The following is a 243793-nucleotide window of genomic DNA, read 5'->3' on the forward strand; positions in this document are numbered from 1 at the left end:
GGTCCCCCAGCCACACTTCAACAAAGTCTTTTCTATGCAAATAGAAACCGAAAAGCGCAAAAAAGTTTTTCATGCGGCTTCGGCTCTTTTCAAATTTTCATGCCTTACCACCGCTCACCTCTCTCCCCCTTCCTCTATCTCAGTCTGTGTCTCTTTCTATATCTCTCTCTCGCTCTTTCGCCCACACACACCATTCATTGGGATTTTCTATGGTTTTATAAGCGACGCTCGGGGAAAATTGCTTGCAAAAGAAGCTGACTTGCAATGCCAAATGTTGCCTCCTCGCTCCAGCCACTGTCTCTCCCTCTCCCTCTCTCTCGCACTCTTTGCCTTCCTGTCTGTCAGTCAGTCAGTCTCTGGCAATATATCCATGTCTGCGTCAGTGTCTGCCGTCGTTTTCTTCTTCTTAACTTGCCTATTTCCTCTGCTTTTCCCCCTCTCCCTCGCCCTCTCTCTCTCTCTCTGCTTCTATCTCCCTCCCTCTCTGCCATTTCTAACTGTTAGCTGTCGGTTCGTCTGTTGCCTGTCTATTTGGCCGCTTTATTTGCCTCTGCTACTTTTGCAGTTTGTTCTGCTTTCCTTCTTCGAACTTCTTACTCCTCTTCTTCTTTATATTTTTGTCTCTGTTGACGCTTTTCTGGCTCCGTCTCCGTCTCCTTCGCCCTCTCTCTGTCTGTCGCTCTTTCTCCCTCCCTCTGTGCGCTCGCATTATTTTGCCTGGCAACTTTACATTTTCATGCTCGTGTTCCCATTTCACAGCTTTCGCTTCCTTCTCCACCGTCGCCTCCGCCTGTCTCTGCTGAGAGTCCCCGCCTCCTGCCTCCTGCCTCCTGCCTCCCGCCTCCCCGCTCTTTATTACCCTCCTTTTCCTCTTTGGCCACCCAGTTGAATTGCCGCCCCTGCGCCACCCACTTCCGTTCTATTTTCATCTACTTGAGTGGAATTTTTATTTGTCTGCTGCCATTTCTCGTCGTCGTCGCTCCTTTGGTCTAATACCCTGTTACCAAATACTAGATACTGCATGGAATTTACGTGGCCATTGAAACAGGTAAATGAGGCAGACATTCACGTGCATTAAAGCCTGGCTAGTTGAGCGCGTTTTATAGAAAATTTAAGTCAAATTTAGCTAGCGATAAATATAATATCGAGTGTGTTATACAACTCTTTAAATACTGTGTTATCGATATATTTATAAATGATAGGCGTCAAGTGTAGGTATTCTATATTGAAATATGTCAACCACTGTTATCGATAAGTGTGATATCGATAGACACTAGATTAATATGAAACTTAATACGTTCGAAGTAAGTTTGATTGACTTATCGTAGTTATATCGATATTTTTTTAAAAAGTATTATAGTTATAGTTAAAACAGTTATCGATAACTTGATTGTCGCCGTAGTTATTTGGAATACTATACCGTTTTATTATAAGCTGTTATCGATTTGTGTGTTATCGATAACTTGATTGTCGCCGCAATTATTTAGAATACAATACAGTTGTATTATAAGCTGTTATCAATTTGCGTGTTATCGATATGCGAGTTATATATACACGCTAGTGCAGCATTAACTTGTAGTTACAGTAGGGCTATTCCGCACTCGAGCAGGCTCAAAAAGATTGCAGCATCATGCTGATTGTTGGCTTTGCCAGAAGCCGCTTCAGCCACAAATTACCTTTGGGTAATCAGCATTGCTTTTGCTGCAGCGCCGACTCCTGGGATTCCGGCTTGTCCTTTGTCCTCTGTCTTGACACAGTAAATATATATTCATATATATGTGTGTGTGTGTGTGGGTGTGCGAATCCTTTTCTGCTTTTAATTTCTAACTGCGGCTTGGCGGCAATACCCCAAACGCAAATTCATTATGTGCCACTCAGCGAGGATTTTGTGAAAGGCGAAGGCAATGGCTTGGGGCTAGCGTTGGGGCTGCATGCGCAGGCAGAGGCAGCTGGGAGAGGCCTCTAGGCAGCGCCTGTCCCTTTGTCAACCTCTCTGGTATTTCCTCGCTCTCTCTCAGTCTCTGTATCTCTTAGCAGATTCTCTTGCTCTCTTCATTCACCTGGGAGAGGCCTCTAGGCAGCGCCTTTCCCTTTGTTAACCTCTCTGACTTTTCCTCGCTCTCTCTCTGTCTCTGTATCTCTTAGCAGATTCTCTTGCTCTCTTCATTCTTTTCACTCTCTCTGCATCTCTTGCTCTCTATTTCTCTCTTACTTTAGCTCTCTTTTTCTCTCTCTCTCTCCCACTTTGTGTCTCGATCAGTTCGTTCAGCTGCTACTTCAGTAGCCGCTCTGCCTTGCCCAGTTTTGAGCTGCGATGCCACTGGCCACGCCCACAGCGTACCGCAACGTCGCCTTCGACGATTTATCTTAAGTGGTTGCCGTGAATTACGACAAATTTCTATAATAAAGCAGACAAAAATCTAGCCAAATGGTCGGCTAGGCCACGGAGCCGGAGGCGCGTTCCACAAAAACAAAAACAACCGCTACTTGAAAGACTTGGCCAAGAACATGGCCAAGACCGAGACCAAGATAACAATATGCCTTAATGTTGTTGCTGCTGCTGCTGCTGTTGCCGCCACTTGATTTCACCATGCCAAATCAACTGTTGCTGCAGATGAAGAGGCAGCAAAGCACATTGGCTAATCAATAAATTTTGAGCTTCGTTTCTTTTTTTCGTGTGTTTGTGATAAGGCGGCAAAGCACAGAGCGAGGTGGAGTGAGGAGGAAGCAGGGCCGGGTGTGCCTGTGTTACTGTGCCGCCTTATCAGACGAAAGCCAAGCAAATTGCGTGGTCCGCTTGTAAACAAAAACAATCAAACAAATGCCAACTGCGCGACTCCCGCGGCGCATAGATAAGCCACACACAGAGCGACCTTTGATACAGCAACAGATAGTCAAAGAGAGCGAGCGCGGGGGAGAGAGGGCGGGTGACATGTTGTCAGTGCGTGTCGCAGTTGTTGTCTATCAAAAAATTTGCAACGTGCCATTGCCAAGGCAATAAATACGTATCAAAAGCAGACGAAATAGAAAAGAGGGAGAAAGATGAAAGGGAAGAGGCGGGAGAAGGCGAGAGCAGCGCTATAAATATATCGCAAGACGACTAAAGTGGAATAGAGCCAAAGGCGCAAGGGAAGCGCAGAGAAGAGCAATAAAAAGACTGAGAGAGAGAGAGAGAGAGAGGGAGAGAGGTGGGAGAGAAAGGGAAGCTATGGCCATGGCACCTGTTTTTCATTGTGGCCCGCTAAACCGGCTGCAACTTATCAGCATCTCTAACCAAGTGGCTACTGCTGCTGCCCCGCCCACTCCACCTGCCACTCGCTCTGCCTCCCCAGCTCTAGAACGTGTCGTTCACATTGCAAACGAGGAGCAGCAGCAACAGCAGTTGCCATCGATATCGTCTATTGGCTGCAGCCTGCACAGTGGGCCAGCTCCATCAATCTATGATTAGATTGGACAACAAAAACAAAGGCACAAAAATAAATAAATAAAACGAAATCATAATGAAAATCGATTTGTGGCCTCAGCCTGAATGGACTGCAAAATGAGAAAATTAATAAATGTTATCAATCTAATGGCTGAAATATAAAAAAGAATATTAAAATGGGAGCTAAGCTTGGGCTGGGCTGTATAGATTGAGCGGCTTAGGCAGACAGAAAGCTATTAAAATTACAGCTTTAGATTTATTCATAAATTGGAAGTAATATCTACAGCTAGAGCTATTTACGAGAGATTGCGCGCATCTCAAAAGTTTCTAATTTAAACTCGCTTTAAACTTAATCTGATAAAGAATTATAAGAGCTTTGAGCAGCTTAGTAAACAAGCTTTAATAGCAAGCTCAACCAGTTTACCTGCAGTTGACAGCTTTACCAACTTTAAAGTTGAAAAATGTAGCTTACAGAGTTTACTATAATTTTTTAGTTAGAGCATCTACTAGAAGCTTTTACTACAACTTTATCGCGCAAGCTTTCATTACATGCTTTTGCTTACAAAATAACCTTGTACTGCCCTAAAAGCTCTAGCAACTTTGATATGCCTTATCAAAGCTGATTACATTTTTGTACTTTAAATATTTGCAAATTTCAAGAGTATGAAAAAGCTCTATAAATAAAGCTTTTACTTAAAGCTTTCACTTAAAGATTTTGAAGCTTGCATTACCTGAAAGAGTTTACTTAGTTCTGTCTTCTAAAGCTTCTACTCATAGCATTGTCCTGCAGTTAGCACCAAAAAGCTTTCACACAAAGCTCATTGATATTCATAACGGCATAACTTTGCTTGATAAGCAGCTTGAAAGTTTCAATTGCTACAAAATGCTTGCAGTCTAAGCGCCTTCTTATAAGTTTGTCTTTGAAAGCTCTTGATGAATAATTAACATTATAACTTTAATCAGTTTGGTGCCACTGTGCAGCAGCAGTAACGACAGCAACAGTCATGGACACCGCCAACCCACAAAGCTCGTGCGTGGCATGAACCGAGCCGATTGGCTGCCACCCCTCTGGCCTGGCATGCGGCACTCCACGCTTGTTCATAATCAAAATTAATGATTGAAATTATCTAGCAGCTAAAGTAGGTAGCAGCAGCGGCATCAGCAGCAGCAGCAGCAACAGTTGCAGTTGCAGTTGCAACGTCAACAACATCATCGACAGCAGAGCCAGCCTTAGCCTGGTCTGGCCTGGCCTGGCCTGGCCTGGCCCACTGATGCTGGCACTTAGACAAGGCTATCAGCAACCAGCCACAGCAGCAATAGTTGCTGCTGCAGTCGCAGTGGCAGCAAAAGTTGGCCAACAATTTCATATTAAATTGCCAAGTATTAAATGGGCAGCAGGAGCAAAGCGAATTGGACTGTCCATTTTACTTCCTTGTTCTGCAAGGTGCTTTGGCGCGGATTAGCAACAAATGCGGCAGCAGCAGCAGCACCAACTAGAACTAACTGTGGCAAAGCTGTTGTTGCAACATCAACTCCTCCTTGTTGCCTGCAAGGGCTAATTTGTGCAACGCGCGCGCCTTATAAAAGAAAAAAATACTCTAACTCAGAGTTGCACTCGCCATCTGCAACATTTAACAGCAGCTTGATTGACTGATTGACGGATTGACAGATTGAGTCACTCTAAAGCCATATAAAATGTCAGAGCTAGCAAAGCAAACTTCTTGACTGAAGCGAGCCTTGCATTGTGTATACAGCTAATTAGAGTATATATCAGATTGATTGATTGATTGATTGACTAAAGATTGAATATATACAAGTTTTCATTAGATTTAGACAACTAGCTGTTTTTAATGTAGTCAGATTTATGATGTCTATGCATCTAATTATGTTAATATATATATAACTGACTGATTGATTGGTTGATTGACTGATTGAAGAGGCACACATAATAGCCTAAGATAAGCTTTTTTGCGTGTTGTTTGCTTCTGGCATTTAAATGCATCAAATCAAAATAATATAATCATATTGCTGTACAGTAAACTGATTGATTGATTGACATCAACAATCAGAAGCTGCTAGCTAGATATATAAGTGTTCCTTGCTTTCGCAGCAAATAAAAGTAATATTTATCAGAATGATTGACGGATTGAACAACTTAAAGTCTAAACTCTGAGCCGGACAGCTTAGCTGTTATATGCTTAACCTTTTAAGAATGGCAATTCAGTCTGCATTAGTAATAGGCAGAAGTATATATGGTTGAATACAAAGAGCTGAATACATTTTTTGTGTTGGTCTTAAATGCAGACTGGAGGACCAAAGAGTAATGCTGGAGGCACGCCTGCTGTGATGGGTACAGATTATAGATATTTCAGATATGGAATAACTGTCTTCAAACATCCAACTATAGATAATATAGATCTATATTAAGTATCTATATATTATATATTATATATTATATATTATATATTATATATTATATATTATATATTATATATTATATATTATATATTATATATTATATATTATATATTATATATTATATATATTAACTATCTATATCTATATATTATCTATACATTTGGTTGCTCATCATTACGTGCTGTCTCGAGAGAGCATACCTCCCACAAAACTACCTCCACCAAAAGTTCTAGCTCGAACATAGAATGTCGCTCTATAAGTTTCGACTACAATTTCAATGGGGATCGCTAGTAGCTGCTCATGGTTAGGGCACTCAAGCTGCGACTGCAAGTGGCTCCAACTGATCCAGCTCTGTTTTGTGGCCGTATTTGCTGGAGCTGGCAATAAAAACTAATTATGCCAAGGCACCAAAGACGCGAGGCTCGAGCTCGGCTCTGATAATAATCTGGCATAATGATAACAATGTCCAGCTAGAAGTGTAGCCAAGCAGCGAGGCATTTAGCAGCGCTTAGCTGCCACTTGTGGCAGCAACCAAAATGATGATGCGGCAGCTGCTGCTGCTGCTGCCTGATTGGCAGCCTCCAAGCGCAAGCCGAAAACTCAATTATTTTAATTAGTTGGACTTTAGCAATTGGCTTTTTTCACACGGCAAGTGTGGCAGCCAATTAAAATGTAAGTAGCTAAGGAGAGTGACAGAGAGAGGGAGAGAGGGGCAGAGGACGAGCGAGCGCGCAGCTGCTTCCTGTTTTTTTCTTTTGCCCAAGCGACAATTCCTTTGACTTGGCCCATTGACAGCCGATTTCCGCTTTGAGCTTTGGCGTAACTCTTTCTAGCTGCCCCAACTGGCCCCCTCCCCCCTTTGGTTTGGTTCAGCTGTGGCGCCATTCAGACAGGCGCCACACACACAAATTTGTGGCCTGGAGCTGGCTGGAGCAGAAGTCGCAGTTGGAGTTCACGTGGAACGTTCATTAAATCGTTGCAACGTTTTTTGGCCGCAGGGCAAGCGGCCACGCCCACTTTTGGCATTGAGGCTGGCTAATGATGAGTCTATGCGGTAGTGCGGCAGGTGAGCTGTGCCACGCCTTTGGCTAGTAGACAGACTGCGATTGTGGCATGCCACAAGTTGCAAGTTGCAACCTGCAAGCTGCAAGTTGCAAGCTGCTTGACTATTTTACTTTAATTAGCATTTCCGCACGGCCTGTGGCATGTGGCAAAGTGGCCGAGTGGCAATAGGCAAGTAGCATGTGGCATGCGGCATGCGGCATGCGGCATGCGGCATGCGGCATGCGGCATGCAGCATGTGGTATGGGCCTATATATTCCACATCGATAAATCGCATTAATTAACTTGTTCAATTGCCATTGCCTGCCACGCCCACATCAACGCCCATCAACTGCAACTGCAACTGCATTCTAATTAGCTATTTATGACTGCATCGCTCGACTTTGCTCTAAGCCAATTGTTGTTGTTGGGCTCGGCCTTAAGCTGCTTAGCTGGGGGCGGCGGCAGAGCCCCACAGGCGCCACACCTTCGACCCGCCGCCAAGAAGTGCTGACTCGAATGTGCCTTGGGCGTGGCTCAGTCGTAATACCCTTTCCATGTCCTAAGCGCTTTACGCTAAATGTCTGAGAATGTCTGCAATGGCATCTCAATGAGCTCAATAGCCAACGAATGGACTTAAGCCATGTCTTATGAGCAGTGTTGTAAAGCGACTGAAGGGAACTTTCAATGGATAGCTATGAGTAGAATGAGCTGTAGTAAGGTTATGTATGAATATATCTAGTTAATATTATGTGGCTGTTATGAAGGATAATAATTGGTGCTTAAAGTGGCATCAAGCTTAAAGGAATTAATGAAAAGGAATTTCTATTCTAAATAAAACATAATATTTAGAGTAATCTATTTGTTAAAAAAATTAAAATAATAATAAAATATTTAAAAAAATAAAATATTAATGATTTATGAAGAGCAGAGTCTCAAATCGCGCTTTGCTTAACATTTTGCTGTATTTTATAATCATTTAAGATCATAAAAGCCTTATAAAAAGAGCTAATTGTTTCTTGGAAATAACTTTAAAAAAGTATAATAAATGTTAAAAAATTATTAAATAAAAATATTAAAAATTCTAGTGTCATAAAACTGCTAAAGCAGAATTTCTAAAAATTGCTTCAAAATTTCTTAAACAAAATTTAATTGGAAAAAAGTCTAAAAAGCAAAAATTAGAACACATGTAAATATAAAATAAAAACTATATTAATATACAAATATATTATAAATATTTTATAGACATTAAATTAAATATACATTAAATTAAATTAATTAAATATTAGACTATGAAGTGAGAATCATTCTGAGAAAAATGGTGTAAGAAATATCTTGAATATTCAATCAGAATTACACATGTAATATATGAAAAACAAATCCCTCAACAATTCTAGAATAAATGCTAAAATTTAAAGTAAATATTTAAACTTATGTAAAATAATAAATAAATAAATTATAATTATTATTTTTATTTGAGTTCTTAAGAACAAAATTGTAGCTTCCTAGACTTAACCCCAGCCTAAGCTGTAGTCTAGCTGAACACCCTATTATATATCTGATTTATTGAAAACTTTCCACCATTTCCGCTTCTTTGCACACACTGCAATCTATCTGCAGATAAGCAGATATTATCTGATTCAATTTCCATTAACTTGTTATTGTGTTTCTTATCTTTCTTTGACTAGTTCCACTAGCCAAAGTGTTTCATGTTAATTTCTGCGGAGTTTTAATCAGTTAACCGAATGCAACTACTTTTGACAGCTGCTCAACTAGTAGGGGGCGGTGGTGGTGGTGGTGATGTTGCTGGTGGGTCAAGAAGTGGCTCAGCGCTTGGCTGCGCTTTGAGCGGCTGTTCGCGCTGATCGTTACGGTTGAGCGACCCCAACTCAAACGTTAGATCTGCTGCAAAAAAAAGAAAAAAAGAGAAAAAGATCTCTAAAGATCGATAACAAAAGCGGGGGCGACTGCCAAGCGAGGTGGTGCTGCTGCTGCCGCTGCAGTGGTGCGCAGTGGCTGGGTGCGGGCCAGCAAAATGATCGTAAATAAGCGCTGAAAACTTTATAAATGCGCCATCGCATAAACTTGGCCGCAACTTGGTCTCAAAAAGTTGGCGTGTTTACGAGCCGCCAACCACAATGGTGGTCACGATCAAAAGCGGTCAAGACAACAACAACAACAACCTACAACAAGCTGCTCAGCAGCTGTTGTCGTGTGACACAATGTGAACGACTGGAAAAGCTCGGCCAACACCACAGCCCCAACAGCCCCAACCGCGAACCACTGTAAGTCACTGCCCAACCACAGTGAACCACTGTCATCATCCAGCCCGATCGTGGGCAGCAGTCAACAGTCAGTCGAACACGTCGCCAACGTGGCTGCTGCTTTGACATTCCTCGGCATAAGCCAACAAATATTTATATATCTATATATATAACTAGCGGGCTTGCTAGCTAACTAACTAGCTGGCAGGCTTCCAATTGGAATTGATAGAGCGGCGGATACCCTGTAAAGATGTGTGAACTTAGCTAGGTATATGGGCAATAGTTTAGAGAGAGAGAAACAGAGAGAGAGAGAGAGAGAGAGGGAGGGAGAGAAAGATAAAGTTATACTTCAAGATAAGTCTGATAGAAGAGCTATACCCTATAAAAACTCATCAGCCAAACTCGACTAACTAGAAATATTGGAACTTCAGTCATATGTAAAATAGTTTGCAGTTTGCTAGAGAGAGATAGAGAGAGAGAGAGAGAGAGAGAGAGACTTACAGATAAGTGAGCTACAGATATATGGTGCATGAGAGAAGAACAGATACTGTATAAAAACGTATCAGTAAAACTGAACTTATATATATTTAGAGCAATAAGAAAGCAGCAATTGCAGTAAATACTAAGAAAATATATTTTAAATATACTACAAATTACAAAGTAACAGATACCCTGTAAAACCTGAACAGCTATACAAGACTTCAGCCATATGTAAATTAGTTTGCAGTTTGCTTGAGAGAATGTTTTGCAAAGCAATTGAACTTGCGATATATTGACCATGATAGTGGAAAAAATACCCTGTAAACATTTTGTATGCATGTGCGTGGGCTAAAAATGAGAACTTACATTTTGTACCGATCAATCCAATACAAAGAAATGATGATGATACACTAGAGATATTCTTTCACTTCTTAGATTTTATAATAAATTTATCAAAGATGAAGAGGAACAGGAACTTAGCTAGGCATATGGGCAATAGAGAGAGAGAAACAGAGAGAGAGAGGGGGAGAGAAAGAAAGCTCTATCTATGATGAGGAATACTTTATAAGCTGCGTATTTATCACAGAGAATAACGTAGTAAATTTGTCTTATCTAGATTTTCTCAAAAAAACATAGTCAAAATATCGATATTTATCGATTACACCAAAATAAATCTTGCTACTGAGTAACTAAGTAACAAAAACAAATCAGTCAAGCAACCTGTTCTGAATGATTTGCAGGGTATTCTTTCAATATTGCTCACTGCGTTGTCATAATTGTTATTACGACTTTGAGCACTGCATTTGAATGTGGTCAAGACAGAAGCGGGCGCGGGCAGTTGGCATACGCCTTTTGATGTTGACCGACATTTGTCATTAGAGCAAAGTGCACAGCAGGTGGGCGTTACCCAGGTGGGTGTGGCAGGTGAGCTAAAGATGTTAAACAGCCAGTTGCAAGTTGCAAGTTGCAATTGGAGCTGTCTAATTGCCAACAGCATTGGCAAAGCAAAGCTCCAAGTTCTGCAGACTTCTTCAGTTGCTTCTCTCTTCCTTGCTTGCTTTCTTCTTCTTCTTCACTCAGCTAGTTCCTCATTTAAATCGCACATTTGTACGCGTCATCTACATCCACATTTCACATTCACATTCACATTCACATTTCACATTCAATTCTCCATCTGCTGATCTGCATCTGCATCTGGTGCCGGTGCCGGGGCCGGGGCCGGGGCCGGGGCCGGAGCCGGGGCCATAGCTGCCAGCTAATTTCGAGCAAAAATTAACTCCCCAGCGTAATTTTTCATTTCTTGGAATGGGTTTTTCACTTGCAACACGACTTGCTGTCCCCTGCCCCAGCCCCCCTACACCACTTTTGATAGCTGCCCCTGCTGCCGGCCCGTCCCTACCCGAGCCTGTGTAGCATAGACATTAGAACATTTCGTCGTTATTCAACTTTCTATATGAGCATACACTCAGAGAAATTAGTGCTAATATGAATCAAAAAAGTTACTTACTTTAGATCAAGATAAAACGTCCTCAAGTAACTAGCCTCAAGTTTTTCAATTTTATATTTCAAATATTTGAAGACAGCTCAAAGCATTTTGATTATTTTTTGTTTTATCTGAAAATTGCAGATTGAGAGAGATTGAGAATATTAGTATAATAATAGTATAAGTATAAGTATAAGTATAATTATAAGTATAAGTATAAGTATAATTATAAGTATAAGTATAAGTATAAGTATAAGTATAAGTATAAGTATAATTATAAGTATAAGTATAAGTATAATTATAAGTATAAGTATAAGTATAATTATAAGTATAAGTATAAGTATAAGTATAAGTATAAGTATAAGTATAAGTATAAGTATAAGTATAAGTATAAGTATAAGTATAAGTATAAGTATAAGTATAAGTATAAGTATAAGTATAAGTATAAGTATAAGTATAAGTATAAGTATAAGTATAAGTATAAGTATAAGTATAAGTATAAGTATAAGTATAAGTATAAGTATAAGTATAAGTATAAGTATAAGTATAAGTATAAGTATAAGTATAAGTATAAGTATAAGTATAAGTATAAGTATAAGTATAAGTATAAGTATAAGTATAAGTATAAGTATAAGTATAAGTATAAGTATAAGTATAAGTATAAGTATAAGTATAAGTATAAGTATAAGTATAAGTATGGGTATAAGTATAAGTATAAGTATAAGTATAAGTATAAGTATAAGTATAAGTATAAGTATAAGTATAAGTATAAGTATAAGTATAAGTATAAGTATAAGTATAAGTATAAGTATAAGTATAAGTATAAGTATAAGTGTAAGTGTAAGTATAAGTATAAGTATATGTACAAGTATAAGACCATCTACAACAAATCCTTGCTCATTGCAACTAGAGTTTTTCTCTCAGTGCATGTGCATGCGTGTGTGTGTTTTGCATACATATGTAAATATTGGCTTGAATTATATCATTTGCAAAAATCTTGTGGCCAGCCAAGCAGGCAACATAAATGGCAACGGCTTTGACTGCTGCAGCTACTTCTTCTAAGACTGCTTCTTCTGCCTCAACTTTGCTGCAGCCAGAGCTTCTGCGCGCCCCAAAATGCGGAAGTTTAAACAAAAACATCTAATGCAGAGAAAGTTACGGGGGAATTGTGTGTGTGCTCAGGCTTATTTCTTCTTTTGAGTTTGTGTGCCACATTTAAAATCTCTTGCAACATTTGCAACTGTCAACGCGACAGCGACAAACTAAAATTCTCCTCCGACAGTTGCCAATTTGGACGAGGGCCAATAATAATGATAATGACGATGACAACGATGATGACTGACTGCATTGCTCCGCATTGCGCTGCATTGCTATTATTGAATTTTCGTTGGCATCTGCCTGAAGTCAACTAATTATGTACACGCATTTGCCACTTGGTTCCAGCAGTCATTCAAGAAGTCCACAAATCAGTTTTGCTAATTGAAAATGTGCTCAAAATAGGGTATATTGGTTTTGCGGTAAAGTCCAAAGGATGCGAGCTGCAATGCATTTAGGGTGTGTGGATGAAGATGACAAACAGCGCAGGCGAAGTCATATCTATCTGCCTCTGTGGCTATTAAAAACTTGATATTTCAGATATATATACATCACATTTTTTAATTATAGAAAATAATCGATACGATAAGTAGATGTTTTTAAGTTTATTTTAGAGTCTATATAAACTATGTTTCTTGTATTAAATAGCCGCAGCAAAAACGCTGCTAAGTTGGCCGGGTAATTCTTAGTCAGTCAATCCCGCCTAGATTCCTTTTTCTTATGTTTTTGTTTTATTTTCTCTGAATCTTTCTCATTCTTAATTTCTTTTGGCTCATTAATTTTATTGTAAGCTTGTATCCGTAAGAATTTGCCTTTCTATGGCTCCACACTTATTGACATATATATATATATATATATATCCTTTCGCCCACGCTGCTCAAATTGTAGCTGTTGTTGTTTTTGCAAACCTTGAAGCAATGTGGAAAAGGCAACAAATGGTTAAACACTCTGTTCCGACGGCAACTTGGGCAACTTGGGCAACTTACCTCAGTCTCAGCTGTCAATGACATGAATTGCAAGCAGTCAGCAACAACAACAACAACGACTTGCAACCACAAGCCGAATCCAAATCCAAATCCAAATCCAAATCCGAATCGAAAGCCAAAGCCAAAGCCAAAGCCAGGCAATGCGACTGCGGCACATGTGCGCGCCGCCAAATCAAACGTCAAATTATAATTGTCTACGAGTTGTTGAAGCGTTTTTTTTTCTCAAAAATACCCTGTACTAAATGGGGTATATTGGTGATTCTGTAAGTGTAAGCCAAGGCAAAGCAAGAAATGCGTACATGAATGTTAAGAGCATATATATACTAAGAGTATATTAAAGCTAGAGTTTCGATAATTGTTTATCGATAAATGTATATGCATATATATTGATCTTATTAGTTTAAGCAAATTGTGTAACTTTATACACAGAGAGCGAGCAAAATTGAGTTAGAAATTTTGTATAGACTTGATAAATGTCGATTAATCGATTCATGTGTATATCGATAATATAGATAGAGAATAACTCTGAGTTCTAATTGCTCACATGGCAAACACATTCGAGTTATGCTTCCCAAAACAACATACAATCGCTCTTCTATGCAATTCTCATTACTTTTAAGTTGCAATGAAGCATCAAAAGGAGAGTGAGAATTTAATATATCGATACACGCTACGGCTAATTATCTAACTCTGAGCTTATGTAAGCCCTCTTGATCCATTTTTGGCTTATGCTATACGCCTTCAGTTTACAGGGTATCTTTCAGCCATGTGCATTTGCCATGTCTCATTGGCTTTTTGCTTTTGGCACGAGCAACAGAAACAGTTAGAGTGCACGACAGCAACTGCAACCAAGCCCCAAAAAAAAGGAAGGCAAGACAAACGCCCACGCGAGTGCAGGAAACCCAAACTCAAAGTCAAGTCGAAAGAACAGCGACCAGAGTCGAGTCTAGAGACTGCAGACTGCAGACTGCAGATTAGTCTTTGCTATTGGCATTGGACTCGCATATGAGGCGCGCCTCCTACCGCTGCGCCTCTCTACGCTCTCTCTCGGCCTCCCTCTCTCTCTCTCTTCTCAGCTGCTGCCTTTAACTGGGTTATGTCGAGGTCAGCGCCTGGCTCATGCTCTGGCTCTCTGCATAGCCAATGAGTCGGTCGTCAAACTGTCTGCAAACTGTTTTGCTCGATTGGCAATTAGCTTCGTATCGAGCCATAGCCAAACAGCCAACCAGCCAACCAGCCAACTAGGCAGCCACACACAAGTTCGCGGCCCAAAAGCCAAATGCAATGTTGCTTTTGCTTTTTTCCTTCTCCTTCTTTTTTCTTTCAATCAACTCAATTGTTCAATTTTTTTGCAGTTAATTGGTTCTGATTGTTTTCGAGGCGTGTGCTTCGATTGGGGAGAGTAGAGTAGGCGAGAGGGGAGTATAGCGAGGCACAACCCTTTGCTATGTAAATTTAAATTTTTTTTAAAACCTAAAACTAAATGCGTAAAAATTGTAACAAGGCAGAACTAATCAAAATTATTATAAACCAGTGGAAACTTTGTTTCAGTCTTAGCCAAGTTTTCAAAGTCAATAAGTTTGGCTTAAGAAATTCTGGTTAACCGTTTGGCCCAAAAAGGCTAGCAGCACAATCAAATGGGCTTAAAGAAGGTAGAGGAACGAGGCAACTAGGCAGCACATACACAGATAAATTCCATATTGAAAGTGGAACAACTGCATCATAGAAACAACAACTCAACTCCCATCAATGCAGCTCAGCTGAGGCGTTCATCAAAGACAAAATGGTTTGTCATAAAAAAAAAAACAAAATATAGATAAAGATAAAGCTAATTATAAAATATATTATATTATATATATCATATTATATATTTAAAGAATTTTAAATTAATATTTAAGAAGTTAGCTAAATGCTTTAAAACATATTTTTAGTTCACAAATCAAAGCAAAACAGAAGCGTTTTGTGCGCGTTTTTAGCGCGTTTTCAAAGCGACTTGAACAGCTCAAGTATTAAGTTGTTAAACGATTATATGCACTTATAACAGGTTAAAATCAAATAGTTTTAAAAAGTTAACAAATCAATAATTGCGCTGCTTAAGTCGCATATTAATGTAAACTGAGCGTTTTTAGTGCGTTTTGCTAGCGTTTTTGGTGCGATTCGAACAGCTTTTAGTTTTAAATGATTTTTGTGCACAATTACACAAGCTTACGCACACATACACATACATACACATAACTATATATATACTGTTTGCGCAATAATATTCATATTTGTTTCTCTATTCTCTGTCTCTTTGCAGGTAAGCCAAATGCTGCTGCGAAACGTTGACGAACTCAAATTTGGGTAAAGCGGCAGGGGGTAAGAATTGGGTAAAGGGGTAGGGGTATGGGGGACTTAGACTTGTTACTTGTGTGGGGTTGGCTGGGTGCTGTGTGCATGTAAAACAACAGCTAATTATCGCTTAATCCGTTGACGTTTTGTCAGACGTGGGTGTGACCCACGCGTCATTGTTGTTCTTGTTGTTGCTGCTATTGCTGCGGTGTGGGCTGCTACCACTTTGCATGCAACAAGAAAAACAACATTCAGCAACAGACAGACACAACAACAACAACAACAACAAGAACAATTTCTGCTAACAACTTGATGCATTTTCATCAACATCGTGCCGCTGGCAATTATATTTCAGCCAAACAATAAATTAATTAAATGGAAAATCGTGCGCTGTCTCTTTGTCAGCTGTGTTGTTACTGTGGCTGTTGCTGCTGCTGCTGCTATTGTTGTTGAGGTTCTTAAGAGGCCGACAAAAGATGCCGTGGTTTAAGTGTATGTAATTTTAATTGCCCAACTGCCAAATATGGGCGAACAGCAACAATAACAACAATCAAAAGGCAAGTGCGCAAACAGCAAACAACAACTGTTGCTGCTGGTAAATGTTGCTGATAAATGTTGCTGTTAAATGTTGCTGCTACTGTTCGTGTTGATGTCTTTGTTGCTTGTGTCTGCTATACGCTCTTCTTTACTATTACTCGTTGGCAACATTTCATTGTCAACATTTTTATGAAATTTGTTGCTGATTTGGTGATTGGCAACATTTGCATAAGATTTGTTGCTTAAACCAAAAAAAGTAAGAACTGTATAAGTTACTTAACTTTTATTGCTGTTGTTGTTGCCCTTACGTCAGGCATAGCAACATTTGCTAGCAACAAGTTCGCTGAATAAGCTTACACAAATGCATAATAATGCATAATGTATATATGTACAAATAATTGTATATAATACAATAAGCTCAAATCTGATTAATAAATTAACACGAATTTAGATTTCATTAAAAAGGTTTAAATTTGATTTAAAATATTTAAAGTTAAATCTTGAAAGCCGCAAAGGATTTCATATTTAATTACCGGTCTCAGCTCAAGAGCACAATGAACACTCACTCCACACACACACACACATACACACATGCACACACACATACACATATGCTCTTTTGTTTTTGCTTTGCGCTTTGTGCATGCCAAAATACTCGTGAAAAAGGCTAATCAAAGGATAGCAAAAGAAAGAGAGAGAGACAAAGAGGGCGAGCGAAACGAAAGAGAGTGGGCAGCGGGCGGGCACGGAGCTAGGTGGAAGCGCAGCTGAGCAGCGGGCGTGGCGCCTGTGCGCGTGGGCATTGGCCGAAGTTGAGTGACTGACGCAATGACAGATTGACAGACTGTTGGACTGACCGCTCGCTATGCCCATTTGGCAAGGCTTTTGTGGCACTCGCTTTACTCATGTACAGCACACACGCCCCTTTTGCTCTTTCATTTCGGTTATTTTTTTTTCCTTCTTTTGCAATTTGTTTATATTACATGTCGCTCAGGCGCTGAGGGTGAGGAGGGCAGCTGACAACTTCAATTGGCTTCAAAGGCAGTGCCGACTGACATGCCACGCCCCTTTTGGCTTTTTGGAATAATTGGAGCAGCGAAGCAATTTGTGGGTGTTGACAAAAGTGTTTGGCACACATCAAAGCAGACGGCGGGACGGAGGCGCGTTCAACTAATTGTTGCCAGCAGCCAGCAGACGGCATATTTAAGCAGCATGTTTCAAGCATGACTTCATCTTGACCTCGTCGTCAGCAGACGCCAGCGGGGCAGCGGCCCACGCAACAAATGCCAATGGCTACGCACACGTGTCTGTGTGTGTGTGTGTGTGTGTGCGGCACAGACAGCTTGTCTGCTTCGAATGTGGCGTCGGCGCTTTAAAAGCTATTTTTATTGATGAAACGTAGTAAGAGCTGCGCAACATTGTTGCCAGCACTCATATACATATGTATGTATGTTGCGGCAGCATTGTTGCGCTCGCTATGTTTGTGCCTTGCAATGACAATGATAAACGGCCCTGCAATTGATTCGCCGAGCGCAGCTTTAACTGATGTTGTTCTTGTTGTTGCTGAAGTTTGTGTGTGGTCTGCTTTCATACCCTGTTAGCAAAGGGGGAAAAGAGAGCATATTAACTATACCGAAATACGGTATTGGCAACTTGGCATTTGGTACGCTCACACAAGCGTGTGACCAGCAGGGGTCGAGGAAATTGTGACTGCGAACTGTTGTAACTGTCAGCAGAGTATGACGCAGTCGACTCTGGGGCTATGCGTTTTATAGCAGCGCTCGCCATTTAAGCTTGAGTGCCTTTTCTAATTCACACTTTTTGTAGTTGTCGTTGTTGTTGCTGCTGCCCCGTCGGGGCATGTGACGACGTTTGCGTTTTTATGCGTCCGCACAAGAACTGGCAAGAAGAAGAGCTTGGACCACACACATAGTTGAGTCTAGGCGTACATAAAGATCAGACCCAACTTGCAGACATGCTCGGACGTGATGAATGAACAACGGACAGGCAGGCAGTAAGCGTCATCATCACCATACTCATCATCGTTATGATCATTATCATATGGTCTGCTCGTCCGTTGTCAGCTTTGTGTGTGACTTTGTCGCCGCCGCCGCTTGTCATCGTTAACATCGCCGTCGCCGTCGCCGCCGTCGTCGTCTTCGTCGTCTTTGCCTTTGACGTCGCCCGTTGTCAACGAATTCGCCGTCGCCATCGGCTCCGCTTTTCACGGCGTTTCGTTTAATTTGCAAATGAGCTTTGCTTGAAAAGCTCAGCCAAGCGTCTGACAGTAGGCGGCATTTGCAGTCACCGTCGACGCATCGTTTTGCGCTTTGGAATGCGACGTGCAGCGTGCAAATGCAAAAGGCTAAAAAGAGAGCTAAAAAAAGCCGCCACACGTGACTGGTCAAATGGCCGTAAAGCAGCTAAGTTTTCCGCTGCGTTAGCAAGTCCAGCCGCTTTTACCTGCACGCTTACCTCTGCTGCAGGTAAGCACACAAATGTATGCCGTCGAACCATATTCGAGGTTAAACTTAACACATTTACCGAAATTCGCTAAGCGATTTGGCTATTAAAACTGTGTGAATTTATTTGTTTACCTTTTGTGATTAGTACAAATATGAAAAGCTAAACATGCGAAGCTGTGATGCTCTTTCGAAGTTATTTTACAAAGTAAAAATCTAAAAAAACGTCAGCTAAGAAGAAACTTTACGATGCTTTGAAAGCTGCTCAAAGCACAGAAGGCTTTAATACAAAGTAATGGGAGCTTTTATGTGCTGTGTTAACATTTTTATTCGTTGATAACAGGAAAACTCTAGCCATCAGCTGCAAACTAGGTTCACTGATCTTTAAAAGCTGGTAAACCGCAACAAAGCTTTTAGAACAGTTACTATGAGCTTTTATGAACTTTGCTAATGTTAACAGCATATGTTTTGGCTGTATTAATAACAAAGCTCAAGTCAGTTCTTAGTCAAGCCAAATAAGTTACGAATTTCACAATATCCCACAAAGATTAGGGCAAGCCAGGCCGTTGGCTGTGCTTCGCATTCCAAGCCTAGGCATGGCGGGGCGCTATGAAGCGAGCAATGGCAACGCCCGCGTCTAATGACAGAGCCCCTTAAAAGTCTGGCGTCTAGCTTTTTGGTATATTTCTTATTTTAAAATTTTTAGGAATTCAAAATTTGCTTAGATGTTGGCTTTGATGAGGCAGAGAGCGAGGGGGAGGGGCTAAGGGGAAGCGGGACTGATGAGGTATCGGGGCACATGCGAAGCTATTTCCGTGGAATTGTTTGTCTTTTGTTGTCGTCGCGTCTGGAGCGGCTTTTGAGGCTTTGTTTTTGTTTTGCTCTTCTTCTTTCTTTTTGTGAATTGAATTTCAAAAAACAAACCACAGAGCGAGAGAGGGAGAGATGATAATAATAATAATAAAGATCCACAACAATGGCAAAAAAAGAAGGAATTCTAGGAACTCGTAGGACAGACAAATTCATTCATAGGCTCAGTTCCCGATTGAATTGCGAAAGGCAGGGTTTGGATAGATCCAATCTAAACTGCTTACAGGTAAACTAGGTAGTGGACTACATACAGTTGTAGATCCGATCCAATCTAAACTGCTTAAGGGCAGTTTTGTTTTTGTTTTTGCTTTTTTCTGTAGGCGTGGTCTTTCGGTTCGCAGAAGGATTTGCGACAATTCCCGGAAGTTGACTAAAAAAACTGAGCAATTGCTACAACTGTTTCGACTAATTCGTACTGGTTGCTGACCCAAATTTGTGCAGCGAACAGCCACGCCCACTCGAGCATTCAAATCCATAAATCACTGTGAACCGATGTCAACTGGCTGCGGCTCATCAACGTGTGGGTCACTCGCAGGCGAACAAACTTTTGTCGTATAAATTTAGAAATTCAAAAACGAAAGAAATCAAATTTGGTAGACACAGGTCTTAAGCATACGCTTATATATACATATATACATATATATATATATATATATATATATATGTATACACATGATATATGCATTGAAATAAAAACAAAAATATGTATTTAAAAGCTAAATATGTGCATTTTAATGCTCGTTGACGTTATCGATGTGAATGGGAGAGTATATTAGTTTCTCTGAGTCTTATGTCTTGCTCAATGTTTGTCTTTCAAATTGAACTTCTCACTGAATGTAGATACATATTAATATATTCACATATATTCTTCTACACTCATAGAGCTAGCTAATCTAATCAAGTTTCGCCTTTGTGATTATTGTTTATAATCTTGCTTAAATATACCCATATAATATATATGCTTATAATCTCATTAAATGTACCTATATACTATATATCTGTGAAATAAAAATATTTACAACTTTAAAGGTAGAATTAGCCAGTTTTGTTGGCTTACATTAGATTGGCTCTACAAATAAGCCAAATACATTTTAAGTCAAATGTGAATGGATAACTTTTTGAATTATGAGCGAGTATTCAGCAGTTGTTAACGCTCGACTAGATCTTATTGCTTAAGCTGAGACTATTTTAAATTTTATTGAAAATGATTTAAGCAATGACTTTACGATGTCAGTCCGAATCCTGATCAATTTTAATATCAAAGTAAATTTTATTAGAGTATCTAAGCTTTAGCTTAGTCTTAGGCAACTTTACTTACCGCTGCGTCGTATAATCCGGAAAGCAAATCTCTCAGATCACAAATATGCAGGCAGCCACAAAGTTTAATTTCTACGTCAGAAAACACCTCTGCAAAGTTTTATTTTACTTTTGATAGTTTTTCTAACAAATATGTTTTCGTTTTTATTTTTTTCCAATTTATGCTAATCAACCTCCCACATGGCCCAGACGAACGTATCATCTATAGACGATACCCGTCTGGCCAAAAATAAAATAGTTTTGTTGCTCCATTTGGATTGCCTCTTCATATGGATTTATTATTTATTAATAGAGTCGCATAATTTGTATTGACAAGTTGGCATCTCATTAAGACTAAATTAACAGCCCGATTAATGTCCATATTCTATACTCTAGACTAGTCTTCTTCTTCTATAACCAAAGAGGTGTATTGGAAGTTAACTGTCCATAAAGTTGTTAACTTCGGAACTTTAAGATCCATAAAGTTTTTTGTTATTTTACTATTTCGCACTACCAAATCAAAAGCGTCTTTAGCTTTTAACGATTGTTGAACCTGGAGCAATTTGCCATCTGTATATTGCATATTTATAACTCCTGGCTCTTTATAGTTCTATAAAATCCCTAATGAACCTGAACTCTTAATTACTTGAGTATTTTATAGTCTATTAATCATTCATTCGGAAGAAATTATAATACAAACATAAATTAATTTAATTGCATTCAATTTGTATAAATTAAATATATTATATATAGCTCTGAGAACGTTTATATAATATATACACTTTTAAGAAAAATAGACAAAAAAAATATCTATAAAATATAGATATTTATATACATAGAATATATAATATACTATAAGTCTATATATATTTATATATAGAAAAACTAATTTTTTTAAAAAGGTCTTTGATTTGATTTGATTCTCAAACTTAAGATCACCATAGATCTATGTATGATCTAGACAGCCTACAAATCTTAAAGACCCAAACAAAGCTTCTCCTTTAACTTTAAATCAGTTGCCAGAAATTTCTTTAATAGATCAATTGACATTCTTATTGAACTATTACCTCGCAACAATGGTTAGATCAGATCTCAGTTGCTGGAAGTTTCGAATATAAAATGTAACGAAGTATTCATAGCTCTAGATAGATCGGTTGATATTTTTACTTAAGATCGATACGTAATATTCCTAACTCTTTCCCTATAGATTAATTTATATTTCCATTGAACATTGAACTAGTTGTCAAATGCTAAAGATCTCTAAAACTAAAACTTCTCTCTAAAACTAAAACTGCTCAAGCTAAATAATGTTCGTGTATAATACATAATAATCAAGGATCCGCGACAATGTCTAGATCGGATCGGATCACAGTTTCTTTGTAGGTGTTAATCATAGATATGCGAGCGTGGCGATGGCGGCGATAGAGGCGATGCCTCGCTGCGTCTTTTGAAGTTGTCGCATGGGCGCGCGTTCGCTGCATCAGGTGCTCGCTAGATGATTAACGGGAAGCGTAAGCAGCTGGAGGGGCAGGGAGACAACAGCGAAAGGGCGGGCCAAAGCGGGCGTCAAAAGGGCAGCGACGAGACGCCAACGCAGACAACGCAGCGCAGCAGCTGCACTCGGTGAAAGAGGGAGGGAGAGAACGAAACAAATGCAATGCAACAATAATAAGCATGCGGCAATAGGAGTGACAGAGTTAGAGAGAGAGAAAATACAAAAACAGAAAAGAAAATAAAACAAAAAATTGTCTTTTATGATGGTGTTCGCTGGGCTGCAAATTTTTTCTGCCTGCTTTTTGCTTTTCTTTTTCTTTATTTTTTTTTTTGCCGTTTTGCAGTTGGAGTTGAAGTTGAAGTCGGTTTCCTGCATTGGGCGAAAAGGGCCGACGCAGGCGGACAGGCGAGCAGAGCAGGCACTTAAAGGTGCAGCGCGTGTGCCGACGCACAAGCGAAAGGGCAGCAGAGTGAAAGAGTGTGAGAGAGGGAGAAGTCAGCAGCAGCAGCAGCAGCAGCAGCAGAGGCAGAGGCAGAGAGCAAAATAAGCGGAAAGCACAAAACACAATGTTGTGCAAAGAACGTTGAACTCGTTGAATTCGCCGCTGGAGTGGAGTTAGAGTAGTGCGGAGGCCAGAGCGAGAGGCCGAGATGAGGGAGTGAGAGTGAGTGAAGAGATGTGAGCAAGACGAAGAGTTGAGGAGGGGAGAAGTAGATGATGTGTGTGAGCGAATAGGAGTGTGTATGTGTGTGTATTGTGCACTTAGCGAAAACAATCAAAGATATTCAAAAGGGACAATCCAGTTATATATATATATATATAATATACATTATATGATGCTGGCATATCGAAACTTAACTCACTTCAATTGTCTCAAATACAAAGTTTTCACCATTTTTGCTCAGTGTATTTATGAATTTTCCATAATTTTTCATTTTCACGCATTGCTGGGACATTTGAGAATTTAATGTTGGCTTCGCACAACAAATGCAGTGGCTGTTGGTTGTTGTTGTTTGTTGCGGTTGTTGTTGTTGCTGTTGTTTGTTGCAGACCCCTAAAGCAGTGTGCACTTAGCGTAATTAGCGGGCAGAAGGATGCGAAAGCGAAACGAACTGGAAATCAAACAACGCCCCAGCAACAGTTTTTACAAATCGTTTTTGGCTCAAAACACGGAAAACGTTGTCTAAATGCACAAAATCAATTCACGCACAACAAACACCAACACACACACACACACATAGATACCGTAGGCTGTGGCTGTGGCTGTAGTTGTCATAACTTGAGGATAATGCGGCCTGAAACCATTTTGTTGTAATTGGCATAAGAGTCTCTAATACCAAATGCATTTATTATTTCGACATGGCCAACAGACAGACAAACAGATGAGCAGCAGCTGAAGCTGAAGCTGTGGCAGTTGCAAGTTGCAAGCTAAATCGGATGCTGCAGTTGCTTCAAGACGAAGTCGCAGTTGGCAAACGTTCTTCAAGAAGAACTTCTGCTGACACGCAAAGCAGCTTCGCACTCCCTGACTGCCTGACTGCCGCCTGACTGCTTTAAGCCAAGAGGCCAAGAAAAGAACTCGTTTCTTTCCGCTGTTCATGCCGCTGCATTTCTCATACCCTCAATTACAAAATGGAAAGTGTCGCTTGAAATTGACGATTTGGCGAATCGAGCCTGTAAGAATAAGGCTTTAACTATCGATAAATAGAGTTATCGTTAAGATTATATATTTAGATGATTTGAAATGGCATAACTAGCATGGATAGTGTTATCGATGTGGGCATCAATCACATCGATAGGCAATGTTATCGATATTGTTATATAAATAGAGATAATATTTATCGATAAATCATATTATTTCAATTGTTCACTATGGGAAGTGTGATCGACATGAGAGTTAATATGGCAAATAATGTCAGCGATATTAACATTTATATATATTTAATTGTTATCGATAGCAGAAGCATATATTCTATTGCAATGGGTATTGATGGCAACGAGAGACAGTTAAAGTGAAAAGCTAGTGCCACCGATATGAGTATTGTATTGCATATCGATAACTCCTTTTTATAGTTATCGATAACATGAATTCGTATCGATATCGTCACATGATTTGTCAATATTTTACTGGCTTTCCATAGCAGCGACACAAAATCGAACTTTAGTGACGCATAAAGAGTATTGATAGATCGATATATATCGATTTTGGGAAATGGTTTCTAAAGCATTCATTTAAATTATGTCATTGATTGGTTTGGCGATTTCTTTGATTCTCCTTTTCTCAATTCAGTTAGACTTGTGTTCTAGAATATCTCTGAGTCGTGCATCTTTCGCTTCTCCTGAATGTTTTTTTTGTATTCATTTTGGACTGCGCCTTTACGACTTTGTCTTGACCATTTTACATTCGTTCGGTTTTATTTATTTTGCGATTCTGTTTTCGCCTTTTTTTATTCGCTTTGATTTTCTCGAGGACGTCGCCTGAAAACCAGCTCCAGCTGCTGTTAAAGCTGGTTTGCCTTGGAGCAGACGCTGCGTGTTCGTTCGGACCCGTTCGATTCGCCATTTCAAGGTCTGACTCAGAGCCAAACAAGGAAGGAAACGCGTTGCGCCCTTCTTCCACAGATTGTCTCGGCTCAAGTCTGGTTGGCTCTGTGAGCCACATTCCAGTTATGGCATGGCCTTTGCCTTCGCCTTTTGCCTTTCGCAGACACACCTAGTTTCTGTCTTCAGATGCTCGCTAGCCACGGGTAAGCGGGTATATGCAAAGCATTTATTTGCCTTTAAAACTTCCCCTACATGTAGATTAAGACGTGGATAGACGCAGTTCCTAGCTTCTTGTGTCGCAGCTCAAGTTTCTTTTCAAGTCACCGATAACTTTTTTCGATTAAAATTTATACTTCAAATTAAGTTTTTAATAATATCTCTAACTTTCAAAAAGCCAGTCAACAAATTTCTTTTATAAAGATCAAGCTTAACTAGCTACATAGAATACACTGTCGACTCTAAGCAATTGATGTTTGTTTAGAAGTTATCGATAATTTTTGTTAATGAAAATTTAGATTAAACTTGATGCTTTGTAAAACTATAGTCAAGGAATTTGTAATAGAGTTTCTTTTTTTAATATGTTAATAGATATTAAGTTTTCACATTTCGAGTACCTTCTCAGTCAGGGTATAAGCTAGTCATGCGCACCCGACACGAGCATCCCTTTTGTGATAGCTAAATGTACAAATTATTTACATAACTTTACTTAAACAGTTACGAAGCACTTCACATGTTGCTCAGCTGCAAACATAGGGTATCTGCTATTCGTCAAAATGACGCTTAATTGTGGTTTATCCTTAATTTTTTTGTTATTTGGTTTAGCCCGAGTCCAGCTGCTTGGCAAAAGTTATTGAACTTTTTGGCATCGCTCGCTTGACCCTTCTTTCAGTTGTTAATCACACATGACTTGGCCACATGTATCAAATATCAGCTTCAACTGAAGCACCACCCCGGCCACCCCCGCTCTACTGCAGTGCCCCCACGCCACTGTCCCCCACTCCTTGGCTGCGGGTCACTTCAAAGGCGGCCGCGCCGTTTGACATTACAAGCAAAGAAGCATAAAACAAGTACGAGCATTGCAGCGACTCGCCTAGCCGACTGCACGATGCTCGTTCATGCTGCAAATACTTGATAGTGTTGTTATGCATATGCCACGCCCCCTCAAGGCTGTATTATGGCACTTATGTGTTCTATCCTCTCTATAGAGCTTCAGTGTGAGTCAAGCGGAAGTTTCTAAAACTTTCAAATTTGTCTTTGATATGGCAAGGCCTTTAATTGGTGTTTATCTAAGAAATTACCTATTATATATATGCTTCCTTATCAATATATATATATATATATATATATTTATATATATTTTATTATATTTTTATATATATTATATTTTGTAAGACAATTTATCGCGCTGCCTCGTCACTGGTGAAAGACGTTCCAAGGCGAGTGCTTACACCTTAATATATTTATATATATAGATCTTTATTTATTTACATATATATTTACCTACATATATATATAACCAAATATGCCTAGCACAAAACCCAATATACTCTCCTTTCCAAGTAGCGCTCGAGCTTAAGAAGTCAAACAATTTAGTTTGATTTAACACTGCAGCAGTAACCACTGCAGCACGCTGCACCACTGGCACCACTCTTATTTCTGCTTCTTCTTTTTTTGTTTTTTACAAGTCAAGTATTTAAATTATAAAACGGGGCACATCAAAGCGTTGGCGCTGTCAATGAACCTCGTAGCCCTCGCCTCCCTCGTCATCCTCGACCTGCTCCTTCCTCTGCTCATTTGGAGGCTTGAATTACGCGCTAGGCTAAAACAAAAAAAAAAAACATCAACAACGGCAGCAGCTAAAAGAAGAAGCAGCACAAAAGGCCACTTGAGTAGCAGTCGAAGGGTGGAGAGGGCAGCTGGCAGGGGGCGTGGTCGCTAAAAATCCTTTGTAGTGGGTTACGCCAAAAGGTTTCAATTACATGAAAAACAATGAAAGGGAAACATACAACAAGCAAAAGCCGACAGCTGCCAGCGCACAGAGTGGGGCGACAGAGGGCGTGGCCGGTGTGTGTGTGTGTGCTGCACTTTTTATATGCACTCAACGCATGGCGAAATTTCTATTGACCATTTCAGTATTTGGCGCCACTCGAAACGCCAATAAACATTAAAAATAATTGCAATTATGTCGGCGCCCCAAGAAACCCGCCCCTACCGCCTCCCACTCCCCTCTGGCAGAGAAGGTGCGCACACAAAGCATGCCACGCCCCCAAATGTGGGGAAGTCGGTGCCAAAGTCCAAATAGCAGAAATTGGCATTCGATGCAGCGCGTGCGAATGTTAAATGCATTTTGGAATCAAATGCGTTGCAAGCAGGCAAACATTTTCTATGCCATGCCCCATTTGACGCATAACTCATACGCAGTGTGTGACGGAACGAATGAACCGAACGCGCAGCCAGCACGAATATCAGACCCAGAGATACCCACTATGACCTGGCGAGAGCTGTACAAAATCTATCTATAAAGCAGAAGCTACATGGGACAGATCGATAGGCCAGACTACACTGACTTGGCTGTTAATGCAGGAACTTATATATATCGAAACTAATATACCCCAATTGGCCAGTTTTAATGGGCATCCCATACAATCGGCAAGTGTTAAGGACTGGTTGAGTGTGGAGAATGCTGAGATTGTGGATTGTAGGAGATGAAAAACTGCGCAAAGATATTTTTGCTAGCTATGAAAAGTATGCAAAAGAAATTAAAAAATTTTAAAAACTATTTTAATGCGATTCAAAAAAAACGGAAGGTGTTAAAGAAAAATGAATTTGACTATTGCTCATATATATGAGTGAATTTAGAGAATAATATATATAGGTATAAATATATATAGATAGATATATTGTCTGCAGCTATAAAGAGCTTTGAGCTCTAGTCTTCATTTAATCAGACAAGAGTTCGAATCAAGCAGTTCGATGATTGAGACTGCAAAAACTATTTATTGACAGCAATAAGTGCAATAGATGATACGAGCATAGTTCAGTATTATAGACATCTGAAAAGCTGAACAAAGAAGTTTCGGGTGCGAAGCGTTAGCTACTTTTCTCTGAGCCAAAGGCCTATTCTAAGACCAGAATTTTTTATTATATCAAATCAAAAAAGGTTTCTCATTCATGCAGACAGACGTATGACGAGCCAGTTAGACATTGCTCAATACACCCTGGCCACTGCTTGTCTTTAATATACTATATATATAACTAACTGCATCTGCCCATATATATATCATATATAATAAAGAAAGAAAAACACAGTCAACTCAGTACTGAAGCAGATTTAGCCCAGTCTAGCAGTTGGCCAAAAGTTGAGCTCCTACCCAACTAGTCCAATAAATCACATGATTCGCCCATTGGCATAATATCTATTTGTTAATAAATGTAGCTGGTTAACTTCTTCATATTTCATGGTCAAAATATATATCTGGTATTAAGTTAATTTGCCTTTAGCTCGCATTTAAGCGCTTTAAACCGTTTTCGCTTCGATTAATGCGCTGCATTTAATCAAAAGGCCGCCAAATGGATTACGAACTGTCCATTTAGTTCGCTGTTAGTCACGACATTTGTCACGTGCCAATCGCTCCATCAAAATGCTGAGCGCTTCAGTTGCTGCTCTCTCTTTCACTTCTCTCTGTCGCTGTCTCTGTCTCTGTCTCTGTCTGCCGCTCAATTGCCCAGTCTAATATTTTGGGCCATATTTCAAACTGAACTGAATTTGGCTTCGGGCTATGCAACTACCGTTCGCTGACTGCATGACTGAGGAGTCAATTGTCTATCTCTCTCCCGCTCTCCCGCTCTCTCTCGCTCTGCATATCTCTTTCTCTTTCTCTCCATTTGCTACGCCTCCCACAGTCAATCAGCAGCGCTGTCTGTGGCGCATCTTTGCCGCAAGCTACATTTGGCTACTGTTGCTGCCGCTGCTGTTGCAGCAGTTGTCAGTTGTAGCTGCAATCGCGGCAACGTGGCAATTAACTCTTTGATGGATTTACTGCTGCCCGCTGCGCTGCTGACTATTAAAAATGGCCACGAAATGCGTTTTTGAATGCGTTGGCCAAACTGCAACAGCAGCGGCAGCAGCAGCAGCAGCAGCAGCAACTGCTTTTCGCGACTCCACAATTATAAAATAACCATCATTTATAATGGTCCACGGCGTCGTCTGCTGCAAAATTCCCAATGTGAGCGGAAATGCAGCAGCAGCAACAACTGCCAACTGGCAACTAGCAGCTTGCAACGTGCAACGCGCAACTGCGTGCGGATTTGAAATATTCTGCAGACATTTAGCGACCGCTGAACCAGCGGCTGCATAAGCGAGGCGCCTCCTCCTCAGACTCAGCCTCAGCCTCAGCCTCAGCCTCAGACTCAGCGTTAGCCAAAGCCAAAGCCAAATGTTGTTTTTCCGAATCAGAGAAGCGTTTCAAATTACAGACACCAAATAAGCTGACGCCGACGCCGACCACCTTTCCCCTCCCGCTCTTTTGTTTGTTGCAAGTGCAACATTTTGGTTTGCCGACAATAAAATGCGTGGCAAAATGCAATTGAGAAATTAATTTCATCCATTCCGACATTCGCACTTGCGCTATAATTAAAACTAATTTCTGTGTGAGTAGCTGGCAGAAACAGTAGAAGTAGCAGCAGCAGCAGCAGCAGCAGCAGCAGCAGCAACAGCAAAAGCAAAGCAACAACACCCGCAGCAACGCCTTAAACAGACACTTGGCTTTGTGCTGCTACGTTGCACACACACACATTATATATATATATATATATATATATATATATATATATATTCTTTTTAGCAGTTACTTTAATTGCTAATTAAATATATTTTAATTATTTTAACGAATTTTATTTTTAATTTCAATTTTTATTTGTTTTTTGTTTTTTTTTTGTATATATATATTATATTATATATATATATATATATATATATATTATATATATATATATATATATATATATATATAATATAATATATATATACAAAAAAAAAACAAAAAAACAAATAAAAATTGAAATTAAAAATAAAATTCGTTAAAATAATTAAAATATATTTAATTAGCAATTAAAGTAACTGCTAAAAAGAATTAATAAAACAAAAAAAAATAAATAAGAATAAAACTGGAATAATAATAAAATAAATAAAATAAAATGCAATGCAGTGCAAAAAAAAAAATATAAAATTAAAATCATGATTTGTATAAATCAAAAATAATATAATAAATATTAATATTTAATATTTTTATATATCAAAATAAAATTATTTAATAAATGTAATAATAAAATAGTAAATCAAAAATAATATAATAAATATTAATATTTAATATTTTTATATATCAAATATAATTACATTTACTTTTAATATAAATATAAAATAAAATAGTAAAAAATATAAATAATATACATAAGTAAAAAATACAAAATAAAAATATAAATAAAAAATAGAAAAATGTGGCCAAGTTGAGTTAGGCTGGACTTAGAGTTAAGAGCTTATTGCCTTAAGCCCTGGCCTAAAGAACATTTTAATGCTTGTTTAGTGGAGCTGCAAGGCAAAGCAAAGCAAACGCAAAAACTCATTGAGCACAAATTAAATTATGAAAATTATGAACTGTTTAAAATAAATGGGTTTACATGATTATGCTGCAGCAACTTAATAAGTGCAATAGATAGAGCCAACATAGCTAAACCAAAGATTTAAGGAGAAAAACTTATTCACAATTTGCAAAATGTTTAGCTACAAATCAACTTAAAAACAGGGTGAATGCTTAATGCAATTGATTATTATTTAATTATTGTATAATTAATCTATTATTATGTGACAATTTTTATGGACTGCTTAGGCAGCATTAGTTTAAGGAGCCTTTTGACTCAAAAAGAGTGCAATTAAAGTAGCTTGAACGTTGTATAACTATGCTCTTCATAGCTGCTTGATTTTTATATGCATACATATCGATATACATACATATCGATGGGACTTAGCGACTGTTGTATGTTTAGTATAAATATATAAAAGTTATAGCTGAACAAAATGTTCTAAACCGATATATAAACATAGATTATAGCGATTATTAAAAACTGTGACTTGCTCAACTTTTATTTTCTAATGTTTATCGATAATTATCGATATATCTAAACATTTAAATATTAATCGCCTGTTACTACTTTAACGAAGACTTTATATCGTTGATTTTGGCTTATCTCTTCTTCTTATCTAGCTCTACAGGAGCACAATTAAATTTAACAAAAAATCGATAATTATTTATAAAGAAAATTGAATATAATTTTTATAAATCTTGTGAGCGTATATTTAAATGTACTTTAAATATATTTTTATATGCTATAGCATTTAGTGTTTTGTGATTTGATGATTTGCTAAGCATATCGATAAAAATCGATATTTATTCAAATAACGATAGGCACGAATTAAAGGCAAAAGCAGCTAGCATTCTTTTTGTATTGCGTGAAGTTAAAGTCAAATATGAATCCTTAATTGTCAAACCAATTAGCACGCATAGACGATAGTTATTCAAGTTGTATATAGAAACAAGATGAAATTGAATGGAAACTACATTCAATGAAACCAAATTAAGCAATTGAAATATGTGTTACATTCATGAAAAGGATACATACGCACATTAATTGGTATATATATATATCTGCAGATGTGAACAAGTGCAACTGCAACTCGAATTGATATGCTTGAGAGGCCGTAGAGTAGCGCACTCGAAGCGCAGTAAAGCCCAATTAAAAAGCATTAAAAAACGAGAAATATATATATATATATATATTTAAATCTCCATGCCTCAAATTGCGGCAAGTGAAACCGTACTTCGACTTGTGGGCGGGGCGGGCGTGGCTGCTGCTCTAATGAGCGCCAGGATAGCAGCTGGCATAGGCTCCCAATGGAGCCGAGACCGAAGCCCGAGCCGCTGCAGCTGAGCAGAGGCAGCAAATGAAGTGCCAGAAATGTGAAGCGAAATTGCATAAACCACTTCACACACACACACACACACACACACAGAGCAGAAGGCAGAAAAATCAACTCGAGGGCGTGGCCGCAGGGCCTAGAAGGGTTGCGAGTAGTTGGCGTTCGGGGTGCTGGGGGTGGGCGGCATTTGCAGAGGGACTCAAGTACTATAGAAAATAAGTAAAACATGGAAATTTTCCGAGTTCTTGTTTTATTTCTCCCATTTTTGTATTTTTGCACTGCGGCTCGAGTTCATTAACATCAGCTAAAAAAATGAGAGGAGTACAAAATCAGGTGCCAGTGGCTGTAAAACTGTGGCAATGGCTACAATGGCTAGGGAAGGGGCTTGGTCAGGGGTTGCTGCCATATCTACCCCAAGCAGTGCTAAATCTAAATGACTTTATTATTTTTTTTTTACATATTTGTTTTTTACTTATTTTCCATTTATTTTTTATTCTACTTCTGCTGCTGCTGCTGCTGCTGCTGCTTCTTCTGCAGCTTCTCGCTGCGGCTCTTCAGCACAAACTTTCAGCTCAAAAATCCCGAGAGGCTGAAACGCAGCTATGCACATAGCGAAGGGAGAAGAGAGAAGCACAGAGGCTCCAAGGCACAGATACCCTGTAAAAGCCTGCGCCTAGGCACTAAACTGCTTTGTTGAGCTTTAGCAATATGAAAGAACTAATACAGACTCAGTGCTGGGTATTTATAGGGTAGCTAAAGTGCATAACAAAAACTTAAAAATTCAAAGAAAAAATATCAGTTCAAAAGTTGTGCAAGCCTTAAAACAGTTAGCCAAAAACAGTCACATGCAGATACAGTAATAAACGCATTTAAGCTCAACAGTTAATACCCTGTAATTTATGATAAGCATTCAATAATTCGAGTGTTTGCTATGAGTGTTCTGTATTATGTTTGGCAAAGCTAAAAATCTAATTTAGACTCATGTGGATTGGATATACCTTATCTATATGCTTATAATAAGTGAGAAATGATAGCCTTAAAGCTTCGCTTTATCTATAAATAAGTAACAAACTTACCGCAACACACAGATACCCGCTCACAATTTTGCGCAATTTACAGGGTATGCGAAATGAATAGAATTGCAGCACAGTTGTTTTTCACTCTGATATTCTTCAGTTTGGTTTATTTTGCTAGCCACAATGCAAGCGCTGTGAAGTGCTGGGTGGCTGTGTGGGAGTACGGCGTGGGGCGTGGGGCGTGGCTGCGCATAGGATTTGCCTTTAAATAAAAAAGATTTAATTAGACAGCGGCAAAAAATCATGAGGGAAATAACAGCAAAAGTTGCGGCTAAAGGATTTTCGATGCAGCATGCGGCATGTTGTGGCATGTGGCATACGACGATAAGGAGCGGCAGGCAAAGCCGAAGGATATTCTGAAGTGTGCATTGTGCATGTCGTTTCAAGGGTAAGCCGGAACAGAAAGAGAAGGAGCAAGAGACAGAGAGAGATGAAGTCGAGGCAATAAATGGAAGCTGCGAGTTTTTTGCTATTGTTCGGCTCGTCGAGTCTGGCGACGGCAAGGGTGGGGCCAGCCAAGGCAAACAAGGGACATATTAATTGCATTGCATATTTTTGACCCCCTTCGTAAACCCCCCTCGCACCGCACGCCTACAGCGCAGACCCTCTGCATTGTGTTACCCTATTATTAATGAATTAAACTTGACTTTCGGTTCGTTGCTCGCCGCAGCAGCAGCAGCAGCAATCAACAATAATAAATTGTGTAGCCTAGACGAAGTTAATAATACCCTAGAGACAGATTACAATATGTATCTGTTGTATTTTAATATATATTTTTAAAGCTCACAGAGAAGGGGCAAAAGCTAAGGGCTTAGTCTATTAGACTCCAGTTTATATAGAGCTCTTGTACCTGAGCGATTATTGCTATTGGAGTTATATAGGGTTGTAAGCGATTATTTCTTATAGATAGTATATCAAGGAAACTGAGAACATAGAGAGAGAAAACGTGAAAGGAGAGAGAGAGAGAAGGAAGCAAGACGTAGAGGAAATGAAATGAATGACAGAGAAATAGATGGAAATAGATGGAGAAAAGGAACTGAGAGAGGGTTATACAAGCAGTGAGAAAGAGAGAGACAGAGAGAGAGAGTGAGAAGAGCGATAGAACAAGACAGAGACAGATAGAGAGAGAGAGAGACAGAGAAAAAGCGAAAGGAACTGAGATAGGTAAAGAGCGAAGGCGGCGAGGAAGATAGAGATAGAGAGAGAAGATAAAAAATAAAAGAAAAAGATAAATGGGAATTAAAAGCAACACAGAGAAAGAGAGAGAGAGAGAGAGAGAGAGAGAGAGAGAGAGATAGTGAGAATAGCGATTGAACAAGACAGAAAGATTAAGAGATAGAGAGAAAGCGAAAGGAACTGAGATAGGTAGAGAGAGAAGGCAGCGAGGAAGATAGAGATAGAGAAAGAAGATTAAAAATAAAAGAAAAAGAGAAATGGGAATTAAAAGCAACACAGAGAGAGAGAGAGAGAGAGAGAGAGAGAGAGAGAGAGATAGAGAGAGAGAGAGGATCTTCAGAGCAACAGTCAGTAAAGCAGATCTATATAGGATATACATTAACTGCATAGGTGTAATTCTTATAAAGTATTTCCTGCTTCTAATACTCTCTGCTTGAGTGTTAGATGAATTGTGACTAAAATTCTCAGTTAAAACTAAGAAACCTCTATAAATCTAATGAATTATGCTAGCATCAACCACGCGCGCTAAGCTGCAACCCTTTTAAGCGGCATGCGAAGCTGAAGCTTAAAGTTTTGGAATGTTAACATTTAGGTATACATCAGATATTTTAATTTCATTTAAGCAGAGCGCAAAGTCCACCCACGAAATGATGGCAAAGTAGGCGCATGCCTCCGGCAATGCACTGACTGTATAAAGCTGTGGGGAGAAGGGCGACGATTGGGGGTGGCATCGAGGGGGTTGCCAGCTAGGGAGGGTGGCTGTTGCTGTTGCTGCTGCTGCTGCTGCCACATGCAGAAATTTTGCTTTAATGTTGTTTTTTTTTCGGCAGTGCCTGCTGCTGAAGAGGGAGAGGGCATGAGTAAGAGGGAGAGGGAGAGAGTGGATGCTGCTTTTCTTATTTGATTTGGGTTTACTGTGCTGTGTTTGCCTGCTGTACTATGTATATATGTGCGACATCGTTTGCTGCAGGTTCAATGTCCGTTGCTCGTTGCCCGTTGCAGATGCCACACAATGGGGCAACGGCAACAACATTAACTTGGCTCAGTCACGCCCCAAAAAGGCCAACCCGCAGCTTCTCGGTTAATGTAATGATCTAAGCTGCAGATGCTTAGCGAGGCACAAGCTAGAGATTCCCTCTCTCCCTCTCTCTCTCTCTGTCGCTCTCTCTTTGCCTGCTGCTCACTTAATTAAGCCAAACTCACAATTAGGATGCCTGTTGGCCCACATGATTTTGGCCAACGAGGCAATTGTGGCACCACTGAGAATGCCCCGGCCTCATCGCGTCGAGCTGGCTCATAAAATAAACTTTTCCTCTGCTGTTGCCCATCTTTGGTGCTGTCGGCGTCTCGCAAATAAATCCCACAATCTAAAGAAGGACACACGGCTCGAACATTTTCATAAATTTGCCAGCCGCAGAGCCGTTCGCTATGCGCTCTTCGCCGTTCGCTTTATCGCATTTTTGTGCAAAGTTTTTCAATTCTAACTGTAAATCCAACTGCCGCTCAATGGGATTCGAATCGATGAGGATCGGCTCAACTGACCCAAACGGTGCGTTGGCTCCAACAATGCATAGCTAAATGCGCACAGCTGAGTGCGAGAGAATGGAAGAAGCTACTGGGGGAGGAGATGGCCAAGAAGGTGACCTATGTCTAGATACCCTGTAAATGGGTGCGAAAGAAATGGCAAATAGAAACCACTTAGAGTTAGGAGAGGAGACAAGGGAGACTAGTTGAAGGTGAGCAACTGCTAGATACCCTGTAAATGTGGTGGAAATGGTGAGACTAGCTGCTAGATACCCTGTAAATATGAGTTGATAAAAAGACAACATATAGAAACTAGTTGATGTTATGAGAGAAAGATGGCTTAGAAACAGGCATAGATAAATATACACAATGATAACAGTTGTAGGTGATCTGCTGCTAGATACCCTATAAATATGAAAAGATACAACAACAAATGAACCCAAGGCAAAGTACTGCAAGCTCAGATACTTTGTAAGTGATCTTATCTGAATGCACCTAAAGAATAAAGTTGAAGTTGTTAACGAACTGCTGCACGATACCCTGTAAACATGAAAATCACTTGAAATATACTAATTTACGGTGAGGTTACTTTGTAATACCCTGTTAAGATACATGTATGTATGGGTAAGGAAAAGAGAATAGTTAATATTGAACTACTGAAAGAGCAGATACCCTGTAAACACGCCAAGTAAACTGCACAAAGCGAGCTGCTGCTAGATATCCTGTAAATATGCAAAGTTAATATCAAAAGCAAGTATTGAGCTACTAGAATATACCCTGTAATAATGTGTTGCTAAATGCGCAAACAAATGAGTGTGTCAGCTACTCGGCATACCCTATACTATGTGAATTGTTTCTATGATGTAATATGCATAAGAAGCAATATCTCTCTCTCTTTCTCCTTTTACACACATTAACTTCACGACAATATACCCTTTGTAAGATGTTTTGCCTAGGTATTTAGCATTAGAAGCAACTTCAAGAGCAGCTTCGCCGACTTTTTGGCCTTCAGTGCGTGTCAAACTGACAGTTTGATAAACATTGCCAGAAAACTTGAGCTGCAGTTCTCTCGCTCTCTGTCTTTGATGCTGCTGCTGCTGCTGCTGCTGCTGCTGCCTGTCAGTCAAGTGTTTCTCACATATTCTGACAACTTTGACTTAGTCAAGAATCTATAGCATATATGCATATAGACTGAAGTTCAACTGACGTTTCGACCTCTCTAAAATTTATTCTGCTGGAGGCTGGAGGCGTGGCATGCCGAAACTGTTTTCCTGCTTAGTTCTTATGCTTTTTCTTTGCTTTTGCTGTATTTCAACTTTTTAATTTAAATGACATGAGTTTGGCCGCAGCTTTGGTCAACGCCCATGCCACATTTGATGGGCAGTGGGCGTGGCATTTAGCTGCTGTCTGCCAGCCAGCCTGCTTGATCTCCATGGCCCCGGCAGAGCGAAGGAAATCTCTTGTTTCTTTGCCTGGCGAGGCACAACAACTATATCGAAGCTATCAAATATCTGGCCGAGATGCAATTTACCGTTCAACTCTCAGTGTCCCTCTGCCTATCTGCCTGTCTCCGTCTCTCTCACTGTTGCACAAATCATAAATTTACTGGCCCAATTGCCTGGGCCAATTATGCAGCAAACAAATGGCCCGTAATGAAGGCAGCCCAAGCTGGCCAACTGACAAAGTCAACATTTATCTTGCCCATATACGAACGGGACAGCGACAGCGACAACAACAACAACAGGAAAGTGGGGTGAAAGAGGAAGAAGCAGAAAAACTATTAATGACATGAAAAGTGCAGAGCATTCAGCTTGTCGTCTCTATAAAAAAACAGAAGGCGCAAGGTAAAAATATTCAAAAGTTGGCAAAAATAAAAAATTAAAAAATGTTTAATATACTTAAAAAAAAATTTAACAAATTTAAAAGTTTTAATTTTGCAAAAAAAAATATTTTATTTTCATTTTTGCATTTTAAAAAAAATTAAATCTTAAAGCATTGCACTAAGAAAGATTTTCACCAATTTTCCACTTTTCAAAATCTTTAGTGAGAAAGGCAGCTCAAGTCATGAGTGGGTAAATTAGCAGCAATAGCTACATATAGTAGACATATATGTATATATACATTGATATAGTTCTAGTTAGTTCAACAATGAAATGCAATCAGTGTCTGTTTATGAGAATGAGAGCTAATTTTTTATGGAATTCCTCGAATGCAATTCACAGCAGCGGCACGCTTTGATGCCATTAGGCCAAACAAATTGAATGACGGACTGTAATAATGCTTTAATGTTAGAGTATCGTAAGTACAATGTAGCTAGAGCAACAAATAAATTTGACTTAGCTAGAAGGAATAAACCAGGATGGATGTTGTTGCTGGGCTGGGGGAAACAAATGTGGCCAGCCTTAATTGCCATGTTGCGGCAACATGTTGCCGATCAATAAAAGCAGCAACAATCGAAGCAGCAACATCAAAGCCATGGCCAATGATAATGACAATGCAGTTGCTCTTGCGATTCAGTTCGCCATCCATGATTAATGACAATAAATTTGAGAGCGAAAGAGAGAGAGAGAGAGAAATTGTAGTTGCTTGATTAGAGCAGCAAAAGAGGGGCAGGTGGTAGGGGGAGGTAGCTATAACTCTACAGTAGCTGCAGTTAAATGCGAATAGTCGTAAATTTGAAAAATATTGCGCGGCAGCTGTCATAAAAATGCAATGTGCCCAATGCAATTTGTTGCTGCTTTTTGTTGTACAGATTAACATAGCACAGAGAGAAGGAGGACGAGAAGAGAGAGAGACAGCACAGAATGGGATTATGCAGTAGGGTAACCCTTGCCTAAAGCAGCGACTGCAACGGCGACAGCGACGGCTACTGCGACTGCGACCGAGCATTGTCTGACTGACGGTCATCATTCAAAACGTCGCACGCTAATTGGACAGTGAAATTGTAGACGACGAGCAGCAGAGCAAGAGCGAAGCGGGGAAGGGGAGAGAGACCACATGTATGAGTGTGCACTGAGAGAAAATGAGGTAGCAGTCTAGTAGTAGTCTAATTCATTTAATTTGTGAAACCGCATAAAATTTCTTTTATACATGAAAATCACAAAAAAAAAAATAAAAAATATATACACATATTCATAACTTACTTATAGCATACCTAATAATTAATAGTATTTCCGGCACCGTCATTTCTCGCAGTGTATGTTGGCTTGCGAGTCTACATCCAATGATTTAGTGCACAATGCATTAGCCTTTTATTTATTTTACGCGCGGTTTCAGTTTCATTTAGTCGCTACAGCTACTAAGATCCCCCCATTCTCTCGCCCTCTCATACCCTTCGCACTCTCTCGCTCTCGCTCATTAAATCGGCAGAAATATGCAGCCAGCGAGGCAGAGCAACTAGTTGCAATGGAATTTGTTTTCGACTTCATTAAAGTTGATTTAAATATGTTCTTCTTTTTTATATATATATATTTTTTTTATTTCAATCCCCTTACCCACCTCTCTCTTTCATTCTGCTACCTACTTCTCGTTCGTCTTCTTGCCCAGCTTTTACAGTTTTAGTTTAATTGTGTTTTGGTTTTTTCATAGTTTTATTAGACTTTCATTTCCTCAGGCTACATAATTAAATCAGCCATTAATGCAGATATATGCTATATATACATATATATATATATATACGTATGTATATCATTATGATCTTTTGAATGGTACTAGCATACGAGATATGAGCAGCCCACACATCAGCAACTGAACTTCAGGTGCTATAAAGCCTTCTCTAATGAGCTGATTAACAAAAGAATTGAGATGATGTGTGAAAGATATAGATAAGAACTGAGAATCAAAATTTTCAGTACAAAGCTGAGAAAATAGGCTCCTATTTAAATAAGGTCTCGGAATTTATATTCAGAAGGCAGTTTTTCTAGGATATTTAATGTTCTTCAACCAAAAGTTTGAGTGTTGCTCTCTCTCTCATTAAAAAGTATGAGTTATAAATGTATATACCAATTTTATATCATATTAATTCTAATATCTTGAATCTGTATGTATCTAGAATGTATATTTTTTTATTTAATTTGTAATGGTACTTACAACAATTTCTAGGGTATTTGAATAGCCATCACCATATTACGTTTTGCAAGCTGCGCATGCAATTGCGCCTTCTTCTTGTGCGCCTGCTTTGCTTTAAGTCACTCCTCTCTCTCTATCTTCCTCTCCCTCGCCGTCACTCGCTTACACACGCTGACTGCACTGACAAGATCAACAGCAACAACAAAAACACGAATTAAAATTGTAAATGTCGCGACTTTGGGGGATGGCAATGTCGTCTCTCGATTCGCGACTTTCAACGTCGATTCGATTCGAACCGATTCGATGCGAATCGCGCTTGGCAAACAAGTTTAAAGCCACGCCAGACGCAGACAGCGGCAAAAGCGGGATGGGAGCGAGAGGGAGAGGTAAAATGAGAGGTGCGCTGACTATGGGGGAGGAAGGGAGCTGGTGCAACGGACGCCAAGAAATGCAGATGTAGCTGACAGCGCAGCAGCTACGCTGATGCCGACGTCGACGCCAACTAAATCTTTCACTAACTTTGAACTGCACAGTATTAAAATTGATTTTCAATTGATATTATTCTGATTTTTTTAATATTCCCGATTGGAACTTAAGTTCCAATAGCTCAAAATACAGAAGAAGCTCCTTTCCTCGAGAATTCAAAGCAAATTCATCTAAATTAATAGAATTATTAATTATAATCAGTTCCAATTTGCTATTTAATATGGTGGTTTAATAACGTGTGTCGTATTTGCCTTTTGCTTATGAGTCGCTGCTCCATTTTCAATGCTCCTCATCAACTGCCAAGCAGACTAACCCACAAAAACTAGCTACAGCTCAAGTCAAAGTCCGCTCTGCATAATTGTCAAACTAAATCAATGGCTTACACACGCACACACACGCGCGTAATCTCTCTCTCACATATACACACACACTAACATGTACTTGCCTCTGCTCTCTTCATCTTGATCTTATCGTCAAGCAAAGTCATGTCGCCTGCCAAGGCTCTCCTTGTCGTGTCTACTCCTCTCTCCTCTGCTCACCTCTTCTTCTTTATCTTCTTCTACGTCTTTTTTGGTGACTCTTCGACTGCGCCACTTGGGCGCAATTATTTTATTTTACACTTGCAATTGGGGACAACATAACTTTGCTCATAAACTTCGCTAAGGTGTGTCTTTCACTCTATACAAAAAGGCGAACAGCGAGTATCTTAGTTTAGCTCTCTAGTTAGTTAATGTTATGTGTGTATATAAAAATATAAGAATCTCATAGCTCAAAATATTATTTTTCAAGTTGTTCAAATAGAATGAGATTTGTTTAGACAGTTAATTGCCCAAGAAAGAATCTATAAATTCTACACTGTATCTATTCGATTTCTATCTGAAGATTTAGTCCACCTCGCAGAGTATTTTTTGTAGTGTATTTAATGTCTCGCTCTGACTTGTGTTTCCAATTTTTTCTTTGAGTGTTGAGTTATGGCAAAAGACCTTGGACTTAAGCAGCAGCAGAAGCAGCATCAACTGAAGCAGCTGCTGCACTGCACTGACTGTACCGATCGGCACCCGCACCCAGTTCTACACGGCAGCTTCTGCTACCTACGTCGGTTGCTCCTTTTTCTGCCTCTCCTTCTTTCCGCTTAACTTCGACTGTCTCTTGGTGCAATTTGTCATTGCGCCATCAGCGGGACGACGAGAGGCGTGCGCCAAAAGCTAACTGTGGCCAGCTAACCAGTAGCACCCGCTACAATTCCAGCTCTCTGCTCTCCTCACTTCGCTTCTAGCGCTGTTGCTGTTGCCGCTGCTGCTGCTGTCCTCGTCATCTATCGGTGACTGCCATCTGCGTACAGTTAAAAAAGGCGACAGTCGGCTCTGCCTCTTCCGCTCTCTCTCTTTCGCTGTTCTACTCTGCTTCTGATTCAGCTGTGAGTGTCCGTCTTATGGGTATGTGTGTGTGTGTGTTCGTGAACTGCTGTGTGCTGTACTCTGTTTGTTACTGGCGCTCCTTCGACGACTTCTTTATGGCTCTTGATTTTTATGATTTTGCTGTTTAATGGTTCATTTGTGTCTTACAGCGCCCCTCGCTCTCTCTCTCTCTCTCTCACTCTCTCGCTGTCTTTTTTTGTGTTCTGACTTTCAGTTTGCTTATCGCTGCGTCTATATCTTTAGTTTTTGCCTGTATTTCCCCATCCCCACTCGTCCGCTGTTTACATGGCTTAGTCTCGCCTTGCCTCCCGCTTTAACTCTCTCTCTCCCCATCTCTTTCTCTCCTGTTGTTTGTGCCTGACTTCCAGTTTGGTTATCGCCGCTTCTATATCTTTAACCTCTCCTCTCGCCCTCCTCTTCGTCTCCCTCTCTCGCTCTTTATGTTGCCTTTGCTCCTGGCTTAATCTCTGTTTAACATTTTTGAGCAGAACGCAGTCGCCGTCGCGTCGCCACATTTTGGCCAACTTGTGTTTAGCCATCGTTTTGGCCAAGTTACGGCCGCAACGTTTCAGTTAACTGCGTTGTTTGTTTGCTTGTTGTTTGCATAGTTAGTGAGGGGCTTGCACTACTCTTTACCCCCTCCTCTCGCCCCATTGCTTCTTCTCTTTTCTTCTTCTCCTTTTTTTTTCATATAAGTTTTTGTGTTTTTGGGTTGCTCAGCTGTTTAGCAATTTATGTTGCATACTTTGTAGCCATTCGCCTTGGGCGTGTGATCTTTGCTGTATGGAGGAGTCCGTAAGCTTGAAATATATGACAACAATAAGTAGAGCATATGAGGGGATTATCCTGGGGAATTTAGAGGTAAATATAAGTTGGATTTGAAATTCATCCGATGAGTTATCGATTAAATAGTTGATAAGATAAATAAAATAATCGATAACTTTTTCTTAAATATACTGCTCAATCAACAATCGATCATTATTATACACTTTTTTGTAACTACCTTAACCATTTATATAATGTTAATATAGCTATTAAAATTGACTTTCAAACATTAACCTATCGAGCCGAAATTACATAATCGATAGACAATTATCGAAGCTTAATCATCAGTAAATGCCTCAACACCTTTAGGCACTTGAATGCAACTTTCCACACCTGTCTTGCATGGTCACATCGATTAACTGCATTGATGCTGACATTTGCACAGCAATCGAATAGGTTTAATCGTAATCGTTATCGTAATCGTTTTCACGTTTTGGCATTGCTCTGCTAATGACTCTACGTTTAATGACAGCTCATCATTATCGGCTAAGCCAGCGATTAGTTGGCTTGTAAGCTTCTAATGGCCAAGTGCTTGGTTAGCCAACAACCGAATGGCCAATAACTTGGCCATCTTTTTAGCTGTCCATTTGCTGAACTGCCGCAGTGACACCTCCAGCAAAAGAAGCAGAAGAAGAACTGGCAACTGGCAACTGGCAACTGGCGCCGCCTCCATTCAAAATCACTTTATGGCTCAGTCGACGGGGCCATAATTGGCCGCGGTGCCAATCATTTTAACAGCTAGGCAAACACGCGAACCCCAAGCAAATCGAAAGATAGCAGAGAGCCAGAGAACCAGTCAACCAGCCAGCTAGCCAGCCATCCTCCATGTGCCGCATGTCGCTGCATGATAATGCAAAATATGCCAGTCAAAGAAGCCAAACAACTCCTTTTGACACATGCACACTGAGCGAAACATTAGGCGGCTTTAGTGGGAAGTGCTCGACTAGCTGATACCCGGAGTCCCTTACATATAGTCACTGATTCAGCAAGTCTACCTAGCTACGTATGGAAAGGCAGAAGCGAGGAGAGAGGCATAAATGAAAGGAATGAGAGACGCAAGGACAAGCAAACAGTTGGACTTGGGCAGCTCAGCAAAGCTTCATCTGCTGATTGTGCATAGCCAAATAGAGCCATGCAAGCACCAAGCCACGCCCCTCTCTGTCTTAATAGGGCTAAACTGAACTTCACTTAATTTATATCTATTCGAAATTGTATTCAAAATATTGGATAAGTCAAGTGACTACTCTAAGTGTCGCACAATTTTGTGCAGTGTATTTCGGTAGGCAATTCGCATTGGCCGCCTGTCTCAATGACAATTGGCGCCATAACCGCGGGGCGTTTAGCAGTTGGAGTTGGGGCGCTCGGATCGCTGCTGCCGCTGATCCTGTCTGGGCCACTTGTTTGTTTATAATTAGCCGCGTCGAAAACGATGCTGGCGACGGCGCGCTGGCCATTCAAATTAATGGCCAACGGCTACTGGTTTCGCCAGCATCTATTTTTATGGCCGATCAATTTTCTAATAACCGTCAGGCAGCTCACTCACCTTCTCTCTCTGTCTCTCTCTCTCTTGCAGCAGGTGGAAATGTTGATGGAGGAGTCGCTGCTGTTGCCGCTGGGCTTGGTGGCGCCAGCGCCGCCGCCGCCGCTGCCGCCATCGCAGCCGGCGGGAGCGCATCAAGCGCTGCCCGCCAGCCTGAAGCATCATCCCCACACCCATCCGCACCATGGAGCGCGAGTCGAGCTGTTGGACATTCCGAGCAAGAAGCTAAAGGCAGCCGCCTTGGATAACTACTATCCGCTGGGCATACAGCACTATCAGATGATGTATGCCCACTGCATGCAGCACAGGGAGCGCGAGCGAGAGCGCGAGAGGGAGCGGGAGCGGGAGCGGGAGCGCGAGCGGGTGGTGTCGCAGCATCCGCTCTCGAGCAGCGCCTTCCAGCCGTGGCACGCCGTGAAGCCAACGGCCAGCGCCTATTTGCACGCGTACAGCGCGTTGTCCTCGCTGCCCTACGCCTGCCAGGAGCCGCCGGAGCTGCAGAATCCGGAGCGCGTGGTACGGAGCACAGATCGCGAACGCTTCGAGCGCACCTATCAGCCCAATGTGGCGCTCGCTCCGCGCAAGAGCATCCTGAGCAAGGAGCGCGAACGTCAGCGCGAGCTGGAGCAGCGCGAGCTGCAGCTGCACATCAAGCAGGAGCGCGCCGCAACGCCGCCAGCTGGCGTCGAGCGCGAGCCAATGCCCAATGGCAGCCAGAGCAGCCATAGCAATCACAGCAACAGCAGCAGCAACAGCAACCACAGCAACCACAGCAACCACAGCAACAGCAGCAACAGCAGCTCACCCATGCCCAAGGCAGCGCCTGTTGCTGTCGTTCGTCAGGTGCCAGCCGAGGAGTTTTCGGCGGGCAGCAATGAGATTACCTCCTCCACATCGCCGGTGCCAGCTGCAGCGGCAGCGGCAGCGACAGTTGCTGCCCACCCAACAGCAGCAACAGTTGCTGTTGCTCTTCCGCTGAGCAACCACATCATAGCCACCGTCAATCAGCACGCCAAGCTGCTGCCCAGCAGCAGCAATCACAGTGAACCAAGTCGCATTAGAATCAACAAGAATCTGATGAGCCAACCGCTGCCAGCGCCAGCAGCAGCAGCAGCAGCAGCAACAGCAGCGCCAGCAGCAGCAACAGCCTCTTCAGCAACAACAACAATTGTAGCACCAGCAGCAGCAGCAGCAGCAACTGTTGCTGCTGTGCAGCCCATCTACTACAAGGCTGGCTACTCGCCCACGCAGTCTTCCAGCGCAGGCCTCAATCTCAGCACGCACTCCTCCAATGTGGTTAGCTCGCCACATGCCAAGCAGCAGCAGCAGCAGCAGCAGCAGCAACTCATGCAACTGCAACAACAACAGCAGCAGCAGCAGCAACAGTTGCAACTGAATGGCAAATCACATTTGGGCAGCGAGTTTGAGCTGTCGACGGATACGGATGATGACAGCCTTCATGGCGAGCCGGATAGCAGTGCGATGCACTTGCCGCCTTGGGAGTTGGCCGTGGATGCGCTGCGGGACACCAGGTCGAAGGATCGCGAGCGCGTGCTGCACCTGCTGCAGCGACTGTTGCACGAGAATCAAAAGTATCGCGAGTCGAACGGGCAGCTGAGCGAGCTGCTGCACAAGCGGGAGGAGGAGATCGGAGAGCTGCGTGAGCAGCTGCAGCGTTGCCGGCGGCAATTGGAGACGCTGGACAAGCTGCGTGTGGTGCCATTGAAGCAGCAAACGCTGCTCGAAGAGGAGGAGGAGGACGAGGAGATGGAGGAGCTAGACGATGAGGAGGAAGAGGAGGAGGAGCTGCTGCTGGGCGCTGACGAAGCGGATAGCAATGAAACGCTCAATCAGGATCAGGCCAACAACAACAACAACAACAACAACAATAACAGCAGCAAAGTAAACAGCTCGCTCAACTGTTGCGCAACTGTTGTGCAGCAGAAAGAGACGCAGCAGCAGCAGCAGCAGGAGGAGGAGGAAGCGCCAGCAAGCAAGCGTCTCAAGCTGCAGTCGAACGGACATGCCAAGAGTCCAAGTGCAAGTCGCAGCAGCGTTGAAGAGGACGACGAGGAGGAGGAGTTGGAGGAGCACGACCACGAAATGGATCTGGCTGAGCAGATCGAACGCACGGCGCAGGCGCCGCATAGCAGCGCGCTAGCTAAGCCGCCCACAGCGACCACGCCTCAATCTCCAGATTCAGCAGCAACGGCTGGCCAGCTGTTCGACGGCAGCAACAGCAGCGAAGAGACGGCCATGAAGAAGACGCAAATGTGCAGCGAAGAGGAGGAGGAAGAGGAGCATGAGCAGGAGCAGGAGCAGGAGGAAGCGCAGCTAGAGCGAGCAGAGCAACGACAGCAGCAGAAGCAGTCAGAGGATTCAGATGATGATGAAATGCCGCTACAGCAGCGACAGCAACTGCAAACACAACAACTGCAGCAGCAGCAGCAGCAGCAGCGACGTCAGCGTCGCGATGCCGCTGCACTGCCAGCGGCAGCAGAGGCGACGCCAGCGCCAGCAGCGCGGCCCATTTTAATGGCCACCAAAGCAAGCAAAAAGCAAACGCCGCCAATTACAACAACAACGAACTGCGAATTACAAATCAAAAAGGAAATTGTCTAAGCCGCACAACCTCGCCCCTTCGGCCCCCGCCCCTAAAAGCCCTGCCCGCCAGCTGCAAACGCATTGCAATTAACACTTAGAACTTAGCTCATATAGTCGTCTCTTTCACACACACACACACTAAGCTTAGTTTAAGAGTTTACAAGAAGCAAATGAAAACAGAAAGAAGAAAAAAAACAAAATCATGCTCAACGCTGCTTAACGCACACGAAAATTGCTTAAAACAAAAACAAAAAACGAAACGTTTTTCAACACTTTCTCTAAAACCTTTTTTTATTTGTAGCTTGTTTTGATCTCACGTATAACACAACAAATTTGTTAGGCTTCCAAAAAATTCGCTGTTCTTTATGAAAAAAAAAAAAACATAAAACAAAAATTAACAATACAATTTTAAAAACTATTTCTATAATTTCTTTATAACAATTTCTTCAACTCTGCTGCAGAAATTATGAACATTGAAACCAAAGCTTTAAATGAATAAAAAAAAAAACAAAAAAAAAAAAAACAAAAATGAAATTAAAAGAAAAAACAAAAAATTTAATTAATTTATGCGTGTGTGTTTCTTATTATTATTTTAATTTTTAATTTTAACGATTAGTTATTAAACACATTGAAGACATTAAAAAAGATGAAAAAAATATTAACTCAAAGCGAGGCTTGCAAAACAATTTTTAGCAAATTATTCAACACTGAATATATTTTTTTTTAACTACAGGCATCCACAGTAAAAATAACGAACTTTTAATTTTTATTTAAATTTTTTAATTTAAGTTTTTTAGTTTTTATTTTAGTTTAATTTAACTAATTAATTTTAAGCTGAAACCGTTAGAAGGAGTAAGAGACAACGTAAACGTAAGAGCAGAGCGCGCGCGTTGCGAGAGCGAGACAACAAATACACACACAAAATGAACCCACCACTGAATAAAAAATAAAATGAAAATATTAAATATAAAACATAAAAGATACAAAATAGAAAACAAATTAAAAAAGGTTAAGAAACAAAAACGAATTGCTAAGCCAATCTTAACGATGCGTTACGTCACTTGGCGTTACGTGATTGTGGTGTAACGTAACGTTAGCATGTGCATTTTAACATAACGTGACGTACTACAATATATTGTATGAAAACCTATGCAAAGATACTTTACGTTACGTAATGCATTGCAACTTAACGTTATATAATGCAATGTGGCTGTCTGGTTCATAATATAATGTTCGTTACATATGCAATGTAACTTAACATTGCGTAATGCTGTGCAATGTGACGTGACGTAATTACGTTACGTTATGCAATGCAATGTAACGTCATGTGACGCAACGGACAACGTTAAGATAAACGAATTGCTAAACCAATCTTAACGTAACGTAACGTAATATTTAACATATTTTACAACACTGAACAAGTTGGCGCGTTTGATTAAAACAAAGAAACAATACATGAATATATATTATATATATAACTTACAAATATATATATATATATATGAACATAAATATTTATTATAAAAATTTAAATTAACTGTAAAACTTTTCTGTTTCACTTTGTAAGCAGCGCTTTGTAGGCATTTAGTTAATTAGTCTATAAACAAACCCTAAAAGAAAAACATTAATTAATTAACAAAACCAACAACAAAAACGCAAACAAAAGAAATGCTAAACAAACTAGTTCTTAAGCAGTTTCTATTGTGAACGGCAAATACTCGTAATTGTTATTGTAAATATCATTTCAACCGATAGCTATCGTTCACTGACGATCTATCGGCATGTGACGCACCATTTTCTTTAGTTCGTTGCCAACACTGTTTGGGGAAGAAGAAGCAGTTGATACAAAAAGAAGAAGAGAAACGTAGCCAAGCCAAGAGCCAAGATTTCAAAAATCTATAAACTTTTGTTAAACATATATATATATTCCTATATATATATATATATCTTAAATTTTAATTACGCCTGTGTGTTTTGTACTTTCTAAAAGAACACTGACAAAAAAAACGCCCTGAGTTTGTGTTTCTAAGTGAATTTCGAAAAACAACACAAAATTAAAACTTTAAACCAAAATTTCTAAAATTGTGTAAAATTGTAAATTTAATATACAAAAAAAAATAACAGAAATAAAAAAAATAAAACTTAAAATTAAAATTAATATTAAAATTTAAAATTAAAAAATATATATATACATTTAAAGTTTAATAACTTAAACAAAACAACATAAAACAAAAAAACAATTGTTATGCAAATTTAAAAGTTATTTAAATTATACGCAAAAAAACGAAGAGAAAAAAGAATTACAAATTGCTATGCAAAAGTAAATAAAAAACAAAAAAAAAAACAAACAAACAAAATTAAATTATTGTACATTAATTATTTTTTATTTTCATTTAGAAAAAGACGAAGAAAAGTAAAAAAGGAAAAGGAATCAGAAGCAAAAAGCAAAACACTTCCCACAGAACCCGCAACAAATTTACACAGGCCAACAAAAGTTTTAAACTAAATTATTGATGACAATTAAATATTATTATTATTACAGTTATTGGATTATATAATTTCTAAAGGCTTTTAGATATGCTATATTTAAATTGGAAATCAAATAGAGCTATTTTAACAATAGGATTTTGAAAGTTTTGCTAAACAATAAATTAATTTTTATTGAAACATTGAAGCAGAATTTCTCATTTTTTAAGATATGTAAGTTATATACTTCTTAAATACAAAATACCTTTTCAAATTTTTAAAAATGTTTATCTAACACGTGCTGCTTCAGTCAGAGCAAGTGAGGCAGACAAAGGATTTAGAGGATGGGCAAGAGAACTATGCAGGAAATAGAAGATATCGCGTTGATCAAATTAAATTGTTCAATATTTTAAACCATGTTTGAAGCTGAAGCAGTAGAAGCTTCAGATAGCAGAAAGTTTTTATTAAAACAAAATTATATTTTAATATGAAAACAACTCAAATAAATAAAAAAGAAAACAATTGGATAAAAAAACTGATCAGTGATCAACTGTGTTCAGTTGTTATCAGCTGTGATCAGTTGTGTTCAATCGTGATCAGCTAATATCACTTATTCTCAAGTGCGATCTATTGTGATCACTTATGATCAGTTGGAATCAGTTGTGATCAGCTATGATCAATCAGAGTTTATTCTACTTTCAACTTCAGCTTAGTAAAATTTTCGTTTACCAAATCATGTTGGCCTGTTTAATAAACACAAAATAAAAATTGATAAAAACATTATAAAAATAAAGGTTAATCAAAAACGGTTTTCAGCAGATTTTTTACACATAAAAGGCCAAATTTTACAAATGAACAAAATTATATAAAAAAATAAACAAAGTTTTTTTGTATGATTTTTATTTTGCTAATAATCCAAAGAAGTTTTTTTTATAACATATAACTAAAACGAAGTAAACAAAAGAGAAAACTTAAAAAACAATCATTTTATTATAAACAAATTTTTACAAAAAAAAAAAAAAACAATTATATAAACAGCTGCTTAAAAAAACAAAACTCTAAAATTGTTCAAAAAATAAAAAAATAATGTAATATGCAAAAAAACAACAGCAACAACAACAACAACAACAATTAAAGGCATTAGTTATAAACAAATACGCAAGAAAACATATACAGAAATCCGCGTCTTGTCAACATATATATTTATATATATATATATATATATAAGCATATATATATATATATATATATATATATATGTATTTATATTATTATTAATATAATTTACTTAAATATTTATTGTGACATTCAGAATGCAAATAAAATGTACAAATTGTGGGGCAAAACAAAACAGAAACAAACAAAAAATGCAACCACAACGCGATTTAATAATAAAAAATAAAAGTTTAATCAAATTAAACAGTTAAAGGACAACAACAAGAAAATTTGACTTCAACGTTTCATATTTAAGTAGTGCAGCAACAAATAAAAAGTAAAAAAAAAAAACAAACAAAAAATTAAATAAGATAAAAAAGTTAAAAAAAAAACAACAAAAAACAAAAATTTATTACATATGTAAAGTCAAGACAAAAAACAAAACACAAACAAATGGTAAATATTATGCATAAATAAATATTTGACAAAGATAAAAGTGTAAAGGAAATTTTCATTTTTAAATTCATATTTTACTGTTTCTTAAAAATTGGTGCATGCTTTCAGGCAGCTTAGTAGAAATATATTTTCGGTTAATGCAGCATACTTTCAAGCTGAAACGTTAAGAAAAGTTTAGCATATACACAAACCTATAAAAATTTGAAATTGTGTTTACTACGAAACGTAAGATGGCGACAGCAATAGAGAATGCCTTAGTGTGTACAAAAACCGAAATGCATTTCCCTATCAGGGCAATTTCTGCATGAACATCAACTGGATGGCGCCTCGATAATTTATCTGTTCAAAATTGCCCAGCCAACGTATTGGCACATATATATTATTAAAATAAATACATATCTTTAAAATGGCACTTTCAATTATTAGATTATGATTTTAAGACATAATGAATATTCTGCATCAATATAAGCTATGTAGCTTTTCAGTAGTCAAATTTTCCCCGGAATTCACTTACCTGTTGCACAGACTCTAAACTGCTCTCTGTCTCTCTCTCTCTCTTAAAAAAGACTAAAGAGAAAGCAACCAGAACAGCGCTCCAGAATCCGCTAAGAAGAAGAGGGCCAAGGGCCTGAGTTAACGGTGTGTCATGATCGGAGCGTAGCGACCAGCCTCTTCTTCAGTCTGAACAAACTAACGAAACGAGACGCGGCGCGTGCGCATGAATGAAAATTGATTGTTAGCTGCAAAAAATTCAAAAGAAATGAAATGAAACTATAATAAATTAACTAGAAACGTTGATAAATATTAATTAAAAGTTCGTAGTCTAGTAAAAGTCTCCACAAGAACAGTTTAAACTAACATCTAATTGTTTTTCTCGACTGAATTTTAGTTCGTGGCGTGGGATATTTTACTTTTTTTTGTTGTTTCGTTGTCTTGAAGCATTTTCAGGCGAAACCGGTTTCGCTCTCTTTTGAGCGCAGGCGCGTAGGCAAAACGGAACGTGGAAGTGAAAACATAAACAAAACAGAGCAAAATATTTGCACAGCAAGAACAACAACAACAAAAGCACAACAGTAATCCAATTGAAGCAGCGAAGAGAAACATTGCAAGAGATGAGCGCACGTTCGCCGCACAACGATCCAGCTTTGGCTGGACTGCCGCAGTTAATTGAGGATTTGCAGCGCCTGAGCGAGGACCAGGACAGCGCGGATGTTGTCTTCATTTGCGGTCGGGATGACGAAAAGATTTACGCACACAGAAGCATACTCATGGCACGGTTAGTAAAATTGGAATTGGCACGTGATGAAACACATTTGGAAAGCAAAATATTTTTATTAATATACATCAATATATCATTTTTAAATATATTACCATCACTTTCATTAAATTTGAGTTATTTCATTTTTAAGTGTTACGATACTCAATTTATATTCATGTTTGTGTCACATAATCAAAATAAGTCACGCGCTCATCTCTAAAGTCTAGAATACCGGACCAATTGGTCTGATTGTCCTTTTATGGTGGTGTTCCACTGCGCGTTGGTATTTTGTGGCCACGGCACGTGCCACTCATTGCTGTGATTAGTTAATTAACAATTTTTATTTTCATACTAGCTGCAAAAGCTTTAAGACCGCAAAGCGTGGCGAAGTCTGCCGCATTCCCATTCCGGGCTGCACAGTGTCGCCTGCTGCACCAGGCACTGGGACGCCGACGGCAATACGTTTGCCGCATATTAATGCCGAATTGTTTCGACAGTTCATATTGTATGTTTACACTGCAAAGGTAGGTTAAATGCAAAATGCTCCGGATAACATCACACTTACTTTAATTTTTAATTTCTTATAGCTAATGCTGCAAGATTATCGCGTTTTTGAAATGTTAACTTTAGCCCAGGATATGGGTGTTTTTGAACTGCGCGCTGCTTGCGAGGACCACGTGATTTCCACACTGTCTGTCGATAATGCATGCACTTTTTTAACTGCCGTTATGGATATCCATGAGAAAGCAGGTGCGTCAGTTTTATATTTTCCATTTATAATTTCGTTTTACCGCGCTTATTCGATAAGAAACAATAACTATTTGTCATTCAGCCGAGCGCGTTTCGATAAGAAACAGCTGTTGCTTGGTTTCGATGTTAGCAAAACTATCGATGGCTGGTAAAAAAACAACACACTGTTGTACATCGCCAGTTAGTGCTTTCGATATTATTTCTGTAGCACGTTTTATTTACCTACCAAAATATAAAACACGTATGATATATTTAGTTTTTTATGTTTTTTTTTTTTTATACAACGAGAAGAACTAATTAGAACTAACTGCTATCAACGAATAACGCTCCAAGTGCAGTCGGTTGTCACATCAACAGCACATCGTGCTTACATATTTGATTGCTCACGTTGTAGCCTTTGACCGTAGGTTCTCGAAATCAGGTTCCATGAATCCATGAAACGATCCATACATAGGGATACGCATTTCTAGTAAATAATAAATATTGTTTAATACATAAAAACAATTACGTTTTAATATTGTGGTATTGGGTCACATGCTCACTTGTTCCGACGCATCCAGCGAGGTTCCAGGCTTGTTAACGCACTTCTTAAAGCATTTTGTGGTCATTTGTGTGAGCAACTCTTGTGCATTAGCAACGGCAATTTGTTGCTTCACTTGGTCCATAATTTCACCCTTATCAACTGTAGTGTGAGCCATGTTTGTGTTTATTTTTGGGCAAATACTTCACAAAACTTCTCTAAATGAGGACTTCTGACGCAACCGGTCTGTAATCAACTATCGATATTTTGCCTACTATGTTATCGTGTTTTCCAGTGACTATGGTTGTATTGTCGATAGTATCGCTTCAGCGAAAAAGACGCCGGCAACAAAAGCAGGGAAAAAACGGCATACGTTTTTGCGAAAAATTGTATAAAACGAAAGAGAAATTCAATTATAAATCGCCAAAATGTCCTTCAAAGGCAATCCTAAGGTGCAAAAGGTGATGGTGCAGCCCATCAACCTGATCTTTCGTTACCTGCAAAGTCGTTCGCGCGTCCAAGTGTGGCTATACGAGAACATTTCGCTGCGCATCGAGGGCCACATCGTGGGCTTCGATGAGTACATGAATCTGGTACTGGATGATGCCGAGGAGGTTTATGTCAAAACGCGCCAACGCAAAAATCTTGGACGCATCATGCTCAAGGGGGACAATATAACGCTTATACAGAATGTTAGCCCATCTAAGGACTAGGCTAAAATTCTTAAACTAATTTCTCTGAAGAAAATATCTAATAAGTGAATTAACTGTAAATGGAAAACTTAACCAACAATAAAAAAAATAAATTTTATATGAAATTGGCGACTTTTGAATGGGAAACCAGGTGAAGTTCATATTTAATAAGCATAAATTATAATTTTCTTAAAATTTATTTACAGGTGCCAAATGCGCGGCATCGTTTATGGAACGCTGCATCATTTACATAGGAGAAAATGCCGGCGAATGCGTTAAAACAAATTCCTTTCTTACTCTCACCAAGGAGGCGCTTATAAAAATCATATCATCTGACTATGTAGGTGTTTTCAGTGATCAATTATTATAGAGTATATAAACTATGTTTGTGTTCCAGTTCTGTTTGGAGGAGGCGGAAGTGTGGAGGTGTGTCCTAGCCTGGGCCAAGTACCAGGCGGGCGTCACCCAACCCACCGCCCATTGGACCGAGGAGGAGCGAGCACGAGTGTGTCAGCACCTAAGTGGCGTAATGGGCCATGTGCGCCTGCTGCTCATCGATAGTCAGGTGTTTGCCGAAGAAGTTGAACCCACAGGTGCGGTACCCATGCAGCTGTCTCTAGAGCGCTATCGCTATGCTGCCCTCCATCCCAATATGCACTGTATCGACAATGATAAGCGTTTGCAGCCACGGCTTGCCGTAAACATGTTTCCTGGTTCGCAAATCTTGCGTAACGATAAGCTCGCACTGCAGGCCGTGCTCAATGGCTGGTATGGTGTGCCGAAGCAAAGCTGGCGTTTAGTTTTTCGCGCCTCCACACATGGATTTGGCTCCAACTCATTTCATCGCTATTGTGATGGTGTCGCAAATTGCATGGTGATTGGACTTGGCGCACATGGCGAGGTTAGTGGTGGCTATACGGACGTTGCCTGGGCTAAGACAAGCCGCAAGGGTGGCTATTTGCATTCGGAGCGTGCTTTTTTGTTTATGCTCAATCCACCAAATGGAGAGCAGCCGGTCAAGTTTGATATTGTAAAGAAACCATATGCCATCTGCTATCATCCAGAGTAAGTTGAGATCGAGTGTCGAAAAGTTGATCAAGGTACACATTTAATCTTAATAATCCATACAGCTGTGGTCCCACTTTTGGCGCTGGTGCTGATCTGCTCATATCGAGCAACTGCAACGTAAACACTGACTCTTACTCCAATCTGCCACACTCCTACGATGGACCCAGTGCCGCCCATGTGACACTTTTTGGCGACTACAACTTTACGATCAGCGATTATGAGGTCTACACGCTGGCCTCCACCCACGGTCACAATCAGAGCCACAGTCAGAGCCAAAGTCAAAGCCAAAGCCAAAGCATGGCGAGCAATGGCCAAGCGCCGGGTGTGCCCAGCAAAGCGAAATATGATCGCTACTAACTTAAGCAATTAGACACAAAAAATATTTTGTAGTTGTCCAGCGCACAGCGAGCAAAAGTCGCAGCTGGCAATAAAGATTCTGATTCAGTTCGTAATCCCATTCAGCGTCTCAGATGTTTATGACAAGGCAACAGCAAAAGCTAGCCAGAAATGGAATGATAATTAATGATTGGGAAATTTTTGACGGACTTCTGGGTTGCCAAATACCAAAATAATTAACTTGTTTCCAGGTGTAAAGCTAAACGTGCGAGGGTAGCTAAAGAAGTTCGTAACTTCGGGTAGTTAAAGGAGTTTGTAGCAGGGCTTATAACTTTGCCTTTAAATATGCTAAATATATTTCTTACTTCTGATCTACCTGAGCATGCGAGAGTGTCTATAGGATTTGGTTGCTAGGTCAAATCTAGTTTGATATTTAAAATTTGACAGTACATTTTTATTTCTATGTGTTGAGCTTCAGCTAGACGAGGGTAGCTATATAAGTTTTAATAAGTCTGTAAAGCATGTCACAAAGGCTATAATGAAGTGCTGTAATATTTTTCAGTCAAAGTTTTGAGTAGAAAATTTCAATATCTCTAACTGCTATGATTTTTAGCTAGAGTAAGCAAGGGTAACTTTAGAAGTTTCTGCAAGCTTTTTTATATACAAAAACTTGTGACAGATTTACAAACACAAACTTAACATAATTTCTGTGTGCACGCCAAAGAAGGAAAAACCTTGATTGGAACCATTCTCGACAGCTGCTGACATTCAAGTTTCAACTCCGAGTCAAACGTATTGCCCTGGAGGGTTCAAGCCCCCGGCGCCCTTTGAATTTCTAGTTATTTCTGTAACTCAGCTCGCAAGCAGCTGCAAATAACTCAAGTTTATATATATAACGAAAACAATGTGGCGTGTGCACTTGAACCTGGTGTTTGGGGTCCACACCTAGCCACACAATAAACCATATCAGAGCGCAGACAATTGACAAAGGAAATCGAATGCGTAAAAGCTAAATTTCAATTCAGTTTAGCTGGAATAATAAGTCACTTATAATGGCAAATGTTTGAGTTATAGTTCGATCTATGAGGTCCGGACTGCCAAGCAAGACAGTAAACAACAACCAGCCACGCCTCCCACCCCGCACAGCCCCTTGCCAGCCCTCCCTTCACAGAGGTGTGCACATGGCGCTGAAGTTGATCTCAACTGGTTTTCAACTACTTTTCAAAATGCTTCTGATAAATTGGTCCACGCTTTAAATTGGTTCTAATTAAAGCGATTTTTTCTTTATTTTTTATTCTTTCAGTTTTATGCTGATCGAATCGATCAACGATCTAAGAGCATTGGCGAACTGTACCCCGCCAGCAGCGCCCCACGGCAAACGTCTCAAATATTTTGGTGTCATTCGTCTCGCAGCTCGGGAATTGGTATTAGGAATTGAAATTGAAATTGAAATTGAAATTCGAACAACAAACACTTGATGTTTGGCGTTTTATATATTTTATTGTGACTGCACAAAAGATTGGCAGTTAAAATTTGTTAAGGCCAAAGCTCGAGAGCACATTTCGATAAGGCAGCTCTATAAACATATACATATATATATATATAAATGATCTTATATGATCTTATGTTGTGTTGTGTATTGACTTTTGACAGTTTCTTTTTGGCAGAATGTCATTTATAGATCTTTTCGTCTGATTGTCGAGTGGATTAGATAAGTTCAGACAATTACCAAGAAGTGTTGCCTCACATACATGTACATATATATATAAGAAGTGTATAAAAAAAAGGGAAAGGCAAGGCACATTAAAACTGGCGCTAGCTTTTGTCACTCATTGTTGTTGGTGGGGCGAACTATGCGCGGATACTCATAGGAAACTAGTTCTAGCTTTTGACTCTATGCAAACAATTGCCAGTGCATACGTATGTGGGCATACATATGTGTACATAGAGAGTATTATCTCTATGCATTGCCACTCGATTTGTAGGGCTGGCAAGCGCCGAACATCTTGATTAAGAACGAGTGAGCATTCCAGCTGAGTTGAATTGGATTAGCGAACAGCGGGCACGTTATCTAAAATATAAAAAATATAAAATATATCGTCTTAAGTTATTTGAAAGATTCTCACATATATCACATATATATATTTTTATTAAATCAGCAGTTTAAACTGCAACATTTGATACAAAGTAACTCAGAATGAGCTGATTCAAGTTCTTAGTTCCAGCTTATTTAAAGACCAAAATTGAACTTCAAACTTTTAGAGTATGCCATATTGTAGTATAGGTAAATTTGTCAAGATTTAAAACTATTTCTGTATAACAACTCTGAACCGAACCGTAGACGGAGTTCACAGAAGGACCCTTAATAATAGACTTGGGTAAAAATCGAAAGCGAAATTGGGAAGCAAAACAAAATGTGAATCGGAAGCTGAGAATCTTCAAAGAGTACAAAGCTTGTTTAATCTGTGTATCTCAAAACAAGGCAGACTATTTTCGTGCACTAATGAGCACTAAATAAATAGATTCAAACTGTTAAGAAATCTAGCGAACTTCAGAGATAGAACTTTTGAAGTTCGAGCAAGAGTCTTAAAACAAAAACATTAGTTCCAGCTGAAATAATAATCCACCATCTCTAAAATATTGGAACTGTTAAAATACTTCCTTCGAACCAGCAAATCAAAGAATTAAACTTCTTAGAGTGAGATCGAGCAGAGGATATTTAAGCAAGGTCAAAGGTTCAACGTGCGATTGGCAGCAAGCTGAAGCAGGACATTCCAAATCGAACGGAAATACTTCTAGGTAGAACTTAAGCTGGAAACATTAGGACATGGACAACACAAGAATCTTTAGTGAGCCACAAAATCACACGAATTCTGAACCGCTAGTCTAGAAATGAATTCAAGTTAAACTTAACTCACTTAACAACTTTTACACCAATTACAATTGTGTACGCCAATAAGAGTAAGAGGCGAACCAGCCCTGGTCGTAGCGAATGTGCGATATTTGTTGGGCTTGGTCAGCGTTGTCCGTCATAAAAAATGTATAAAAAAAATAAAAAAATAGAAACAATATGCCTGCTATTAGCCATGGCCATGGCGTGGTCAACACTCTACAGTGCTACAGTTTAGGTATAGCTCATTTACATACAAGTACAGAGGTAGGATGTTGAGCTAAAGAATGGACGCGAGCCTTTCTAAAAAAGAGATAAAGAAACACACACATACACACACGCACACACACACACAGAGGCAGTGCCTCCAACATTCCAGAGTCAAGTACAAGCGACTTATTTATAGGTTTTCCGAGTGGAATAAATTTTCCTATCAATTGATTTTAGTGTGAATCATTTTTTGGAATTCGTGTCGATCGATCAGGAGCGAGAGGCTGCTCATTAGGGCGGGTTTTCCTGACACATTCATGCGATCGATAAGATCATATGGAATCTCAGCTGTTGCATCCGTTTCCGTAAACGGAACAACTTTAGACTCCATGTGCAAAGCTTGTCGAGAGAGAGAGAGCGAGACACTGCGAGTGGCGGCCAGATAGAGAGAATGAGAGAGAGAGAGAGAAAGAGCTAGCCGATCCAGTTAAAGAGGTGTTAATATGCAAATCGAATGTCTTTGCTTGACTGTGACGTAGACGTGTCTACGCCCTCGTACAGCTGTCCTAGCTACACTCATCAGCAGTCCCAGCAGCATCATTATCATCAACATCATCATCCGCTTTAGCTCATCGCCAATTGCACTCGACTTTACAGCGACATAGCTGACGGATACCACTCCAACGTGCTGTAATGCCTAGACCCTAGTTCTAGGCAAAAAGTATCTCAAGAGAGTCGAGAGCGCCACATGGAGAGAGAGAGAGAGATCATGAACGAGCGAGCGAGAGAGCTGCGCCTCTGTTTACGCTCTTAGGCAAGTGTAACTCTTTGATCGCTCTTCACAACCTGTTTTTTTTTAAAGCCCACTTTAAAAATACTTTTGCTTTTCATTGCCTTCAAGACGACAACGACGATTTTGTTTGGTGATTAATATGCGCTTTTCGAAAATGAAACAAACGAGTCGCAAATCGAACCAAAACCAATATTCCAGCATCGCGTCGACCCAGGCCCATCAGCGCAGAGAGAGATAAAAACTATTTAAAAAACTGAATTTGACAAAGAAAAAACCAAACCAAAAACTTTTAGCTTAAATTTTGAAATCAGAATCAAAAGAATTCTATTTTAAATAAAAATATCAGAATATTTGAACTTTCGGACGCACAGAGCTATAATTTGGAATGAGCTTTAATTGGTCATCAAGATTTTTCTTTGATTAATTTAAATATTTTTTTAAATAAAATTTGATTTAAAATCAGTTAAAATATTTCAATCATTCATTTGTATCGATTATTTATCGATCATCAAAGAAAATTGCTAAAATTTGTAAGGCCTTAGGGTTTTGTTAGAGCATTTGCTGATCGCATCGATTGATTCGCATATTTTGTCCGGTTTTGTTTTATTTTTCGTTTTGCCATTCAAAAAAACTTACGTCGCTGGCGCTGAGTGGAGCGGAGTGCCGCTGCTTTAGCCGCTCACTCTTTATATTTTGAGCAACTGTTTTTAAAAGTCGGTATTTAGTTTTTTTTCTTTCTGCTTTTCTGTTTCTGTTTTTGAGTATTGAGGCTGGTTGGAAATATATATTTTTCCCATTAAGGTTTTTTTTGTAAGGCGCACGCCGAGAACGGCTCAGTCTCGATTGTCAGCTTGTCGTGAATGGTTTTTTAGCACAAGAGTCGCGGCTGCTCAACGAAAACCCAAACAGATCGCGCGCAACTTAGATTAACACAACACCTCAACAACAACAACACGTACATATATTTATATATATATAGTATACTCGCGACGCTTGTTGTGCGTGTGTGTATGAGTGTGTGCCACTGTATTTAACTTTTTGCATAAATCATTTTGAAAGCGTGCGCTTCTGGTTCTGATGCTGAGGCTGATCGATTCGATTATGTTATATGTAGGTTAGCCAGCAAGTTCGTTGCCTAAGTCTTTCGTATAACATGCACTGACGCAAAAAGTTCAATACAATTTACGTAATACGGAACGTGATTTGCTAGACATAGACGACAGTTGGTGCGAGATGTCTTTGGCCAACTTCTCGCTGCCTTTCGGCGGGCTTGCACAGCCCTGGGGCGTTACGCTCGCTCCGCTACATCCCATCCATCAGCTGGCAAGCAATACAAACAATTTGCTCTACTCGCCGGCCGACCATCAACAACAGCATCAGCAGCAGCAGCAACAGCAGCAGTCACAGCAGCAGCATCCAGACTATTACAAAAATCAGCCATATGGACCGCCAGCGCTGCATCAGCAGCAGCAGCCACAGCAGCAGGAGAGCTCTAGTTATCCTTACGGCGGCAGGCGCAAGCAGGGCACCGCCTACTTGCCACCCACTGGCGCCGCTCGCAACTCTGTCTATCACATACAGCAGCAGCAGCAGCAACAGTCGTCACAGTCGTCGAGCCAGGCACAGCTAGAGACCAATGATAACAGCGTTTCGTTTCAAAGCAGCAGCAGCGCGGCGCAAAGCCATAGCCAGAGCCAGCTAACGCAGTCCGCTGGTCGTGGTCCAGCTGAGGGCTCCTATACGCGTTATCCGGGCCAAGCGCCTGCTGTCAAGCAGAAGCAGTACTACAACGTGCATGGCAGCGCCAGTGCCAGCGCCACGTTCAGCAAGAACAGCGGCAGCTTTAGTATTACGGGCTTCGGCAACAGGCAGCAGCAGCAGCCGCCGCCAAATGCACAGCCCCAGCCGCAACAGCAGCCCAATTCTAATCCTCAGCAACCACCGCTTCAGTCAACGCAGCGTGGCAGGCAGCCTGGCAAAACGGAGACACCTGCCGCCACATACGGCGTAGCGCCTCCGCCACCTGACAATTATCCGGAACGTGCGCCAGGCTTTACGCGCGTTCAAGCTGGCCAAGGCTCCAGAACGCAGGTGCATGCGGTGCTTGACTACGATGTGGAGGAAGGTGAGGAGGAGGACGAGGATGAGGAAGGCGATGAGGGCGAGTACTATGATGGCGAGACGCAGGATAAAGGTGCGTAGACAAATTATTCTAAATATACACATTTTTACTACACTGAGAGAAAACTATGTTAAGTATGGGAAGGAAAAATTTGACTGTATTTAATTGTTTCTGAGTTAAAAGAAAATTTTTATGGAATTTAAAAATTCAAAAAAAAATATTTATTTGGGAAATAAAAGTTATTAAATTATTTTATTTTTTTTTAAATAAGTTTTTTATATTCAACTGAGTAGGAAACAATGCGTATAAGATACGAGAAACAACAAATATTTACAAATATAAAATATACCCTTTTATTTTTTATATATTTGATTAATTGTTTATATTGTAATAGTAATGCATTTGGTCTATGCAATTTCCGCCTGCCGTCTGTGTATACGAAAGCCAATTTTAAAATTGACAAATATACTCTTTACTCTCATCAGTTTATAAGATATTCAAATTTTGCAATCGCTCCCACTGGAGGCGTGGCATATCAATAACTACTAGACTAGAATATACACACTAATTTTTTATACCTCTTAACTGAAAACTGGGAATGAAGAGTATATATTAATGTAAAATATATATAATATATATATGCATATATATTCATATATTTTATATTTATTTATATTTATATATATATATTTATATTTATATAAATATTTTTTTTCTTTATATGTATTTATATCCTTGGAAGTCGTGGGAAAAGGTAAACAATTATAATAAATCTTTCATACAAGTCGCCAACTTTTGTAGTTGACACACTGTTGACGACTTCCTCAGATAGACCTATAAATTGTATGCCACGCCCATGGAGGCTTGACTAGTTGACAAGCTAATTAAGCCTATGCTAATCTTTTTTTTTTGGCTCTTTAAAGAGTTTTGTAATTAGTGTAGCTCTGTTTGAATCGTGTCTATGATAAGTCTAAGTCGTGTCTTAAATGTTTTATTTGTGTGATATTTAAATACAATTATTTCTAAAAATAATTAGCCAAAAAGTAATTTATGTGAAAAGTTTGGAATTCAAAGACTTCTGAGCGGTGCAACACTGAAGATAAATTTGATTTATATCGCACTGAAAACTGATGACGAAATCTGATCTGAAAATTAGTAACAGAAATGCAAGTGATAACTGACTAGGAAATAGCTGGGATACAATGCGGAAATAGCGTGGTATATGTTTATGTATATATATATAAATATATATATATATATTTTTTTTAATGGGTATGGGTATAGATATATGATGCTATTTGCAGCTGTAAGTGCATAGCTAGTGAATTGTAGGAATCTCTCTCACAACTCCGTGTCTACCTAAACATCTCTCTCTCACCCTTTCTCTCTCTCTCTCTCTCTCTGAGTCTCTCTCTCTCTCTCTTTCACTCTCTCTATCTCTCTGACTCTCACTGTCTCATTCTCCCACACACTCTCTCTCTCTCTCTCAATCTATCCCTCTCCCTCTCCCTCTCCCCCTTTCTCTCTCCCTCACTTGCTCTCCATCTATCACGCACATGATTTACCAAAACTTATGTTAATTGTTGTGGTTACTGCGTCTGTTGCCGTTGTTGTTTTTGTTTTTGTTTATTTTTATTTTTTGATACTTTTTGGCTTGTTTTTTAGTTCGCATAGTTGTTTTGCTTGTGTGTTTGATTGCTGTGTATCTTTCCAATTGAGAGCAACTTCTGCACTGTTAGACAACAACAACAACCAGAACAACAATAACAACAACAGCAGAGAAATAAATACAACTACTAAACAAGTAGACGTAGCAAGGTCAAAGGTCTACAAACCGCTCAAACAAGGTCGCCTTTGGGACAGTAAATGGTCAGTGTTTGACTTTTATAGCTGTCGCTGACTAACACACGATTTATATAGCAGCTAAAGCTCTTCTTTTTTAGTTTTTTTTTTCTCAAAATGTATATATATTTACACACACGCACACACATGTGTGTGGCTCTTCAACTAGACATTTAGTTGCCCTCTCAAAGAAACAGAAAAAAAACTGTCAGCGCATTTGATAATTCACTTTTAGTTTTGTTTCTTGTCTTTTGTCTTTCGCGTGGCGCCTCTTTGTTTGGGCTACATTTTGTGGCAGCAGCCTGAACAGGCTCAAGTGACTGACTGAGCTTATATATGTGCCTATGTGTGTGTATATCAGTGTGTGTGTGTGTGTGTACATGGGTATTATTATTATGCAAGAAGTCGGGCCCCATTCAACAGCTCTCGACTTGTCGTAAATGACGACGAAGACGTGCACACGCGAGAGCACATACACACGCACACGCACACACATATATTTATATATATGTATATCGTACATAAGATCAAGTACATATATATATATACATATAGTTGCATTGTTTAAGATGTGTTTTTTGGGGGGTTTTCACCTTTGTAAAAAACGAGTTCAACTTGTAATTGTAACGGCAACAGTTGCGAAGTAGTTGCAACAATAACAACAACAACAACAGCAACAACAGCAGCAACAACTCAGCTGCAGTCAAATTCTATGCACACTTCACATAAATCCTTTCCCAGCATTACATACGCATGAAAAAGGGAAAGGGAAAGCTCAGGCACAGCTCACGCTTTAATCGCAGATCCGTTTTATCCATTACAAATGCTGTGCTGCATGTTCCCTTTTCTTTTGCTTCTCTGCTTTTTAAGCACTTTTTTGTATGTCTCAACTGCAGCGCGATTTGTATGCAGCACTGCAATTATTTGCACTATTTTACATTTCAATTTCAACTTGGGGTTTTTACTTACATTTGCATTTCAATATATATAATATAAATATCTTTTTTGCAGATAAATCGCACAAGAGTCCAATGCCAACGGTGACGCCCATACAGGGTCCGATCTTCTTGAAGAATGGCAGCGTGCCGGTTGTGCCATTATTTTCCTATCCCAAGTCGAATAATGGAAGCTTTCTGCAGATTCCGGTAAGTGATAAATGAAGAAAAATCTTTGTGACATGGCAGATGGCATTTAGAAAAAAACTTATCTTGAAGAAGTAGATTGCATCATTCATATGTATCATTAATGAAGACTTTCTTTTGGACAAGCCTGCAGAAATCACTTCTTGGAGCTTCTTCCGCCAAGAGAAAATTAAAAAGCTTTTCTAAGAGTCATTGTACGACATTAAGAAATTGTGTATAGCATAAAAAACTTACAATACCAAAAACAAAAAAAATATAATTTACTTATAAATACGTAGTAGAACTAACATGTCTTAGGTTCACTTAAAAACGGATTTGAGGTTGGCAGACTTTATACTTATTTTTGGTAAATTCTCTTAGAAACAGCTCACATCTTTAAGCCCAATTAATAACAGTTACAAAGGTAATAAGGATAACATAACATGATTCCATTGGCAAATCAAAATCTTAAGTCAACCCAAAAACAATTCGAAGTTTTTAATTATTTGTATAAGAGGGTTTTTTTAAAGAGACAAACTTATATATCAAATAACTATACAGTCGTAAATAGTCGCTTAAAAATACGTACTAAACTCATAAGTCAATTTAAGCAAACGAAAAGCTGTTTGTAAGACATTCATATAGAAACCTCTCCTATCTTATCCAATAGTCAAATTGAAAATGTTTAACCAAACTAGCCAAGAATTAGAATAGTCTAACTATGCACATCAGTCCACATACAAACTCATTATAAGATCTGACAATCCATCATATCGTCTCAAGAATTAGCATCATTCTCTCATATTTCGATAAGTACTCTTCCCCGCCGTCATTTGAAAAAAACCTTTACTCATGCTATAACGGAAAAAAGAATTAGCCAAACCGATCGTATCATATCAGTTATATCATTATTTGCTTCAATTCCGGCAAGTACACCCCCTCCATTAAAGAAAAAAATAAAATAAATAAAAAGAACAAAAAAACTTAAGTCAAGTTTTAAAACGGACACGCGCGCGTGTTTTCCGAAACTTTGCTTTGCGATTACGGCTTTAGGAATAAGTAACAAAGTATATCGATCGAGTTTGCTCATTTGCGGAAATAACTTTGACGATCTTCGGCGAGTGTGTGTGTTGCTGTGTGTGTGTTGCTGTTGCTCTTTATGTTGTTTTTGGCGCACGAAGGTCGCGCGAGTTCGTTTCGTTAAGAGGTGTGATGATAATCATGAACCGTCGATCTGCTAAGAGACTCTCCGATACTCTAAGACCTCAGCTTGTTCGACAGTTAAATGAAACTTTTTTTAAAAATGTCTTTGAGTCATTTTCACACCCTGCCATAAATTTTGTTATAGGCCGTCGATGTCAATGCCACTCACTCACACTCTCTCTCTCACTGTATGTAGATCTGGTGGACAGCACTCTCCGTTGCGCTCGGCCTGGATGTTCGAGGCGATGTCATCAAGGGCGTGCCCTGCATTAAACGTTATCATCAGCTGTTCTGTCCCACAGCCGGCAATAGCTATCCCATGTGAGTAACTGAACAATCAGCATATGGCCATAAATTAACATAAAAGTTAACCTTCTAGACTGGAAAATAAAAATTTCTGTGGTTTTCCTTATCTTGGATTCGCGTGATTCACATTTTTTCTCTTTTAAATTTTGTGAAATAGTTTTTTAGCATCCTAAGATTAGTTGCTTATGCATAAAATAGTTTTAAATTCGTATAGAATTATATTTAATAATTTTTGTTAAACATTTTTAGCAAGTTTTTACGTTTATCTCAAGGAAATATTTGTGAATTACTCACAGCTTGGCTTAAGATCTATTAAAATCTATTCAAAGTTCGTTCAACTGAGCTGAAGCTAAAAAAAGTTTCGCCCTGGCGACGCTTAAATACACTTAGGGCTAACGAAGTTATATAAGATGACGATTGAAAAAATAGAATAGATTTAGAAAATAAAATTAATTATTCATAATATTTCATATGGATGAATATTTTTTATTTAGAAACCTTTTTTATATATGACCTAGTTGTCAGATTTTTATTAGTAATATTGAGAGCATCTTTAATCAAGTTAGCTTTAATGATAGCTATTCCTTGATCGATTTTTTCTATATAACACAGTAGTTTGATTTTAGAGAAGGTTTCTTTTAATGAAGATGCCAAGATAAGCCTCTTAAGTACCAAGATAAGATATTTTGATCTCCACTACAATTTTCTTTAATTTTTTAAGCCAACTTCTCACAGCGCTTCTTCATAATCAGCTTTATGATTTGGCCAAGATGATTTTATTTATTTAAGATATAAAAAATTGTTTATCTGCAGTTCAGTTTTTATGTCCCTCTATTTCTAAGCCAAAACTTCTTTAAATGCTTCTTTCTTCTAAAGAACTTAATTATAATTATAGAAAACCGAAAGGCAGAGTGTTAAATTTCTAAACTTATTTAAGCACTCCTCCCTCCTGTCTAGTGATTAATGCATAACACTAAACTAACCTTCTTTTAACTCTTCTCTGACTTCTCCAGCGATAAAATTGAGCGTTTTATAGACGATAACAAGGCGCTGATGCGTCGCATGTACGGCGACTTCGAGATGAATATGGAAGGTGGTGGCACAGGTGGGCAGGCCAAGGTGCGCAAGCGACGCTTCATAGACGAGCCGGATATATTTATACCACCTGGAGCTTATGCCGCAACAGCAGGTGAAGCCGGTGACAGTTACTTTGGTGAACTGCGCAAGAAGCGGCAAGCAGCAGCAGGTGGCAATCGAAATCGAGGAGGCGCTGCTGCAGGTGGGGCAGGTGGCGGCGGCACCAGTAGAGCCAGCAATCTGCCCGGCAACGCGAATGGCAATTCGGGCACAGGGCGACTCGATGCATGCGAATCGAAAATTGAAATTGTTACACCCTATTGGGCCTCGAATTCGGCTGGGAAAATCCGAGCCATTGTCAATACGCAGCACTTCGAGCAGGCCATACACCAGGAGGTGTGCAGGTGCGATATATTGAATACATATAGACATATATATCAATCTGATATATAAATATATATCTCTTCCTTTTAGCAACACCCAAACGTCACGCTGTGAGGGCGAATGCGGCTGTGAGCAGAAATATAAGTGGCATCGTCTGTTGGCCTACGATCCCGACAATGATTGCAAAGGCATTTTTATGGATTGGTTCCTGTTTCCTTCATGCTGTGTCTGCCGCTGCAATCCCTAGTAAAGCAAAAAAGTGTAAGAAGAGGAAGAAGAAGAAGAGCTAGTGTTTCTTTTGTAGAATGCCACTGAATGTATTTTAGTTGTTCTTAAGTAGATCCTAAACAATTAAGTTACTCGTAGCGTTTAGTCTAATGTTTAAACTCTTTTTGTACGAGCCATATCCCATCTATATATCATATCGTAATATCCACCTACAGTCTCCATTTTTGTTGTTGTATTTTAAACTGTAATTGTAATTGACGAACGATAAATGAATAAAATTTAATTCGAAATCATTGAGGAGCAAGGTTTTCGCTTTTATTGATGTTTTATTGCTGTTGAGACAATCAGATTTTGAAGTTAATGACTTTATTAAGAAATTTACATTTTGCGTCATTAAATTGAAGAAACAAAAGAATTTGTTTAATATTTAAATTTTATTTTTGTTTCTTTCTTTTGTGGCTTGAGGAACCTGGATTTATTTCCTTGGCTTTATATGTTGATAAATATATATATAATATTTGATTATATTTCGGATACCAATGTACCAATGTACCACTGTACCCATGTATCAATGTACTAATGTGCCAATGTACCAATATGTCAAAGTACCAATGCACCACTGTACCAATGTACTAATGTACCAATGTACCACTGTACCAATATATGTACCAATATACCAATATATGTACCAATATACCAATATATGTACCAACATACCAATGTACCACTGTACCAATGTACCAATGTACCACTGTGTCAATGTACCAATGTACCAATGTACCACTGTACCACTGTACCAATGTGCAAATGGGTAAATGTACAAATGTATATATGTACAAATGTACCAATGTACAAATGTACCAATGTACCACTGTACAAATGTACCAATGTACCACTGTACCAATGTACCAATGTACCACTGTACCAATGTACCACTGTACCACTGTACCAATGTACCACTGTACCAATGTACCACTGTACCAATGTACCACTGTACCAATGTACCACTGTACCAATGTACCACTGTACCAATGTACCACTGTACCAATGTACCACTGTACCAATGTACCAATGTATCACTGTACCAATGTACCAATATACCAATGTACTACTGTACCAATGTGCAAATGGGTAAATGTACAAATGTATATATGTACAAATGTACCAATATACAAATGTACCAATGTCACAATGTACGTTAATATATATGTACCAGTTAACATAGCTTGACAGTTCATAATGAAATACTATTTAGTATTAAAAATTTCAATATGTGAATGTCATCGAAGTCTATTTTATTTATCTATTTTAGTTATCGACATCAAGTATGGATAGCCAACATTTTGGAAGATATTTAGATTTTCATATATGAAATGTTTAAATTAAAAACTCAACAAAAACTACACTTTTCCAGTTTATCTAAATAAGCTTTCAACTTGATTAAAGAAATCTTTCAAACTGTGTTTATGTCCCAGTTACTTGATATTATATGTATTATGATCGCATATGTTCATCTATCATCTGAGCATATCATAATAGATGCCATATCATATATGTATATGATATATCATCTATTCATAATCTACATAATTTTGCGATTTAGATGAAAGGCCAACTTTTCCAGGTAATGAACCATTCCGCCAAGCTTAGCCCAAAGCTATTTTACCGTTACCATTAGCTTTGCACGCATGTTATAGCAGCGAGCTTTCAATCGCGCTGCATACAGCTTCCAGTTGATACGAAGCTCAATGCCAAAAAAAAGCTTTTTCATGAATCACTTTAGCAATTGTGGGTCAGAAACAGTTTATTCACTTAAATGCGATGCGAATACCCTTTGCATGGTGTCCTTCTGCATTCTTTCTTAACTGTTTCATAAAACGTTTATGCGACTGCGATTCATAAATACCAAAATAACAGCAGAAGAAGGCGATGATGAAAATAAAACATATTCATTCCTTGTCTTTCGGGTTTGGTCGTAAAAATAATCCCTTGGAATTGCATTTCGTATGCCAGACACGTATTCAATCACAGCAATGGCCACACAAAACTGCGCTATATCAAAAATTTTCGGCTTGGGGAACTTGTAGTCGTGCATGGTATACAAATGGTAACATTTTTTCTATTCTTTTTTTTATTTTTATTTTTGTAACCAACAACAACGATTTGAGGAAGCATTGCAAAACATTTGTGTCTGGGCAGTTAGTTAGTGAAGTGGAGATTCACATTATAGACGCCCGCTCGGCAATGTCAACAACTTGCAGCCATGACGACGGCGACGATGGCAACGACAACAATAGCAACGATAGTGATATCAACAACAACATCAAGAGCAGCCAGGAACATTGCAGTTGGGCGTAAACGGCTGCTTAATACTCGTTCATAGTACACAGGTTGGATTTATCCCAATGGATAGTATCATAGATCTGTGGAGTATGTCAACTGCCAGCTCAATTGGTAATCGGTATTCTAATATTCTGATATTGTTTTAGTGTTTCTCTCAGATTTGCCACGCCTCCAATGAGCATTATGAGCTTATATTTTCAGCTTCAAATATCTAGCTTCTAGGTTCAATAGCAACAAAGAACTTTCATGCAAAGTGCATTGCACACAGCCAATATACCCTCTTTTTAAAAACGTTAACGGGTATAATAATACCTTCAACAACAACAAAAAGCAATCGCGGACTAACCATGAGATTTACTAAGCGAAAACATTTCACCAGTTTCTGTTCTGCTAGGGAGTGCCAGGCGATATGACGCCCACAGCACACAGACAATACAGATATATAAGGGGACGCGAACACACACACAGAGACAGACACACTTTCTATGGAATACGCAAATACCATGTCAATGATATGGATGCTGTTGTTGCTGTCATTGTTATACCCTGTACTAGAAACTCATAAGCTAGCTGGTCTGTTAGCCAGTAATGTAATAGGTTCGTGAATATAGTTCAATAGGCTATCATAAGGCTCCACTCTCTTTATGTCATTAGTCATTAGTCATTAGTCATTAGTCATTAGTCATTAGTCATTAGTCATTAGTCATTAGTCATTAGTCATTAGTCATTAGTCATTAGTCATTAGTCATTAGTCATTAGTCATTAGTCATTAGTCATTAGTCATTAGTCATTAGTCATTAGTCATTAGTCATTAGTCATTAGTCATTAGTCATTAGTCATTAGTCATTAGTCATTAGTCATTAGTCATTAGTCATTAGTCATTAGTCATTAGTCATTAGTCATTAGTCATTAGTCATTAGTCATTAGTCATTAGTCATTAGTCATTAGTCATTAGTCATTAGTCATTAGTCATTAGTCATTAGTCATTAGTCATTAGTCATTAGTCATTAGTCATTAGTCATTAGTCATTAGTCATTAGTCATTAGTCATTAGTCATTAGTCATTAGTCATTAGTCATTAGTCATTAGTCATTAGTCATTAGTCATTAGTCATTAGTCATTAGTCATTAGTCATTAGTCATTAGTCATTAGTCATTAGTCATTAGTCATTAGTCATTAGTCATTAGTCATTAGTCATTAGTCATTAGTCATTAGTCATTAGTCATTAGTCATTAGTCATTAGTCATTAGTCATTAGTCATTAGTCATTACTTGTAGACAGATACCTTTTGCAGGGTGTTTCGCTATCGAGTAACTACTTGACTGCTAATTGTTGTTGGCACTGCGCGCGCACATATTTGTCCTTTAAGCGTAATGCGAACTGCGAAATGTGCAAAAGAATTCGGCATTGGCGAAGTGGTCAGAGAAAACGTTAGCCGCATACCCAAACAACAAATGTTAAGTAAGTCGCACGCTTTATGTGTGTTAGTGGATGTGTGTGTGCGAGTGTTTATGAGAGTGTGTGTATGTGTGTGTGGGGCGCATGTGTAGGACGTCATATCCTGGCAGAAGAAGCACCAACAGCAGAGCTCTGTCATCAGGGCCAAATGTGGCACTAAAATCTCAGCCGCTGTCGCCGTTTGCCTATAAATACAAATGTCTGCACGCAGCTTGGCTTAAAGCAACATTGTTATCCTAGTTCGGCGCATCGTGTGGACGAAAGTGGCAAGAAAAACGCAAATATATATATAACAGAGTAAATATTAGATAATAAACGTACAGGCTCGTGACGCACAGCTAATCCCAACGGCAACAACAACAACAAAAATTCCGTGCCAAGTGAGTCAGAGTTCAGCCAAATTGGAAATTATAAAACTGCATTCAATTCATTTTGATTAGTTGTTAATAATATTTAAGCTAGCTAAAAGCTGAGAGAAAAATAAAATGTTTTATGCAATTTGCATGCAAGTGTCGTGGGTATATTAGCTCGGTGCAGTGACTATTTGCGTATTAAAGAAAATATTTATAAGTAAAACTCAACTAAATGTAGAAATAAGCAAGTGAAAGAGCTATTTTAAACCTGCATATTCATGTTTAGTATGATATGATATCTGATAGATAGGATCGGGTATATAGGAAGCATTTTTCTCTGTGCGTATAAGTTCTGTAGATATTCCAAGAACTAAGAATATTTAGATATATCCTTTTAATTTTGATTTAAATGTACAGACATAATACATACAGAATTTCTTAATTTATCAGAAAGTATGAGAGAGAGAGAGAAATGCAAATAGAGGGAAAGAGAAAGAGAGAGACAGAGTAGGAAAGGAGAAAGAGAACTAAACTAAACTGCGAAAGACAGATCGAAATAAAATATAATATGCAAAATATATGTTAAGGAAATTATAGATAGAGAGAGAAAGAAGTAAGAGCAGGAAAATTCAGAAAGAGAACTTATCGACAAAAATAGGAAAAAACATAGAGAATAAGAGAAAGAGAAATATAGGAAAAAGAAAGGAACAAGAGACAATTGAGAGAGACAAAGAAGGAACAATCAGAAAAATAGTTGGATAAAGAGTTATATAGTAATCGCTGTTAAAATAAAAGATATGCAAAGATGAAAAGAGATAGAGCTGAGTAAAAGAGATTGTTCGAAAGAGACAGAGAGACGCACAGGAGTATTATCGAAGGAATAGAGAAAAAGCGAGAAAGTGAGAGAAAGAAAAAGATATAGACATTCGAAAAGAAACAGGGAGACAAAGCGAGAAAAATTTGCCTTCTTGTCTCCTACCGAGGGAGAGAGCAAAGAGAGCGACAAAGAGATCAAGGTGAGAGCACAAGACTGACTAAAATAAAGAGAGGAAAAGTTGATAAAACGAAGAGGTGAAAGATATAAAGAGAAAGATGTAAAGAGATAAAAAGAGAGAGAGAGAGAAAGTATCTGACAATTAACTCCATCTTTAACGCTATCTAACTCACGAAAAGAGTATTATGCAGTCTGCTAAGCTCGGATTCTAGGTTTCTCTAGGCAAACATTTATTCACAGGTTGTTTTCTGCTGCCAGCAAATCCTTTGAGCCTTTTGCAAAGTATAAATTACACAGCCTTTTCCATATTATCTACGCGTAGCAACAAAACCAACACACCTGCAGCCGCACCTGTAACCACAGCAACAACGCCCACATAATGACCCAAACTGCAACCAGGAATCAGGCCCCATCTGCGCCGGCATCGCTAGCTCCAATCTCATCTCCGTCTTTGACTGTGATGCCGTCGCAGCGGCTGCAATCGTCGCTGTCGCTGTCGCTGCCGCTGCCTCTGCTGCTGTCGCTGATGCTGCTGCTGCTCCTGTTGGTGCCGCCGCAGCCTTGCGAGAGCCGATACCTGCCGACAAGGTCGCATGGCGACGAATTGGATAAGTTGCGTGAGCTGATGCTTCAGGTAGGTAACCACCGACTCCCAACCACTCCCCTTCTTCCCCCAGCAACGAACGCCCAGCACTCTGCACCCTTCGTAAGTGAATAGCCTGTTGAAAGAGCATTGTTTATGCGCATTAGTGTGAGGGAGACTGTGAGAGTGTGTGAGTGTGAGCTGAACTCATATGCACACTCTATATGCTAGGTATGATGACTATATTATGAACTAAGGCTCTGCAAGACATTATGCTATAAGTTTAGTAATGCCTATACAGTTACGTTTATTAGATGAATTATATTCGTCACGGTAATTATTAATATATATATATTAATTCAATAAATATTATAATTAATTATTATATCTTTTTTAAATTTTTTTTTATTTATATATTATATATACAGTAGACAAAATCAATCAGTCTAAGAATTATATTTGATTTAAGTTTCATAGAATTTCTTTTTATTTAATAATAACTTAAGCAACCAAATTGTATTATATAAATATATAGTTAAAATAGAAATCATATTATAATATATTTTGGTTTATGTTTTAAGGTTTCGCAACTAATCTAAATGTTTATATATACATATATTACTAATAAGTTTGAAAACTCAATTAAATTATTTTTATACTTATAGTTTTTTCTATATATATATATTTTAATATTTAAACATTTTTTGTTAATATATAATTTATTTTATTTAATTTAATTTATTTCATTAATTTAGTTTAATTTATTTTTTCTTCATATATTTTACACAAGCTCTGCCGAGCTGCTTTCAGAGTTTTTAATATAATTTTCAAAATATACATACATATGTATGCTTATGTTATATACATATATATATATTGCAATACAATACAAGTTCATTTATATATAAATATATAAATGTATATAGTTAGGGCATTTCCACTTCGATATGCTTCCCTTCTTGCGCTTCATTTTGGTGTGTTATTTGGCTGTTGTTGTTATTGTCGGTTGGTTATTTTTGTCGATATAATTAACTAAATGAAAAGAGTCAAAAGCGTGGTATTAAGTTGCAATTATGTCGCCAATTATTGGGGTTTTATTTTTCAGCGTGTTTTTGTTTTTGGTTGATCGGTCAGAGCTGTTGCGGGTTACCCATTTTTCGGTTGCGTCATGCGCCCAATCAATGGCTCTAGATAGGGTTACCCGAAATCAGAAAAACAAAAATGCAGAGCTCCTGAGCAGCACAGGTATTTTTTCGTTGTTGTTACTGGACTTGTTATTGTTGTTATTGTTTTAGCTGCGTCTGCAAAAGCGTTTCACAAATATTTTACATATTTCGCAAGCAGTCAACTGCTGCTGCTGTTGTTGTTGGTCATCTGAACAACAACAATAACAACAAGTGCTGCCTCTGCCTCTGCCTCTGCCTCTGCTGCTGCTGCTGGCAGAGCCTGCCCGGCTACAATCGCCAACCTGCTGAGCTGCAAGCTCTCATCTTTGCCAACCTGACCAAATTTTATATTAAAAAAACTAAATTCCTCTTCTTGTGCTTCTGCTTCTTCTTCTTCTGTATTATTATTATTATTATTTTTTTTTTTTTGCTGGCCAAGTTTCCTGTTCTTTTTCGCAACAGCCGCGCACAAAAATGCTGCTCAACCAGGAGGGGGGCCAATTTTTAATGGATGCTTCACATCATTTTTGCCACTCGATTTTCAGACGCAGCTGCAACTGTGCCACAGCAATAGCGACTTCAACTGCAACTGCAACTGTGCAACGGCAACTATTTAGCTGACTTCTCTGTGTTTATGTGTAGCATCTTGGCCACTTCAACTTCAGCTGTCTAGGCTTTTGATGAGCTCCGTCTATGTGCTTGTCCTTGAGTCTAGCTCTGAATTGCTCGTTAGCTTCGCGATCTTTGTTGGGTCTGTTTTCAGCAATTGTCTACAGTTCATCAGTGCTCTAAATGGAGCTGCTTAAAATGGTGTTAATTTGATTTGTCTCCAGGTCATGCAGTCTGTCTTGTGATATATATAAATATATATATATAGGCATATGGACTTGTATTAGGCTTTGTATTTTAGACTGTCAATAGTTTCATTGCTGTATCGTGTTCATGGAAATATCTTGAATTTTGTGAGCAATCTTCAGGCTGGTACGGGCTTAATTTCATCTAGGTATTACGCTAGAGTTTCATCAAGGCTGCAATAAAGAGTCTTGTCTGGGGAGTTGTCTAGGTGCCTTGACTTAGGCTAGAAGCTCTTTTGGGGTGCTGTTAAAACACTTCATCTGCTTGTAGTATATAGCTGTTATATATCTAAATTACACATTTTAAAAATCAAGGCTTGTCGCAGAGTTCATCTATAAATTAGTTAAGGTTATTAAGTAAATATTATTATATTATATTAAGTAGATGTGAAGCTAAGAGGTTGTCAATGAGTGCATTTAATTTTATCCACCTATTGAACCGTCTCTCAGCTTGTATATATATATATATATTTCGTCTACGATTTCATCAAAGATTAAATAATTCATCTCTGTGTGTGTCTACCAATGATGCCCAGTATTACGTCCTGGTTCTCAATCTATGATTCCATAAGACTTAATCTGGTGAAGATTTATCTCAGTGCATTTGCAGAGCGTACAATGGATTGCTTTTCGCTAATTACTTAAGTTTCTGTATCTGAACTTGTTGCCACATGTTACCCACGCGTCTTCTGGAACGACTTCATTCATGCGAGCTTCAAGGTCGATTCCAATATTTTTATGACTTTATTTATGGCTGGAATACTTTGTTTTTATGTTCTCTTAGTTTATCTCACAGTCTGTCTCTGTCTAATCCTCTCTCTGTTACTCTGGGTGTTAGCCTGTCTCTGTCTCTATCTCCGACTGTTGTCTGTGCTTTGAAGTTTGAGTTGGAGTTTTTGCAGTTGAGTCTCTGAGTCATGTCAGGGCCCTTGCGAATCGATAAGCCGCTGACGTGAGACGCGCACAAAGTGATTTTGGCCAAACAGCACAAAGAGGCAACAAGACAACAGACAACACAACAACAATACAACAACAACAAAAGGCGAAGCAGAAGAAAAAAAGAAAACATCGAAGTGAAATAAAATGTAGCAAAACGTGAAGGGAAAATCAAATGTCAAATAGCAAAAAAGTTGGAAGATGACGTCGCTGAGGCTGCGACTGAGGCGACTGGGGTCGGCGCTTGATGAAGGTTGACTTTGACTTTGTCGACGTCACGCAGAAAATAATAAATAAAGGAAATTCCGTTTGCCAGCCAGAGCGTAATGCATTGAACCTGCAGATCATGAGTTGCCAAACATCTGAGCTCAGCTCATGCTTAATTAGCCTTCGCCTCTCACTTGCGGCAGGAGACTTCACTTGGGCCAGCGACTCAAAACAAGGAAGTGACAAGAAAAACAATTCCCTGTCGCACTTACTATATGAAATTTGTTGTCAAAATGTTATTGTGAGTGCTCAAGGGCATGAAAGTAATCTGAAATGGATTAGTGCTTCAAGTGGAGGCGGACTGGAAAGCCTTGTGTTTACTCCCAGCTGCTAATAACTTTTCATTTTAGTTTTCTCTATATATTTATTCCAACTCGAAAGCCTTCGCCTAGAAATAAAACATTTAAGACTTACTTAAAACTCGCTCAACCTCCACCACAAATCACAGCGATCGAAAAGAGCAGCAATTGATTAGGCCCATATCTAAAAATAAAATTGACCACGAGAAATAATAATACACACAAACAAATAATTATAAATAAACATAATAAAAATTATTAATTTTAAAAATAAATTAAACCACATCTAAGGTCAGGCGTGCGAAATAATAATAGTAACAAAATATGCGCTTGACTCAGTAAAAAAAAGAGTGAAAAATATTTGTGCCGCGATGATTTGATGGAATTTCACATGTTAAATAACAAAACTTCATGGTAAATTTAATCATAAATTTTGAAGTCAACAATTTGTCTGTAGCCTGGCCTCACTCAGTATTCATTTGTGTTGGCATTCAACAGCGTAATATTATCATTAATATTGGTATTTTAATTATTATCTATGATACTGGTAATATAATATATAAGATAATTAATGATATAATATGGACTGGAGTTACAAAAGCCAGGCACAGCTTGATGTTGCCCAACTGAGTACTCTAGTTATCCTTGTTCCTTAAAACTTTAGTTAACAGTCTCCACAATTGCGGTTGGGATACGTTTAACTGTGAACTAAAGGCATCTTTCAGACAGACAGCGAGACAGACCTTTATACGTTCTAGGACCTCAGGAGTGACGACATGTGGAAATAGCTTTAAAGACCTGACAGAGGTCTATTACTACTACTTTTACTACTACTTTTACTACTATTTCTACTACTTTTACTACTACTTTTACTACTACTATTTCTACTACTCTTACTACTACTATTACTACTACTATTTCTACTACTTTTACTACTACTATTTCTACTACTTTTACTACTACTATTTTTACTACTACTTTTACTACTACTATTTTTACTACTACTTTTACTACTACTATTACTACTACTTTTACTACTACTTTTACTACTATTTCTACTACTTTTACTACTATTTCTACTAGTTTTACTACTACTATTTTTACTACTACTTTTACTACTACTATTTCTAATACTTTGACTACTACTATTACTACTACTATTTCTACTACTTTTACTACTACAATGTTTACTACTACTTTTACTACTACTATTTCTAATACTTTGACTACTACTTTTACTACTACTATTTCTACTACTTTTACTACCACTATTTCTACTACTTTTACTACTACTATTACTACTACTTTTACTACTATTATTACTACTACTTCTACAACTATTATTACTACTACTTTTACAACTATTATTACTACTACTTTTACTACTACTCTTACTACTACTATTACTACTACTTTTACTACTATTTCTACTACTTTTACTACTATTTCTACTACTTTTACTACTACTATTTTTACTACTACTTTTACTACTACTATTTCTACTACTTTTACTACTACTATTACTACTACTTTTACTACTATTATTACTACTACTTCTACAACTATTATTACTACTACTTTTACAACTATTATTACTACTACTTTTACTACTACTCTTACTACTACTATTACTACTACTTTTACTATTTCTCTTACCAAAACTATTGCTTTAATGATTACATCAATGATTGTAAGCATTAATTTGATGACTAGCCCATTGATTGTTAGTCGTTTAGTTCAATATTTAACAACATTTATTTGGCAAACGTGTGGCTAGGCCATTAAAACTGTGACTGTGACTGTGGCAGCTACAAAATTGGGGTTGCAACAGCTACGGAGTCCCCTTTCCCTTTCCCCTTCCCCTGCCGCGATACCTTAGCGAAAAGCAACAATGACGACAATCGCAGAGACCCTTATCCAATCACATAACTTTGCACTTAACGGCAAGTCTCAAATTAAACTGTCCAAATGTGAGGATGCTTTGGCAAAGCGAGGGGCTGGGGCATATGACAGACCCTGCTAACTGCGATGCCATGCGATAATAACGATGGTCGCTTCCTTATACGATATATATCTCTCGACTTTAAGCACACAGCTGCAATAGCTGCAGTTCGCAGTTATTAAAACAAAGGGGCGTCCATTAGCGCAACAGAGACGCCATCTGTGGGAGAGAGAGAGGGAGCGAGAGACACAATCTTTTAAATTAGCAATAACATAATTACCTGGCGCAAAATTGTTTTAAGGTATTTCTCGCCGCTTATTTATTTTTCTTCTGATGTTCACACATCGTTCGCCAAAAAGCGTAGAGCCGAAGAAGAAACAAAAGAGTTGGGAGGCGAAAAAAAGAGGTTACCGTCTGATAATTACACGACAATACCCCCCATTAACACATTTTCAGTCGGCGCTCGGCGCACAGCTTCGCGCCTCACTCAGAGCTCCGGGTTTAGAGCATCAGCTGCAGCGGCAGCAGCGTTACAGATGATATGAATAAAGTTCATTTGATTTAATGAACCGCCAAAAAAAAAATAATAAGCAAAAAAAAAAACATGATGTGACCATGCTTCCCACACACATAGCCTACCTCAGCGTGCATATTACAGGCTACACTGAGAGAAACGATTAAGAATTCCATGCTTGTCTGAAGCAAAAGTCTGTTATTGGTGATAGTCTTGCAAAACGTTCTACTTAGATCAAATTTATTTAATTTTTCTAGCTGCATTTAAAACCATTTATATATTATTATATTTTTAAATAATATTTTTTGATACATATATTTATGTACTTTGATACACAACAATTTTTTTTTAATTGTCAAAAACCAAAAACTTTTTTGTTTTAAAAAATTTTTTTTGGGAAATTAAATTTCATGAATATTTGTTTAATTAAAAACGAATTCTTCACATAAAAATGCTGATAAAAGCGTGTCAAATTTCTCATCGTGTAAGATTTCAACAGATTTTTTGAAAGAGCTAACAAACTCACAAACTCCGTTCACAAATTTCATGTAGGCAACAATAACAACAACAACAACAACAGTAACAGCAACAGCAACAGCAACAACAATAATAATGATAATAATAATAACAACCATAACAACAATAACAAACAAGCAACAACAATTGTAAGTCTAACTCTTTTTGTTTGCAGATTTTGGAGTTGAGCAATGAGGATCCACAACAACAGCAACAACAACAACAGCAACACCAAATGCGTCTGCACAATGAGGCCAACAATCCGCTGACCGCTCAGCGTGGCAGCAGCAGCAGCAACTCCAATGCCGCCTGGCTCCAGAAACTGGGTGCTATCGGCGCACTCGACACGGATGCCGGCTATGGGCGCTACTAAAGACGAAACCCCAACAACCAAACCAACCATGACGACCCCCATTAAATTATGGAAAAACGAAACTAGGAATGCAAACAAAAAACATATTTGAAATGCCTAAATTCTTTATTTAATTAAGCAAATCAAAGAGAACTGGTTCCGAAATTGAACACAATCCAAAGCGAGTTACAAATTTTAACTGTTTTAAAAGAAATTTTTGTATAACTAAAAAGTTTATTTGTAAAGCCAAAATTCTTCAATAATTTAATTCAGAGCGAACTAGTTCCATAATTAAACAAGTGTATCCCATATTTATTGACCGTATTGATATATAACTAAGCAATTAACCTGTAAATCCAAAATTCTTACATATTTTTTAAAAATCGATAAGAACTAGTTCCGTAACTGAACATATTTTAAAATTAATCCATTCATTAAGATTACATTGTGCTAAAGCTAGTCATTAAAAATCTTCAGTTCTTATTTATTTTAGCAAAGAGATGGAGCTAGTAGTTCCGCAATAACTTTTGACTAGTTCCGAATAGAAGCGTTCTTAAGGAACTTTTTAAAGTTTTAAATTAACTTATAAAAGTGAACTAGTCCGGCAATATGTTAAGAATGCAACCTACTAGCGCTCAAGTTCAAAGAGCGAACTAGTTTTTTATTCAATTTTAAGTTAACTAAAGTACAGTCAGCACTCGCTACAGCCTTGGTTAATGAAAGTTAGGCAGATATGAGTTAGGGTATTTCAAATAATTTTTCGCATTCCATAGGAAAAAGCTCAACGGTTTTAAATACTGAACTCAAAAGAACTTAAACAGTTCCTCTAAAAGAACAATAATTTTTAAACTTTTACGACTAAACAAAAAGCAAAAAAAAAAAAACAAAAAAAAAAGATATATGTACTATAAATATATATATATATATAAAGTGAGTTAACTAGTAATCAAAAATTATACGATATATATATTATACTATATATATACATATAGATATTGCTGTATAGTTCCTCAAACTTAGTTTTGTGGCTGCCAGATTCTGTTGCATTGTTAGTTGAAAGAAGAAGAGTCAATTGTAAATATGTAATACCCGTCCCTGACAGCATAAACCTGCGCGTTTTTCTTCTTGTTCATATATTTCATTGTTTTAATGGGCCTCAAGGCTGGGCAAATAAATATAAATTATGAGTATATTACAAGCAAGTACCACGAGTTAAAATTTCTGCTGCTTACATTTTGTGTTCGGCTCTGGCCTCCAAGCAACATTTTATGGCGCCATATACCCGATATTATATATATTTATATACATATATGTGTGTGGGCACAGCAGCTCGGTTTATATAATTGTTATCTTTAAACGTTTATTACCTTATGATCAAAAACAATAAAAGAAATCATTTTCAATGCAAGGCCTCTGCACATTTCGTTAATTAGATCTGCAGATAGAGCGTAGCTGCAGACAGAAGCTGGGAAAACTCGCTTATGCAATGCTAAACACGCACTCCCGATTTGTATCTGACAGATACAGCTACAGATATGGATACTTTTACTGCCGGACAAATTGGAAAACATGCGAGCGTGTAGGGAGTGCTCAGCTAGCAAATACTCTGAACGTACACAAACAGAGAGACACACACACACACACTGGGAGACTCGACTTAAGCTTGACTTCAACTACATTAAGCATTCTGCACTATGAAAATTAATTAGTGAGAAATGTTCAGTTCTAGATGTAAGTTCTTAAAGCACTTTTCAGAGCGTATTTATGAGACTTCAATATGAATGTAAATGCAGGTATGAAAAGCGAAAAGTTTTTTTTTGTAATTTTGAAGGGTATCCAGATATATACATATATCAGATATACGGACAATTTGTACACTTATCACTGAAGGCACATATAACTATTTTTATAGACTTTAAGGTGCACTTTAAAAATTAAAAAATATCGATATTTAGCTATAATACTAAGTTATCTAGAAAAGAAGCAAATATTTTTGTGGTTAAACTTACATTTCGAAGCTCAAGTCTTTGACAATTCTAATTAATAAGTAAGAACGGACAGTCAGACATGGGCATAGCTCAAGTTAGCACATGATTCTGATCAGCCACGCCTTCTGCTGCCTGTCGAATCTACCCCATTTACCCATCTCTAATTGTGTTTAGGGTATCCAAAAAAAAAAATGTAGAAAGAGAAAAAAACGGAATTTACTTTCTTTGCGCCGTGTTCAAGTGCAACACTTGACAAATTAAAAGCTAACAAGTGGCGATTGCCAGACCCAGTTTACCCAGAGCCGAGCCCATCAGGTTACAGATACAGATACGGCTGAAGATACAGATACTTTGTCTTTATGTGTCAGTGCTGTGTCTTTACAAGTGCCCACGCCGCGTCTTCCAAAGTTCCGTTGCCTGTCGCCGCATTTCTGTTTTGTAAACGCATTTTAATTGCTTTTCGCTGCTTTTTATGTAAATACAATATTATTTAAATGGCGTTTGAGTTCATTCATTTCGGCTTATATATAGATACACATATGCATGTCTTTATATATCTGCTTGTTACATAAAGTCACAAAAAGATACTTAATAATAATTAGTATGTGTGCATGGCAAAGGTGTCGATGGAAATGATGATGCCGCCGCATGCCTCTGCCATGGTGAAAGCAGAAAGATTTCAGATGAAATATGATTTTGCGAGCTGAGAATCATGGGGGCTTGACATGGTGTAAGCACATGTCTCGGCTTGCCATTGAAGAGAGTTGTTATGAAAGTATTTTGAAAATTATGTAAAGAACTAATTAAAGTCGAGCATAGTTAGAGTACGAGATAAATGTAGTTGGAAATGTTGAAAGAATTTTTAATAATGATGTGTACTATGACGATGGATGATACAGAAAATAGTTAGAGCTATAGATATGGTTATAAATGACGATGGCATTAGGGAAGCTGAGCCTTACTATGTGATTCTCAGCAAAGGCTGTGACTACTAGTATTATATATTTATATATTTATATTTTTATATTTGCTCTCTATTATCCTTTCACTCTCGCTCTCTCTATATATTTTTATATCGTCTACACTCTCGCATTTTCTAGCTTCAATTTGATTTTCTTCATGTATCTCCCTCGGTTGCTCGTCTCTGCCCATGTTTCTCCTTCTCACTCTTTTTGTTTCTTTATAATGCGATCTATTTTTCTCCCTCTCAATCTTCTGTCACTCCTTCTCATTCTCTCTTGGCTTCTATATATTTCTTACCTTCTTCTTCTTTTCTCTGTATCCTGCCTCATTTTATGCTTCCCTCTTTGCGCTCTCCTGTGTCTATCCTTATTTTTCTTAACTCTCTCTCTCTCTCTCTTTCTATCTTTCGCATTCTATCTCCTGCTTCTCTTTCTCATTTGAAAACTTATCTCTCTTTCTCTCTATCTATCTCTTAGTCTATGATAGCTTAACACTTTTATAAATCTGATATTTTTCCAGCTATAAGCTTACCACTCCATAGCTTCTGGATCTAAATACATATAAGCAGATTCATTCCCCTTTTGAACATATCTACCATTACCTTAATTTCACTCTCCATCTATCCTGGTGCACACAACATTTTGTGTTTCTAGTCATCTATTGCCCTCACTTCATTCATCTCACTTATTTTCATATCTTATCCATTGATGTTTATTTCAGGTAAACATTCAATTAACATTTGCTCTTATCTTGTGTACTTACAACATCGTTTACACCGATCATATATCTACATGGACAGAATTTCCATTTAAAAATTCGGCAATTCATTAATTTGAGTTGTTGTTGCTTAATCGATGTTGATTTTTGTTTTTGCTTTTTCTTTTGTGGCAGACTTGAAGCCTGCACCTGTTTTAGACACCCAGCAGCCAGCATCGCTATGAAGATGAAAACGATAATGATGATGATGATGAGAGCTGGAAGATGGGAGATGGTAGATGAGAGCTGAGCTGAGCTGAGCTGAGCTGGAAATTGAGGAAATGTGATGCGATGCGATGCGCTGCGCTGCGAGGCTCAAAATGAACAGCAAAATCAACAGGCGAAAAATAACAAAAAAAAAAGCAGATGGAAAGGCGAAGCACTTGCCATTTGGCTAACGGCATTATAAATGATGCCGCCGTGAAAAAGTGACAGTTAGCGCACAGTTACAGTTGCAGCTACATGGCTCATGCCACATGCCCCCAGTCTCGTTACCAACTTCCCAGGTTTGCATTCAGCAAGCGATTCTCCAGAAATCGAATTCCGGCAGCAGCAAAACGAAGAAACTTGGGCAAAGTTTCCAAAAAAGAAAAACCAAAGCAAAAACTACCAAACAGGAGTGTTTGGGATTCGAACCACACTGTCATTTATTGATTATGCGCATCTCAATTTAAGGCAACACCTCGGGCCAGAGCCGGAGCCAGAGCCAGAGCCAGAGCCAGAGCCAGAGCACATCGATCGAGATTGCATGATCGTGACAGGGGCAGAAAGAAAAGAAAAGTCGCCAATAAAGAAACATGGCTAATCACATTTTTCTTTCATTTTAATAGGCAGTACGACTGCAAATAATGTCATTGCCGAAATTATTGAATAAGCCAAAAGAAAAGAGAGAGAAAAAATATATAAAAATAAATGAAAGAAAATCATAGTCAACTATTATTGCATTATGGCCAAAAAATGGAAATGAAGATGGAGCTGGGCGATGGTAAAGCTAAAGCCAAAGCTAACTGATCGTAACCCAACAAGACCGTGAAGCTCATAATGAGCATTGCACAAGACAGAAAGAGAGCGACTAAAAGAGAGAGAGAGAGAGAGGGAGAGTGTGTGAGACATGAAGAAATGTGTAATAAGACCAAGCCACAGTCCAGTTCCAGTTGAGTCCAGATCGGAGACAAAGCTGCCCCTCTTCCTGTCGCCCCCTTTTTTCACAGTGTATGCAGCCACATTCATTGAAATTGAAAGTGAATCGTGCCACACGATCCGAACAGCCAGACGATGATGCGATCCTCCAGACCGAACAAAATCATCAAAATAATAATGTAACAAACAAAAACAAAGCGAAACAAAGAAACCACTAAAACAACATAAAACCAAGAAGTAACGCATAAAATTGCTGTAACCAGCGTGCAGAATCTTTAATACACTATCAATTGGTTTTTTTACTGGGGAACTTAAGCTATTGAGATGTGACCTCAGCTCAGCAATTGAATTTTCTCATCTCTTTTATTTATTTATTTATTTATTTATGAGGACAGGCCATAATCAAGGGCTCAAGCTGGCTATAGACTTAAATATACGCAGAGGCGTATATAGAGTAGAATATATTATTATCCTTAGCTTTAAAATATATCAAACTGAACATAAAACGCGGAATTTTCTTGCTTGACTTTGATAATATAACTAATTTTATATAAACTCATCCATAAAGCCTTCTTCGTATATCAATGTACCCTCCTATGAACTTTTCAGAATTGATTTCCCAATATATACTCTATTGCTAATTTATATACCCTTCCCTATATACTCTACTCAATATACCCTAGTCTATATATCCTTCTCCATATACTTTTCTTTATATATACCACTCTATATATGCTGCTTCATATACCCTTCTCAATATATCATACTCTATATATCTCAAATGCCAACTGGGTTTTACTTATATTCCAATTCATATTCTTTAATAGAGATAATATACTATATATATTCTATATATTCTATTTCGATCAAGTTGCATAATTACTTTAAGTAAGTCCCAAATAATTTTTATGAAATAGCAGCTTAAAGTGCGGTTCACACATAAAATCCTCTGCTCTTTGATTTTTTCATATAACTCAAAAAGTTTTAAGTCCACTGAAAATTTGGTTTAAAGTTCGACTTATATTAAAAGTTAAACTGAAATTGCTTTTAGTTACAAATGAAATTGAAGTTCCGGGTTCGAATCGGTTGCGCTTAAACTCGATTTGGCTTGCTTAACAGCAGCTGGGAATATTTATTTATTGAATTAATTTTTATATAAATTAATAATAATTTTTACATACGTTGTACATTTTTATTATACATTTATATAGTTTTGATACTTTATATACAATTATATAAGTTTTTATATATTTTTTTGAATATTTAAAAATATATTTATATAATTTATAATTTTTATAAGATGTTTTTAAAATATTTTTGATAACTAAATATTTTGCATAAATAAATATATAATTTATAAAATATTATGTGTATATGCATGTTATATATATTGCACATAGTATAATGCATCTGCTCTGTTTCATCTCAAATTGATTCTTCTACAAGCCAATGAAGAAGAATTTTCGTACCTGCTGACCCACTTACCTCGTACATATCAAATCACTTGAGCATATCCAAACAGATTTCACACATACTGAGGATTGAAGAGCTAGTTTTAACTACTTGGGTTTGTGTTAACTTTTAGGAGGGTATTAAATCATTTAAAATTAAAAAGGAAAACCGCAAACTAAGAAACGGTCATCGAAGCTGCTGTTGCTGCTGCAGTCGCAGTTAGCGGCGCTGCTGCCGTCAGCGTTAGCGCCGCAGCTAGGAGCGGCAGCAGAGGCAGCTTTGGCTCTAGCCTAAGCCACGGTCTACCCCTAGGCCCAGATGACTTGCCAGCTGCTGCGCTGCTTTAAGCTGTGTTTTGTTGTTGTTTTGTCTTTTTGCTTTTGTTTTTGTTTTTTTTTTTGCTTTGGCTGCGGCTGCTGCTGTTGCTGTTGCTGCGGCTGTTGATGTTGTTATTGCCGCCGTTTTATACATTTCAATTTCTTCATGGTTATGCGCTCTTTGCCAACTGGCGCGACCGCTGCTGCTGCTGGCGTCGCTGCCCGCTTCGCTGTCGGCTTCTGCTGAATTTTTACTTAATTTTTATTTCTCGCCAATGAGCGGCACTATAAAAGCAACTGCAACAATCGTTGTGGCATGCAGTCAGTGTAAGAGGTTCCGCGTCGCACAAGCTCCAGTGAATCAAACCAAGTTTCTCTCTCTCAAAAATAAATTAATAACGGATATTAACCGAAACTTGAAACGTTCAGTTTTTACAAACATTATGCAGTCCAGTTTTGTGGTATGTTCAAGTGGATCCCGCTATATATGTGTGTGTGTGTGTGCGTGTGTGTCATGCCCTATTGAAAATAGTTTGAAAGGGCATAAGATGGCCAAGCCCACAAAGTATACATAAACTCGTTCAGGACGAAGAGCTCAAACGATCAAGCTATATTCGTCCATACGTCTGTTTGTCCGATCTCGGAAACTACTAGAACTAGAGACCTGAAATTTCGAATATATATTCTTGAATATTGTACTTAGTACAATCTTTAATTTTTGTTCATTATTTTTTATAATGTTGATAATAATCAACACTTTGATTTGTTTTTTTCAAGCATAACATAGAAACTAGAGTGACCAAATTGAGCTATATATATACCTAATACAATTTAATTTTTTGGATTTTTGGATAACCTTTCCTATTAGCCATAAAATTTTAATACTATCTTAAGATTTCTTCACTAGAACCGCATTTATTAGAGTACAGGGTATTTGCTAGTCGACTTATGCTCACTTACTTGTTGCTTATGGCATTTTTTCTAATTCTTAGTTAGCGATTGTTTTGGCCGGCGTTGCGCTGGTCGCTGCTCGTCCGGAGCCACCGCGTGATACCTACAGCGCACCACCATCGAGCAGCTATCAGCCGAGCGGACCCAGCGGCGGCTACGGTGCACCTGCACCACAATATGGACCACCACAGCAGCCGCCAGTGGTGCACAAGCACGTCTATGTCCATGTGCCACCACCAGAGCCAGAGTACCAGGCACCCAGGTAAGTCGCAGAGCCTTAATTTTGCTTAAATTTCCATTGAGGTCAGAAGATGCAAAAGACAAATAAGCATTATTTTGAAATAAATATAAAATGGAAAAGTTACTATCCAAAAAAAAAAAAAAAAAAACAACTAAATAGTATTTCAGAAGGTTATTTCTTTTGATTATTAATCTGAACGTATAGAAAATTATTTAAATTTATTTTTTTTTGCTTTAAAATAGAGATGAATTAAAAAATCTCTAGTTGTTATTCATAGAAACCTAACTAACAGACAGATTAATTATATCTCTAAACTTTCATTTTCACTAAAAGAAAACCCTAGTCTAGTTTAAGTTTTTCGTTAAAGCTCCGTAAATTACCTAGATATTATCTTGTAAATATCATTGATCTGCTAGAGTTTGAGTCATCATTTACTTCTTCATTGAAGAGGCTTCATTTATTTCTTTAACACATATTATATATACTCTGTATATTTTTCACAATCTTAAATAATTACTCGGCAGTTCATATATAAACCCCTAAATGCCTATAAGCCCTACTTGCCTTAACTAACCCAAGTTTTAACTGTAGAATTTTGGTATACAAGAGTTGTTAACACTTTGTACGCTAAACTTTAAGAGCTTTCAAATATTTTCCCCCTACCTTAACCCCACTAAACATTTCCAGTTACTTAAGCTACATTCATTTCAGTATCTCATAGCTCACTCATAGACATCTCTTGTTTAGCTGCTTTTTAAGCCTTGTTTAAGCATATCTTCAATCAAATTATGTTTACAATGTCCAAGTTGTGCAAACATAATTTGCCAGCTGATTGCAAAGAGATATATTCCCACATTAAGGGAGCTTACGAACCATCTGGTTTGTTTGTCTGATGCCCCATTACAACTAATTGCAAAATGAATTGTCGTGTGTAGCTCCAGATATGACTATCCGCGTATATGTAGTCTATCTGGGTAATGCCCCACAATTATGAAAATTCTCCCACAATTCATGGACTCTATGAGTGCTTGAGTACTTTGTTTTTAGCTGCGAGACAACTGTTGCGAAAAACATGAGCGTTAATCATCTAATCCAGCTCAGGGCTACATAACTGTTTATTTTTTTTCGACTTGCTTTTTTGCATTATCATTTTTGTGAAGGGAGTAACAAGAGTTTTGTCTTTTTGTGCTGAAAACTTATTTAATAGAGGAACTCTTTAAATGGGCAACAATCTAAGCTAAGCTTATCTATCTCGCTCTCTTTCACTGTTTTTTGTCACTGTAGCCAGAAAGTAATGTTAATTGCCAGTTGGAAAAAGATATGGTGCTGAAGACAGCTAAAGCGTGACTAAGATGTTACCTAAGCTACATATATATTTTTTACTTTTCGTAGCTAATTATTCCATACGGAAAGGGAATTAGAAAGAGAGAGAGAGAGAGAGTGGGAGTGCAATTACCATAGCGTTAATATAGAAGAGTGCATACAACACTTTATATAAGAGTTGAATCCAGTCGAGTTTCTAGTGGGCAGCAAATTGTGACAGTTTTTGGTAGCTAATTATTGCATACGAAAAGGAGAGTGAATGCAATTACCATAGACTGTATATAAGAGTGGGTGTATACGTGTTTATATAAGTCTTCATGCGAAGTGCTAGAGAGTGTTGCACTTCCTAAGTAGCTAAGCTAGCAAATTGAGGAGATAGTATAAAATTACTAGAAAGTGCATATAAGAGTGTGAATATCAGACTTTATATAAGAGTTGGCTAAACTTGAATTGTTAGTGGGTAGCTAAATGTCACAGTTCCTTAGCTTGTTAATTATTATTGCATACGCAAAGGGAGTCAGAGGGAGAGAGCACAATATGCATATAAGATTTTGAATATAAGAGTTTTTATATAAGCTAGTGATGACAATCTAGATCATATTGAAGCTTTTCCATGCTTGCAAATAACTTATATAACATGTTTCTTCGACTTCTGGCGCTTTTCCTATAGGAAACCTCTGTATGTGCCGCCTCCACAGAAGCACTACAAGATTGTGTTCATCAAGGCGCCATCGCCACCAGCACCAACTGCACCAATTATCCCACAATTCCCACAGAACGAGGAGAAGACTTTGGTCTATGTGCTAGTCAAGAAACCAGAGGAGCAGCCCGATATTGTTATACCAACACCGGCACCAACGCAGCCCAGCAAACCGGAAGTCTACTTCATTCGCTACAAGACCCAAAAGGAGGAGACTGGTCCCTACCCGAATGCCATTGCACCACCTTCGGAGTATGGCGCACCCGCTGCCCCGCCAGCACCATCCGCGCCAAGCAGCTCCTATGGAGCACCTGCTCACTAAGCGAACCGCTGCTGCCTCCGGCCACTCATCATCCCCCTACCCCCTTCGAACTAAACCTTATTGATTTTTTACTCATTTTTTTATTCATAACGAAAAAAGAACAAAAAAAATCATTTTAATGTGTGACAAAATTTACGAATTATCATTATGTATACGCCCGATCCTTATACTTATTATTGTTGTTTCTTATGTAATTTTTTTACCTCTAAACATTCTCCGCATAGGCTGTTTGTTTCAAATTGTTTTGCCTAATCTTAAGTACCTAGTTCTTTAAGCACATGCGTTATATATACGATCATCAGTTATACATATATATATACCATATATATATACTTGATATGCATTTCAACTAGGCAAATATAAACTATGAATATTTCAGTAAATTGTTGTTGTTGAACGCAAAAGAAGAAGACAATGAAAAAAGCTACAAAAAAATAAAATAAAATGAATGATACTCAAAACATTATTATTGTATATGTATAAAAACAGTGGATCAAGAAAAATAAAAGTTATCTGAACTTAACATCTGAAAATGGAGTTTTGCATTAAAATAACAAAATTTTTAAAAAATTTTAGAAGAATTTTTAGGAGCATAATAAGAAAAACATATTAAAATAATAAAATATTTTTAATAGTTTTTCAAAGCTTAGATAATTTTTCAAAAGTATTTATTGTAGTTTATATAAATGCAATATTCTTAAAATAAAACTCTTCCCCTTTTACAAAATAACTGGCCTTAAATATAGCTCGAATCACAACTACTTTCTACTACTACTATTAATTTGAATTTCCAACTGCAGTCTTATATTGGCACATGACAACGTTGCCATGCTATGCAAATAATAACGGAATTGTCAAGCAGCACTGCCAGAAGCGAGTAAAGAAAACAAAAAACCAAACTTTCAAACTGTTTGTTAAGCGCCTCAGCTTATACTTAAATCGAAGCTCAGTAATATCATATTAGAATTCGCTATAGTTGGGCTTTAATTTAAAATGAATCTCATTTAATTTTCAGTAACTCTAACGGTAAACATTTACCTCACATCGTTGAGAGCTCACTTCAGCTTTGCAATTTTAATTGAGACATTGTCAGGACACTTTCAACTGCTTTCAAACTGTTCTGCGCTGTCTATGTGCATATGCACACGTATCCTGTTCAAAGTCCATCCAAATCCTAGCCATAGATGCTTTTAAATACACACACACGCTCGCTTGTACACACACACACACTCAACGGGCTTCTACTCGGCCTGTCAAATGTAAGCGAACTTAAAACACATCGTTTGCATTTTGGGCTGCCTGCACCGACCTCTCCCCTCGTCCACTGCAAACACTTAAGTGACGCTTCAGCTCCACAACTATCAGCGTGAGTGTCTGTGTGCGTGCTTTTTGCTCCTCTTTTGTTGTTTTTCCTTAAATGCATATGTGTGTGTGGGTGTGTGTGTGACTTTTTTTACAATATAAACATCATTTGCGTTGTTCCTTTTGTTTGAAGCCTCGCTGATTTTGTTTACCTGTGACTGCCGCCTGCCTGGCTGTCTGCTAACGGCACTTGTTCAAGAGAGCGCGCCAGCACTCTCTTAGCACAAAAGCGAAAGTCGTACAACCCCCACACAATGGACACAGCATTGCCAGCTGCAAGCAGTTAGACAACGCTCTCTTCTACAGTCGCGCAAGCGTCGCGTGTCTGTTAGCATAAAGAGCGACCAGAGCACTTGCCAAGCATTTGGTAGCGCCGTCCTGTTAGTTGCGATTGTAATGCCAACGCTAACGGCACGCTGCGGGCGTTCGCGTCGCGAGTGGTGCGTGTGTGTATGTGTTCGTAAAATGAAAATGTGTTTTTTTCGTTAGAGCCGGAGCAGCTAAAGAATCGTAACTAAAATAAATCATGTATATCAAAATCGAAGAAGCCAAAGCGTTGCAGCCAAAGATGAAATCAACAACCAGAAATTGCCAGTCATAAAAAAAGGGTTTGTGCACGCTCCATGTGTGTTACTGTGTGTGTGAGCAGTGGATGTGTGTGTGTGTGTGCGTGTGCCTGGTGTTGTGCTAATATTGTTGTCCATACAATGCCATGGCATTCTATATACCCTCTCCTCTCCCGCTCACTCTACACCACTGGTTTGTTGTTGTTGTTGTTGTTGCGTACAATTAGAAGGCATTGCCAATCGATTTGTGTGAAAAGCCAAAAGCTCAAAAGGTGGAACGCCTCAAAGAAGTCCGCTGTCGCAGGTGCGCGACATCTGAAAAATGAAGTTGAGCCAAACGTCGGCGTCAACGTCAACGTCAACGTTGACGTTCGAGTTGCCAGTCATTCACAATAGAAACGTGCCATCAAAATAAGAAAGAAAGAAGCAAAAAAGCAAAGAATGAAGGAACAATATTAATGAAAAGATGTTGCAAAAAATGTCACGTTCCTTATTTGAATTCGCATCATCATGTTAATGAAGGTGCTTCCCTGGAACCCTAAAAGCGAACGTCTGCAATGCTTAAAGTTGAGCTCTTCAATTTATAAAAGAACATATATGTAAATATATATATTGGAAACTGAGCAAAATAACTTTGAAAACTGAAGCTTTTAAAGATATTTTGAATGATAAACATAATTCTTATTGGACTGTCTAGAGTTCTAGGACTCAAATTCTTGAATACATCTATTAAATCTTGTTTAGAAATGCATTTATTGTTATATTAATATAATATTTACCCAACATTTTGAGATGCTTAACTATATTTGGAATTACAAATCTAGGAAAATGGAATTAAGTTAAATACAGTACAAAAATAATTTGTAGAACTAGAATTTTAGATTAGATTATGGCAGATAGCAAAAATCAGAAACTTATTTTAAATATATTTATTTATTTTAAATATATATATTTATAATATATTTTCTGCGTTCAATAAAAAACGAACTTAAAAACAAATTTAAATTATTAGTTATATAATACAAAAAATATTTAAAGTATAATATTCTTAACAAACAGTTCAACATCTTAAAAACGCATTAAAATATTAAAACAAAAACTAAAAAATCAAAAACATACGTAAACTATAATATTTTTTAAAAAATATTAATTTTAAATTAAATTGAATATAATTGAATGTAAGTGTTAAATGTTTCTAAAAAATTAAAAATAAATTTAAATTAAAAAATAAATAAATAAACATATTTAGAATTTATAAACAAATTAAAACTGAACAAAGCCTAGAAATCTTCATTGAATACCCTTAATGCAAAAAACGATTTTTGAACAAATGCTCAAAAAAGTGTTTAAAAAACTTTATAGCAAGTGAATTTCATAAACTAAATCCCAAATGAATAAAAAAGAATAAAATGCCGAGCTCTAAAAATATTACTTATAATAAAACCAAACATTGCTAGGTCTAAACGACAGCAGAGTCTAAATAAAATAGAAGCTCTTCACTTTTTGGTAAAATTACGAGCACTCAGAACATAAACTTAAGAGTCAAATATAAGAACAGCAGTTGATGCCCGAATAACTGATATAATTGTAAATAAACATAAAATAAACAAAAGAGTCCTTACTGAAAACTGCTTGCTGCAAGGGAAATTTCAGTGAAATAAAAACCAAAGTACCGCAAATAGATAAAATATATATCTATGCTTGGACGATGCTACAAGTGCATAAAAACCCCCAGTGAGTGTGAGAGAGAGGGAGAGGGAGTCAGTGGCACTGAGTCGAGTGTTGCCTGTGAAGCATATGCCCAATAAACAGATGCCCCATAACCATAAAGCGAAAGTGTTATGGCCATTACCATAGGACGGCAGGACCTCGTCCTAAGTCACAGTTGTCCCTTCTTGGCAGAAATCACAATTTATGACATTACACATAAAATCTGCACACAATGTAACGAAAGGAGAAATTCTTGGCAAAACTTTTACAGCACTCAGTTGGATCCTTATTAACTAGTGGATGCTACAACTAGCTCTTCTTCTTCCTTTCCTTTCTACTCCATGTCTGTCACAAGCAGAAGTGCTTCCAGCTAGTAAGACACTCACACACACACGGACATTAAGAGTATGGAAACGGAGTCATTGGGCCGTGGAGCAATGAGCGCCAGCCAAACGCCGCGCAACGGCGGCTTCTGTGGTGCACTCCAGCGTGCACCACCAGCCATGCCGGCGGCCCTGCAACGGCGTCTCTCCAGTCGGGAATGCTATGGCGTTGGCAAAGTCAAAGTCATGTTACGCGTCGCCGACAAATCGGACAGCGCCGTCAGCGAGTCTGGCTGCTTTATGGCGCTCGATAAGAAGAAGCGACAGGTGACACTAACCGATCCAAAGAACGTCTCGGCCCCGCAGGCCCAGGAGCGAGCGCCCATGGTTGCGGCACCAAAAATGTTTGCCTTCGATAATCTATTTACAGCGGAAGATAAACAGGTGAGTGGAAGACAGAGCTGAGATAGAATAGATATCTTATTGCTGGACAAGGTATAAGGACATAAAAAATGGCATAGAATAAGCTGAAGACTTCTAGAATCCAATCGACTTCTAGAAAAAAAGCTGTTGAGTGAAAGAGATAAAGAAGATATATTGTTTTTGGAAAAGGAAAGAACTAGAAACGATTCTTGAGTGGTGCAAATTGATTGAGATAGAGAAGCAAAGAATAAAATATAAAAGTTAAAAATTTAAAAAGTAAAATATAAAAACTGCGAAGATAAATGTAAATAGTATAATTATAGTATAATGATGATATAATCATAAGGATATACAGATGAAAACGAAAAGAATAAATTAATTGTAGAATACAATGCATTAGCTGATAAGTAGGCAGTGTTTAGTATTGGATAAGGTAAGAGAAATTTCATAGATATCTGAATAAAATTTTCATTCAGATATCTATGAAATTTCTCTTACCTTATCCAATACTAAACACTCTTACCTTATCCAATACTAAACACTCCTACCTTATCCAATACTTATCAGCTTATCCTTCGTAGTCTACAATTAATTTCGTAGGGAAAAGAATATTAAAGATGAGAAATTGAAAGTAATCTTACTATGTATAAGAAACATTCCAAAAGATTAAAAATTTTAAAGGATATTAAGCAGTTAAGGCAATAATATGATCTTTGATAAGGCTTAAAGCTTAAAAGTATAGAACAGAAAAATTTTATTGCGCAGAAGATTATAGAGATCAATTGATGATGAAACGGTTAGAAGAGAATCGAAAATCAAGATATCAAATCAAGGATCATCACCATCAAATTATCCTGTTGTCCTGCTATAAGAAAAGGTTTTGCAGAAATCCGAACACATGAAGGACGATAAGTATTAGTGAGCGAAAATAAATAAATAATGCTTAAAGACTAAAAAACAATTAACTGTGAATAAGTTATAAAAGCATAAAGAAATATAAAATTATTCCAGCAGATCTCTGAGAAATTCCATTCAATAATATTTCATATATTTCAAATTCTAAGCAAAAGTTTTTTTGTTTTCTTCTTCGTTAAAGTCGAAAACTCTTGAGGCCAGCTTCGAATAAAGCGATCTATCCAATTGCAAATTTATTATATTATATATTGTTAAAATATTTATTTGATGTTTTAATAGATATTCCTTATTCACACATATCAAATATATATGTTTTTAAAAAATATATATAAAGTAAGATAAATGTTCCTCACTCGGAAGGCTTAGTTTTTTTTCATTTGCAGGCCTAGCCTAGTTTCCGGTTAATATTAAAATTTCTTTGGTTAGGTCTTCTACAGTTTGCCCGGATATCAAATAAAGCATGCCCAACGGAATATTCTTTCATCATATTTGAAAGCTCCTCACACTCTCTCCGTGTTCCTTCTTTGCAGTCGGATGTTTGTGCGGCGGCCTTAAGCGAGGTAATACCCGCCGTGCTGGAGGGTTCGGATGGTTGTCTGCTGGCCATGGGCTATCCGGGCACGGGGCAAACGCAAACGGTGCTCGGCGACCTGGGAGCTGGAGCCTTGGGCGCAGCGCCCTGTGCCATTGCCTGGCTGTATAAGGGCATACAGGAGCGTCGACAGAAGAGTGGAGCCCGCTTCTCGGTGAGGGTCAGTGCGGTGGGCATCAATGCGACCAAGCCGGATGCTCTCTCCACGGATTTGCTCATCTCACATGCAGCTGGTAAGCAAAGAGAGAAAGTACAAAGGGACGCCACCTGTTAGCAGAAGTTGGGCTATAAAGAGGAGGGCGTGGGCGTGGGCGTTTCTAATGTTGCCCCTGGGCCAGCTGATGATAATGTTATAACTGGGACGTTGGGGGGTTAAGGGGTTCGGGGCTCGGGGTTCGGGGGGTTAGGTCCCCAATTTGAATAAAGTTAACCTGTGAGGCTGTAACGAGCAACCCCACAGCCACGCTCGCTTCGACTCCAATGAATGCTAACTACAGTCGAGTGGCATTTATATGAACATAAAAGCTAATGCTCTTTTCATTCACTCCACACGAACACGAACACGAATCCCACACAGAATCTGACGACTCCCCGGGGATTTATTTGCGTGACGACTTCCTTGGCGGCCCAACGGAACTACGTGCACCCACCGCGGAGCGTGCAGCGCTATTTCTTGACTCCGCATTGGCCGGACGTTTAAAAAGTTCCGGAACGGGCAATTCCAGCAGTTCAGCAGCGACGCTGGAGTCCGCACTCATCTTTACGCTGCACGTCTACCAGTACAGCCTGTCCCGCAAGGGCGGTGGTAAGTCCTATTACTGCTCAACCACCCAGCTTACCCCACTCTATATATATATATATATATGCTGTGCCTCCCCTCGCTGTAGACATTGTTGTTGCCACACTCAAGTGGCCCGCTAAATGTTTCACTAGACAGCCAGACCATTAAAGTGTCGCATTTCTCACCCACCCCAACCACCCACTCTCTTGCTCCTTTGTTACAGTGGCTGGTGGTCGGAGCCGTTTACATATCATCGACTTGGGCGGCTGTGCCAATCGCAGCGGTGGTCTTCCACTTTCGGGCATTGGCAACATTTTGCTGGCCATATTGAGCGGACAGAGGCACCCGCCCCACAAGGACCACCCGTTGACGCCGCTGTTGAAGGACTGCTTGGCCCCCATTACCTGCCATGTGGCAATTGTGGCACATGTCCTGCAGTCAACGCATTCCTATCAGGATGCTTTGTCCACCATACAGATTGCCTCGCGTATTCATCGTTTGCGTCGTCGCAAGCATCGCGTGCCCATGCCCCTGGCTGTGGGTCTGGCCCAGGGCCTCAGCTCGGGCGGTGCCGGCTCCTCAGCTGGCTCTGGCGCGGATCCCTCCAGCTCGGAGATCTCAGCGGACACTGTCATCTATATGGGACCCCATGACGATGCCACCGATGGCGAACATCCGCCCGTCTATCTGCCCTCGCTCAATAGCACTACGGATAATCGTGCCCTGCTCGGCAAGGCCTTAAAGGGCAGTGGTGCGGAGAAGCCAACGGCGCCACAACTCAAATCAAACTGCGCCAGTCCACTGATGAAGAAGGCCGCCGTGGAGAAGGGTAAGTGTTAAGTGCTGTCAACCCCTCGTTCATTAGTTCCAGATCCAGCCATTGACAGGCTTTGCTTATGAGATTTTAATTGAAATTCCTCGAGTCATTAGATTTGTGCCCTGGAGATAGGCAACAATATTACTTTGACAGATTTAGCTTGGATCTAATGTCACTTATCAGCATTGGAACAGCTCCAGGACTAGCTAAAAGAGCGACAGCTGCTACTTAGTGTTTGATAGGCTGACATACTCTGGGGGTTGTTAGCTGGCTGAGCACCTTAGCTCTTCAAATTAATGTGGACACTTGACAGATTCAAGCTAGGAATGCCTAAGCAAAATTGCGACAGATATTTCGAAATAATTGGAGCCATAAAGGTGGCCTGCTTCAGCTACTGTGAGCCTTGCTCTCTTCCGTTCAGATATTGACTACCCTCAATGATACCAAGGAAAAAAACATGACAAGCTTTACATAAGAAGATCTTTATATTGTTGCAAGGATATCCAGCAAATAGCTAACCGTACTTCCTTCCTTCGATACCAAACTGAACTGAACTCTGAGCATGTTTCGTATTCCACAAAGGCTTAGACTTTAGTTAGGTGAATGAGCTGAAAGGCAAAGAATCAGTTCTTCCTTAAGCACTTCTTAGCTGGAAAGTTTACCCTCAACTAGCCTTAAGCATACATCTTATCTAATAACTGATGTCCTCTTACTTCCCTTTGCTAACTTCACTTCGCTGCACAGCTAAGAAGCTGCAATCATCTGTGAGTTCCACAGGCAGCTTGAAGCGCCACAATGCCGCTAGCTGTACCCCATCGTCGCTGCACAGTGCGCTGGCTCAGGAGCTGCTGCCGTCGGCACCGGGCTCACCTATTCCTAGACACATGTGTTCCAAGGCCTCGAATATGCCAACGCCCAAGGGCTCGCCTCTGCGTCGGCCACATGGCTCGACGCCTGGGGCCGCGCTGGAGCAGCTGGAGGCGGGCATGCGACAGATCACCGAGGAGCAGTGGATCGATGGCCCGCGTGTTTCACGTGCCAAGGTGGCCGAGGCGCGGCACCTGATGCGCGAGGTGAATCATGTGAAGCAATGCGAAACGTGGGTGGACGGACCCAAGTCGCAATCGTGTCGTTCCCTCACGGCGGGCAACCTGCCCACAGCTGCTCAGACGCAGGGCTACGGCTTTATGGATGCGCATAAAAAGACAATGATCCGACAGTGGGTGGAGAATCAGACCACACAAGTCTTCCAGGGCGCGGCTAGCGTCTCAGCGAGCTGTTCGCCCACAGCGCTGCATCTGAAGCTCTCGCAGCTCAAGCAGAAGTCCCTGGACTTGCCGGAGCGACCTTTGTTCCAGCCAGAAGCCACGCTCGAGCTGCCCCAGTGCCTGGATAGTCTTCCGCTGTTGAGCAGCTGTCCAGATGCCCAGCCAGATGGTGACGATCAGGACAGCGGTCCGTCGGAGGTGCCGCCAGCGTTGCCGCTGCTGGACGATCCGCTAGGCTCCCGTGACATCTCCCATGACAGTCTGCATCGCATGCTCTCAAGGCACGACTCAGAGATGGCTGTTAGCCGCGCCTCCTCGCAGCATCCGTCGCAGCGCAGCATCGACTGTGGCCTGCAGGTGACGGAGGAGGAAATTGCTCGGACAATGGCGCGCAGCGAAAGGGAGAGAGAGCGGGACAGGGAGCGTGACAGAGAGAGGGAGAGGGAGAGGGAGCGTGAGCAGGCGCATCCTTTGACCGCGCTCAGCCACTGCGACAATTTGTCCTTCGTGTCCAGCTTCAATATGGCCTGCGAGTCCTTCAGCGAGTGTGGAGAACGCGCCAGGTGAGCAAGTTACCTTTAATAACCTTTACCTCTATTCGTTCCTTAAGTCGATTCCCCTTCTGATATTTTGTCCCGATATGAAACGTTTCCTTGCTCTGGCTCCTCTCCTTGCAGACATCAATTCGACCAGCTGGCGCGCCTGCACGAGATCTTCACCTCGCAGCTGGCAATGGCCGAGGTGACGCCCTCATCGGCGCTGTATCGCACGGATGTGGGCAGCGTGTTCAGTGAGCCCGCGTTTCGCTTCAATGTGGGCCAGAGCAGCGTTTGCAGTGAGCCCGCCTATCGTCTGACGCCGAGTCCACCCAAGCAGCCATCGCACAGCCCCAGCCAAGGGTCGCTGCCCAGCTTGAATGGCATCATGGAGATAGCGGGCATGGACGACTATGCGCTGCTACGTCAGCCGGATGGCGCCTCCGATCCCAGCCTGCCGAAGAGCGAGAAACGTTTTGCGCCGCAGCACGATGACATCAGCGAGCTGGAGGAGAAGGAGAGACGCAACTCGCTGGAGGACGCCCAGCATAAACTGAATGAGATAACAAATATACTGCCGCTGGCAGCGCAGTGCCGGCTGCCACTGCTGCCACTCAATACCAGCTCGGAGGCATACGATAGTGGCCACGACTCCTCGACGCCGCGCACCTCCAAGCACTCGGGCATCTCGCGGAGGGCAGAGAGCGGCTATCACAGTGTGGCCACAGTGCGGGACTCGGATGAGAGCAGCTTTGCGTCGGGCATGTCGAAGAGTCAACGGCATCGCATCACCGTTTCAGGTGGCAATTATCAGCGACACGGCAAGAAACGCCAAAGGCAGGAGGGCAACAAGGGTCTGTGCAATTGGTTGCTCCATCCGTTCTCCTGCACCTATCCAGAGACTGAGGGCGAGATCAGCGACTTCTAACTTCTAACGGAGACCCACCAAAAAGAAAAAAAAAACAGAAAATATGAGAGATACAAGGCCAAAGAATTTGTAAGCACACACACACACATGCACATCAACCAGACATATATAGAAGAAAAGGAAAACCAGCGACTGATTAACTTTTACTTGGCGCCGGCTGCCACAAACCAATTTTAAAAGAAGAGCAAGAAGAAGCAGAAGAGGAGAAAGAAGATGAAAAACCTAATCTAATCTAACCCAACTACCTAATTATACCTATGCTATAAAGAAAGGCGCCATTAACACACACACACTCACACACACACTCACACACACTCACTCACTGACTCACTCACTCACTCACTAATACACGCATAAGTTCAAACGAGGCTTTAAATATTTTAAGTTGCCAGCTAGCATAATGAGAATATTAAGCATTAGGGGTAGTCATGATGGCAGGAAAATTGAAAAAATGGAAGGTTGCACAATATTTAAAACTTTTTAATTTAAAATCTTAATGAGAGTTGAGTAAGTGGCAAAAACATATATTTAACTGAGATGCATGAATACAACTGCTATTTTATTTAAGGCACAGACTGTCAGTGCTTTTAATGAAATAAAAATATAAATGAAGATTATATATATATTATACTAGAGGTATAATTCGGATATATATATATATATATATATATATATATATATATATATATATATATATATATATATATATATATATATATATATATATTTTTTTTTTTTTTATTTAATCTGTTGTTTTTATTAAGCTTAGTTTTATTTATTTTTTTTGTCATATTTTCACTTATACAATTATTTTACTATATTATTATTTTTATTTATTTTTTTGTCATATTTTCACTTATACAATTATTTTACTATAAAGGGTAGTCTCCATAAAAAAAAATAAATAAAATAAAACTATAAATTTCAAGCGCATTTGCCAAGTTCCTAAATGATATTTAGAAAATAAAGTAAACATTTATTTTATTTTTAGTCTGCAAATCTGCCCTTTATGAGAGAAATTTAAATTTAACAAACAATTTTCTTTTATTTTTTTTATTTTTACAAGGGTAGACCTTTATAAAAAATAAATAAAAAATATATGCAAGCTCTCAAGAAACTTTGAGCTAAGAATATATATATTTAATTTAATATTTAACATAGCAAGACAATCCTTGCTATGTCAAAAAATTAATAATGACTTCTAAAATTTTTCAATATATTTTCTTTGTTTAGCATTGCTTTATGAGTATATTAGATACGATTACCTCTAGTAATGTGAGTCACACTTGCCAATAATTGAAAATGAATTTTTCTACATCCTGACTACCCCTGCTGCCGCTATATAAATAACATAAACATATGTACTTAATCAGGCCACAATCACTACAACTTTACAAGAAAAAACCAAAAAAAAAAAACAATGCAGAGATACATTTATATACATATATCATATATATATATATTATACATTATAACATAGCTATTTATTATTCAGTTATTTATGAGTTTGATTTATCGAAGCACAAGAAGAAGAAGAAGATGATAAATTGTATGCTAAATGTTAAATGTTTGCTTATTCAAACACTTTATTGCCAATTATAAGTTACAAAAGTGAAAAGGGACAAGAAAATGAAGAGAAAAACAAAAATGTTTAAATTAATTGTTAGTTAGCTAAAGTTATACATCTACTAAAAACAAATCGTGTAAGACAAGGACAACAACAGCCGTGAAGAAGAAGAACAACCAAGTAGACAAATGTTAAACATACAATTTTGTTGCCATTTTTGCCTAAATCAACTATGTTACAAAAACAAAAAAACAAGAAAAAAAATAAGAAAAATTCCAAAAAAAAAAGATATATATATATATCGTATATATATATATATTTATCAGAGATATTATATATGAGATGCAAATTTTATGAAGCTATTTAAAAATAAAATAAATATTAATAAACGCATACAAATATATATATATACATAAATATTATATATATGTAAGGCATGCAACTGGAAGCGAAGCAGCATTAAGAGACGCACGCCTCAAAGCATGCAACACACAATTTTTCACATGAATAGCTAAATTTTTCGCATCGCACATAATTTATTTCCATTAAAAAAAATATGAAAAGAAAATCACATTCCTTCATTGCCTTTTTAGTCGCATTCATCCATAAAAAATATTGAAAAAAGCTAAAAAAAAAAACATAAATAAAAAACATAAACTTATTGAATTAATTAACAAACGCGAGAATCAACTAATTGTATTGCATTATTATATATTTCGTATTATTCCAATTATCCAAGCGTAGTAATCACCCAAAACTAAAACAAAAGGCTATACTTTAATCAACCCACACACATACACCACTCCCCCTCACCCAGTCCTCCCTTGTTAATGAAACAAGATGAATATTACATATATACTATATATACAATATCATATATATGATGATTCGTCGACTTCGACGCTGAATACAGACTAATTATTTTTTATAATATAAAACAAATCAAGATCTGGTTTTATTGCATTGTTATCGGGCGGTGGGCGGTGGGCGGCATTCGCGTCACAGTTGGTCGAAAAAAAAATACGTTGACATTTTATAGATAGATATATATATATCAAAGTTCCACTGCCACCCTCTCTAAGCAAATAGAGCTTGGGGGCTTGAGCAATAAAACAAGCTCGCAGAAGTTACGAATCTTTTTTTGCGTCCAGCCGAACTGGCAAATGCTCTTGAGTTAAGTTTTAAACGAATTGTGACTTTTATGACAGTCGAACTAGTTCGAAGTTGGAGTAATATAGCAGGGAGTGCACAACTAGTAAATACCCGAAGACAAGTCATTGAACTTAGTGCAGCTTTTGTTGATATTTATATCATATAACAAGTGCTTGAAATCGTTTTAAGTCAGTTTCTTGAAAATGTTATGGATATTGGCAACTAAGGAAGAATCTATAATATATTTTATCTAACTTATGCTCTGTTAAGCTGTTAAGACTTACTTGCTAACACGTTATGTGGTAAAAGTTCCATGAGAGACATTACACATGGTTCATCTTCATGTTGCTACTCTAGCTAAGCTGTAACCATTTGAGAATTGTATGTTTGTATCTTTGCCAAAGAAATCCCAATCGAATGAGGTCAGTGCTCATATTTTTACTTCAGCTATAGACTATTGTCTAGATTATAAAGCGCTTTATTAGAAATATATATCTAATATATATATATTATATATTGCAATTTCATAAAAATTTGCCAAGCGCCTAACATAGTTACCCAAGCCATTTGGTTAGAGTATTTGGCGCAATAAAATTGTGTTGGCACCTTCTGGCAAATGCCACGCAACAATGCGACTACGACTAAGTAGAGCTTCCACTTCACACACACACACACACTCACCCCCATGAAAAGGCTACCCCCAGCCAGCCACTTCCCTTGACTTGCACCCCGCAGCGATTTTTCTTCGACTTCGCCTTTTGTCTGCCGCCTTTTTCGTGTCGCGCTGGCAAACGTCGCAATTTCTTTTGTACAACCCTCTTATCACGGCAAAACTTTAAAAGAAAAAAATATTCGCAATTCGCAGTCGCAAATGCAAATGCTGCCACGCCCACGCACAGAGCAAAGGAGGCTGCCCGCCCCGGCACCCCGTTCGAAGTCTGCTCGCCATATGTTGCCAATTGAGGCGAAAATCGAAAAACGCGTCTATGCCGGGATTGTTTATGACCCTAGAGGCTGCACGAGTGCTTGGCGAAGGGGCTGCAGAGGCGTGGCAGGCAAGTGCCAGGTCCTTTGGCAGGACAACAACAACTACAACTACTACTGGACCTGTCGCCTTTTAATTATGGCTCGCAAATTATTTTCGAATTTTTCATCAAGCTGCGGAAATAAATGTTGACTGCAATTTCCCTTCAAACAGGACGCCAAAAGGATTCGAACCATATTTTTCCCCTTTTTACCTGTACTACCAACTGTTTTTTTATATTTATGTGTATATATGTATGTATTTAGCTGTTGGACGTTGCTTTGACGTGACCTAAAAAATTATATTCACACTCACTTCACATCGTCAAGTAGAATAAAGCGACGCGGGCGGAACTTTTCCTGGAGAGTGAAGCTATCCAAGGGACTTAAATATGCACACCAACTATATACATGCAAATATATATATATATATATATATATATGTGTATCTGTCTGTATATACTCATTAAAATATATGTTCCACTTGCAATTAGAGTTTGTCATTTGGCAGCGTGCGAGTTAATCCAGACATTCGGATATTGTTAACAAGCTCGCATCCAGCGCAGACCACAGATTTTATAAAGTTATATATGTATATATGTATATATATATAGAATATATTTGCTTTTTCAGGTCTAACTATGTCTGTGCCTCATTAGCTCTATGCATATTACAAATTTTCCAATTAGAAGTCATACTAAAAGTCAGTTAACTATGAATACTCAGAGAAGAGACCAGACTCTAGAGACTAGAGACTAGAGACTAGAGACTAGAGACTAGAGACGAGAGACGACAGACTAGAGACTAGAGACTAGAGACTAGAGACTAGAGACTAGAGACTAGAGACTAGAGACTAGAGACTAGAGACTAGAGACTAGAGACTAGAGACTAGAGACTAGAGACTAGAGACTAGAGACTAGAGACTAGAGACTAGAGACTAGAGACTAGAGACTAGAGACTAGAGACTAGAGACTAGAGACTAGAGACGAGAGACTAGAGACTAGAGACTAGAGACTAGAGACTAGAGACTAGAGACTAGAGACTAGAGACTAGAGACTAGAGACTAGAGACTAGAGACTAGAGACTAGAGACTAGAGACTAGAGACTAGAGACTAGAGACTAGAGACGAGAGACGAGAGACTAGAGACTAGAGACTAGAGACTAGAGACTAGAGACTAGAGACTAGAGACTAGAGACTAGAGACTAGAGACTAGAGACTAGAGACTAGAGACTAGAGACTAGAGACTAGAGACTAGACACTAGAGACTAGAGACTAGAGACTAGAGACTAGAGACTAGAGACGGGAAGACGAGAAGAAGGAAGAGAAGAAGGAAGAGAAGAAGGAAGAGAAGAAGCAGCTATGTCTGTATATTTCATAATGGTTCTTCCCTCTTGTAAGAACTGAAAATATTTAGTCTGATTACCTTTCAGGTACCGATCAGATTGAAACTTAGTTATTCAAAATTATTTATGTAGCTCGCTCGTTATGAGCGAACCCATCTCGAGCCGTGGGCTACGGTTCCTTTACAACAGTGTTCTCTTGACAACATCCTGTTTGGCAGCCCTCAATCTGGGCCTGGAGAAGCAGCCCTTCGCCATGGGCGCCTGTGCGGTGGGCGGAGTCGCTGCTGTGGTGGGCCTACTGCGAGTCGCTTTTGGCCCTGCAGGTGGAAGTGCGAGCCAGCGGCAGCGGGGAAGCGAGCCTGAACTGCTCATGGTGAAAAATGTTACCCAAGGCATGTTGGAGCTCGTGCCCCTGCCACTGGTGAACATGGAGCTGTATGCGCATTCGCTTGGCGTGGGCCCAGTTGTCTTGGCGCATGGCATTTTCGTGGTGCCTCTGCTGCTCGATTTGTATTGTTCGATGGTGAATCATCGCAAGGATTGTGAGTGGACTGAGTCGGCACGAAATCTCTCCATGCTGGGAAATATCGTATCACTCGGGTTTCTATCTGTCAGGGAGAAAAACTTCATTTACATGCGCATGACCTTGACCATGCTTGTGATCAGGTTTTATCCGGTGATCATGGATACCACGAATGAGGAAACGGGCGAAGATTTGATTGTCTGCGGCACAGCTTTCTTCTTCTATATGTTCGGCAAGGTGGCTCAGCAATGGGCGGAAGAATAAAATTGATCTTCAATCATCAGCAAGCCACATTGATTTCACACTATTCCCAATTTCCCAGAGTCGGAAATGTATGTTGCTCAATGGCTGTAGGCTGCTCTTCCTGGATTCCACCTCATACTTGGCAATTTGGCTCAAATTTTGGAGAGCGAATACCTTTCCATATACCAATTAAATTCTATCAATCAGTCTATGACTTGCACCGAATAAAATTTACCTTCATTTATCTGCAGTCTATCATTTACACTCTCTTTTAACAATAGGAATTGTCTGCTCAATCATTATCAATCTTTCTAACTGGCCTCTCAACTCCAGAAGTGGCCTCAGCACTGCTTGAATAAACATCACTCAATCATCATCAATCCCCCATCGACTGTCGGCAGCACTCTAAGGCTTCGATTCGACTTCGAGTTCACCAGAATTAGCTTGACTTGTATTGAATTACCTTCAAATCACCTTTTCAATCGTTGGTCATGTTTTTCTAATTGCCAAACACGCATTAAAAATTACCCTCAAGCCAACTCCTAACTCACTTATAGGGCTTTACCTCGTGTGTCATACAAATTTGATATACCCCTATGAGTTTCGATACGGCTGGCTGACTGATTGATTGACTGCAAATCGAAGTGGAAGTGGAACTCAAAGAAGGTGCTAGTTGATAGCAAAGTAAAGTTAACAGAAATTTTCTTGATTGATCGATTGATATTATTTTAGGAAGATTAACTTCATTTAATGACACAAAAACAATCTCAGATATGTCTAACTGATCTGTGTAAAATTTGCATATTTTTATTTTTTATATGAACAAATTGTTTATTCTCAATGATTGACTGATTGATTGACTGTGTTTGAGGCATGAGCATGAGATTTTTTAGACATTGCAACGGCGTATATTATCTAATATATATACTCTCATGTAGAAGAAACCTTATGCTATTGATGTGAACAATTCTGCTGAATCTTGTGGACTAGACTGAACTAGACTGAGTGACTGATTGATTGATTGACTGACTGACTGACTGGTTGACTAATTATTTGATTGACTCACTAAGTAACTTAAAGGCTGAACATGACTTACTGAATATGATTAATTATATAAACTAAAAACTGACTAATTGATTGGCTCAATCAAGGACAGACTACGCCAGCGATTGATTGACTGATTGCCTAACTAACTAATTAATTTACTAACGAACTGATTGACTGTTTGTTTGAGTTTGACTGAATGTCTGATTGACTGTTTGATGAATTGAGTGAGCTGAGCAATGGATGGATTGATTGACTAACTAACTGCTAGATTGATTGACTGACTGAGTGAGTTACTAGCTGATTGAGTAACTGATAAGCTGACCAATTGACAAATTTAAATTTCATAAATTTTAATAACTGTATCTGAAATCAATATTTGATTTGAAAGAAACGCAAATACTTTGGACGCCAACGCTAAGAGCGAAGCCATCAATTTTTTGTAAACATTTAGGAATTTGTGATAAAAAATATATTTGAGCACCTTTTCATGCCCTTTTTTAACCGAATTGTATTGGCATTTGGTAAAAGGTCCGTTTAATCTAAGACCCAGATTCCTAAAGAGCTTTGCGTGTCATTCCAGTGGCTGTTCCAGAGGCTGTGCGCTCCGCTTCCATGGGGCTAACGATGCGGATATGCAATGGCAGTGGCAATGGTAACACTTGAGCATGCCAAGCACGTGCCACGCCCCCTGCCAAGCAACCGCCACGCCTCCATCCCAAGCATAAAGAAAAATAATAATTCAACTTTATTTGTGCCACATACCTAGGCATGTGTGGGCGGGTGGGAGAAGGAGCCTTCCCTAGCCACCCTACCACCCTCCCACCCTCACGCTCCTTCTCACTCGCTCTCTCTTTCTGTGACTTCCCACATAGTTGTAGCTGGCAGCTCGGGCAGCTGTTCCTTGTCAACACCCAACAACAACAGCAACAACAACGAACCATGGCAAATTTAATCGAAAGCGTGTAATTGACCTCAGCAAATGGCACGAAGGCGGCCGTGGGTGTGGGGGCGTGGCTTTGTCGAAAGCTTAGCCAGCTGCCATCAAATCATTATCAGTTAAATAAACGACAGCGCCAAGTTAAAAAGATAACGAAGTCGTTGCTGTTGCTGCCGTGTGGCGACACCAACATCAGCAGCAGCAGCAGCAACAGATGATATCTGCTTCAGCAATGCGCCAATGTGCCACATCCTCTACCCTCCAATTGCCCCCGCCCCGCCACACACACACACAACCACCCCCAACTCCCTCACTTACAATAGACAGACGTAAGCCGCCGTCGTTTTATGCTAATTCAAATGGAAATGGAGCCAGTCAGCAGCTGCTCCTGCTGGCTATGTGGCTAGAGCTGAGCCAGTGTCACGACTCAAGGCATGTACAAATTTTTGTGGCATTCATTTGTTGTTGTTGCCAGCTGAGTTTATGTCGAATTTTATTTTTTATTTTTTATATATATGTTAAATTTTTTTAAGTAACAAAAACAAAATAAAGTATTAATAAATTTAATGATAAGAAATTACAAAAATATATTTAAATTTCTTTAATGTTTTTAATCATTATTATAAAATGTAAAAAAAAATACGAAATATTTTCAATTTTATGTACAAAACTACAATTTTTAAAGTTTAGATTCTACATTCTAAAATTAAAAATTCTCAAATAAATTAATTCAGAATATATTTAAAAAAAAAAATAGCAAAAAAAATAGAAATAATAGAAAAATAAGTAAAAATATAAAAAATATATTTTTAAATATATTGTAAAAATAAAAAATAAAAAATAAAAAATAAAAAATAAAAAATAAAAAATAAACATAAGATTCTAAAATAAATAAATTGAAATTACATTACTACATTCTAAAATTAAAAAATTCTCAAATAAATTAATTCAGAATATATTTGAAAAAAAAATAGAAATAATAGAAAATTAAGTAAAAATATAAAAAATATATTTTTAAATATATTGTACAAATAAAAATAAACAAGATTCTAAAATAAATTAATTCAAATTATATATATTATATATAATAAATTAATTCAAAACATATATAAAAAAAATAGCAAAAAAAGAATAGATATACAATTTTTAAAGTAAAGAGAAGGCAGCAAAAATCGATTTAATTTTAAAGAATACATATTTTAATATAATGTAAAAATTAAAAATAAAAAATAAATATGAGATTCTATAAATAAATTAATGCAAATGATATATGAAAAAAGCAAAGAAATAATAATAAAATAATTTAAAAAAAAAAACAATTTTTATAAATATAAATAAATGTTTTTTAAGTCAATACAATACTGAATATGATAATATATATACATATATATCTTTGATCTCACTTATTAATCGTGCTCGTGCCTTGCTCTGTCTAGCTAGAGTCACGCCCATCTCTAGTTCCGTGGCTTTGCCAGTGTTGTCAACGACCGTTTGCCGTTTCATTATATGCGACTGGGCGTGGCTGCTGGCGCCTTGATCGGCCCGCACTGATAGCCAAGCCAGAATCAGCAGGAATAGAGGGCAGCCAGGCAGCTACTACATACGCGTACGTAGTATGCAGATGCGTATATGTACTGAAGGAGACCCCAACTTGACTCGACTCGACTCGACTCGACTCGGCATTCCTTGCAAGGCAAATTCGCCATGATTTTCATATAATTTCCGCATCATAAAGCTGCGAAAGTAATTTTCCACTCGAAAGCACAGAAGGCATAGCCAGCACACAGAGCCACAGCCGCAACCAGAGCCAGAGCCGTAGCCGTAGCCAGTCTCAGCCAAAAAAGTGTGAAAGACTCAACTTTAACAGGCCTGCCTGAAACTCTCTGTGTGTGGCGTATTTTGGGTCTTGTTTTTGTTGCCACATTTGGAACATTTTGTGTTGTCACCTTTTTAAGAAGCAGGAGATGGGGGCAGGAGCAGGGAGCAGGGAGCAGGGAGCAGGAGGCATGCAAATAAGAGCAAAAATCAAGAGCTGAGATTTCTCAGCACATTAAATCGACAGGCGAAGCTCTTTAAGGCGCACATAAGATTAGGCTAAGCAGCTGGGCACACACACATACACACACACACACACAGACAGTCAGGGAGTGGCACAACAAATTTCATTATGCCGCTCACGTGCGAGACAACCAAATTCACTGCGAAATAAAGAAAAACCAAAAAAAAAAAAAGAAAAGCTAAGCTAAACTGAAAAGCAAAAGAGGAGCAGCCAAACAAGAAGGGGCAGAGTGAGCGAGAGAGAGAGAGCGAATAAAGCATATCGGAAGGAAGCGGCAGTTGGCAAAGCAAAACACGCACAAAAGCTGCCAGAAGGAAGCGGCGCAGGAGGAGACGACAAAAGAGGAGTCGCAGCAGCTAAAGCAACTCAGTCAATGCCCGCAGCGAAAGCAACAAAAAGAACAGCAACAAACGACAAAGTAAACACACAAAAACAAAACAAGCCAAAAACTCTAACATAACAACGCCTGGCACGCCCCCTACCCCTCGTCCACCTTCGGGCCATGGCCTGCTATAAAAATGCCCAGCACCAATTTGGAGATAATTGAACAGGTGTAACAACAACAACAACAACAACAGTAACTCGCCCCGAATGAGCATCCTTTGGCCTGCTCGCAAATAGAACTGTACTAAATGCCACGCCCACCTCGCCTAACACTAAAATTGGCCTATTTATAGTTCCCATATGATTTCGTTCCAGGACCATAAAATGTTTAAATAGTTTTTAAGGGTTCGTTTTTATGTCGAAGTTTATCTCTGCTTCGCTCTGGGAATGCTTTATTGCGGCCAGAGTCGACTTAGTAATCGCAATTAGGATGCCCTTTATGATATATAGTATATCATCTGCATAAGGAGCTGCATAATATGTGCGGCGATTCGCTGGAGCAACTTGGGGAGCTGCTAAGCATGTTGAAGGGATTTTAAATGATTTAGGGCTCGCTGACAGCTCATAAGTCTATTAAGCTTCTATATAGACACACACATGCATGCCTGGAAGCATGATATATTGACAGCATTATTATGGAGTTTTCTCCCTAGAAACGAAAAGGGTGCTACGAAGAGCTCTTAAGCTCTGACAAATTTTATAAAAGCTTTTTCTTACGAAACTCAAAAAACCATCTAAAATACTTTTTGATTCTCAAAATCTTGGCAATATGAAACTAAGGAATTGCTATTTACTAAAATATTCTTTTACTATCTATAGAATGGGAATTTGATTACTCACTTATGAAGCAAAAGAGTTTATTAGTTTTGTGTAATGTTCGTCTTGCTCTGCGTCCGTCTGTGTGTATGAACGGAAAACATTTCGGCTATTTCGAATGAAGTTAGAGCTTTGAAATTTTGAATATTTACTTGTGGGTACCTTGATCTGATAATGTGCTAAGATAGGCCTAATAGAAGCGTGGCAAATAGTAGACTCTCCTCCATGAGATTTACCAAAGATAATTTAAATGTTTTTAGACTAAGAACGAGTATTATGCAGTCGGTAGCGACCGACGGCAACATTCTTAATTGTGTTTATTTTGAAAATAGATAAATTTATGTCTTAAATGGGCAGCATTAGAATTTGCCTCAAAGAAAAGTTCTTACAATGAAAAATAATAATATGAAATAAAATATAAAAAAAGATTTAAAAATTATTAAATATAAATTATAAATTAAATATATATATATATATATATATATATATATATATATATATATATATATATATATATATATATATATATATATATATATATATATATATATATATATATATATATATATATATATATATATATTTTTTTTTTTTTTTTATATATAAACTAAGGCTAAAAAGAAACTTCAAAGTAATAATTTCATTTATTTCAGATAGTTTTTCAAATTCATTTAAATATATTTCTTATAGCAACTCAATGAATTCGATGAGTGTTTCTCACAGTCCAGATTGCCTCACATGCTCTTCGAAAAAAAGTAAATTCAAAGAAGAAAAAAATTTAAATATATTAAAGTTAAAAGAAAAAGTGCCTCGAGACGCTGCGCGAAACGTTGGGGATTTGCGAGTATGCAAAAAAAAAGAAAAGATAAAGAAGGTTGTATAAAAAATAAAAAAAAAAGAAAGAAATCTTTGGTCGCAAGTGCCTGACTAGCAGACACCCTAAGCACTCTGCAGCCGAAATTTCAAACACGCTATGTTCGGAATAGCCAATATATAAGATGTGAAAGACATAATTCGGAGTAAAATATGTCAAACACCTGATGATGATGTTGATGATGATGTTGAGAAAATAAACCTAAGTAAATGAAGTCAAAGAAGTGATTTGAAGTAAAATATGTCAGCGAGCGAGATTCGGAGTAAAATAAATGTTAAGGACAAGATTCGGAGTAAATATATTAATGACAAACTTTGACATTTAACAGGTATATATAAAAAACGTGATTTGGAATAAAAAATGACAACAAAATGATTCGGAGTGAAATGTGAAAAGGTCAATATTCGGAGTAAAATTTGAAGAAAAATCTTTAAGAATAGAAATAGCAACGATATTCAGACGGTCTTATTCGGAGTAAAATCATCAAGAGATACACCGAAATATCTCTGAATCTCGCATGACATGTTTAACTCGGAATTATTTTGCAGCTAATTTTCTCCGAAACTCGAGGTCTCCGATATACATATTCCATTGGCCGTCTGCCGTCTGCAGCCTTTGATACGTGGTCTTTCTGCCATTGGCCACGCCTCCTTTCGCCCCGTTACATACAGTTGAGCGTAAGCAGTATACCCTGATTTCGCATTGTCAATGGCTTCAGTGGGTATGACATAAAATAAAAAGAAAGGCCGTACAGAAAAGTTTGTTGAGTTAACAACTCCCGAAAGAACTTTTGGGGTATTTAGCGGCAATCGATTTTCGTTGATTTTGGCCCCAGGCTCAGCCCCGACTCCAGCTCCAACTCCAACTACAACTTCCAGCTCCAACTAGGATAGCCAGCTATAGCTTCAGCTGCAGCTACTCGTCCAGGGCTGACCTTTCAACCTTTTGCGGCACGTGGCGTTGCCTTTCAGTCATCAGCGACAGCAGCAGCAGCAGCAGCAGCAGCAGCAGCAGCAGCATCTCATCATCATCATCATCTTGGATGTCTGTAAAGTTTATTTAGGCAACGCTTCGGCTACACTCTTCAATTTTATAGCAACAAATTTGCATCGTAAAAGATACCCAACCCACCGCCCCCTCGGCCACACCCACAAACCAGACGATAAAAATACAAAACGTTTGTTTAGGCATGCCCCAATGACTGCCACACACACACACACGCACTCGCCCACACACACACACCTATTTAGACCCAAGCCCCAACATTTCTGGCATCCATAAACTAAGGACAAAATCGTAAAAACTGAGCAGTTCATTTAAATTTTTAATATTTTTCCCCATTCGAATCTCTCACTCTCTCTGCCTCCTCCCTCTCCCTCCCTCTCTCTCTCTCTCTCTCTTCTGTTTTATATGCCCCTCTTATCTGGAATCGTTTCGTTTTAAATTTATGCCTTTTAATTAAATAAAATTTACCTAGATATTTCTACTTACAGTTCTTCTTCTTCTTCAACTTAGACTTCGACCTCGCCCAGATATATGAACTTAATAATATCCCCATCAAACGTAGATATTTTCCTTCATTCTGAGCAACGATTTCTTTGCTTTATTTTGAGACGTTGCACGTAACCTTTCGCCCCAATACCAAAGCTTTTCGAGTTTTTCCTCTAGTTATACCCTGTAAAATGAGAATATCGATAATTGGGCGTATTGCGCAGTCGTATGGATATAGAAAAGAAAATGTGGAGTTTTTGAATATGTATCATAGTATATACGTCGCCTTCAAAAGTATCGATAATATCGATAATTATCGACTTTCATCCTTTTATAGTCTCTATATAAATATAGTCTCTATACAAAATAAATCACATATGGTACTTCTTTTTCTTTCCATTCTCCCTCAACCAGTGTTTCAAATCGATAAATATCGATATTTTCTAGTGGAGTTTATATGTATGACGAAAATCTTAGACTTGAAATTTCAAAGAATACCTTCTTTTGTCCAATTAGCACGTATTTGAACTGGATTTATCTTGCTCATTACTTACATTATCGATAAATATCGATTTGATATGATATGATAAGAAAGAGAACTTAAATACAAAGTTTTATGGCTTTTTATATTAATTGTACAGATAAGATAGTTGAAGCTAATTATTTTTACCTGACATCACTTCTCAATCCTTATTTTGTTAGCGATAAATATAACATTTTTTATTTAGTTATGTTAGGCATATTTCAGACCCGACTATCACCAACTTATCCATAGTGTCTCTGTCTCTCTCTCTCTCTCTGCTCTGTTTACAGGGTATCTGCTCGTTTTGCACTCTCGATCTTGCTTCTACTTGTTATTGTTGTTTATTCAGCATCCTTTGCCGAGCATCTGTACACGCACTCAGGATTTATTTTCACATTTATATGTATGCGGGCGGGGTATTGGGGACTGGGTCGCGGGGGACAGAGGACGGCGGGACGCTCGCGGCTATGTAAATTTTTCAGTAAAAATTCACTTCGTGATAATGGATTTTCCATGTCGCATACATCGCAGTAGCTGTCGCAGTCGCAGCCGCAGTTGACGTCGAGCCCCCAAGCCCCACCTCAAAAAAAAATAAATAACAGCAGTCGCCCCCATCTCCATACGCCTGCCAGTGACAATTACCCTGGCCCCCAACCATGCCCCCACTCTAGCCACATGCTGCAGCATGATAGATGGCAACTCTCTCTCTCTTCCTCTGTCTCTCTCGCTCTTTGTCTGTAGGTGTTTGCTGGCAAGTTTAGAGCTACTTGGAAGTCAGATATATCAGAATTCATATGTGTGGGGCTGTTTGTGTGTGACAAATAGGCAGCACTCAGATTTCAAATTTATTTTCCATTGTCCTTGTTGTTGCTGTTTATTGAGCAGAAATTTTAAAATTCGGCTAGGTCTCAATTAAAGTGGCAAGCCGCAGCGAGCACGCCTTGTGCAGGCGACGTGCGTACGCTCTCGCGCTCGCACACATACTGCCAAATAGTACCGTTAGCTAGCATGGCATTGCCAGAAGCAAACAGAAAATCAAAGAGAGCGCGCTCTTTACTGAATCGCTCTCTTAGTCAAATAGCTCTTCGTCTGCTTGTTTGCCGTTCTTTTTGCTTTTGTTGATTAACAGCTTCCTGTTTACACACATTTGTTTGTTTGTTTTTGTTTTTTTGTTTTTATTATTATTAAAGTTACATATGAACTTAATTTATAATCAGGCCTGTGCCCGAAATCACTTTCACTGCGAAAATTTTAAAAAAATTTACTCGATTTTTTTTGTTTCTTTTTTAATATATGAAAATTTGATGATTCGTGTATGCGTGTGTGTGTTGTTTGTGTGCAGTAAAAGTGAAAACCGGGCACACATTTGCTGAATGAATCTGTTTTTGTTCTCATTTGTTGTATAATTTGTTTTTAAATAATTTTATTTTATTTTTTATTTTTAATTGTAATCAGTAATATTAATTCTTTTTATATATTTTCTTTTTTTATTTACTTTGAATCGCCCGCTGTTCTTCTGCTCAGACTGCCCCGCCCAAAAGGATTTCGCCGCTGCTACTGCTGCTGCTCCTATTTCTTGTTGTTGTCGTCCTGCTAATGTGTGTGCCGTGTCCTGTCCAAATTGTACGTCTAATGTCAAAAAAAAAAAAGAAATGAAAGAAGGAAAACCCCAACCAAGTCGGTGCCAGGCCATGTGTTATACAATATCCATCCATCCATCCATCCATCATTTTAGGCTTAGTTCGTTATTTCATAAATTAACAAATTTAGCTAAGTAGTTGTAGTTTTTGTGGTTGTTTGCTGGGTTGTTGCTTGATTGGATTGTTTATCCGCTTCCGCTTCCTGCTTCCTGCTGCTGCTCCTTGCTGCTTGATATCGACTCGTCCGGCGCTTGCCCTCATTTGTCTCCCCCACCCGCCAACTGTTCATTTTAACAATATTCGTATGCATTAACAATTGTTAGTATTACAATACATAAAATGCATCGATATTGTTTTTCCTTTTTTAAACAATTATTGGTAGTTTGTTTTGTTTTGCTGTTGTTTTTGTTTTGCGTTTCTTATTGTTAATTTTCAAAACGGCTTGCCATACAACTTTTACTTCTTTTTTTCTTTTTTTGTTTAAGTTTTTTTCTTTGCTTTTTGTTATAATGCGGTGTAATAAGATGTGTAAATGTTGGTAAGCTGCAATTTTGGTGCCGCTCGCAAAAACAGCTTAAAGGAAATAATCTGGTGTTCTTCGCGTTACGTGTGGCTCGCCGCGTCTCGGTGCGGGATCAAATTGTAGGCTGAACCGAAGAAGACAAGAAAAAAGTTTTTGGTTAGATTACGATTGAATAGCCAGCCAAATAGACTATAAACGTACAATGAAAATTTAAGTGAATCATCCAGTTCCATGAGTGCCGCCTGATTACCGCATCTATAGCAATAATTGGGCGCTGAGAATATTGTGACAACGTTGCGATCGTGACACCAGTTATAGCCCTCCATTACCAGCTGATGTGCACGCGAGACCAATGTGAGGCCGTTTGTGTTGTTGAACGTTTCCGATATATCCTATATGAAAACATATATATACATACATTAGTTAAACTGTAAATTAGTTTAAGTAATTCAAGCACTTACCTGTCCAAAGGTGTAGCCCGCTCCACGTGGCGAAATGCCCCAGCCACCCCTATCATCGGGATCGGACCAGAGCAAATCGCACATTGGCCCCTCATGGGGCACCTCCTGCAAGCGATCCAATGCCCGTATATGATCCAAACTATCAATTGACGGACTTAGGCCGCCATGCAGGCAAAAGATTTGGCCATCGACCAACGCCGTTAATGGCAAATAGTCAAACAAATCGGTAAAATACTTCCACACATTCGCATTGCCATACTTGCGCAGGCATTCATCGTAGAAGCCGTAAACTTGTGTTATCTGCCGCGATTCGTGGTTGCCGCGCAATATGGTGATGCGCTCACGATAGCGGACTTTAAGCGACACAAGCAGTGTGACCGTTTCTACAGAATAGTAGCCACGATCCACATAATCGCCCATAAATAAATAATTTGTATCGGGCGATTTGCCGCCTATCCGGAACAGTTCCATAAGATCGTGAAACTGGCCGTGCACATCTCCACAGACTGTGACGGGGCATTTGACCTCCTGCACATTGGATTCCTTTGAAAGGATTTCCTTGGCCTAAACAAAAATTGATAGAAATTGATTAATATTTTGTTTTGGTTTTCTATTTTACTTAATTGAAATATGTCTAATAAAGATTAGATATGATAACAACTGATAGTATACTATAGTATGTATGATATATTATATATGCAGCTGTGTAAGCTCGGCTAACAACAGATATCTTGACTCACGAGATATTTCAAAGCTAAAATTTTCTAAAAATTACCTTAAAAAAAAAAAACAAATTTCCTAGCGATGATATTAAAAAAAAAAGGAAAATAGATATATTTTCCAAGTTGGCTACACTTGATATCAAGTCTTTGTGTTCAACACAAATATATATATATATGGTTTAATATATATGATACATATATACACATATATTATATATACAGTTTATATATAAGCAAAGCTACTTTAACTGAAATCGTATAGATATGACTTATTTATTTAACATTTTTATTTGTGCTTTGACTCCATTTTCTTTTAACTAGAATCGTAATTGTCCACACCAGTGAGTTATCAGTATTTTTGTTTATAATATGCATTTGGTGTAAAACATAATTTTGTTTGTTGCGTTGAGGAATGAGGAATGACATGTGAAAGATATGTTTCCGGGTGCGAAGCGCAACAGATTTATGTGAGCCAATTTCATTTAAGTTTTTTTTTCTTTTAGCCATATTGCCTTGTCGGGTGTGGTGTGTCTGGCGTCCGCTTCCGCCAGAATAGCCTATGAGTCTTTTTGGCATTACGATGCGTGAAGAACAAGAGTTTAGAACAATTGGGCACAACAAAATATTTGGGTGACGCAAACATAACCCCACTTCTAGAGGCACTCGATATCGATGTTGTGCCTGCGGCTACAGTGAAATCAGCAAATTGAAAATAATTGATATCGATGCGCGTTTTGCCGTGAATATCTATACGCGTGAGCTTTTCATTAATTTGTTTAATTGAATTCAATATTGTTGGGGAAAAAACAACACACACACTCACACACCGCTTTTGATAGGTAGAACAAGTGTGTGTGCGTGCGTGTGTGTACGCTTGTATGTCGAATACATAGATACATATTCTAAGAGCACACACCAACGCACACAAAACATTAAGTAATATTTACTTAAGACGTGTGACGCAGATACGGACAGCCGGACAATTCGCAGGGTCGTTGCAATTTTTGTTTTTGTACTACTCAAAAACAATTACGCACGTTTGCCATTATCATTAACTAAACAAATGCTATATAATGAAATTTACAAAAGAGGGAATAAAACCGAAATATATTCTCGGCTAGGCGGCACACATCGATTTGTCGCAGTCGCACATACACGCAATGCTTATTGGCATCCTGCTCGCACGCACGTCATGCAAAGCGGCGCTTGGCTGTTGGAATTTATCAATATGGCGACGCATCATGATTCATGAGCGAGAGAAAAATACGCACACCATTTGCAAAAATTACAGTGCCGAGGCACACACAAGCGATGATGAAAATTATTTTTAAATCATTTTCTACGTGGTATAGGGGCGAACTGGCAACTCCTTACCTTATCGCAGAGGGTGCGAACTTGTGTTTCTGTCAATTGATTGCATTCGTTTAACTGCTCAATCCATTGATCTAGATCTTTTGTTGTTGCTTTATCCTCCATAGCAGTTGTTGGAGGAAAAGTCTCGTCAATCTTTGTCGACTCAATTTTGACGGCTTTTTTTAACGACGGGGGATTGAAAAATGTGTATGCAGTGAGTTGCTAGCTATGTGCTACACTTGTTTCTTGAAATTTTGCTCAAAATGCTGAAGCAAAATTTCGTTGCTTTTAACTTTTTCTCGTATTTTTTGTTCACAAAAGCGACGACGACACGAAGTAAAATACGAAGGAGAGACTGAAATGTAGAGATGAATGATTAATTATTCCCAATGTATCGATAGCAAACGTGTGTCGCTAATGTGAAACTATCGCTGAATATGATTCCAATATCCTATAATAATATATCGGTAAACCACCACAAATGAATTACGAATGTGAATAGTATTAGCGGCATCTAGATTAAGCAATATCACATGTATTGCCCATGTGTATTCTTATATAAAGTGTAAAAAAAGTGTGCCCATTTTATTTATAGCAGTGGGATGAAAGAAACGCGAAACTGTTTCTAAATGCAGAAGCCATTTTATAACAGTCTGTTAATTTTAAAAATGTACATGCGCAAAGGGCAATGTTAATGAAACCTATATCGATACATCGCTATATATATATCGGTATATCGATTGTTCGATCAGCCACCTATGATTATTAATCGGGTTACCGCCACTTCGATGTGAAACAGCTACGGCAAAAAATTTAATCAAGTCATCCTAACAACGTCGAAGAGTCAAATAAATATTACGATTCTAAAATGGAGACTCTTCTGGGCATAAAGGGACCTGATTTTGTCATGCTCGCTGCTGACACAACTCATGCCAATTCTGTAATTGTGATGAAAGAAGGTAATTGTGGCCACTGGTAGGGTTTAGTGTTTTTTGCACCGCCGGTTCTCAAACACACTTCGCATCATTTTTGCAGATGAGAACAAAATCCACCAGGTTGCGGAAAACTTGTTGATTTCCACGGTAGGTGAATCTGGTGACACTGAGCAGTTTACAGAGTTTATTGCGAAGAACATTGCATTGTACAAGATGCGCAATGGCTACGATTTAAGCCCAAAATCGGCAGCACATTTCACTCGCAAGAATCTGGCTGAGAGTCTGCGTAGCCGTACACGTTACCAGGTGTTTATGTTTGTGGCCGGGTGAGTAGCAAAGGTGTACATTTATATGAAGCTTACTAATAGTAATCTTTTATTAGCTACGATCCCAATGAAGGTCCTGAGCTGACTTTCATTGATTACCTGGCGTCTGCCCAATCCTTGAATTACGCCGGTCATGGATACGGTAGCATGTTCTGCGCCAGCATCTTTGATCGATATTGGCATGAAAATATCACCCAGGAGGAGGCCTACGAAGTGCTGAAGAAGTGTGTGCTGGAAATCCAGAAGCGTCTGATTGTTAACTTGAAGAACTTTAATGTGGCGGTTGTCGACAAAAATGGTGTTCGCCAACTGGAACAAATTAGTTCCAAGAGCCTGCTCGACTACAATGCTGCCGCTTAATTAAGTAGCCATTAATCATATTTTAAGCATTTTAAATGCACATAGTGAAGCATAATAAATGATTTGGATTTTTGGTATAACACACTGTTTAATAGAATACATTATTTAATACTGCTACTCATGCTGCTTTCAAATGAACTGGTATTGATGGGTTTGCTTGATTGCCATACATACTATCATCTATCGACGTTAAATCTTAACCAGTAAATAATGTAAATAGCAGAAATTATTTTAAAGTTAACTGAACAAATCTATAAAGAATTAATTTATATAATTATAATTTTTATACCACATATTTATCATATTTTTAATTTTTGTCTATCACTTATCGATAGGACTCGATCGAACTGTTAAAGAAAACAAATCACTTTGGCATTCACCAAATACGTCGACACTAATCGTCTTATCAGCTGAACTTGATTTACATTCCGCTTACCAATTTCTCAACGCGTTTTTTGTTTAAAGAAAATGCAAGCACCGCCACCAGAGCACTGTCCGGGCGTTGAGAGCGAACAGGCCGGTCTAGTTAGCGCTTGTGCCGGCTGCCCCAATCAAAGCATATGTAGTGATCCTAGTAAAAAGTTGGAGGATCCCGGCAAAGCACTTGTCGCCGCTGCTATGAAAGATGTCAAGCACAAGCTGCTTATACTCTCAGGCAAAGGAGGTGTAGGAAAGAGCACGGTGACCACGCTGCTGACACGTTACCTGGCACGCAGCTGCCCCGATAGTAATTTCGGTGTACTCGATATAGACATCTGTGGACCGTCGCAGCCGCGCCTGCTAGGCGCTCTCGGCGAGAATGTACACCAATCCGGCTCTGGTTGGTCGCCGGTGGGCATCGACGATAACGTCTGTCTCATGTCCATAGGCTTCCTGCTGGGCTCTGTGGATGATGCCATCATATGGCGCGGTCCAAAGAAGAATGGCATGATCCGACAGTTCCTTAGCGAAGTGGATTGGGGAAACTTGGACTTGTTGTTGCTGGACACACCGCCAGGCACATCGGACGAGCATCTGTCGGTGGTGTCATATCTCAGGGATGACTCTGCACCCGAATCTTTGAAGGCAATAATAGTGACCACTCCACAAGAGGTGGCACTGCTCGATGTGCGCAAGGAGATCAACTTCTGCAAAAAGCAACGCATTCCCATATTGGGCGTCATTGAGAACATGAGTAGCTTCCGCTGTGGCCACTGTGGTAATAGTTCAGAGATCTTTCCCGCTAAGACAGGTGGCGCAGCGGCCATGTGTGAGGAGATGAATGTGGAGCTCTTGGGCTCGCTACCGCTCGATCCACAAGTGACACGAGCCTGCGATGCTGGCGAGGACATCACAGCAATCAGCAATGGCACCACCGAAGCGTTAGCCGGCATTTGCAGCAAGATCATGGCCAGCGTTTAGAAATTAATTCATGATTTGTACTGTTTATTAAAGTTATGTGTAAAGATAGTTAAGTTTATTTTGTATATTTGTAGATGGCTCCTAGGCATTGATGGTGGCCAGCGGACTCTGAATGGATAGCTCACTGGGACTGGCAACCACTTCACTCAACTCTTGCTGCACTGGCTGCGTTATCACCGTACTCTCCAGAGGCGGCGCAAACGTTGTGTCTCTGCCACAAGCTCTCGAAAGATCGGAGTGCATGACCGACAGCTGCTCTGATTGCAAGGGCGGCAACTGGTCAGACTGTTCCGTCTGCTCTGACCCCTTTTCCTCTCCATTCTGGGCAGTGTCCAAGGTTAGATCTATTTGCTGGCTGGTTGTTACATGCGACTGCGTGGACGGCGGCAATGGATCAGGCGGATGATTAACCAAAGTTACCGAATCCGTGCAGTCATCCACCTTGAATATGCCTACCAAATAGTTGGACAACTCAAACATATTGACGCGCAGGGAGACAATGATGAACTGAGCATTCTTCGTGCGCTCCTAGACGATTAGAAAAAGGGAAAGAGTTAAGTGAAGACCCAGAAAGAGAGTGTAGCAGCCCACCTTTATATAATGTCCCACAATGGATACATTCTTAAAGTCGAGAGCAGCGTCGATCTCATCCATGAAATACAAAGGTGATGGCTTATAATAATGCAGAGCAAAGACTAAGGCGAGAGAGGAGAGCGTCTTCTCTCCGCCTGACAAATTCGAAATATATTTCCAACTCTTCTTGGGCGGACGCACAGTGAACTGAACGCCCTCTGTAAAGGGATCCATTGAGTCAACCAACTCCAGATCCGCATCGCCACCCAACGTTATCATGCGATACATTTCTTTCAGCTTCCGCGTGATAATATTGAAGCCTTCCATGAATTCTGTGTAGCGACGTTTGCGCACCTCCTCGTACTTGTCTCGCATTTCGTTACGCTTCGATGTGATGTCCTCCAAGACGCGCACACGATCTAGATAAATGAGGCGCTTCTCTGTGAACTCTTTGATGAAGCCCAAATTGGGTTTCGTTTTCAGCTGCTCCTCGAGCAGCGTTTGCTTATACTGCATGTCCTCCAAGCTCTCGGCTTCCAGCTCCTCCTCGGTGAGTGTTTTCAGCGGCGCCAGTGGCTTGGTTTCTCCTGGTATTTCATTAAGTTTGAGAGGCTTCAGTTGCTGCTGCCAACGTGGTATATCCGACTTGACCTCGTTCATCTTGGCCGCTGCCGCCTGCAGCTTCGTCTCAATCTCAACGCGTGCGAGATTACGTTGATTCTCCTGTTTGCTTAGCTCATCGATTTGCTTTTTGATGTCCGAAGATTGCGATTTGGCACTGCCAATGGCCTCTTCGGCCTTTTTGGCCTCCTCTTCCAGTTCTTCCTTGCGCTCCTGGCACTGTTGACGGTCTTCATTAAGGGATTTTAGTTTATCTTCTGCCGATTTTATATTATCTCTTAAATTATTGTTGTTTTTCATCAAACGTTCAATGCTACGCTCCGCTGTGGTTAAGGCTACATTCAAGGACCGCACATTTCCCGCCAGCTTCTCAATCTGTCCGGTTGTCTTCTTCAGTTTCGCCTCCACGGGCTTTACGGTATTCGAGCGCAGAGAATCGTATTCTGCCTGCACTTCGCTTATTTTACTTGACATGGCTTGCTCGTTCTGGACGCACTTTTCCAGCTGCTCGTTGGCCTTCTTGATGTGCGCTTCCAGCTCTTTGACAGCGGCTTCGTCTGTGGTGTGAGATTGCATCTTTTTGCGCTGAGCTTCGCATTGTTTTAGGCTGCTGGCCATTTGCTGTTGCTGCGATTTGATGCTCATCGTTAGACGCTTTTGCTCCGTTTCGCTGCGTTGCAAATTCGTTTGTAGCATTTGGATCTCATGCTCTAGCCGGCCTTGCTGCTCCTGGCAATAGTTGATGCGCGTCTGCAGCTCCTCGGCCTGTACTTGCATATCTTCCAAAGCCTTCTGCGACACTTGCGAGTTGTCCATGGACTCGGCGGTCTTGGTGCGCACCTGTGTGCCCATTTTTCCACGCACCGGTCTATTGCCTCCACCAGACATGGTGCCAGCCTGCTCGATGATCTCACCACGCAACGTGACCACACGAAAGCGTTCACGGCCATAGGCAATGCGTGAGCCCTGCTCCAGATCCGTGGCCACCAGTGTGTTATGCAAAGCCATATAAAAGGCAGTCCTAACGCGCTCATCCTCCACCTGAACCAGATCGTAAAGGCGAGGCACGTTCTCTGGCCTAGACAACGATAACAGTTTAAGAGTTTATAAGCAATTGTAAATACTTTTAACATTCCGTTTCACTTACGTATTGATGCGATACGATTTACTGCGCCAGTGCTCCATGCGGTTGAGGGGTATAAAATTGGCTCGACCCACATTATATTCCTTGAGCGCTTTAATGGCAGCTGTGGCTGTGTCATATGTATCCGTCACAATATTATCCAGGCGTCCGCAGGCTGTCGATATGGCTATATCATATTTGGAATCAATGCCACCCAAATCTCCCAGGCGTCCAAGTATGCCAGGTATTTTGCCTTCCGCCTTCATGCGCATCAAGAAGTCCAAAACTTTATCATTCGAGCGCTGAGCTTGCATGTTCGATGAGCGCTCATTGATCTAACAAAAATATATGAAAAATTAGTTATGTATATATATATAGACATATAATCTGGGACGCACCTCCTCGCGCAGCTTGCCGCACTGCACGGCCAAGTTGCGTTCCTCATGGCTCAATTTCTGCACCTCTGCTGACTTGGTTCTAATCTCCTCCTCAAGCTGCGGCACATTTGTTTTTAACTCCTCCAATTTGCTGGTCATGCTTTCCAAGCTCTGCTGCGCCGATTCGTAGGAGCTTTTCAAGGACTCATATTTGCGCGCCTCTGTAGTCTCTACTTGCTTCAAAATCTTTAGTTTCGACTCGTGCACCTGCAGTTCCTCTCGAGCTGAATTGACGGCTTCTTCTAGGCCAATCAATTCGTCGCTGCATTTGAGACGCTTCTCGGTTAGGGGTTCCGATTGCTCTTTGAGCAGCGTTAGCTGTTTCTCCAACTCCTCGTTGAGCGTCACTTTCTCCTTTTCCAGGCGTACGAGTTTGTGTTCACATTCTTCGATCTCTTTCTCGTTCTTATCCGGCAGCTTGCGCAAATCCTCGAGTTCCTTTTCGTTTTTTTCGATTTGAACTTTATCCTTTTTGCGCTGCTTATTCGTATTCTCCATGGCGCTCTGGACTTCAGTGTAGCTACGCTCCGCGGCCACCAGCTTCTTCTTGATGTCCTCACGCTGCTTAACCAACGCCTCATAGGCTCTGCAAATATGTGCATAGGAGTTATGTAAATAGAGGAACTTTCAGGATAGCTTAGCCACTTACTCCATTTCCTTGCGTATAATTAGCTCCTTTTCGGCACGCTCCTTTTTGAGTGCCTCAGTGCCTTCGTCATGGCTTTTAATCTCCTTGCTGCACTCGTCGTGCTCCTTGGTATACTCCTCCAGCTTTTGCTTCTTGATGCTTATGTACTTCTGGGTAACCCAATTCTTGGTGCGCACCAAATCGTTTTCCTTGCGCAAATATTCCACAGCCTCATTGTAAGGCTGCTCTAGATCTTTCATTTCGCGCTCAGACAGCTTGCAGCGATTATGCTTCTCCGTACGATCATCTGTCAACTGATCCACACGCTGGTTGATCTGCTGCAATGGACGGATATAACGTTGCGTTCCTATAATATCCTCCAAATACTCCAGCATGCCCGTCTCGTTCTCCGTTTGTCCTTTGGTCTTCATCATGGCTATGGACTCCACCTCGCCTTGGAGTATAAGAAAACGATTGTGCTCGAGATCCACATGATGTTTCTTCAGCAGCTTAGCAACATCCTTCAGCTGGGCACGTTGTTTATCGATTTGATAGAAGGACGAATTATCTGACATTGCTGTCCGCCGTACGTAGAATTGTGAACCGGCTACTGGTTCGCTCTTTCCGTCCGGCTTGTCCACCACCAGCTCGAAATGCACAGCCACCGAACAGCTGCTAAGATTTGGAAAATTCTTGGAATGGTGAATCAATGTGGATAGTTTCTTGCAGCGTATGCGATTTGCCCGACAGCCAAACACAAACATCATTGAGTCAATGACATTGCTTTTGCCACTGCCATTCGGTCCAATGATCGCTGTAAAGGAATGATGGAATGGACCCAACTCCACCTCGCCTGCATAGCTCTTGAAATTGTTGTTGACAATGCGTTTGATTATCAAACGTGGGCCGACGCTCTCCATGGAGCAATGCGGCGGCACTGGCGGAGGTATATAGATATCGCCAATGCGTGTGCCCCCCTCCTCGTCATCGAAGATTAGCGCGTCATCCAAAGCGTCCATGGCGGCGGCATCATCTGCTTCTTGTTGTGCCTTCATCATTTGCTGGTGGGTTTGGCGTGCGCCGACACTGGTGCGACAGCCGCCGCGTCCCTGGGGCGTACCCAGGCTGGGTCGCATATTAGCAACAAAATTTGTTTAAAATTAAGCGAGAAACTTATTTAAAATCCTTAACACAGTCCGCAACTCCTGGCGCTAAAATAAAATATGACGCTACGACAGAGTTGCAATCGCTGCGTAACGCTTCTAGCGGCATTTATGGTAACTAAAACACAGCGACTTTCAAGCAAGTTGGCAGCACGATGTAGTAAATACCGTTCTTGCGTTCGCAATTCAAATACACAGTTCAAATTAAATTAAGACTTTTTTAATTAGTTAGAAAATTTTATTGTAAAGCAAATTAAAAATAATTTATTTTAACCAGTTAAATTAAAAGTTTCATTTAGCACAAAGTCTACTATATTTTCTTAGCATTTAAGCTTTAAAGGGGGTGTTGCAAAAATAATCATTAGAAAATGAACTCAAAATAAATGTGGAGTATATTCCGGTCGATGCCATTATTTTCAAGACAATCAAAGTTCTAAGCTAAACTTTCACATGCAAAACGGTCAAATTATTTGTTTTGTAAATAACAGCATGCATCATTTGAAAGAAAAATACTCAAGTGCAAATCTGATTCAACCAGCAGCACCAGCCAAAGAGAGCTTTCTCCCATGTCGCGATATATATGGCCTGGTCTGCAGCGCCCAAGCCTTCAGTTTGTTTTGGTGTTCAGCAGCTGCGGTACGCTGCGCGAAAGCTCGGACATTGTAAGCGCGCCGGTCGCATTTTCGTAATACAAAAACAAAAAGAAAGAAAAATAGACTAAAAATCAGCAGAAAATGCTGCTGTGCCGGAGGGAAAATTCAAATAAGCAAACGGGTTTCACAGTCAAGGTCGACGCGCACACACAAAACCGTTATAAACGCTGCTCATTTACAGCTATGCAAAAATCGTGGGCATTAGTTGTTGTTGCTGCCTTTACGGCCATCTTCGTGATTATGTCGTCGTCGGCGGCGGCTGTTACAAACATTGGTAATTTCTCCCTCTCCCTCTCGCTCTCTTTTGTTTGACATCAACAAATTTACTACCTGACTTTTGATTAGGTGCGTCTTATTGCTGCTGCTGCTGTTGTTGTCTCCTTTTTGTCTTTGGCATGCGCAAGCGCGCGCATTGGGCGTGAAAGTTGTTGATCTGTTTTGTTATATAATATCAACGGGGGCCTGTCCATTGAACCCCAAATGACAGTTGCTGAAAATTTTCCTGACCTCACCATTTTAGGCAAAGCTTTGGCAACATACATACACAAAAAGTGCCTTTACTGTTACTTTCTAAATGCTGCAGCTGCCAGTCTACCCACACACACACAGACATTTCTATACACGCAATCCACACAGACACATCTCCATACATTCACATATATGCATGTGTATCGTATCTTGAGATCGCATATTGCATATTACACACGCACACACACACATGTGTACACAGCATATATCGAATCTAGAGATCGCATCTTGCATTTTACACATGCGTCGCTTGCCCAATCGCTTGAGTTACGATCTGCTCCAGCTATGCCGCCAAGCCAACTGCGTGTGTGCTTGTATCTGAATCTGTGTGTTGCAAACGCAATTGACTTGCTGCCACCAAAATTGTTGTGCAGCACATGGGCGTAGTTTAGTTTACACTGAAAGCCCCTAATGGGCATAGTTAGGGCAGCTCTTAGAATTCCACATTTATGTAGGATTTCTTTTTCTAGAAACAACTTCAAAGAGACAATAGAAAAACAAATTCTTAAAAGATATATCAGTATATATCTAGTACAATCTTTGACTTAATGTAAGTCCGCATTCTAATTTTAGCTGAAAAGAAAACTTTAACACAAGATTTTCTTTTCACACACTTAATGTACATTTATGTGTGTGTGTATGTACACAATTACAGTGAAAGCACGCTTGAATGAATATTTATACTTTCGGTTCCGCTTATAAGATGCGACTTAGTTTATTTCTGTTATTTCTATATCAAAAGTAAGTCAAATGTTCGTATAATTTCTCCCTTCATTTGCAGCTCTAGGAATTGTTTTGATATCAAAGTCTTAGTAATTGAAAGAATTTTAAAGAACTGAAGACTTTTAGGATATTGTGCCCTTAAGCCAACTAAGAAATGGATTGGTATTATCGCATTTTAAGTATTAACAGGGATATACAATTATATAAACAAATTTCATTGTTAAATTATGTTAGACTTCAGCTCGACACGAACATAGCTTATATTATACATAAATATATATATTCTCTCCCAAAAACAAGAGTTCGCAATTAGAGACTCTATTGTAAACCCTCGTGCAGCTGCGTGATCTGCAAGCTAGCCAAAATTATTGCAGCAATGTGGCCAACAGCGCCGGTCCGCCCTGCCCCACCTCCACGTCCGACTGTGGACGTGCGCTTGGTTTTTGGGTCAACGTATTAATTAGTTTTTGGCAGTAATTAGATAATAAGCCTATCTCACACACGAACTGCTTTGCAGACAATGCCAACAACAAGGTGCGGGCAGAGACTGGAGGCAACCACAGTCGGCATAGACGATCCAGCTCAACGGCTGCCTGCATGCCCGATGCTCGCTTCTATCGCAATCCGAATCGACCTGTGCATAAAATATGGACGAACAGCGAGTGTGCGAAGTATTTCTTGTGCCTGGATGGTGAGGTCTTTGAATTCAAGTGCTCCGAGGGACTGCTCTTTGATGTGGTGCGACAAATATGTGATTTCAAAGCGAATGTGGATAATTGTGATATAAGCGCTGAGACGCCAGCGCCCAAGCCGTTGCTTGAGATGGCGGACTGTGCGGATGAATCGCAGCTGGGCTGTGCGGATGGTACGTGTCTGCCTCAAGATTACTTCTGTGATGGGTCTGTCGACTGTCCGGATGGCTCCGACGAGGGCTGGTGCGATGTTGACCATGATCCCAATGCCGCAGGCGCTTGCGATCAGCGCAAATGTCAGCTGCCCAACTGCTTCTGCTCGAAGGATGGCACGCAGATACCTGGACAACTACAGGCGCAGACTGTGCCACAGATGATATTGCTAACCTTTGACGATGCCATTAATCATGACAACTGGGAACTGTTCTCCAAGGTGCTCTTCACGCCAAATCGTCGTAATCCGAATGGTTGTCCTATTCGCAGCACCTTCTACGTCTCCCATCCGTATACGAATTATCAGTATGTGCAGAAGCTATGGAACGATGGTCACGAGATCGCGGTGCATTCGGTGACGTAGGTTGGAAAGCCTTCTCCTAAGGATTACATTCAAATTGATTCTTTGCAGACATCGCGGGCCGGAGTTGTGGTGGTCCAAGAATGCCACCATTGAGGATTGGTTCGATGAGATGGTTGGCCAGGCGAACATCATCAACAAATTTGCTGGCGTTCGCATGGAGGAGCTGCGTGGTATGCGCGTGCCCTTCCTGCGCGTTGGCTGGAATCGTCAGTTCCTCATGATGAAAGAGTTTGGTTTTGTCTATGATGCTTCCATGGTGGCGCCGCACTCGAATCCACCTTTGTGGCCATACACGCTGGACTTTAAGATGCCGCACAGCTGCCTGGGTGCCAATCAGAATTGTCCGACACGCAGCTATCCGGGCATCTGGGAACTGGTCATGAATCAACTGGAGGCTGGTGCAGGCGAATACACATGCGGTATGGTCGACAGCTGTCCTCCACACCTAACTGGGGACGATGTATACCGCATGTTGACTTATAACTTCAAGCGTCACTATTTAAGCAATCGTGCGCCTTATGGTCTCTATTTCCACTCAACATGGTTCAAGAAGATTGACTATTTGAATGCCTTTCTGGTGAGCTTCGTAGGCAGATGGTTAGCTCAAACGTTTTTGCTTAAGTAAATATCTTCTAGAAATTCTTGGATGACATGCACAAGCTGCCGGATGTTTACTTTGTGACCAATCAGCAAGCTATTCAATGGATGCGACAGCCAACGCCCAACAATCAACTACATCAATTCGAGTCCTGGCGCTGCCAGCCCAAACAGCTGGAGCCGCATGAGCTGGTCTGCCAAACTCCTAATGTGTGTAAGGTTCGGAGTCGTGTGCTACAGGAGGATCGCTACTTTTACACGTGCATGGAATGCCCGGCACAGTATCCTTGGATTCGCAACGAATTTGGTCTAGAATAGCCAATTGTTTAGTTTTTAAGTTTGTATTTATAGTATGTTACACAAATTTCATTATTTTAAATATGTATGCAAAACGTGTTTATCAACCAAAATGTTTACTTAGCCTAGACCAGACAGCATATTCTTCCTATCCGCTTACTGCGTAATAAAGGGATTAGCTATGCTTTCGACTCCATCCTGTGGACAGATAAGCACCAACGCCGTGCCTCGGCAAACAACCAGGCCAAGACTTCGCGTTGAATCCTCGGTGAGTTTGTAGGGTTCGTCTGAATCTCTTAAGTATTCCACGGTATTGTCTAGCACCAGATTTAACAGCGCATCGTAACCTTTCAGTATGCCAGAAGCCTCGCGGCCTCCCGCGAATTTCACACGTATTTGTTTCTCCAGATATTTGGACAGATCCAAAATAGACTCCTTTCGGCGTTTCTCCTTGCCATCGTTGTTGCCACCTGTCTAAAAAGAAATTCGTACTTTAATACACACTTAACTCGTTTATTTTCTCCCTAGTTTACCTTTTTATCAGCCATTTTATCTTAGTCGTTTGCCGGTTTCATACAATTCTACACAAGGTTTTTTGTTATCGCCTATCGATAGGCGGTAATGTGAATTAGACTCATTGATAGTTTCATATATCTTACATCGATTACTTTCAGCTGTTAGAATTTTTTAAAATATCGAAATAAATTTATTTATCTCTAAACTTATTCCTAGGATAAAATACTTGATTGAAATTACATTTAAAAACATGATTATAATTATATTACATTATTTTTAAATGGACTACCATATAAAAGAATTTTTATTTGAATGTCAAATAGAAGAAGAATTTGAAAGCGTATGTTTTTAATTTAGATTATATTTAATGCTTAAATAATTGTATATATATTGGGTGAACAAATAAAAAGAAATTTAAATATATGGTATTTAAACATAACATGAATATTCAATTACTCGATAGTGAGAGTCAACTATCGATGAAGCATAAAAACAATGACATTGCTAGTAGTCCATCTCTAGGGCACACTCCATTTTGTTTTCTTACGATACCGATACCGACACGACGCTTGAAAATAGTGTTTTTTTTGTACAAAAAGTCGTAATTTATTAGTTTTAACCAAACGCCTTGTTATATTCAAGTGTTTAAAACAAAGTTGGGATAATGGGTCGTAAAAAGAAGAAGGCCTCCAAACCCTGGTGCTGGTATCCTTTTTAAACAAACCAAATGAAAAATTTTACAGTTCTCGTCTCGCCTTTACGTGTGCGTTGCGAGCCTCGCTAAAAATTTGTATCTACTCACGTACACATACATTCACACACTCACACATACATACTCACACACCCACACTTGTGCATTTATATAATGGCGAGTGCTGTTGTTGTTTTGTTGGAGTCGGCAAAGCCAAAAAACTTCTTGAAAATCTTGTTCTTTCCTTAACCCATATAACTAACTAATTTAGGTACTGTAATCGCGAATTCGATGATGAGAAAATTCTTGTGCAGCATCAAAAGGCGAAACACTTTAAGTGCCATATATGCCACAAGAAACTGTATACGGGGCCGGGTCTATCCATACATTGCATGCAAGTGCATAAGGAAACGGTGGATAAGGTGCCCAACTCGTTGCCAAACCGTTCCAACATCGAAATTGAAATTTTTGGAATGGACGGAATACCTGCAGAGGATTTACGCGATCATGAGCGCCAGAAAAACGGCGGTAAATCCGATTCAGAAGATGATGAGCCGGCAGCCAAGAAAAAAGTTGAATGTAAGCATCGAAAATAGTGTAGTAAAATATACAATTCGTATTTAAATCGGAACGGGAAACCAAAGTGATAAACCACAAAAAGAACTTTGCCTCCTGCATTGTTATGGTCAAAACCTTTGATTTCAATATGTATTTATCATATTTTTGTTGCCTTAGCTAATATAATTTGAATGTCGCTTCTTATACATATTAACCTTATTTACCTTACAGATCCTATGTCTGTGCCGCCGCCTATGATGATGCCAACCAATATGATGCCACCGCATATGTTGGGACAGTATGGTATGGGTATGATGCAGCACATGCCACCATTGCCTCCATATCCGATGCCAATGATGCCGCACATGATGCCACCGCGTCATATATTTCCGGCAGCGATGGCAACCACTTCAGCGGCAGCTGCCGCAGCAGCCGTGCATCAACATCATCAGCAGCAGCAACACCATCAACAGCAACAACAGCAGCAGCAACATGCAGCTGCCATGGCTCAGCAGAAACCTACGTTTCCAGCTTATAGGTTAGCTTTATACTTATTTTATAATCATTTGTATATATTTAAATGATGTTATTGCTTGCAGCAATGCCACCATAAGTGCTCCACCTACTACCAATAATGCTGGTTTAGGCGGCGGTGCGGCGTCAAACGCTGCACCTTCTCTTGCACCAGATGCACATAATCAGGGACGACCGCCAAATGTAGCCAATGCGGTTGGCGGCGGCAGCCACGTTGTAGCCGCTGTTAGCACAAAGATAATGCATCCGGCGGAGGATGCAAGTCTGGAGGAGTTACGCGCCCGCCAGTCCAAGTATCAGGTGCGTGTGGCTGCCGCCTTAGTAGCAGCCGCTGCAGCGCCGAAAAATCACAGCCCCAGCCTCAATAATAACGGTGGCGGTGGCAGCGGAGGTGGAAATGGAAGCGTTGGCAGCGCTGCCTCATCAATGCCTTCAACACCGCCACCGCCCTCACTGTCCGGCATCTCGCCAACGGGCAGCGCGGCCGCTGCAAACGCAATTGCTGTGAGCACGGCCATCTCCAAGGCACAGGAAGTGAGTTCTTATCATAGTTATAGAAACCATAGTCAATATAAATGAGAGTAGACGAAGACGCAGACGCACAGACACTGACATGGACTTGTACAAAAGACAAATACACACACATACACTACTCACATACAGAAACCGTTGCAACGTAATTCTATATATATTTATATATATATATATTATATATAACAGTTCAGATAGAGATCTGCTAAATTTTACTGAGACTGTGTCGTGTTAAACGCGTTGCGCATTTTTAAACAATTCCATTTTGATATCCACGCAACTTTACGCTGGGCATTATATAGTTTGATTTTACTTATATAATTTTTTTTGTAATAACTTGGTTCAATAATTATTTTTGCAATTTCGAAGAATGCGTGCACGACCACAGAAAACGGCCGACAAATGGAACACGGAAAGAGTTAAAACAAAAAGAATATATATAAAAAAAATATTAAAAAAAGAAAAACAATTCAGATTAACAATTTAGCATATAGTATGATATATGTCTGTACAATTTTTTAATTAAACATACAAATTAATGGCAACAAAAACTGAACGGCGGCTTTCAATTTTACATTCTTAACATAAAGTTAAATAGCAAAAGAGAGATGAGAAAAGCAAAATAAAAATGAAAATTAAAAGAAAAACAGCGGCGAGCGCGCATTTCGAATTTGCAAAGATATTTACAACCGAACTGTGCGAATTTCTTGTTGTTTGTTGTTTTTTTTTCCGCTTGGTTTTTAAAAACGAACAAAAAACCTCCTTTATCAAATTTATTTACAGACCGCTGCGCTGGTGGCCGTGGCGCAGGCACATGCACAGGCTGTACAGGTGGCACAGGTACAAGCTGCACATGTGCAGGCCGCGCAGCAGCATATGCAAGCACAGGTGCAGGCGGCACAAGTGGCACATGCTGTTGCCGCGCAACAGCAGCACCAGCAGCAACAACAACAGCAGCAACAGCAGCAGCAGCAGCAGCAGCAACAACAACAGCAACAGCAGCAACAACAGGCACAACAGCAACATCAGGCCCAGCAGCAGCAACAGCAACAACAACAACAACAGCAACAGCAGCAAGTGAAACAATTGGAGGAACTAAATCGTGCTGTGATGCTGCAACGTCTGCAAGCGGTACGGCAACCGGGCAATCATGGCCTGGGCATGGTAAGTGTTAAACTTGATGCAAGTGCTGCACACAGCGTTCGCTGCCAACAACGACATCAATTTCAATTTGACTAAACTCCATGAATATATATATGCTGTATCTGAACAACCACTCTACTATATATATTTGGTTAATTCGTTCTCTTTAGCTATTAAACCCAAACGTTCAGAATGTATGGGAAAATATATATATTCTTCAGTCAGGCTAGCATAGCTATGTTCCTTAACAAAATATATATATTAAATAATTCCCAAACTGAACTGGAAACTGATCTATATAACGAATGTTACTTATTGATTAAAGAATTTAATTGTTTGATACAAATAATTTCTATTTGTATACGAAATTTGTATATGAAATCTCATTGTTTATAAAAACTTTGTTTATAATATATTTCTTTAGTTTGGTTTACCATGAATTTCCATTTTATCTGAATATTTCCTTTTTTTAAAAAACATTAATTAAATAGTAAATCAGTTTCTAAATTATCATCATATTAGATAATATTTTTTCCAAATTATGTTTAACTTAACTAAATTTATTTTTAAACCTCTCTTCCAAATTGTGATATTCCAATTGTTTATATATAAAAGTCTATTAAAGATCAGTTTCCCGGCATATACAATCTCAATTTAGGCCAGTTGAGGGCTGTACAAAAACTGTTCGTAACATAAATCCAAACGATATAAATATATAGATAACAAATATAGTTAGTGTTCTTACTTCTAACTACACCCACACACTTCATAAACTTAGTCCCAGTTCAACTCTAGCACAGTGACCATCTATATATAACTTTTATATCAAAAGAATCTAATGTTGCAGTAACAAAATTAAAAGTTAACATTACAATTATTGCAGTGCAGTACAGTTGAGTGTTGATAAACATAATGCCAATTGCAGGGCCGACAAACAGTGTTCTATACTACAGTATGTATTTTTGTACACTTCACTTTTCATATTAAAAAAAAAATACCCAAAAAAAAAAAAATTAGCCCAAATGCGAATTACGAAAGATAAGTAAATGCCAAAATTTCCATTATAATATGATATGTATACAATACTCGTAATCGTACTCGTACATTACCGTACTTACTATGCAAGTATTACTCGTAGTAGTCTAAGCAAGTTCCTCAAAAAATTACTATCCATCTATTCCACCTCCAACAACATATGCATACTTACATACATTAACACCTACCCATCCATCCAATAAAAAAAGCCCCAACTGTTTCCCATCGACCATGATATATATATTTATATATAGTGATAATGGTAATGCAAATGCAAAGTTCCATAGTACATATTGCCTTGCAAGCACATTAAAACGTAACGTAAGCGTTAACGTTATCGTCACGTAACCTTTTGTTAAAAATGATGAACTATGTATATATGTATATGCGTATATATATATATGAACATAATAAAAGCGGCAAAGTTTCAAGAAGACGTAATGTAAGCGTTAACGTCAATGGCACGTTGTCTCGAACTGCTTTGCAAGCTTATAGAACGTTACGTAGGCGTTAACCTGAACGTTACTTTGTCTCGTATTGCCTTGCAAGCTTATAACGTCACGTAGGCGTTAGCATCAACATCGCGTTATCACGTACTGCCTTGCAAGCTTATGTTACCGTCACGTAAGAGTTAACGTCAACGTTACGTTATCATGTACTGCCTTGCTAGCTTATTATGTTACGTAAACGTTAACGTCGATGTCACGTTATTACGTGCTACCTTGCTCACCTATTATGTTAAGTATGCGTTAGCTTTAAAGTCACGCTACGTAACGTAATGATCAGAGCATTGATCTATACATATATATGTTTATAGTATACATATATATAGATAGTGAGAATGACAGGTGCGTGCGCATTAACGTTAACTTCAACGTCACGTTACGTAACGTAATGTTGAGAGTTATGAACTATGCAAGCCATGTAAGTACATTTTGTATAATTAATTCTATTAAAATTACTTTGAACTTGTCGTAATGGTTGCTGCGTTGGTTGGTTAATTGATTGATTGATTGATTGATTGATTGGTTGGTTGATTGATTAATTCATATCCACACACAAAAAAAAAAACAAATCTACACACAGCATTGAATATATAATATATTTAAATGTATATGACTATTGATATATTTCGTACACACACTCACACACACATACACACACAAACACAACAAATCTATCTATCTAAATGTTTTTTTATCTGTAAATTGTACTATCGTATTCCCATCGATATTTTCATCCATCGTTTAATGTTTACATCCTCAAATCGCAACAGACTTCACTCTGCTGTTCGTGCATCCAAAAATCTCTGTCTCTATCTTGCTATACATACCATCCATTCTCTATATGTCTCATCCAAAACTAACACATTCAGTTGTACTATCCGAAAGACCTGGATACTTTAACTATATTAAACACACACCTACACAAAACACCTCGAGCTGGTACCATCTGCGCTTTAATTTCTATTGTTATATATTGTAAAGTGTTCCACTTGGTTTGGTGGTTCGTTTTTTGAAGTCCAGCCCTTGTTTGCTCGCCTCTTCTAACTGTCCTCTAATAGAGCTGAAAAACAATAGAAACTTTCTAATATTTCCATGCTTTATTTAATATTATTCTTTTTCACAGAAAAGTAGGGATACTCTGTTTTTTAAACAAATAAAGTTATATTATAAATTTACTTTATAAATATTTTTTAATTTCAAAATCAAATATTGTTTTTTTTTTTCAAAACCCAACGCTTCATTATACATATTTTTTATTATATAGATATATATTTTATGTTTATATATTTTTTGTTGTATATATATTTTATTTATAGTTATATATATTTTTATATATTTAAATTTTGGGGCACTTTCCAACTAATATGTCAAACTTTATTTTTAACAAAAAAAAAAAAAAAAATAGGGGTACTTTCGTCATTTCGTAGCGTTCCATGCTGGCTATCAAAATTTATGACCTATCGTTAGTTTTTCAGCTCTGCTCTCTATATACGCACTACTAACCGTATCACCACCTAGTTATATAAAATGTCACGCCTCATATGGCGATCACGCCCAGCATATCATAGCTAAGTATGAAACCATAAAGAAATAACTATGCTTAATTATAATAAACTAAAGTATTGGAACTTGACCTCGACTTGCGTTGCCTGCCTGGTTAGTAAAAATTTACTCTTTTTTTCTCGTAACTCAAGATAAAACATATGTAAAAATATTATGATTTTAACTTGGTTTAAGTTGCTTTTTATATTTAAACAAATCGACGCGCGCATAGTTTTTTAAGAATTGTTACAAAAGTGTTTTTAAAGGTTGAGATCGTTAAGATCGGCCTGCCCCCTACATATACCACCTACTCATCCGTCGTCAGTTCAGTTTACGAATTGTAAGTACGTTTCTTTTTTAAACAATTTAATTTTCTATCATAAACAATTATCTTAATTTTAAATAATTTTTTTTTGTAATTTAAAAAAAAATCAATGTAAGGAGAAAAGTTGATCTCTTTATTTGTCTCTCTCTCTCTCTCTCTATCTATATATATATATATATAGATATGAATATTTATATATATTTCATTGTAACATTGTAATGCGATGTAAAAGTTTCGACAACAACCAATACACACACACACAACAGAACATACAACTATTTTATTCATTTAAAAAATAAGTACCGAAAAAACCAACTTATTAATATATTCTTAATACCAACAAGAAAACCAAAACAATGAAAACATAATTAATAACAACTTAGCTAATTTTGTGTACAATGGCTTCGATATATATACACACACACAAAAACACACACACACAGACACAGACACTGAGACAAGCGAAAGCCGCCTCCGTGGGAATGCAATTAAAACTGTTTCAATTCTGCCTCTCTTCCATGCTCTTCTATATATCTTTTCCATCTGGTCGAATCAATTTGCATAGATGCCCTTGCCTGGCGGCCTGCAGCTGATGCAGCCCATGCTGAGACCCGGCACTGTTGCCATTGGACCCCATGGCACATTGATAGGCGGCAATATGTTGCGTCCTGGCCCGATGCCTGGCATGCCAGCAGGTGAGTACATCGTCATTGTTATTTAAGATCTTCAGTTAATTTTGCATAAATTTTTGCAGGTCTACTACCCATGCAGGCAATTGGTTTGCCTGGCTTGCCCGCAGGTGCCATGCCGATGCCGGGCATGGGCGTTATGTTGCCTGGCCATCCGAATATGTTGCAGATGATGCAGCCACGCTTCAGATGATGCCTGCCCGCTGCGCCAGGACTCTTGCAGGCGCCAACACAGACGCATCCGCACAATCTGCGAGCGTTTCAGCGAGCAGCTGCATTGCCAACGCTGCACCCAGCGCAGACGCAGTCATCACAGTTGGTGGGCTTGCCGTTGCCCTTGCTGTTTCACGATTAAATTGAGACGTGGCCAATCAACGAACTAACAACAGCAGAAACGCTAAATCCTGCGACAACAACAACATCAACAACTAGTGCAAAATGCAATCACAACAACTGCAAGCAAGTTTTCATACTCAAGCTACGCAATTCCACAAAGCTCTTTTTCTTAAATGTATAACAGTTTTGAGACACTCGATACATACACACAAACATACACGCGCATACACATGTGTCACACATACACTCACTGGTTGCACACACACTAACAGCAATATGCATAGTTTTATACCATCTACACATATATATCCAGAGTATTTCCTAGTTAATGCATCTAAACTTTGCTTTTCTTTCAATGACTAAATTCTTAACTTTTCCACATTCTGTTCAATCAACTAAATTGGTGTGTATTTGCATAACAACACTATTAAATTTACTAACACTACTCCGTATGTGTGTTCTAAATGAATCGCAACTCGCTTCTCATCTGGCGCTCTTAATCTCTCTATCTCTCTTGTTCTTTGTGCTGGCACGCGGTTCTCTTTGCTGTATTGTTGCTGTAGCGTCTAGTTTACTCTTTCTCACTCTCTCTATATATAAATATATTTATATATATGATATTACACTCTCCCTAGTTATATAATTGTAACTGTATTTGTACAAAACGAGCAAATTTCATAATATTTAACATACTAATATAATATTTAAAATAATATTTTATTTGTTTACATTATTTTTTCATTATAATATATATATTATTTTTTTCGTTACATTTTAGAGTTCAGGGGCAAAAAAAGATCAAATACGCCCCATTGTTATACTCGCTCACTCACACAAACTCTCTCTCTCTCTCTCTCGTTTTGCCATGTCTCTTTATTCTCAGATAGAAACGAAACAGTACGCTCCCTCTCCCCCGGGTAAGAATCGGGCGATCTATTTAAATACATACATATACATATAAATATATATGCATATATTGTAATATTGTGCGACTTTGTATTATCTGTGCGTAGCTTTTTAGTTAATTGTCCAAATGTGCGATGCTCCACAAACTGTTATACATACTGTTATACAATATGAATATATGTAGCCTCTTTTAACTGCATTTATGTTCTTCTTATCCCCATTTCCCCCGCCTTTCAACACCTAAACAAAAAAAAAAAAATGATATCAGTCGTCTTTCATCCACTCGTTACTCGTTACCCGTTACTCGTTACTCGTTACTTACAGCTGACAAAGAAAAAATGTACTCGTAAGTTATGTACAAAGTTTATTTTTGATTTCAATTTCGATTTCGGTCGGCAACAATGCGATCCACAATTCAGGTATCTACATTATTTTTTTCTTTTTGAATTACATCATTTACACATAACAATATTTCTCGGTTATGGTATCGTACTAATAAGCAACAACAAACAATCGTCTGTAGTTATAAAATAGTTCTCTGCAAAACGTTTTCGCACATTGTTAGTAAGTACATTCATTTCTAGTTCGCTTCAATCTATATATAGCTATATATCTAGCAATCCATAGTTAGTTCCTTTGTTAACGTAACGCTCTTCCATTGGTTCACAGACTCCAAAAACTTTAGCTTCCTAGCAAACTAAAAACAAGTTTTAATAACAATCAAGCCGAGGCTTTATCAATGGATCCTCATCAGGTTCATGTTCAACTATTTTTATAGCTCCTAAGTTGTTCACTCAAACTCTTTTCTTTTTGTATTTGTAGCTTGATATAATTGCAGGGTATTCTGTATATATTTGTATACGTCTATAGAGTTCTGGCATGATTTTCAGAATCGCTCTCAACGGAATACTCGCCCAGTGTAGCCTAGGCCTAGTCAAATTTTATAGCACACATCCGCCAACCCCCCCTCTAACATATAGCCCTTGTATACACTAACTTGTATTTGTAAAACATATATCTATATACATGCAAACATATATATATGTGTGATCCTGTAACTATTTATACATATATATATTCATATGTAGCATAAAACGTAAGACAAGTGAAAAAGCCTCCAGAGTTACGATGGTAATTTGTACCGTTTAGTCTCTGGTCTGGTTTAGCGCAAAATTGATGTTGGACTCTCAGGTCTGGCATATTCGCCGCATTGCCTTTTCCAATGCCACGCCCACCGCCCACACACTCTCTTTCATCTAGGTGGGGCCGCTGGCATTTATGCGATGTTAGAACGGCGTGCTTCAGACGAGTGTACCTCAATGCGGGACAGACAGACCTAAGCAATATGGTGGCTATCTAAATACACACACAAACACACACTCACACGCACATATTACTTAACTACTAGTTAAATATTTGACAAGAACTATCGTGTATCTCAATTGTAAATATCTTTTTTCTTGAACGCGTTTTGTAATCGTTTTTTGTCTCTTCTTTTTCTTTCATTTTAGTAAATGTAGCTTGTTGATTTTTCATTATATTCCAAAATTGTTCCCCATTTGGTGACGGTCATATTACGTTGTTCTAAAGGAACTTATAGATTTGCAGATTGTATTTGTAGTTTGAAATTTACATGAAGGTTATATTATGTAGGCTATATGCAGTTGTCAAGTCCGATTAAGTTGTTCAGTTATAGAACGAAATTTTTCTGTTCAACAAAATATATATTAATTTAAATGTAATTGCAATCTCATAGAATAAACCGAATAAACAGAAGATCATATAATATTTTTATTTTAAAATATTATATTATAACCGAACTTACAGCCATAGGATGAATTCTATTATATTTAGTCTGCCATTTATTATATAGAATAAGAGTTAGCTAAATCAACTCAATCTCTTTAGAAACATCTGCAATTCTATTTGAAACTTCGGCTGGCCGTTGTCAACTTTTCATTTTAATTTCTCTTTTTGATCTATAACTGTTAACATTGTATCATATACAATAACTGTAAATGTAAGCTGCACGCGTTGTTTGAAGTACGAAACAAAATCGAACTCGTTTTCTCATAGGTGTTTTTATATAACTCTATATGTGAAGCCACCAAAATTGTCTGTCCTTAGCGCTGGGCGACACGCGAGTAGCTGAATAAGGCGCAGATATATATACACCGACTACTCTATATACCCTACTAAATTATTTTGAACAACTGTCTGCGCGCTCAGTCGAAAACGTGTCACATCAATTTTGCTGAGCGAAAAGTTCCCTGCGTCCAAAACTTAAAGCTATCTTAAAAGTATACTCTCGAGTGTGTGTGTGTGTTTTTGTAGCATGTCCCCCTTATCCATATACACCACACACACACACACAGACCCTCATGACGCAGGTGATGTGCTGTCCCGCCCTCTTTGTTGACTCTGTCCCCCGCCCACTTATCATCGGCACATCACAGTTGCCTTAAACTCAACTGTTGGACTTTTCGGTCCTTGTCTTGCTCTAAGCTCTAATACTTTTAAATAACTCTACAAACACCCACATACACACATATACATACACTTACTCTATCATAGACGCACGCATAAAAGGAGGCGTTCACGATGACCATGCCCATTTCATACGAGGGCACAAAAAGCAGTTTTGTGTTTTGTTTTCTTAGTGTTAATTGTGATTATTAAATTTTGCTAATTTTTGGATGCCCACTCTTTCCTCCTGAAATTATGTTTTAGTCGATAACAAATTTCGATAAATATCGATCAATAAATATATATATATATATATATATATATAAGTGCTTTAACAGTCAAACGGTGCGGCGTTCAACAATCAACAAGTCTAGTTAAAACCTTTGCCAAAGATGATTTTTGTGCGCCAATCTCAAGGTATCCTATACAAATACATATATATATATATATATATATCACTATGTATACATATATATATCTTCTTTATAATACTTGAATATGTTTCACAAGCTTTGAGCCGTTAATTGTTTTTTATTGCATTGCATTTAACTGAAGCCTATAAATGATTTTTTAATTGTTTTTGTTTCTTTTTCTTTTTTTTTTTTTTGCTAATTACAATCGATAAACAATTTATTACACAAAATACTTAGCTAATGCAAATTAATATTTAGTGCAAATGCATAAAATCAAAACTAAAAAAATGCGTATGTTAAAAGTTTTTAATGTTGTAAATGAGTAAAGAAAACAGAAAAAATACATTTTAGTGTTTGTACAAGAAATGTTTCTACAAAAAAAAAAAAAAAAACAAAAGTAAATTAAATTAAACATACACAACATACTTTAAGCATAACAACAACAGCAACAACAAACAAAGTTATATAAGCAATAGTTTAAAGCTCTTTTAAACAAAACAAAAAGCAAACAAAAAATATATATATTGCATACGGATAATATTTCTAGTTTAATGTTTTGATTGTTCTCTTCTTTTTAAATTTAAATTAATTTATTGAATTTTAATAAATAAAATATAGTATAATATATATTAATTTTAAAATGTGTTTTTATGGGAACTTTGAATAATTTATAAGCAGTAAAATTTATATAGAATCGCTTGAAATTTCAGTCTACCTTGGCTGACCCGAAAACAGAATTAACTTGATCTGCTTGCGGATTATAACTGTGGTAAATATTTCTTGATGATAAAAATATTGGTAATGATAATGATGCTGTTGATAACAAAGACTTTCGTGAGTGCCTGTTGATAATGTTAATTATAGTAAATTTCTACACAAAGAACAATAAAGAATTCCGCTAATAGACATCATGATCATCACAGTAATTAAAAATATATTACAGAGTAAGCCCAGATAATTATTTCTAGAACAATTCAATTTCAAACTTATCAACTCTTAGCCGAATTTCTTAGCATGACAAATCAAAGAACTACTTTTGGGTAAAACCCAAAAATCGTTTGACTCATGGGCGACTCCCGATGGAAAGCTGAATTCCCAATTATACGATTAAGATATATCTGGCAGTTGGACAAGCCTATGTGTGGGACTTCTTTCAGGGGCTTAATCAGCCGAGCTATGTGGGCTGGCTAATTGAAATTGTTTCAGCTGTTAATTTGTTATGTTGAGGGCAAGTCTAGGTCTGCATGAGCTATACGTAATATTTGATGGGCTGTCTGACTAATTCAAGTTCACTGGAATTCCAAACACGACGCGCGCGCATAGGCTGCTTCAATCACAGTTCCATGCGTTCCCCGGCTCAAGCATTAGTCGGCTCTTAATCGTGGATGTTGTCTCGTTTGGCTTTCAGTTTCGTTGCGAGCTTCGTGGCTGCCGGTTGTATTTCTTGTTGTGCGACAAATTTAAAGGTGTGTGTAAGTGTGTGCATGTGTGTGCATAAATTACTGCATTAGTCCAAACAGCTAAACTAGTTAAATAATACTTGGCTAACTTTCGGCTTCGGCAACAAATATCGAAAAATAGCTGACTAAACAAAAGACTTAAGGCACAAACTTGGCTGGTGAATGTGCGATAAAAAGCGTTTGCATAACTATGCCACGCCCCCTTCCATCGCCTTTACTTTCGATTGTCGCTGGTGCATGAACTAACACCACATATTAGATAATGAACTAAATAATTAGTTACAAACTAAATAGAGCTAAAAATAAAAAAACAGCTAAAAAATCAAAAAAATATTATTTATGTCTCTTCGCTTGAGTGCAGAAATTTGGTCAAAAACTTGAAATTTTCTAAGCCTCAAAACAAGTATCTCAAGTGATCCGCAGCCAAAAGTCCCAAAAAGCGAACAAGCCATAAAACAAAACTCGCAAAAAATAAAAAAAAAATTCTTGTAATAAATTATATACAAAAAAAAAAAGACATAAGACAGCCGAACAGAACGCGCAATTCATGAGAGATAGAGAGAGAGAGAGAGAGAAAAACAATATTTTATTGCTCCCAAGTACAGTCATACAGCTATATAGCGACCATGACTCGAGTGATGGACAGCAGCCGCGACACTCATCTCATCATCCATTGAATGATTTTTGTTTTTGTTTTGTTTTTCATTTCTGTTGGCCCTGAAGTTCCGATTGACCCAAAAAATGACACGAATTGAAGCTATCTAAGCTATATATCTTTTGAGTGTGTTTTAATACATTAGCTTTGAGTGTGAGATCTATGTAGAACAATGATTTCAATCTTTAAAACTGTTAAAAAGCGGAGTTCTCTTAATGAATCTTTCTTGAGGAGTATAATTAAAATGTCATTTCTTGAGTTGGTCCAGGGCAGAATTTAATATATAGCACTAAGCTTGGAGTACTTTGGAACTTGAGCTGCTTATAAGCTATAATATATAAAAGTTAGTTATGCTTTTAAGTTTCAACAATAAGTGCTCAGTAAATATTTGTATTTGAAATTCAATGGAGTTTCTTTAACTAAATATCTTCAAAGTGGTCTATCTACAACTTGAAAATTGAGCTGTCTTATATATGACATTATTAGAAGTGATTCATGCTAATGACTTTTAAATACTATAAATAAGCAAATATACATCTTCAGCTTAAAAGCATATTGTTTAGATTGAATCTATTAAATTTTCCAATCTATAAATAAACTTACTTAATACTCACATTGTTTTTATTTCTTCACGTTGAGATTGAAAACTTTTCATTGATATTACTTGATGTGTATTATATCTAAATTCTATATAGCCAATGTGATTTAAGCCTTGTATTTTTAATATATATAAAAGATTTCAATTCAAGTCTTCTATAGTCAGTGTTATAAATAGGGTTCAAGCGAAAGACTATTTTAATGCAATTTTACTCTCTTGCTTAGCTGCAATTAACTTGATAATGATTCATAAACTTGTTACATGAATAAGTGCGAGGGAAGTTCGAAATTTAAGCAACCTAACGAAAAAAAAATTAATTTATAATAAAATGAATTTTATAAAATAAAAATAGTGTGAAAGATATATAAAAAGGAATATAAAATTAAATTAGAAATGTTTTTTTTTAAATAAAATAAAATTAAAGTTTTGAAATAACTTTTTTTTTATATTTTTCTATAATTTAGTCCAATGCTAAAATCTCTAAAATTAGTATTCATTTTGCGAAACTATATATATATATATTTGTAATATTAAGAATTAATAATTACAGGGTATGTCGAGTGACAACCCCTTGAACATGTTCCAATATGCCGAACTCAACATTAGTCTAAGAGTCTTTACAAATTGTTAGCCAAGCCAGAAAGACAACTTTCAAATTGACTTTTTGCTTAGTGGAGGCGCGGCTTTGGCTACGAATTCGACTTCGAATTCGAGCTCGAGCTCCAGCTCGATTTCAGTCAGTTTGGTTCTCTGCGGGGCTTCACTTAACTCGAGTCTCTGTCAAGAGCAATTCATTTCGAGCCAGTTGCTTTATGGCTATGCGAAGGTCGGAAGTCTTGAGATTGATTTGGTTTATAAAATTTGTATAATATTTTTGCAGCTTTCAATATGAACGCTGCCTGCATTATTGTGGGCGTACTCTTGTGCGTGGGCGTGGCTGTGGCCAAAGACAATCTACGCGTTGCCTACGAGTGGCGGGAAATGGATTTCCAATATGACTCACCCGATCAGCGGTGGTCGGCTATCGAGCGCGGGGCCTTCAAGCCGGCTAACGTAATACCCTTTGGATTGGAGGTCTATCGCCAGCGATTGTTCGTAACGCTGCCCAGATGGCGAGACGGTGTGCCCGCCTCATTGGCCTACCTTGATCTTAATGGTAAGTACCAAAGCAGGAACCACTTCTACCCCGCGTCTAGACCCACTTTCATTTACATCAAATTGCGGCTTTGTTTATGCGCGAATTGCTCTGCACTGAAATCTCAGCTAATGCATTGTCTTTATGCGTGGGAGCTGTTCGACTATTGTTACTTAAATTTGCATAGTTGATTTGATAGAGATGAAAGAACTATTCGAATAGGTGTAGCTAAAGTTGTAGCTATTTATAAGGAGAGCTAACTTATTTTCTAAAATTACTTACGACATGAAAAATAGTATATTGGTTGGGTCTAATGTTATGATGATACTGATAGAGGCTTGTATATGCTATTATCGACAAGATAAATCGAAAACTATATACTTCAAATTCTCAGATATGGGATCTCCAAGCTCGAACTCTCTCACATATATCCACTGTATTTACTGCGTAAAACTTTTAACTATGAACTTGGCCTAGTGCACTTCATTATATAATTTTTATATATCGTATACAGCGTGTTCGTGTCACGCTATCAGCTCTATTCATGACACGTTCTAGACAATTTAGTTTTCTTGCATTTCGCATTTGTTGCAATTAATTGCCTGAGGGTTGTTGAGGGTTCTGAGATTTTCGCACCGCTTGCGTAATTAAAAAGCTGTAAAACAACAACAAACAGCAGCAGCAACAACCACAACCACAACAACAACAAACAACATAATAAACAAAATAAATGAATCGTTGGAATTGAGTAAATAAACAAATGCAAAATAATATGGAAAGCTACATAGATCGTAGCTATATATATATATATATATGGAAGACATATACCTATATATATGCTCATACATACATATATATCTATAGGATAAACATTTGGTAGGAAATATTTATTCTCTTGACGCATCGTAAATATGAACAGCATGTGTAGATAGCTATATATATATATATATTTTTTTTTTTATATGTATTTATATTCAATAGGTCTGATCGAATTGAAAAGGTAAATTCACATACCTCGATTCTGAGTGTGAGAAAATATTTATTTGAATTTACGAAATTTATAGTGCATAGCATTAGCCAGCTGTGAGCAGATAAAGCATATATATTCTAGATCTGTATATGACTGAAATATATAGTAGATTTATCTGTAGAAAACGAAGTCCTAATATGAAAAGCCTCTGCCTAGCACTATGTATCTTTAAATATATATAAACAGCTCTAGCTAATTATATTTATCTATAACCATCCATCTAGCTTTCTACATATCTCGCTCTATTGCTATATCTACTCAACATCTGTCGACTTTATTGTAGAGTTTCTATGGAAATAGTTGAGCGGAAGCTTAATTTGTTTACTGCTAAAAACAGTCGGTTGGCTAGGTAAAGAAAAACATTGTACAGGAAATTAGGTATTTTCTTGCGCAGATAAAACATTTCTTAAAAAAACAAAATTTTTATTTAACAAATGAAATAGAATTCGGTGGCTCAAACCAGTTACCGTTATAAATTTTGAGGCAACTTCTCAAAGAAACCTTTCATTGTTGTATTTCTGGTTACCTCACTACGTTTCGACTTAGTTTCATTGGGACTAAGCTGAAGTGCATACGCCTTATAGAGACCGTTATTTGCATATAGGGTACTACAAGTTGTTCAACAAATGCGTTCCATATATAGAAACTGCTCAGCTGACAAACGTGTCCTATGAATCAGCCTCTCAGACATTGAACCACACGAATCACAATTAGCATCGATGCAAAACAAGTCAAAGCAATTTATAGAGCATTCAACTTGCACTTCATGAGTTATAAATACTAAATTAGCCTTTCACTGGAGGGTGCTGATATACCCTGTAATTTCACACAAGTGAAAATATCTTTCGCTTTAAAGAGAAGTTAATTGCTGTGCATATTTAGAAAAATATATATATACCTTTTTGATATAGCCTCTCTCATTGCTGATATAGCCTCTTCCCTATGGATGCCCTATTAATATACCCTGCTTTCTGCCTTTTCAGACACCTCCAGCAAAATGCCAGCGCTGCGACCTTTTCCTAGTTGGGTGTCGCATAGCTTGAGCGATGCAGATCCGGAGCTGGTCTCGCCGTTTAGGATCAAGGCGGATCGCTGTGGTCGCCTTTGGGTGCTGGACTCTCGCATCGCGGGCGTGCTGGAGCAGACGAAGCTGTATGGGCCGGCACAGCTCTTGATCTACGATCTGCACAACGATGATCTGCTGCGTCGTCACGTTCTGCCCGCGAGTCAGGCCAAGCACAGCTCCTTCTTTGCCAATTTGGCTATCGAGGATGCGGATTGTGAGAATACCTATGCCTATGCGGCCGACTTGGGTAGTCCTGGTCTGGTGGTTTATTCGTGGCGGGATCAGGAATCGTGGCGTGTGCAGCATCACTTCTTTCATCCCGATCCGTTGGCGGGTAACTTCAGCATCAATGGCATTGAGTTCCAATGGGACGATGGACTTTATGGACTAGCTTTGTCCAAGCCACAGAGCGATGGCTACTCCACATTGTATTTCCATCCGCTTAGCTCCACCATGGAGTTCTCGGTGAAGACCTCGGTGCTAAGGAACAAAACGTTGGCCACCTCAGCTGCTATTTACAGAGACTTCAAGATCTTGGGCAGTCGTGGCATGGATGCCCAGGCAGGTGCTCAGTTCCTGGATGCTGACACTGGCGTTTTGTTCTATACGCTGCCCAATCTGAACTCGCTCGGCTGCTGGCAAACTTCGAAGAGCTACAACGTGCAGGATCGTGTCTATAGCAACAACAACAGTTTCGTCTTTCCCAGCGATATCAAGGTGGATGAGGAGCGACGCCTCTGGGTGCTGGCCAATCAGCTGCAGAACTTTATCTACGATGAACTCTATCCTGGCAGCATCAATTTCCGCATTTACATGGCGCATGTAAAGGATGCCCTAGAGCATACAACCTGCGCGCCGGACAAGTCCCTGCCAGAGCTCATTGGCAAGCTGGGCGAGGTGCTCAGAACGAATATCCAGCTAGAGACAACAACAGCTAAGGATTCCAACTCCGCTGCTACTGCTCTGACACTGAGTCTGGGCGCTCTGCTGTTAACCTGCTCCTGGCTGCTCTAAGAGCCGGAACTTTGTATATACCAGAACAAATATTCCCAATTAAATGTAGTTTTCTAGTTTTTAGGTTTTGTGAATAAATATAAGAGTTTTATTTAGACAAAGGTTATCCAACTGCTCAGTATTTGGCCAGCTTGGCTTTCTCTACAGTAAACACATCATTGATGTCCAGCGTCACGTCACTCGCTTGGGACTCCCCATCCTCCGGGCTGTCGGTGCGACTGTCGGAGCGACTGTGCTCCTCATTTTTCAGCTGCATTCGACGTATGCAATCGCCGCAAAAGAATAACGTTAACTGCAATCAAAACGAAGTTTTAATCGTAATCTTTCCATATTCCTGGCCATATTTACATGCTCCAATATGCCTATGATGCCCAGCACGGAGAGACCAAGCAGAAAGCCCAGGGAACCGCCAACATCAGCTATAAATTGGGTTGTGTCATAGCTGGGACGCTCCTCAATCATCTGCTGAAACAGAGCGCAAAGTCGCAAAGGTATAAAAGAAGAGCTGAGTATTTAAGTGGGGTGTGCTCTGCTGTCAAATACCCTGACTTCAAACTGTTTTCTTGTGTTACGTATTAAAAGAACTTAAGATTTGTTATATGTATGGACTTTACCTATATATTAAATTTTATATGTGTAGCTTTTAAAGTTTTCGAGCACAAGTTCTTAAGTTAAGAAAGAAGAGATATCTTAAAAGTGCAATATTTCTGAGTCGTATATAAAATACACAAATTTCTATAAATTAATTATATATTAACAGCTACAATAATTCTCGAATTTTATTTAAAAAACTAAATTGAAAATCTGGCAAGATTATTCAAAACCATGAACAGCTTTTTATGGGTACATACCCTATACCTGCCTACATACCAAATTTATTGACTCTATGTCTTAAAGTTCGCGAGTTATACTGAAATTGGAAATCTTAAAGGGGTATCCAAAAAAGAAATCATTTTTGCATAGATATGCTTTCTAACAACTTACATACCAAATTTGCTATGCCTAGTGCCTAAAGTGCTCGAGTTATATTAAATAAGCCGACACTCACATCGATTTCTATAGTTAATATGCAGAGGTCATAGCAACAATAAATCATAATTGAATCTAGTTAATTGACTTTTGTTTGTCAGGCCGTTAATCTAATTAGAAATTTATGTGCAATGTGGAATTGGATTAGATAACTGAGCTAAATGTACTTCTTATTGGCTATAATGTACTAAAACAATTACCGATATCAGCTTGGTCGTGTAGTATATGTAGAGTAGTGTCCGTGGTTCGGGTTGGTAAAAGGTTTTCCTGCTCTGTATGTAGGTTGTAAAGATGCGCGACTCGCAGGGCTCCATGCAATTGCAGTCGTAGTCATCGCCGCTTTCGTATACCCTGTAAAAATGAGCTCGAATATCAAAGAGAATTCGATTGGAGACTGTGCCTTACGCTTTGTAGCTCTTGATCAGATTTCGCATGGAGTCGGTATCGTTGCAGGGCTCATAATTTATGTCATGCATCCAAGGACCCGAGCAGTCCACCTCATCCGATAAGTCCTGCCAGATGCATATCTCGCCACACTGAAATGAGAATGGATACATTTAACTGAATTACAGGGTATCTCACTCACATACCTTTAGATCGCTGTAGCCCTCCTGTCTCGAACAGGTCTCCTTGTACGTTTCCACATTCGAGAAGTATTGACTTTGTAGCTTTATCTCAATCTCCTCATTGATGCCCGCAAAGACATATTCGACGCGTCCCGAGCCCTTCATGTTGACCTCTATAGGAAGTGACATCAATGAGCTACTCTAAGTAGTTACTGAATATTCAATTCCTACCCGTAAAATTTTCACGCTTATCGTGCAGAAAGATATGCCAGCCCGCACCAGATGTTAGGTCCACATCGCTGGCGGATTTAACAATATTGTGCTCCAGCATTAGGGAATAGCCAACCGACTTGGATACCCTTTTCAGGTCCATGAGTGGACGCACCGTATAACAGCGACCCATATAAAAGTGAACGGTGCTATCGATGGCAACATCTGTAGAAATATCAGTTGGGTATATCTATGTATGGAGAATATATATGTGCGCCTACTAGACTTATCGCCATTGAGTCCATAGGAGTAGAAGGTCTCCTCCTGGCCGAAAGTGCCACTGTTGAAGAACTCCTCGAAGGATAATTCGCCAAAGGGATAATCCATCCAACATGTGGCATACTTTGGATGCGGACAGTGACCGCGCGATAGATTCTGCAAGTCAGAAATTTTGTTATCAAAATCCAATTATCGGCAGATTGCTTATCGATAGCATTTATGCAAATCGATAACAGTTTTTATTGCAGTTATCAAATTCTTACTTTGCTTCCTTTTACTTCTCGAATATATATTCTCTCTCAAACACACACACAATCACACACACACACACACACAACTCACTGTTAAGACTTCCTCTCTGTAGGGCGGCTCACGACACAGCGTTACGGCAGGCATTTCAATCGTTTGATTCACATTATAATAGGAATGCGTGGATATAGGCGGGTCGGATAGTTTTGAGAAGCACTCGTATAGCTGCACGATCACAATGATGCTGCAGATGAACAGAACGAGATAGCGTATAAGTTTCGCAGGATCGCGCAGGAGCCAGGCGCGCAGCTCCAGCCAGTAGCCCATGATCGAACGCTAGCAAAAGTGAAAAGCAAGTGAATGTCAATGTCTCGTCTAGAATAACTGCAGACCCTGATATATCCGCAATATCTTTGCTAGGCCTGCTGCATATATTCTCACAGTTGGTCATGATAAGCTAATATTGATTTATGCCACGTAGTAAAGTGTAATACACTGAGAGAAAGACGACTAACAGTTGTTTTGTTATTAAATTCCCAATTTGGATTATCAAAATAAAATATATAAAATGTTGTAAAAAATATAATTAAAAATAACAAAATTAAATCATACCAATTATATTAAATTATTTTTTTATATTTAAAATAGAACAATTTTTAATATAAATAAAAATATTACTAATTGTTTTATTTTAAATATAAATAAATAATTTAATATAATTGTTATGATTTAATTTTTTATTTTTAATTAATATTAATTGATAGTGGTATACAAAAAAAATTTAATTTTAATTTTTGTCTTTAAAACTAATATTAATTTTTAAAATTATTTGTAATTTTAAAATTTTTTTTTTTATTTATTAATTTTTATGCTTAATTTGATATCAATCAAATTTTTTCTGTGTTTATATTTAGCTGTTTATATTTCTCTAAGTGTAACGATAAGGTCTCCAGGTGCTAGGGCCAGATATTCGCAGCTAAATGCAACTGTAACTATATAAATCGGCGTATCAAAAAAACATTTGTACAGCTCATTCGGATTATGGCCTTGTTTGTCAGATATGTTAGATAGATTGGTTAGATTTTCATTGCTTTGGGCGTTAAATTACCAAAACATATTCTCTGTAATTGTTTATGGTGCGTATAACAAAGTTCTTTATATATATATATATATATATATATATATATGTTGATATGTATTTGACAATGGAAAATTTGATAGGCGTAGAGAAACGTAGAATAATAATAATTTAAATACCTTTGATTAGGCTTAAGCGTTTTCTGGTTTTAAGTAATTTTCCTGATTCAGTGAAGCTGCAGTTATAGCCTCAGCTAATTGTCTATTCAAGTAATATCAGAAAAATCTATCACAGTTGGTTATCTCGCATGTGTGATAGATTGTAAAACATTTATATATAAATACTCTGCCACGAAGTGAAGCGAGTATATAGGTTTTGTGCAATCTCCGTTCATCTATCCGCTGCTAAATAACTTGAAATGTGAAACATCTACTCATTGGAATATAAACCAGTAAAAGCATACCCTAGATCAAAAATATATAGTATATCTATCTATACACATCTATCTACAGACTCTCTCTTGAGACTTGCAAGCAAAGATTTTACTGTGAACGAGTATTATGCAGTCAGCAGCGCCCGACTGCAATATTTCTGCTTGTTTTTAGATATTTCGCTTTACTTTTAGCTGATCTAATAGAGCTGATCTATATAGATCCAGCTTACGTAAAGACAATTATATATTTGCTTATATAAATATGTTTATATATGCATTATATGGATGTATAACTGTATGTATGTGTATAACTGTATGTATATATTATGACACCTTTGCCTCAAAATGTTTTGACCTTAGCGCTCTGTTCGCTCTGATCGAATGCCTGATATATATGCATATCTATATGGCATATATAGAGAGCCTGTATTTAGATATACCTTGAGCTCTACAGCAAAAACAATTGTGGGTGAAAAACACAAATGAAAGACAAGCTAAAACAATGTGTGCGTATCCAGTAGAAGAGCCACAGCCAAAGCATTCCACAGTTGTGACGTTCAATCGGAGCAGGGGGCAGAGCGAGAGGCAGGGGCGAAACATCAGTCGAATCGAGTGCGACCCACTGCTATACAAATACATATATATCGACTATATACTGCACTAATACATGCGCGCAGAGCAAAAGGCACAAAAACTAATAAACAAAAAGAAACTTGCGACTAAAAATAGATAAATTGAAACATTTTGCGAGATAGATGAAAAAAAAGTGAAGAAGAGTCGAACACAGCGCTACAGAAACGGGACGCGAGTGTGGACGTGAGTGTGGACATGTGAGTGTGGATGTGACTGTGAGGCTCTGGCTGACTGCCGCAAGAGTTTTGCTTTACTAGCGACAGATACAGATACAGATACAGAGCTGAATGTATCTGTGAGATACTTTTTTTTTCTTTTTTCTTTCGACGTACCACACGGCGTATGCTTTGCTCAGGACACAGCCGCAGATTTCTTGGCCCAGCTATCTCTGTCTCATACTCTCTCCTCTCTCTCTTTCGCCATCTCCCCTTCTCTGTCTAGCTAGTAAATTTTAGATATTCGTCTAGATATATATATTTTGAAATAGCCACGAGATACGGCTGCACAGTCGAAAGCAAAAAATTTCATTTGTGTTGAAGTTCTACGCTTCTTCGCAACTAAATAGCTTTTGTTTTAAATTTAGACCAAAGCAGCAGCTATATTAAACGCATATGAATGTTTTTTAGATTTAGTAGATACACACACACATACACACACAGACTCAGACACACAGACACGCATAGGGCTAGTTAGTATATAGTCAGAGTATATGAACTGTTGTTGTTTATATTCAGTTTGCTTTTTGGGACAGCTTAACACATGGCCTGAGTATGGCAGGCATAAAGGATATGATTTGACCTGAATGTATATATATATATACTATATATACGCCTATGTATCTGCTCTAGCATGCTAGCCTCTTTTACCTGCACATTCATTTTGGAGTATGATATATGCTTTAAAAATACTTTTTGCTTGTCTTTAATAAATTTTAAAAAATATCTATATGTATACATAGGTATATATATTTATGTAGTGCTCTGTACTGAGTCATTTTAGTTGGCTGTCTATAGCATTTCGCATATGATTAATCAATTGCGCGCAGTGGCGTCGCCAATGGGGCGCTGCTTAGCTAGCGGAGGGGGGCGCAGCGGCTGCCACTGAATTAAAATATTTTCATTTACAATTTTCACTCATCATTAATAAAAAGTCTGGGCGAACTCTGAGCACTGCACTGCACTGCACTCGCATTGCTTGAGCTGCAGTCAATTTAATTGGGTGACAAATGCTTACAAAAATAATTTTAATGCTCCACACATCAGTGACTAAGTCGAAATGATTCGATTTTATTGGCTAATTAAGAAACGATATAGGTTTATATATATATGTGTATATATATTTGGTCAGATGTAAATATTCCTCTATATATTTATATATATATATGTATGTCTATATATTTTAATATGCGTGTGCGATTCTCAATTGAGCCAGTGCAATTAATCAATATATTACCACACACGCAGAAGTAATATATTACAAAAATTCAATAGCATAGCTTAAATGGCTTCTTATTACAGGAATTTTGGTGTAGCCTAAAGTAAGGTTAGGTTAGATTAGCTTGAGTAAGGTTAGGTCTAGCTTCAATTAAATTGAGCTAAGCTAAATGCTAAGTTAGGCTGGTTTAGAAATAAGTTTAGAAATAAATAATAAGGTAAGTTAGGTGAAATTTGCTTAGATTAAGTTTAACAAGGTTAAATTAAGCTTATGACAATTTAAGTTCAGATATGTTAGGTTAGGTTCGGTTAGGTTAGGTTAGGTTAGGTCAGTTTGCGCTAAGTTGAGCTAGTTTAAAACTAAGTAAGTTAAAGTTAACTTAGGTTAGCTTAAGTAGCGTTAGGTTAGGTCAAGGTTAGTTGACGTAAGCTGAAGTTAAGAAATTATAAGAATTATGTCAGGCTAGGTAAGGCTAACGTAAAGTGGATTTAGAAAGGTTCGGATAGGCTTACGTTAAATTAATTTACGTTAAAGTTAGTTAATGTTAAGTTTGAGTAGCATAAAATCAAGTAGAGGGTTAGGTGAGAGAGATAGAGAGAGGAACATGGAGAGAGGAGAGAGAAAGAATCGTATGAAATATTTTAGCTCTCTTTTAATTAAAGCATTTTTAAGAATTTTTAAAAATTAGTTATGCTCAGTTGTACAAATTTGTCAAAAAATCAATGCCTAAATAATATAATAACATTTAATAAAAACTTATATAAAAAAAAAATACAGTTCATTTACATTTAAAAATTTAAAAGCTTTTTCATTAATAATATAAAATAAATGGATAAGCCAAATATTATCAAATTATTTAAATCAAAATTAATTAAAAATTTATCAAAATTAATTAAAAATTTAAAAATATATTATTTAATCGTTAAGAAACATAAATAAAACGAAATGTATCTAAACCTTAAATGTAATATAAATATAAAAACGGATCAAGCTCTGTAAGAATTTTTAAATAAAAAAAAATAATATTATTAATAAAAATAATTTTAAAAAACTGAAAAAGTTTTTTTATTAATTTCTTAAAATTAAATATATATATATATATATATATATATATATATATATATATATATATATATATATATTTGTACATGTTAAGCCAGCTTAGAGTTGTTAATAAATAAAACAAATATTGAATTAAAAGAAATTATTTTTTAAATATTAATATTTAATTGAGAAACAGAAAAAATATTTTGAACAACTTTTGTTATTTTATATTTATTACAATTATGATATTGTTCTTATCTTTAGAAATATGTCAAGATGATCGAGTAGTTTTTTCCTAAATATTTTAGAACATAATTGATGTAGTCATAAATCATATAGAGCTGGTTCAATGCCAAATCTGTGCAAAACAAAAAAACAGCTGATGGAACCATTAGTGATTGACAGTTGCAAGTGGACTTTATGGGGGCTTTTCAGATGCTAAGTGGGTTATTTAACGGCGAATGAACTTAACATAATTGTGAAATAATCGTTGTTCGACTCACAGATATCTCATATCTGTCATATCCCTGCCAGATCTGTGATCTTACGTAATGCTCTGTGCCGTAATTCAGGAAGTATTCATTCAATTGCCATTATTTACGAGCGTTTCGAATGGATTCGGCTACCTGGTAACGATCTGTTGTTGGGGCAGCTGTGAAGGGAAGAAGAAAGAGAGAGAGAGAGAGTGAGACAGAGAGTAGAGGCAGTCGCTGCACGAGAGATGCACTTGCTCGACGACGACGACCGGCTACATCGGACCTGACGATGGATATTTATATACCGACAATTTGGATATGTTCCAATGCATTTAGAGAAAGACGAGAGTTATCTATAGAATATATGTATGTATTTTGGTCACGGTTGCCGTTTTACAAAAATATTTTCTGCACCAATTGCTCAAGCAACGAAATTTTCTACAGTTTGCCAAAAGGCGACCAAAAAGCCGGCGTTACTTATGGAACTATGGAGTGGGTTCACTTACGAACCGGTTCAAGATAAACTAAACTCAACCAAAAATCAATTTGCATGGCTTCAAATTTATTTTTTTGCATTAATAGTGGTTCAGTGGATTGTGGTTCGGTTCTTATAACTGGTTTTCTATACCCATGAAAGTAATTCTAGACGAGTTAGGAAATGGTTGTTTATGATATTATAAATTATGATATTATAAATATTATAAATTATATAAAAATATAATTTGATTCTAGTTCCGGCTCAGTGGGTTTTTAGATTTGGTTCAAAAAGATTTTCAAACATTTTTTCAACAATTTATTTAAAGACAAATCTAATTGGCACTTGCTTTGATTGTTCAATAATAAATTTTGACTGTAAAAAAACACGGTTCAGTCATGGCAAGCCACTGATAGAAGCCGCGAACCTCATCTTCCTCATATCTCTTATGACCCATTACACACTCAACTATTTAAGATCATATATGATATCCCATATATCACCAACCCATTGCTAATCATTCTAAATTCCTCAGTAAACCCTTTTTCAATAATAGAATTTCGATTATATGGTTAGCTCGTAGGTTGTTGCTTTTTTGGCATCCGATGCAGTTGCGGGCAGTTGATGGACATCGTTTGACGTTGCCTCTGAAATAGCCCATTGCTTGCAATAATTGTTGCTGCCTCGCATTTTGCCAGCCACGCCCTCGACTCGGCGCCCCTTTCATCTTGAAACATTTTGTGTTGCGCATGCCAAACATCTTGACACTAAAATGCAAAAATTTCTTTGCGTCAATGACTCAAAACCGAAAATTTTCTCTCATTTACACAATGGGAACAACAACAAAAACAAGAACAACAAAGAGCAACAGCAACAACAATTGGGGACAACCATTTATTGTGGGGGATCTGCTTTCCTATATGCAGCAGTAAACATCATCGTCTATGCGAATATCGGGCGATCGCAGGGAATTATCTAAAATTGCTAACAAAAGGCGATCTCATCATTTAGGCCAACTAAATGCATAGAAAATAGTTTAGATATAGTAGATATATATGAAGAGGGGCATCGAATATTAGAGAATGCAATGCAACTTAAAAAAATTATAGATAATTATTAATAATATTTAAAGCAATTATAATACTAATTATATTTAAAAATAATTTTATTATATTAATAATAATAATAATAATAATAATAATAGTAATAATAATAAAAATGATAATAATACTAATAATAATAATAATACTGATAATAATGATAATAATAATAAGAATAATAATAATAATTAAAGAAAGTAGAGTATACGAAAATAGTTTGCATTTGTGCGAAAAGGAAAATTCGACTGCTAATTTCTGGAAAATTCGAATTGCACGAATCAAACATTCTCGACAAGCCACTCTGTACCCTATAGAAGTGTATCTATTATAAATATTTGGCTCTCAAGTCAAATGTGTGTGTCAAAGCACATAAAATATTCTTTCTGATTTCAAATCTTTGCAAAAATTGTTATTTCAAATTGTGTTGATGTTGGCAATATACGACGGAATTGTTCTTGTGTCTCTCTATCTGCCACTCGGCTTCTTCTTCGTTTTGTTTTTTGGTTAAATTGCGTAAAATTATTTCTGACAATGTCGCAGATTGTGTTTCAACAAAATACACAAAAACATTTTCAAAAAAAAAAAATAAATAAAATAAAAAATACAAAATAAAATTCGAAAAAAGAGACTAAGAAAATTATGATCTTTTTATCTTATGTGCGAAAAGCAAAGCGGAGCAAAGCACATTATGTGTGTGAATATTGCTCATCTGGCTGAAAGCAACCATAGAAAATGTTGAATATGAATATTTCGGGTTTTTCGCTTTATAAAGTTTCATGAAGATTCCATTCAAGAAGCGTTGGCGGCGCAAAGATCCTATCAGGCACCCCCCGCCCACGCCTCTGCCACGCATTCGAAAGACTTTCAGGCACGTTGTGGCGAAAGCGAATCAAAATTTATAACTATAAATAAGCTTAAACAATTTTTATATTTTATTTTTCGAAAATTTTCTCAAAAATTGTTTGCTTGGCATTTGATTATATATATATATATATATATATTATTTTCTTTGTTAGTTTTAATATTCAAATCATTTATGAAAGGTATTTTTGCGTTTTTATTTTCTATATTATATTATTTTTTGGTGGGTGGGTAATTTAGGAATCTGGGAATCGCGCAGAATGTGCGCACCGTTGAAAGGATTCGCATTCTTATGAAAAATGCTGAACAGGGCGGATGGGTTGGGATCGTACCTATGTTTAGCACAGCAGCGCTGTGCGAACAGTGCGAAAAGCGTTTCGTTTAGCATTGAAAAAAATGCATTGCATTGCGCTGAAGGACGCCGACAACAATTTATTTGATTTGGCACTTCTCATCAGTATCTATGTATCTATTAGTATCTGTATCTGTAGCTGCTGTATCTGTAACGCTGGCGTCTGCGGCCTTTCTGCATGTGTGTGAGTGTGTGTGTTCGTGTTTTTTGAAGTTCACAAGAATTTTCACGATTTGTAGATATGCCAGCATCTAACTGACGCCAAATGACAAATACTTATTTGTATATCGAACTAGAACTCGAACTCAAACTAGAACTAGTTCTTTGTTATCGAGCAATTGTGTAACTGTTCATCAGTTATACAGCTGATTATCATTATTCTAACTGCCGTTGCTTCACTATAAACGGTTTGGTAACACCCACCCCCTCTGAGCCGGTGGCAGATCAAATTGGCATTGAGGTGACCAGAAAAGAATAGAATTAAACAAATAGCGAAAAATGATCACCGAGCAACAAGAAAAACAAGTAAAACAAAAAAAAATAGAAAAACAACAAACTCAATCGCATGTGTAGGAAAAATGGTTTGTGTGAAATTAGTAAAAGCTTTGCAAGGCGTAGAAAGAGAGAAACAGAGAGAGAGGCCGTGCAAGAGAGCGTCCATGTTGAAGAGCGCAATGCAAACAAAAACAATTTACAAGGATTTTTTACAAATGCAAAATTTGTCATTGAAATGTATTCAATACACGCATACATGCACACAGAATCTTGCTCAATTACTACGTACGTGTGAGAGAGCGTGCTCACGCAATCACGCTGTGAAGCTTTCGTTTGCTCTCTCATGGATCCTGCTGCTGCTGTTGTTGCGATTGCATCATAGCTTGCTCACTCACACACACACACCCTCAGCGAGACAGCAATGTGCACACACACTTAAACAGTGTCCACTTGCTTTGGTCGGCGCCGTGAAGAACAACAACAACAACGAAAGCAACGGGACAGCGGCAAAACGCTGATAGACCGAAAAAGGGAGCAAGAAAATACCGAGACGTAGCACAAACAGCAATAGCCAGCCACCTCACGCACACACACGCAAGTCTACACACATACAGAGACGGCTTGAGAGCTTTTTCACGATTGTGCGGCACAGATTATGGGGTATCAAATTGCCACGTATAAAAGGCAAGTTTACCGGTTGCACGGTTCAGAACGGCTTTCGAGCGCGTAAGTGCAACACCTTTGATGTGCGATCTAATTTTTTGGATATTATTCTCAAGCGGCAGTAGCAGATACAGCACAGCACATCACATCACAGCATAGCAATCAAATTTCAACAATTTCAGCTGGCAGTGTAAAAGAGACAGCAACAATTTGACCTTTTTGCCGAAAGATCTAACGAAAAAAAAAAAAACAGAAAAATTACCCATATATAAATCGTGTGTGTGTGTGTTCAAATTTCATCTGAAGTTGACTTTTGTGGCTTATCCTGTTCAAAGGATCTCAGCCGAAAACAATAAACTCTTAACGCTTAACGGTAAAAAAGCAATATAAAAAGAAATACCAATTGAAAAGTGACTCGGAATACGCTTTCTCTCGACTCTGGATTTATTTGACAACCGTTTCGAAACGCCTTTAACTGGATTATAATTAACTCACATTTTCGAAATCGAAAAAAAAAAACAGTAAACTACGTAACTCTCCATAGTTCTCATTACTTCAATTAAACCTTAAAGCCAGAAGACGACTTGTTCGATTTCGATTTCGAATTCTGATCACGCATAATCAGCGTCTTGTGTAATACCCAGTTTCTGCTAGTAAACTTCTCTATCATATAACATAATCATGTCAATATCACTTGAAGGATAGTTGACATTTCCATGCAACACGAAAAAAAGAAGTTTTTGAATTTTGCATAGCAAAAAATGTTAAAAATTTAACATATTTTTCATTTAAAACTATTTAAAAAAATATATAATAATTGAAATTGATTTAAAAAAAAATTTAGAAAACAAAAATTCAAAAATTCAAAAATAATTTGATCTTAATTTCATATACATAATTGATTTGTGATAATTGCAATCAATGCCTTATACAGAAAGAGACAGCATATCTGCGTTTCAATTACTTGTTCGAATTCGGAAATGCTGTAATAGTATTTCGAATTACTAGATTAGAACAAATCATATAGTATACCTGAATACCTGTGCGTACACAAAGAGAGCGCACAGACGATATCATATATATATAGATATATAAATATATATCTATATACATGAGCGAAATATTTCGAAAATGTTTTAAAAATAACCATAGACATTAGAAAGAGAACGCTATAGCGAACATATGTATTAGAAAACGGCATGCGGCAATTCGAATAGGAAAAGCAAAAGCTTCCCATAGCCCAACCAATACATATAGATAGAACCACTATACACATATAAATATATATATATATAAATATATGTATATATGTGAATGCTTCTCTCTATATATAAGTGTGTGTTTTAATTTCGAAATAATTTCGAGAATTTTAAAAATAACGCATTCGTTGAAAGTTCGTGTAGTGTCCGTTGTTTTGCCTTTTTTATTCGGCCGATTGTCGAAATAAATATATATATATACAGATACATATATACACAGATATATATACATATTTATCGTTTAAATCGCAACGCTCTAGAAGCGTGTCAAATGCGATCATTGCATTATAGCAACTCGTGTGTTTTAGAACACACGCCCCAAGTCAATATTTGAGGAAAACACTATATATATTGTGGGAAGTTCGTAAACTGACGAAGAATCTAGCGAAGTGAGTGATAAATCGGAGTTATTAAATAATCGGTGAAGCAGTGAATCGAGCATTCTGAAACGTTATATAATAGACATAAAAACGGGAAATTGAGTGAAAAACTCGGCATTACGTAATAATAGCAACGCCCCACATAGAGCATACATATAGACACGACGCGGACACGCAAGATCTATATATGTTGCGGGTATATGGCACTGATCTATATTTAGGCGACAACCCACACAAGTCAATCTACGTTGTTGTTGTTCCTTTTCGAACACTGTTTATAAGCAACAACAACAGCAGCGAGGCCTAATTAATTAACTGAATCGAGGGAGGTGTACGAACAAACGAATATCCGGTTACGAAATATACCAAAAAAAAAAAAATTGAAAAGTTTTCGTGGAAATATTGAAACATGTACATATACGGAAAACTCAAATATATATCCAGAAATATATCGAAGAAAAATAAACACACACACACACACCCATAAAGCAAAATCTGTGCTTCGTCTGCTGCCAAAATGGGTCAACAACATAAAATAAACAAACAAGAAAAAAATTTGAAAATTTGAAAACTTGAAAAACATTTTGAGAAATATCCAAAAAAAAATTTTTTTTTCTTTCAAATGCCGTAATATATAGCATAAATCCATGCCTCATATCTAAATAATGGTTTTCTCTTCTCTCTATTACAGGGAAGTTTTGGGCTCACGACGCGATTGAAACAAGAATTTTTGAATAGTCCCAATTTTAATTTCTCGAGTTTTTAAGTTTAAAAGCGAAATTTAACCAAGATGCCGAAGCCAGCAGCCAGCCAGGAGGATGAGGATCCCACCCCATACCTGTTCGTGTCTTTGGAACAAAGACGTATCGATCAATCGAAACCCTATGATTCGAAGAAGAGTTGTTGGGTGCCCGATGAGAAGGAGGGCTATCTCCTTGGTGAGATCAAGGCCACCAAGGGCGATATCGTCTCTGTCGGTCTGCCTGGTGGAGAGGTAAATAATTCCGGACCAATCCGCCCTAGGCTCTATATAGCAAAATGAGTTTTATGGAGTTGGAGCCCAAGCGCTTGCCACACGAACTGACATTTGCCTCAACCAACATTTTTGGTACTACAAAAATGTTGGCTTTAGCAAATGCCATCTAGTGTGGTGCCTTTTGGCTACAGAGATTCTATTCCCAAAACCATAAACTACATAAATGTACTATATATGACTAGGTAAAAGATTTCAAATCCGAGAAGGTGGAGAAAGTCAATCCACCGAAGTTCGAAAAAATTGAAGATATGGCTGACATGACCGTGCTGAACACACCTTGCGTGCTGCACAATTTGCGCCAGCGCTATTATCATAAGCTTATCTACGTAAGTGTACCAAGTCAGAAACTCACTAATATATGGGTTTCTCTTCTTTTCGGTCTCTTTTCTCAAAAAAAAAAAAAAAACAAAACAAAAAAAAACAACTGCTAACCACGCCTAACCAACAACTATAATAAAATGTAAAAAAACTATGATATGTGGGTTACGAAATGGGTCGACTGTTTAAATGACATAAAAAAAACTAGACGAGAGACTTCAAGAAAGATCAGCTCCAGCAGGTGAACCCTCCAAAATACGAAAAAGCTGAGGATATGTCTAACTTGACATACCTTAACGATGCCTCTGTGCTCCATAACTTGAGGCAGAGATACTACAACAAGCTCATCTATGTAAGTAATTGCCGTACCGGTATGGCAATATCACAAAAAAAAAACCAACGTGTTCTATGTTACTAAAAATGCTTTTGAAAACCAAATCATCTGAATAACAAACAAAAGAAAATATTCCAAATTTGAAGCCAAGAAATATGCCTACAAATAAGACTCAAGCATATTTCCATTAACAATTTTTTTGATTTAAAGTCCATAAACCTTTAAAAAACCTACACCTATTTCATCCAGCACTATGAATCCTCTTTCTAAACCTCGCTAAAAACCCATTTACAACTTGTATTTTGTACGCCTTAACAAAGCTTACACTAAACACCAACAAATTTAGCCGTCCAGTCCGATGAAGGCTACACTGGAAATGAAAAAACGGTTGAACACACACACACACACACACCAAATACACAGCACACACAAAAGGATGCTGAGCTGACACCATACAAAGATCAATACAGATCCTCACAAAATTCCTCCAAAAAACCCCCCACACAAAACAAAAACTTTAAACAAGTAACGAACGCCAAAAACTGGTCGACTATGAAAACAAAAACATTACAGGCAACAACAGAAAGTAAATTAGAAATTAGAAAATTCAATAAAAACAATAATAAAAACCCGTTACTAAACTGTCTTCAAAGAGGGCTTCTCTAAAACATGACATGAAAAAAAAAACAATTTATGTCAAAGATCTACCAATGCTTTTAGAGAACCCACAAATCTAACTAAAAAAACCAAAAAAAAAAAAAATGTGAATCTAACAAAATTCGTTAACAAATTATGTATTTTTCTCTTATTAATTTGCACAACTTTCTCTATCCACTCTGACGTATATAGACCTACTCTGGTCTTTTCTGCGTTGCCATCAATCCTTATAAGCGCTACCCCGTCTATACCAACCGTTGCGCTAAGATGTACCGTGGTAAGCGCCGTAATGAGGTGCCACCCCATATTTTCGCCATTTCTGATGGCGCTTACGTCGACATGTTGACCAACCACGTGAATCAATCTATGTTGATCACCGGTGAGTCTGGTGCTGGTAAGACTGAGAACACGAAGAAGGTCATTGCGTACTTCGCCACTGTTGGCGCTTCGACCAAGAAGGATGATTCGCAGAAGAACAAGGGCTCCCTGGAAGATCAGGTTGTGCAAACCAATCCTGTTCTTGAGGCTTTCGGTAACGCCAAGACCGTGCGTAACGATAACTCCTCTCGTTTCGTAAGTACACCCCATCTATCCAAGACCTAGCTATAACTCTACTAAATTCAACTTATTCCTAATCGGACAGGGTAAATTCATCCGTATCCATTTCGGTCCCACTGGTAAACTGGCTGGTGCTGATATTGAGACCTGTAAGTCTTCAATGAAAAATCGCTTAGCACAATCAACTCTTACTATATATATATATCATCTATTTGAACAGATCTGTTGGAGAAGGCTCGTGTCATCTCCCAGCAGTCGCTGGAGCGCTCCTACCACATTTTCTACCAGATCATGTCTGGTTCCGTTCCCGGTGTTAAAGGTATATAAAGCAGTTCACAATATCATCCATCAATCAGCATCCATCCATCTCTATCTCTCTCTCTCTCTCTCACACACATTATATATATACATACAGTATATATACATCTTGGGTAGAGCAAGAGTTGTCTCTTGTCTCTATTTACTATAACTTTCAGTATTTATTTTTTAGCCGTGGTTTAGGTTCAACAACTGAACACAAACACACCCACACACACACACACACACACACACATACACTTACACACCCACACACATACATACAGCCTATATTGATTAATCTCCACTCAAATATCTGTTTAGAAATCTGTGGTTTGAGCGATAACATCTACGATTACCACATTGTCTCCCAGGGCAAGGTTACTGTGCCCAGTATCGATGATGCTGAGGAATTCAACCTCACCGATGTAATTGTCCCAAAAGTTTTTACATTACTTGTTCATTTTATTGTATTTTTTACTTACTACTAGACTACGTATTATCGTAATTGAGTAATTTATATAATTTTTTTTAAATTTAACTCTTTGCTATAGCTATCGTTATCGTTATCGTTTATCGTATATCGTATATCGTAGCGTTTACGTAGGCCAAAGACACACACGTCTATATGCTTTAGCTGTAGCTGACATCTATTCCAAATTGCCAAGCGATACCATCCAAAGAGACGGATTATTGGAATATGTTGAAGGCTTTAAATAGTATCGCGATCCATTAAAAATATATCCTCTCCTCAAAAAAACAAAAACCTTCATCTATCTCCTTCTAACTCATTGATATCCTACTAACACAATATATCTTATGGACACTCCATATTAAATGCCAACATTTCTTACGTTTTCCATATGTGTACCCCCAACCCCACTCCAAAAACAAACACACACTCTTAAACCATATGCGAACTATCGTCGCATGTTGTTCGTCTATGCGATATATTCTATATACATATAGACTACTGTCTGCTATCGAACAACATTTACGACTATCGTATCGTATCACAAGGCAAAACGACAATTCCAAGTGTTAACGATGCCGAAGAATGGATCGCAGTGGATGTAAGGCCATACAGAACATGGTTACTTATACCGATCTATGTCCATAACTGTGCCAACAAACAACATTTGTGTTCTAATCCCAGCTCAAATTAATATACTCTTCGTACACATAAATATCTGTTGTCACTTTAGTGTCGTCTCTATACAAACATGCCTCAAAATTCGAACCTGTCTCTATCTAAATATACCAATTTCAATGTGTGTTAACCACGTCATCACGTTCGTCTTCCCGAAAATTTCATAACGCTTTATCAAATGCCGAAGCTATGCAATCAATATATATATCTATGTAAACCTAACCCTAACCCTAATCCTAACCCTAATCTCTAACCCTAAACACAGCTAAAAAAAAACCTAGTTAGTAGTCGCCGTAGGTAGGGCCGTACTCATTAAATAGAAACAAAACTCTTTTTACACATTTGCAATTTCGTGGAGTATTTGAAATATTTGAATTTAATGTGCAATCAATCAATCAATCCAATCAATAAATAGAGATGGTATTTCTTACCCAACATATTGGTGATTATCCTGGCATTTGCCAAGGTAAAACACGGATACCCGGTGTCAACGATGGTGAAGAATTTGAGTTGACTGACGTAAGTTGACGCAAGAATCAATCAATCAATCCAATCAATCAATCAAAATAAGTAATACCCCAACCCGTAATTGAAACCAACAGAACTTTTGTAAAATATTTCAAAGTATATATATATATCTCTCTTTCTCTCTATCACTTGTATTCTCTGTCTCTCTCTCTCTCTCTCCACAATTTGAAGTTTGATTTTGTAACGTACACCGATTTAAAAAAGTATATTGTAGTAGCTATGATAAACTTGTATATATATTTTACAGTGTGTTAATTTTCAAATGTTGTTCCGGAATTATCTTGCGCTTTTACTATCACACACACTCTGTCTCTTTCTGTCTCTCTCTCTCTCTTTCTCTCTCTCTCTATCTGTCACTCTTCTACTTTCTCTCTGTCAGTAAATGTAAATCTATCGCGTTTTGCACTCTTTACCTAGTTACATGCAACCGTAATACCTATCCCAAAACGCTGGGAGCAGGAGGTCTCTGTAGGCCTAAGCTAACCAAAATTTAGTTATGCAATTCTCGCACTTTGACACCGGGTAGAACGATCGATAAACAAATATGTTTTGTGTATTAGAAATGCCATTAGGTACTTGAGAGAAGCCCGCTCCTGGCTTGAAATAATATCTATATACATCAATTGCACCGGGGTTGGTCTAAGCCCCAGCACACACACACATACACACAGCACAGCTCAGCACACACACACAGTACACACAGAGACACACAGACACACGTACACCGAGAGACCACATTGCTCCTGATTATATCAAAACCATATCTGACTTAGTCCATAAGCTCTGTTCTATTTTTTTCTCGTTGTTGTTGCTGTTTAAACCAAAAAAATACCTTCTCTCCGCCTATATATATATAGAGATGTGCTTCCTCTCTGATAACATTTACGACTACTTTAACGTATCCCAGGGCAAGGTCACTGTGCCCAGTATCGACGACGCTGAGGAATTCCAGCTGGCAGATGTAAGTGACGGCAGTTGAAGGCCCGCACATACATATATGGTAGATAGGGCAACCTATCTAGATATATATGTATTGGGGCTATCTATGTTTCCGGTACTGTCTGAACGACATTCGTACCACACACACCTACACGCCCACAGAATAAATATTTTATATGTTTTTTTTTCTTTTGATTACCCGATTTCCAGTTTCCAGTTTCCAGACCTAGTACTACATATCTTTCTCGCTATATATATATTCAAACATATATATATATAGCCAGTACTTAGTCTTTTCTCTGTGTGTTTTTAATTGGAATGCCCATAGCGTAAGATTTGTATGACGAATGACGTATCCCTGCCCGGTTTTTTTTTTGAGCATCCTTAAAAATCTACTGCAGATTTACCTGTCTGTAACTGTACTTAATACGACTTCAATGGACTGATCTAATTTGTGTTTTTTGGAATGTGTATGCAATTAGTCAATATATATATGTTATATATATGAATCTACGATATCTGTGTGTATACTATATCTCCCGGTTAGAGTGCGATTTGTACCAAATGAAAACCCAACTACACGAGCCTTGCGTACAAATCGCCACAATGTTTAAGTCCTGTGTATGTAGTTCTTCTCTCTAACGGGCTCCTCAACTTGACTTGAGCGCCGTACAGACCAAGAGTTCTCCAATAAATATATGTATATATCCACACACCAATACATCTACATGCACACAGCACGCACGAATGACTGTTCCCCAAGGCCTGCCCCAGTCTGTCTAGTCTATAAGCCAAAGCAAGTTGTCTATCGATTCCGGAATATATTTAAGCTAAACATCCTGGAAAAACCAACCAAGCAACCAACCACACTCTCATGTTGCAACCAAACTTAGCACATTTATAGGTTTACTAACTCTTAATATATATATATATAGAAATATGTTTTGGATCGTACTTTGTTTTACTTAAGCATGCCGCATGAACTAGTCCATAAGCTACACTCAACAAGCGTAGAAAAATAATCGCTGTAATAAATAAACCCAAAAGTAACGCTGATGAAACCTTCCACTAAACACACTATGGAGATGATAATCGGAAAACTAACTTTGCGACATCCATTTGGTATATATAGCAAGCCTTCGACATCTTGGGCTTCACCAAGCAGGAGAAGGAGGATGTCTACAGGATCACCGCCGCTGTCATGCACATGGGTGGCATGAAGTTCAAGCAACGTGGTCGCGAGGAGCAGGCTGAACAGGACGGCGAGGAGGAGGGTGGCCGTGTGTCTAAGCTTTTCGGCTGCGACACCGCTGAGCTGTACAAGAACTTGCTCAAGCCCCGCATCAAGGTCGGTAACGAGTTCGTCACCCAGGGCCGTAACGTCCAGCAGGTCACCAACTCCATTGGTGCTCTGTGCAAGGGTGTCTTCGATCGTCTCTTCAAATGGCTGGTCAAGAAGTGTAACGAGACTCTGGATACCAAGCAGAAGCGTCAGCATTTCATTGGTGTACTGGATATTGCTGGTTTTGAGATCTTCGACGTGAGTATTCGCGGACTGGACAACAACTGCGGCTAGTCAGCTGTGTCTATGGCGGGAGGTCCTGTCTCGCAGTTCCTACTCGCTCCATAGCTGCAGCTGATGAGCTGCTGCGACTGTCAATGAACTCAACTCGAATCCAGTTCGGCTTGACTCATTGACGTCCACACAGCTAACACGTCTCTCTACAAGCTAGGTATTTGGGTTATACTTGGGTAAAAGTTTGGACACGTTCCACCATTCACTCACACACACACACACACACAGACGAAAATAATATTTAGTTTTGCTCAGTTTAATATGTAAATATTCGCCCTATCCCACGTAGTACAATGGCTTCGAGCAGTTGTGTATTAACTTCACCAATGAGAAATTGCAACAATTCTTTAACCATGTCATGTTCGTATTGGAACAAGAGGAATACACCAAAGAGGGTATTCACTGGGACTTCATTGATTTCGGTATGGACTTGCTCGCCTGTATCGAACTGATTGAAAAGGTGCTTAAGCTAAACTCTCTCTATATATTTATATATTTGTGTGTCCACTTCCAATTGTTATGCACAAAAGACAAAAACAAAAAAAAAATAGTTATTTGTTGTATGTTTTAGCACCGATTTATTCGAATATATATGTTTTTCAAAGGCAATTCTCAGCACTTAAGCAACCAGGTAAAAGACTGTCATGTTGTGTGTGAACCGAAGCATCTTTTTATAGCACAGAATTTGTGAATGGATTGATAACATTTCCGTATTCCTTATGTATGCCGGGGCATTCACACTCTCTCTCCATGTCTCTATCTGCCAAGCACCACAGTACTCTGTCTATCCTAAGCACTTGTTTTAAATGTTTACCTTACCTTTGAAATCCTTACCCATGCACCACACATTAGTACAACGGTTTCGAGCAACTGTGTATTAACTTCACCAACGAGAAGTTGCAACAATTCTTCAACCATCACATGTTCGTTTTGGAGCAAGAAGAATACAAGAAGGAAGGCATTGAGTGGGCCTTCATCGATTTCGGTATGGACTTGTTGGCCTGTATTGATTTGATTGAAAAGGTTCGTCGATCTCGATCCGCACTCGACATATACATATATCTTGCACTCTCCCTAAGCACTTAAGTGTTCTTGTTGTTTTCCAATTACTTTAAGGATATATATATATAAATCACTCGCTCTGGCAATTCATCTATAACTGATGAACCCAGTTCGAGAGTATACCTATTGCAGCTATATATATATTTGGATGAGTCTTAGCAGCTCGCCAGAAAGTCACCCACACACACACACACACATCCAAGCGACCTTAGGAAACGTGCATACACACGTCCAAGGGGCAGAAGTCAGAAACCCAAGTAACTAACACAAACATTAAAGACATCCACACATACTTTGATCATCTTTGACTAACCTGGCTATCTATGTTCAAATATTGTTCCGTTTCCGATAAAACTATATACAGTACAACGGTTTCGAACAATTGTGCATCAATTTCACTAACGAAAAACTGCAACAATTCTTCAACCATCACATGTTTGTTTTGGAACAAGAAGAATACCAACGCGAGGGCATCGAGTGGACCTTCATTGATTTCGGCATGGATCTGCAATTGTGTATTGATTTGATTGAAAAGGTACAGCGGCCACAACTATCTTCGAGACAGATAGCCAAACAACTGACCAGCTAAATACACAATTGCCAAAAAAAAAGAATTTTAATAATAATAATAATAATCAGAAAAAAACTGATCTTAGCTAACCATAATTTGCACTGCAAGCAGTTTGATAACCATAGCCATAAGAATGCCTAGACTAAAAAGCCAGCAACTTAATAGATCTAATCTGCATATATATATGTATATATATATAACGAACGGGTAAGTTGTATGTACTAATTGATTAATTGTCTTAGTCTGTATATCTAGTTACGTTCGCCAGTATGTCGCTTGCAACAAAAATGACTCAACTACTTCAAGTCTAATGCGTGCTTCTTACTGAAAAGGGAATTGCGCTTCGAGTTTCAGCTGTACTAAAGTTGGGTGTTTTTGTATTATTCAACAGCCTATGGGTATCTTGTCCATCCTGGAGGAAGAGTCTATGTTCCCCAAGGCCACCGATCAGACCTTCTCGGAGAAGCTGACCAACACCCATTTGGGCAAGTCGGCTCCGTTCCAGAAGCCCAAGCCACCAAAGCCCGGCCAGCAGGCAGCTCACTTTGCTATTGGCCATTATGCTGGTGTTGTCGCATATAACATCACCGGTTGGTTGGAGAAGAACAAGGATCCGTTGAACGACACCGTCGTCGATCAGTTCAAGAAGTCGCAGAACAAGCTGCTGATCGAAATCTTCGCTGATCATCCTGGTCAGTCCGGTGGCGGTGAGCAGGCCAAGGGTGGTCGTGGCAAGAAGGGCGGTGGCTTCGCCACTGTCTCGTCTGCCTACAAGGAGCAGTTGAACAGCTTGATGTCCATTCTGCGCTCGACACAGCCTCACTTCGTCCGTTGCATCATTCCCAATGAAATGAAACAGCCTGGCGTGGTAGATGCCCATTTGGTCATGCATCAGCTCACCTGTAACGGTGTGCTTGAAGGTATCCGTATTTGCCGTAAAGGTTTCCCCAACAGAATGGTCTACCCCGACTTCAAGATGCGGTAAGTGTCAGCCTCGACAACCAAGTAGACATCTAGACATTAGCCATTATACTATATACTATATACTATATACTATATACCACATACTATAGATACGTTAGCTGCTCTTAGCACAAGTCTTGTATATACACTGGAGCTTATGGGCTGGGCCTAGCTGCCTGGCCTCTTCTATTCTTTGTATCTCACTTAAATAAGTATCTAAAACTATTAACTTCTATTGAAATTAACTTTAGTTATATGATTCTGGCACCTGCTGTCATGGCAGCTGAAAAATTGCCTAAGAATGCAGCCACCAAGTGTTTGGAAGCGGTCGGACTGGACCAAGACCTGTATCGCATTGGTAACACCAAGGCACGCATACTTTAATGTATACTCACTTGTTGTTTTGATAAACCCAAGGTCCACTCCAAATGTATATCAATTATCGTATCCTCATTCTTCTATACCAAAATCCAATGTACCAAGTGCTGTCTTCCTATCTAGATATATTTATATATATCTTGTTCTGTGTAGCGAGCTGGAATGAAAGCAAATTTTTTTTTTTTTTTGAGTTTCGCATGTTCAGTACTTCATTATGTTTTATCTGTCTCATATGAACATCAACAGGTACCAGATTTTGAATCCCCGTGGAATTAAGGAAGTTTCAGATCCCAAGAAAGCTTCTAAGGTTCTGATTGAGTCAACCGAGCTGAATGAAGATCTCTATCGTCTGGGCCATACCAAGGCATGAATAAGTTCTCTCTCACTCTTTCTCTCTCTATCAGCTATATATACATGCATTTGTATGAGTGGATGGCTCAACTTTCTATATATATATATATATATATATTTGATGTAGTCAATAATCTATAAAAGCATATACAACTGGATGCCTTTAAAGCGCCAACGCGCCCAAGCATCCAAGAGATTTTACACACACACCAATACAACAAACACAACAACAACAGTGGCTCCAAGTGCCCTAGATCCGAGCATAAGCTAAACAGAAAAACCTTTACAGAATATGATTGAAATTTCATTTTGCAGCTATCAAATTCTGAATCCAGCTGGTATTGTTGGCGTCGACGATCCCAAGAAGGCTGGTTCAATTTTGTTAGAATCGACATCTTTGGATCCCGATATGTATCGTATTGGACATACTAAGGCACAGACTCTTCTTCTTTATACACCCAATTATCAATTATGATTTTAAAATGCATTTTGCGTATACCTAAATTATACTCCTCCAAGTAGTTTTGTCGTATCTCTCTCTCTCTCTCTTTCTCTATCTCTCTCTCTAGTATTTATTTCCCGTACACTTGACGGATATCAAATAACTAGATTCCGCGTATATATATATATCTATATATATATATTCGACTTCTTCTTTTAAACAGAGGCGAAGTTCCAACACTTTTGGGCGCCCTTTCAGAAAGCAGTATTAAAACCTTGCTAGGGGCGCTATTCAGCACTATGATTGTTATGCTCCCCTACCTGAACCCAAAACGAACCCCTTTTCTAGTTTTCGATCCCCACACACACACATACAGAAACACACACATGTACAACCCCCTGTTTTACAGCATGGGTTGCCGTTTGCAGTAGTTGTAATTTGACTTGGCTCGAAGACTTGAAGATCAACTGTAAATAACATTAGCTCTAAGCTAGTTATACTAACCAACCATATCTAGTCTATCTATGTATCGTAGCTCTGTTTATATTTACTATTTATGACACTCATGTTTATATGTTATACGTGAACGACATATAGCTACCAAATCCTGAACCCAAAGGGTATCAAGGGTATTGAGGATCCCAAGAAATGCACGAAAATCCTTGTCGAATCGACCGAGTTGACCGACGATCAATACCGTCTGGGTAACACAAAGGCACGAAACCTTTTTCTATTTCAAACACAAAACAAAACGACAACAGCTGAATAACTCAACTTCAACAAAAACACTTCGTATATGGCTTCCAAAACAGATGTCCAGAACTACACACACACACACACACACACACACACACGCGCACACAGTATCTTCAACCAAAGAAACTAAGCAAAAAGCTTTTGGTTTATACTCTGTGTTTGCTGTGCGCATGTTTCTCTCTCTCTCTCTCTCTACGTTTTTCTCTTTGAATGTACACGAAATCCATATACAAACAAGGACATACGTACAACAAAAAACGAAACCTTTACAGAAAAGGTCCAAGCCACAAACCCCACTCCCACATAGATCCCCGATTCGCAAAAATAAACACCAACAAATTGGTACTATTTTTTTTTTTTTTGGTAGCATTAACTTAGTTAGTAGTAAACACTAATCTACCAGTTATGTTAGTAGTCTACATGCACTAACCAATGTTTGAAAACTATACAAAAAATACCAAACAATTAAACCATTCAATAATACCCACCCATACAGCTACAAGATCATGTGCCCTAAGCAATTGCAGGGCGTTGACAAAGACAAAAAGGCCACTGATATTATCATTAAGTTTATCGATTTACCCGAAGATCAATACCGTTTGGGTAACACAAAGGTATATCAGCGACAATATACTGCACAGCTTGCATGCCACAGCTCACAACATCAAAAAAAAAAAAAAAAAAAAACGCGCACAGGTTCGAATCCCAGCCGGAAATCACATTGCCTGCAGCCATTAGTACGTGGCTTGGGCTGTGATTTCTTGCGTGATTGCTGCGCCTGTAGCTCGCCGGAGTTCAGGCCCCGAGAGAAGTGACATTGCCTAAAGCTATTAGAACATGGCCTGGGCTGTGATTTCTTGAAGGGTTTTTTATTTCTGTAGCTCTATGACATGCATGATCTGTTATCAAAAGTGGGTCTAGCTGCAGCTGTTCGAATCCCGAGGGAAGCCATGCTGCCTGTAGCTATTAGTACATGGCTGAGGCTGTGGTTTCCGGAGGGTTTCGCCAACTACTGCAGCTCCACCTCACACTCACTAGCTCTAGTCTTAAGCTGTATGTCTCATCATAAACTCCTTCATCGAATCTCCATCTAGTTATAATCTATGTGTTGTTCTCTTGTCTTGTTTTATGTTTCGTGTTTTTCGTTTTCGTTTGTACCAAAAATCCATCCTTTATTCTATCCCAGTTCAAACTGTCGAAAAGTGTTTTTGAAGAATTGCTTCCTGCTTGAGCGAAAAAAAATGAAGAATTTTTCGAACTGGGCCAACTCGCGTTGGTCCAGCTCGTGGCTTAGAGCACGCGCAATTTTTGAACCGCGCAGCCTTTTAACTGTAAATTAATCTATTTCTCTCTGATGTTGCCTCGACATCCGTACACAAACACTTGCCAAATATTTAGGTGTTCTTCCGTGCCGGTGTCCTGGGTCAGATGGAGGAGTTCCGTGATGAGCGTCTCGGCAAGATCATGTCCTGGATGCAGGCTTGGGCCCGTGGTTACCTGTCCCGCAAGGGCTTCAAGAAGCTGCAAGAGCAGCGCGTCGCCCTCAAGGTCGTCCAGCGCAATCTGCGCAAATACCTGCAGCTGCGTACCTGGCCCTGGTACAAACTGTGGCAGAAGATCAAGCCTCTGCTCAACGTCAGCCGCATTGAAGACGAAATTGCCGTGAGTAGAAAAACATCTATGAAATACAATTTATATAATTATTCACATAAACTGCTGCTTGTGGTTGATTTTTGAACTTGGACAGCAGTTGTGGCTGGCAATCAAGCATAGCCCTGGCATGTCCGACCCTTCAGGTTGGGTTCCTTTTTGCATTGTTGTCGTGCATAATTGGATGTGAGGCGGCAGCTGCGAGTCGGGCGATCTTTAAATAGACTCACATTAGACTACATGCACTTGGTGCTTTAATTAAGCCACGCCCACATACGCATTCTCCGATCATGCTGATCATGTTAATCATGCTGCTGATCGAGCTACCAAAAATAGATGCTGTCATAATCGTTTCTCACATCTCACATCTTATTTGTGTGAAATGTTTGCTTCACGCTCTGAGGCGAAGCTATGTAGAATGGAAAACTGTTATAGATTGCTGGAATCAGCCCATATACACGCTTATACATGCAGCCATACGCATGTATATGCTGCCATATGAATCCCTTGTGTATATTTCGAGCTATATATCTATAGCTCCATCTGAATGGCTATTCTCGTACAGGCTGGCAGCTCTCAACGTTGTGTTTTTTTTTTTGCTTTTTTAAGTGGCGAGCAGTTGCCAATTAGCTTGCTAATTAAATAATAAAAAGGCAGCGGCGCCAACCAAGAGCAGAGAGAAAAAATGGGTGTCGTATAGCGGGGCGTATGATTAATACGCATACGCCGCATTGGCCCAACTCAATTCAAAAACCAATGATGAGTAATTATAAGCAGCCAAACTATTTAACGTGTATATGTTGTGCGAGCGAGATAGACATATACATATATATATATAGAGAACGATATATATATATAGAGTACACCTGCTGTTGGCTGCGCAAGTGCGAAATGATAGCAAGCGTATGCGAATGCTGTTGGTGAATTATGAATTTATGATGGCAATTACAGATGCCAGAGGCTGGCAAGCAACAGCTGGGTCGCTGGCTGGCTAATTTTATATAGCCAAAAATTGTTAGCATCTGCACAGTGCAGTCGCAGCAGCCATTCCAGTTAGATTTGGACCAGTACGCGGCGCGTTGCAAACGAACAAAAAGAAAATAAAAATACAAAGCGAACGAAAAGAGAAATTAATTCAAAATATATCCAGCTAGTTAAGAGCAAGCAACTGGTTTGAGTTTCTTAATTGCAAATCAAATACAAATCGAGTGAATCTTCAACAATGGCTGACGAAAAGAAAGCCAAAAAAACGAAAAAGGCTGCTGAGGCAGCGCCAGCTGATGCCGCAGCAGCTTCCGAGGAGGCAACTGCAGAGCCTCCAACGGCCAGCGCAGAGCCTGCCAGTGCAGAGCCAAGTGTCGAGCCAACACCACAAGCAGCAGCAGCACAAGAAACTGCAGCGCCAATTGAGAGCAGCTCGTTCAGTAATCCAATCAATGCTTCTAATGACTTACAGCGTCTGGAGGAGAAGGCCAAGAAGGCTGAGGAACTGCATGCCGCTGAAGTGAAAGTGCGCAAGGAATTGGAGGCGCTCAACGCCAAATTGTTGGCCGAGAAGACCGCCCTGTTGGACTCTCTGTCCGGCGAGAAGGGTCAGCTGCAGGACTTCCAGGAGCGCAACGCCAAGTTGACCGCCCAGAAGAACGACCTCGAGAACCAGCTGCGCGTAAGTTTTCACCTAAAAATAACCCAATTACCTATACCATCAAATATCCACATCCATATCCGAATCCATTTAATCCGCAAGCAAATTTATCAAGTGCAATCGACCATGTCAATTGCTCGGCTATTTCGAGAGTTCCGAGCGAGCTGTTGATGTGCGCACTTTGTCTAAATTTAGCCAATGATCGATGGAACCAATATACGCCCACTCACCTTCCTTATATACATATATATATATATATGAGTGTTATATACACAATGTGTTGCTATACAATTTGTGTGTTTGCTCTGGTCTCGATAGGACATTCAAGAGCGCCTGACTCAGGAGGAAGATGCCCGCAACCAGCTGTTCCAGCAGAAGAAGAAGGCCGATCAGGAGATCTCTGGCTTGAAGAAGGACATCGAAGATCTGGAATTGAGCGTCCAGAAGGCCGAACAGGATAAGGCCACCAAGGATCACCAGATCCGCAACTTGAACGACGAGATCGCCCACCAGGATGAGCTCATCAACAAGCTGAACAAGGAGAAGAAGATGCAGGGCGAGAGCAACCAGAAGACTGGTGAGGAACTGCAGGCCGCCGAGGACAAGATTAACCACTTGAACAAGGTTAAGGCCAAGCTCGAGCAGACTCTCGATGAGCTCGAGGATTCGCTGGAGCGCGAGAAGAAGGTGCGCGGCGATGTTGAGAAGTCCAAGCGCAAGGTTGAGGGCGACCTCAAGCTGACCCAGGAGGCCGTTGCCGATCTGGAGCGCAACAAGAAGGAGTTGGAGCAGACCATCCAGCGCAAGGACAAGGAACTGTCCTCCATCACCGCCAAGCTGGAAGATGAGCAGGTCGTTGTTGGCAAGCACCAGCGCCAGATCAAGGAACTGCAGGCCCGCATCGAAGAGCTCGAGGAGGAGGTCGAGGCCGAGCGTCAAGCCCGCGCCAAGGCCGAGAAGCAGCGCGCCGATTTGGCCCGCGAGCTCGAGGAGTTGGGCGAGCGTCTGGAGGAGGCTGGCGGTGCCACCTCTGCCCAGATTGAGCTCAACAAGAAGCGCGAGGCTGAGCTGAGCAAGCTCCGTCGCGATCTTGAGGAAGCCAACATCCAGCACGAGTCCACCCTGGCCAACCTGCGCAAGAAGCACAACGACGCCGTCGCCGAGATGGCCGAGCAGGTTGATCAGCTCAACAAGCTGAAGGCCAAGTAAGTAGAATACCACAGCAAGCTATCTAGATCTTGCCAGCTATTTCAGGTGCCAGCCAGCCAGCCAGCCATACAATCTAGACATGAGTGTGTCACCGATCGTTGATCAGTTCGATCTTCCCTCTCTCTCTCTATCTATATATATATATATATGTATATAATGCAACTGTTGTTCTACTTTTTGCTACTTAGGGCCGAGCACGATCGTCAGACTTGCCACAATGAGTTGAATCAAACTCGTACCGCCTGCGATCAGTTGGCCCGCGATAAGGTAATATGTTGTGGCATATGGGCCACACATATACACCGAAACACAAAGCATGTACACAACTACACACACACACACACACACACACACACTCTATATACGACTACAACTGTGTGTGTGCGTGACTCTCTCTCTCACTGTCTGTGTCTCTCTCTGTCTATCCCCTGAATAAAACGTTTTTTTTTTGGAATTAGTGCGTGAAATAGGCTGCAACTGTGGACCATGGATCACTCGGTCGCTCGCTTCTCGCCTTTTACTCTGCTTTGATATGCCAAAGACAAAAGCAATCTGTAATCCCTTCACTAACCCACACACTCTCTATATGTCTACTCTCTATATATTGTCTAATCCAGGGCTGAGAAGGAGAAGAACGAGTACTACGGCCAGCTGAACGACCTGCGCGCCGGTGTCGATCACATTACCAACGAGAAGGTATATGAATCTATGAATTATCAAATTTCGTCTGCGAACGCTGCTGTAAATTATATGCTGAACGTTTATTGCTCCGAGCACTTTGTATAGAAGTCACGAGACTGCAGTCCCCTAGTGTAAAGTGTAAAATCCGAAACTAAAACGACCCCACTTAAAGAACTATTTTGCCTGCTTTTAATGTACCCCATTACTAATACTGTACAGCTTACACAGAACAAAAGATCACACAGTTTAGAGGAAATTATGGAAAGGGTAATTGAAGAGTTTGCCTTGGCTAATACGCATCCACTTTTGACCACGTTCCACAGGCTGCCCAGGAGAAGATTGCCAAGCAGCTGCAGCACACCCTCAACGAGGTGCAGTCCAAATTGGATGAGACCAACAGGACTCTGAACGATTTCGATGCCAGCAAGAAGAAGCTGTCCATTGAGAACTCCGATCTGCTGCGTCAATTGGAGGAGGCCGAGTCTCAGGTATCGCAGCTGTCCAAGATCAAGATCTCCTTGACCACACAGCTGGAGGATACCAAGCGTCTGGCCGACGAGGAGTCGCGCGAGCGTGCCACACTTTTGGGCAAGTTCCGCAACTTGGAGCACGACCTCGACAACTTGCGCGAGCAGGTTGAGGAGGAGGCTGAGGGCAAGGCTGATCTGCAGCGTCAACTCAGCAAGGCTAACGCCGAGGCTCAGGTCTGGCGCAGCAAGTACGAGTCCGATGGTGTTGCCCGCTCTGAGGAGTTGGAGGAGGCCAAGAGGAAGCTGCAGGCTCGCCTTGCTGAGGCTGAGGAGACTATTGAGTCGCTCAACCAGAAGTGCATCGGCCTCGAGAAGACCAAGCAGCGTCTGTCCACCGAAGTCGAGGACTTGCAGCTGGAGGTCGACCGTGCCAACGCCATTGCCAACGCCGCCGAGAAGAAGCAGAAGGCCTTCGACAAGATCATTGGCGAGTGGAAGCTCAAGGTTGATGATTTGGCCGCTGAGCTCGATGCCTCCCAGAAGGAGTGCCGCAACTACTCCACCGAGTTGTTCCGTCTTAAGGGCGCCTACGAGGAGGGCCAGGAGCAGCTGGAGGCTGTGCGTCGTGAGAACAAGAACTTGGCTGATGAAGTCAAGGATCTGCTCGACCAGATCGGTGAGGGTGGCCGCAACATCCACGAGATCGAGAAGGCCCGCAAGCGCCTGGAAGCCGAAAAGGACGAGCTCCAGGCTGCCCTTGAGGAAGCCGAGGCTGCTCTCGAACAGGAGGAGAACAAGGTGCTGCGCGCTCAGCTTGAGCTGTCGCAGGTGCGCCAGGAAATCGATCGCCGCATCCAGGAGAAGGAAGAGGAATTCGAGAATACCCGCAAGAACCACCAGCGCGCTCTCGACTCCATGCAAGCCTCCCTCGAAGCCGAAGCCAAGGGCAAGGCTGAGGCGCTGCGCATGAAGAAGAAGTTGGAAGCCGACATCAACGAATTGGAGATTGCTCTGGATCATGCCAACAAGGTGAGTCTAACGCGCAGCTACTGGCAATTGCGAGTCAATAACTCAAATGCGATTTCCCCTTTCATTCTACTCAGGCTAACGCCGAGGCCCAGAAGAACATCAAGCGCTACCAACAGCAGCTCAAGGACATCCAGACCGCCCTTGAGGAGGAGCAGAGAGCTCGTGACGATGCCCGCGAACAGTTGGGCATCTCGGAGCGTCGTGCCAACGCCTTGCAGAACGAGCTCGAGGAGTCTCGCACTCTGCTGGAGCAGGCCGATCGCGGTCGTCGCCAGGCCGAGCAGGAATTGGCCGATGCCCACGAACAGCTGAACGAAGTTTCCGCCCAGAATGCTTCCATCTCTGCTGCCAAGAGGAAATTGGAATCGGAGTTGCAGACTCTGCACTCTGATCTGGATGAGCTCCTCAACGAAGCCAAGAACTCCGAGGAGAAGGCCAAGAAGGCTATGGTCGATGCCGCCCGCCTGGCCGATGAGCTCCGCGCTGAGCAGGATCATGCCCAGACCCAGGAGAAATTGAGGAAGGCTCTCGAACAGCAGATCAAGGAATTGCAGGTGCGTCTGGATGAGGCTGAGGCCAATGCCCTCAAGGGTGGCAAGAAGGCTATCCAGAAGCTGGAGCAGCGCGTCCGCGAGCTCGAGAACGAGCTGGATGGTGAGCAGAGGAGACACGCCGATGCCCAGAAGAACTTGCGCAAATCTGAGCGCCGCATCAAGGAGTTGAGCTTCCAGTCTGAGGAGGATCGCAAGAACCATGAGCGCATGCAGGATCTGGTCGACAAGCTGCAACAGAAGATCAAGACATACAAGAGGCAGATCGAGGAGGCCGAGGAAATCGCCGCCCTCAACTTGGCCAAATTCCGCAAGGCCCAGCAGGAGCTCGAGGAAGCCGAGGAGCGTGCCGATCTGGCTGAACAGGCCATTAGCAAATTCCGCGCCAAGGGACGTGCCGGTTCTGTCGGTCGTGGTGCCAGCCCAGCGGTAAGTACAACCACAACAAATGCCCCACACATGCCCAACACTCTCCACATCTGACTCTTTGGCTTACCATTCAACTACAACTCCATCTTCAGTATATATAGTATTACAATTGCCTCTCTATATATGCTTATATATTCTTCCCTTTCATATTTGCGGTACGCGTTCTGCTTCTTCTTCACACCTTCGCACCTCTACGCACAGATTTAAATGCTAAAAGTTGAGGCCCAACCACAAAAATGCAAAAAAACCAAAATAAAAGCTAAAAAAGAAAGAAAATCTATTATGGTTCAATTATGTGTAAAAAATGAAGAAGAATGAAACAGAAAACATGCAAAGAGAATTATAGCTTATAAGAATTAAAATATATATACACTAATAATAATAATATAGATGCATCATACATCGACATTCGGTAGAACAGAGAATTGTAATTAGAGGCAAAACCCCAAGCACCTGGGCGAAAAGAAAGACGAACCAAATAAAACTAAAATCTATTAAAAAAATAAGAAGAAGAAGAAATAACATCAAGAAAGTAAATGAAAGAGCTTCGATAGCAATTATCGATCTATCGAGCCATCGATCAGCTCTAGTACCAACCAATAATGCGTTCATTTTGACAATTTTTCTAACTATGAAGATCAACAGCAAGCAATCAGCATCAATCAATCGACTTTGCTTTCTCTACAGCCATACTGCATACAATATATATAAATAATATTTATATATGCAAAACAAACTATTCTTCCACTATATTATTAAAAAACAACACCAAACACATATATGCATATATATATATATCTCTGCATATATATGTATATATGTATGTATTTGTGTACTGCAGCCTACAGCGTCAAAGGGTGGCCGCTAGAGGGCGCGCTGGAGCAGTAGAAACTTTCTTGACAACATTTGTAAGTGGCAACGCCTGTAAAGTGGAAACGTGCTCGTTCTCGTTCTTGTTGTTCTTGTTGTGTCAGAATGTTGGAAAACTTCGTTTACTTCCTACACACACACACACACACTTACACTTACATATGCACAAGCACAAAAAACTCCTTCAATATCCCAAGCATATTCACTTGGTGTTGTCTCTCTTTCTCTCTCTCTCTCATGAGTTGCGTACTTGTTCATTCGCTCTTGTTCACGCTCTCTACTGAGCTGCGTTCATTCGTCTGAGAAGTGGCGTTCACACTCTCGTATTCATTCATTCCATTCATTCGTTTCGCTCATTTTCAGTGAATTGTTTCGTTCATTTGGTTCATTCATTCGCTTCATTTATTTACTTCATGGTTCACTCATTCGATTCATTTAAATATCTCATAGATTCGCCTCGTTCATCCGCCTCATTCAGTCGTTCATTTGATGTTGATTTCTATTTCGTACATTTCCTCGACCTACAGAATGTCTCGAGCACTTACTTACCTGTCGCGTTGCTCACGCTACCTCGTACTCCTCGTTTATCCAATTATCTATAGATACGCTCGTCTCTCCCCCTCGCCAATGTGTGCACCACGTAACGTGCCGCTAGGCGTTCATTCCAAGCTCCGTTGTTTACTTTTAGTCAAAGAAAATGTCTCAACGAACTTTTAGTGACTCGTCCACCCCTCCCAAAAGCATGTTCTGGCTATTGATAGTATATCATACCGCTTATAGATACTATATATATTAATACTTTTATTCACATTTTAATAAATCGATTCTCTCTTTCTCTCTCTCTCTCTCTCTCTTTTGTTTTCTGCAGCCCCGTGCGACATCCGTTAGGCCACAATTCGACGGATTGGCTTTCCCACCAAGATTCGACCTTGCTCCTGAAAACGAATTCTAAATGCCATTTCATTTTTTAATTTATTTTAAATGATATTTCATAATGATTATGTTTATGATTTAAAGCTTAATTTCTTAATTTAAACAAAAATAATAAAACTATAACAAAATATATATCGAAACGACGGGAGGCACAATGCACTTAGGCAAAAAACAACAACAAAATGTTTAACCGGGCCCCAAAATAATAACGGAAATCTTAAGAACCCGGAACAAGCAATAAACAATATAACATCTGTTTAACAACAACAACAACAACAACAACAACAACAACGATCGACGATCAATGATCGACGGACATAAGTTCTTTGTGAGGGGAGTTGGTAGCACAGCTTTGTAGACGCGACATTTGCTCTCGGACATCTCTCGAGACCTGTTCATTGTATTTATATTTTTATACAACTTTCAAAACGCATTCAACCAACATTAAAAGAAACAAAACAACAACAACTGAGCCCCGTCAATTGTCAGTTAAAAAATAACAAAAAAAAATAGGCGGGGATGTCCTTCAGGAAGTGTCGCAGTTGCATTAATCTAACATGTATCGAATTGTGTCTATATATTAATAACTATTAAATGTGTGCCCAGTTCAGCCGATCTATACAGACAGAGCATACACACTCGCCTCCCACGGCGCTTATGTTTATGTTAAATTTTTTAATTTTATCAAAACATTATAAGGTTAAAAGATCAAAAACTACAACTAAAAAACCAAAACAAAAAAGTATACAAAAAAGGAACAAAATAAATGTAAATCAATTTTAAAAAAAACTTTACTTGTTTTTATTAAAGAGAGTTTTGAGCGTGCAAGCAAGACATTCGGCTGTCACCGACTGCATAATACTCGTTCACGTTCTACAAATAGCTGCATGATTTTTGGCTAGTCTCAAGAGGCTGGCAAATGCTAGTTTCGAAGCTTTAATATAATAATATTGGGCTTTATGTTTTTGCTGATCTGCCACGCCCCCACTAGTATCTTAAAAATGGGTCTACAGTAAGGTAAAAAATTGTGGCCTGTCTGCACAAGTGCATATTCTATATATCAAGTCTCCAGCAGGCTAATCTAAGCATGATCAGTATAATAATATCCACTGGATACTTCAGAGCTTAGTTAAAACACATTAAAAATAAAACAAAGTTGTTATATTTAAGCAGAATATATTTGTATAACTAGTTATATTATAGGATAAAAATATCCGTTGTCTTATGCTAGGAGGCCTGTGCTCGATCGGACGTAGTGTAGACAGAGAAGATCTATTTGCCTGCTCCAGGTGCCCGGGGATTGGGCTCGGTGCGCAGCAGCTGCTTGTGCTGTCCGATCATGTGCTCGATGTGATTGCATTCGCGCAGTTCACCCTTGAACTGATCGAGCGTATCATAGAGTACGGGATAGAGGGCGGGCAGCAGTCCATGATCGAGTGTGGGGAAGAGATGATGCAGGACATGATCACCGAAGTGTGTGAGCACCAGAAACTGTGACCACTTCAGATCGCCGCGATCGATGATGGTGTCCACCTGGAACAGGCCCCAGTCGCGATCCTCCCGATTCGTATCACCTTCATGATAGATTTCCGGGTCATGATGCGCCGCATTTAGACCGATTACGCAAAAGGCAAAGCTGGCTATGGACGTCATCGACAGCCACTGGCGTAAGCAGAACAACAGAGTCGCCGATCCACCCGATCCGTAGTACATGACCAGGGGTATGGTGAGGGGCAACAGATCGTGCCAGTACATAATATTCGCGTGACGCAGCGAGTAGAAGATGCTATATAGTGGAAAATGATTAGTGATCTATCAGTTTGTGCGATCGATCAGCCACCTACCGCGTGCCCAGTTGCAGGAAGAAGGCAATGGCATAGGCCAAAGGTTCTGTTACCCAGGAAACATAGCGCAGCGCCTTGCTCTTGATGTGCGGATTGGGCACCCAACACAGCAACGGCTCAAACATGCTCAGCTCCAGATCCATGTAGGAATTTGGATAGATGTGATGCGACATCGCATGCGAGATGCGCCACGAGCAGAAGTTCATCATGCCCAAATTGAAGGTGTACATCTGCCAATTGTCGCGACGATGGAAGTAATTATGCGACACGATCACCGTCCAGCACAGAGCGACGCCGGCGAGGATCAGTGCCAGGAGACTGTCATATTTGGCACAAGCCACAGCAAACAGATAGGTGGACAGCAAGATGCCCAGATGAATCAACTAAAGTCAAAGATCACACATGATCAGCCAGATCATCTAAGAAGATCCCCAAATGTTCTCTACTCACATCGCTCCTTCGCTTCGGGCTCTTGTCGATCGTCTTCAGCTGCTCGCGTACCTTTTCCTTGAGGGTCTTATAGAAGCCGTCCTCGTGCAGGGTTAGAGTATAGATGCGTGGCTTGGCCGCGTCCCTCACCTTGTACTTGGCAATCATTTTCTCGGGCGCTGTGGTCAAGTGATGAGACTCGAAAGCTTCCGTAATGTCCGTGCCCTTGGTCTCCCGTATCCAGAAGGGCCCGCCTGGATGCTTGTCAATGAACGATGTGAAATCGTAAATGCTGTCCTTGATGCGCCAAAGTCCTTCGGCCTCGTCATCCTGTTGCTTGCCCTTCTGCCAGCTGTGCACCGTGACCAGCGAAGAATTGCGATATGTTGGAAATTTAGTGGCAATGCCACTCTTCTTCCATGTCTCGACCACCATGGTTCTCGTTGATCCTTGCTCTTGATCCTCGCCCGCTTTCTGAATTGAACCTAAAACGAGCTGCCTTCAGCGCGTACTGAGCAGCATCTAATGTGCGTTTTACATTTTAAACGTCGACATTTGCGTATCATAATTGTACAGATAACAAGTTGTCATGACAGCGCAGGGAATACACGGCTCTTTAATACCCTGTAAGTAGAATTTATAGAAATTTAAAACATCAATATCTATCGATATTGTTAGATGTTATTGAAAACTTGTAAGAAATTGTATCCATAGTTGGAATACTTTTATGGAGTAGTTCAAAGAATCTCAGCAGGAGATACTCTGTAATGGCCTTTCTATGTTTCAGATTCTAATTCGAAATTCCAGGCTATGTAAATACACTTGAACTGTGTGTGACACAACAAGGAACATGCTATAATCGATAAGTATCAATTTAGCTAATAAGTTATCGATAAGTAAGCCGCAAGCATTGCCACACCCACTGTCTGTAACAGCCACAATATTGCCTTTGGCACTCAATTTCCAATCGCCAGAGGGTATCAAAAATATTTCCATTATGATAACCGTGACGAGTCGTGTTATCAGTCTTGCCAATGTCGAGGCTAAACGCATATTACAGTGCCAGTTACCCAGCTACATTAGGAAGAGTCCAAAGCTGATCACATCGGCGCCTCTACACGTGCACCTCTGCTGGCTATAGGGTAGCGCGCCGGGCCTGTTTAGCAGCCAGCTAGATCGGCTTACAATCAGTGTTCATGCGGTCTACTTACAGCCCCTGCGGTGGGGTCAGACCTAGGCTAATATTCACTTGATAGGCAGCTCGCTCTTTGGAGGTGTTCGCCATTTTGCAAAGTTAACCAAGACTCAGCATATTTTTCGTGTAGGGTATTAATTATGCAATCTGATTAAGAAAAAAAACTAGTTTTTGCGAATTGAAATTGAGTTACATTTAGACGCAATAAAACATGTTTGTAAGAATTGTTATGAGAGCTTTTAGATTAAAGCGTCACTCAAACTTGAATAACCTTTTAAAGAAGTGTTTTAATAAATATGCAGATTTACTTAGTTGACTTATTTTTTTAATATTTTTGCTCTCAAATAAAATATTATTTTTGCTATCTTTTGTGTGTGTAAGGGTATTTAATGTGCGTCTTTGAGCTTCAGTTTTTTTAATGACTGATAAGAGAATCTATCATCAGACAGATGCCTTTCAAAGTTTGACTGATTAACATACACTCGAAACTATAAAATATAAATTTGGGAATCGAGCTATAAACAAATAAAAGTGCTCTAGTAGGGAGTAATCGACTAGGTGATACCCCAACCCCAGCTATTTATGAGCTAGCTGTGTATCTATGAATGCTTAGATAAAGAGGCATGTCTATATCGACACAGAAGTTGTGATAGACTCCATCTCAGTTTGTCGTCTTGATCAAAAAAAAAATATAAATATAAATATAAATATATAGATATATTTTTTTTATTTATATATATATATATATATAAAAATAAAATAAAAATATATATATATATATATATATTTGTTTTATTTTATTATCTATATATATATATATATATATATATATATATATATATATATATATATATATATATATATATTATATATATTTTTTTTATATAAATTTTTTTTTTTTTTTTTATTAATTTTTTTTTATTTTTTGAGCAAGACGACAAACTGAGTCGATAAAGTCATGGAGCTTATCACAACTTTTTCTGCCTGATATATACGTATTTACAAAAGTAACTAATCCTATCTTTTCATGCTCAATGGGTACAAGGTATAAAAATAAATATATCAGATTATATATAAAATAGAAGGCGTTGCCCAAGCTATAGCTGAAACTGCAACAACAAAATGTGGGCATATATATATTCCATATCTTTAATGATTAGATTCAAAACAATTTAATAAAGAGTCTTTAAAGTCAACTCAACTATGTTTGGGCAGTGGTTGCCTTTTGCGTAGTATAATAATATAATAATAATAATATAATAATAATAATATTATATAATACATATAGCATATATTATTTATAGCGTTATATTATATTGAGTGCCTGGTCATGTGGTCTTTCAGTGATTAGTATTTTTAATATTTTAAGATGCAGCACTGTCCTGTTTATGAGCTACGCAATTTTAATCTATGTATTTCTGGTTATATAAACTCGAAGATTTCCCATTAAAAGATGTCGACAAGTTGTCGAGTAATGCCGTCTTGCACTGATCCATTTCCATATTGTGCCGCTGTATTTATGTCTGGGCTGTTGTAGACACTGATAAGAGGCGCTACAAAAGCTTAAAGCTCTCTTTCATTTGATACGCTTCAAGAGCTTTTATGGGTGAAACCAGAGCGACGCAACGCGGCGCTTCACCCAGCGATTCATAAACAAAACAGTCGGCGGGTTGACTAGGTTCTGCGGTCAAACAGACCGGTTTTATCACTGCATTCATTAAGTGTTTGGACTTCGACTAAAACAAATATATAAACTACACAGAAATCACTTATGATTAGCTGTTGGATTAGCACGATTAATCAATGAAAAATGGCACCCAACCAGAAGCTGGTCGAGCTGGAGGCTTGGCGTAAGTCTGGCATATCCCATACATATCCTAGCTATCGCAGACAGTTTCCCATCAGTGAAGAGAGGTGCGTACATACCACACATGTCACAGTTATAGTTTGAGGCACTTGGCATGCTCTTGCAGCTGGCTGGAGGGCAAACATCGGGACGATGCAGCTGAAGGTCTGTGGCGAATCAAAGATAAGCTCTACGATCTGAGCGACTTTGCTCGGCGACATCCGGGCGGCGCCTTCTGGATTGAGCGCACTAAAGGCACCGATATCACCGAACCCTTTGAGTCACATCACATCGAGGAGCATGCCCAGAAAATGCTTAGCAAATTCGAAGTGAGATCAGCTGCCCAGCCGAGAAATTATAAATTTACGCTGGAAGAGCAAGGTTTCTACTTGACCCTAAAGCGACGCGTGCGAGCGAAGCTGCGAAAGCTGAACTATCGACCCAGCTACAAAACAGACGTGAGTTTCTAACTGAAGAACTTTTGCGTGTCAGCTTTGTAAAGATGATGAATTGATCAATGTCTAAAGTGCTGTGTGGAATTATTTATTGAGTGAATTTTGAATCATCTCTTCGATCTCTGACTGATAAAAGAAGGTTTTATAGCTGCGCTGTATCTATCTCAGGCAGCTAGACATCCAATATTTATCGCTCGATTTGTTGTTGAGTTACTCTCTAAATTGATCAAGATAGCTTCATGATCAATGATGACGAATCACAATCAAATTTTAAGCTTCTTAAGCTTTTATAGAAATTTCAATATTTTATCAAAAGTTCCTTTGCTTCTGCTCTAACATCCAGAATCTTTCCGTTCCGCAGAGTCACTGTTGATCTTCTACATAGATAGTTATATATAGTTAGTTGATCATAGCTGATGTCTATGTCACATAGATACGGAAGCAATAATTTAACATTTGGTATTCAGGCAGCTCAGCTATAACTACCTGCTCTTACCTTCTCTTCTCTTCACCACCCACAGCTACTCCACACAGGCATCCTAATCTCAGTGATATTCTTCAGCTGGGCTGGCACTGCCTTCAACTCCTTGCTACTGCGTGCCCTAGCGGGTCTGTCGCTCTGCTGGCTCTCGTCTTCGGCTCACAATTACTTCCATCAGCGCGATAATTGGCGCATGTACAGCTTCAATCTGCTGCTGCTCAACTTCAATAGCTGGCGCACCTCGCACGCACTGTCCCATCATGTTTATCCCAATTCGCTGCACGATCTGGAGATGTCGCTCTTTGAGCCCTTCCTCTGCTGGGTGCCCAGCAGGCACTATGCGAGCAGGAAGCAGCGTGTGATCTCTGTGCTGATATCGCCTTTTATATATACGATCATGAGTCTGGTGCAGTTTACGGAACGGTGGGTCCAGAAGGCTTTCTATATATTATTGTAATTTTATAAATATTCATTTCCTGTGCAGCATTGTCTACTCACTGGCCAAACGGAACGTTATGTACTGGCACGATGTGCTGGGCTTCACCTTGCCCGCCTTTCTCTATGTCGCCACAAATGTTGATCTCAGCTCTGCGATCATTAGTTGGCTGATCATTCTGGGCTTTGGCAGCTTTATGTTTGGTTTTATTGGCTTGACTGCCGCTCATCACGATCCTCGCATCTACCACGACGGCGATGCGCCACGAGCCGATCGCGATTGGGGTCTCTTTCAGCTCGATACGATCATCGATCGTGGCGATATCAAGTGGTCCGATTTTCTGGTGCTCACACACTTTGGCGAGCATGCGCTGCACCACATGTTTCCCACGCTGGATCATGGAGTGCTACGACAACTCTATCCGGAGCTGCAGCAAACCCTGAGCGAGTTCAAGTCGGAGCTGCGTGAAATCAATCACTGGAGCCACATCAAAGGTCAAACACAGCAGCTGCTGCGCATGGAAGCGAATCCCAATCCGCCGGGCAGCAAGAAATTTAAATAGTATATGAATTAATTTAAGTGTTGTACTATGGCCTATTTATATATATATATGTATATATGTATATATAGACAGTAAAATTCCGTTAGCTCGAAATGGCAAGGGTTACGAATTATACGAGTCACGACTCGACTGCATAATAAAATGTTCTGGCAAACTCATAAAGAGTAAGCAAAAAAAGAGATAGAGATAAAGGGAGAGAGAGAGAGTGAGTGAGAGAGAGAGAGAGAGAGAGTCAGGAAGAAAGAGAGCGAAGCAAGACATAAAGAGTTCATCTCTTTCTTTTATCAATTTCCTGGGCCCAGCTGATTAAGAGTATATAAAACCGAGATTGTCTTTGATTGTGGCTCATAGAACTGTAGTTGCTCTCAGTATAAAGTGAATTACAGAGTCGAGTTGCTATAATTTCTCACTCCATAATCCACTCAAAATCTTTCCCTTGAAAAAACTCTAATAAATTGTAATTTTCTTTCCAAAACATTTGCAATTCGTAATGAAAACTGAAATTTGCTGTCAGTTAATTTACCTTTAGGACTTGCAGACAGTTATGCTGGCCTAATAATGGTTTTATAGCAGCTTTTTTCAAATTGTTTTTGCTCAATTTGATGCTCGATCCAAGTCTCAAGTCGATATATAAAATCGTCAAATAAGCATAGGCAAAGACCATATCAATCACTCGAAGATGGAGCTTTATTTCAGCCATTTATAATGGAACAAAAAAAACATTGAGTAGGCAAAACAATTAAAAATCGCTCAATCAACAATCAGCACACATCAATGCCACAAAAAAAAAAAGAATTTATTCTACAAACATCCTCAGCTAGTAAACTGAAATGAGAGCAACAAGCTGAAGTCGAAAGGTTTTTACTTCGATATTTTTTTGAGTTTCGTAAATAAGCGTTATTTAAAAACTGGTTAGCTCTTCTAGTTCTGACATAGCACAACAAGCATTTAAAAATGTCGAAGCGTATTTAACGTTTGCTTAATCGCAGCTATCATAAAAATTTAGTTGCATGTCAATAATGACAAAGCAGAAAACACAATGGAAAATAAATGTAGTAAAATAAATAATCGTAAGGTAAGTGAAAGCTTGCTGTATATATTATTTAAAATCGATATATATCGATGACATTTTGATATTTATAGATTTATATAAATTTACGATATTTATCGATCATGATGCATACAGATGAAGAAGTCTCGGCACACGCAGCTGAGCAGCCAACATAATTGAACCCAGCCGCAGCTCATTTGACCTTCAACAGACTCAATTTATACAAATCATGCAATACTCTGTAATACTTGTGCAAATCATAAAGTTTTCATCACATACCTTAAATGTTGTACAAGCCAATGTTGTTTCGGGTACTCGCAATCTGAATGCTTGGATTTTGTGATAGGCCGCAAACACACAGAAAAAAAATATTGATAAGCTTCCCTCGTTTGGGTTCTAGTTATAAATATACTGGTTTGGAACCACAGTTGGCTGGTCAAGAATAAAGAACAGTCGTCAAGCAACATGGCTACGTTGCGGTTGAGCGTCGTGGGGCTCTGTCTGCTGCTGATCGCGCTGCCTGCGAAAGGGGCGAATATTTTGGGACTGTTCAGCAGTCACAGTCAATCGCACTTGATACTCCACATGTCGATGATTAAGACTCTGGCAGAGAGTGGACACAATGTGACCGTGGTGACCATGATGAAGCCGACGATCACGCACAAGGACATTCATCTGATCGTGGTGCCTTTGACAGCTGTACAGGAGCAGATACTCGAGGGCCAAATAAAGGAAATGACTGGACAGAAGAACTCGATCTTTAGCACGATGAATCGCATGCTGAATGGCATGAGTGTGATGATTGAATCACAGCATCAATTGCTGTCGGATGCTCGCTTCCAGCGCATCTACGAGACGAAGTTCGACTTAATGTTCATGGGCTTCTTCTTGAATGATTTCCAATTGGGCGTAGCCGCCAAGCTACAGGTGCCTGTGATTGTTTCCTGGATGCAGGCGCCGATGATGGTCATCGATGCATACGTTGGCAATCCCTCAGAGCTCTCATATGTGCCCAATATACAAACGCCTTTAGGCCGAGGTGAGCGAATGGGCTTTGCCAAGCGTCTAGAAAATTTCAGCAAGTACCTGTTCCTAAGAGTCATGTTGATGATCTTCGAGAAACGCTTCGATAACTTCTATGAGCAGCAATTCGGCCAGGAGCCGAACTTCCCCACGCTGGCCGAGATGAGACGCAATGTGTCAATGGTCTTCACAAATAGCCATTCGATAAGTGAGGGTCCGATTCGTCCACTTGTGCCAGGAATTGTGGAAATCGGAGGCATTCAAATCAAGGAGCAGCCCGATCCGTTGCCAGCGGACATTGCCAAGTTTCTGGAGACTGCTCAGCACGGAGCGATTTTGCTGTGCCTCGGCTCCAATGTCAAGAGCACGGACGTGAAACCTGAGCTAATACAGGCCATGTTCAAGGTGCTCTCGAGCCTGAAGCAGCATGTCATCTGGAAGTGGGAAGATCCCGATAATACGCCCGGCAAATCGCCAAACATACTTTATAAGAAGTGGCTCCCACAGGACGATATTCTGGCCCATCCCAAGATCAAGCTCTTCATTACGCACGCTGGCAAGGGCGGCATCACGGAGGCGCGCTACCACGGCGTGCCCATGGTTGCTCTACCGGTCTTTGGTGATCAGCCCATCAATGCGGATGTCATGGCAGCGTCTGGATATGGACTTACACAAGACCTGATGCAGCTGAACGAAGAGAACTTCAAGGCGAAGATTGAGGAAGTCCTTGGCAACGAGAAATACGCCTTGGCCATCAAGAGCTTCTCGCAACTCTACCGGGACAGACCCATCACGGCCAAGCAGTCAGTGCTCTACTGGACGGACTATGTGCTGAGGCACAAGGGAGCCGTCCATCTGCAAAGTCCTGCCGTGCACATGACTTCCCTGGAATACTATAACATAGATGTTTACGCCGTATTCATAGCTGTCTTAGCTCTAGTTTTGCTCCTAACTTGGCTTGCGCTGAGATGCACTTGCCGCAAATTATGTGGCAAGTCCAAGAAAGTTAAGCGGCATTAATTATAAGTTAAAGTACTACAAAAACTGAATGAGATTTGCTCACACAATGTTTATATTTAATAACTTAACGTTCGTTGACTGTTTAACTAATATTTATGAAACTTAAAGTAGTTAAGTAGTAGTTGGAAGTGTTTGTAAAATAAATATATATAATCTAACGACTGAATAATAATAATTAATTTATGTATATCATAGAATAGAATATAGTAGAATTTATAGGTCTATCATTAGCAGAGTTACAAATCGAAGAAGACAAGTATATTATCTGAATTTTAAGTTTATATCGTCATATGCTTCAGGCAGGCTCACGAAATAACAGCTTGCTGAGCTTTGATTTAAATCTATATTCAGCTTTTTAGTCAGCTCGTACTGCATACATCGATGCTACGAATTCATACGCATCCAAAAGTCGCATGGGAAATACTCAAATTGTAGGCACGCTAAGTTAAAAAATATTACATTATTTCTGCTTGATCCGATTGTGATAGAAATGGTAAGGAGTTACCTCACGCTTTTAGTCAAAAATGAAAATTTTCAATGCCAATCAATAGTCGCTCCGCATACGAATCAAAACTGATGCATCAATCTAAGATAGGGCTCGCAATACCCGAACTATGGGAACATTTATTATATTTTTAAAAATATAAATCTCTCTGAGTTTCTCGCTGAGTTTATACGGACGGACAGACACAGGAATACAAAAAACCAATTTAATGGAAATCCCATTTTTTAAGTGCTCAGAATAAAACTAAAATCTGATATATATAGAATATATAAGAAATAAGTGCCCATGAATGCTATGCCCTGTACAGCAAATCTTGATTAACAATTGCCTTTGAAAAAATAATGAATTTGTGACTGTTTGTTACAACATTTACGGGGTTTATAAAATTGATAAGGTACTGATAAAAACAGAAATAAGTTTATAAAAAATTACTGTTCATATATGCTATATATTTATACTGTAGAAAATATTTCTGACCTAGCCAATATCTGAAAAATAATTCATGTGGCTTAAGAATATTTGGGAAAACTTCAAACAAATTGTGCGCATTTGCACACAAATTTGTCGAGTTTTTTAACACCCGTTGGTAGCATATGCACATAATATTGATAAAGCTTATCTGTGTGTAACTACTCTTAAAAAAGCTTATCAGGCATATTAGCTCTTTGAATGCTGACTGCCAGTTACAAAGATAATAAATCGCTGCGCCGTCATCTTGACGCAGCAAATGAGTGTTTGAGCAAAGAGATCGTTAGCTTTATCTCTCTCTCTCTCTCTTTCTCTCTCTCTCTCTCTATCTATCTACTATATGTAGTGCATAAAAGGCAGTCGATCAGCAGGCTCTTCATTCAGTTAAGATCAAGTCCTCAGTCAAGCATGTCGCGCGGCACAGCGCTATTGGCAGCTTTTGCCATTCTGCTTGGGTTGCCCTGCTCGCCCATAGAGGGCGCCAACATATTAGGCCTCTTTAGCACATTCAGCCCATCGCATTTGGTGGTGCACATGTCGATGATGCGCACCCTGGCAGATCGTGGACATAATGTGACCATTGTAACTTCCATGAAGACCAAGCTGATGCCACATGAGAATATTACACAGATCTTAGCGCCCTTGAATGAAGAGACGTTGGCAGAGCTTAATCAGTTCTTGGCGAGATCGGCCAAGGAGAAGGTGTCGATGGCTGTCATGTTTTACCAATTTTTAATGAAAAAGAGCACAATACTGGATAGTCAATATGAATTTCTAACGCACCCCAATGTGCGCGCCCTTTACGAACAGCCGCAAACCAAGTTTGATTTGTTGGTTCTCGGCTTCGTTTTCAATGATTACCAACTGGGCATAGCAGCCAAGCTGGGCATACCCTCCATCCTCACCTGGGTGGGCGTGCCATTTACATTTGTCGACGATGAGGTGGGCAACGTCTACGATCCGGCCTATGTGCCCAACATAAACGTGGGCCTAGATAAGAGCAAGCGCGTCATGGACTTTGCCCAGCGCTTGAAAAACTACTGCATCTGGCTATTCCTAAAGGGCATTACCATTATCTTTGATATGCGCATGGACAACTATTACAAGTGAGTGACGCACTTCATCTAATAGCAAAGCATCCCTAACTCCGTCTCTCTTTTAGACGTGCCTTTGGAACGGATCCACAGCTGCCCAGTTATTGGGATGTTAGGCGAAATATCTCGCTGCTCTTCTACAACTATCACTCGCACAGCGAGGGCCCAGTGCGTCCCACTGTGCCCCAGTCCATAGAAATTGGCGGCGTACAGATTAAGGATCAGCCAGATCCTTTGCCAAGCGAGCTGGCTGACTTTATGGATAATGCCAAGGACGGTGTCATCTTCTTTAGCCTGGGCACCAATGTGAAGAGTGGTTCCTTCAAGCCCCATGTGATGGAGACCTTCTTCAAGGTGCTTTCCAGCCAGCCGATGCGCGTCATCTGGAAATGGGACGATCTGCAGCATACGCCAGGCAATGCTACGAACATCTACTACCACAATTGGCTGCCACAGGACGATATCCTGGCCCATCCCAATACCAAGCTGTTCATTACACACGCCGGCAAGGGCGGCGTGGCCGAGGCTCAATATCATGGCGTGCCCATGGTGGCGCTGCCGATCTTTGGCGATCAGCCTAGCAATGCGGACAACATGGTCTCCGCTGGTTTCGGACTGAGTCTGGACTCGGCCACACTCACAGAGACTACACTGGCACAGACCATCAGCGAGGTGCTGCAAAATCCGGCATATCGAGATAATGTGCGTAGCTTTTCCGCTCTCTATCGCGATCGGCCGCTCACCGCACGCCAATCTGTGATCTATTGGACGGAGTATGTATTGAGGCACAAGGGAGCCTACCACCTGCAGAATCCTGCACTTCACCTCGACTTTGTCGCCCGTCACAATCTTGATGTTTACGCCTGCCTGCTGATCACCCTTGCTGTCTCGCTGACCATTCTCAAACTACTTTCGCGTTTCATTTGGCGAAAACTGCGACGTTTCTCACCCTCTAAGGGCAAGGTCAAAACACAATAGACACCTACAGCATGTTAGCCAAAGTCAATTAATCGACTGCACATTACACGTACGGCGCGTGTCGCGACAACCAGCAAATTGGTCATTAAGATATATATACAAATATATATCGTATATATATATATATATATATATATTCATTTATATGCAGGGCCATATAAGTATCAACAAGTTGCCAACACTCGCAATGACTATTAATAGGCGCTCATTTTCTATTCAGTTTCCTCTCTCACTCTTAGTTTGCAATTACACTGCAAACAATTTCTTAATAAATAACTATTTGTTTCACAGAAACTATGTAAAATATCTGTTTCACAGAACTTTCTTAGATTAAAAATATAATTTAAATATAATTTGAAATTATGTGGAATTGCATTTAGAATATTGTAGTCAAAAAAATAAAAATAATAAAATAAATAAATAAAATAATAAAATAATAAATAATAATAAATAATAATAAATAATAAAAAATATTCTTTAAAAATATTTAGCTTTCTACGTGCATAAGTAAATAAAAAAAAAAAAAAAAAAAAAAATTCAATAAAAATATAAAAAAAGAAGAGCTGCTATATGTAACCAAAAGTGAAGATTAAAGATATAAATAAAAAATAAAGCAATAAAGTAATAAAACAAAACATATATATACATATATATATGTATAAAATATTTATATATAAAATTATTAATAATTCACATATACATAAATAAAATTAAATATCTATACATATTTCTTATCGTTTTGTATTTAGATAATATCGAATATGAGTTTCTTAAATACAATTTTTTTTATTTAAAAAAATGTTATTGAAAGCATTAACTGACTTCAAAGCTTAACATGAAAGCATTATATATAAAACATATATATATATATATATATATATATATATATATATATATATTTACATATTTATTTTTTTAAAGCATACTTTCACAACAACTTGTGCACCCACTCCCTTCGTATACGACTTGATTATTATAGTGTACTTAAAATTTTAGTTCGATTTCTGAGATAAGCACTTAACGTGTTCACTTTAAGTGTGAAAACCAAATGTGACAATATGCAATGTTGTTTGCAATTCACGTAAACAATGTATGCAATTTTCTTTCAGTGTAGGTGTTTCTCTATTAATGGTGTGACTCGCATCTGTTCGAGTTATTCTGGCATCGGCTCAGTGTCGCCGTTGCCATTGAAACGAGTAAAACGACAGCGAATTCGCTTGATTTTCATTGTGGTTTGTTTTTCTTTAGCTTTTTAAATACGAATTCCCTAATTGCCGATCTGTTGTTGCTTTCTCAAATTTATATTTATTTTTGCCGGTCTAGTTATGCATATGAATTATATGTATACGTATACGTAATATATAATTGCCTCAGAGCAGTGTCTTTAGCAGATCGGACTCTAAATTCAAAGTTCAATCGTGGAATGCAACCCGCTGACATTGCACTAGGGCTATTAAGAGAGCCGTCATCTTATTTCATAAGTTTCCACTTGTGTTTCTCTTGATAATACGTGTGCGATTTATGCTTTTGTGATAGCGCTAGGCTTTACGCTACATGTCACAATGGAATTGAGGTAGCTAGCAACCGATTGTAGTTAATACCCTGCATGTACTGAGATCGAGAATGCCTTAGAATAGGGTGTTCTGATTTAGTGATCACTTATATTACAGCGAGTGACAATTATCGAGCAACCTATTGAAACGGATCATGAATATATACTGGAAGTTATATTCTATTCTATTCAGAAATAAGTTATAGGTGAAAAGTAATTTATAGAGAGTTAGCAGACAAGTGAACGCATCTCAAATATAAATTACTAAAATCGATAAAAATCGATAAATTTATTAAATTAATTTCTTTGAAATGTGACTAATGAAAATAGCCTAGGGTTATACTTTCGATAACTCATCCAAAATCGAAAAGTATTGACAACATCCATGTCATTCTGTAACTGTTCTTGGTTATACAAAAACTCTAAAAATCGATAACAAACACAAGTTGCATGCCATATAAAGCAGGTTTGCTACAACTGAAATGCATTAAAAATAATAGAAAAAGTCTAGAGCTTATATATATGTTTGTAATGAGAGCAAGTGCAGTAAATTTTGTGTATCGATAACTTCTCAATCGATGAAAAATCAGTACAAATCGATCAAATTACTATATAGGAAAAATCAAAGCAGTAATGTAACTCTTGTATAGCGATTACTTTTCCAATTTACGCAAAATCGATATTTATCGACACATAATTAGAAGATATTTAACCTTTGTGCTTACATAGATGTACATTTTAGGGTATTTCACAGTCTGCCAACATCACCTACACCATTATAATTTGTTTCGACTTATGTATAACATTCATAGAGCGAACACCAAAACGATAACGTGGCCGGCGATTTGTGTTCGCTTATCAGCGACATCGAGGCTTATCGGACGGACGTTAGTTTTCATATAAATAAATGCAGTTGCGGCAGTCCATTTAGTTAAAGAAGGAAAGTATTGCCCGAAAGACCTGAACATGGCTCAATCCGTGCTGTCCGGCACATTTGTGTGCCTCCTGCTCGGATTCTTTGTGCTGCAATCGCCTGGTGTCGAGGGCGCCAACATATTGGGTGTCTTCACCAGCCACAGTCCGTCGCATTTTATTATTAACATGTCGATTATGAAGGCCCTGGCGGAGAATGGGCACAATGTGACCGTGGTGTCGGGCACTTCACCAAAAGTGACCCACAAAAGCATCAAGCACATTGTCATCCCCCTGAGTGCAGCCGAGGAGAAGGAGTTGAACGACGGCATGACCGTCTTGGCCAAAGAGAAGCCATCGATAATTACAACATTCAGAAATATATTCGGTTCGCTGTCGATGCTTATCTATAAGCAAGTGGATGTGCTGGAGGACAAGCGGTTCACCGATCTCTACAAGAATAAAGACAACAAATTTGATGCCGTTATTGTTGGCTTCTTCTTCAACAATTATCAACTGGGTCTGGGCAGCCTCTTCAAGTGTCCCATTATTCTGACCTGGACGGGACCGCCGATGATGCAAATCGATAGTAATATTGGTAATCCGGAATTGATGTCCTCAGTGCCCACCATGCATGTGGCGGTTGCCCCCGGTCGTGCGATGACCTTTAAGGAGCGTCTGGCCAATTTTGGTGGCACCATGTTCTTCCGTCTCTTTACCTTCTACTTGGAGACGCTAAATGTCAAGTTCTATGAGTAAGTAATTCAATTTATTTTGTACTATTTAAAATTTAATTCATGATTTATAAATTTTTAGTCGTCTATGGGGTAAGGTGCCGTCCATGATGACCTATGAGCAGGCCAAGCAGAACGTTTCTCTGGCTTTCTGCAGTAGTCATGGCATCAGTGAAGGACCCATTAGGCCCAATGTGCCGGCTCTTGTGGAGATTGGTGGCATACAGATTAAGGACAAGCCAGATCCGTTGCCCGAGGATATTGAGGAGTTCTTGACAAATGCCAAGCATGGCGCGATTCTCTTCAGTCTGGGCAGCAATCTTAAAGGCGATAACATAGATCCAGATGTAATTAAAAGAATATACAAAGTACTCGCCGGGCTGAAGCAGCGTGTGATCTGGAAGTGGGATGATCTGAACAACGTGCCTGGCAAGTCGGCTAACATACTCTATAAGAAGTGGATGCCACAGGACGATATACTGGCCCATCCAAACATTAAACTCTTCATCACGCACGCTGGCAAAGGAGGCGTTACTGAGTCCCAATATCATGGCAAGCCCATGCTGGCTCTGCCAGTATTCGCCGATCAGCCTGGAAATGCAGATAAACTGGTGAAAGCGGGTTATGGATTAAAGCTCGATTTGCTGACCCTGGAGATGAACGAATTTAAAGATGCAATTAAGGAAATTCTGAACAATCCCATTTACACCAATAACATTCAACACTTCTCTAAGCTCTATCGCGATCGTCCCATGTCAGCCCGCGATTCGGTTATATATTGGGTTAACTATGTGCTACGTCATCACGGGGCTGCCCATATGCAGAGTCCCCTAGTTAAAATGGGCTATATTGCTACTAACAATATAGACTTGTATCTATTAATTGCAGCGATACTCTTGGTTATCGTGCTGATAAGCAAAGTTGTGTTCAAGTTCATATGGAGCAAGTGTTGTGGGGGCAAAGGCTCGAAGCAAAAGACTTCAAAAAAGACAAAGGTCAAGAAGCATTAATATATTATTTGTACTGTAAATAAAACAAATTATAATTTACGATTTTATAGAAAAACGACAATAAATTTCGATGTAAATATGATAATCGGCAAATGTTTCGAAACTTTTGATAAGATATAATAAAAATAAATTAAGGGTGATTCAAGGGGCTGCTGAACTAACTAATCTGTGCATATACTGGTTCGTGTCTTTGATAAGCATTTGTCAATCACACAAAACGTATTTTGTTTCCATTTAATTTTAAAATCAAAATACAGATTTAATATGGAACTGAAAAATAATTTTAAATATCTTGTATTCAACACATCAACTAAGTCCATATATTATTACATCAAATATATACATTTGTAAGTGTGTATAAGCTTTAGGATCGTATTTGTTCCTCGGTTTCAGCATTTCGTTCAGCAGATGGAACAGCTGGAACTGCCTTATCAGTTGCCAGAAACTTTTGCAAACTTTCTGCCGTAACAAGTCCACTGTCGTCCGCATAATGCATGAGATCACAGATGATGGGTGACTCAACAACTAGAATATACTGGCATGTTTTTGGCTCCAGCAGGTACATGGAGACCGCCGTACCGCTGGTGGTAACTGGAGTACAAGTTAACTTAACGTCCACCTCGCGTGGCAGACCGCTGCGATCACAGTGGGTGCCCTTCTCATAGTGATGCCATATGGACGATGTAAATCCAGGACGACGAGCGCCTTTATCGGGATTTGAACTAGCCCACAAACGATGCGATTCCTCTGAGAAATATCCCAGAAACAATTCGACTTCGCTGTTTTTATCCTTATGGAATTGGCGCACATGCCGGCCATAACAGAACTCGTACTTCCACCACCCGGTGCCCTGCAAGAAGTGGAATTGTTACACGAAGAGTTTGGGTATTTGATATCCTACTTACTCCAGTTAGACAATTCTTGCCCGATATAAACTCCTTTATAGGTGTCAGATCGTTTAAAGGCGCTGGAGTTGTTCCTGAAGCAGATCTCGATATCAAGAGCTGTTGATATTCATTGTCCACGTCAATATCACTATTTGCCATCAGCTCCAAGATGATTTTATCCACATTCCCACTATACTTGAAGGTAACCATATCGCCATCTGTCTTGGAAAACAACTTGGCTGGTGCTTTGCTCTCTTTCGACACGAGCAAATCGTTTTCACTTTCTTCCCACTCGCTCAGCTCCTGACGCAGCATACTAATTGGTTTATGTGGATCCGTTTGTGAATTGAAACATTTGATAGATATCTCTTTGGTCTCCTCCGCATGAAAAGCAGGTATGGCACAAAGCGATGAGGTCAAGATAATAGCTTCATAATTACACGATGAGGTCTCCTTGAATGAATAGATATCATCCTTGCCATGTGGATAGCAGACATAGCGCACCATTGTCGTTCGCGGCGCATCAATAATATCGCACATAGTTCCATCGGTGAACTCCATTTCAAAGTATGGATATCTGGTATTATCTATTTTCAACGTCTTATACTTTGGTTTGCCATCGGCCTTACGTTCCAGTTCCCATGTTTTTTTAGCCAGCTCAGTTTTCTCCTCGCTCCATTTGCCCAAATAGTATTCCTGGAACTTCACATTCTTGCCTTCGCGCTCCTCGTGATATTGACGCACATGATGACCATGACAGATCTCATATGACCAATAGGCTTCAATTCGAAACGAGCAGGTGGGCGCCGAAAAGATTGGTTGCAGTAGCGCAATGGGAGCTTAATAATGAAGCATTTAAATATAATTAAGATTTGGCTAAAGAAGAAATAGATTTGACACTCACACAGCTCCGGCTGGTTGGTTTTCTCCTCTTCCTTGGGTGTCTCTAGCTCTGGTATTAAACACTCATATTTTTCCTTCTCTTGTGTGTAAAATGTCCGCAATTGACCGCCCAACTCCTTTTATGCATATAAAACACAATTATTATTTATATAATTGCAACTACAGCTGATTTTGCCTTACCGGATCATTTAATAAACTAGGCACTTCGAAATCTATTTTGTAGAGTACGGAATCATCAAAGTCTTTGGCATCGTGAGCTGCTGCTACAGCGACCAGCAATAAGAGCAGCAGCAGTTTTTGCTCCATTTTATGTGCTGCTTTGCTTTATTTTTAAATTTGATATATTTTGGATATTCACAATTTAATTGTCATTGCATACGCAAATTACACGTCGTCTAGAAAAATAATAAACATGATTTTTCAGCTGGGTGAGAATGTTGTTTGTTAACGCAACACTGTGAATGGCAAAAAGTGTGTACATATTTAATGTTGGGCAATTTAATTATTTTTAAATCTTACGGTTCAGATATAATTTAAATTTTAAATTTAACGGAAATTTATGATTTTGTTCAATGATATTATATATAAATAATTATAAATAAAAAATAAATCTCATTGTTATATCAGAACATTTTTAATAACAGTATCGTAAATGATTTAATTAAGTAAAATACGTTAAGCTAAGTTTGTTTCGGAAAATTTAAATTTTCAAGGCTTATAAGAAACTCAAACGATATTTGAATATGTAAATGAATAAGTAAAGTAATAAATTCAGATTTCTTTTCAAATTATTTTTATTTCATAAATATTTTAAAGTAGATTTCCTAACTGCTTGCCCCTGTTGCATTATCTGTTGTATCGCTACTCCCCGTTGACCAGACTGTTTCCTCTTTATTATCATGATCTAGTGGCATTTTGTCAATAGCATCCAGTATGAATTTAAGCGAATGAGCTGTACGTGGCAGCCAATCCATAATACGCGACGTGGGCTTTGTTTGAGTGCTTGGGTCGCTGTCGTCCACAAAATCATCATCGCCGCCCGTCATCGAACGCCCGGCACCCAGATAATCCTGATAATCATAATCGCTAGTCAATGGATTTACCTTGGAGTAGTAAATGGCAGCGAATGTGGAATAGATGATTAGAAGTGCCGTGCCCACCTACAAATTAGAGAGAATAATATCATTGGGGATCTATATCTATATCTTAATCTCTATCCGAATCCACATCTCTTATTTGTTTCGTACCTGAAAGGCAGCCCAGAACTTGTAGGAGCCCTCGGTGATGACGAAATCATAATAGCCTTTGAGTGGATCACCCTTGATATAACGCCCCTCACCAACATCAGTGCTGGCTGGCTCCGGCTCCCGCCTGTGTCTCATGCCACGCACCGCAGCATCTTCCTTGGCATCATCTTTCTTAGTAGCATCGGCTTTGACAGCTTCTACGATTGCAACTGGAGCTGCTGTTGCCTCCTCGGCTTCATTTGATTCGTTCGAGCTGCTGGTGCTCGTTGTTGTGGTTGATGTCGTCGTTGTCTTCACCTTTTTGTTCTGATTTGGCTTTGCATCTTTATTGCCATTAGCACGTTGCGGTTTCTTGGAGTTGACTCTGGACTTATTCAGTTGCTGCTGCTGTTGCTGGCGCAGACGTTGCTTCTCTAGCCGCTCCTTCTTCAGCTGCTCGTCACTCTGCCGATGACGTTCGGCCACCGAGCCCCAGGCGCTCATCAGTGCCTGATATAGATCCCACATTTGTTTCAGTGTCTTCAAAAATGTGACCAGCGATGATTCCGTGGACACTGGCGCATAGGCCACTGCATGGACAGGTGCAACGGTTGCCGCCTGCTTAGAGACGAGCTGTTCCTGGGGACGCGGCTGAAAGCCCATGGGATAATCATACACTTCGTCGTAGGCGGCATAGGGCGGGCTGCATATTAATGAATCAAAGTTGAATTTTCATTTAGCCAATAAAAGCAGAGTTCCCCTTTTCCTTACCGATTGCCTGCTGGCTCCAATTTGCGGATATTGCCGGGAGGTGATGTTGTCTGTGTGGCATATTTCCATTGCGTGTAGTAGGAATCGTTGGGTCTGCCCTGAGCCGCTCTGCCCTCGCCTGCTTCCTCTTCAGATTCAGTTTGTTCCCCGCCATAATCATCATAGTTGGGATCCAGCTCGTATGACCTACCCTGCGGCGGTCCAAATGAATCCATGCGCTCGGCCATAGCCGGTGGAGCGCTTTCCTCTTTCACAACCACCGCCTGCTGCTCCTCATAGTAGCTGTTACTCCTGCCAGTTGCTGCGATTCCACTGGCATTCTTCGCATCCCTAGCAATGCGATCCACAGTTGCTGCAACTGCATCGTCCGAGGCGTTCGTGGATGCTGCAAACTTCGACCACAGGCGCCGCACAAGGAACACATCGCTCAGACGTTGATGCTCATCCGACTGAGCCCGATTCGCTTCCAGCAGAGCAACGCCCATGAGCGTGAAGATGAAGAGCAGCATGGCTACGAGCAGAGTCCATAAGCCCGGCAAGCAATTTCGTTGCTTCTTCGTTGACATATCCGTGTATGCCACCATTCTATATGTATATATATGTTTAACTGTTGCTTATTACTAATCCGCACCAGCTGCCGTTCGGCTGGGTGTCCACACGTTAACTAAATGCAGAACTTGAAGCCAGTTGCCACAAAAACTTATACCCAATTCCAATAATCTAGGCATATTTTCCAACATACACAGGTGTGTGTGTGTGTGTGTGATTGGTGCTAATACAAGAGAAATGTACTTCCACCGGCATCAGTATCTAGAACATCTACGTCTCGACGCAGCCTCGTTGAAAGGTGTTAATCCGTGGGCCGCGCGTATTGGTTGGATATTGGGCCACTGCTCCAATTTCAATTTAACGGTTCATTCGGCAACGAGTGCTACATCAATTATCATCTCACACATACACACACACATGGGTATGGGTATATCGATCCATTCATTTATGCATAATCCAAGTCTTTACTTGTTTACCTCGAAATTCATTTTTCGCGGTGAAAGTGCGCAACATGCTTTCCGCCCTAGACACACGCCTCCCAAGCTGCCAGGCGAGGCCCTAAAGAAGATCTCAAATCTCAAGATTGCTGCGAGTATTGTCTAGAAATGCCGTTGACGGCCCATATGGTGGCCCTCTGTCATGGCCCGCTTCTGGCGTGTGGCACGCGTATTATCACATTCTATAACAGATTTTACATGAATAAACATATAAACATTTATATATATATAGGGCTATTTGTGTGTGTGTGTGTGTAGTTCATATAAAGAAGTAAAGCGTGGCTCCTTCGTTAAAGCTGAAGAAAGAAATCTGTCAAAGCCGACAATGAAAATGTTATCAATTTGTCTATTCAAATTTAGTCCAATGATTGGTAAAATATAGCTAAATACATACAAAGCAAATGGAGTAAAAACTTACCAAGGCTTAAATACTTCAAATCAATATTTATTTATGTATATATAATTTAGATGATAATGTATAAAACTCATAAATTAATTGAATTTAATATTGCTTTAGTTAATCTTAGATCAATTTTGTTATATACAAAATTCATACATTATGCAGCTTAGATAGTTCCAATAGCAAGCCAAAGTGCTCCAGCTGCAAGTGCACGACTAGCCGATACCGTAAGCCTCGCATCAAGCAACCCCTTATAGAAGTCAATCTTATCTTATATACACATTCACTTACGACCTTTGAAAGAGTTTGTAGGCAAGCTCAACCGACTGAGTGATACTCGTTCAGTTGGCGAGCTCCACTCCAAGTGGCGTTTATATATCAACTATCTAGAAGATCTAGAGTAAGTCTTTGGAATTCTAGTGCAGACATTGGTGAAGATATTGTTACTGCCATTTGCCGTACCATATATGGCATATCTGTAGCTTGATCATTTTTGTCGTGATCTATGAAATTTCAAATCTTTGAAAATTAAATGAAATTGGCAGATTTACCAAGCACTTAATTATTTAGTAAGCAAATTTTATTTCATTTTCAAAGATTTTAAATATATGCATATCAAGTTTATAGCTGTAAACGTGCCCCCAGTGGACGTGTCCAAAACACTATGCACTCTATAAGACAAAGGTACCCAGACTAATAAACATTTCCAATTTCATATCTCAAGATTCAAGATATTTACAAGTAACGTATGTTAAACCAATATACGTCCATTTAACCTGATGAGTAAACACCAAAATAATTTGATTGATATTTTTTTTATTTATTAAAAAATAACATAAAAATCAATTACAATTTGAATAATATTTAAGTGCTGCAAATTTCAATTGGCAATAGTTCTAAGCAGCTCTATTGTTTTATATAGATTTTGTTTAGCTGCAAATAGTTGTAAAAACCAGTTTCATGACCTTTTCAATTATTTACGATCTACGCATAAAACTTTCCCAAAAATCAACTAGAAACAAACACGTTCAAGGCAGAATCAATAATAATTCGTAACGCTGTAACAACGCAGTTAAAAAATTGTTTGCAAATGTCTACGTGATAATGATGTTCATGATGACTAACTAGAAGAAACACCTGATAACCAACGAGCTCTTGTTTTTTACTTTTTTTGTTTACCAAATATCAACAACTGCGCAGTAAGAAACCGGCAAATCGAGAGAAAAAGCCGGCAAAGAGACTCGATTGACTCGATTAGAGTGGACCTGTTTTTCATATATTTTCGTAAAAACTACGTGTTTTAGTTATGTTTTTATGGCATTTAAGTACCTTTCGTAGATAGTTTTATAGAAACTTAACGAGCAGAAAAAATTATTCCTTTTAAACATATATATTTATATAGTTTTATCATTATCATTTATTTATTTATTTAGTTTTGCTTATAAACAATTTTTAAAAACTTAGCTATTAATGATCCTTCTATACCGTTATTATAAAGTTAACTATTATAATGAATATTTTTTTTAAATTTTATTAAATCGTGATCTGAAAAAGTGTACATCTATATACTCTCTAAACAGTTAGCAAGTAAGTATAGCCATATTATCTACGTCACGAAACATCATTGAAAACATCATATAGTAGATACTAGTATTGTATTTTTAATATTAATAAATTAAATCTAAAGCATTTTATTGATAACAAGTTAGTGTTAGCTGAAAATAGCCAGCTTCTCACTTTCTCCCCAGAGCCTTTCACTTTTCGTCATTTTTAGTATAATTAAAATTCGATTGGATTCAATTTACTTATATATATAACATTCAGTTTTTGCACGCCGCCTTCTTGTTGTTGTTGTTGGTGTTGACAAGTTTAGTTAGAATCTTTCTGGAGTGCCCGGACGGATCAAAATGATTGGTATGATCGCTGGCTTCCTTCTTGGTGCGCTGCTTGCCGCTGTGCCCACAGAACATGTGTTTGTCATGATCATAATTGTAGTGTTCGTATTGATCGCAGCTTGCCTCAGACATTTTGATTTGATTTTAATAAAAAATCTGGAATTTGTTAAACTCTTCTTTGCTTTAACTCTAGGCAAACGTCTCTGCGGTTTGAGCTCTGCAATCACAATGATTGTGGCTACGTTGTGCAGTGTATAAAGAAAGCTTTAAACGACATCCGAAATGCTCTGCCTTCATTCTCTTTCCATACAATTTGTCGCTCTCATAAAGCTTTTCTACACTGCGCAATAATATTGCTGGGTACTTTTGGTCTACCTTATGCGTTCGCGTATTTGTAATATCATTGACTAAATATTCTGGTTATATCAGTATGCTCTGCTCTTCCATTAGAACTTTCACATAGGAATCAATTTAGCTCAGAAGTGTTTGAGCAATCTTGCCTATTCCATTAGTTTTGGACATAAGTGGTTTGTAAATAAAATAACTACTCTAATAGGAGTGCATTATAAAAAACATATAGCCTGGAAATAGACGAGGAGTATAAGAAGTCTTTGCGAACCATTTTCAAAACAAAGTATTTGCTACTTCCTCAGATTATTCCTAACTAATAGCTTCCTTTGGCAGCAACGTCTTCAAGCGCTTCACAGCTGGCGTTGTCACATCTGATACTATTTTACGACGTGGTGAGCCCGTTGCCTTAGTCTCCGTAACACTGCTTCCGAGCATAGCATCGATGGGCGGTAATGTAAAGTCATCTGGCATCTTATTTTCGAATGAGCTATCCACTGTTTCGGACAGTTCCAGCTGCACCGCCCTCTCCGTATGGACACGCTGCACGTGCTCTTTCATTTTGTCTGAGCGATGACTGCTAAAGCCGCAGAGCTGACATTTATACCGATTGAGACCGCCCTCTGTATGCTTGAGTGCATGTCGCTTTAGGTTCTTGCTTTGACTGAACTTGCAGCCGCAAATCTCACAAATGAAGTCGCGGCCCTGTTTGTGCGTCTCAATATGCAGTTTCATATTCTCCTTGCGATTCGCTCGATGCTTGCAGCCGGCGACTGTACATACAAAAAACTCGCCCGTGTGCAATAGCTTATGACTCTTTAAGGCCTTCATATGTGTCGTGCTGTAGCCGCAGACATCGCAGAGCATTTGCTTTTCGGGATTATGCACCAGCATGTGATTGCTCAGACCTTGCTTCCACTTGAAGGCCTTGCCGCAGTGCGAACAAACATGCGGCGTTTCGGTCGTATGTTTCGGGTGATGAACGAGCAGCGCGGCTCGAGTGCTGAAGCGATTATCGCACTGGAGACAAAAGAACGGCTTACGAAGGTCAGAACCATGGCGGCGGAGATGTGAATCATACTCCCGCCAATCCAGAAATCCAACTTCGCAGAGCGAACAGGTGAGGTGAGACGGCTCGCAGCTAGTCATGTGATCAATCATCTTTTGCACCTGATAACATTTAAAGTCACACCCAATGCAATAGTTTATTTTGCTGTTCGACTTAACAGCACGTGGATTCTTAAGCTACAATTGAGAGGTCAGCTTAAAGAAATTGCTTATAGAAGAATAATTTGTATCATACCTTAAAATAGCTTTGTTGATTCTCAAAGATGACGTCCGCTTTTTTTGCTGGCTGCATGGTATCCTCCACATCTCCAGTTTTTACTTCACTTGACTCCAAGCTCGCATTCTCATCACTTCTTTGCTCTATTTGATACAGGTTCAGCAACTCAGTTACAGAAAGTATTTTCGCCAACTCCCGAAAATGCGTTTCATGCTCCTTGGAAACGGAAACAATGTCCTCATAGAAGAAGTCCACTATTGTGTGCAGACACACGGTGCAGTTAAAGTTGCGTATGGTGACTTTTAGTGGATTCTGTATGGAAAACTGCTGTTGCTTCTGCTGAGTGAGACCAATAAGTTGACTTTGGGCAGCAACCACGCAAAAATGCACGCTGCATGTGCAGGGCGCATCATCCGAGTCCAGCTCCAGCTGTAAATCACAAAATTGCCCTGTTCTGCGCTGATTATTTAGGTAATTAGATACCTTGGAGTGCAGCGGTTGATGCAAAGTGGGCTGAACGATGGGTGTTTGCAGCATTGCATTTAAGTTTTTCAAACCCAAAATGTAAACAATAATAAATATGATAAGCAAGTCAATAAACAGCTGTTAAGCATTCAGAAGTACACGTTTTAACACGAACCATTCACAGCAAATGCGCACGTATGACATCCGGTTTGATCAAACTGTACGTTAGATTCAAATCGCATATTTATATATTCTGTTTTTAAGATGACTAGAAATTTTAGTTATCTATTTTATTAAATTGTTAACATAGGAATGCCACAGTTTTACATTAATATATAATGGACAAGGCTCCATTCATATAATCAATACATTGATATCCATTCAGACAAAATGCGCGCGTTTAAAATCTGCGTATGACATGCAGTTGGATCAACTTGTACGCTAAATTCAAATTAAATTAGTCAGCCCAAATAAATTATTATAATATTACACTTATTAATGGAAAATTATACAGCAGCTGACATACTGCTTGGCCGGCAGGAACAACCTTATCATTTGTTTACCGCATTGATAAGAGATTTGAAGCGTTGGTGGAAGCTTCGCCAGAGCTGCGAGCTGTCTGACCAGTCGTGCCTTGCACAGCAAAACGAACGAACGTTTTAAGTGATAGACAAAGCCACAAAGCAACTTTATAAACGTATATATATATATATAGTTTTTATAGTATAGCAGCTGAAGAACATACAATATGGAAAGGTATCTTATAGTAACTAACTATTGAATTCACTTTAATGGTTAAACCTTTTTCTAGTATCTGGCAGGAGTGTCTGTCATTCTTAAAGACTCTACTATGTTTCATTGTGGCACTTATGCTGTTGCCACTGCTGCTGCTTTCGTTTGTGTGTAAGTATTCTATTTAGTATGACGTTTTTCCGACCAATAGACTAGCAGGCGCGCTGACCCAGATGGGCTACAGAAACAGATCAAACAGGCCGGCTATAAATAAACGAGGCATGGGTTGATTAACCGCTCCATTCACCCAAAGGATGCAATGCTTGAGTTCGATTCGCTTAATGGGATACGCTTCAATACCTAGCCTGTCACAGATAACGTCTGTGATGGCTGATGAGAGGGCTCGCTAGAGGGGCGGGCGTGCCGCCTCAGCTTACGCCATATACCAATTGATAAGCTTTGTTTATAAATAATACCTGTTGCACCTTTTGAAGTACCCAGACGAGCGACCAAGCTGAACCTTGACCAAATGAATTACTCATTAAAAATTTTACTAAGACGATAAGACGAAGCGTAGCCAAATATTATAACAAAATTATTTCCATCTCTCTCACTCTCACTCTCACTCTCTCTCTCTCTCGTTGCTTGACAGGTGCGCATTTTACCAACGAGCTGGCGAATTATCTGCTAAGCATCAAGTATCCCAATTTAACCATTTGCAAATCCAAGAAGATACGCACCTTGATTGATACCCCTAAGAACGCGGGCATCTTTCACTTTCTGCTACAGGTGGAGGGTGTCTGTGACTATGAAAGAATTAAGCGCACCTACGCTTTGCAGTTGACTGAGCTTAAGGACAAGATGGGCATGATCAAGTTTCCGAAATTGAGGCAAAAGCTGGTCACCTGCTGGGGCCACTATGCCTGGGTCAATGATAGCAGGTGAGTGCAGTGTGTAGCTGGAGTATTACACAGAGTCTAATAATCTCTAGCTTGCAGTGGCTTCAATATCAACAATCATGTGATACTCAGCACGCACAGATATCGCGGACGTCCTGTCAACGAGTCGAACATTCAGGATTATGTCAGCGAATTGGCTGCCAAGTATATACCCTCGGATTTGCCCCAGTGGCAGGTGACCGTCATACCCAATGCGGATCCGGCACAGCCCTATTATATACTGATCAAAGTGCATCATTTGATCATTGCCGAGGAGGACGATTTGCACGTGAGCGAAATGCTGCTGCTGCAGGACAACGAACGTAAATCGTTTGTTGGCCTCCAGGATGGCTTGACCAGAGCGACGAATACCAAACAGCTCTCGCACTTTGTGCGTCAGCCGGAGCATATTAGCAAGCTGCTGAATCATGTGCAGCATTTGATTAGCTGTCGCTGGCAGCAGTTTATCTATGAATTTGAATCCCTCGATACGCCCGATGGCGTCAAGGCCCATCCGGATGCACGGAACCTCAGTCAGCTGCTTTCGCTGCTACTCATCGTATTGGTTAATGTGGCTTTGGGATATTGGCGCACCCGGACAATGCGCCGCAAATGGCAGCGACGCTCGACTGGCTATCGCAATGATTTGGGTACATTGCAGACGCTTTATGTTTTATTCCAGCATGAGCTGGAGCAGCGTAATCTTAGCTGGGCTGTGGCTCGCTCTGCCTTGCTTTACAGTCTGCAACCGGTACATATAGTGAAGACCTGGTCGCGCTTTCTCTGGCAACAGTTGCTGCATCATTTCCTCCTGCTGCCCTATCACATCTACTGTGAGTTATTGGCTCTGCGTGATGTGCTGCTCCGTGGTCAGACCCCGTACAGCAGCACCTATTGCGCTCGCCTGTACTTGTATGTGCCTTTGCTGCTTTATGCCCAACTGGAGCTCTGCAAGATTTGCTATGAGCTGTTCAAGGCACCCAGAAATATCTATGATGTTCTCTTTGTGCAGCCCACCAAGGAGTTGAATATCCTACACAAGAAATCTTATGCAGGACGCAAAATTGTTTCCTTTAGTCGATCGATAGATGGCGCTTTGCTACGCGAACGTCATCAGCATTTGTTTGGCCAAGAGCTGCGTGAGTCCGACTTCAGCTTAGCGTGCTTGGCAGGCGCTGTTTACGACTACTTCAATACCTTCTCCGACAGAGCAGCAGTGCCTGCTCTTCTGAACACAACTTGTCGCACTATATCTAAAGGCTACTTCACTGATCGCAGTGCAGATAAATCGGAGCACATTGGAGGCGTTGTCTTTTTGCAGCTGCCTTTGGGCTCGCCGGATGCACTTAAAGCTCATCAGCTGCACGAAATTGTGGAGCGCATACGCAAACAGCAGATAATGTTATATTTGGCTTCTATTGGACAGACCAAGTATAGTCTGCTCACGGCGCTGCTGCCTCATGTACTAACCAAGATCTTTATTAATTTTTTCTCATATAACTTTCCCGTTACCATCACGGAGATCTATGGCACAGCGGACACACAATTCCAGGCTGCATGGGGGCAACGCGTGCAGGATGTCTTACTGTTTCGACCGCCACAATCAAAAACTTGTTTATCCTTAAATCTGCATCGATTTGGCGACAAGTACAGGCTAGCGATTATGGCTGATACGCATCTGGCACCGGATCACACGCTACTCACACAATCCTTTGAGCGTTACATGGAAACTGTGACATTATAATAACCCATTATTAAATCAGTAATATATATATCTATTTGAAAAATTGAATAATCTTTTTTACAACAACAATTAACTAGCGATAACATAAATTAAATAAAGCGCGCTCTCAGTACTATTCACACTAAGTTAGCCGTTTTCGTACATGCAGCCATTCACACAAAATGAGCGCTAATATTGTGAATATCATTTAAATTTGACATAAAAAGCTGTCGTTTTTTTTTCAAACTTTTTGCTGAGCTTTGTTCGTAATAGCAACATAAATATATATAAGTCCTATGTTAATTGAAAAAAAGAACAGTACCGAGTGAAACTCATCTTTAAATTGGACTTAACACATACCCGCAAAATACAAACAGAAAGTTGATAGAGCAGAGTAAAGCGTAGAATTCTTTGCTCCATGTCGCTCAGTCGCTTATTGAAGCCGGGTCTGGACGGTTGTGTAGCCGGGAAAATCGAACATTTGTGTTTTTTTAAAAAGATTATTTATGCCAGATAACCAATGGGGTCAAAAACAAATTGCCATTTGCTCTTACACGTGTCTTAAATAATTAGTACAAAGTAACAAGTTTAAATTAGCATTGAAATAATTGGCAATTCCAATTATTAACCAAATACAAAACATAAATAAACAACTGCACAACAATTACAGCTCTAGATACAAGTCCCGTAACAAAAATTCACGCAATGTATTGTTGTTCTTTGTTCCCGCCGCTTCGTTCCGCTTGCCATATCAAGAAATATCATCTAATCAAAACTAGTTACAATTTCTCTGAGCTTGCAATAGACAAAGTGAGACAATAGGTAGAGTTCGCAGCAAAAATAATATGAGAGCTACAAATTAAATAGAACATCCGCCTTATACAAAATAATAACAATAAATAAAAGTTAATTAGTCAAAAACAAAATAAACAAAACAACGCAACTGTTCTTGCTACTTTCTGTTTATGGAACTATTAATTCTTATATGGTAATGTAGTAATACTGTCTGTAGTATTATATATGTACATAGACACCTCGGAGGTTTCCAGCGAGCTTCGCGTTCGTCTTCCAATAAGAACGCCACACAAGCTCGTCGCAAACGGTTGATCTTCGCAATCTGATTGCGCGGCAAGCGACTCGACTCGCATCGGACTCAGACTCATCGTACTTGCTTTTAAGTGTCGCTGATTAAGCTTAAACGCATTCAACTTGAATCAGCTATAATTCGAAGAGCGAGCGTGTGAGATGAGACAATTGCACTTGGTGTTCATTTGGGCGCTGGGCATCTGGCCCGCGATGTGGGCGCAGCAGCTGGACACATTTCGATTGGCTCCACAGTCTGGTGCGGATGTACAGCAGCTGAAATTGTGGCTGACAATTAGCGCCCGGAAGCGCTTCCTGGAAGTCAGCTGGAAGCATGCGCCGGCAAGAGATGGAGATCATGTCTTATTAACTGTACAGGATCCGCATAGCTTTGAGCTGCGATCTGTGCCCACGGGCACGCCGCTGGCAGGATTCGAGAGAAGTAGAGACAGTGACAGCGAGAGTGAGGAGAGCAGCGGTTCAGGTGCAGACCAAGTGGCCTTTGTGCCCTTTCATGGCTATACAAGCACGCCTGAAACAGTGGCCAAGGCAGCTGCTAGTCCGGAAACTCAGCATTGGGTCTCAAATGGTGGCAACAACGAAATCGTGGCCGCCATCAAGCCCAGCCACTCTTCACAATGGTTCACCACGGGCGTGCCCTTTGATTATGCTCTATCTCGGAATGTGACTACGCATAGTGATTGCTATGGCTATTGGGCTAGTTACATCGATGACCATGGACGCATTCTGGCCAAGACGTGTGTTCGCGCTTATCCACGCTGGATGACGAATTTGCACAGTGGTTTGGGTGATCTGCGTCTGCGTGATCTCTTCATACCGGGCACTCATGATTCGGGCTCCTATAGACCCAACTTCGATCCACTGTTGCGCGAGAGCCTGGTCACCAAATATGCTCTAACCCAGGACGATGATATCCGCGGCCAGCTGCTGCATGGAGCACGCTATCTGGACATACGTGTCGGCTACTATCGTCCAACGGAGGAAAAGTTCTTCATATACCACGGCATCACCAAGCAACGGCCACTCAAAGAGGTCATACAGCAGGTCAAGGACTTTGTGCTAGAAACCAATGAAATCGTCATCTTTGGACTGAAAGAGTTTCCTGTGGGTGAGTAAAAATACAATTTAAAGGAGGGTATGTTGACTTAGTATAACGCCCGTCTGACCTTCTGCCTCTATTAATGCATTAAAGCAGATGTATATGTCTTGATCAAATTGGAATAAACTGAAATTTGATACGTTTTCACTTGTTTCGAATAGGCTTTGGCAAGAATCTCGGCGTGCATCATCTGTTGGTTGCATATCTGCGAGAACAGTTTGGAGATCTCATCGTGCATCCATCGCTCACCTGGCATGCCACGCTACGCGACATCTGGAAGCGACAGCAGAACGTAATACTGGCCTACGATAAAAGTGAGATTGTGCAGCAGTATCCGGAGTTGCTCTTTGGTGGCGTGGATCAGCGTTGGGGCAATGTTCAGTCGTGGACGCGTCTCGAACGCCACTTGCGCTACGTCAACGACTTCGATGTGTCGTAAGTCCAGCGAGAGCTGCTTCAAGAGTTGTCGAAATTTTCAACTTTAAATTTTCTCTATGAACAGACGCTTCTCGAGTCGTCCCGTGGTGGACATGGCGGAGCTGACGCCAGAGACCTGGGATGTTATACTAGATAAGCATGGCGGACTGCGTAAAATGGCAGACAATGTGAATTGGCGCATCTCACAGCTATACCGAGATGAGCTTGGCGACCATGCGAACATTGTGGCTGCAGACTTTATACGTGGCACCACGCTCGTCGATACGGCCATAGAGCAGAACAGAAAAAAGATGGGGCATTAGCAAATGTTATAGACAGTTGTCAACGATCTATAGATCTACACAAAAACGATTTCAACTTATAATTCTGTTGATCTGTAACAAACAATTTACATTCACAATAAGAACACATTAACTTCAATTTGAATAAGCCAATATTTTGAAGCTTTCTAAAGATTTTTATACATTTAGTTCAAGTTGATAAATATGCGTAGTAATACTTATAGCTAGTTTCAATATTTTTCGCTTATAATTTATGGTTTCCCTAAACGCGTCACAACAGAGGCAAGTACATACGTGTATATATATCATTTATATATAGCTATTTGTTTATATAAGTTGTGTGAGAAACTCTTTTGTAACTGCCATCACTTGAATAAATATAAAGATAATACAAAAATGTAACTATAGCTAGCATATAAACTGATTTGCAAATTAAATTTTGAGGAATGATAATAATGTCGGTGCGAAAATATCATACAAAAAGTTTTGGCATACAATTAAAAAGCCCTTGGCTGGAGTTAAATATCTTTGCTTTGTGTGGTTAACTAAATGCACATAGCACTTTGGCCTACTTTAGCGATTCGTTTGACTCTATAATGGTTGTATTGAAGATGGCACGACAAAGCTCAACCATGGCATTCGAGAGACGGCCATAGCAACGCGGCTTTTGCTGCCAGGCAATGCACACATAGTAGAAGGGAATGCCAGCTAAGGTGATGGCGATGCCAATGAGTAGGTTGGCGGGCTCCTTAAAGTTGGGTAACAGCACCAAGGTCACGCAAATGGTCATAAAAATGATTGGCAATGCCAAATGCACTTTGATGGGACGAGGTAAATCAGGTCTATAAAGAGAACAAATAGTCTGTTTGTTTATGCGTCACATAAATTTTTATTTCTTTAACTTACTTCTTGTGTCGCAGCCACAACATGCCCGCTATGCTGGCTACAACGGAGAGCCATAACACGGAGCTGAAGTAGTTAATCAGCTCATAGACATTCTCGGTAAGCAGCATTAGCAACGACATCAAACACTATCGAAAGCAAAAACATTGTTTTAAAATATTTTCGGCTGCTTTAGTTCGCTTGACTTACGGTAAATATCAGCGAAGGTATTGGTGTCTGTTGCTTGACATGGAACAGTTGAAAGAACTTGGGCAGATGACCCTCCTGGGCGCCAGTGGCAAACAGACGAGCCGAGGTGAAGAGCACACCATTCACGCCGCCAAAAGTGCTCAATGCCACAAAAATGGGCACCATAAAGGCCAGCGGTCCAAATACCTTGTTGCCAAAGGTCACGGCAACTGCCAGAGAGCTCAGCATCTCCGGCTTGGAGACAACGGCAAAATATGCCAGATTAACCAGCACATAAATTCCCGTAACCAGGGGCATCGCTATCCAAATGGCGCGTGGCAAATTTCTATGAATATACAGAATGTACGATTTGAGAAACCTTAAACGTGCCACGAGCAACACTTGGCTCGGAGATTCAAGCAGTCAGAGCACTTAAATTGATTGCTGAGCGCTGTTCTGTTCTGTTCAAATTGAATTCATTAGGGGTAAAATGCGAAACTTGGGCGCAACAGATAGCCAGCTAACCAGCCAACCCCACCACACACATACACACACTCATATATATATATACTCATTCACAGATAACCAACCATCCCCAACACACACACAGCCTCAAGGACACTCAACAAGTGGGCGCAGGCAACTTGTTGCTGACGTAAATGGCAAATGGGGCAAAGTCATTTGTCTTGTTGACAGGCCCTATGCCACGTCGTGCAACCACTCAGCCACCCACTTTTTGATTCATTCGTTTATTTATTCACTCATTCACTTACGCGCCCTATTTGCTTATCGAGTGGCTCTTACTTGTATGGATCCTGGAGCTCCTCAGTGACAAAGTTCAAATAGTTCCAGCCGCCAAAGGCAAACAGGCCGGAGTAGAAAGCATAGCCAATATTTCGCGCACTGTAGCTACCCTCCCAGGGATTCGAAAAGTTATCCAACTTTCCAGTGGCCATGACATATAGACCGGCGAGTATTATCATAATAAGTGCCAAGAGCTTGCCGACCGTAAAGATATCCTGCACCTTCATCGACACCTTGACGGACAGACAGTTTATGGCAGTGAGTAGACCTGCGAAACAAATTTATAGAAGTTACTTATGTATATATTATTGGATTACTTAGCTTGATTTACTCACATAGACACACGGCAGCTAGCAGCTTCACGGCATTCTGTGGCGGATCGCAGTCCTCAAAGAAGGGCTTGGCAGCATAATGGGCAAAAGTCAGCGCAACTATTGTCTGAAAAAAAAGGAAAATTACAATTGATATATCATATATCATAAGCTAGAACATTTCGCAGAATTTCATATGAGCTCAAAAAGAGGTCATCAACGATATGCGATATTTTCTCAAAAATTCAAATTTTTGTCTAATGCGCTTAGCACATTATCAAAGGTAGAGTATTTTAAATTCGGCTACAAATAAAGTTGTTCTTTCTCGTATTACCATAGTCCACAGAGATTTCTTTTTATTGCAACTGCGCTTGCAACACGCTGATTATTCAAGTTATTTTGCTTCCACAAAACTCGCATTGAAAATGTTTCCCACTTTTCTTGGAAGCCACTGCCAATTGCGAGCAATTGTGGTCGAAGGTTGGGCTTTAAATCAATTTATTTAGCAATACGATACAATCAATACAACATCATAAACTAATAACAATCAAATCATTTAGATTTTATTGGTTGCGCCAATAAAATAATCAAATCAACTTACCTGTGTAGTAGGCCTGATAATGAGCAGGGCGATCCATAGGCGTAGAAAGCCTACAAGCGGCCCAAATGCGACCAACAGATAGGCGTAATCTCCCCCGGATCTCGTAATGCTAGTGCCCAGCTCCGCATAGCAAAGAGCGCCGATTGTTGAAAGAATCCCACAGGCGGACCAAATCAAAAGTGAACTTCCGACGGATCTGAATGCAGTGAGAAGCGCAACGAAGAGCGGTTAGGAGGTATCGTGAATATGCTGTCCAAACAATAGATTAAGCAGCTGCTGCTGCTGTTGTTGTTACTTTCCGGCACCAAGTGGTTAAAGTGGCTCCACAAATAAACCAAACTTTCGTCTGCCTCATTCTCGCTCTCTATTTTCTCTCTGTGTGAATCGATGTGAGTGAATGTTTATTTTGGGGCAATCTTGTAATTGTAGCACAGACTTCTCAAATACTTTTGTGGCTGATGCAACAATTGTCCGCGATTTCGCGATGCGGACAAAATGCTACAAAGCTAAACTGAACGTTCTCAAGGGTGTTCGCAACAATAACAAGGCTTAATTACTTATAGTAGAGCTTCACCCACACTTGAAGAAAGGGAGAGAGCGAGAGAGGGAGATGGAGAGTGAGCCATTGGCTTGCAATTCAGCTCAATTTACCGGGCATAAAGAAATGTTCCAATTTACAAAATAAAATTTAACGCTATTGACCTTTTACTTGCTCACTTATGAACTTGTCTAATGAACTTGCAAAGGTTCGAAATGCACTAATTAAAATCGAGCTTGATGACAATTGAAATATGTAAAGATACAAACTATGCAGCTTTCATCTTTAATCTTAACTACTTCTACTTCTTATAAACGAATTGTATAAGTTCCCTTTACTTACTCCGTATAGTAGAACACTCCGGTGGGTGCTATAAATATGCCCGATCCAATAATAGTGCCCACTATAATGGCCACTCCATTGATTAGAGTTAGTTTTCGCTTTAGCACTATTTTGTCTCCATCGCCGTCTTCAACTGCTTTCTTTGTGTCTGCTGAATGTCCATTGGCAGGGGGCTCCACTAAACTGGTGGATACCCCATTCGCATATCGCTCAGACATTGTAGAAGGGTTTTGTACTATAGCACGTTATAAAATCAGTTCCAATATTCCCTTAGAGGTTGCTACAAGAACTTATTCTCCCGCAGGCGCTGGCATTGCCACTTGAAATGAAAATTATTAATAATTAATTTATCATATATAGAATATATATCATTTTTTAAATTTTAAGTCTACATTTTTTAAAACAATTAATTTTTAAATATTTTTATCAGACCTTTTATATTTTTATAACAATATATTTTTATTTAACTTTTATATTTTAAAACTTATTATTTTTACTATATAAAAAGTAAAGTTTTTCAGGAAATATAAAGAAAGCTTCATTTTGGGATTCCCATATTCTAATTTTAAACTGCTATTAAGATCGTACTTTATCATTACCTTATAGGTAAAGAAGAAATGAAATTGTGATTTTTTAATAATTAATATAGTATACGATAAGATAAGATTTCTACATTAATTATTGCTTTTGAATATATATCAATAGAAATGTTTTTAATTATTGAATTTCTGCATAGTAATATCGTTTGTTAAAATAGAACTATGTCAATTGTTCATATGTGAATAGAGTTCAAGAAATAATCAAGAAATATTAGAAAATAAGACTTCTTTTTATCTACAGTTCTAATTATCATATTGTTTGGTTCTAATTGAAGGCTTCGATTGATAAGTGAGAGTGTCATAAATAATGACGTTGTCTGTTTTCAATTCGGAATCGTAAACCTGTTAAACAGCCGTTAGCCTTGCCAACGTGTGGCAACTGAAAAAGCGTAATCCAATGATTTTTGGCTCCACACAAAGTAAACATTACTAGCTACCTATGTGTATATAACTAAACTAGTAATTAATCGAAATTTTAACGTTGAAAAAACTTGTTCACATATAAATGGGGGCAATGCACGGCCGCTCGCGTGCCAAATTCTTTACGATTTCGTCACATCGTCGCGTGGCAGTGACGTTTTTTTAGTTTTGCTTCATTAGCACTTTTTGCGAATATAGGGTAAATATTGTTTATCTTTTTTGGCAGAATAATCGCACACCTTTACATTTATTGCATATTTGTTGTCACTTGATAATATTTTGCATTACCATAAATTATAAGATTAAAGCGCGACAAATCAACAAACTACGTCGAGCACCGCGTTGAAACTGTTTTGGTGACGAAATGCGTTTGCCATAGCGACCCGAGACCGGCATTTTAGCAATTTGTGGTGAGAGCAGTGGTAAAGATGGGCACGTGACACGCACGAGCTTATATATCACATTAATATTTAGTTTCCCTATTGCTGATATTGCAAATCGAAAAAGGAAAATTAATCAAAACTAATGTATAACTATAAAAGATACATTTAAAAGATATCCAGTACATAACTGCTTTCACAATCATTTGTGTATTTAACTCTTATATGATTTTTCAATAATTGTCAATTGCCGCACATGACACGCTAGCTAACTTTGCACTCATCTCTAGAAAAAGAGAGCGGAGAGTACTTAATTAAATGAGTAATCAGCGAATGCGCAAAACCGGAAATGAAAAAATGTTCCGGTGCCAATGCTATTTTTGTTTTACATATTACAGTTTCTATTTTAAGCACTGACTATTTTTATTCATCGTGCTCTTTGAAACATACATAGATTGCTTCGATTAAATAACATATCGATATACTTTGTAGTACTATCACTAATATTTGTCATTCACAATCCTAAGTGCAATTGAAATAGGTTGGCATTCCTTTAGTTTTTGTTTTGATTGTGCTCGCACGTGTTCTTCGATTTCTGTGTGAGAAAAAGTTAAATTCTGTACAATGTCCGACAAGTAAGTGCTCGATAGCTGTGGAATTTATTGCAATACAATAACATAATTCGCTTTTCCTATACAGATACGCTGTGCCCAATAAATTGCCTGGCAAAACAGTCTCAGTGCTGAGACACCGCAAGCGACGCATTCAACAGGATAAATCGGTCCTTGAACAGAAACGCACAGAACGTATTAAACGCATAAAGAATGCACGCACACATCATAAATTCCGGCGCGCCGAGTCCTTTGTTATGGGCTACTTGAAAGCTGAGCGTACATCCAAACGCATCAGACAAACATTTCTACGTACAAATATAACAGAGCAAAGCGCCAACGCTGCTGCGGACACAAATCCCAAATTACTTTTGGTGATGCGACATGCGGGCAAAAAGATCTTTGACAAGACGACCTCAGACATATTTAAGACTCTGCGCATGGGACAACGTCACAATGCTGTTTTTCTAGAAAATAACAAGGAAAATCAATTGCTGTTGCGGGTGATTGAGCCCTATGTTGTCTATGGTTTTCCAACACTCTCAACCATACGTGAGCTGCTCTTCAAGAAGGGCTTTGCACGCATCGATGGCAAGAAGACGGCCATACAATCAAACACAATGGTGGAGGAGCAACTCGGAGACAAGGGTGTCATCTGCTTAGAGGATATAATACATGAAATTTATACAGTAGGCCCTAATTTTGCAGCTGTAATGGATTTCCTGTGTGCTTTTATGGTATGCCTGAATCTTAAACCTTATTTAATCTAACTCGCTAATTATGTCTTATTTGGTTTGCAGCTTTCAAGTCCGCGCGATGGTTGGAAAAAGAAGGTTTCCGTGGCATTCAAGCGGGGCGGCGAATATGGCGATCGTGGCAATAGCATAAACGATTTGATTGCACGCTGCCTCTAAAAAAAGATTAATCTAGTACACTTTTAAGTAAATTCTTTAAAGCGAACAGCAGAAATATAGTTATATATGTATATAGGTTTATAATACACATTTGCAAGTGCCGAAGATACCATTGTTGTTTATTTTGTAATCGATCGGGATGTCGCTTATCTACTTCGCTAGCGGCGATAGCCATGCGAACATTGAGTATCAGACTATTTCCTCGACAGCCACAGAGGCTAACTTGGAGCAATCTGAACGATTGCACGATCGCATCTCCAAAGCACAATTCCAGAAGCTGTACGAGCGCTTTAAGAGTGCACCAGATCAAGTAGTTGGCTGCGGGGACCTACGACGCATGCTGGAGGATGTGGACATTAGTTTTAGCGATTTCACCTACACCCGCCTCTTTTTGAAGATCAATCAAAATCACGATTTTATGATAGACTGGAATGAGTTTGTCTCATATCTGATATTTGGGTTTCAGGACGAGGATCCTAGCAGTCAAAAGGAGTCATTGATTATGCCCATCTCAACGGCTCCAGTTGTACGCAAGACCGAACATCGTTCAGCTGTCTGTTGCATCACTCTGCTCAAGGTCAAATCCGATCAGACTCCATTGGAGGACATAACAGAGTCGACCAACTATTCATTTGGTGGCGAAGATTCGCCCGAAAATTCGGGCATGTGGGTAACAGCTAGCCACGAGGGTCAGCTGCGCTTCTGGAGCGCACACATGGAGCCACTACGCAGTGCCGTCTCCGAGAGTAGTAAGTAAATTAAGAGAAGTCCTGTGACTCCATAAGTTCTCCCGTAGTCAGCTATATGAATATGTATATTCGTTGTAATTTTTATTATTATATTTTAATAAATCTTGCATTGCAGTTCATTTGAAGGTGCCCACCTGGATACTGGCGCTGCAGGCGCTCTCTGACGTGAGCATCGTGTGCACCTCTTCCACAGAGCGAGAGTTGCGCTTCCATGAGACGATTGCCTCCACATTCACGCTGCGCATGGTCATTCGGAGCTTGCCTTTTGCCGTGTACTGCATGAGCTATGCCTTCTACAACAATGGCAAGACGCACTCGAGGCTGGTGCTCGGGGACTATGCAGGGAATGTGCGCATCCTCTCCTATTCGCCATATCTGCGTGGTCCCTTCCAGGCGAAGCCGGGCGCGGCATTGGTTGAGCTCACATGGGCGGATGTGCTGCGCGGTCGTATACCTTTGCTGATACCTAAGGAATACATAAATCTGCACAATGAGCTAATCTCTTGTGTATATTACTCCCTGCACATGAACACGTTGTTCGCCTCGGCCGAGTATCGGAACACCAAGAAGTACCGTGGCCGTTGCCCCGGTCTCATCATGGTCAGCAACGAGGATCGCAACAATTTCCGTATACCATTGGGCGTCTCCGTTTTCTATGTGTCTGAGGTGAAAAACATTTTGGTCACTGGTGGGCCCGATACTTTTGTTCGCATCTGGGATGTCTATATCTCATCGGAGCCATCTGCGATCCTCACCGGTCACAATGGCGGCATTGTGGCCGTCTTTGTGCAGCCGGAGGAGAACAAGGTATATAGCGTCGACTATCATAAGATCATCAAGGTGTGGGATCTGCAGGAACACACCCTGCTCCAGACCTATGGCGAGCTGGTGCGCATCATTCATCCCAGCGAAATGGATATTAAATACTATTATCATTCGCATCTGCGTGAGCTCATGGTCGCCGGTCGCAAACTCATCCAGATTAAATGCTGTCCGCGAGTCCGTGTCGATCTCACCGATGGCAACACCCACGCCGCACCCGTATCCGTGGTCCTGTACAATCGTCTCTTTCGCAACATTGTCACATGTGGCCTCGATAGCTATATCATTGTGTGGGATCCATGGACGGGTCGTCGCAAGATCATCATGAAGAACTGCCACACGAAAATGATCTATGGCGAGACCATTGACATTGAGATTACGGCCGCCTGCTTCGATCCTCTCGAACAATTTCTCCTAACTGGAGCACGAGATGGTTCCCTTAAGATTTGGAACTATAACAATTCGGTTGTGGTGCGAAATATGAGCATACAGATAGACCAGGAGGTCACTGCCGTAATCTGGGTGGTGGATCGGTATGTGGCTTAATGGTATATATTTATGTATAAAGCTTATTACTGTTAGACTGCTGATCAGTCGATCAATCAGTCCATCGATCACTCAATCGGTCGATCAATCAAAAATGACAATTTTTATTCTCGTTTCACAGAATTTTGGCCATGGGCTGGGATCGGCAGGTGACAGAGTTCAATGATGTTGGGGGTGAGTATGGCGATCCAAAGAAATGGGCCAAATTTCATACGGATGACATTACCTGTGCCGATGTTAAGCTGGGCGAGGGCGTCGTCACGGCCACTTACTCGGGCGAGATAATTTTCTGGAAACTGGAGACGGGTCAGCCGTATCGCCGTTACAATGTGATGGATCCCAGCAAGTTCATTGAGCTCAAGCTGACCGCCGAGGAGGAGAAATTGTCACGTCGAACCAAGCGAATGTCCTCGCTGCTGGGAGTGAATAAGCGAAACACTTCCTTACTCTCTAGTAAACCGGATGAGATCAAAGACTATGGTGCCAAAATACCCGTTTCTGTGCAGGCTGTGCTCTTTCTACAGAAACGTCCCATGACCAAGGAGCATGGCAGCGTCTTTATCTCCTTGGATACAGGAATCATTCAAGTATATTCGCACCATCAGCACGGCGGATATATCAAGGAATTTGTCGCCGTTCACAAAGTGGGCGACTGTGTGCTGACCATGGCCACGGATCGTAAGAATCGTTTCCTCTACACTGGCACAGCCTTTGGTTATATCAAGGTTTGGCACATTATTAACTATTGGTGAGTAGCTAAAATACAATTAAAACTCCAGCCGTTATATTTGAAGGAAATTTTGAGGGGATATTTTAAAAGTGACATATTCACTCAGTTGGAACTGCTAATGATTGCTGAGCATAAGCAATGTTAAGGGGATATTTTTACAGTGCTTCAAAGTTACTTTGAAATGTTGCTGTTAGCAGAAGACACTGTTAACATAATTGAAACTGATTTGGCAATGCTAACGAGAGGTCGCCACTTTTAACAGACACAGTTAGCATAATGTTTATATGGCAAGGATCACAGCTGAAAGGCAGATATCAATGTATCTGTCATGTTAACAGACGCAGTTAACATTATACAAATATCAAAGAAACGTTTGTCAGTTCACAGTTGTTGATCGTAAATTATATGATCAGGGTTTTCAAATTAATTATTTTTTGAATTATTTATTAGTTTAAAGAAATTTATGTCAAAATTTATATTCTTATTGAACCCCACAGCGTATATCCCAGTCTTGCTCAAGCTTCATATAAATTTTATTAACAGCAACCAAATATGAAACTAACAGTAATGTTAACGTTCACGTTTTTAACGGAATTTGCCTTCAAATAAAATATGAAGGCTCAAACTCGCCTTTCCTTCAGTGAGACAGTTCACCGTATTATAGTAGCTCGTAAAGAAACATAAAGCAACCACACAAATTGACTCTAACGACACGACTCATTATCCTACATGTGTGTCAACTTGTAGACCAAGTCATCCCACCCACAAACAAAATTCCTTTACAAGGCCTTTGCGTGTCTTGCCGAATTCCAAACAAAGTCAACTTCCATCCCATTTTTTTTGGCAACAAAATATAATAAATAAGTCATAACTAGAACTGATGGTGGGGAAGGAGAGCTTAATAGAGACAAACATTCCAATTTCATTTGCTTGCGGGAAACTAACTTAAGTCTTACTTCTAGCATACCTGAGGAAGAGAAGACGCACGTGTGCATGCCCAGACTGCGGCTGGACTTCATATTCCTGCGAAAGGAAATATTTTTAACGAGAGCCAAGCGCATGGTACGCAATCAGCCGGAGCCCATGCTAGTTAGCTCCTACAAGGGACATCTAAAGGCTATCAATTCGTTACGCTTCATCAATTTGCCTAAGATCATATTCAGGTATTATATTATTATATACAATTCCATATTCTAGCCGCTCTAATTCATATTCGTTCTATCTCAGTGGCAGTCACGACTATTCGTGTCGTCTGTGGACACAGGGTGGACGCTACTTGGGCACCCTGGGCACTGTTTTACCCTGGTCAAAGCTGACACCGTTTGAACGCGCTGGTGAAGAAAATCGAGCTTATCGCCTGCCCCCGGATATCAAAAAGGTGGCCAGCTCGACAACACTTAAGGTGATATCTGGCATACAGCATTCATTCCAAGTGAAGCGTGCGAAGCCCACCGAGGAACGGGAGGATGAAGGTGAAGTGGAGGACACCGGCGCCGATATGAAGAACATGTTCGATCGTCCACTTCGGGAGCCCATTCTTGGCAAGCACTTCGCGTTGCCAGGTCGCAGCGCGATCGAACAGCGCATTGAGCTGGATACGGCACAGTTGTACGTACCCATCTATTCGCATTTGAGGGTACATCCATCGGAGATAATGGAGAATCTGCCAATGCCGCCAATTATTTCTCAACTGAAAGGGGAGAACTACTTGGATCATTATATGCCCGTCGTGGGCAAAGTGGATACCAGCAGTTCTGCCATTAACATCAGAGAGCCGATTAAGGTAGGCCGTTCCAGGGCCGGCGGCACTTTGCGTCAAGCTCCTCGGGTTAGCTCCAGTCGGGACAAACCAAAGACAAACTCTGTGCTGGGCATGCCCAGAGCTGGCACCAGCCTAGGCAAGTCCATGGCTAACTCTGCTAAGGCTGGCGTCAGTTCTGGGTATGGCAGAACGAACTTTGCTGCAAGTCGTCCCAGGTCTTACAGCCCCACGAGCTCCATATCAAGCCACATCAAGACCGGCCGGAAGCCAGATTTCAGTGCAGGCAAAGCGAAGGCCGCGTGGAGCTCCCACAAGGCTAAGCAGGTACCCACTCCAGCCAAAGCCAAGCCGGAATTCACTCTAGCCAACACCAAGCCTGCCGTTAGACGAAACAAACGCGATGCCAGTCCAATCAAGGCCACAACAAGCACAGCCAAAGCGCAGAACAAGAAGCCCTAATCTTCGTTGCTAAAACCTAGTCGAAATGTGTGTTTATTTGGTGTTTCATTGTTTTGGATGCCATTGCTCTGGGAATTAAATTAAAGTGATTCCTTCAAGTCTGCAGCAGACGCACCGCGTTGTACATCTGGGCCACGGTGATGAGGTGCTTCGAGCCACGTTTACTTAGGCATTTGTAGACATGGGTGATCAATTTATCCAACTGAACAACGTTTATCTCCTCCGGCTTACTGGCACTTATGGCTAAGCTGTGCTCCTCCGTGCTTGACTCCTTCTACAGAGAGCAGAGAGTTTCAAGTCTGTGGATGATAGACTCCGACTGCACTTACCAAGTTGTCCAAATAGGCCAGCAGCTGGTGACCAACTGAGGCAATCTTTAGAAACGCCGACTGAGATCCGTCTGCATAGAGATTTAATCGTCGCCCCGCTATTTCTAGCAGCTGCCGACCCAGTTCCTCATCCTCGCTAATGTCGTGGAGCAGCAGCTGCGCCTCAGCATCATAGCCAAAGGCATACAGCTCCACCACCTGCAAAGATAAAGCTTGAATTGCACCTGCAATTGATGCTGCAAGTAGCACACTTACCTGCCGGCGCAGTATGGGCAGCTTATCCAGCTGCCAGCTGTCGGCCAGCGCACACACCTTGGCCATGTAGTAGACATGATCGAGAATGTACAGCTGCTCCAAATCCTCACGTATCACATCCATAGTAGCAGTAACCACGTTGCATAGGAATTGTGTGCGCTGGTCCTGCAGCACGAGGTCTGGAGCAGGTAGAGCATAGGACAGCTCCTTGTTGATATCGGACAGCAGCGCCTTGTTGCCCAACGCATCGAAGAGCGTGGTCAGTGGACGTTGCAGACGCAGCTGGAACTGTGCTATGAAATGCAGCACGGTGCATAGCTGTGTATGCAGCTGCAGCAGCTGCGGCAACGCATGATGCTGCTGCAGAGCCAAGAATTGAAGCGGCTGCTGTCCCTCGCTCAGAGACTGCTCGAAGTTCAGCTCACGCTTGTCATGCTCCATCGAGCTCGTAAAGTGTTCGAGAAACTCCAAGCAGAGCTCAAGAAATTCGGGCACTAGCGCCGCCGACATATCCAGATCCTGTTGACACATCTTATCGACCGGCAGGCGACCCACTTTCTGCATTAGTTTGGCCGTCGCCTGCAAGGGATACTTCAGAGTCGCATTCCATATCAGACAGCAGGTACCGTGTTTGAGCGCCAGATCTGGAGTGCGATATTGCTGTAGGCAACGTATTGCAGCACGCATGTGCTCCAGCTGGGCTAACTGCTTGCTCCAGTGCACCATGTGCTGCCACGCCATCAGGCTCAGTAGCACGCCCGACTCCAGGCTAAACGGAAAGTGAGCGCGCAGCAACGCTAAGCGCTCCAGCACCGGCTCCAGTGGTTCACTGTGCTCAACTGCAGTCTCTTCCGGATTAGCATCCTCCTCTGTCTCCTCCTCCAGCTCTTGCGCTTGCTCTCTTTCTTGCTGGGCTGATTTTTTCTGTTTTTTCGATTTCGCCTCAGGCTCATCATCTGTTTCATTGCCAGGCGGCGTTATCTCTACGATTAGCGAAGGATGCAGTCGCGAGTTAATCAACCACTTAGCTGTCAACTCCGAGACAATGCCCTTGCCGCTGTTGAGAATATTTTTCAAGCTGCAGTCGGGTTGCTCGTACGGCAGCTCTGGTCCGACGGGTTCACGGCATATTCTGGGCTGACTGCAGGCGGGTGAAGAAAGTTTTTAATTATTTGTTTGCTAATGAAAAGCTAGAGGAGCTCACCCTAGAATCGCACCCAGCACAGATACATCCTCAAGCTTGCCCGTTAGCAATCCCCATTGTGCCTCATCGTGTGATATCGTCTCCCAGCGTTCGTCATCCTCCGTGGCACTATCATCGCATGAGCCATCGCGCCGATTGCGCCACAGGTGTGTGGCCACCATTTTACAGACAATAGCCACCAGGAGCCCGGAGAATTGCTTGCTCTCGAGCAGAAGTTCGCGCACCTGTTGCCACCAAGGCGAAATGGCATTGTAGGCATAGTCATTGATCTCATCGCCCGCCAGCTCACAGATGGCACGCACAGTGCAGGCAATGCGGGACATTTCCTCAACGACTTCATCACTTTGGGGAAAGGAAAAACAACGAATTAGATATTCACAGTAAAGTCTGGCTTACTCTTACCAATCGCTATACTTAAATGGCTTGTCGAGCCAGTAGAATATGACCAGCTTAAGCAAGTCCTTGCTGGGTATGCACGCCGCGGTTACCCACTGTTTGAACTGGTCCATGCATTGGATCTGCGTGAAGAAATTGCCAAATAGATCATTGCTAACGCTGCCATATTTATCCGACTTCGTTGCCAACAGCGTCACACAGTTGGGCGTATCGATGTTAAAGATGCTCAGGAAGTCCACGAATTCCTCCACTTTGTGTGCGTCCTGCAGCTGAAAGCTAACCTCGCGTATGGCCGGTTGCTCGCTGTTATTTTCCAATAGAATCACCAGCTGATTAATGGTAACCAAATCCGCATCGGAGAGCTCTAAAAGCTCCACCGGTGGAGCAATACTATCGACATAATGCTTTTGAGCTAGGCTCAAGGTCAAATAAAGATCAGTCAAGCGTTTGTAGTTGGCGATTTGCTGTAGAAACTCTTGATTGGCCTCATCCTGCGCACTGGCCTGATCAAAGGCATTCACAATACTTTGGAATAGTTCAGGGTGCAGTCGTTTGCTTTTGAGCAACATTTCCAGGCATTGCTGCCGCACCTCCAACGTTTCCAGCTCCCCAGCCAGCTTGGCTATGGCAGAGATCTGCTCCTGTCTGTCCTCGCCCGATTGGCTCAGCGATCGCAGTTGATTGCGCAGGCGTCGCAGCGAGTGAATGTCCCGCGATGTTTGCGAATTCGTCTCGCTGAGTGCATAGTGGAATGGTATGTGCACTTCCTTTAAGCTGCTGTCGCTGGGATCAAGAAATAGGCAATAATTCAAATTGGGCGATCGACGCATCTGCACGCCCGCCGCGCCCAGTGGACTGTGGTTGTTGTAAATCAATTGGCCGCTCTTGCAGACATTGAACGCGGCCACTTTGGGCCCATTCTGTAGAGCCCAAATGTCCAGGCAGCCGAGACGGGGCACGTAGATTACCAGAAAGAGCGCTTTCCGCCTATGAGTCTTAATCCCGCGCACCGAACGCTCTTTGATTGGGACAAATGCACACTGGGCATCTCGATAACCCTTCCACACGCGCAATATAATCGCTTGCTGTGTATCTACAAGCATTACACGATCTAGATTATCTGTTACTGCCGCCAATTTCCCACCAGGTGCCAGGACCAAGGTAAGGCCATCGCGTTTTCCATCATAGAGGCGGCAGCGCGTGCGCATAGGCGCCTCTTTGCTGGGCAGCGGCAGCTGCTCCGGCGTTTCGGGTGTTGTTGCTGGCGTACGCCTGAAGAGGCCACCTAGAAGATTTTTGTATGCCATGCCAATGACATCTTTAGCTACCTCTCCGAGCGAGACTGTCTTGTAGCCCTCCTCCGCTTCGAAGAAGCCCAAATAAGGCTCTGCTCCGGCTGCTAAGACCTGGGTGCTGCGCACAGGCGTTGCCTGCACTCGAGCAAAGTAGCCATTTGAAATGCTTTGCTGTACAATATAATCATAGGTGGGCGAACGCTGATTCGTGCAGATGACGGCGTCATTGAGGATGCTTTCCCTCTGTAGCTTGAATTTGAATTTTTGAAAAGGCACCACATCGGAACTAGAGTACACGCTGCGTTCCATATTATGTCGGCAACTGGCGAGCATTGGCAAAATGTCCTCTCCATTGATGAAGCACATGCAGTTGCTGTAGATAATATAAAGCAAGGCATCAGCTTCTGTGTGGCGCGGAGGCGACAATAGCTTGATGCCCAAAACAGATTCCTCCTGGCAGCTGTTAAATGCGAATATTACACGATTATTTGTGAGTCAACATAGAATTCTATACAGCTTACCATTGCGAGAAGAGCTTCACACCCGAATCTGTATAGAATATAACCATGCCCGAGGCCAAGCCGATTGCCATACAAGTCCATTCGATCTCGGTGCCACGCAGCATGGGCATACACATTAGACTGGTAACAATTTGATTACCATCTTCCAGCTCGCCACACCAACTGAGCGCATAGCTATTCTCATTACCCCGACTATTCCAGCAGGTGGTTAGAAATGCCAACTTTTCACCCAGCGCCAGGGCAATCGCCTCTCCAGTGGGTGACATGGCATAGTTGACGCCGTTAAGCCAATTGTCGTCTGTTTTGGAATTGGCAAACAGTTATTAAGTTTATATTAAAGGTTAACTCCTGTATGTTTACCATGTCCGAGTCCAAAATATTCTTGAACCTTGCGAAAATCTAAAATATTTCCAAATGTTTTTACTTCGCAAGCCATTTTTCTTTGTTGTCATACCACAGCTGGCAAGCGAGTGCTGCCAGACTTGTGCAACTAACAGCTGTTAGTATGGAAAAATAAACGCTAGGATATGACCAGCTCTCTTAAATACTGCAGTCGATATAAATATCGATAATTATTTTAGTGTTGAAGCAATAATTGGCGCTCAGTTAAATCTGTGCTGTTGAACTCGATAACATATACAATTTTCTCCAATTTGAATGCATACGACTTTGCTTCTTCCAATTAAACGCTTGGATCGATGGCCAATACTACCTTTAATATTCCAAAACTCATATTACACACACACATATTCTATGACAAAACAGTACAATATTAATTCAAATCCGACTCCACACCACTGTCTATATAGTCTTTAAGCATAATGCCGCAACTGCTGGGCAACAGTCGGGTCCAATTGTTAATGTACATCAGGCAGCTGGGTATCGTTACCTCCAGACAATTGGAACGATGCGCTTCCACAATGCGCATGGCCACTTGCTTTGGATCCAACAAACCCAAAATAGTGGGAAACTTAACTTTCGGATACTTGCAAAGACCAGTATTCGTCATATATGGAAAAATAGTCGTAACTTTAATCTAAATAAAGGAAAACTTATTAATTAAGTTTAAACAGTCCTATATACTAAGTGCTTACCAGATCTTTGTAGGGCCCCTCGCGAAGCTCTTCGTGCAGTGCCTCCATCATGCCACGCACAGCGAACTTCGTTGCACAATATGGAACCAAGTTCGAGAGACCCACCAGCCCGGCAATGGATGATAATGAGATGATGTGACCTTTGCCCTGCTCCTTCATTTGACCGAGGAATGCTTGAATGGTCCAGAATTGCGAAAATACATTAACATCGAAGACGCGTTGTATCTCCTCGGCCGATTGCTGGGGCAAAGGATGCGTCGGCATTATGCCCACATTGTTGACCAGAACAGAGACGGGGCCTACCTCAGTTTGCACACGCTTGGCCAGCGCGAGCACCTGGTCGCGCTTCGAGACATCGCAGCTGCAACAAAATTTCAATTTATTTATCATTAACTCCTAATCAACATTTGCACTTACCTAAAGCTGTGCACAGCTCCACGATTTAAGCGCCTCACCTCTTGCACAGTTTCCATGTTATTCTTCTCGTCAATGTCCACACAGACCACTGTGCTGCCATAAGCGGCATAGTGTAATGCGAGCTCCCTGCCAATGCCATGCCCCGTACCAGTTATCTGGTAATTTATATATATTTATATATATTCTGTTGAATAACGTAGTTTAATTACCAGCACAATCTCTTCGCTAATATCCTTCAATTTTTTTGGCACTATCGATCGGAGCAGCACAATTATTAATTCTATTAGAACGCGTACAAACAGCACCAGGAATTGGAGCAAGTCCTGTAAAAATGAAAACATTTTTCTCGATGCGGTTGTGGTGCTGCCATTTAAAAAGAAAACAATATAAATAATTAAATAATACATAAATATCGAATATTTGTGTTTAAACCTGCTCAAGCTCTTAAGAAACACGGGGAGACAATTATACATTTTTAACACAACTTTTTTGCCCTATTCAAATAGTCATTAACTGTCAGTTAACATAAAAAATATTTATCGATATAGTCTTCATGTCGATAATTCCCTTAAGTTTGCGAAATTTCCTTTAAAATGTCCATTAAACCTAAGTGCGCTTAATTTCCTTTGAAATGACCATTGAATATTGAGTAAGATTCTTTAAGTGTGCTTTAAAAGTAACAAGCTTAAATTAGCGTGCCAATTGCTTGTTTATATTTTTAACAGTACATACTCGTCGGCATGTCACTTAACACAGAGCCGTATCATTATTGGCACTTTTTTGCTAATAGAACTGCCAAAAACTATTTCTCCTGCCAGTGCATCAATTAGCAAATACTCACACCACAAACTTTTGTAGTGCAAATAAGTGCCCTATAATCTGTCAAATTTCCAAACACAAATACGTTAGAAAACATAGAGATAATCAAAATTGTATATCTGTATTTAGAACATAATGTAAAACACATTTGTCTAATAGAGACATACTCTTAAAACATATTTTGCCTTCCACACTATTAATTAGCAAATACTTAAACCGCAAATCTCAACGAAAATTCCCTTAAAAGTTACGAATTTCCTTCAATTTTCCCAGTTAACAGTCACAGATAAATTTATCAAATATTTGCAAAACAAAAAATATAAAGAGAAATATGCAAACGAATCTGACGACATTTGCACATGCAAAATGATTTAATATAACTATTTGCATGCGGCCTTAACTGCATTTCGACTAAGCGCGCAATGTTCAAACGGTCAACGGACTTTTGCCTTATGCTAATGATGATAAGCCCAACTCTATCTATCTATATAGATATATATATATGCATATATACATATAAGCATATAGTAGCTATCATTGAAAAGCTGCCAGTGTTGACGATAAAACTTGGCCTAGTTGTTGGGCTAGAACTTTGACAAATATCCATTAAGTCGATGACAATGCATTCATTCAGTTGCTTTGAGATCGTTGTTGTTTTTGCTAATGCACAATGAACAATTTATAATAATTATTACAATCCATTAGTACTTTTAGCATTTTGCACTTACTGTATAATTTCCCGCTCAATCATCTTGCTCAGTAAATTTGTTTGGCTTCTCGCTGCAAATGTTAAATGAAAAGTTTAAAATTTTATTTTGTTTTCATTTGAATTTCAATGTTTTACACCGCAAATGCTATAACACAGTTTGTCTTCCGTATTCACAACCTTTCGGGCATGAACTTATTCAAGGCGGGAGAGGAAGAGGGCGTGGAGCAGCGTAGGTGAACCAGCTGCAAGCTTTTTTTTTCTGTCTTTGCTGCTTATATGCAACATTTTCACTTTCCTTTTTAGCCAAAATGAAAATTACGTGCAATTCAATGTGGCACACACACACAGAGAGGCAAATGTAACTGCTGCAGTGGCTTTTCCGCTTAGCTCAATGGGCAGACAGACCGAGCGACCGACTGAGGCGATTCTCTTTTTGTGGCAACAACATGTTGCAATGTCTTAGATAGACAGACCGACAGGGAGAGAGAGAGGTATATAGCTGGGAATGTGTTTTGCAATTGAATAGGCAGCGAGGTGCGCTTTAACAATTTGTTGAACTACTTGCAACTTGCCACAAAAATTAGTTAATTTCCGTTATGCAACTCGAGTCGTATTTTTTTATTAGCTACTTTCAGCTGTGCAACTGTAATGCTTCGCTGCTTACCAGCAACTGATTGGAGCTGCGCGCGCACCAAGTCAACGAAAACTTGACTGAGCTTCGATATGGAAAGAGCGCAAGAGAGCAAAAGTGTGTAGGAGAGCAAGTGAGAGTGAGAGAGAGAGAGTTAGTGTAGGGAATCCTTGGTAAACAAAAGTGAGCACCAAGTCAAGGACAAATAAGTGCTCCAAAACAAAAATATGTTTTTGTTGATCCAAAGCAAAGGCGAGCTGTGACCTTCCGTTGACAAGCTTAAAACAAAAGCCGAACTGCAGCTTCATTATGCTTAAATGTTGCATACTCATTGAAAATATTCAGTATAGGGTAGTATGAACGAAAGCAAGAGTATGTAACAGGCGGACTTTTATATATCAAAGCTTATTTTTAGGGTCAATTCATATGTACAACTAAAAGTATGTCGTGTGATATATCGATAAATCAATAAATATCGATTTTCTTCACTTATTAAAATTTGTAATTTAAATAATCAAGATAAAAGGTTGTCAATAGATGATATTGTGTACTAACGCAGTTTTAGACTATGTGGTAAAATCGATAAATATCGAGTATTGATTATTTATGAGAGTGAATGTGCATATTCCTAAAAAAAATACATGTATAATAATGCAGATGAAATTAATTTTTTGGATTTGCTAAAATCGATATATATCGATGTTCAATTTATGCTATTCTATCACACATACAGCTGTAGATCTTGTAAGCATGTGCAGTTCTAGGTGATTGATTATACTAAATAGATGCTTATGGGGTTTATGCATTGCCAAAATCGATAAATATCGATATATTTGGAGTAGGTTGCACATCTAATTTCAAATTTAAACACAACTCGCACTCGCTTCCAGCGTATCTTTTAGTCGATCACGTTCAATTTGAACACTCTTACTTGCTCATCTCGTTGTTGTTGTTATTGCATGATTTACCGTTTTCGGAGCGCTTTGCGCAGACCAACACAAACAAAAAAAAAAAAACAAAACGCTTTCCTTGCCACCGAGTTGTCGGGTCGTTTGTTATTAGTCGCTGAGTATGACCGGTGACGAAGCAACAGTTCGCGGCCCAAGTTCAAGTTCAGTATGTTCCGACTAGTTAATGTGCATAAATATATATTTAACAAAATGTGAAGCAAAACAAAACATGAACTTTATGAAGCCATTGTTGAGGCAGGGCTTTGGGTTGGGCAGTTGCTCAGATCTTTAGCGCTTCGTATCGCGTGTCCCTGACTGCAGTTTTTATTGCCTCTCTTTGTCTGCTGCTATCTCCTTCTTTGTTCCCTCCTCTCTCTCTGTCTTTCTTTCTGATATAACCAGTTTTATTGTTCTGAAAGTTGATTTCATGCCTCTTATTCTGACTGTTGGAGAAGGTCAGTTAAGGGAGTCAGTTTCAACTCAGATCGCGCCTTAATTAAACAGCTCCGATCGACGAAAGCTACGCGTAATTGATGTCAATTTGTTTGATCAGCTGTTGAACTATATATATATTCAATATATATATTCAATATCAGATCGAAGAAGAATGGCAATACGACTAGAAACAGCACTTGAAAGTGCTCTGGCAATAAAACCTCAACTTAGGCTATACCCTGTGAATATACATTTCGTCATTTTTTAGAATCCAAAATAGTTCTCACTCTAATTATAATAATAAATATTAATTGTATTAAAAGAAATGCTGGACCCTGCATGCATGAGACTTACGCTGTAGTAATGGAATACTCTACAAAATAATTAATAAATATTTTGTAGTTCTTGAAATGCTCGAGTAGGCCTTGAACATGAATGATTTACGCTATAATCCGACTTATTTTGTATATACTGTATAAGTAATATAATACATTCGCCTTTCAGCTCTGAAACAAAAGCTAAGCTTTGACGGCTCATTTCGTCATTTTTTAGAATCCAAAATAGTTCTCACTCTAAGCCCTACTATACCTAAGAATTACTCATAGCAGAGCATTAATGTATGAAATTGTATCTACACATAAATCAAATATTGAACTTTTCGTGACTTTTACGTAAATCGGCAAATCACTTGCGTTGCTTTGTTTGCCACAAATCAAAGTAAACATTGACTGGTTCCCTGTTCCATACTCGTTCACACACTCAACAGGGGGTATATTGGCTTTGTGCACATGGTCGTCTGGCTACTGAAACTAAAGACTGAAGTTTCCAATGTTTATGGAGCACCTCTGCAGTGACAGCCATATATATAAAATATGATTCGATCATTGGAGCATGTTGAATCGATCGATTTTCGCATAAGCTTAGCTGTTTCTCGTATTGTTAACGAGTATTGGGCACTCGGTTGTGCCCCATGTATCATTCTTATTTGTTATTTTTTTTCCTGTTCAGTTCCACCTGATTCAATCAGAAGCACAGCGAAACTACAACCCTCTGACTAGTCTATATTCCTATTATCCAAATGGACATTAATGCTCGGGTTTTATGGCCCGCCCCGTCGCCCATTATCGCCCACATGCATATATTGAGTGGTGTGTCTGCACTACCGTATTATTATTTGCGTGCATTAAGAATCAATAATAATGACAAAAACAAACTCAATTATGAGCTGGGGTTTGGGAGCAAGGAAGGTTTGATTCATTGATATATATTAAAGTTGAAAATAATTGAAGAGCTTGGAGTAGCTAATGAATCATTATAGAAATAATAAAGTATTAAAAATAGATTTCATACAAAAACCAAATTTCTGATAAGGCAAAGCAAAAAAATTAAGAAATATGAAAAAAAATATTTTACAATAAAATTAAAAATATAATAATAAAAGTAAAAAATATATACAAAATTAAATAAAAATCAAAACACAAAAATATAAATATAAAATATAAAAATAAAATAAAGAAAAAATTTTATAAATATAGAAAAATATAAACAAAGTATATATATGTGATTTATGCATCAATTTCTCTATCTAAAATATTTATCTATATTCATAACTTATACAATATCAAATAGATTTATGAACTTCTACTTAAAAGTGTTATTAAATTTGTATTTTAGTTTTAATTTTAATTTTTATTACTTGAAACTTTATTTCCCCTTATTTTAACTTTTGTTTATTATTGCAACTTAATTCCTTAAAAATAATTTCTGTATAGGTATTACACGTTTGTTTATTTCACCCGTAAATCGAAAAATACTTTATTTTTATTGTAACCTCGTTTAACTTCTTTAGGCAACTTTAAAGCTAGCTAGGAAACAATTTTGTAAAAGAGATACGTGCATAGTATATACGTAACGTATGGGCAATATTTGATGACCTTGACTTTATATACATATGTATATGTATTTGCTCTATTAACACATTAACTATACCAACTCCACTAAATGCATTCCAAAATGTTCCTTTTAATGGACGCGCACAGACACGCACACACACACACGCTTCCATGCATGTGTATTCGATTGTTTGTCTTTTTAATTGCCAATTGTGTTATTTCAGCCGCTAACACAGGCTAAATGCAAATGCGCTAGCAACAGCAGCAGCCGTTGCGCTTGCATTACGTTACTTTACGTGACGTGACGCTAGAGCTTACGTCGTGCAAGCTGAATACTCGAGCAGCGCAGCCTAAAAGTCGGCTTCAGTTGTCTTTGGCGAGCCAAGCGGCGCGCAACGTGACGAAAAAACCTAACGGCATATACGAAACAGGCAGAAAGAACAAAATGTAAGCGTAGAGCGTGAATGTGCATTAGTGTGTGTCTGCGTTTGTGTGAGTGGCTTGCGGCTTTTGCGTTTGTGTTTGTGTTGAGCTCGTGATTTGTTTACCTGTCAAAATAATAAATAAAACTTTCGTGTTGCCAGTGCCGCATCAAATACATTTTTTATTGTTGTTATTATTGTAACTATTGTTGCCGTTGTTGTTGCCGTTGGCATTGGATGACGCGGAAGCAACTCATGTCGCCTTTTGCCTTGGTTTTCATTTCTTGGCGCCCGCAGTCTGCAGTCTGACCCTCAACTAAAATTGCCGAGTCAAAAGTCGAAAGGATAAACGTGTGCTGGCTTTATAGATAATATATATATTGGGCGGTCTTAAAAAGGGGGGAGTGCCAAAAAGTACTTTATTCTCTATGACAGGAAAAACGATTTCACTTACGTTTTGGATATTCAATTACATTGCGAGCGCAATTACTAAATAATGCATTTTCACGCGTGTGCAACAGTTAAATTGGCTTCGTGCTCGTAACCTCTAGGCAATTGAATAAAGCAATCAGATACAGAAAAAGAAAGAAGAAACCAATTCAAGTTATTGGTATTATAAATGGAACCAGCTGAACTGAAAAGTTTCTGCAGAGCTTACTTTAAACTGAGCAGATTCAGATTCGCAGTCCTTGGCGAATTAGTGGTTCAATTTGCAAACGGAACCACAGCGAATCTTGTGGTACTAGCAAACTTATTTGAAAAGGAACTACAAGAACTAATTAAGAGCTTGTAGCTAAGAGCTAGAGCTACTTTTAGTGTAGGTTGACGATACAACTCTATTGCCATGTTTAACTGATTGAAATTGCTACTCAACCTTGGAATACTACGCTTTAACTGTCATTGATCTTAACTGATTTGTAATATTCTGCATACAGGAATTCATTCGAACAATATCTGGATGTATCAGGATGTCGTTGTCCGCGGCGCTGATGCCGCAGCAGCGACCGCCATGCAACCGAAAGAGCGCCCAGATCTTTGCCAGAATATTGGAGCAGCGCTATGGTAAGTGGAGTTATATGAACAGCAGAAGTATATGCCGCAGTACACAGGCCGTTGTCGAGCAGCAGTTGCAGCATATGAGATGTGTCGACCAGCAGCTGAGCAGCCTCATTCAAACGCAGCGACGAGGCAGCCTCTTGGCCCTGCAGCAACAGCAGCTGCTGGCTCTGCATCGCGACGACTATCGCATCTATCCGCAGAGCGTGGACTTGGATTCGTTCTTTGGCGAGCAGGAGAAGTGCGATAAGGTATCGGATGTCTGTTTGCTCAACGATCACTTCATACTGGTCAAGATGCCGCAGCAGGAACAGGAGCAGGGGCAGCAGGCGTCGAAGCCCGAACTGCAACGGAAGCTGAGCTCCCGTTTGCCTCGTTGCTTCAGGTGTAATCGCAGCAATCGCGTTTCGCCCATTCTGGAGGAACTGGAGGAGCCCGAACCACTGGATTACAAGCCTTGGATTGCCCAGGATGATGATGATGATGTCGAGGTCTTCAACTCCAGCACACGCATTATACCCGTCCACAGTCAGCAGCAAATGCAGGCCATTTCGTTGCCAACTCACAGAGCTGCGGAGGATTCGGTGATAGCGGAGCAGCCGCTGCCACAGCCGCAGCCGCAGCTACAGCTGGATACACTGCAGACTTCCCCTCCAGCTGCTGTCTCTGCACATCCCATCAGTCGTGGTCCCTTCCACTGGTTCCTCTGGCCCTTTCGACGGCGTCTGCAAAGACGCACCAAGCCGCCGCGCACTGCCGTCCACAAGACGTACTTCATCACTTGGAACAAGCCGCCGGATACGCTGTGGCATGGCTACGGCGTAGAGCGTGTCCTGGAGCACAAAGGCGTGCTACGTCGTTGTCGTTCAGCCATATTTTGAATTGATTTCTGGAGAAATTGATCTCTGTATATTTTGTATATATTATATTTGAGGAAATCTCGCAAAAGACCAAAATGAACCTAAGATAAGATTCAATAAAATAAGAATACAATAAAGTTTTTGTTTTTATGGAGAATCGGGAAGTCCCAACATAGATCTGGAAAAGTGTGAAAGCTGGGAGTGAGAACTGGATATCTGTATAGAGATATTTAATAAAATATAGATATAGATATAGATGTAGATATAGATATAGATATAGATATAGATATAGATATAGATATACATATAGATATAGATATAGATATAGGTATAGGTATAGATATAGATATAGATATAGACATACAATAGATAATGTTTATATATGTATAGACATATATTTGGATACATCCAGATAGATATCTAAATGTAGATATGCACAGTTGTAGATAAAGAAGTCAGCTTGAAAACGTCTACTTGAAGTCGTCGATATAATTTGCCATTACAATATTCCATCTCTTTTGCTCCCCACTCTCTTTCTCTTTCTATATTTTCCTCCATATGTCATTATCTAAGCCTCCATATCTTTTTTCTCTCTCTTTTTCTTCCTCTATATATATCTCACATTCTATCTCCCTCTCTCTAGCACTTCCTCATCCTCTTCCAATTTCTCTTCCAAGCACTCCATCTGCATCGTTCTTTGTCTCTCACTTTCTCTCTCTCTCACTCTCACTCTCTCTCTCTCTCTCTCCCTCTCTCTCTCTCTCTCTCTCACTCTCTCTCTCTTTCTCTCTCTCTCTCATTCTCTTCACTTACAGCACCCACTTTACATCATTTCATATCATGTTAAAAAGTTCTCAATCATTGCGACTGAAATGAACTTCCACAAGTCAAACTTAATTTCCGCGAACAAGACCTATACAAATAAATATATAGATGTATATATGTTTATATAAGGAGTATATGTGTGTATATATTAAACGCTAAACGTGCCACATGCCGCATTTAGTTGGCTGTAAAATAAACAAAATAAACGCAAAGTACGTAAATTGCGAGCCAAATGCAGATAAAGCAAAAACTAAAAAAAAAAACTTTCAACTCCTTTCTTTTCTTTTCAAAGGAATTTGCACGCGTCCATGAAGCCGACTTGAAGCCTTCTGCTACTGCGGCTGAGGCCAGGTCTACATTGTCGCAGTTCTTGTTGTTGCTATTGTTGCTAGTGGTGCTGGCGCATACCGTGAAGGGGGCTTCATTAGCTGTTAGTTTGGGCCCTGCCTTCGCGGAATGTCGGGCAATGCCGTTCGTTACTCTCCGCCAGCCGCTAGGTGGCGCTGCCCGCGAAGCGTGCGACTAATTACGCTGGCTACCATAAAAATGGAGAAAAAGGGGGAAGCATTCGAAAGTTGACGACTGCGTAATACTCTGTAAAAACATGAGATAACTGATTGTGGTTGTGACTGTAAAACTGTGCTTCAATTGCAGTTGCTTTCGAACTGTAATTATCCAGCAAGCCAAGTCATAAGAACAGCTTTCCCTGAGGCTGAATATATAATAAATCTGCTTAATATATATTATAAATATAGTATAAAATTCTTGATAAAGACGAAAT

The 243793-nt window shown here is 39.6% G+C and overlaps 35 protein-coding genes across 88 annotated transcripts in view; 22 read left to right on the forward strand and 13 right to left on the reverse strand.

Annotated features, from left to right (window-relative positions):
• Positions 1 to 46809, forward strand: part of LOC111602512 (putative uncharacterized protein DDB_G0271606) — a 114297-nt gene extending 67488 nt beyond the window's left edge. The window contains exons 1-3 of one of the 2 annotated variants that reach the window (XM_030223414.1): positions 14837 to 14977; positions 15491 to 15549; positions 43846 to 46809. In XM_030223414.1, the coding sequence (XP_030079274.1) occupies positions 43855 to 46434 (2580 nt within the window). In that variant the 5' untranslated portion in view covers positions 14837 to 14977; positions 15491 to 15549; positions 43846 to 43854 and the 3' untranslated portion in view covers positions 46435 to 46809. Of the gene's footprint in view, positions 1 to 14836; positions 14978 to 15490; positions 15550 to 43845 lie in introns of those variants that run through there. The other variant, XM_023319593.2, reaches the window with a different exon arrangement.
• A 4501-nt stretch (positions 46810 to 51310) lies between these two features.
• Positions 51311 to 55232, forward strand: LOC111602458 (BTB/POZ domain-containing protein 9). Of its 2 annotated transcripts, XM_023319518.2 has the most exons (6): positions 51311 to 51769; positions 52107 to 52275; positions 52339 to 52501; positions 53920 to 54053; positions 54111 to 54778; positions 54844 to 55232. In XM_023319518.2, the coding sequence occupies exons 1-6, from the start codon at positions 51606 to 51608 to the stop codon at positions 55136 to 55138; spliced, it is 1593 nt and encodes a 530-aa protein (XP_023175286.2). In that variant the 5' UTR covers positions 51311 to 51605; the 3' UTR covers positions 55139 to 55232. The 2 variants fall into 2 exon arrangements, with proteins under 2 accessions (XP_023175286.2, XP_023175287.2); XM_023319519.2 differs by lacking the exons at positions 51311 to 51769; positions 52107 to 52275; positions 52339 to 52501 and adding an exon at positions 53769 to 53864.
• Positions 52760 to 53300, reverse strand: LOC111602461 (mitochondrial import inner membrane translocase subunit Tim13). The gene is made up of 2 exons (XM_023319521.2): positions 53044 to 53300; positions 52760 to 52967 (listed from the first exon to the last, which is right to left on the reverse strand). The coding sequence occupies exons 1-2, from the start codon at positions 53197 to 53199 to the stop codon at positions 52869 to 52871; spliced, it is 255 nt and encodes an 84-aa protein (XP_023175289.1). The 5' UTR covers positions 53200 to 53300; the 3' UTR covers positions 52760 to 52868.
• Positions 53350 to 53817, forward strand: LOC111602460 (probable small nuclear ribonucleoprotein E). Its single transcript, XM_023319520.2, has one exon. The coding sequence runs from the start codon at positions 53450 to 53452 to the stop codon at positions 53732 to 53734; it is 285 nt and encodes a 94-aa protein (XP_023175288.1). The 5' UTR covers positions 53350 to 53449; the 3' UTR covers positions 53735 to 53817.
• A 4800-nt stretch (positions 55233 to 60032) lies between the features above and the next one.
• LOC111602488 (protein spaetzle 3) lies at positions 60033 to 67497 on the forward strand. The gene is made up of 5 exons (XM_023319552.2): positions 60033 to 61204; positions 63986 to 64119; positions 65495 to 65619; positions 66618 to 67085; positions 67156 to 67497. Exons 1-5 carry the CDS (start codon positions 60244 to 60246, stop codon positions 67310 to 67312), a joined length of 1845 nt encoding a protein of 614 aa, XP_023175320.2. The 5' UTR covers positions 60033 to 60243; the 3' UTR covers positions 67313 to 67497.
• A 3828-nt stretch (positions 67498 to 71325) lies between these two features.
• LOC111602485 lies at positions 71326 to 80129 on the forward strand. Its single transcript, XM_023319548.2, has 4 exons — positions 71326 to 71359; positions 71417 to 71473; positions 72763 to 73074; positions 79693 to 80129. Exons 3-4 carry the CDS (start codon positions 72820 to 72822, stop codon positions 79888 to 79890), a joined length of 453 nt encoding a protein of 150 aa, XP_023175316.1. The 5' UTR covers positions 71326 to 71359; positions 71417 to 71473; positions 72763 to 72819; the 3' UTR covers positions 79891 to 80129.
• A 6728-nt stretch (positions 80130 to 86857) lies between these two features.
• On the forward strand, positions 86858 to 90067 carry LOC111602506 (proline-rich extensin-like protein EPR1). The gene is made up of 3 exons (XM_023319584.2): positions 86858 to 86946; positions 87478 to 87698; positions 89671 to 90067. Exons 1-3 carry the CDS (start codon positions 86929 to 86931, stop codon positions 90020 to 90022), a joined length of 591 nt encoding a protein of 196 aa, XP_023175352.1. The 5' UTR covers positions 86858 to 86928; the 3' UTR covers positions 90023 to 90067.
• A 1716-nt stretch (positions 90068 to 91783) lies between these two features.
• On the forward strand, positions 91784 to 100789 carry LOC111602505 (kinesin-like protein GA13060). Of its 2 annotated transcripts, none has more exons than XM_023319581.2 (7): positions 91784 to 91992; positions 93932 to 94427; positions 95852 to 96146; positions 96491 to 96718; positions 96918 to 97523; positions 98256 to 99342; positions 99457 to 100789. In XM_023319581.2, exons 2-7 carry the CDS (start codon positions 94068 to 94070, stop codon positions 100241 to 100243), a joined length of 3363 nt encoding a protein of 1120 aa, XP_023175349.2. In that variant the 5' UTR covers positions 91784 to 91992; positions 93932 to 94067; the 3' UTR covers positions 100244 to 100789. The 2 variants fall into 2 exon arrangements, with proteins under 2 accessions (XP_023175349.2, XP_023175348.2); XM_023319580.2 differs by having other exon boundaries at positions 94019 to 94427.
• A 4631-nt stretch (positions 100790 to 105420) lies between these two features.
• LOC111602503 lies at positions 105421 to 106316 on the forward strand. The gene has a single exon (XM_023319578.2). It carries the CDS (start codon positions 105472 to 105474, stop codon positions 106114 to 106116), a length of 645 nt encoding a protein of 214 aa, XP_023175346.2. The 5' UTR covers positions 105421 to 105471; the 3' UTR covers positions 106117 to 106316.
• A 9507-nt stretch (positions 106317 to 115823) lies between these two features.
• On the reverse strand, positions 115824 to 119318 carry LOC111602517 (serine/threonine-protein phosphatase PP2A). Its single transcript, XM_023319600.2, has 4 exons — positions 118947 to 119318; positions 116851 to 117414; positions 116591 to 116781; positions 115824 to 116513 (listed from the first exon to the last, which is right to left on the reverse strand). Exons 1-4 carry the CDS (start codon positions 119046 to 119048, stop codon positions 116441 to 116443), a joined length of 930 nt encoding a protein of 309 aa, XP_023175368.1. The 5' UTR covers positions 119049 to 119318; the 3' UTR covers positions 115824 to 116440.
• Positions 119319 to 119695: 377 nt separating this feature from the next.
• Positions 119696 to 120611, forward strand: LOC111602518 (probable proteasome subunit beta type-2). The gene is made up of 3 exons (XM_023319601.2): positions 119696 to 119884; positions 119961 to 120186; positions 120243 to 120611. The coding sequence occupies exons 1-3, from the start codon at positions 119794 to 119796 to the stop codon at positions 120544 to 120546; spliced, it is 621 nt and encodes a 206-aa protein (XP_023175369.1). The 5' UTR covers positions 119696 to 119793; the 3' UTR covers positions 120547 to 120611.
• Positions 120612 to 120914: 303 nt separating this feature from the next.
• On the forward strand, positions 120915 to 121963 carry LOC111602516 (cytosolic Fe-S cluster assembly factor NUBP1 homolog). Its single transcript, XM_023319599.2, has one exon. It carries the CDS (start codon positions 121015 to 121017, stop codon positions 121945 to 121947), a length of 933 nt encoding a protein of 310 aa, XP_023175367.2. The 5' UTR covers positions 120915 to 121014; the 3' UTR covers positions 121948 to 121963.
• LOC111602515 (structural maintenance of chromosomes protein 4) lies at positions 121943 to 126581 on the reverse strand. Its single transcript, XM_023319598.2, has 5 exons — positions 125351 to 126581; positions 124663 to 125287; positions 124289 to 124599; positions 122539 to 124219; positions 121943 to 122475 (listed from the first exon to the last, which is right to left on the reverse strand). Exons 1-5 carry the CDS (start codon positions 126463 to 126465, stop codon positions 122029 to 122031), a joined length of 4179 nt encoding a protein of 1392 aa, XP_023175366.2. The 5' UTR covers positions 126466 to 126581; the 3' UTR covers positions 121943 to 122028.
• A 477-nt stretch (positions 126582 to 127058) lies between these two features.
• Positions 127059 to 130583, forward strand: LOC111602453. Its single transcript, XM_030223380.1, has 5 exons — positions 127059 to 127154; positions 128736 to 128826; positions 128878 to 129661; positions 129714 to 130242; positions 130302 to 130583. Exons 1-5 carry the CDS (start codon positions 127059 to 127061, stop codon positions 130578 to 130580), a joined length of 1779 nt encoding a protein of 592 aa, XP_030079240.1. The 3' UTR covers positions 130581 to 130583.
• Positions 130584 to 130637: 54 nt separating this feature from the next.
• Positions 130638 to 131191, reverse strand: LOC111602476 (U6 snRNA-associated Sm-like protein LSm7). Its single transcript, XM_023319538.1, has 2 exons — positions 131093 to 131191; positions 130638 to 131033 (listed from the first exon to the last, which is right to left on the reverse strand). Exons 1-2 carry the CDS (start codon positions 131105 to 131107, stop codon positions 130716 to 130718), a joined length of 333 nt encoding a protein of 110 aa, XP_023175306.1. The 5' UTR covers positions 131108 to 131191; the 3' UTR covers positions 130638 to 130715.
• A 451-nt stretch (positions 131192 to 131642) lies between these two features.
• On the forward strand, positions 131643 to 139652 carry LOC111602519 (BUB3-interacting and GLEBS motif-containing protein ZNF207). 2 transcript variants are annotated; one of them, XM_023319602.2, is made up of 7 exons: positions 131643 to 131780; positions 132038 to 132345; positions 132556 to 132862; positions 132924 to 133392; positions 134173 to 134553; positions 138506 to 138635; positions 138695 to 139652. In XM_023319602.2, exons 1-7 carry the CDS (start codon positions 131740 to 131742, stop codon positions 138820 to 138822), a joined length of 1764 nt encoding a protein of 587 aa, XP_023175370.2. In that variant the 5' UTR covers positions 131643 to 131739; the 3' UTR covers positions 138823 to 139652. The 2 variants fall into 2 exon arrangements, with proteins under 2 accessions (XP_023175370.2, XP_023175371.2); XM_023319603.2 differs by lacking the exons at positions 138506 to 138635; positions 138695 to 139652 and adding an exon at positions 135416 to 135880.
• A 4478-nt stretch (positions 139653 to 144130) lies between these two features.
• Positions 144131 to 149766, forward strand: LOC111602521 (protein yellow). 2 transcript variants are annotated; one of them, XM_023319604.2, is made up of 3 exons: positions 144131 to 144216; positions 146344 to 146619; positions 148612 to 149765. In XM_023319604.2, exons 2-3 carry the CDS (start codon positions 146352 to 146354, stop codon positions 149706 to 149708), a joined length of 1365 nt encoding a protein of 454 aa, XP_023175372.2. In that variant the 5' UTR covers positions 144131 to 144216; positions 146344 to 146351; the 3' UTR covers positions 149709 to 149765. The 2 variants fall into 2 exon arrangements, with proteins under 2 accessions (XP_023175372.2, XP_023175373.2); XM_023319605.2 differs by lacking the exon at positions 144131 to 144216 and adding an exon at positions 146204 to 146289 and having other exon boundaries at positions 148612 to 149766.
• Positions 149767 to 149799: 33 nt separating this feature from the next.
• LOC111602522 (acid-sensing ion channel 4-A) lies at positions 149800 to 152381 on the reverse strand. 2 transcript variants are annotated; one of them, XM_023319606.2, is made up of 8 exons: positions 152135 to 152381; positions 151795 to 151948; positions 151535 to 151738; positions 151328 to 151476; positions 151143 to 151273; positions 150938 to 151088; positions 150057 to 150170; positions 149800 to 150000 (listed from the first exon to the last, which is right to left on the reverse strand). In XM_023319606.2, the coding sequence occupies exons 1-8, from the start codon at positions 152366 to 152368 to the stop codon at positions 149824 to 149826; spliced, it is 1314 nt and encodes a 437-aa protein (XP_023175374.1). In that variant the 5' UTR covers positions 152369 to 152381; the 3' UTR covers positions 149800 to 149823. The 2 variants fall into 2 exon arrangements, with proteins under 2 accessions (XP_023175374.1, XP_023175376.1); XM_023319608.2 differs by lacking the exons at positions 151795 to 151948; positions 152135 to 152381 and having other exon boundaries at positions 150057 to 150173; positions 151535 to 151648.
• A 10264-nt stretch (positions 152382 to 162645) lies between these two features.
• On the forward strand, positions 162646 to 184617 carry LOC111602527 (myosin heavy chain, muscle). 38 transcript variants are annotated; one of them, XM_023319651.2, is made up of 19 exons: positions 162647 to 162733; positions 163416 to 163718; positions 164287 to 164430; positions 165262 to 165642; positions 165713 to 165776; positions 165848 to 165946; positions 166249 to 166352; positions 169674 to 170081; positions 170970 to 171140; positions 172142 to 172731; positions 174482 to 174599; positions 176039 to 176302; positions 177747 to 177956; positions 178254 to 179140; positions 179762 to 179840; positions 180149 to 181324; positions 181399 to 182304; positions 183146 to 183212; positions 184043 to 184121. In XM_023319651.2, the coding sequence occupies exons 2-18, from the start codon at positions 163515 to 163517 to the stop codon at positions 183170 to 183172; spliced, it is 5832 nt and encodes a 1943-aa protein (XP_023175419.1). In that variant the 5' UTR covers positions 162647 to 162733; positions 163416 to 163514; the 3' UTR covers positions 183173 to 183212; positions 184043 to 184121. The 38 variants fall into 38 exon arrangements, with proteins under 38 accessions (XP_023175422.1, XP_023175419.1, XP_023175420.1 ...); XM_023319652.2 differs by lacking the exon at positions 174482 to 174599 and adding an exon at positions 175137 to 175254; XM_023319649.2 differs by lacking the exons at positions 166249 to 166352; positions 170970 to 171140; positions 174482 to 174599; positions 179762 to 179840 and adding exons at positions 168460 to 168563; positions 170407 to 170577; positions 172965 to 173082; positions 179333 to 179411 and having other exon boundaries at positions 162648 to 162733.
• A 685-nt stretch (positions 184618 to 185302) lies between these two features.
• LOC111602504 (cytochrome b5-related protein) lies at positions 185303 to 186913 on the reverse strand. The gene is made up of 3 exons (XM_023319579.2): positions 186402 to 186913; positions 185952 to 186334; positions 185303 to 185893 (listed from the first exon to the last, which is right to left on the reverse strand). The coding sequence occupies exons 1-3, from the start codon at positions 186813 to 186815 to the stop codon at positions 185380 to 185382; spliced, it is 1311 nt and encodes a 436-aa protein (XP_023175347.2). The 5' UTR covers positions 186816 to 186913; the 3' UTR covers positions 185303 to 185379.
• Positions 186914 to 189205: 2292 nt separating this feature from the next.
• LOC111602452 (cytochrome b5-related protein) lies at positions 189206 to 191355 on the forward strand. Its single transcript, XM_023319511.2, has 4 exons — positions 189206 to 189489; positions 189549 to 189879; positions 190398 to 190780; positions 190842 to 191355. Exons 1-4 carry the CDS (start codon positions 189386 to 189388, stop codon positions 191353 to 191355), a joined length of 1332 nt encoding a protein of 443 aa, XP_023175279.2. The 5' UTR covers positions 189206 to 189385.
• Positions 191356 to 192869: 1514 nt separating this feature from the next.
• On the forward strand, positions 192870 to 194494 carry LOC111602472 (UDP-glucuronosyltransferase 2B15). The gene has a single exon (XM_023319534.2). The coding sequence runs from the start codon at positions 192872 to 192874 to the stop codon at positions 194447 to 194449; it is 1578 nt and encodes a 525-aa protein (XP_023175302.2). The 5' UTR covers positions 192870 to 192871; the 3' UTR covers positions 194450 to 194494.
• Positions 194495 to 195817: 1323 nt separating this feature from the next.
• LOC111602462 lies at positions 195818 to 201859 on the forward strand. Its single transcript, XM_023319522.2, has 4 exons — positions 195818 to 196528; positions 196585 to 197479; positions 199953 to 200713; positions 200775 to 201859. The coding sequence occupies exons 1-4, from the start codon at positions 195831 to 195833 to the stop codon at positions 201700 to 201702; spliced, it is 3282 nt and encodes a 1093-aa protein (XP_023175290.2). The 5' UTR covers positions 195818 to 195830; the 3' UTR covers positions 201703 to 201859.
• Positions 201860 to 201986: 127 nt separating this feature from the next.
• On the reverse strand, positions 201987 to 203916 carry LOC111602491 (endoplasmic reticulum lectin 1). Its single transcript, XM_023319557.2, has 4 exons — positions 203673 to 203916; positions 203494 to 203608; positions 202608 to 203428; positions 201987 to 202552 (listed from the first exon to the last, which is right to left on the reverse strand). The coding sequence occupies exons 1-4, from the start codon at positions 203796 to 203798 to the stop codon at positions 202067 to 202069; spliced, it is 1548 nt and encodes a 515-aa protein (XP_023175325.1). The 5' UTR covers positions 203799 to 203916; the 3' UTR covers positions 201987 to 202066.
• A 400-nt stretch (positions 203917 to 204316) lies between these two features.
• On the reverse strand, positions 204317 to 206073 carry LOC111602451. The gene is made up of 3 exons (XM_023319510.2): positions 205490 to 206073; positions 204740 to 205421; positions 204317 to 204652 (listed from the first exon to the last, which is right to left on the reverse strand). The coding sequence occupies exons 1-3, from the start codon at positions 206071 to 206073 to the stop codon at positions 204317 to 204319; spliced, it is 1602 nt and encodes a 533-aa protein (XP_023175278.2).
• A 2668-nt stretch (positions 206074 to 208741) lies between these two features.
• Positions 208742 to 209061, reverse strand: LOC111602475 (nuclear protein 1). Its single transcript, XM_023319537.2, has one exon. The coding sequence runs from the start codon at positions 208960 to 208962 to the stop codon at positions 208756 to 208758; it is 207 nt and encodes a 68-aa protein (XP_023175305.1). The 5' UTR covers positions 208963 to 209061; the 3' UTR covers positions 208742 to 208755.
• LOC111602474 (zinc finger protein 99) lies at positions 208973 to 211045 on the reverse strand. Its single transcript, XM_023319536.2, has 2 exons — positions 210482 to 211045; positions 208973 to 210423 (listed from the first exon to the last, which is right to left on the reverse strand). Exons 1-2 carry the CDS (start codon positions 210998 to 211000, stop codon positions 209491 to 209493), a joined length of 1452 nt encoding a protein of 483 aa, XP_023175304.2. The 5' UTR covers positions 211001 to 211045; the 3' UTR covers positions 208973 to 209490.
• Positions 211046 to 211580: 535 nt separating this feature from the next.
• LOC111602487 lies at positions 211581 to 214344 on the forward strand. 2 transcript variants are annotated; one of them, XM_023319550.2, is made up of 4 exons: positions 211581 to 211684; positions 211740 to 211831; positions 212313 to 212601; positions 212659 to 214344. In XM_023319550.2, the coding sequence occupies exons 1-4, from the start codon at positions 211677 to 211679 to the stop codon at positions 214340 to 214342; spliced, it is 2073 nt and encodes a 690-aa protein (XP_023175318.1). In that variant the 5' UTR covers positions 211581 to 211676; the 3' UTR covers positions 214343 to 214344. The 2 variants fall into 2 exon arrangements, with proteins under 2 accessions (XP_023175318.1, XP_023175319.1); XM_023319551.2 differs by lacking the exons at positions 211581 to 211684; positions 211740 to 211831 and having other exon boundaries at positions 212491 to 212601; positions 212652 to 214344.
• Positions 214345 to 214665: 321 nt separating this feature from the next.
• LOC111602498 (PI-PLC X domain-containing protein 1) lies at positions 214666 to 217388 on the forward strand. Its single transcript, XM_023319569.2, has 3 exons — positions 214666 to 216533; positions 216686 to 216959; positions 217027 to 217388. The coding sequence occupies exons 1-3, from the start codon at positions 215567 to 215569 to the stop codon at positions 217262 to 217264; spliced, it is 1479 nt and encodes a 492-aa protein (XP_023175337.2). The 5' UTR covers positions 214666 to 215566; the 3' UTR covers positions 217265 to 217388.
• Positions 217389 to 217432: 44 nt separating this feature from the next.
• Positions 217433 to 222306, reverse strand: LOC111602497 (large neutral amino acids transporter small subunit 1). Its single transcript, XM_023319568.2, has 8 exons — positions 222218 to 222306; positions 220911 to 221229; positions 220031 to 220226; positions 219454 to 219556; positions 219119 to 219386; positions 218336 to 218660; positions 218150 to 218274; positions 217433 to 218085 (listed from the first exon to the last, which is right to left on the reverse strand). The coding sequence occupies exons 2-8, from the start codon at positions 221126 to 221128 to the stop codon at positions 217812 to 217814; spliced, it is 1509 nt and encodes a 502-aa protein (XP_023175336.2). The 5' UTR covers positions 221129 to 221229; positions 222218 to 222306; the 3' UTR covers positions 217433 to 217811.
• Positions 222307 to 222846: 540 nt separating this feature from the next.
• LOC111602442 (60S ribosomal protein L7-2) lies at positions 222847 to 223939 on the forward strand. The gene is made up of 3 exons (XM_023319498.2): positions 222847 to 222944; positions 223009 to 223657; positions 223721 to 223939. The coding sequence occupies exons 1-3, from the start codon at positions 222934 to 222936 to the stop codon at positions 223832 to 223834; spliced, it is 774 nt and encodes a 257-aa protein (XP_023175266.2). The 5' UTR covers positions 222847 to 222933; the 3' UTR covers positions 223835 to 223939.
• Positions 223940 to 223959: 20 nt separating this feature from the next.
• On the forward strand, positions 223960 to 228995 carry LOC111602441 (WD repeat-containing protein on Y chromosome). Of its 3 annotated transcripts, XM_023319495.2 has the most exons (5): positions 223960 to 224583; positions 224699 to 225938; positions 226073 to 226699; positions 227644 to 227844; positions 227909 to 228995. In XM_023319495.2, exons 1-5 carry the CDS (start codon positions 223974 to 223976, stop codon positions 228900 to 228902), a joined length of 3672 nt encoding a protein of 1223 aa, XP_023175263.1. In that variant the 5' UTR covers positions 223960 to 223973; the 3' UTR covers positions 228903 to 228995. The 3 variants fall into 3 exon arrangements, with proteins under 3 accessions (XP_023175263.1, XP_023175264.2, XP_023175265.1); XM_023319496.2 differs by lacking the exons at positions 227644 to 227844; positions 227909 to 228995 and having other exon boundaries at positions 226073 to 226125; positions 226194 to 226397; XM_023319497.2 differs by lacking the exons at positions 227644 to 227844; positions 227909 to 228995 and having other exon boundaries at positions 224699 to 225953; positions 226073 to 226154.
• Positions 228995 to 233344, reverse strand: LOC111602439 (rab3 GTPase-activating protein regulatory subunit). Its single transcript, XM_023319494.2, has 7 exons — positions 233263 to 233344; positions 232903 to 233200; positions 231093 to 232841; positions 230691 to 231032; positions 229487 to 230627; positions 229232 to 229429; positions 228995 to 229176 (listed from the first exon to the last, which is right to left on the reverse strand). The coding sequence occupies exons 1-7, from the start codon at positions 233336 to 233338 to the stop codon at positions 228997 to 228999; spliced, it is 3984 nt and encodes a 1327-aa protein (XP_023175262.2). The 5' UTR covers positions 233339 to 233344; the 3' UTR covers positions 228995 to 228996.
• A 253-nt stretch (positions 233345 to 233597) lies between these two features.
• On the reverse strand, positions 233598 to 241001 carry LOC111602508 (epidermal retinol dehydrogenase 2). 6 transcript variants are annotated; one of them, XM_023319588.2, is made up of 7 exons: positions 240930 to 241001; positions 240726 to 240818; positions 235961 to 236012; positions 234623 to 234776; positions 234414 to 234568; positions 233997 to 234357; positions 233598 to 233938 (listed from the first exon to the last, which is right to left on the reverse strand). In XM_023319588.2, exons 3-7 carry the CDS (start codon positions 235981 to 235983, stop codon positions 233675 to 233677), a joined length of 957 nt encoding a protein of 318 aa, XP_023175356.1. In that variant the 5' UTR covers positions 235984 to 236012; positions 240726 to 240818; positions 240930 to 241001; the 3' UTR covers positions 233598 to 233674. The 6 variants fall into 6 exon arrangements, with proteins under 6 accessions (XP_023175356.1, XP_030079175.1, XP_030079176.1 ...); XM_030223315.1 differs by lacking the exon at positions 240930 to 241001 and having other exon boundaries at positions 240726 to 240894; XM_030223316.1 differs by lacking the exons at positions 235961 to 236012; positions 240726 to 240818; positions 240930 to 241001 and adding an exon at positions 235146 to 235162.
• A 159-nt stretch (positions 241002 to 241160) lies between these two features.
• On the forward strand, positions 241161 to 242308 carry LOC111602510. Of its 3 annotated transcripts, none has more exons than XM_023319591.2 (2): positions 241252 to 241333; positions 241381 to 242308. In XM_023319591.2, exons 1-2 carry the CDS (start codon positions 241331 to 241333, stop codon positions 242206 to 242208), a joined length of 831 nt encoding a protein of 276 aa, XP_023175359.2. In that variant the 5' UTR covers positions 241252 to 241330; the 3' UTR covers positions 242209 to 242308. The 3 variants fall into 3 exon arrangements, with proteins under 3 accessions (XP_023175358.2, XP_023175359.2, XP_023175360.2); XM_023319592.2 differs by having other exon boundaries at positions 241396 to 242308; XM_023319590.2 differs by having other exon boundaries at positions 241161 to 242308.
• Positions 242309 to 243793: the final 1485 nt, after the last annotated feature.

This window comes from Drosophila hydei, unplaced genomic scaffold (genome assembly GCF_003285905.1).
Source record: "Drosophila hydei strain 15085-1641.00,03,60 unplaced genomic scaffold, DhydRS2 tig00000172-arrow-pilon, whole genome shotgun sequence".
Taxonomy (NCBI): Eukaryota; Metazoa; Arthropoda; class Insecta; order Diptera; family Drosophilidae; genus Drosophila; species Drosophila hydei.

What these genes read in the sequence shown, in the direction of transcription:
- LOC111602488 (XM_023319552.2), top strand. Translation starts at nt 60,244, where the DNA reads ATGTCTTTGGCCAACTTCTCGCTGCCTTTCGGCGGGCTTGCACAGCCC. An exon ending in GAAGCTTTCTGCAGATTCCG is followed by an intron (nt 64,120 to 65,494) that starts GTAAGTGATAAA and finishes CACTGTATGTAG; the next exon opens with ATCTGGTGGACAGCACTCTC. An exon ending in GCCGGCAATAGCTATCCCAT is followed by an intron (nt 65,620 to 66,617) that starts GTGAGTAACTGA and finishes TGACTTCTCCAG; the next exon opens with CGATAAAATTGAGCGTTTTA.
- LOC111602441 (XM_023319495.2), top strand. Translation starts at nt 223,974, where the DNA reads ATGTCGCTTATCTACTTCGCTAGCGGCGATAGCCATGCGAACATTGAG. An exon ending in CAGTGCCGTCTCCGAGAGTA is followed by an intron (nt 224,584 to 224,698) that starts GTAAGTAAATTA and finishes CTTGCATTGCAG; the next exon opens with TTCATTTGAAGGTGCCCACC. An exon ending in TGGCACATTATTAACTATTG is followed by an intron (nt 226,700 to 227,643) that starts GTGAGTAGCTAA and finishes TCTTACTTCTAG; the next exon opens with CATACCTGAGGAAGAGAAGA.
- LOC111602461 (XM_023319521.2), bottom strand. Translation starts at nt 53,199, where the DNA reads ATGGCTCACACTACAGTTGATAAGGGTGAAATTATGGACCAAGTGAAG. An exon ending in CGCTGGATGCGTCGGAACAA is followed by an intron (nt 52,968 to 53,043) that starts GTGAGCATGTGA and finishes ATTATTTACTAG; the next exon opens with AAATGCGTATCCCTATGTAT.
- LOC111602522 (XM_023319606.2), bottom strand. Translation starts at nt 152,368, where the DNA reads ATGGGCTACTGGCTGGAGCTGCGCGCCTGGCTCCTGCGCGATCCTGCG. An exon ending in AGGGCTACAGCGATCTAAAG is followed by an intron (nt 151,274 to 151,327) that starts GTATGTGAGTGA and finishes TTCTCATTTCAG; the next exon opens with TGTGGCGAGATATGCATCTG. An exon ending in CTGATCAAGAGCTACAAAGC is followed by an intron (nt 151,089 to 151,142) that starts GTAAGGCACAGT and finishes TCATTTTTACAG; the next exon opens with GGTATACGAAAGCGGCGATG.
- LOC111602497 (XM_023319568.2), bottom strand. Translation starts at nt 221,128, where the DNA reads ATGTCTGAGCGATATGCGAATGGGGTATCCACCAGTTTAGTGGAGCCC. An exon ending in GAGCTCCAGGATCCATACAA is followed by an intron (nt 218,661 to 219,118) that starts GTAAGAGCCACT and finishes GTATATTCATAG; the next exon opens with AAATTTGCCACGCGCCATTT. An exon ending in TACCTTCGCTGATATTTACC is followed by an intron (nt 218,275 to 218,335) that starts GTAAGTCAAGCG and finishes TGCTTTCGATAG; the next exon opens with TGTTTGATGTCGTTGCTAAT.
- LOC111602475 (XM_023319537.2), bottom strand. Translation starts at nt 208,962, where the DNA reads ATGTCTGAGGCAAGCTGCGATCAATACGAACACTACAATTATGATCAT.
- LOC111602498 (XM_023319569.2), top strand. Translation starts at nt 215,567, where the DNA reads ATGAGACAATTGCACTTGGTGTTCATTTGGGCGCTGGGCATCTGGCCC. An exon ending in ACTGAAAGAGTTTCCTGTGG is followed by an intron (nt 216,534 to 216,685) that starts GTGAGTAAAAAT and finishes TGTTTCGAATAG; the next exon opens with GCTTTGGCAAGAATCTCGGC. An exon ending in GTCAACGACTTCGATGTGTC is followed by an intron (nt 216,960 to 217,026) that starts GTAAGTCCAGCG and finishes CTCTATGAACAG; the next exon opens with ACGCTTCTCGAGTCGTCCCG.
- LOC111602452 (XM_023319511.2), top strand. Translation starts at nt 189,386, where the DNA reads ATGGCACCCAACCAGAAGCTGGTCGAGCTGGAGGCTTGGCGTAAGTCT. An exon ending in TTTCCCATCAGTGAAGAGAG is followed by an intron (nt 189,490 to 189,548) that starts GTGCGTACATAC and finishes ATGCTCTTGCAG; the next exon opens with CTGGCTGGAGGGCAAACATC. An exon ending in CTGGTGCAGTTTACGGAACG is followed by an intron (nt 190,781 to 190,841) that starts GTGGGTCCAGAA and finishes TTTCCTGTGCAG; the next exon opens with CATTGTCTACTCACTGGCCA.
- LOC111602505 (XM_023319581.2), top strand. Translation starts at nt 94,068, where the DNA reads ATGGAAACGGAGTCATTGGGCCGTGGAGCAATGAGCGCCAGCCAAACG. An exon ending in GAAGGCCGCCGTGGAGAAGG is followed by an intron (nt 97,524 to 98,255) that starts GTAAGTGTTAAG and finishes TTCGCTGCACAG; the next exon opens with CTAAGAAGCTGCAATCATCT. An exon ending in GAGTGTGGAGAACGCGCCAG is followed by an intron (nt 99,343 to 99,456) that starts GTGAGCAAGTTA and finishes CTCTCCTTGCAG; the next exon opens with ACATCAATTCGACCAGCTGG.
- LOC111602487 (XM_023319550.2), top strand. An exon ending in GCTGCTGCTTTCGTTTGTGT is followed by an intron (nt 211,832 to 212,312) that starts GTAAGTATTCTA and finishes GTTGCTTGACAG; the next exon opens with GTGCGCATTTTACCAACGAG. An exon ending in GCCTGGGTCAATGATAGCAG is followed by an intron (nt 212,602 to 212,658) that starts GTGAGTGCAGTG and finishes TCTAGCTTGCAG; the next exon opens with TGGCTTCAATATCAACAATC.
- LOC111602508 (XM_023319586.2), bottom strand. Translation starts at nt 234,820, where the DNA reads ATGTATTATTTAATTATTTATATTGTTTTCTTTTTAAATGGCAGCACC. An exon ending in TTAGCGAAGAGATTGTGCTG is followed by an intron (nt 234,569 to 234,622) that starts GTAATTAAACTA and finishes ATAAATTACCAG; the next exon opens with ATAACTGGTACGGGGCATGG. An exon ending in AGGGGCCCTACAAAGATCTG is followed by an intron (nt 233,939 to 233,996) that starts GTAAGCACTTAG and finishes TCCTTTATTTAG; the next exon opens with ATTAAAGTTACGACTATTTT.
- LOC111602521 (XM_023319604.2), top strand. Translation starts at nt 146,352, where the DNA reads ATGAACGCTGCCTGCATTATTGTGGGCGTACTCTTGTGCGTGGGCGTG. An exon ending in GGCCTACCTTGATCTTAATG is followed by an intron (nt 146,620 to 148,611) that starts GTAAGTACCAAA and finishes CTGCCTTTTCAG; the next exon opens with ACACCTCCAGCAAAATGCCA.
- LOC111602453 (XM_030223380.1), top strand. Translation starts at nt 127,059, where the DNA reads ATGTCGCGATATATATGGCCTGGTCTGCAGCGCCCAAGCCTTCAGTTT. An exon ending in CTCCACGTCCGACTGTGGAC is followed by an intron (nt 128,827 to 128,877) that starts GTGCGCTTGGTT and finishes GGCAGTAATTAG; the next exon opens with ATAATAAGCCTATCTCACAC. An exon ending in ACTATTTGAATGCCTTTCTG is followed by an intron (nt 130,243 to 130,301) that starts GTGAGCTTCGTA and finishes AATATCTTCTAG; the next exon opens with AAATTCTTGGATGACATGCA.
- LOC111602503 (XM_023319578.2), top strand. Translation starts at nt 105,472, where the DNA reads ATGAGCGAACCCATCTCGAGCCGTGGGCTACGGTTCCTTTACAACAGT.
- LOC111602462 (XM_023319522.2), top strand. Translation starts at nt 195,831, where the DNA reads ATGTCGCGCGGCACAGCGCTATTGGCAGCTTTTGCCATTCTGCTTGGG. An exon ending in CGCATGGACAACTATTACAA is followed by an intron (nt 196,529 to 196,584) that starts GTGAGTGACGCA and finishes TCTCTCTTTTAG; the next exon opens with ACGTGCCTTTGGAACGGATC. An exon ending in TCTCACCCTCTAAGGGCAAG is followed by an intron (nt 197,480 to 199,952) that starts GTCAAAACACAA and finishes TTCATATAAATA; the next exon opens with AATGCAGTTGCGGCAGTCCA.
- LOC111602439 (XM_023319494.2), bottom strand. Translation starts at nt 233,338, where the DNA reads ATGGCTTGCGAAGTAAAAACATTTGGAAATATTTTAGATTTTCGCAAG. An exon ending in ATATTTTGGACTCGGACATG is followed by an intron (nt 233,201 to 233,262) that starts GTAAACATACAG and finishes ATTCCAAAACAG; the next exon opens with ACGACAATTGGCTTAACGGC. An exon ending in CCATTTAAGTATAGCGATTG is followed by an intron (nt 231,033 to 231,092) that starts GTAAGAGTAAGC and finishes CTTTCCCCAAAG; the next exon opens with TGATGAAGTCGTTGAGGAAA.
- LOC111602458 (XM_023319518.2), top strand. Translation starts at nt 51,606, where the DNA reads ATGAGCGCACGTTCGCCGCACAACGATCCAGCTTTGGCTGGACTGCCG. An exon ending in TGTATGTTTACACTGCAAAG is followed by an intron (nt 52,276 to 52,338) that starts GTAGGTTAAATG and finishes AATTTCTTATAG; the next exon opens with CTAATGCTGCAAGATTATCG. An exon ending in AAATCATATCATCTGACTAT is followed by an intron (nt 54,054 to 54,110) that starts GTAGGTGTTTTC and finishes TTTGTGTTCCAG; the next exon opens with TTCTGTTTGGAGGAGGCGGA.
- LOC111602517 (XM_023319600.2), bottom strand. Translation starts at nt 119,048, where the DNA reads ATGGAGGATAAAGCAACAACAAAAGATCTAGATCAATGGATTGAGCAG. An exon ending in CGGGCTACACCTTTGGACAG is followed by an intron (nt 116,782 to 116,850) that starts GTAAGTGCTTGA and finishes GTTTTCATATAG; the next exon opens with GATATATCGGAAACGTTCAA. An exon ending in GATTCACTTAAATTTTCATT is followed by an intron (nt 116,514 to 116,590) that starts GTACGTTTATAG and finishes TCTTCGGTTCAG; the next exon opens with CCTACAATTTGATCCCGCAC.
- LOC111602451 (XM_023319510.2), bottom strand. Translation starts at nt 206,073, where the DNA reads ATGGTGGCATACACGGATATGTCAACGAAGAAGCAACGAAATTGCTTG. An exon ending in TTGGAGCCAGCAGGCAATCG is followed by an intron (nt 205,422 to 205,489) that starts GTAAGGAAAAGG and finishes ATTAATATGCAG; the next exon opens with CCCGCCCTATGCCGCCTACG. An exon ending in AGTTCTGGGCTGCCTTTCAG is followed by an intron (nt 204,653 to 204,739) that starts GTACGAAACAAA and finishes TCTAATTTGTAG; the next exon opens with GTGGGCACGGCACTTCTAAT.
- LOC111602519 (XM_023319602.2), top strand. Translation starts at nt 131,740, where the DNA reads ATGGGTCGTAAAAAGAAGAAGGCCTCCAAACCCTGGTGCTG. An exon ending in AGCCAAGAAAAAAGTTGAAT is followed by an intron (nt 132,346 to 132,555) that starts GTAAGCATCGAA and finishes TTTACCTTACAG; the next exon opens with ATCCTATGTCTGTGCCGCCG. An exon ending in CCTACGTTTCCAGCTTATAG is followed by an intron (nt 132,863 to 132,923) that starts GTTAGCTTTATA and finishes TATTGCTTGCAG; the next exon opens with CAATGCCACCATAAGTGCTC.
- LOC111602527 (XM_023319654.2), top strand. Translation starts at nt 163,515, where the DNA reads ATGCCGAAGCCAGCAGCCAGCCAGGAGGATGAGGATCCCACCCCATAC. An exon ending in TGGTGCTGATATTGAGACCT is followed by an intron (nt 165,777 to 165,847) that starts GTAAGTCTTCAA and finishes CTATTTGAACAG; the next exon opens with ATCTGTTGGAGAAGGCTCGT. An exon ending in GTATTGATTTGATTGAAAAG is followed by an intron (nt 171,141 to 172,141) that starts GTTCGTCGATCT and finishes ATTATTCAACAG; the next exon opens with CCTATGGGTATCTTGTCCAT.
- LOC111602518 (XM_023319601.2), top strand. Translation starts at nt 119,794, where the DNA reads ATGGAGACTCTTCTGGGCATAAAGGGACCTGATTTTGTCATGCTCGCT. An exon ending in TGTAATTGTGATGAAAGAAG is followed by an intron (nt 119,885 to 119,960) that starts GTAATTGTGGCC and finishes TCATTTTTGCAG; the next exon opens with ATGAGAACAAAATCCACCAG. An exon ending in GTGTTTATGTTTGTGGCCGG is followed by an intron (nt 120,187 to 120,242) that starts GTGAGTAGCAAA and finishes ATCTTTTATTAG; the next exon opens with CTACGATCCCAATGAAGGTC.
- LOC111602506 (XM_023319584.2), top strand. An exon ending in CCAGAGTACCAGGCACCCAG is followed by an intron (nt 87,699 to 89,670) that starts GTAAGTCGCAGA and finishes CTTTTCCTATAG; the next exon opens with GAAACCTCTGTATGTGCCGC.
- LOC111602510 (XM_023319590.2), top strand. Translation starts at nt 241,240, where the DNA reads ATGTCGTTGTCCGCGGCGCTGATGCCGCAGCAGCGACCGCCATGCAAC.
- LOC111602485 (XM_023319548.2), top strand. Translation starts at nt 72,820, where the DNA reads ATGACCCAAACTGCAACCAGGAATCAGGCCCCATCTGCGCCGGCATCG. An exon ending in TGCGTGAGCTGATGCTTCAG is followed by an intron (nt 73,075 to 79,692) that starts GTAGGTAACCAC and finishes TTTTGTTTGCAG; the next exon opens with ATTTTGGAGTTGAGCAATGA.
- LOC111602472 (XM_023319534.2), top strand. Translation starts at nt 192,872, where the DNA reads ATGGCTACGTTGCGGTTGAGCGTCGTGGGGCTCTGTCTGCTGCTGATC.
- LOC111602442 (XM_023319498.2), top strand. An exon ending in ATTTCCTGTGTGCTTTTATG is followed by an intron (nt 223,658 to 223,720) that starts GTATGCCTGAAT and finishes TTTGGTTTGCAG; the next exon opens with CTTTCAAGTCCGCGCGATGG.
- LOC111602504 (XM_023319579.2), bottom strand. Translation starts at nt 186,815, where the DNA reads ATGGTGGTCGAGACATGGAAGAAGAGTGGCATTGCCACTAAATTTCCA. An exon ending in GCCCGAAGCGAAGGAGCGAT is followed by an intron (nt 186,335 to 186,401) that starts GTGAGTAGAGAA and finishes CTTTGACTTTAG; the next exon opens with TTGATTCATCTGGGCATCTT. An exon ending in TTCCTGCAACTGGGCACGCG is followed by an intron (nt 185,894 to 185,951) that starts GTAGGTGGCTGA and finishes TCCACTATATAG; the next exon opens with CATCTTCTACTCGCTGCGTC.
- LOC111602516 (XM_023319599.2), top strand. Translation starts at nt 121,015, where the DNA reads ATGCAAGCACCGCCACCAGAGCACTGTCCGGGCGTTGAGAGCGAACAG.
- LOC111602515 (XM_023319598.2), bottom strand. Translation starts at nt 126,465, where the DNA reads ATGCGACCCAGCCTGGGTACGCCCCAGGGACGCGGCGGCTGTCGCACC. An exon ending in ATTATACGCAAGGAAATGGA is followed by an intron (nt 125,288 to 125,350) that starts GTAAGTGGCTAA and finishes ACATATTTGCAG; the next exon opens with AGCCTATGAGGCGTTGGTTA. An exon ending in GCGGCAAGCTGCGCGAGGAG is followed by an intron (nt 124,600 to 124,662) that starts GTGCGTCCCAGA and finishes TATTTTTGTTAG; the next exon opens with ATCAATGAGCGCTCATCGAA.
- LOC111602491 (XM_023319557.2), bottom strand. Translation starts at nt 203,798, where the DNA reads ATGGAGCAAAAACTGCTGCTGCTCTTATTGCTGGTCGCTGTAGCAGCA. An exon ending in AACCAACCAGCCGGAGCTGT is followed by an intron (nt 203,429 to 203,493) that starts GTGAGTGTCAAA and finishes TTCATTATTAAG; the next exon opens with CTCCCATTGCGCTACTGCAA. An exon ending in GCAAGAATTGTCTAACTGGA is followed by an intron (nt 202,553 to 202,607) that starts GTAAGTAGGATA and finishes CACTTCTTGCAG; the next exon opens with GGCACCGGGTGGTGGAAGTA.
- LOC111602474 (XM_023319536.2), bottom strand. Translation starts at nt 211,000, where the DNA reads ATGCTGCAAACACCCATCGTTCAGCCCACTTTGCATCAACCGCTGCAC. An exon ending in ATCAACAAAGCTATTTTAAG is followed by an intron (nt 210,424 to 210,481) that starts GTATGATACAAA and finishes TCTCAATTGTAG; the next exon opens with CTTAAGAATCCACGTGCTGT.
- LOC111602460 (XM_023319520.2), top strand. Translation starts at nt 53,450, where the DNA reads ATGTCCTTCAAAGGCAATCCTAAGGTGCAAAAGGTGATGGTGCAGCCC.